Below are 288358 nucleotides of genomic sequence, written 5' to 3'. Positions count from 1 at the left end.
ATGCGTTTCACTGAAATGCTGAAGCCAAAGTGGACTGTATCCTTTGAGGGGGCTTTCTGAAGGGAAGCAAAAGTTTCATAACTTTACTCTTTCCATGCTTCATTTCCTCTTCACTCACTGCCTACGTACAGAGGGTTTTTTAAATTTCTTTTAGGCAAAACCACTAGGTCAGAGATGTTCCTTGGTGCTCATTGCTATGCAAAGAATACACTTCTCTGTACTTTTCAGTAAATGTGGGATCATGGGACATACTGCCCTACCTCAGGCCTGACATTCAGGTTAGAATGCTGCCAGGCCTACACTGCAAGTCCTCAGCATTTGGTTTTGCTGCTGTGAGGATACCAACAATGCCATCAGTGGTGTTTATATTCCCATTGCTAAATACCTATACTATTATTATATTTGGTCTTGTTTTTCTCAAGCTCCTCCCACCATACTCTAGAATTACTGAAAAAAAAATCTCTCAAGCTCCCTGCCTATTTTCCTGGACATGCGAAAGCTGAAAGCCACACTCCAGGTTTCTTTGCCCTTTCCTGGCAGTGCCTCCACATCATCAGGCTTAGCAGCAGCACTCACAGGAGAGGGGCAAGGCAGGGTGAGGCACCCAGGGGAGGCTGCCAGGGAATTGCTTCTGGGGTGAACAGAGAACAAGGGGGCTCTGGACTTGTGCTCAGAGGACTTGTGCTGTGCTTGGAGGTGCTTTCCAAAGAAAGTGGCTCAGCCATGCCACCCTCACCAAGGCTGGTGCTGTTTCCTGCAGGGGGAAAATTGTTTTCCACAGACACTCCACCCATATGGCAGAGGAACAGAGCTTATTGGCACAGGAAGGACAAGCTGCTGGGCAGCTCTCCTGGGGCAAGTCCTGTGAAAAGGCTGGAAACAGTTGTAGAGGTATGTGAGGCAAATAATGTTGTTGGAATACGGTTTTTTAATGATTTTTTTCATTTTTTTTAGAATTGGATTTAATAACTACAGTATTGGATAACACAAAGGACTTTAGAATTACTGGAATAATTGCTCTTTTGGCAACCTTGTTCCTGCTTTACCACAAGAAGTCCTCAAGAACTCTCCATCATTGTCACACCTGGAAGTTCCATTTCAGTTTTTCTACAAGTCTCTCTTTTAGCACAGAGTTTGAACTGTTGATGGCTTGTGACTTTGAAAAAAAGAGGAGAACCACCTTGGTGTTTGGGTTATCATTAGTCCCATTCAGTACCTTTATTTTTACGTGCGGAAGTTGTTTTTTCTTGTTTGCTGGAACTCTGTTTCACCACACTGCTGTTTGAGTTGGCAGTGCTATGCTTTTTATTAGAACAAACAGAGGTCCAGAAACTGATGAAATATAAATAGAAGGTTCACTGTAGTCTACTCTTTTCAGGGAATATAAACATCAGGGGGTGTTTAAAAAAAAAACCCCAAATAATTCTATGATATACCCTCCTGATTAGCAGCTAAAATCTAAATGGCACATTCTTAGAGGTAAAGCTAACCAGAAAGATTATGCTGGTCTTTGCTTAAAGGAACCTATTTATCTCTCTATTTTTATAATTTTCACAAGTTTCCACTACTTCAGACATGTGAAATTGATTATATATCTGGCTACAATGCTGTATGAAAGCTTCATCAATTGGAAAATTAAATCCTCAGAATTCCTGCAATCGGGTTTCCTTTTCCTTCCTATAAAGTAATAGAAAAGGATGTGTGGGATTTGTTTGGGTGGTGTTTTTTTTCCTTAAAAGAAGGAAAAATAGTTTCAAACAGGCTAAGTTCAAGGTTTTACAGGAATTTCAGTGAGAAAGGGCAAGACGAGTATAATCAATGCTCTCAGTCGTAACTTTGGCGGAATGTGTTGTCTGTTAGTGTTCTTGATGAGCCACACAACGCCTGTCTGTTAGCACAAAAATGGATATTTTCCTTCACTGGGCTACCCAAAGGCAGCTATTCTCACTTCTGAGTGCCAGCCACTGTAGATGGGCTAAATTTGTAGTACCCACTACCTGTAAAGCAAACCAAAATAGCCACATGAAACCTGACCCAGAGAGAAGCTCGGAACGCCAGGGCTGAGTGTTTGCTGCTCAGCCCTGAAATGTGCCCTCTCTTCTCCACCTCACACCCTGCTCTCCCCACTCCTGGAGGAGTAAATAGGGCCATTCATATAGAGACAGAGAAAGAATTCTGAGAGTTTTAAAAAAACACCCTGTATGTAAAGATGCCTCCTACAGTGCTAACCACGACACTAATGATGAAAAAGGTACGCCCTACATGTGCAAACTGCCATCCTTTTTACTGTACATAGGTTTTTGTGGAATGTAGGTTTGCTTTTAATGACAGTATTTCATCAAGAGTGAGTATTTTTGCTGGTTTTACTAGTTCCCATTCACATTTGAATTCCAATCCCATAGGTCAGGATTAGATAGGAAGCCTTGAAAAGAAAAACCCCTCAGAAAAATAAAAGAAAATAGAAAGACTGGAAGAGTATAAAAAGCATTTGTTAATTCTGAGCTCTTGGTACCCCAAGGAAACTTCTTAGAAGATGCACACTGGAGTTTTACCCTGACACAGATTTTTGGCCTAGGAAGAACTAGCAGGATGCAGCCCATCCACAGAGCAATTTTCATCAGTTCCAAGCAAAAAACATCAGACTAAAATCCTCTTATCCCTTTGCAGGAATGAAATGCATAAACAATCTCTGAATCAATTTAAGATGTGAAACAGTCTCACATTATTAGAAAAGCCCAAGGACCTTTTGACTGAACATTCTTTGTCAACAGCAGTAGAAATTGACTCATAATTAGTTAAGTATTGGAGACCCTTTGTTTTCAGAATAGCTACTATAAAATTTAATCATAATGAAACTACAAAGAAAGTTGCATTACTATCCAAAAAAAAAATAAATCTAGAATTCTTTCTATACTGTCAGTCAATTTTTTTAGCAGGAATATGGTAACAGTCTACCAAATGACAATCAAATTCTACATTTCTTGCTACTTCATAGAACAAGTGGTATATATTTGAAAAAATTACAAAAGTACATTACTAATACATTACTAATGGTATCTCCCATCATGACCAGGCCAGCACAGAGCAATAGAGATTTCTTAACTTCCATCATATTATTTGTTAAATACAATCCTACATCAATCAGTTTGTCTGTTGAAAACAAAAAAAAAATAAATTCTTTCTTATAGCTAAGGTCTTTCAAATCTGAACTGTAAAGAATTAAGAAAAGCTGGTTTTAACTGAATGAGGACTACAGGAATTTGGGTGGCCTGTTCATTCTCTTCTTCTCCTCTTCTTCATAGTTATATGGCAGCCTCCCATTGCAGGAGGGGAAGATAAAACCTTTTCTGGTATTGATTCTCTCAGCCTACCCAGGTTTCACAAAGCCCCTTCAGGAACCTTTCTCAAAGGTCCACTGAAATGGGAAATTAAATAAGCTTCCCTAGATTCAAATTTTCCCAGACTTGTAGGTAGAAATACAACAAATGCCCTAGGAAGTATTACATTATAAGGTGTTCTGTTCTAATGAATTCCCTTCAGTGAGAACTCTGTGGGCACTCTGAGTTGTAGAAGAATTTAGGCTCCTTTTCCTTTGTCAAGTTCACAGCTGGGCTTTATAGGATTCTGTGATAACACTGCAGCAAAGCAACATCAACTTCAGGTACATGGGAGACAGGAGAGTTGATTGAATGAGTGTTGAAATAGGCTCAGAGCACTCCCTTAAAATACATTTTAAAATTCCATGGGCTCCTTTCCCCCTTTGCTTGCTCCTCTACTTAATCCATTTTATCAAAGTCATAAACTTAAATTAAAAAAAAAAAAAGGCAAAAAACAACCAAACAAGCGAACAAAAACCCCACAGATATTGCTGTTCTTTCTCTGCTGAGTGCATTGCTGATGACTTACTGGCCTCTGTGCAAACTGGGGAGATCCAAAGGGAACTTCACTGACAGAGATGGTAAATTTGTAACTCAGCCTTGTAGATGCACCTATTTTTACTGCTAAAAAGTGAAATTGGTACACTGGTAACTTGTGGTAACTTAATGTTTAAGATAAAAAGCCCCAAGAGTTCAGAGAAGACTGTGGTAAAAACAAATGTCGAGAGGAAAGCCATTCCTCAGAAGCTGCTCTGTGGTAGAAGCCACAGCACGGGACCTTTTCCCTCTGTGCTCAGGTTCTGTGTGGATTCTCACGTTGGGATGGCATGGATGCCTCATCCAAGGCTTACTTTGATGCAGCCAGTCTAAAGATTCCAGTTCATTACAAGGGGCATTTTCGAAGGAGCCTCAATAACCCCTACAAGTCTCTAATGTCTGGTGAGATGTTTTCAGTCTGCTTCCTCAGCTCATGCCAGGCACATCACATGGACCTTTATCTGTGTCCCTGTAAGTTACTCCTCTTATCATTTCCATGCCCTGGCAATCTTTTTTATTTTAAAGACTGAAGAAAGAGCTTTCTCTCAATTTTTAAGTAATATTTTCAGATAAATTCTGAAACACATACCATATTGATAAGGTCTGTCCTTTTGTTCAAAGTGTATTTGGGGCCATGCTGTGGGTGTCACTATTTGTTCACCCGTGACCTCTCCAAGATTTCAAAAATAAATTTTTCATTATTTGAATGAAGAGGCAAAAATACAATGACACTAAGAAGTCTTCAACAACAGTTCATTTGTACAGCTTGCTAGCCTACTATAAATCATAAATGCTGGAGGACAATGTATACTGCCGGGTGTCTGAACAAGTTTCAGAATGAAAATAAGTTAATATAAGGTACTTGTACTCTGTCTTCAGCTATGTCAGTTTTGATATTCCTCCTCAGAGCACACATTTGTCAGTGCACATGCACACACATGCATAAACACACCATGTGAGTGGATACTGAATAAACCACCCTATAGAGAGGGAGTACAATATTTCACTGACTGTAGAATGAAGCCCAATTTTATTGGCAGACTCCAATGATGCTAGACAATAAAACATTTGTACGTTTTGCTGCAGACAGTCTGGCTGGCAGTTTCAGCAGCTCTAATTTATTGTGAATAAATAATTTCCTGGAATCTCTGAGGAGTCATTTTAATGCTCCGAAAAAAATTAAAATCTGGCATGCTGTTAAATTTGTTTTCCGTTGTTTTGAACCAAAAATACTTAAAATGAAAGAATTTAAAAACCCACCCTGATTTCAAAGATATTGCTTTGTAAATGTTAAATCTCCCAGTTTCACACTGGTTTTGTTTACTTCGTCTTTATATTTAAAGGCATGAAAAATACCAACTGTTTTCAGTTTCTTTTGGGTGTGTTATTTCTCAGTACCAAGCAGAGAAACTGTCCAGGTTAAAGGACTCCCATATTTCTAGAGTATATTTGGATGCTGTTTATGTTTCTACCCTACCATAAATTGATTGTTACTTATAGCATAATGGTGATCAGGCCATTTTCAAAGGCAGTGTGTTCTTGAACCATGAAACAGAAATTCAAAAACGACTTCAGAATCTGTTAGAAGCCAACTGTAAAAATATAGATGGAGTCAATTAGTTGATTCAGTTTTGCAGCCATCAGCAAAAAAAAGAAGCTTTAGTTTCCACAGTTGCTGAGTACATTTTTTCCATGAGGCACCTCACAGTTCCTGCCAGTGGACTAATATATAAGTTATTATTGCACTTTTATTAAATTCTCATTACCTTGATGTATCCAGGAGATATCAAATAAGAAACTGAACTCAGAAAAGGGGTAGATTTTATTCACCAATAGCACCACTTAAATACTTAACATCATTCCCAGACACTGTACCACTCAGAGGTTTGTTAATACTCAGCATTATCTGTACTGGTAATAGGAAATTATAAGGAAAACACTGTGTAAATTTCATTGTAGGTCTCATTCCCTGTAAGGTCAAAAGTATTTTCTACAGACTAGGTACACTGTGAGGAAACAACCCATAACACAAAGTAAATCTGAGAAGCAGAAAAGGCTATATATACATTTTTGTGTGACTGGGTAGCATCATCAAAAAGCTAAATGCATATTTGAACACTAGTTCAAAGAAAGAGAGGATCTTCTTTTCTGTGGCAAAGTCACAGAAATGACCCCTGTTCCCATGGAGTCACTATTTCCTTTTCCTTGCAGTCTTTGTAGGGAGCTGTTTCCTTCTCCAAGTGCAAACCCAGCATTACTTTCATCATGTTTAGCCAGGCTGAATGCCTGCAACATATTTGGATGAAAATGGACAATTAACAGTGACAGGTTTGCCTGTGCCCTAGCAGAGAGCAGCATACCTGCCATCAGCTACTGCCACGTCTGTTTATTTGGCTTGGCACTAAGAAGGCAAAAACTCTTTGCAGCACAAAAGGTGCTTCCCTCTGACTGCAGCAACCAATCTCAGCCCCACCAGCGGTTGTATTCCCAGTCACCTCAGCAACATCAGTACAAGCCACAAATTCTGATTCCCTTTGTCGACCTGTGCTCCAGTTCAATGCTCTCTCAATTCTGTCAGACAGGAATGATGATTGTTGTGTTAAACAATTTTACCAGAAATGGCCAAGTGTATAGATAGCAACTATTGGGTTTCAATGTGCAGAAAGGAAGATTTTGGTTAGATATTGGGGAAAAGCTCTCAAATCATAATAACACGGAGAAATATCAGAATTCCACCATAAGCAATCCATTATATAGGTATTCTACAGCAATGAAATGAACATATATTCAATATCTTTTGGATTCTTCCAGCCATATTGTAAACTTTCACATTGAGAGTAGAGGAACAGCAAATACTGAGAATAAAGAAAAGGCCAGTCATTAGTACAGGATGATATTCCCTACTTCTTCATGTAGGTGCTTAGAGAACTTCTAAAAATAAAAGGTATTTTTTTCTTACAGGAATTAATTTAGTCCACTCTTCGAGCCTTTTTTTTTTAATCTGGCAAGACAGATAGGCTTGCAAGTTGTAAAGGAAATGCTCCCTTGTGGCTTTATACAATACAACATCCTCTCAAGTGGCAAAAAAGCCCCAGGCAGACATGAGGTTAGCAAAAGAGTATCTCAGTTATATTACTGAGGAGGATGATGAACCTATAAGCTGTGGTTAGGAATCTTTAACAGACCTCTGAACTGAACCCACACTTCCTGATTTCCTAACCAGTGCCTTAACTGGAGATTTTGTGTCCTCTTTCCAAAATACATAGTAAACAAGCTCAAAGGGAAAAAAAGCTAGTTAATACATCTTTGCAAATATGAGATGTATGAGTTGGCCAGCAGGCCAGAGCAGCCACTTCATGTGGCCGTTGTAGCTGCTGAGGTGCACTGGTTGGATGTGCAGAATGGAGCTGTGTCTGGTTTGCTCAGCAGCACTGATACTGTCACTCAGGAACAGACACTGGGATCGTGGGCAGATCTGGCCCCAGCTGGATTTTATTGCAATGACGTACAGAGCTGACGGAGAAATTGCTGAAACTGGAAATTACAGCCCACAAGAATTAGAGGATTTTAAACCCTGGTGAGATGTAACATTTCTTAAGAACAATAGCTTATAGCATTTTTATTCTGTACTGCTTTGGATAATTAATTTAGTAAGTCAGTTTTTTGTCATTCATGCATAAAATAAATTCATTTACATGTTGTCTCCTTATTCATTAAGTCTTTAAATTCAGCAGATGAAACTCACTTTCTGCCAGGAAAAACACTGGGTTATAGATGACTGTCAATAAAAAGTAAAGCCAGCGCCTATGAAAAATCGTGCTGAAAGCAAATACCTGTTGAGCGCTGAATCTTTATTTCCACTCTTTGTAGAAATAAACACATTTATGGTTTGTTTATTGCTTGCAGAAAGAAAGCCTGTTCATCCTCCCCTGCTCCACCCCTGTCATTTGCTGGTCTAGCTACCGAGCAGAGCCTAATCACAAGATGTCTGTGTACATCGAACAGATGTTCACCAGCAACAGAAAATCAATGTCTGGCATGAAGCTATATTGTGTTTGTAGACTCTACTGAGCACACTTTACTTGTAAAGAAATGCTTTGTGTCACTGTATCTGTATCTCATAATAAAGAACAAGTGCCCACTTCAAGTTATGGATCACCTCTATTGTCATTCCACAGCAATGTGTTTTACAGATGTCTGCAAATGAATTTTAGGCTGAAATCCCTTTGCTTCTGAACCATAGGGAAGTATGATATGCTATCTGTCTGGTATTTAGTTATTAAATTTTGGTTGAAGAGCAGTTAGAGTCCCTCTGAATTCATTTGAACTCCTGTTTTAAACAAGACCTCTGGCTTTTGACGTCTGACCAGTGGGTCTGACAGGTTTTCAGCACGTTACCTTTAGCTGGCAGTGATGTAGTAAGAGCACTTTATTTCCTGTGAAGCCAACAGCTAACTCATACCTTCATGTGAAAACTTAGATGGGGCTTATCAGCTCCTCCACAGCACTTCATGGCACTCTGCCCCTCTTGGGATTACGGTCTCTGTCTGCTGTTATTGAGAGGGACAGCAATGAGACCACAGTAGCACTGGGAGCCATCCTTCCAGACTGTGTCTGACACAAGCACGGAGTGTTACATTATCTGCTTCACTGAAGCAGAAAGAGGAGACCGTCAGGGAGCTGGCTGTGCTCCCTGCTTTTCTGTTCTTCCCAGTTTTGGCCACACTAGTGCAACCTGTGTGCCGCTGCAGGCACTGCCAGCTGGCAAGGGCTCCCAGAAGACATTCTGTCCCTGAGGGTAGCTCTGGGTGAGCCTGGGAGCTGCTCTTTCCTCTCTGCAGTGGCAGGGCTGCAGTGCCCGTGCTGGCAGGGAGGGCTGCTGGGGCAGGCCAGGCTGATCCTCGCTGTGGGCACAGGGGACCTGCAGCCTCCCTCTGCTCACCGCTCCAATGGTATTAAAGCTGACGAGTTCCACTCTGTTCTTCTAGAGAAAATAAAAAGTTTAAATACAAGCATTTTTTTCAAAGTAGCTCTTTACCATTTCTGCTGCACACGGAAACACTGTGTTCTACCACATTCATTCCAATGAGCTACGCTCTCAACCACAGACATTGTCTCCGTTTTATCTTGAACCTTAGGATGAAGTACTTCATCAGCCACAAAAAAAACCCAGACCGCACCAAAACAAACCTGAGCTCAGCAGGCGAGGGGAAGAGCAACACATGAAAATAAAAGGCTGTGAAATTCTGTGTTAAAAAATACCATGTTGAATTAGTATTTTAAAACCCATAGGATATCTACTCAACTGTGGACTCTGCAAAATGCACTCATACTAGGGACGCTTAAGAAACAGGCTGCTGAAATATGTCTAACACAGCTGTGCACAAGTGCACATGGGTCCTTCAACTGAAATGACCTGATTGAAATTGTAAATTTACACATGGAATCTTAGTCAGAGGTTCTGTATGTGAGTGGATAAGGAGACATGGATGCTTGGGCTATGAATATGTTCTCCTTCCTACCACAAAATGACACTGAAAACACAATTCAGAGACAACTGAAAGCAGAGATGCCATATGTTGACTGTCTAAGTAATTGCCAGACTAGGACCTTATTGAGCACTGGTCTTCCCTTTTGCAAACACATTTTAAACTGAGATAATTATGCTCACTGCCCAGAAGCTGGGCTTCAAGCTCAGCCCTGCCAAGCTCTTATTCAGCATGGCTAAGTGGGAACACAGACAGCAGCAGGTCAGGGCTGCTGTACCCTGGATCAGCTTGAACCCTTTCAGAAATGAGAATCATATTCTGTCCTGGATCTCTTTCCCTTCAGTCCAAGCCCCCAAATGTCTTTTGCAGCGGTAGAGTAAGCTATGAGAATAATGGCTGGCATAAAGTAACAGCAGGCTGTCTTCAGCTTACCCTAGGGAATCCTCAATTTCCCTGTTAGGAATAAGTCAGGCTGAACATATTAATGGAAAGGATCCTACCTTGAGCCAGGGACTCGTTTACGTACAACTACTGTATTACAATTGTCAAGGCAGTGTGAGAGACCCTGGATCTCCGTACTTAAAGAGATACTATTATATATTTGTGCAAATAGTATAAAACAGTATGTTACACATTGATGAGATGAACAATACCTCTCCATTACCTTCTGTTACCCTCTCAGTTTTCTCAACAGAGATTTTAGAAGGCCTGTTAGAAATTACCATCTAAGCCCAGATCTTTTTTTCACTTATTCCAACTGCTGAAGGATAAACTGTTATTTACTTTGTATTGTGATGCTCTATTCTTACTTTGGCCCTCAAGTTATGCCAATTTCTGGATTTATTCCTCAAACTCTCTTGCTAGATAGTGACAAATCCTTCTTTCTCTTTTTCCTTTGGACTAATAATGAAAAAAAAAAAAAAAGGTTGTCAGATGGAGTCAGAACAAACACAGTTTTCTTCTTGTAGTGGCAAAAAGCAAAAGAAAGCCTTAAAGAAATGTATCCTCAAAATAAGCCTCCTTTTCTGGACAAAGCAAAATTTCAGGAAATAGACATAGCCTTTGAAATCCATTCAGAGCAGAGATAAAGCAAAGCTTTTAGTGAAGTAAGCAGGAGAGTCTAGAAACAAATGTTTCTATATTCAAGTGGAGTTTGAGGTTTTTCCTCAGTTAAGGGTAGATTGCAGCTAATAAAGGAGTTGGCCACTTCCAAGACTCACTCTAACTTTTGCTTCTAATTCCACATGCTCCAGAAAGGCCTTCTGCAGAGCAGCCAAGCACCACTGTGTTGTGGTCCCAGCTTTTTAACTCAGATGACTTCACAAAAGTGCTGCTGGGTGTCCTGGCCACATGTCCTGCAGCCTTTCTGGATTCTGTGTGAAGATGATTCCTTAGAACAAGTCTCAAGGATAAACCTAGACTCAGAAGATCAACTCTAGTCACTTCTGATTCACACAGAATTCCTGGATTGGGTTGAGACAGGCTTCACCAAGTAGCAGAATCTTCAACTTAGCCATCATGGCTATTACTGCAACCAGTGGAGGTTACAAAGCATCAAATGGATGAATGACACCTCATGCAGAGACAGGTTGGTAAGCAGGATCAGTGGCTGTGGAATATGCTAGTTCTTATTCTGGTGGTTTATAGCAATGAAAGGGATAGCATAAAGGACAGTGCCTATTTTCCTAATCAGTTCTGTGCTTAGTGCTACACAGAAGCAGCAATCACAATCTTAGGTATTAGGAGAGGAACTGAGAGTGAAACAGAAACATTATAATTACAGTATTTAATCAAGAGGGTCCACATGAATTGATTTGCATGCAGTTCTAGTTCCTCATTACATAATAAACAGGCACAGACAAAGCTATAGAGGACAGCAAAGATAGTGACACAGGACTGTCTCCATACAATAAATTAATTAGAACTACACTCCAAAAAGAGGAAAATGGGAAGGATTAAAATAAGTAGTAAAATTAAGTTAAATACTCACTAAATTAATAATTACATGGAAAAGGTGAGTAAGAAATTTGTATTCTCATCTTCTCCTAGGACATGATACAAGGAGCATCAAACAAAGTTTTAGAATCAGATCAGAATCAGACTTAACAAAGTCTGTTAACTAGTGAAATTCAGTGCCCCAAAGTGTTGTGGTTTAAAAGTACTTTAAAGCTCACTCTTCTCTGTTACAGATTGCAAAGAACAACAGGTGTTGCAAATGTAGCTCAGCAAACCCCCCATTATCCTTCTGTAGCTGCTCCCTGTGGCCCTTAATTTGATATTTTGGCTACTGTTTTCTGTTCTTCTCATCTGATGACTTGATTAATTTGTGCCACCACTAGACCTTGGATAATTTGCCTCTTCAAGTCTTCAGCTGCCATGCAAGTATTTCCCTTCTCCTTCTGTCCTTCTTTTTAAAGGGAGAAAGGACAGGAAGTTTGAGTTCACCAGTTGAGTGGTGAACAAGAATAGGCTGGAAAAAAACATACTAATTTCAAGTCTTCAGGCACATAGAATTTCAGAGAAGTGAGAACTAAACCTCAAAATGAAGAAAAATAAATTATGAGTGAGACCATCTAAAATTTTCTTAAAGTATTTCATTCAGAATCACTAATTTTAAAGCAGCAAACTGTAAATAGATAGTGTGAAAAAGCCCAGTGTAAAATTAAATAGCTGTCTTTTTTCCTTCTATTCCTTTTTTGCCTTGGCTGTCCATCTAACTTTGAGCGCTTCAAGATGTTGGTTTTACACTTGACACATTTTAGTAACACTATAGACATAAACAGAATTATTGGTTTTAGGGTAGAAGACACCCTTGAGCTCTGACAAACCAGCAGCTCTGTGACTGTCACAGTCTCATGGCTGGCCTATGCTAGAATAAGAAGATTTTTCTTTGGTTTACAAGATTAAAGTCTTCTGTAAGTTTAAGTGGAAAATTTGCTTTACCATTTTGCAGTTAAATGTAGGAAATCTCTGCTAGGCTGCATGTAAGCCCCCTGGCAGGAGTCTGTGCAGCCAAGGAATCACTTCACCTCATCCCAGCAGTCACCCACCGCCTGCATTTCCCAGCCTCGCTGATTAATGGTGTGCTGGCCCCACAAGGCATCCTTGTTCTTCTCCATACTTGTTACACTTCAGTGGCTGTGAGCTTCTTTCAAAAGCGTCAGAATTAAAGGCAGGTTATAAAAGCCCCATTTCATTTTGTTTCAGGAGTCCATCCTGGTGCTGTAGTTTCCAGAATGTCTGTTGAAGTTAAAAGACAAGATTATTTGGTCAGGATTCCTTTGCCCTTTCTGCCCTTCTCCATCAACATCCCTGCTTTCTTCTTTCAGCACTGTTGACTTATAAACCAAATATATCAGCAAGTACAAGACTATTCCAGACAACTCTTTTAGCTGTTCAGTGTGCTTCATTTCACCCCGTCCCTTTCACCTTGTTCAGTTTTATACTGTACTGGAAAAAACCCTCTGAGTACTGTCTCTTTTACTGCTCTCGCTTCCTTCTGCTGTTTTTAACAGTTGTGAGTGTATGTCTCTTCTACTGTCCTGCCATTCAAGATTGGAAAAGTGCTAAAGCCTTCTTTTCCCACTGATTTCCCCCCCCGGTCCCAGCTGTGGCTCAGATGAATTAGCCAGGTGAAGCCAAAGCTCAGAAATGCACACAACTTTCTGCCAGCACTAATCCCCCAGCACAATTTGTATAATGATAGGAAGAAGGATCCAGAAATAAAAAATCACTGCAAGTAGAGAGAACACTGAACATTTATGCAATATGAAACATTAAAACTATTTATTACATTGTAAGGCACCCTGTGGAAGCTTGTAATGTATTAAAGGATTAATAAATAAAACAATTAATAAAACTGAAGTGTAGGCGGTACTTCAGTATCAAGGGACTTCTCATAGTATCAGCTCTTAAATTACTGTCTTCTAATAATGCTTTTAAAAAAAAAATTGATACAATAATATTTTATAACTGTACACTAAAATTTATAACTTACTTTGCAAAAAATATTATTTGTTTAGCTTTTAAATCAAAGATGAGCAACACTCTGGGGAAATACCACACTGGTAACATTGGGGTTCTTCTAATAAACGATATAGGAGCCCATAAAAATAGTGGTTGAAAATATATCATTAAGAATGTTAACCCACTATGGTCTGCAGCTCTGGTGTTGCAGTTTTGATTAAGATAATTTACAGCTTCTGTAAAATATCATCTTCTCACTTTCAATTTGGGGATGCCAGAGTGCCACATGATGCTAAGAAATAGGTGAGTGCAAAAAGTGACATTTCTGGAAAAGCAGACTTGAATATAAACAATAAGTAAAGCAGAGTGTATATATAGTATATGGAGTTTGTGATGATCCAAAAGATGTTGCTGTTTCTCTAAAAAAAATTGCAATTAACTTCCTCTTATCATAATGCCATCCAAGAGAAAATACCTGAGACAATACGACAAGAAAACAAATTCTTCATTGACAGCCCTTTTCAGATATATGAATATGGCACATGGGACAGCAATTAGGGAACAGAGTCACTATTATCCTCTGCAATCATTTCCAAACAAATGAAGAAAGAAGGCTGCAAAGCCATATGGTACATATATTATAAAGTAACCTGTTCCATTCTTTAGACTTACTATTACTGCTTTTGACACAGCTACAGGAAATAAAAAGCTACTGGAATGCAGACCAGGAAAATGTATTCCCAGAAGGCTTTGTAGAACTAGAAGCTGGAATCATTGAGTGGAAACAGACTTAGCAAAGCAGTCTCCCATTCTTTGCTGCTTAGATGATCTGCTCAAATATAAAATACATTCTACAAATGTGGCCATATTTGGTAGCTGTGCTTTTAAGATACTTATGGAAAGAAAGTAAAAGAAAGGAAAGAGAAAAAGACTTTTTAAAGGGGCAAGTCTCTTCATGGAGAACTGTACTGTAGACTAGAAAAGAACTGTTTTCAAGAGAGGAAGCACAAAGTCAAACAATTCATATTTTGTATGCAAGATTTGATTATTTTCCTTCTCTATCCTTCTTAACAAACTGGTTAAAGGAATCATATTAATACATATAAAAATTGTATGATCCACAAATCCTGTAAAAATTGTTTTTATACTATTAAAGAGTATTCTGCGCACATGCTGAGACATTTAAATCAATACTCCATTAACATAAATATTTTTAAATATTATTCTTCTTCAAAATACCTAGCATCGGTGTAACATCCTTGCTCTGAAATGGTAATAATTAAACTGCAATGAAAGTATACATTATATAAATGAGAAAGCTTGTGAAAAAAAATGAAAATTTTACTTACCCGCCAGTGATTTAAATTTCATTGCCAAATATGTGTAAAGCCTTGGCCTCACTGAAAGCACTATGTCTATTGTTCATGGATTTAATCCTGTATGTTCTGAAGAAGTTAGCAGGAATCCTTGCATCTCATACTAAATAGACCCTAGAAACACTTAAGTCTTCATCAGAAAAAGAATGATGGCCTGTACGTGACATCAAATTATTTGGACATTTGTCTTTTAGCTATATTAATAATAATGACTGATGATATTGATAACATTGAAAATGCAATAAAGTTTGCTGAAAATTGCCATCTCGACAAAATTGAGGAGCTGCATATGGTTTTACACTGAAGTGTACATGCTTGTAAAAAGGGAAGTGATTTGCTGAGTTATTTAAACAGATCAGCAAATATCTCTTTGAATTAAGATATTTGTGCTCTATTGAGCATATGGCTTCTCTAGACTTGCAAAACCATTCCAAGAGAGGAGCTCCCTATGTGAGTGTGTTTCTGGGCTGAAGAGAGCAATATTCAGTGGTCAGACCCTGATACCCTCTGCTAAAGGATTTTAGCCAGCAAGACAGTGTTACTCAAGGCCCAAATTTCCCAGAATTTATCTACTTTTTGTGTCTGGGAATTGTGTCTCAGTACAAGCTATGGCCCTGCTGCTAATTATTAATCAGAAATAAAGGAACTTGAAGTTGTTCCAAGAAGGGAAAATAGAGGCTAAAATTTGCTGTATGTATTTTCTGTCTTGTCAAGTTGGCTCAACAAGCTAAATGAAACTGGTTTGTTGTAATTAGTGTACGCAAAGAATTAACTTCTCTCCTTGAAATCTAAGATTAAACAGTGAAATACTGACAGAAGCAACAGATCTCCAAGGTATAGTATCAGTCTTGTGGTCACATCCAGTTCTGAAGGGTCTTGCACCATCCGCCCAAACCCAACTGATGAAACACAAGGTGCCCATCGACTGGAAGGATGGACTCGGTGAGCAGGGGCAATGAGCAGTGACAGGGTGCAAATGAGCCTCCAAGATCATTTGAGCCTGGAACCAAGGGTACAAGCCCAGACTGCTTGTCCCCCAGGCAGCATCCCCAGCATCTCCTTGCTCGTCTGATTGGACATCTGCTTGATCCATGCTGATTTGTGAGGAAGGCAGGCCAGGCTCTCGGAAATGAGATCAAGATGATCACCTGCTGCATTTTAACTCTGCTGTTACTCTTTAAACTGTCAGCTCACAATTCACTGCCTATGCTTCTGCAACATCTCTGTGGTATCATAAATACACACAGCCACTCAGAACATTAAAGCATAGGTCCCAAATATCCTACAACTTACATCATGCTGGCCAGACAAAAAATGGGAAGTTCAATTGCTAGGGGGTGAAGAGAGACAACATTAGCTTTCCTTAAGATGGAAAAAATATCCATACATAACAGACACAACTACAAGCAAAGATATTATGTTTTCTTCCCTCTATATTTCATTGTTTCCAAGAGACAGGGGTGGTAAGCAACAAAGCTAAGATAGCTAAGGATAGGCAAAAGGAGAAGTAATTAGAGGAGCAGAAAAGCAAATGGAAGAAAAAGAGAGTATAGGCCAAAGCAGTTTCTATTTTGTGCAGCATCTTTAAAGATAAAAACAAGGAGAATAATGTGCTGAGTAGGTGAGAAGTCAATAAATGGGTTCAAGATGCTGCAAGGAAAAGCATTTAGAGTAGATTATGATGACGATTTTGGCAGCAACACCTTAGACTCGAAAAGTCCAGCCAGGGGAAGGCAAGAGTTGTCAAGGAGATGATGAGGATGAAGCAACAGCACAGGAAGCTAAAGAGAGCAATAAGACTTAGTCTGCAGAAACCCTTCACACCAGCCAGATTGGAATATACTTAACTGGGATGTATCCTTTGGCTTCTGTGATGAATGTGGATTTATGTCAAGGCAAAAGACATAATTCTTTAGTAATACTCAGATTTACACTTTTATAAAAGAAAAAAACCAATCCCCTGCTTTTTATTCCTCAGTACTTTGTGGAAGTGGAAACAAGGAACTGGAAAAGTATATACTCTTTCAGTTAGTGGATAACATTCCAGTAGGATTTATATAGGGTTCCTATTTATTCAAAGGTATGAAATGTCACTATATTTACAACAACAACTCAGTTTGCAAAAAAAAAAAAAAAGGTGAAGTTTCACTTGGTTGAAACTGAGGAATGCTAGCAACAATGCTACAGTTTTTTGCCACCACCCAAAATTAGTAGGTTAGAACAACTGTTGCTGTTGTCCACATTTCTTCCTTATTTTAGTTGCTGTGGTACCAGGGGTGCCAAATGAGCCTTTCTGGCTAAAAATTCAAAGCCTGCAAGAAGCAAAAAATGTAAAACCTTGCAATTTATAATGAATGTCTTGGGTCCAATCCTACAAACATACATGTAGGTAATTTTACTTGCATAGTAAATCCCCTTACTTCTCTGGAATTATTCCTATTACTAAAATACCTCATGTATGTTAGAGTTCAGAAACCTGGACCTGTTCTGCACTGTTTCTGCCATGTGCTGGCAGTGTTTTAGTAAGGGAGACACTTAAAAAAGATCCCAGACAGGAGCATGAAGAAGTCCAAAGGAGCAATTAAGCAAAGCAATGTAACAATGAGGATAGAAAGACTTGCTCTAGAACTAAAGCTGGCGACTTCTGCAGGAGCTACATAAATGCACTGAGAACCCTTTAAAATTTTGCTTGCTCCTTTCCCTCCTTTTTGCAAATGAATAGAGTCTTTCATTTCAATGGAACTTTTGTCCTGTGGGTCTGGAAAGCTGTCTGAGGAACTTGCACAGCTCCAGGTAGCAAATGTTTGTAGAATCCCAAATGTTAGACAGTCTCTAATACTAATCTGGATGGCCTCAGTGCAAATTAAAGTGGCTCCGTAGAGATCACCCACTACCAAGACTAAACCAAACTTAATGTTTAGCCATACCAAATGATTAAATACTTTTAAATATTAGCAAAAGGAATCAAAGAATTAACCTGTCTTTGCCTAGGCTAATCTACAGTATTGAGAGAGGTGGAAAAAAAGGCATGTGAGTTCTAAGTGTTTATGTCAAAAAAGAAAATGAATGTAAGGAAGTTCATCGTTAAAAATTCAATGTGGTCTTAACTAAAACAACAAACTCTGAAGACCAAGGTCTTGCACACTCTCAGATGCACACTCATATTGAAAGACCTAACTCCTTTGCCACTGGATGCACTTTATTTTCACAGCCTGAGTGTCAGTTGTCAGCAGGATTTGATGAAATCCTCTTTAGTGTCTGAAAAGACATGCCAGGGTCTAAGACAGTGACTAACACATGCCATGGAACACAGGACACCTTTAAATGAAGTTTATTTTTCTTATGGCTTCTTCCTCACAAGCTCTGCCTATCTTCCATCTAGCTGAGATTTCATCATACTTTCAGAGCCATGAACAATTCCCTCTCAGCTATCCATCATTGCCCCTATTCATTCTGTTCCTTTCTGGTCCCGTCTCTTTTGGCTGCTTCCGCACAGTGTTTGCCCCTTGAACACAGGCTATCCAGGGGGCTTTGTTATTCTTTTCTGTGATGCTCCCAGTTCTGAGGAGTTACCTGAAGACAGTTCATCCCTGACACACCCTTTAGCACAGCTGATAAATAGTGAAGTAGTAGAGAGACAACTAAGAAATATTTTCTTAAAGTGAAAAAAAACACTCCATAAAACATCATAGCAAGGCCAATACCTGCTTAATCAATGCATGTTGAATTCACATTTTTAGCTTTTTCTTATCTCAAGGTTTCCATTCTGCCTATGTAGTTCCTAATGCATTGCTGACCTTACCAAAGTGTTGCACATTTTGGAAATACTACAGTTCTTGAGTTATTCCTTTGCATAGGAATAGTTGCCTGGATACTAGCTTGCCCTCCCAGGAGGGCATTTAAGACCCACAGAGCACACAATTCTATATGTGCATGGAAAAACTAAAAATAAATAAAAATATGTTTTCTTACTAGTGCTTGATTACATGGCTACAGTATGTGACCATCTCTTTCCAGCAGAGAAAGGTACCAGTTTGCAGTGAGAGATGAGGCATTTTACTTGCAGCTGGATTTTAATGGAGCAGGTTTAAGTAGCTTCCAGCTGTCTTTGGAAGGACTTGTCAGAATTTTCCTCTGAAAGGAATCTAAAGATATTCAGGAAATAGCAATAACTTTAATAAATCATGAACTGAAACCACTGAAAGCTGGAACTATTCAGTAGCATAAGATTGAAGGAGGAGGGGAAGAGAGAGAGAAGCAAGCGTGACAGAATATGATTGGGTAAAAAAAAGTATTTTGAAATATAACGCCTCCTGTTGTGTAAGATGATTCAGAAAGGCAACAATTATTTCAGGAGTTGTGCTGGGGCACAAAGCCAATGACAAAATATCCATCCTTGGTGCAGGTGAGCAGGTCATGCCTTACCTGACATGCTCCCCAATGACTGGGTGTGTGCACATACTTTCACACAGCTGTACGTACTGGAGAAGATATAGGTATTTACAGAAAATGTACTGTAAAATATCTGTCAGAACTGTCTTTTTCTGAAAAAAAAAAAAAAAAAACCAAAACAAAGGGCTTGTGTCTTTTAGGGATACATTTTGCCTGAAGTTCTTTCTTTCAAATTTCTTCACTCACTGGCTCAAGAAAATTTCACCAAACAGGAAATATCTATAGTTCCTAGTGAGAGCCCAGAGCCAGCTCACAGGGTACACATGAAGTTGTGTCAGTGCTATCAACTTTCCTGGACTCTGTGCAGTCCCATTTCCCATCACTGAGGGAAAAGTGATTTGTTGCTGGGTTACTTCAGAATGTCTGAAAAATCATTGCTTTATATCAACAAATTGCTTTTAGGATTTTCTGCCTGGATGCTCAAAATATGAATTGAGTTCCTGAAATGTAGCTTTTAGAAAGACTCAATGAAAATGGACCTTTATAAAGGAAGCAAGGAAATTCTTCTTTGTTTATTATAGTGGCAGTCAGGAGGTCAGCTTCAGTTATCCCCACGTAACCCCTCTGAACTTGCTCAATGGGGATGCAGAGCTGCAAAGCCAGGGCAGAGCTTAGCTCAGTGTGTACATTTCAGGAAGAAACCTTCACTACAGATCTCAAAAGAATCCTTGTGCTCTTTGAGGGAAAGGTATAAAGGGGCGCTTGTTAACATTGGTCAACAGAGGCGGTTTTCTGGAAAAAGAGCAGGGATCTTGGTAAGAACCTGTGGCAAGGCAAAATTTCTCCAAGAGGAAAAAAAAAAAAAAAAAAGCAAAGGAGAATTATTTTAAAAACCACACAAACACTACCTACTCTGTACATCTTTGTAATTGTACGACACATTCCTATGGGATTGACTTTCTGCAGGAAAAATCAACAGCTCAGTAACTGCACCTATCATGTAGTGCTTTTAACTTTTCAACATATTTTTGATCTTTAACATAAAAATTATTCTTTTTTAAAGTCAAAAAGCAGTCAAAATGCTTTTCTTTTTTACAAAATCTAATGTCATGCTAGTATTATCTCATTATCTTGTTTAGTCCAAAACCTAGAAATTGCTTTAAATTGTTTCCTGGAAGAGAAGGAAATAAAAAGCAGCGAGCTTGCGTGTGTGAGGAAGAGAGAAAATGAGATCTTTTGTATGACTTTGAGAGAAAGATTTGTTTAAAGAACATTGAAGGGAGCTTATATCTGTAGGTGTCTGTAGGTCTGAAATAAAGCCAGGAGTGGGTGGCACCGGGCTGTATTTAGTATTTTGCCGCCATCCTCTCGCCCTGCCGGTCATCCTGCCTTGCTCCCTGGCCGGCGCGGGTGAGGTCAGGCGGGGGGGTGCAGCCCCGGCACACCGTGCACGTGCCGCAGCAGGGACAGGGACAAGGACAGGGACAGCCGTGGCACAGCTCTGCCCCTGGGCCGGGGCTGTGCAGGGCCATTGCCTCCTGCCACCCGGCAGCCGGAGTTCGTGGGTTCGGGGGTCTGTGGCGCAGGGGGTGGTGGCTGTGCCCACCTGGGGAGCCTCTGCCCCCGCTGTGTCCCGGTGAAACAGCGCGACACCCGCGTTGCTCCTCGGGCTCCGCATGCCTGCAGAGGGGGCCAGAGAATTTGGCAGCCTCTGGCTGCCGACTGCCACGGAACGTCTCATCTTGGACAACCTGGGAAGGGCTTTGAGCACAGGGAAGCTCGATGTCGCTCAATGTTGCAATATAGGATCGCCCTCATCACAGTTTTTACTTCAGTGATTCACCAGCCGTTTCCAGTGCTCACAGCTCTTTGAAAATGCTTATTATTCTTGTTTTCAGCAGTTTGTATTTTTCACTTCAGCTTTTGGGGAACATGTGCCAATAAAGTCTTAATGATCTTTGTATTTTTAAAGCATTTTGTCAGAAGCGGAATGCAATATGACTTTTCCAAAATGGTATGGAAATCATGATCCATCTGTAAATTCTCTGTGTACCACAGTCATTTATTACTTCATACTGAAATTTGAAACACGAGAACAAAGCAGAGGCAAAGCCAAATAAAAAAGCCACACCAGAAAGGAACATCTGCAAAATTCTATGCAGAAAAATGCACAAATGTTATGAATTAAACCTTTTCTGACTTTTCTTACAGCTGCTCAACCTCACACTCAGCAAGACAGGAAGGACTACCAAAATATTTCCTATTCACTATGAAGAAGCAGAGGCCCATCCCGTTTTTTTTTGAAACATTAAATAAAACTCTGCTGGCGTACTCCAGGAAACCTAATAGCTGATAAAGAATGAAAATGTGAATCATAAAATGCAATATTAAGTGGAAGTAATTTCAACTTTAGTCTTTAACACAGTCTTTGCTACAGTTGACTCTGTTAACAAGTGGTAAGATCCAATGGAGAAGATGCTGCATTTCACACCTGGAGGGCATGCAGAAACTTCTGCAAAAAACATTTTTTTATTGGAAAATGCCAGTTTGTGGAAAGAGAAAGTGCTCATGAGACCAGGAATGTCTCTGTGAGTTTTAATTTTGTTAAAGGGTTCAGTGTTATTCAAAAATAATATGCCTTTTCAAACAATTCTCTTGACAAATCAATTATTGGGGAGTAGGGGAGGATGACAAAGGAAAAAACAGCTTGAAACAGTAGTCAGTCATTCATCTGTAAACTCTTTCAGTCTGCTGGTTTATTGACCCTTTCTAAAGTTAAAGATGGTCTTAATATTTAGGAAAGGAAATCTCAAAAATCAGGAGCAATATTCCAGATAAACTGCTTCACAATCAGTAACTGACTGCTCACACTGAGATACAGTCTACACCACTGAAGTCAGTGTGAGAAGGGTTGGGACTCAAAATAAGGTAAAAAATTAGAGCCACAGAGCAGATACTACAAAGCAAAGCACATTTCAGGTGGATTCAGGCGCTAAAATTCTAGATTACATACTTGCCAATTTGAGAATTATGTAAGAAAATTGATACATTTCTCTTATCAAGCGCGTAACATTCCTCAGTACACTTTCCAATATCAGCATTACAGTTATCATAATTTGACAAATATTAATTTGAAATTCTTCTTGTCCTATATATTACTGACTTCTGTATTGTAGGGCTTTGCAGGCAAGTATTGTGTGGCCACACTCTGTATGCAGAAAAAGAAGGAGTTTGAAAAGGAATATGTCACACCACGGAGATACGCTGTCAAAACTCTTTCTCTGCAGTGGAGAATGAAGTATTGCTCAAGAAAAATCTACTGAAGGATCATTCCCACATCACAGCTAGCATGGCCTGTCCCATGTGAAATGCCCTGGGAAAGTACACTTTCAGTTTTCCTTTACTGTACCCTGCTTTAGGGACCCTTAAGCAAGAAAATATCTTGTTTCCAATATTTGGGTAGAAACCAGAAAGATATCTACAATCTCTGCATAATCTTTTAGCAAAGCTGTAAAAGAAAACAAGGAGAGGTGTACTAGCAGACAAACCTTTTCCTCTTGCTTATCTGTACTCTCACTTAGAGTTTGCACACAAAATTAGAATTCATTTATGAATAAAATACATCCATTTTCCCCAAAGCTAAATTATTCTGGAAGATATTGCTATTTCTAGAAGTGACAATCATCAGAAGAAAAGTCCTAACCATCAGATAAACATTATACAAGACAAACATTATGTGTTTGTTTTAAAAATTTTCTACCTTTATCGTTGCTATTAAACACAGTGAATGATGCATTTGTACATAGGTTTACACTTTTGACAAAAGTAGAGTTGTTTGCAAGCCAAAGGCTGAATATTACATTTACAAAGTCCAAGCTGTTATCAACACTGAAAGCATATGAGTAAGAATCTTTCTTGGAAAATTAATCTGAAGTAAGATTCATAAAAGCATTAATTAAGGGAAATCAAAGATTTTTAAATAGCAAAAGAGTGCACCAATTTTATTTTTCACATTAAAATCATGCATAGAATAAAGCTGCCTGAGAGGACACAAGCTGGGCTGTATCACTTTCCTTTTCATTGCAGAGATGGGAGAGAATGTTCATAAGTTACCAACACACTAAAAAAACACCCCCATTTCCTACCTAAGACTTACTCATTCCTCAAATCTGCACTCACTGAGGTACAGGAGCACAGTGGGCCTGTGCCAGTAAGTCCGTGGGGGGATGGAAATGCTGGCAGTGACAGTTATATTCCAGACTGTAAAGAACCAGATGTCAGAGCTGCTGGTGACACCTTAGTCGCCAGCTGTTAGCCACGTTCCAGCCTTTACACATAGATCGTCAGAGCTGCAGTTACATTATATTAAAATATTTCTAAAATCCTGGAGGAGAACCATTTTAAACACAAGGAAGTGTGCATAGACTGTATAAATTGAAATGTTCACATTAATTTTCACAAACAGGGGCTTCCTTTAGCTGGCTTAAAGGTTCATGTGCTTTGTGGTCAGGGTAAAGAGAATTGCTGTCTTTATTTGCAGTTCAACTTGGCACTGAAGTAGCAAATAAACTTTGTCTGTGGCTGCTTTCCAAAGCAAATAGAACTTTTATCTCTATTTGAAACTTTTATTAAAACAATGAATATCACATGTAGCATTTACAAATTCCTATGGTCCTGTCCTAAAGTGGGCCATGCAGGAAGGATAATTTGGGTAATTAGCTCAAATTAACCCTGGGTCAGGGGAAAATTCATGCATAGTGCAATGTGTTAATGTGGAAGTGTGATCAGATCTTGTGCTACTCTGTTCACCCTCTTAACTCTACCGTCTCCAGAAAAAAGAAACTTGACTCAACTGCAGTTCTCCTGGGAACCCAGCTCTGGCATGGTTCCTTTTCTTCCCTTCACAGTGAACCTCCTTTTAGAAGTCGTAATCTGCCCTGGAATCTGGTTTCGTATTTTGAGTCAGAAAAATACTAGCTCATTCTTCTCTTTATTCCACAGTATGTGATAGACAATTTTTCTAATGCTCTCAAGTATATTTAACACCCCAATAAAGATATTGGGATCAACTTTTTTAATATTTAACTCTAATATAAAACTTGGACTCTTCTCTATAAATGTTCTCTTCAAGAACGTTTGCTTGAAGTTGGATCCTTGATATTCGACACTGGTAATAGACTGTTCACTGTTTCCAGCCATTCATGGATGTGTTCCAGATAAGTCCCTGACACATAAAAGAATTTTATGTTATTTGAATACTCTTATGGTAGCTGGAAGCATTTTTCAACAAAGGACCTCACTCAGGGTGATATATTTGGTGAACAAGCTTTCCAAATAATTCTTCATGAGGCCGCACTGAACTACTGCACACTGGTAATGTACATGTTATAGATGTACTTGGTACAGATGTTCCACCAGCACAAGTATTTCAAGCAGAGAAACTGCTGGCCATTAATCCTACATTATTTAAAAGGAACCCTATTTATACATCTACTGCCAGTGCTATGAGAATGTAGTGAATCTGAAAGAAATGTTACCCTGACTTGAAAATTTTATAAAAACAAACCCCCAGTTTTGTGGACAAACAAAAGAAAGATTCTAGAGAATGTCAACTGTAAGTTTTTGAGTTCTGTTCCTTTAACAAGACAAAACCAGGCACTTCGAGAGCAGGCAGGCATTGATTTGCTTGGGGAGGTTGACTGACTGCCTGAGCAATATCAATTTTGTAGCACATTTGCTACAGAGAGCAGAGGAACAGCAGCAGGTTTATCCTGCAGGCCTGTCTCACTGCAACCAGACCAGCCTCTGTCCAACCACAGTACCCAGGAAATTAGGAAAGATTCATTAAGTCTATTGTCCATGCATGATATTTCCTTCATTCCTTGTCCAGGTCATTTGGAAGGACAGAGCCATTTCCAAAATCTCATACTTTTCTCCAGAATGCTGTATATTTTTATGTGTCAACATCACTTTTCTTGTGCAAAAACTAGTATTTTTATTCCAGTTATTGCCTGCAGGAGCAGATTCAGAATTAAGCTTTTACTGAGCACAGGGCTCCAATGCTGTTTATACAAAATATAGTTTTTCAGTATGGTGTGCTCCTAATTACATCTTTGCTACCATTTTTCTATTGCTGGAAGTTATTTAAGATGAACACTGCAGACAAGAGGTAGGCAGAAGCACATCCACAGTGGTCTGGGCATTGCTGGCTATGCAGCCATGGTAAAACTCAAGAACCTATCTAAAGCAAGTGAGATGATTGGATGTCAGCCTGAGGTAGTATCTGTGCTGCTATGACAGAACAGGCAACTCAAGACAGTGGCATTTATCTTTTAAACATGACCTAACTGCCATTTCTTCCATTAGTGCTGATTGTTCTAAGTGGCCCTTATGTATCAAGCTCTTATGTCAGTTGAATAACATCTGCTCCCTGCTCATGATGAAGTGTTTCAAACTAGAGAAAATTATTCTCTTATGGATCCTGTAGAACATTTACTTTACTCTTTCTGTCCTGTGTGCTAGGAGGAAGGGCAGTGTGCAGAGGCATGTGTTTTGCCTTATCTGCAGCTGGAATAAATTCTCCAGGCAAAGGTGAGAAGCAGAAAGGGACCCAGGGGTTACAGCAGCTACACTTAATATCCCCAGTGCCTCTCTGCACTGACACACCTGATTTCAGACCTCAGTTCAGGACTAGATTTATAAAGATGCCTCAGCCTCTGAGTCTCAAAACCTCGCTGAGTCTCTAAAACTAACTAAAAGGTTCAGAGAACAGAACAGAAATAATATAGCGGTAACACAAATTGCACCACAAAACTTTAACATAATCCAGTTTGTGCAGAGAAGGATCCTCCTTCTATGAACATGGAAACAATCACACCTCATTCATTCTGTGATGAATGCAATCAGAAAATGCCATTGAATGTCATCCATAGAAAGATAGAAACAACAAAAATCATTGGCTCCGTTCCCCTCTTTTGTGCAGCATGTACGAATTCTGTTGTATTTTTTCCTTTTTGTTATTGTATTGCCAATCCTGAATGAAAGAGCTTACCAATAAAAAAAGATTTGGATGGAAATATAATACCTGCAGTTTTGTAATTTGTCTTTTCTAAAACCCCAAAACACTATGCATAGCTTTTTAAAATTGAAATCTGCAGTTATGTCCCAGCCACAAAAACATCCCTATGCTATCATGTGGATTCCAGCAATTACAGTTTGTTTCTGTAATCTTAACTGTATAAAGTCTCCAAACAGTTATTTTGGACAAAACATATTCCTATGTTGTTATTAAACCTTTTAAGATCACTTTCTATGAATTCTATTACTTCAAACAAATAGGCTGGTATTTCAGAGGGAATTAAAAAGTAGGTAGTTTAAAAAAACTTGTTAGTACCTGATTGACTTTGTTTTGAAGAATGTTTGAGTAGGCAACAGTCCTAAATTAATGCAAATTTGTGAGCCAGGTCTGGTCAGGCTTTGGCCAAAGCCATTTATGTCCTAGCCCATATTGACGATTTTTTTCTATGCTGCTCTAGAGGTGAATTCTCAGTGCTATGAACTGTATCAAACCCCACTGTCTCTGGATTCAGCTTGCATGCACTGGGGGTTTATGTTTGTGCCAGCTAAGATTAGAGACCTCTGCGCCTTGTTTTATTAATCCTTGCAACTTACTATTATTCCTTACATAGTGCTGAATTCCTGCTGCAGTCTGGGTCATCAAAGGGATATTGATTAGTGCATCTGCTTATATAAACACCACACTATGTTCTAGTGGTAAAATATTTTGCAAAAATCTTCATTTAAAATTACCATTATTTGGTAGCACATTCTGTAAGTTTCCAAGTTGTGACTAATTATATATGATTTGTCTCGGCAATCATGGTTTTAAATTATATGAACTTGCTGGTAACTGAAAATAATAAATTAAAATGCAAACAGGAGGCAGTTTTTCAGAAATTTTGGTGGTTCTGACACAGCTAGTTTGGACTGAAACTTTTCTTAGCCTTGTTCTATAAGCAATAAGTTCCCATTAAGAATCATTTGACAAATGCAAGGATGGCAGATTGGATGGCACTGGTCAAACACTCAGTTGCTGGCCATGTTTGAGACACAGATATAAATGGATCGGTAGTCCTGAGGTGGTCCTGTGGTGGTGCAGCACAGCTGTGACCCAGCCCGTGTGCCAAGAGTGGTGTGAGGTCACTGTATGATAAAGTCAAGCACAACAGAGCCTCAAATGCATTTTGCTTTTAAGCACTGCTTCCGTCTCCTGCACTAATAGGGGCCAGGAGGAGCTATTTCAGCTGGTAACATGGTTAACACATACTTTCTCAACGTAGTAGCTGCTCTGTCTTTCCTGTCATGAGGATATATGGATCTCATTTTTTCACTCTACTCAAGACTGAGAACAGTAGGGATTTTCTGTTTTCAACTGAAAACTGTCAGTTTTTATGGAAGCAGAACAAGCTCCCTATGGAAAAAATGAGACTTATATTTGTGCCATAAAAAAAATTAATCTAAACTAATTTCAGAATAGAAACTTTTAGATAAATTTCTCTTAGCCTTTGACACTTGGTCCACATTTCTCTTACTTTCCAAGAGAGGTTTTATCAATAGTGCTCTTTGCTATATGCTGGTAAATGTCTGCATAACTTACAAGCCACAGGCATCCAGGACAGAGTGAAGGAACAAGCAGTACCTGATTGAGGCATAAAATAGCAAGTGTTTGTGAAAGGTATGGGGAAGGCTTTCATGCAGCACAGTTTATCCAACTGTGAAAACATTACTGGGGATATTAGAGTGGGTGCTTGGAGCTCTTTTGGCTGCTGACCAGGATAAATGGTCCAAGCAGAGGAGCTGACTCCAGATTAGTTACATATAAAGAAGACACAAAGAAAAAAGAGAAACATGACCCAAGAGAGAGCAGCATGTGGGTTGAGAGATTAATCAAGCATTTCCTGAGTTATTTTTCCCTGTGTCCTGCTCCTCAGTGAACTGTACTCTTTCCCTCCTTCTCAAGTAATACCACCTTGCAGTTCTATGCAGAGTTGCAAATGTTATCACATCTCTTTCTTCAGGACACTCTCTGGTTTGAGACACGATACAATTGCTGAGAAAAAAACAACAAACCTCAATACAGCAAAGGCATAGAGTTCAACTCTACCATCACAGCTTTTCATTTAAAATATTGTCTGAAAGTCACAGACAAAAAAACAAACGTGGCTTTTCTCCATCATGACATCTTCCTCAGTCACACTTCCATGACTTTTTCCACACTCTGAACATAATTCTTGTTCTTACATTTGATTCAACTATGTAAGTTTGCATCTCAGATGATCTTTCTGCACGCGTCAGTACTCCAGACTCATCACTGAATGCCCCCTGAGAGCTAGTCAGTCATCTCATTGCCATTCTCAGCTGTGTTCAAAGAACAAACTGAATGAGTTTAATTTCAGACAAAGTGAGAATGAGTTTGTTTAGTGATCTTGACAGGCTGGAAAGATCTCCATGTTCCAGGATACTCATTTGTATACTAAATTTTCATCCTGATTGGATCTGGCTGAACACTTTTATCCAAAGCAAATATTTTGCCATAATCTAGTTAGGAACAGGTAAAAGCACTGCAATAAAATTATATCCTAGACCAGGTAAAAAAGCTGACATATATACATAGAGTTTGATACTCTTGTCTGCTCTTGATTTTATAAGCAAATTGCTCAGGTACCATTTAAAATATAAAAATGTGAAACATGAGGTAGCTTTGCATTATTTTCATTGCCATATAGTAGAATGATTTGCAACAGAATGTATTTCTGTTGCTGGACATCATTCTACTTCCACCCCATCCAGCATTTCTAAAATAAAAGGTATAGAATCTGTGACTGCTGAAGTAATATTGCACAGAAACCACTGGAATATAAATCTACCACAAGGACAGTGGAAGGTTTGCAGTAATCAGGACATGCTCTGCTCAGCACTTTTGCTATCACAGAAACGTACAACTGCAAGAGATCTTCCTTGCAGAACTCACCCCTTAGTGCATGAAACGGGGCATTATCAGCTACACGCAGAATGCGGTTTTGTTTTCTGATCTTATCTCCAACTGTGAAGGATTGCAAAGCCTTAAAGGTATCCTGGTGAAGTGATTTTTTCCCATTAAGGTGCTCTTCATTGGGTTTTCTACTTGTTTTTTTCTGACACGTAAGCTAAATATTCCAGTTGTAAATTAAAGAGTGGTGTTATGATTTTAAAGTCAGAGAATCAGCTCTCTAATGAGCTTACACACATTGGAGAGTCTCACACTGTAACATGACATTTGATGACCTTTTCCACAAATCTTTAATAATTTTGACTTTGCCAAAACATGATCAAATTTTCAACTCTGCCAACTATAATAAGATTTTTCTCAGCAGCTTCTAATTTTCTCCTGTGGAAAGTCTGATCTATTGTTTTTGTGCACAGATAAATGCAATGTATTATTGCTAATAGTGGCACGTACATTAATGATACACTGGTATCCCCACAGTATGATATATGACATCTCCTTGCTATCCCCCCTTTTCAATATTTCTACAAAGTAATTGGCAAAGTGTTTGATGAGCTGCACTTACACATCTGTGTCATCACATCCATTTCCATGTTACACTGCAGCCTATGCACAACCTCCTGCTCTGCAAAATGTACCCATTCCATTCAAACCTACTTCCTCATGCTATTTAATTCTTAAAACAGTATGATTGCAACACACTTGGATTATATAAAGCCTTTTATATCATTCATTCTTGCCTATTTGAATATTATTTGAGTTTGTAGAAACCAGCAAAGAACTGTGTCATTTTATTAGCAGCAACAGTGATTAGTGCTGCCCACTTTGTTTATAAATGTAGTTCTGCTTCACAGTTCATTGTGCTTACAACACATTTTTATAGATGGTTGCTTTGCCGTATGCATGCTGTGCTTCACACAACCATTTTAATGTGTTGTTTTTACTACAAATAAATCTGTTCTCTGCTGGGCATTTATCACTTGTTTTTATGATAAGCTCATACATCTTAAGTAGATGTTCTTTTAAGTCTTTTATTGCAAAACATTATTTTAAGCTATCATTTAAAATTCACATTCCTGTGTTACAGTAACAATGACAGAACACAAATGGAATTGGAATTCCCTTTCAGAAGGACAAGTGCAAAGGAAAACATGTCAGGACTGTCAGTATTAAACTCCATTTTAAGTCCTTTATTAGACCATTCTCTAACTCTTCAAATTCAAATATTTATTATGCTCTCCAGTTCTACACCATCAAGATTAATGCTTTCCTCTGTGGACTGTTTTTAGTAGATTATTATAACTTTCTCACATCATAATTTTGTGTGGCTTTCCCAAGTGATAGACAAAGATCAACCACCCATTCTCATTCTTGGCCAGGCTTCCCTTAGAATACTTTGATTACCCCATTCTTTCCAAACACTACATTTTTCATTTTCCAAATATTATTATAATAAAGATATGACTTTGTAGAAGACTGCTGTGAGATAAATTTTCAACTAACTTAATTTCATAATAGGTGCCAACACTACACAAAGTTATACTTCCAGCACAGATAAAGACATATGTCTTGGTCTTAATGACAACTACAACCAAGGTTTAATCATAACTATGGTAAATTCCACTTTTATGAGTTTTTGTTTGTTTGAAGAATTTTGGGGGTTTTATGGCTTTATTTGGGGTGGGGGGGTCCCTGCAAAAAATCTTAAAATCTACTTTTGTTATTTGGAAAGCTCATTTGAGAGCCCCAAAGAACCTTGAATTCCTTCAAGATTAGAGTTTTAAGTTTTCAAGCATAGAGTTTTATTTCTAGTTAGTAAAACATTTCAGGCATTAAATTATTGGTTGCTAAATATTAAACTTAAAAAAAAGAAGTTGTCCTTTCCAATTAACTATGGTTACTCGGTGAAAATTGTACATTTGAGAGGTGTAGTTCTATATTTATTTGAAGTTGAATCCACTAAACCACAAACAAATGGTTTTCTAGTCTCCTGCTTCTAGAAAATCAAATAGAAGCTTACAATTACTTGAACTGCACACCATCTGCTGCTGCACATATCTGCACACCATCTTCAGCAGGACTCAGAGGAGCTGGAGGAGTAGGTATGTCTGGGAAGTAGATCAGCATTCTTGGGGTTTAACATACTGCAGAATACCTCTCAGTGGTATAATGAGTAATTGAAAAGCATGATGTGCTCCTACTTGAGTTCTTACTGTCAAAACTTCAGCATATAATAACAAGAAGAAATCTTTTCATCAATTTGTTTGATTTGGAGTAGGTGTTCAGAAAAAAAAATCTTAGCTCTTCACAGATTTTGAATATTTGTATGGTTGTAACAGTTTGTTTTTCTTTATCTGATTAAATGTCTATGGAAAGCTGTTCAAACAGGTTCATCAGTAACATATGTCAACCACATAAAATTAGACCAAGCACTGGCATCTGTTAGCAGCTATTTTCTTAGCTTGGAAAGTTCAGAAAAGGAAGAGCAGCACGGAAACCACTTCTGTGAGAGAGTACTGAACATTAAACTGAGCAAGTCAGAGGAACCACAGAACAGTCTGAGTTGGAAGTGACCCAAAAGGATCAGGAACCCCAATCTTAAGTGACTGGCCCATGTGGGGACCAAACCCACCACCTAGGCATTATTAGTGCCATGGCCCAAGCAGCTGAGCTCACCTCAGGGTAAGCTTTGCCAAGGGCACAAAAAGGCAGTGAGACATCCCATCATCCCTTCAAACGCAGGGGGATGTTTGTTTTCTATTAGATCCTCCATAAAAGCTTTCTTTGTACCTATTGTATAGTCAGCTTGCAGTATGAAAACTGGAAAGAGCCACTTTTCTCTCTGTAAGGAATATTTTTATCACAAAATTATCTTTCACCCACAAGTAAAATGCTTCAGCACCTTTTTGCAGACTTTTTACCTAAAGTATGAGTTTGGTGACAATGCTAAAAAGACTGTAGGCCAGCATATCTTTTAAAATAAATGTAAAATCCTGACATTATCAAAGTGAATAAACACACAGTAAAGGTTTGCACTCAGAGTGCACCATACCTTGGTTATTCAGTACTATTTTTGTTGTATTCTTAAAACTGAATGAGGGGTTTTTTCCTCTTGCAAAAGTGACCTGAAATAATTTCGTTTTATTAAATTCATTTTAAAATTAATAAATTAATATTGAACCATTACATCTGCAGTAGTATTGGAGTTCCAGATCTAACAAATATTATGTTAACTATGGGAATTATAGGCCAGCTGGGAGACCTGTTTAGGATGATAAAGAATCAAAGCAATGTCCTTAGAGAGCAGTGCAGTTATGTAGTTTTTTGGAATGTTTTGAAATACCAGTTTAATTCAGATAAGAAATAATAAATTCATATTTGGTTCAAGCATATTTTAAAGAGTTGAATTAATTTTGACTTTCAACATCTGAAAAAAACAACTCAAAAAAATTTAAATTCATTAAAAAGTTTAGTTTGTAAAATCTACATTACCTATTGAGAATATATTGTTGTTATATGAAATTTCCAACCATTTCTAGTTTAAACATTGTATAAAATTCTGCCTCTGCCAATTAGACATGCGTCAGTCCCTCAGCACAAAGCAATTTTACCATGTGATGTTCTAATGCAAAAAGCACAACACATGAAAAAAGCATTGGGTTTGCAGAATGAATATTTAGTTATTCTTTAGGTTGTCATTTGTGGCTTTATGAAAGAACAAATGTTAAAAAAAAGAGAGAAAGGCGTTCTCTTGCTAATAGAGAGGGATGCAGAAGATTACAATACAACATACAACATAATCATATATTTACTGCACAAAACACACCACAGAAATATATACATTCATTTTGAGAGTTACTGCAGATGTTCACCTACTTTTAGTTAAGGCCAACAGCTCTCCCCAAGCCCATAAAGCACTGCCTAAGGGAGGAAAACATCAACAACAAACGAAACAAAACCAAACAACAAAATCAAAACATAGACATGACTTATCTTATCTATGGATCTCAGTTCCCTAGACGTTCAACTTGAGGCTTTTGTGTTATAATGTTATAAGATAACCTAAAAGAGCTAAAAATATTCAGAATATGCAGGTAGCTGCTCTGTAACGTATTTCAACTAATGCATTAAAAGGGTTTTGAAAACTGCCAAGCTGCAAATAAAAGCCATTGCTAACCTATGTTCCTTTCAAATGTCACCTGCAAAGCAAAAAAAAAAAAAAAAAAAAAAAAAAAAAAAGAAGAAAAGTTGTTCTTCTCTTTTATTAAATTATTTGCCTGTGAAATTCCAATCAGGTTTCTCTTCAGCCTGACAGGATCCAAATATATATTGCCAGGTGAGAGATGCGGGTGTTGGAGCTCACTGCCATGAGTAGTTGGGTAATTTCCATTAAACAGAGGCTAAAATTCAGTAAACCATGTGGAGAGGGAAAAGTAGAGGAAGGAGGAGGCCATGGACCAGTTCTGGGTTTAGCATGACTGCAAACTAGAAGAATTTTTGCTCACCCTCTCCATAGGCACACTCCAATCCACACTCTGGCCTCATTCTTCAGTCCCCAGTCAGTGCCTCAACAGGAGGATTTCCCACGGCCATGTGCAGCACCTGAGGGAAAGCCCATCCCTCCCTGTCCTCGCCACTCTTTCCTGAGTGCTCAGGTGGGCTGGAGCAGGTCACTCTGATGCCAAAGGCTCATTTGCTCATACCAAAGACTGGCTATATAAAGGACAAAACAGGCACCCCCATCACTTAGGCGACAATCCACCCCAAATATGGGATGAATTGAATTATTTATTTATTTATTTGTTTGTGGGGACTAAAAATAAAGGGCGAGGGCTCTACTCCTTACTTCCAACTACTCCTCTTGCATTCCTGCTTCCAAGAATATTGGTTAAGGCCTCAGCTTCTCAGACTATTGTGTCTATATGGGAATACAATAACAAAATTTAGTGTTCTTTTTTACTTGTTCGCCTGGATAACTTTATGTCATTATTATAAAGCCAGTGTGCATTCATAAGGATTGCATTACCACAAGTTTTTCCCATGGCTGTATTTATTTACTCATTTTCCCATAAGAGAAGAAATAATTAACTTTAGAATGGATTGGACTCAGTTCATGTACCAATCATTATATATATTTGCATATTTATAAAAAGATGTAAAAAAAACCCCAAAAACCTGACATGGCAGTTGCCACTATAAATAAAAAATGAATATTCTCAAGCATGAAAATACAACATTTACTTGAAGGAAAAAGAGTTCTTATCATTCAATTTTTCTTTTATACAATCAAATTAAACATCTTTGAGGGAGAAAAAATAGAAAAATGCTCTAGTTGCAACTGGTGTTTTGGACCAGGTGGTCTCAATATCCTGTGATTTGTCAGTTCCAGTTTTCCTTTTCTAGCCACCAAAAAATCCTTCAATGTCTGTTTCTCTGCTGTTCAGCTGGTTATTGGATGCATAAAATGGTGTCTTCATTATTAGAAATTCATTGAGAGCTACCAATCACATCACCTGAAAATCCCCTACTTTACAATTCGAGAAGATAAAAATATTTTTAATAGTAATAAATTGTTTCAGAAAAAAAAATCAATTTGGAGATGGTGTTCTGGGTTTACTGGTGGTATCCTCTTATTATTACAGATATATGTTTACATTCACACTTGCTAGATTTAGCTAACTTGCCACAATGAATTATTTTAAAAGTCAGGGAACAAGCAGTTTCCATTGCAGAAGTGAATAATGATTGAATAATCTTTCTGGATGTGGCCAGTAGTAAATGTCTCCAGATTTTGGCTCACACATCTTTGCCTTAATGTCTAAGGTGACAAGCAAATTCAGCTTGAAAGTTATAGGAAATACTAGTGCTGGCATATACTCAGTAGACTCAGCATATCCATCAAGGTCATGTGTTTGTCCTCAAAACTGAATTTTGAATTTTTGTCCCTTAGGTCTCCTACTGTCCTTTTCTAAAAATAAAAGGATGAGAAAGATGACTATTTCTCTGCCTATGAATCTTTTTCCTTTGCTTTAGAAACCTACTTCTTGTTCGCCCACTCTACATAAGATTATAATAAAGTATTTTTCTCTGGTGGTAATGACCATGTCATATTCTTCACAAGTAGTGTAAGGAATGTTGAGTGTCTCATGGGAGTGTAAGAAATCCTGCCAGTATGTATCTGCAGTTAGAGACAGACCACAGGCAAAGATACCAGAAAAAACCCCAACATTTGTCACACATTTTTGCTCTACCTTTTAAGCACATTTTATGATGGCAACATTTCCTCTTCAAAATGGACTGGGGGGAATTTAGAAGTAAAAAGTGTGTTTCAGGCAGGGACTTACAAATTCAGATCATATTCAAGGAGGTCTAATTTGAGAGGTCTAAAATTAGAAAAGACAAATCAGGTTTTGGGGGTTTTTTTTGGGTTTTGTTTTGTTTTGTGGGTTTTTTTTAATCACTGTTACACCTTTGACTCCAGACCTGAAAGTTGCTGGTAGATGTTAGTTAGTCTTTGGAGGGGGCTTAGATGGAGCCTGTCTTGCTTTAGCTCCTTGGAAGATCGTAATCTGTAGATAAGTGGATGTATCAGTGCTGCCTGACCACAACAATCTCTTCATATTTCTTAATTGGCATATGCTCTAATTTAATGTACATAAATTTCACAGAAAAGAACTATTGAAGGATTGATGATAATGGAAGTTCTAGCATAAGGGGGAAATTACTTTCTTATTGCTAAATAGTTTATACCATGAGTACAGCTTTGCTTAGGGAGGTAAACACACTTGCAAACTGTTAAGTCCAACCCCAAAATGAATGTGTCTGTGTCTCTCTCATGACACTTCTAGTGACTGGAAAAAATATTCCCAGATAAACACAGCAGTGAATCTATGGATTCACAGTTCCTGCTAAAGCAATCACTGTAACATGTAAACCACTGCTTTCAGACATGGGAAACATCCTGAGGCAGGTAAATTAAAAATGATTTTTACAGATTGGAAACAGTTGTCACCACATACCTACATAGATTTAGTTTATTTCCCCCCAAGTCAACATGCAATGTCACACAGTAAGTCCTGTGAAGAGACAATAGCATTACAGAATTCATGCCAAGAGTTCCACCTCTGATACTCTCTGTGCATTAACTATTGAAAGAGCTGACTGCTATTTATTTTGGTTGCCCTATTAAAAATCCCTCAAATTTACTAAAATTAGTCTCTAAAACACATAAAGATACAATTACAATCCTTGTGAGGTCATTTACATAGTTAGTATAAGTGAATTTAACAAAGAAAAATATGATTGACCCATTATAATTAACAACATCATTTTCATCAAGAAGTGATAAACACTTTGTTGTAGCTCAAATCTGGTATGTTTTGTAGAGGCAGAATGATCTTCTGTAGAACCTGAGAACCACCTTACTACCCTATATAACCTTCAGACTATACACTAATCAAAGTGTAAGTGTCAAGAAATGTTTCTCAAAACAGTTGGAATTTTAGCAAAATTTAAATTAAATTTACTCTGGATACAATACAATTATGGGCTGGCAATATTGTAATGTTCTGCTAAGGAGCTGCAAGACGCCTGCTTCCAGTGAGATATAGATTGGACAAAAACCAATGGGAAATCCAAATTTCACATCCTACTCTCTCTCCTGAAATGAAATCCTTCCCCCTCTAGAAGTCAAGGAGAGTTTCACTCTTGACTTTAGCAGCAAGGATTTAATCTGTAAATAAAAGAAGACTTCTTTATTGACATACTTTAATTTTGTATCCTGTTGGCTGATACCTTTTTAAAAAGTGAGATTTTTAAAAAATGAGACTGTTCAGTCACAGTCCTTAGTTTTGCAAACCTCAGGGGGTCCAATTAGTAGTAAAGAGAAATTTAAACAGCTGTATTTTGCCACTTTTACACAGAAAACCATTTTGAACCAAACACATAAGAAAGCACATTTAATTATGAAAATGAATTTGCCAGCATGAAGGAAGTTCAAGTAGCAGGGTTAAAAGGTAAATTTTCTAATGCTGCACTGTTCAGTTTTCATGGGCTTCTATTGTTTATCATGGACTCTTACCTGAACTATTCACATTAGCTAATCAACCTGTATAATAATTTATCATGATTTCCTCTTTCTAACTAGGGAAAAAACAATGCTATTTATACTTGTTCTACTCATTTACTTTTTAGATTACTCAAACTGAAATCCAACATTATTTCATCATTTATTGACAGACATCAAACATTGAAAAAGCATTTAATAATTCCCTCTGCCAGAGTCCTTAATTACAGAAGGAACCAAGTTCAGTGCTCTTATTTAGTTACATTCTAAAATGCTTCTTGGACTCTCTACAATCATTTTATTCTCATAGACTGGATGATGTCTCCAGCATGACTAGTCCAGACTCTTGGTGCACGCACTCCTGACTTTATAACAAATACTTGTCATCTGCCAAACTCAACTTGCTAGGGCTTCGTCTACACTGTAATTGGAATGGAAAAAGCTAGGATATCCAAGCAGAGAGTTTACTACAAAAAAAAAACCAAACTAACAAAAACAAAACAAACTTCAGGAAGTAGACAACAAAGGCACTTAAAAGACACCACAGACTTTTAATGGGAAATCTCAAGTGAGATGGATTTCAGAACACAAGAAACACTTAAAAAGGAATCGAACATCTTGTCATCACTTGTCAAGTGGCTCTTTTAACACGTCTGTAACTGACAGATTGCTCTCCCTCCTTCCAGGAACAATAAGACAGTACAACCAATGTTAATATTTACATTACACAGGCAAAACAATCTCATGAACCACCATGATGGACAAGAGAGGAAAACCAGAGACACTGATTAACATGTGGAGTAAATTTTTGGATATGATCACTAGCACAGTCCACTCTTTGTAGTAGTGCTTTTTACTTGTAAACAGGTCCATTTTATAAAGTCAAATAGTCAATGTATTCAATTCACTTTTCTTCAGAACGATCCCTCCAGAGTTTTTACCCCATAATTCACATCTTCCTATCTACTTCTACTGGTTTCTTTGCTATAAAAGCTCCTTCAACTGTTGTGCCAAAGTGCAGTCCAACAAATGTTGTGGTGATTCCTGACATGTGTGAAAATTTACATAAAATGTTTCATGTTGATTAATTATTTTTCTAAATGGGAAAGCCAGGAACTAGCATTGGATGTTTTCTGCCAAGAGAGAATCTGACTCCCTGGAGTAAGTTTTCAAGACAAAAAACCACAGCCAGCTCAAAGTCAGGCATTAGATGAAAACAGATAAGCTGTCCTGCAGAAATATTAAAAAACTCTTCTATCACGTCCCTTTTGTCAGAAGACAAGAGCTGGAAATCAGCAAGGCTAAGAACAGTGGCCAAGTGTGTAATTTTCAGTATAGACTGTTGAACTATTACTCTTGCACGTCTCTCTGCAGTCTGATGTGTACAAAGCACAGCTGCCAAGTGTGCAGTGCTGGGACAAAGCAGAAATAATGAAGTGTTACAGCCCAATAGGGAATGTAGGTCAAGGATTTAAACAGGCAAAAAGTGTGAAGGGCTGATGCAGAGCAGTCCAGCTGCCAGAAAAAGGAATAGGCAAGAGGGAAAGGTACCTGCAGTAATCATGTCAGCAGAGGCTACCCAGGCCTCCAGTCAGGACAGTAGCCAGTCATTTATTAGTATTTTCAAATCTGATTTCAGTTTAAACTTCAGAAAAACCAAGCTAACAAATTCTGCCCACTGGATTGAACAGTGAATATGAAAAATACTAAAGCTATCTAGAAAAGGAAAGGACAATGTGGGGCTGTGGATATCCCACAGAAAACTTTTAACGATGGCAGTTAAATAAAAATTTTAAAAAGCAAATAAGAATGCCCCACCAGCAATAAAATGCATCAATGTATGTTATATAAAACTGCAAGAATTGCAGCCTAAAAAAGTGATGACCTAAAATTATTCAACCACCTCTCAAGATAATAATAATGCAGATCCAGTATGAGACAGTTAAAAAATGAAAAAATGTTTACAATAACATCTCTAAAGATAGCAAGACAAAGGGCATGAAAATATTTTTCTTTGGATCATTTAATCTGTGGAATTATTTCCTTTCTTCCTGTTAGAAATATAATACTGAACTGAATGAAGCTCTGATGAAGAACTGAAAGAAAAGCAAGCAGGAAGGAAAGTAAGATCCCATAGGTAAATGAGTGTAATATTGAGGGGAAAATATGAGATTTATATCTACACTATTACTCTCCAGTCCACTAAAGGAAATGCAGCCTTTTTTTCTATCTCTGTTATCCTCCGCACAGCCCCAAGATTTTAACTGGGTTCCTGATAAGCACAAAAAAAAGCTGGATCCATTTGAAGACTGAAGTTATTGAAACTCAGTGTTAAAAACTTTATTTTGCCCATGAGTGGCAGCTGGTAAGAGCACTAAAACACATCACACAAAAATTTAGGTACAGTGAGCAAGACTGCAAAACAAAGCAAATGTGCTACTGCAGAATTCTCTTGCCTCATTTCATGAGTGTAATCACCCAAAGGCAGAGACTAAAGTCAGGTTTAGGGCACCAGAGTGGCACTTGCTAAACACATCATAACATTTCGAGGCTTGGGCTTTCGACAGCTCAGCTACCCTCGATCATCGTGCTCTGCTGAGAATTCCAGGAGAAAAAAACCCAGCATTTGCTGCAGAAGCAACAAGAGGGCAGCCTGCCAGATTAACTTTTAGAAAAGCTGGGGAAAATAAAACAAGGCAACAACAACAACAAAAAAAGCCAAATACAATTTAAAAGCTAGGATCTTGTAAAGATATAACTAAAGTACTTTGGATTTTTGAGCCTAGTAGTGGGCTAGAAAAATACTCTCTTGTTACACTAAAGCTAAGGATGGATTTGGTTCAATTGGCTGCTGTAAAGGCATATCAAGAAACCATTTTTTAGTATGCATTATTTTCATATGTTGGCATCTGCATTAATCTCTCAACATGAACAGGGTGGGGCCATAGACACATGTAAGAAATTGATTGCCCTAATTAAAAGGGTAACTTATGATTAAAACTGTGATATAAAAAGAAACAGACAATTGAAAATCATAAATACCAGCTGCTTAGAGCCATCCAAGAGGCAGGTATTGTTACAAGAGTAATTCAGACATTTTGCTGCCATATTGGAAGATCAGAGGTGTGAGTCCTCTGTGTTCATCTCTCAGATCTTCCAAATAGCTCAGCATACAGAAATTGTCTGCTTTTAACATTGTTTCCAGATGTACTTTTGGCAGCTTTCATCTTCTGTTTGGACTGATATGAATGATCTGAACCTTGGGAGTGCAATTATACTCTGGGACAAAAATTTTATTCTCTCCAAATAAAGAACAAAAAGCTGCAAGGCCACGGTATGTGGTGACTTAACATCTAAATAGCTCTTTACCCCAGAAGAGAGGACAAAGGAAGTTTTGATTACTCCACCCATTTCTGAGTTTTTGATGCCTTGTTAAGGCTGACCTAGAACAGAGACTAGACAGAGTTAATGAAAAAAGTAGGTATTTATTAAAAGGCCTCAATGGATTCACTTTGGGCAGTACAAGATCCCAGGAAGGGCTACACCCCAGATGAACCCAAAATGGTCACAAAATGGACCATCAGTCATGAGGTCTCGCACTCTAAGTTCTGGTCCATCAGCAGAGCTAATTATAGCTTTAGGTTATGAAGTCCCACCCTTCTTGGTTTTGTCTCTTCAGTTCACATTGTTTATGCTCTTGGGCCTGAAATTTGGATCAGTTGTCCTTGGTCCCAAGCTAGAAAAAGAATTGTTTTGTCTAGCTACTCTGTGAAGAGAGCTTACCATCCCTTAATAAGAAGCTCAGAACTACACACTAATGCAGTACAGAATTTGAACATCATAAAAGCTAAAACCTAAGGCATCATTTGTATGAACACATTCCAACATATTCAAGAAGTTAATTAGATGACTTCAGATTCAGTCTTACAGCACCAAGTGCCCCTTAAATTGCACATTAGCAATTGTGTTATTATCATACTTGTTTTTTGGAAAAAAGGACTAACTGGAAAAAAACGCAATTGAGCTAAATAATTAAGTTAAAGCTACAGAATCTGCATTTCAGCAGTGGTGACTAGTCCCTCTGGTAGGGCAGGCAGGACATCCTCAAGTATTAGTATATGGAGTGTAACCCTAGAAAGATGCCAGCATGTGTGACACTGCTGGGTGGTGTATTGTAGAATCAATATGCAGCAGATCTGCCCAGAGTCTACTTTCAGCCCACACTAAAAACTCTTTGGCCCAACAGTGGCAGAGGCTGGAAACAGACTGCCAGAGCCAAGATGAGTAAATATGGCCAGTTCCCAAGAGCTGTCATCCCCAGAGCCCCATGGCTGCCTTCTGGCCTGCCTGCTGCTTCCGTAAAAGCCAGACCTGCAGCCAATACTTGACAGGAGGGGACTGCTGGCTTCCCAGGAATAAGCATCACTTAGTGTATCACAGATCCCAGGAATTATCCTGCTGAGCCACAAAGACTCCACAAGCTGTAATTTAAGCAATGCTGCTTTTGACTATTCAAATTTCAAGTAGCGAGACTTCATCTTCCAGTGACCCAATAAGTTGAGAATTCTACTGTTAGTTTGGTGGGAGAGCCTCTTTTTGGAGCAAATAGACAAGTGACCGGCCAGTTATAGTACGAGCAACTCTCTGGGGATGTCCCATCACACACCAGGAGCACATCTTCCATCTAATAAAAAGTATATTTCATCACTATACCAGAAACCATGGCAATAAAGAGAACAGCACAATTCCAGCTGCTAACCAGTTTGATGTCAGGCAGCCCAGCCCAACAGAGCAGAGAAGTCTGGACAACACAACAATGCTCCAGTTAGCAGCGTCCCAGGCCTTACCAGGGTATTTTCATCACTGAGTTTATTTCTACCATTCGTTTTCAGTTACTATTTTACAACTATCTGTATGCCCTTTACCATATTGATTATTTGGGTAATGCATGCCAAACAAAACTCATTCAAGCTACACTATCTATGGATGAATTGTGTTTAAGACACTTGGTTCTTTAGAGGAATAAAATGCTGAGAAAAGGCTTCATCCTGCTGGTGGATACTGAGCTATTTTTCAGAGTGAGTGCTCACTGGGAGAAAACAGTCCCTGTTAGCACTGAAACCAGCAATGCTGCACTGAGCTCCGAAGCAGTTTTTCTCTCTTCTCTGTAAGAATTATTTTCATAAGACAAAATTACTTCCTACTTTTGATGCTGGAGTCTGTGAGTCTGTTCTTCATGGAAGAACCATACACATGCAGCTCACAGAAAATCATAACTCTTAAGATCGCTTTCTGCAATTTCCAGCTTCCCTTACATATGACTAAATATGAATTCAGTGCTACATAAACACCTAAAAGGAACTCTCCTCATCATTCACAAGTGGGATATTAAAACCACTAGACATTTGAAGTTAAGGCACAATACACTAGTTTTTTTAGACTTAACTTGAACGTCTTTTACTGTAAATAGATCAAGTTTGCTTAATAAAACAATTATCCTACATATCACTGATTTTCATTTATTTAAACAAAAATGTTGTTCCTTCTAGTGAAAGGCCAAATGAGTTCAAATGTAATTCATGTCTCCTTCTAACAATTAATGGGTTTTTTTTTACCTAAGGGCAAACATTAACATTTGAACACCATAAATTTAGTCTTTAATTCACTAAGAAAGTGCACAGAAACTGTTTTGCTAAGCAGTTGAAAAAATCAGTTTAGATAATATAACTGCTGGAAGTGAGCATCATTATTCAACTTTCTATTACAAATACAGGCAGCGTTGCATTACTCAGGTAGCATATGAGAGCAGCTTTCCCATTTAATATTTGATTTCTTCTCCAAAATGATTTTTTCCTTCTGGATAAGGTAAAGCTGAAAAAACATGAGTTCCTCCTACCAGTGGGAATCTTTGTCCCATCAAGCAAGAGGTCAGAAGTTTACTGCTGTGAAGTCAAGGCTGGCTCTTTCAGAAATGCTCCTTAATCATTCTTTTTTTGGTTTGTTTGTTGTTTGGCTTATTGGTTGTTTTGGTTTTGCAGCAGTGGGTGGAGAGCAGAAATTCTTGTTGGGACGGGTAAAAATATTTTCCAAAGTCAAACAAACAGTTGTGTCACCACCTTGAATTGTACATACTAGGAACTACATTTATCTCATTTTCTTGATATGCTCTAAGACAACCTTTCATATCCACCACATCCCTGTCTCAAGAGAAGTTCAGCAGATGTTGGACAGAGTTGGAAGATTTGCATAGCACTGCCATTCTGACTGAACAGAGACTGGTCATAAATGAGGTCACACACCAGCCAGGAACCACAGCGTTTTACCTGGTTGTCTGAATCACTATTGCTGAAAATAAAAGCATAAAAGAGAAGCAGAGGCCAGTGTTTTAAATTGATAGTCTACTGCCCATACAGCTGGGGTGCTTATTTTGGTTTGTCTTTAGGAATGAAATAGGCTGATATGTTTTCAGTAGGTGGAGAATCAAACATACTGGACCAAAAAGTCAAAGTGAGCTGGATAAGTAAACAAAATATATCAAAGGAACTCAACTCTTTGGCAGTGGTCACAGTGGATTCCAGTGGAGCTTGTGTCTGGAAAATTGGACTCCAGGGCCCAAAGGGATTAATTTTTCAAATTTATTTTACTTTCCTGTTGCAGATTTGGAACTTTGTACTCTTAGGTCTTCCACTCGTTTACTTTCTCCCTCTAAGAACTGGATAACAGGTCAGGGAAAAAAATTTGAAAATATGTACTAATTACACAGTAGATTGAAAGATTTCCTTTCAACTTGGTACTATAAATAGGAAAACAAATGGAGCTATTGACATTAGTCACTATCAGAAAGTAGCTGATTATTCCACATATACTGTTTTTCTACAACTGTATTTTAAACTCATAAAGCTGCTTCAATATATAATGACGTAACAATTTTGTGACACTGCTATTATGAAATGCTATTTCACAGCATTGTAAGACTACTTACAAACACCCCTAAAAAGAGAATGAGAGCACTTACATACCGCGAAGCCATTTAATAACAAGGACCTGATAATAATGTCCTTCTGGAACACAGTGCATTGTTTTGGGAAACCAGTAATCTTTAATTCAAACTATAAATTACAATGACTCTTGGCATTCCATCAAAGTGAAGTCTTTGCAAGCATAGCTATTTTAGTTTTTTTCCTCTGGCATCATTAAATTAAACAAACTCAGGATTCTCTGCCCAAAAGCTAATCGGAAGAAACGTGACAACTTTCAGATTAACAATTTTTAGAGAAATGCTCAAGGGTTCAAGTATGCTTTTTAATCTTTTATTTGAATGCCTAGGCTTCTGTAAGCCTAAGCAAGTCTCACTTTTAAAGTGGGGTTTTATTGCTAAAAACCCTCTCTAGTAATTTTATAGAATCATAAAACAGTTTGGATTGGAAGAAATCTTAAAGATCATCATCCAATCCCCCTGCCCAAACCTTCCACCAGACTAGGTTTTTAGTGAGCAAAACCAGATAAAGCAGCTAGAATATCAAAAGAAATGTTTCTCTTGGTTGACTTCATTCAGCTCATCTAAAGCAAAGGGGAAAAAATCTTCATTTATTTCATTGTATACTGAATGTAGCTCTAAATGAGTGCAAGTTAGCAGATGAAAGTCTGGTTACCTCAGAGCAAAACCAGCCAAACTCAAATCATACAGCTGACATTTTTTAAACTAAAGTATTATTTTTTAATCCAAGTTTAGTGAAATTGTTCATCTATTTGCAGACAGATCCTTTCTCATCAAGAGGTATTTTAAGGTAACACACATCATTACATTATGCCAATTCTCTGTCGCAGACATAATTCGTTCTGATTTGACTGAAATTTTAATCAGCTGCCAGGAGAGCAAGTCCTTCACTGGTGGCATTCAAAATCAGCTCTAATACCCGAGCTGCCTTGGGAATTAGAGCTGACATTATTGTTACAGCTCTGAATGCTCATACAATGCATTTTTATCTTGCACAGCTGAAAAAAACCCCAGTTTTCTATGCCTGGAAAATTAACAGAGAGTAATCTTATAAAACAGCTACTAACTGTATTTAGACATAAATGAGTGAAGTGCTACACATAGATAAGCAGCAACTTGAACTTCGCTGAGAGGCATTCAGAACAATAATTACATTAAAAATCATGTATTTAACCTAAACCAAACAGTTTTAGAAAGTTTTGTTTGAAGACAACATATCCTGTTTGGGGTACAGCGAGGGATGCCTGACACAACACAAAGTTAAAGTCTTCCATCCTACAGAGCATGGGTAAAGACTTGTCCAGAAGGTTGTATTACACTCTGGGCATCCCACTTCAAGTAAAATGCATGGGGAGAATCAGGAATGGAGAAAAAGTGCTAGCTTTCCAGGTGTGCAGAACATTTGAAAGAACTTGATTTCTTCTCTAAAGAGCCGACTAAGGAAAGGTACAGTGAAGCACTCTAAAACATGCAGAACAAACAAGGGAGTAAGTTGCTCTTCATATTAAAAAATAAGACCAGAAAGCTAATTTTCAATCTGCAGCAGGGGCAACTTTCCAGCTCTACAGGCAATGACATGGACAAAAAAGATTGTGTGGTATGTTCAGAACTCAGTTTCTCTTCCTTGGGACAAACTTCAGTGATCTAGGTTCCCCAAGCCTTACTTGTCATAAACCTCCTAAAATGAGACTGTACTCAATGGGTGCAAGCCCTAGATAATGCAAACACAGGCACATACATAGGTATGGAAAGTATTCTCCTGAACAAGAATCAACAACCAAAGCGCCTAAATAGCCACTTCTTCAGAAAAATGTAACTCACTACTCGCATCTAAGTAGGGTTTCATCAATTTAAGACAATCAAATGAACTCACAGTGCCTCAACACACTACAATGGTACTATAGTAGTTGCTGATTTACCCCCGCTTCAAATATAACTCAGCAACAACAGTTAATTACTCCACTTTTAAGTCTGTATTCCCTTAAGTCTAGGATAATAGCATAATTTAGTTTGCAAAGGAGCTCCAGAGATCATTTTGTTAAACCCACTGCTCAAAAGAGGACTAATTAGATCAGGTTGCTCAAAGCTTTGTACAGTTGAGCCTTGAATATAGCCTGAGAGAGATCCCAACACCACTCTGGACAGAATATGCCAGTATTGAACTATTATAGGGTTTTTTATGAACTTCATTTGCTTTTCTTGTTTTGAGAGCTGTAACAAAAGAATATGTCTATACTCTTAAACTTGTCTTCAGGGGAGTTAACACTGAATATCAAGAGATTTATCAAAACCACTGCTAATTAAGTAGTTTTACCAGGCCCATCACCACATTTGTACAAAAAACCCCTCCAAATTCTTGCTGAATTATTCATAAACAGGTGATTCAGTGGGTAAGTATGACCAGGTTTGTTCTGCAGTAAGAATCATGTTAAGCTTTCCTGGGTTTTGCAAGTCTAATTTTTCAAAAAACCAAAATTGCATTAAATACTTTTATTAGTCATTGTTACCAAAGCAATCTAGAAGAAATGAGATTCTCTGACATAATAAATATATTTTTCTCATTATTTGTCGAGCTTACTTGGGTACTGATTGTTATATCATAGAACTACCCCCAAACTGGATTTTGGAACCCTTAAACATGACCAGAAAGATGCACTTGAACTTCCAGTCAGGGTCAAGCATGAAATTAGCAGTCCAGGAATTTTTAAATCTAAGCTTTTATACTGCACAAGCAGAGAATTTCTGAAACAAAATTCAGCTTTGTTTCCAAATCTCACATCTGAAACTTTTGCTCTGTTGTTGAAGATGCTGATGGTAAGTTTCCTGTGCATGCATCTGCGGCCTATCCCCAGAAGTTATAGGACTGAGTTGGCCTGACACTTACCCAATTTATTTGCCTGATTAACATATTTCAAACCTGCTGCCTGTGTATCTGCACAGCCTGAATATTCTATAACCAGTGTGCACCTATATTCCTGACTATAGAGATATTTTCTGCTTTGTCTCTCAATTCTCATCTTTCTACAATTTCAAAAATTAGAATCCGTAAAGGTGAAATTAGGCCCTTCATGGAATATACAACAACTTCATTGTCTGCCATTTTTAAGGATAAATATAGTCATTAATAAAGGGGAGAAAAAAAGAAAAATAATCAAACCCCCCACCAAATTCAGAGTTAAGCCCTGATAACATTTTGACACTGACTTTATTTGGTAGCCAGCCCACTGTAAAGCCATTCTAAAAGGAAATGTAGGGATTTGCCTGGGTTCTCACAGGTATGAATCATAAGGACATGGGACATATGTGAAGGAACTAAATCTTCATTCCTTTCTGAAATTCTTAAATCTCTAATCATGTTCTGAAGAGAAAAATTAAGAACAATTAGGTCATATGCTTAGTCTCTAAAATGTCTAGCTTAGTGCCGCCGCAGCATTTCTTAGAAATACACGATACAGCCATGCAGCAAGCTCTTGAAATTGGTTTTTAAGTACTAGATTTTGTTCATACATTTTTCTTTCAGTGATTTATTTAAAGCAGTTGAAAGATACAGCAGTGGTTTTGCAGTAATGAAAATTCCATTTCTTGTAGCACTTGTGTCTTGGCTCCACAGCTGCTGATTTGCTCCAAAATATATTACATAATAAAATGAAATTTCCAGACAGAAGTCAGTACTTTGCTGCTAGATGTGTATCAGGGAAAAACCTCTTCTACACGTTGGCTGCTAATTATATGCTATTGGTTCTTGACAGAAATACTTTCTGGATTACATTTTTTTTTCTTATAAAGATATTTAGAGATGACTCTATAGCATACTTCCATTTTATTTTCCACACAAATCTATCCATCTTTTCCTGGGACAAAGTCAGGCTTTATAATGAGCAAGTAAATTTGGACTCAAATAGGTATTTTATGGTTATAAATCAATATTTTTTGCATTATGAATTAATCATGATCACCACTAAATACTTCGCAAAATTCCCTAGAGGCAAAGTATTCAAAGGGCCTAAGGAATGTAGGTGCCTTAATCAGGTTTGAAAATATGACTTAAGTTAGTTTGTTAGCTGGATAGTTTTGAATTTTTTTTTCTGTTTTCTATATTTAAGGTACATCCCATTGATAACTGCATTAACATCTTGTACTTCAAGTAAAACCACTTTGGGTAAGTAGTCAAATTCCCTCATATTTTGTAGTCTTTGTCTAGAAGACATCCCAATTCTTTGTGATTTCATGTAAAAACCATGGGTGCTCACATCCAAAAGATGTGAGTACATGCAAGACATTTCACTCAAAGGTACCACCAGTAGAACAGAGATTCTATGAAATACAAAGTAATCACAGGTACTCCAAACTCTGGTTTCCTATTAGCCCCTTCTTAGTGACCTTATCCCAACTTCCCATGTCAGGTTTTGAGTCCTGCTCATACTGTAACTTCCAGGAACATATCTACAAAGCTCTCATTTTGGCTTCACTTAATACTCATGAATTGTGTTACTCAGAATGAGCCACGCAGATGTGTACACAAGCATATAATTTGCTGATTTACCTTCCTATTTCCTTTTTTTCCCCTTTGAGCAAGCCTGTTAGTCCCCCTTTTGTCTTCTCAGAATTGCACATGTAAGCAACACTAAAATCAACAATACCCTCACCATCTTCTTTCCTGTGTCCCAATGGTTCAGTTCAGTTCTTGGGTAGAAGTCCCTTTTCCAACACATCCGCTTTATTTAAGATGTAATTAGAAGCATGAGGCAGCTTTTCCCAGTTAATTCTGAAGCATCTGGCATTGACCACTACTTGCCTTCTGTATGTCAGTGTATATGTTCACAAAATTAAAACCAGACTAAGATAATCCTTGACCAAGCAAAATGCCAAATTTGCATTCCAGAATTCATAAGAAATCTACATCTACTTCACAGCATAGGCATCTTCATCCCCTCATGAACCTCTGTCTCTGTAACTATGAAAAAAGAAATGAAACCAAAGGCAGCAAGTAATAAAACCAGTGGATGGTTGACAGAGCAGCCTGCTAGTTACATTCCTTTGCCTCTGCTCCATCCTTCTGTCACATTAACTTATGCAAGCAGTGACAAGAAGTAGAAGAAAAAGCATATAACCAGCATCCATCACATGTGACACAAATATTTTAGTTATAGTAGGCACTGAAGGAGGGAGTTTACAAACTTGGGGTATATTTTTAAGTTTAATCCATTTTGCTGTGGAGTATACTCTAAATAAAACAGTTTGCTCCACTAAATAGCTTATCATGCACACCTGAACTTAATTTATACCACCACATCTTCACCATTAATTCTGCCATCATTTAATGAGTTCCAATTAAGAACTGTCCAAAAATACAAAGAGGGGAGGTGACACTAGTGCAGAGTCTAGGCTTAAGCACAGACATGGCTGCCCAGCACTGTCCCTCTCATGGCCAGCAGGGCAGTGGGAAGCTGGCTCAGCTGCTCCCACTGCTCCTGAGGGGCTCAGGCAGTCCCACTGTCCCTCTCATGCCCAGCAGGGCTGTGGGAAGCTGGCTCAGCTGCTCCCACTGCTCCTGAGGGGCTCAGGCAGGGCAGACCAGGGGATTCCCTCTGCCCGGCTCCACTGCTGCCACCCTTGCCAGCCAGCGGTGCTGCCTCTCCATCCTTCCCAGCACACTCCTGAGTCTGCCAGACAGCTTGAGGTTGGTCTCCAGTTTTGTTAATTAACCAAATCATAATTATGTAAAAGGCAGGGAAACCCCCAGGCTGCTGATTTTGGTTTACATCCAGTTAGGGGTGGGAATCTTGCTGAAGGATATTCACACCTGTTGTTCTCCCAGAGCTGGTGCTGTTCATCCAAATCACACCACAAAGAAACAAGTTTTCATTGTCCACCTCACCCATTCCCTTCTCCATTGATACCTGCAAGTTCTATTTAGTTCTCAGGAGGTTTTTATGGGCAGGAATTAAAAATTTTCCTAGGAAAGTTGCAAGGTCCCATTTGCACCAGGCGGCTGAGGGGAGGCCGCCATGAGGGGAGGCCGCCACAAACCCCACAGCCAGACAAGCGGAGCCCTCAGGGAAGCTGCTGGTGACTCTCTGAAAAAGTATTTAGGGGAAAATGCCACAAAGGCCATGAGCAGTGAGGATAAAAGTGGAGGAAGCAACACTGAGACCCCCAAGGTGAGAGAGGGAGGGGAGGAGGAGGCAATCCAGACACACCAGTGTGGTTGAATATTGATCCTTGGCACTTTTGGCACTTTATACCAAAGGCATTGCCAATATATTACAAAGAAATCATAAGAGGGTCGTTGCATAAGAGGGTCATGGCCACCCGTGACACCATGAGAAACCTCACTAAGGCACTGCCTTTTGTCAGGCTGCTCTAGAGCTCTGCTTCCACCTCTCTCAAAGCACAAAAAAATTCCTGCACACCAGGCCCTGTCCCCTGCACACATTCCTCTTATAACCTGAGCCTCAGTCTCTCCCTCATGTACCATCCACGCTTACTCATCTCCTCTGTGGGTGGTGGTGTCAGCATTTTGAGATGCCTGGAGAAATAAATTACAAGTTCAATTTTGCCATTTCAAAGACAGCTTGCCTTGCAGATGTTGCTGTGCTCGTGCATCTGTGTGTGTGCTCACACAAGTGCAAGGCCTGCAGTTAGGGGTGATGGACAGAAACACAAGAAAAGGAACCCAGAGCAAACTTCCAGAAAGGCTCATACAAACATTTTCTAGTATAATGTTCTCAATTAAAAGAAAAAGTAAATGAATCAAAACAAAACCACACAGAAATTAATTCCCTTCTCAGCAGGCTTTACTATCTCAAAAATAGAGATTAAGTTGAATTCAACTACTGAGTTAAAAAAGTAAATCTCTAATTTAAGTAATTGTTGAAGAGCAGATTAACTAATGATATTTCCATAACCTGTACTGTGCATGCTGTGCAACTTCTCATTGCATATAAACAATTTTTTTCTTTTTAACTTAATGTTTTCCTTTTTATGAGATAAATTGCTAAGATTGTCTTGATAAGCAAGTTCCGTGATGTAAAGTTATGAGGTAAATAACTATCAAGTCCAATTATGGCAAATATCTTAGCTATAGCACAGGTAAGCTAAAAACCATGTTTATCTGTTTGGCATTCTGTTTATCCCGGTGGGAGATCCAGTATCTGCCATCTCTGCTTGCCTGTCAAATCCTCTCAGCTGCTCCTTGTATGTGCTTGCCAGAGATCTCTTGTGTGCTGTGCCCTGCTGAGGCTCCCTCCTCCTCTGCTCCAGGCTGGCTTCCAACTTGTGCCTCACTATGCCAACTGGAGATGTGCCTAAGCAGCTCTGTTTTGTTACTGGTCAATGTCCATTAATAATACCACTTCACATCATCTCACTAATCCAAAAGCCATCATTACTTAAATAAAGCACAAGCAAGACCTAATAGCAGGCCACCCTTATGCTGCTGGACAAGTCAAAGCAGAGTCAAGGAAAAAAATATCAACCTAAGGAAAAACCTGCAGCAATAACTATGAATAGAATTTACCAATGTTTGGATATAAGAAACACAAAACAAACTTAGCAGGATAAGATATATTCCCTCCTAATGAAGTTTCTACTGGCCAAATTTTAGTTTTATTCATGATGTGTCTTTGGCAATTCTAGTGTTTTCCCAGATAGCCATTCTGGATTTGCCCCACTGGAGCCAAGAACAGCATCTGGCCTCTGAACTCCATTCTCTCACTTAAAAGCAGCTGATATGAAGTATTTATTTATTTTATTTTAGGCTTTTATTTATTTTATTTTAGGCTTTCTAACCTTCTATTAAATCTTTTGGGTTTGGGGCAAATTTATTCCTTGGATATCACTTAAGTTACTACCACTCCTTTCCTTGGTAATTAAGATTTATCTCTAGCAACAGAAATAAAGTGTGCTAAAACAAATCTGAACAACACTGATGATATTTTTTAAATGTACAATTTTTATAGGCTCAAGAGTACTAATGTTGCCCTTTCTAATGTTCACCAGACAACCCTATTGGCTCTAGCACACAACCCAGCCTTTTACCTTACACAGAAATCTATAGAAGCTGATAGACTGAAGAAGCTTCTCAGAAAAAAAAAAAAAAATTAAAAATCCCCCCATCTGGGACCACTTTGCTATTTTCTGTTTTCCAGCTTTTCACTAGAATCAGAAAGACTCTGTTGCAAGAAAGAGCTTTCCTTCTCTGGTTGAAATTCAGAAACATATAAGTCAGCAGCACTGTGGTTCTAATCTCAGCTTTCAGCTTCAGGAGCAAACTGTGGTCACTTGTTCTCTGTAACTACCAGAGAATTCAGGAAAACTGTTAAGATCAAATTATGCCTTTTCAAGGGCAGGCAACTCACATGGTAATGTGCTGAGCCACCACCAAGGAATGCTCTGGATTCTATTAATACAGGGGCAATTTTGTAGCATTTTCTCTAAATATGTAGCTGTACAAAAAAGGCCTTATTTTCATGCCGCTTGCACAGAGGAAAATGTGGTTAGAAACTTACTGGTTAAGTATAGTAACTTGGCTTGAATATGAGGAAATTATTCTAGAGTTTGTAATTTAGGAATTAGCAGTTAGATCATAAAATAGGCTGCTGGTAAACACTAAGTATTGAGGATTAGAATAATACATATTTCTTTTGTTATTGACACCAAGAGATCAGTTCACTAACTGTAGTATGCATGCTTGTAATGATTAGGCTTGGATGTAGTTTGAGGTATGTGTTCATGAGCATTCCTTTACATCTTAATTTTTTTCTGAAAAATTTCTACATTCATTTACATCAATGAATGATAAATTTGGGGGAAAAAAAAGCCTGGAATATCATTTTAATACAGCAACACCTAACAAGCTCTTGAACACAGGCTTTTAAAGCATGTATCAGTTTATTATAAATGTTTTGACAGAAAGTCTCCAAACTGCTTTCTCAATAGCTTGCTATCATACAAAAATTCTGTTATATATACTGACATGCTTTAGATAACCTGGAAGGAGTATTAAATTTCTTAAGTGCATATTACAGCAGTACAGCTTTTCTGTGGCTAATCGAAACTAGAAAGCAGTCATAGCAAATCTGCAGTCAGTATGAGGTGTTTCAAACTGTTCATCTAGAAAAGCAGTTTCTTTTTGCAGTCCAAATTCTACAGTGCTCACGAGAACTGTGACTTGTCAGAGCTCCACTGTGTTAAATACCAACCCTCCCCTGCTCCACAGAGGGCTCCAGTGCGATTTCACTGTGTGAAGAGGGCAGAATACTTTGGCCTTGGTACAGAGACCTGTGTTTCTCAGGCTGTGTGTATTATTTAGAATCTGTAACATCTTAGAATTACTCTGGATAATTTTCTGAAAACTATAGTTCAATATTCAGATGCTGACAAAAAGGCAAAAATTAAAAGAAAATCATTCTACACTGACTGGAACTCCAGCACACACATCAAAACTGCTACTGGTGATCACCTTTCACAGAAGGATGCTTCATTACCACACCATACAACCAGTTGAAGCAGAAGTATGGAACGTTTTCTGAACAAGGATAAATTTAAAAGTTCTAGAAACTTCAGCTTCGATATGAGTTGCACTAGATGTGAAAATTAAACATTATAATAGAGAAAATGGTCAGAAATTATTTCAGTGTTCCTTATCATTCAAGAAATCTGGCAGTCACGTAAAGAAGTAATCATTCAGTAGATTTAAAGTTAAGAATAGGAAATATTTTTTCACATATTGAATCTTGAAACGATAGCATTTATAACTTCAATATTTTAAATGCAAATATATAGCTTCAAAATGAATCAAGCAAATTAGTATAAAATAGGTTTGTCAGCAGCTTTCAAACATGACAGTAGAGATGTTCTGAAGAGGAAACATCTTCAATAGCAAATTTCTTTAGACTGGGTCAGTGCACTGAGAGATGTTTTTACACACCTGTGAGCATCTACTCTTGGCCACTCACTGGGACAGAATAAAGGGTTAGATGGATCATGGATCTGACACTTTACACTGTGTTTCCATTTATAAAACAGCATATGAATACAAAAAAGGCATCCTACTGCTTTCCAAAAATACCAGAAAAAGAATTTGCATGATACAGTTTGCCCAATGATCATACAGTATTTAAATTTTAAGTCTTTAACTTAAGTTGTTCTGCCTCTGGCTACTGTACACTTCCTCAATAGACAGGAAATCATCTCTAGTTCCTGAAAGGAACACAAGAAAGGTCCTCAGAGCAGATACAGTTTCAGAATGGAAAAAAATGAGAATTACCAAATCAAACAATCAGTTTCCTGTCTTTCAGGAGCCTCGTGCCTCACTGTATAATACAATATAAACACAAGCTCTGTTTTCCCTTAGCATTTTCATTTCAGTTCATAATAAAATAAATCTCCTTATTCATATAAAAGAAATCAAATTAAAATGCAGCTGACACATTACTTTGGAAATTGGTTTTATGCCAATGATAAAAACAGATCTGAACATGTGCTAGTCTATTTTCATTTGATTCCATTATTTGTAAGAACTGGTTCAAACAAGTGATGAGCCATTCATGCTACAAGAATCCAACATATAAAACTGACATTACAGAAGCTGTCAGAAATTTGTTTTTTCTGCTGTGTCAGTCTATGGCCTGTTATCTCCCAAACTCTGCACTCTGCTCCAGGAGTCAACTAAAGCCATCAGAAGAGCTGCAGGGAACCTCTAAAAAAATCCCAGGACTTGGGACTTGCTAAGAGGAGTTCTACCAATTCCGGCTGATGGAGAAAAGTAGAAGAGTTGGCAATACAAGATCCCTGCCACTGCCTGGGCCAGGAATGAGGAACAAAGTATTTTTCAGCTGATTTTCTATTGGAGGATGATGTGGTCATGCAACATCTCTGTGTGTCCATCAGAGAGGTTGACTCAATTGCTCCTGTCCCTGGGATCAATGACTGAAGGTTTTATAGGCAGCTCCAGAATGCAAAGCTATAATAGGACAGACTGAAATTGCTTCAGGCAGAGGAAAGAGGTGGTTCTTAGCATCTGGCTAAAGGGAAGATATTTTCTATATTCTGAAACTTGAAAATAAAATCCTGAAAAAAACCCGAAGTACTTGAACTTTCAAGTCACATCAATCCACCCTGAGAAGTTTCTGTCACAGAGGAGCTAAAACTCCTTCTCTCTCTCTCCTGTCCAAGAACAGGAATTTCTCCTCCCTCATTCTTCATTCTCTCCTAACCTTGCTGGAGAGATTATCCCTTCCCCACAGGAACAATTTCAGTTTAACAACTTGCTCTTTGATTATGAAGCGCTTGTGTCTGTACTGGTGACTTGTGCTCATCACTACCAGAGCAATGTGAAGTATCTGCTTTCTCCAAAAGACAGAGCACTGAAGATGGCACAAGCCACCTCATGCTTTAAAATTTAGAGACCTTTAGGGGATTTGTGGACCTAACAGGTTTGCCTTCCTTAGCAGATACAGTTCAGTATCATAAATAGGTTATAACTAGGAGCAATCTATGCATCAGATCCTTTCATTCAGACTTACCCTTGCTAGTAAACATCCCTCTTAGTTTTTACAGCTCACCTAATATTCACACTTTAAATGCATAAGAAATTTTATTCTTCTTTCAGTCTCTTTCACTAAGTTTTTCACAGTTGTATTGCATGAGATTTACACTGCAAAAATGCTGAAGCAGTCTTTTCTTTAAAATAAATGCCTTTTTTTAAAAATCAAACAACTTCAACATATTCAGACTGTCACTAAAATAGCTAAGCACCCCTAGGACTATAATGCTTGCCCAGACAAATGCACATTCCTGTCTGTAGAGACCTAGCCGGAATGTCTAGCATCAGAATTTCACATTTGTGCAGTCAATTCTATTTCACGTACTAAGCCACAAACCCATTCTAGTTGAAAACAGCAGAAAGTCTGTTTTACATTAGGTGACGCAAATACAGTAGTAACAGAAACCACAGAGAGCCCAGACATATATATACATCCACAGACATATAGGCAAGGCAACCAAGTAGGAAAGGCAGGTATCACTTAAAATGCTCTCCAAACTCACAGGTTTAACAAACACTACTAATGAACAAAAAAATATATTTACTGAACAAAAAGGCAATTTAGTGTTTTACATTTCCCTCTTACTGAAGCTCTACCAAATATGAAAGCAAGAGAAACAGGTAATCCTAGAGTGTCTTAAATGAAGGTTCTTTATTACAGCAAGGGCTCGCTTCCTTTGAATGCACAGCTGCAAGAGACAGGACAATATGAACAAATAAGGAAGGAAAGCCTTGCAAAGAAGGCATTTAGACCTACAAGAGCTATCATCATTGAACAGAAAAAAAGCAGGAGGGACAGAATAGATTTTTACTCTCAGCCCCTTTTTTTATTTAACTGTCTTTGCACAAGGCTTCTGTCCTGTCTCAAACTTCAGATGGGGTAGCTTGGGAATGACATGGATGAAGGGGTTTCCCTTCTCTAAAATACCAACCATTCTGTGTTCTCATACTCAGACTTAAAATATATCTAATAAATGTCTTTATACTGCACCTGTAAATAATCACTGCAAATAGAACTGATCTTTATATTTTTTCTTGACAAAATAAAATGAACATCCTTATAATATCAAGAACTTTGCTAAAAATCCTAAACCTTTTTTAAAAAGATACTTCCTACTGAAAGTAGTTAATGGGATTTAAGCCTCAAGCAAGGATTTTAGCTCTAGTTCAATATTGCATTCAGACATGTGGGTCTTCTGGATGATTGAGGTTTTTTTCTTCTTTAATTAATTTCTGCATTTTAATATAGCTGGTGTATAAGCCAAATGGCATTGGAGTTTTATCATCCATACATTTGTGAATAATAGTGCAAATTGAGAGTAAATCTTAATAAATACAAAATGTTTCTGGGACTTGTTGCATAGCTTCCTTCATGCCCGAAAGATCCAAAAGAATAAAACATGTGGGCCCAAGCTTCAAGCTTCGGTATGCTTTCTCAGTCAACAAAAATCTCTGCTGAGGGCAGGAAAGGTATTCCAGATTTGCATTAGAGCATGAAGTTTGCACCAAGACAAAAAAAAAACAAAAACAAAAAAAAAAAAAAAAACCAGAAGAAAAAAGCCAAACAGTGTTTATTATCAAACAATAAGACAGAAATATTTAATGTAAAGTCTTTTACCCAAAGATCCTAAGCATTTCTTTCAAAAGATGTATTCAAAATGAAATGGATGCAAAAAAGTAACAGAGAAAATAAGTTTTTCTACAAGAAATTACTACAAGTACTGCCTGATTCAGCTACCAAAGCTGATGCTAATGGAGAATAGGATAATTTGCCATCAATATACCAAGAAAAGTAACAAGTACTTTCTATGCAAATATATGATAAACTAGTCATGGATAAATGTAGCCGGCAAATTACAAGGCTCTTTTTAATATCAAAGGATGAACTTCTGGAACAATCCTTCAGTTACAGAAACAACAGAACTCATTTGAGATGAGGCCTGATAAATTGAAAATAGACTTAATTTTCTTGCTATTTTACACATTTCCTAACCTCTCAAGTGTAGAAATGCTTTCCTAATGCTTTAATGTTTTTCTTGCATGATCTATGTTTTTTAGCATCCATTTTGTGTTTCATGACAGCATAGAAAATGCAGGAAACCGTATATAATGATATGACTCTGTCACTGTAATTTTGGTCTTGTGCAGCTCAATGATCACATGGCTTTGATATGCCACAGTAAGTTTTAAAATGCTGCATTTAATGGTAAATGTGGTAAGCCACAATTGTAGAGCTTGGTAATGCTTACTTTGGCTTTGCAAAATGGGATATCAAAGAGGTATAAGATCAACTTGCCATATTTGGCACCATCAAGTTTAAGTTAAACTTGTATCCTAGGTGAATGGACAGTCAAATAAAACCATGCCTCTGGAAATAGCAGGGTACTGTACATAAACTAGAAAAATTATTGGTTGTAAAGCAGTCTGGACTGAATATAACAAACTCAGCTGGCTTGAGCTCAGGGAGCTGTTTCTTTTGCTTCATAACAGAGCTTTTGTTTCAGAAGTTGGAGACCCTGTGTTTAGCCCAGCAACAAACTCTGAAATGAATCAACCATGTGTAGGTTTGATAGTGTGTTTACCAAGGCTTCCATGCATGTATTATTCTGTCCTTGTACCTTAGTATGATGTGGCTGCCTCTGTACTATCCTACACCAAAAGAAAAAAACCTAAGCCTTCCTCTGAATTTTTTTTTAAAATAAATTGTGCCAGAAAAATACATTTCTAGTCATCCAGAAGACACATCTACTATCACACTAGCTCCCACAAAATGGTCAGTCCCCCCCATTCTCAAACAACTCATCATGCATTTTCCTTCTTTCTTGATGGTACATGGGTCATACTCCATGACCCATTCTTAATTCCTTTTGTCAGTTGCCAGTTTAGTCCCATTGCCATTTTAATCTTCTTGAATGGACTAAACTACATTATACAATCCAAGTTTCCCATTTCAGGTCATTATTATTTTAAGGTAATTTCCAACTTAAATATACATCCATCCCAGGCATAAATATAACTACTTGAATGTGGAAGTACAAGTCAGTGTGAGGAAAGTTTGTATAAAGTCTTTTATACATTCAAATTTCAGACAGTGTGTTCCACAAAAATAACTTCAGTGAAATCATTACCTTGGAGATGAAATAGCACTGTGCTTGAAACATACTGCCTTGCAGTCTGAAATTTGTGGTCTATAATAATTACTTAAGAATATTACTCAGGAACAAAAAAACAATGGAAAGCAGGAATTTGTATCTACCCTATTCAAAATGCTTTTATAGTACCATGACTTCATGTTCTTGACACCATCAGGAAGGGCTGGGAAGTTTTACCCAGAGATCCTGACAGCTTAACTGGGGTTAGAGGGATGCCTATCTGGCAGCAAGGGAAAGAAAGTTTACTTGTGCTGACAGACACAGCTGTGACTTGCATTTTATGCACTGCCAAGGGAATTTCGTGCTTCACTTTTTAGAGAATCACACTGTGAGAGTCAGTCTCAAAATCTTCCACAGGTGAATAGAAAGACTAAGCAAGAAGTTAAAGGAATGCAGTTTATATACAGCACGAGTGGCTGGAATATTTTTCAGACCTGAAAAGGAAATCCAGTTAACATTTAAAAAGGGGAGTAAGTAATTTGCCCAGTTTGTTAGGGAGGTTTTCCAACAATCCACAACCTTGATTTTTTCCATTTCTAAATTAAGTTATTTGGCCTTCTAGTAAAATACAAGTTTAGAACCCTCCCTATTGCTTTGAATGAAAACCTGGTGAGCTCTACCACCCAATCTGATTTGCTCTCACCACTACTGAACAAGGCAAGAATCTACTAATTTTTTTACCCTATTATCACAAACACCCATAGGGATAAACTCATACTCTTCCAGTTTAGCAAATATCCACAATATCAGCCTCTGGCTATACATTTGTTATGGTTTCTTCATATGCATATTTCAAATTATAATGTTCTCCACCTCTTCCTTTCCTACAAAGACGACAGTAAAATGTCAAAGTGCCAAAATACTGGGAAAGCCCTCTGGATGAGTTGTTTTGTTCTGATGTGCATTCATTGATACTAACTGAAGGGTTAGTATCTGGACAAAAGGGAAACTAATACTAGGAAATCCAAATGATGCTCTAAACCAAAAAACCCTTTGGATTGGAAACAGCATCTTTACCTAAGTATTGCTTAGGTAGATGTTCTTTGCTTTTGCATTCCTCTGTGACAAACTATTTTTCAAGTGAGAAACAGAAAAAGCAACACAACCAAAAATAAACAAAAAGACCCCAGGAGCAACTTCCATTACCTCACCAAATATTTTCTTTGTTCATAATTTTGGGGAAAACTATGATAACCTTAATGTGCCATTGATAGGTTTGTTTTGTTTCCTCCTTGTGAAAAAGTAGATTTAAGATTCTTAAAAATTATGAACAGAATACAGTTTTAATTTGATTAAATAAAAGCAGTAATTTTTAAAGAAATTAAGATGAACACATTTTTAAAGTGAGAGGCCTAAAAAGTTAGAAGAAGCAAAGCACTTAATATCTATTTTTGAGGAATATTTTTCAAAAACAAAGTAATTCCTGCATTTTGTGCTGCTGTCTTCTGCATAGAAAGAAGCCACTGTTGTACAAGCCAGACCATTTTGCCTTTGGGGAGGGGAAGTCAGGAACAGGGAAACTCCCTGTTGAAGGGACAGCAGCAACATTCCCATGCCTGCAGCCCATTCCTGTGGCTCCCACAGCTGGAAATTAAACAGAAAAAGTGGGTAATGCAAACTTGTGGTCAGGTTTCAAAGTTAGTAGATTAGACCAGCTTGACATGTTTGAAATCAAACTGTGCATTCTTTCATTCAATTTTTTATTGTTTGATCAATGTAGGTGTTTGAAATTTTATGAATATCCACTGTGACAGTGTGCTATTGCTCTGTCCATCACCACAACTCTTAAAACATCATTTGTGTTCCTCTTTCTCAATGCAGTTTGAGATGAAATCTCACAATACAACTAAGAGTGTAAGGGTAAGTAATATAAAATAAAATAGCAGTTTTATTTTTAGGATCATTTAATGAGTATTTTTTTTTCCCCTCAAAAAACAGTAAGTCCAGTGAGTTTCAGAAACATATCATAAAGTTATAGTAACACAAGTTACATTTCTAAACAACGGGATGACAACCCACTATCTCTTTGCCATTCCTTTTTATAATAAAGAAATAGATCCAGAGTTTTCTTGGGAATTTGAGACATATTCAAAGCAGATAACAGAAATTCCTGACAGGCTAAGGTAAGCCATTGGGGATACAGGCCTTGGAGACAAAGCACTTCTGATAAATGAGCCCTGACAGAGACCAACAAAGTGACAGACCCACAGGCAACTCTGAAGGCAGCAGCTCTCCTGCCTGTGAAGTTTGCCACGAAACATAACATGCTCAGGTATTTTCACCTGCCTGTTCATTACTCTCACTCCTGTCAAAATGCATCTCTCTTGCTACACTGTGGATGTTTTGTCATCCACATAACACTCACTTTGGGCTCCAAAGGCAAACAGGCCAAATTCAGAGCTCTAGCAATCTGACACCAGCCCACTGAAATCAATAGCTACACTTGCTTTTATATACATGAAGAATTTTGTCTTAGTACCGTAGAATGTGGGAAATTCTGACCTATTCAATTAGGTGCAATTTAGCACAGGTTTGTAGGCATTTAAGGGATTATTTCAAACAACAAAACTGCAGGACTGTAGCTTATCTCAGATACTATCTGGAATTGTTCATCTGAGTTTTAGCATCAACACTTCAATCTCTTACCCTTGCGGTGAGCAGTACAGGCATCACTGAATGGTGGACACTGAATGCCCATTTTCATTTAGTTAGGCCCATTTGCAGTGCTCTGCTCTTTGGGAAAGGAGACTCTCATTCACTGCTTCCTAATGGTCTTTCCAGGTATTTTCAGTACCATAATCATCTTGGGTCCAACAGAAGAGCATATACAGGGAACTAATCATAATTTTTGATTTTTTCATCCACTCCGACATTTCTACAACTCAAAATGATGGTAATGTCATTCTGGTTTATATCTGTCTTAGCACCATACAAATGCCCAGGAAATATATATTGATCCTACTTTTCATATAAAACCCCCCCACCGTTACATACACTGAATTTAGAAATGCCTAGCTACCTTGTAGTAGTTGGAACTACTCCTGGGGAGAAAAAAAGACAAAAAAAGACACAGATAAATCTAAACCCCAATGGGGTGCACACATTTTTAGATGCTTAAAATTTAGGCACCTGCCAAAATACTAGAAGGATCATAATCATAGCTGGCTTGCAGATGTGAGAATAAATAAAGAACAGAAATAGTATTTGTGGTTAAGATAGGTCGGATGTTTTTATCTAGCGGAAACTAAATAACAAGATTGCTATAGATCATCTGGAATGAATTTTGAGCCTTTTCCATACCTAAAAATAAAACCAGATGTATAAAATCCTACTGGCATAACAAAAGCCAGCTTTGAAAAGGCTGTTGTCTGCAAATGTGATGATCCTGAAGGTCTGTCTTTAGGAGGACTAAGGGATTCTGAGCAATCTAGGGATGATAGCAGGCTATCACATATATAGTAGCCAATACTTGGAGTCATTTTTTTTCTCTCAATTTCTCAGTCTTGTTCTCATGTCTGATTATAATTTGGTAGAGAATTAGAAGACTAAACCATATGGTAAGTTTTGGAAAATTACTGCAGTCATCACCTGAAATCAAACTGGATACAATAAGTTAATCCTTAGTATAAAATATACATTGCCTCCTATACACCACAACCTGAAATTTACACTGTAGAGGCTATAAATATATCTAAGACTTATTTTCTCCAAACACTGAAAATCTGCACCAGCACTGCACCTGTCACAGCCAGGTGATCTCTGGTTTTAAGGTCTCACAGCATGACAAACAAATAGGCATATTCCAACCTTAAGTATTTTGCCCTCTGTATTTCAGAAATTCTGTAACTGATTTTATAGTCTTTTCACAGTACTACCTTCTGGAATGTTCAGATTTCCTGCTGAATGAAATTTTGGTTTAGCAATCTTATTTCAATCTTATTTTATTACATGTATAAATTCATCAAAATGTTTTTCATTATACATCTATAACTTTCATTATGTAAATAAGTGAAATATTTACATTCTCATAATCCATGTAAAAATTACCAGAACAAATTTAATACTGAAATAAATTAATTTGGAAATCATCAGCATCACTGAAGATTGTTATGTAGTACAACATGTACTTATTGCTATGATAGTTTGATAATCAATAAATACCCTTTAATTTTGAGGGTCTGATCACATGAGTTTCCAAATAATGGAATAGTGGAAACAGCAAAGTAATGGAACTTGGATTTCTTTAAGAATCCAGATGTGAACTTCCATATTCCTATATTTTTTACTGCCTATTTTATACAATTTCATTAAGATACAAGTAAATAAGCTATATTTTAATCCAGAGTTTTTATATTTTGTACCTTTTCATCTTCCTCAACCATCACTATAGTAGTAAACCTTGTTACATTTTGCTTCAGTCCAGACTGGCTACAAATGAATCTAATTATTTCATAGTTTGGGCAATGTGCCTGGCAGACAGCAGGGCTTGGACACCCACTGCTGCTTTGAAGATACATGTTGAAAACAAACCTTGATGCTTTTCTGATAAAGTTATTCATTTTAATTGTATTGATTAGAAAATAATCACTTCCTGGAAAAAGATCAGAATACGGGCAGCTGAGATTATTACGGACTGCAATAGAATTACTAAAACATTGTGAGTATCTGTTAAATATGTTTTTAAGTGTTAAGGGGAAATGAACACCATTAAAAGTGAATGAAGTAGAAATCAACATATTGATCACTTAGTCTAACACATTATAGAAAAAAGGTGTATCACAGTTTCAAAATAACATCAGATAGGAAAAGGTGTATGCAAAGATTTCTGCTCATCCTGCATTTGCTGATTCATTTTTGATTCTCACAGAGCTGCTATATTCTTCACTGTTTGTCCTAATAGCAGATGAAAATATTCACATTTTTTACATTAAACAATGACCAACAATAGTATTTTCTTGACTTGCCTTCTCAAATCCATACAAATTCCCCAACAACATGTAAACACACCACCTCAGAGAGGCATTTTGTGCTCTGCAGAAATCTATGCCCATGGACAAGAAGCTTAAGGCAATTTGGGAGTTTTAGTGCTTCTTTTCACTAACCCCTGCCATATGAACTACTCAATGCCTTCTGGGAACTGCTCCTAACACACCCAGCCCACTGGGCTCCTGAGACTGGTCCCTACGACTTTGTAGGGACTGTGCACTGCCTCACATTTCAAAAGGGAATGGTCAGCCCTAAACAGGATTTTCAAATCTTAGAAAATTAAAAGGCACTGACTCAAATTAAAAGCTTTTCTGTGCCTAAATTTTAAAGCTGCTATATGTAACTCGACTACTTTCCTCAAAGGCGTTTTTTTATTTTCTGGGATAAAACTGGAATTTGGTCTAGAGAAAATAAATTACATGACATGCTAATTAATGCATGGGATTCAGTTTTCATCAGCTTGGACTACTAAAATGACCATTATTTTATGAACCAAGGTGGATAATGAGAAATGCTTGAAGTCTGAGGCCACTCATATTCCAAGGTACTCGTCAATTGGCAACCTCTGACATCTTTGAGAGGATGTGTCATTTTGGAGGAATGGGTTAAATAAAATGGGACTTCTGTATTCATTCAATTATAAACTACTAATGTCTTTTTTCTTTTATTATTAGTTAAATGTACTATGTTTTGGCCCTCATCATCTCAAAACTGGACAAGTATGAAATGGAGCCTCCCAAGGCACAAGGCCTCCCTGAAATGTTATCTTTTCTCTCTATGTTCTTCTAGAACAGGATAAACTTTTCTTCTACTTCAAAGTGCTTTAACAAGTCATCAGTTACGAGGTTTTTCTGCATATGAAGAGGAAGTACAGGATTTTCATGGCTGGACATAAATTCATTGGCTGTTAGAAATTCGCCTTCTTAACTCCCCACATCTTAACTTCTTCTATTTGAAAGGAACTGTGAGGGTGGTAGCATTAATGTTGCCAAAAACTAATAAACAAGTTACAAGTGTGTGACACATGCAGACCATTAGTCTGTGCCTGCACTGCCTCCTTGTGTATTAGATAGGCCACCAGTGCTCCCCCAACACAAAAAAATGCTGCAAAACAATGCAGAGGAGGGACTCTAAGAGGCTTTTTATACTTAAACATCCATGTTCATAATTTGTCCCAAGTCATAATTAAAATTGGATTGTGATATGTAGATACTGGCCCACTGCTTCAAGAGCACCACTGATTAAAGCAGAACCAAACAGGGATACTTTGATAATATGATAAACAGTTGCCAATGTGAGTAACTGAGCCTGCCTACACTGTCCCATTTTAGCTCTCCCAGCCCATCTATTTGTTTCAATTGATCTCCTGCAAAAGGAAGTTTCTGATAAAAAGAAAAAAAAATGACAACACTTCAGAACCAAAAAGATACCAGCAAATATTTGAAAGTGTTGCATTGCTAAACTGCAAAAGACTCGAGTTTTAGTCAGCCATTGGAAAAATTCAGAAATGGTAATCAAAATGCAGATTTCTGGCAGCTCTGGTGTGTAATAGCAATATGTAAAAACTAAACAAACTGAGAAATGGAATCAAGTATAAGTCTCATTTTCAGTTGTCTTAAATGAGGAAAACTACAGTATCCCTTATGCATTATATTTTAGAAGCTGTAATACATATTACACTAATCACTCCTTTTGTATTTTCTCTAGAATAGAAGTATAATTATGATTACAACAGGCTACGATTTCAAAAAGAAATTCATACCAATGAAAAGAATGGCGGGCTGCTGTATCAGATACACAGTGCAGTCCTATAAAATACCAGTAGGTGAGCCTTGAAAGCTTGGGGAGTTTGGCTGAAATAAGCCTCCAGAAACTTGAACTGAATTACAAAGCTGAGCTGGTAATGCTGCAGGATACTTGATACTTCCCGCAGCTTGCTGAACTGGATGGGGATGTGCTGTTTATATATTGTAAATCACTATTTCAGCAACATTTTTCTGGGGAGGGAGGTGTAGAAAGACCAGATTATTCTACAAAACAGTCATGATTAAGATTCAGCAAAGTCAATGACACCAAGAAGCACAGTCATTGCTGCTTTTCTCTAATGAGCTTCATAGGCAGACATTATTTACTTTCTGTTTTAACCTGAGGCCAAACACATAGCCCCTTCCCAGAAAAGTTCTGGTCAGAATATATCCCATTCACAAATGTGAATATGCAATAGGTCCTTAAAGAGATCACCTGTATCAACATTAAAACATTAAAACATTGCTTACTTTTGTGTATATTAAGATTACATAAAGTAAGAAAGGAGGAGCTTCATAGAGAATTACAAATTTGTCAGACTACAGTGATCAATGAAAAGAAAAAAGTTAACGAAAAAAATTGTGCTCCTTAATTGTGTCAAGATTTTATGTAAATGCAGTTAGTTTTCCTCTCATATAAAAATATAGAAGCACACTGATCAAAAGGAGGGTTAAGGAGTAGAATACGTGAAGGAAGGGGACTGTGTGACATGGAGGTACGCATTGAAGTAGGGGTAGGAAGGTCAAGTTCAAAACACATGCCCTCATCCTGTCTGCATCCACAGGTCAGAAACAAGCAATAAACTAATTTTTTTTCCAAACACCTAAATTATGACTATGTAAATAAAACCACCAACAACAACCACAAAACCAAACCTTGAAAATAGCGCAATAAGTTCGGCTAATACCTGTTTCTTCTCACCCTTTGATGCACAGAGAATGCCCACGTGGAACGTTCTTCATCCATTTCTTCCTAAATCACAACCATAACCATACCAATAACCACAGCAAACATGAAAATCAACTGACAATTCAGGCTCTCCCAGAAAATTCTCAAGCCCAACCTTTAAACCTACCTATGTAACCAGCACTTATAACAAAAGATTCTTGTAATACTGGCAAGCCCTGCAATGTCTGGGAAAACCAGACTCCTCAAATTTATTGCCTGCAGCACTGAACATAATTCCAATCCTAAACATTATTTTCACTGCAGCAAGTGGGATCACTACAAACTTTGGTAAATCGTAACCTCAGGTGCAGCCTGTTTGGCAACACTTACAGCATCCCTGAAATAGGAGAACAGAAAATGAAAACATGAGAGCTGTTCAGGGAGCTGTGCAGAATCAAACAATTATTTCCAACAATTATTCCATATATTTAAGTTTTCATTTTCCAAATGATACTTCCTAACCCCACCCCAACTCCTAATTTTATATGCATAAACATGGGTATCAAAAAGAATTTAAACTCATGACAATTCCATGGAACATCCTATTCCTTCAGGCGTTGAAGAATTTTGCTTCAAACACAGGCCTTGAAAATATTCTTTTTCCACCCTAACCTTCAAGCCAATCTTATCCCTAACCTTCACAATGCCCACTGCTGAAAACAAGGCATTTGCCACTGATAGCAGTAAGCTGCTTTGTATTCCTCAGCAATAACTCAGTCTCCTGAAGTCATCTCTTACAGGATAACCTTAATGAGGACTGGCACAGAGATAGCAAACTGAAAATAAGATGCTAGACCTCAATGATACCAGAACATTTTCTGTCTCTAGATCAAATATATTAGGGTGTCTATGAATTATAGTCCTCACCTTAACCTCTCCTAGTGCTGACAGCAGTCTTCCTAACACTTCAGATCTGCAAAAATTGATTGTAAACTGGAGTCTTGAAACATTCCTAATCTTAATCTGAAAGACAGTAAATCATTACTGAAGAACAAATGGCATCAGTTTCTAGCATCACTGGGGGTTTTTTTCCCTCTAAAAAATCTCCCTAAAAATCTCCCAGAGATTGGCCTCTAAAAATCTCCCAGAGACTAACAGCAAATTGGATTCTAGACAGTAAATCTTATGTCAACCCTGTTCAGAAGGCCAGACACCTCAGGGCCACAAAACATTCCCTGTACCATTTTACTTACCAGATTCAATCTAAAGATTCTCAAACATTAATCCTAAATTCCTAATCCTCCCAATTCTAGTTCTTGCTTTATTAATAACTACAGGATCAATTGCTCCCAACAACTTCTCTTCATGTGAGCCGAGTCTTATAAATTCTTATTTCTGGGAACACTGTACATGCTGCATAAACTATGTTCATTACACTTAGTCATCCTCTTAAAAAGCCCTACTCTTAATCTGTTTCAAATCCTAGCACCCTCCTACAGCAATTATTCTAGTAATAGTGTCAGGGTTTGAGAATTTTATCTGTCATAAATACTGAATAATGCAACTGTGTAAGACTGCTGAAGATGAGTAGCAGGGAAGAATTAATAGACTCTGACACTATTACTAGAATACTAACTAGAACACTAACTAGAACTTGAATTAACTAGCACATGAGGGGGCAAACCCCATAGTTAATGGCAGCAGTAGTCAATGATTTCTACCACTTAACTTTGGGGGAACCTGCAGAAAGGTATTATGGCTCTTAACTAAAACCTTTGGCCTAAACTCAATTGTCATATATAATTGTTCAGCAGTCATCTTCTAATTCCTATAGGACTAATAGAGCTCAAGACACAGATTTCTAACAAAACAATTACTATTTCCAGGGGTCAGCAGGAACAACCTGCATCTTAAAACTTGAAATTCCTCAACCCTACCCCAGTGACAAATCATCCTCTTCTTATTGTTAACAATATCCTGTGTTTCTGTCAACCAAGTGCTGGAAGAAGAATTCTACTAACTCATTTCTGAGGTATCATCCCTGATATGAAAAGCAGCACAGGTTATTGTCTTGCTTTGACCTTATCTTTGAAGAGCATTGGAGATAAAATTCTCCAAATTTGTTCTCATCTTCATGATGCTGAAGAACAGGATGCAGGTTTGATGGTTGACATTTTTTAACTATCAATATTAACCAAAAAATTTAAAAATGAGACAAACCCTGCATCAAGAGATGTGCAAGCACCTATCAACAACAGCCCCCTTCCAAATCAGCAGACTGTTTCAAACAGCAGTCATGTAATTTAACCCCTTCAGTCCTTAACTCTAACCTTAATACAGCCTTCACTCCTTACATAGGCCTGGAAGTTTTAACCTCTCATGTTAGTGTCTCATATAGCAAGTTCCATTAGTGCGCATTTGACTTAAAATTGTAAGGACCTTTTCACAAGGCACTGTACAAATTCAACCTTCAACATACACACAGCAACAAACAGACATCCAGTTTCTGGCCACATCACAGACCTGCTTTTGGATCTGGGGAGGTTGCACAGTGCAGCTTCACTCCAGTTTTGCTTATATCATTCTCCATAGGAAAAATCCAGTAATGTTAATACTTCTATAGTCTTGTGGTACCTGAGCTATTAAGTATTGAACTATGCTGTTTGGTATTTAATTTCTCTTACTCTCCTTTTTCCTCCCTAATTCTTGGGAAACAAAAAAGAAAAAAAAAAAACAAAAACAAACAAACAAAAAACAAAGGGCACATGCCACAGTTGAGACAGCCACAATACACCGAGCACCACCACCTGATATCAGAAGGCTTTTAGCCTTTGCCCATACAGACTAACACCTCACCACTTCAGAAGGCATCAAGCTTCTAGCCATACAGAGTAACACCTTATTACATCAGAAGACTGCAAGCAGCTGCCCCTCTTGTTCTTTAGCCCAATCTTTTATACCCCTCATGTTCATGCATTGCACCTGTGTGCCCTCTTTTCCCTTTGGTTGGTCAGTGCACCTGGGCACTCCATGGCTCATTGCTGTCAATGCCACTCACCTGCCCTGCACAGCTGCAGCCCATTGGGCTCATTGCTGTCAATGCCGCTCACCTGCCCTGCACAGCTGCAGCCCATTGGGCTCATTGCTGTCAATGCCGCTCACCTGCCCTGCACAGCTGCAGCCCATTGGGCTCATTGCTGTCAGTGCTGCTCACCTGCCCTGCACAGCTGCAGCCCATTGGGCTCATTGCTGTCAATGCCGCTCACCTGCCCTGCACAGCTGCAGCCCATTGGGGATAAGGCTTGGCCACCGCCCCACTCCCAGTTACCACAAACTGTGTGCCTACAGGCACAGTCATTTCATAGACCAAAGAGGTTTGCTGAGGATCAGAGAAAGCCTCGGCTTCATCCTTCAAAACTTTAGATAATGGAACTGGAGGAGTTCAGTGAAGCTGTAAGTTAATATCCATATTAGCAAAAGGTATATTACCCTTCTTGAAGATTGAATTATGGTAAGTAACACTGTGATTATTTTGTGTATGTGCATGTGTTTATATATTTCTCTTTCTTTAAAACTACAAAAAGGAGCTGATTAGTAATTCATCTAGCAGATACCATTCCACTGATCTCCATTGGTGAAACAATGTTTTTTACAAGGGTTCACTTCTCTGAAGCTCCTCTTCTTAATCATAACTCACTCTTCTTCCTAATCATAATCATATAACAGAAAACTCTCAGCAAACATAGATTTGCACCTGAAATGAGACAATGATAAAATACCCACCTACCTAAACCAAAAGAATTAAAGCAACAGGGAAGGCAGTCGATGATGACTTTTAAGGCAGACACTTATTTTGCAGTATTCACTTATGTGCTGTGAATAGAATTGTAGAGGACATCAACATCTGTGGGAAACTAGAAAAAAAAGAGTCAAGTCGATATCCCTGAGATACAGGGAAACCAACAATAAAAGCATGCTCTTCTTTACAGTGCATTGTTTATTCTCAGTGAAATGACCCCTTTATATAGAGAGAGAAATCCGTCACTTTTGGTGATGTCAAGGAATACGTTAGAAAAACACAGTGTGATTGCAAGAGAACCAAAGAATACCATATTTACAGTTACATTTCATTATGGTGCCTATAGCCTGAAGAATGTGAAAAAACTGCTGCTGTTTCTTGTGACCTACAGTGGTCCAAGGAAACATATTCTCTTCTCTGTAGTTCCTAACCCCTCCCCCTCTCTGCCCCAAACTACAACAATGACCCATCTGTGCAAATACAAGACAGCAATTCCTAATATTTAAACATGGATTAATCTGCCAACGTAGAAGTATCAGGGACAGAACATAATGAATGTCACAGTGCTTAGTCTCTCTTTTCACTAAAACTGTCTTGAACAGTAATGAGGAACAAAAAAGCTAACAGAAAGAACAAACCACTGTGGATCACAGATGATTTAATACATAACATCATTCACTTCTCTTCTGTTTCCATCTGAAAATATTTTCACATTTTAGCCTTTTCTCAGATTCAAGAATGAAAATATTTCTCTTGAAATTACATCTAAGGGCTGAAAATTTCTAACAAAAATCTTTAATTTTATGGCATTCATAAAGCTTATCTATGCTCTGAATTGTTGCCTATTCTTCAATATATTTTCATGGCTGCAATTACTTCACTCTGCGCTTCGCTAGAACACCATCATTACAATTTAGAAGATTATGAACAATAAGTAGGAAAATAAGCTAAACGTAAATCCATTAAATGTAAATCAATCATCCCTAATTAAATAATTTGACGGGCTGCAAAATGTGGATCTTCACCTAAATGACTTGTAACTGCTGAATCTGATGGCAATTTATTACATGCCTGTGTTGCTTGACATGCTGGCATGCAAAAATAACTGAGCTAGCTCTAAATTAAAGTGGTGCTGGTACCAGAATTCATATAGAATTATACAGATTTTTATATTAATATGCTACCTCACCAGAACTAATACTTAGCATTTTGTTCTCTTTGTTCTGCTTTGGATTGATGTAGGACCACAAAAATCAGTGGCTATCTTTCCACTGACAGTTTCGGAGATGAAATACATCCCCTTAACTTAAATATCTGTAAAGGCACTGTGTGAAATTATTATTCTTTACACTGTGAGAATACTTGTTCTTTTTCACCACTATCTGAAATGCTTCCACATCTTCTCCTGGGCAGTGACAGACTTTTTCCTTTTTACTAGGGAAAAGTTTAGCTGTATTCATTCAGGCAAACAGAAAGGCTTAAAACAAAATAAGAGAAGCAATGTTTGATAAGACACTGCAAGCAGCAAGAATGCTGGTGACAAAATGTATAAGTATGAAGAGGAAACTTCAAATTTTATAGCATATGAGATTTTCCAACAACCAAGTATTGAGTAAGAATAATAAATTGTTGTTGGGACTACCTTCTGATATTGTAAGGAAGGAGGCTGAAACAGCAAGTTTAATCTGGTCTGTTCTACGAAGCATCTAGTAAATGACTGATAACTACACAGACCAGCAGAGAAACAATAATAGTACTGACTTTCGGGAACCTGTATGCAGTTAAGATGTAAGAGAGACAATTGTAAGACAGGATGAAATATTCCACAAGCAGCTGGAGGTAGAACATGATCAGTGGTGAGATGGTTCAGTGGTGCACATGGTGCTGTTGGGTTAAATGGTTGATGATTTTAGAGGTCTTTTCCAACTTTAATGGTTCCATATGCAAGTTTTGGTACAGAAAGGTCAGTACATATGAAGCATTTTGGTGCTCCACAGCTGTACTGTGGGTGATTACCTGATGTGCCAGAATAACCTTGAGTGTCTCTTCACTGAATGGCACCCAAAGCACAGCACTTAAGAAAGCTCAGATATAACTGTGCTATGCAGCTCAGTCCCCACAGATGCAAATCTAATGACAATGATCTCAACTGTTTCAGGAAACCAAGAACAGAAAGAGCTAGGTATATTAATGGCATGCAGCAAAATGTAAGATATTTTATGAAAGGACAATAAATTTCTGAAGTATAATTTGACACAGAAACATGCATTTTATTCAAAACCATGTGTTTAGTAATTGCTGTAAGGCATTAAAGATCTCAGTGAAGGTAGATTATTTTTTTTCTTTTTTTAAATTGTATGCATTTCCACCAAAACGTGACCATGGTTTTCTCTCGTTTTCCAGAGAAGCCGGGGCAGAACCTGATCCCAACCGAGGGTTTCGGCTGGACCTGTTGCACAAGTAAGCTCTGCCAGAAGTTTCAGCCTACGGGCCGGTCCCTGTTACCGATTGCTGCACGGGTGGGACAGGATGGGAGTGCGAGCGGGAGGCTTCCCGCCAGGAGCGGACACCTGGCTCCCCGGGCTGCAGGATGTGCTGAGGCGGGGAATGGCAATGTTCGGTGGCGGGCTTTTCCCTCACCACCCCGCTCCCCCCTTTCTTAGAGCCGCCTTAGAGCGAAGCCCCCGGAGGTCCCCCCAAGAGTTGAGATCAAGCTGCGTCGGGGAGGGGTGTGAGGGGGAACGGGCCGCCGGGTCTGGACCTGCCGCCACACCAACGCCAGCCGGCAGTTTCGGAGAGTCCGAAGGGCCATCCCGCAGACGCTTCACCTCAGCGCCCCGGCTCCTCTTCCGCACATTCCTCTCCTCAATTTTGTCCTGCCTCGCTCCCTCTCCTGCCGGCGTCCCCCTCCCCCGCTTGTCCCCAGTGTCGCCCCCCTGCCCGTCCCCCACGGGTCCCCGCTCCGCTCCCCGCCCTCGCTCCGTGGGGCGCCGCGGCCGTCTGTGCGCATGCTCGGGGCCAGGGGGCCCGCGCGGAGCGGAGCGGGCGGGGAGCGGCGGTGACCCGGTGACGGAACACCCCAGCCCTGTCCCGGCTCGCTCCCGCCGCGCCTTCTGCGTCCTCCGAGCGCCTTCGGGAGGGCCGCTCTCCGCCGCCGCGGGGGCCGGCGGTGCCCGCGGAGCGGCCGGTGTGCCGCCGCCTAGGCGGAGGGCGGTGCTGTGGGCGGCCGGGGGAGCCCCGCGATTGGCCTCCGCCCGGCGGCTGGCGTGTCAGTCGGGCTCCAGGGGTGGCCCTGGGAGCCGCTCGCCCAGCCCTCTGACGGGATGAAGCCTTTAGGGGGATGCGGAGCTCTTTGCATTTTGATTAAAGCCCCTCATCTCCCTTCAGTCTGAAGGCAGGGCACCGGGGAGGACGGGTCGGAGGGGCCTGTGCAAGGCCGGGCAGAGCGGGAGTGGGGCGAGAGAGAAAACCTTCTCTCCGTTTATCACGTATGGCTCTATAGGAGAAGTCATCTCTGGGAATATAGTGGAAAGGACGGAGCAGGTATAAACTGAAGGTGCCCGCGTTTAATTCACACTTGTGGGTGCCCAACATGGAGATGCAGAGATGGTTCACAAGGTGGAAAACGAGAAGGTGGCCCTGGGACTCGGCTGTAACCGTGCTCATCACCTTCGCTTTCCTTCTTCGGGCTGCAGAGGTCAGAGGAGGTAAGAAAGCAGAGGGGAGCCGGGAGTCCAGCCGCCTCTCTCCCCTCCTCGGGGAAAGGACCCAGGGCACGGCTGAGGCCGCGTTTCGGAGGAAACCTGTCAGAGCGACTCCCGGTGCCGGGGAGGCGAGAGCGCTCTCGCAGCCGGCTCCGGGCGCGGAGACCCGCGGGGAGCCCCCGGCAGCGCGGGCTGGGACGTCTCTCCCAGGTGCCGCAGAGGGACGGCTCTCGGTCAGCCTTAAACTTTGGATGTGTTTTTAATGAGGTAGAGATGTGCTAGCGGGGTGGGAAAAAGAAAGAAATACTTGTTGCACAGGAAGACTTATCCTCTTTCAGCACTGGACTCTTGTTTTGTGGAGTGTGCGTCCAACTTTGTTTTGTTGAGCTGCTGAAGTTCACCAGATTGTGACTGAAATTGACCGACAAGTATCTGCCTTCTCCTCGGAGGGGCAAGGAAAGGGAAGTTGGGGATGGAGGCTCTCTGCTCTCTTTCTTCGTTTCCCCCGCTTTTATTTTTTTCTTTTGCAACGGGTTTGAGTGGTCAAAAAGTTTTCTAGGGCACAAGCGGAGGAGAAAATACACTTGCAGGGGCCCTTTGCCAGCCGTTGCGGAGGGCAGCTCCCGGGGCAGCGGCGCCCCGCAGGTGGTGCGAGCGGTGCCGAGCCCGGAGATGCCTGGGGGGCTCGGGGGGGCTCAGCCCGAGGATCTCAGGGCTCCCTGCGGGCGGTGTCAGCGCTGGGGCACCGTCCCCAGCCCCCTCCCCACTCTACAGCCTGCCCGGGGTATCGAGTGGTCCCTTAGGTGTCCGTGGACCTGGTGGGCAGGGTGCGGCCCGCGGGGGACTTGCAGGGGGAGCACAAACCAGGCGCAGCAGCCTCAGCAGAAAGGAATCGCCGCCCCCTCCCCCGCACCGCCCCTCGCCTTCTGCGCTCTTCTCCCGTCCGCACCGCTCTCCCTGGGCTCCCCGCACTGCCGCCAGCCCAGCTGGGTTTTCTGGGCTGTGCTCGCAGCTCGCCGAGCTGCAGTGCGGACTCTCCGGTGGCGGGAGAGTTCTCTCCTACCGGGGGTGAAAACGCTGCCTCTTCCTCCTTTCCTTCCTCCCTCCCACCGGAGCCCGCAGGAGCATCTGGAGGCCAGTCTGGCTTGGACTGAAGTTTTTATTTTTCTGTGGGTCTGACATCAATGAAGGGGCTTAACTCTCCGAAATGAAAGGTTTAATTTTTTACGCATTTATTATTTTAACGAGGTATTTCTCGATCTGAATCCAGAATCAACAGGCGTCCTAGAGGGAGCAGGGAAAGGTGATCAGTTTCCATTCAAGCCTTTATACCTGGGCACAACTTTGACGGTGTCAGATCAATCAGGGCTCCTGCCCCCTGCTGGCCCCGTTTCTGACAGGGACTGGAGGGGTCAGATTTCATCCCTCTTGCAATTCCACGGACTCGCTGGAGTTACACCAGGGTGAATTAACCTCGCAGAGCTTCAAGGATTCGGCTACTCGTTACCATGTGGAAACTAAATTTCTTCAAGAAGAATACCGTCCTCAAAGGCATGATCGATTTCTTATGCCACTTTTCACAGCAGAACTGACTAAATTAAGTAGGGTTTATGTTTCTGTAGACTATGTTTACATAATGGGTTGGATGGAAATGACAAATTAAAAAAAAATCTAAACCCAAACAGCACAGGAAAAATCAACAGAACTTACACTGAAATCAACAGAACTGATACTTACTGGACTGCATTCAGCAACATGAGCCAGACTAATTTGGTTGTGGTAACTTCATTCAAAACTAAAAGGCTATATTGATAGTCTTCTAGTCTTCTGGATAAAGGACATTTCAGAAATATAGAACTACAGGCTTCTTATTCTTTGTAGAAGCATTCAGAAAAGAACTTAGTTCTTGACCTTTTTGAGATACAGTGTGCTATTTGCTTAGGAACTACAGGGAGCTGTGTGTTCAGGGCTTGATCAGTTATTGAAGTCAGTCAGAGTTCTTCTATTGACTACAGAAGGACTAGAATTTGACCTGATTTCTCTAACAGTGTTCAAGAGACTTATTTCTGAATCATCTCTTATGCATTCTAATCTTGTTTAAAGTAGTTAAAAGTTAACATAGGACATAATGATTCCTATTTGAAAATTGGAGTGGGAAAATACCAAGGAATGAAATAAAATAGCATAAATGGCAGGTAAACAATATGACTAAATGAAAATGCTGGATAAAATATGAATGTTGGGCAAAATATGAGTTGCTCTTTTAAACTCTTTTAAATCTTCTGTTCTTCAATGTTCTTTTCATAAACCATCTCTATGAAAAGAAAATTACATGGTGCATTCATATAAAGTGTTAATCATGTAGCAGTGACTTTTTAAAGACAACAGAAACCATTCCTTGTAGACAAACCTCAACAGATTCCTAAAATTCTTGACTTTTTTTGAAGTTTATTTAACAAAAAAAAAAAAAACCCAGAAACATAGAGAAGTGTGAGGTGTCTTTCATACTTGTAAGAAATGGTGTGCAAAGAAGTGTTTGGGCTCTTGAGTTATTTCTTCTTTACACATAAAAAGTTACAGAAGTGAAAATCAACTGCATGGGAAAAGCAGTGACTCATACTTGGTCAGCTCAGTGCCCACCAGCTCTTAAGTAGCTCTTTTCAGAAAATGTTTTTGCTTTATGACTTGGCTAAAGTAAACAAAATTCAGTATTTTTAAAGACATCCTTTGATTTCCTTTCTCCTTCCTCACCTTTAATACTAAAGCTGTTGGTAATGTGTTTGGAATGAATAAACTCATTTAGTCAAAGTGGCATGGCTTCAACACTATAAATTTTTGTAAGGGTTTGACATCAATGAACTATTGTGATGCTGATTTAAATTTCATGGGCAAGAAATGAAAAATCAGCCTTTTCATTATTTATAACATTTTCCAAGCAAATGGAAATCTAGCTCTTAATCTGTGTGGAAAAAAAAATTTAAGAAGACTTACTGAAAATGAGGCTATGAACCTATATATAGAAAACTTTGGACCTTCTGTGTAAGCAATGAGCAGATTTGTTTCTAAAATAAATAGATACTTCTTGCTGTCATCTTAGGAAATATAAAGGTTCCTTGTGCTTCCCACACACAGGCTTGGAAAGTAGTGGGAGTTCTAGGTGCAGATGGAATGCAGAACTGGCCCAATTAGTCATGGCAAAAGGAGGGTTTTCTTAGTGGATGCACACTTAACACTGCTATTTATTTGTGTTTGCTTAGCAAGGAAGATATGGATCTGTTTGTTGAATGAAAACTCTTGAATGTATCCAGCTAGTCTAAACCTATACAAAATGGTGCTTTAAAGTAGAAAAGTATGAATTTCTGCTTAGAATTATTTGTGACGTAAAGTACTTTTGATTTAACTGATCAATTAACTTTTAAGATTAAAAAAATATTGTATTGTGTGATAATTTGTGTGCATTTCTCAGATTGCTGTTCCCAAAGTTAGCAAAAGTGAATAAATCAAAGGGTGATTTCACTAGGTGCAGCTAGTGGTCCTAGCTGAAGTTTTTCTGAGTCCCAAGGATCAGCAGGTGAAATGGTCCAATCTTCCCAGAACAGTGCAAGAAACACCTGCATGTATATGTCTGTTTTGCTATGTAATTTTGATTTCTTAATTGTTTCTAAGGTAAAATAATTATTTCAACTTCAGCTGCAGACATCAGGCACAGAAAAAAATGACTGGTATGTGTTGTTAATTCTCTAGAATGTGTATCTTTGCATTGAATTTAGAAGGAGACCTCCCATAGATCCAAGAAAGGACTATTCAGGCTGCAGGAAACTATGTTTCTTTCCTACCTCTGCAGGAAAGAAGTTTTTCAACTTCAGTTTTGTGTATATCTTAACACATTTAACTGTATATAGGTGCACAAATACTCTGTGGGTTTGACTTGAAATAATCTCTTCCCTAGTACCTATAATTGAAATGACAACAGGAAAAAAAATCTTTGCTATAAAAACTTTCTGGGTGCTATCTTTTTTTTTTTTTTGTGATTACTAAAAAAACCCCATTAAAAACAACCCACCCCCCAAAGCTCCCAATTGTTAGTAAAATTGGTGCCTGCAGCAGATATAAAATATAGGAAAAAAGTTGTAATACTTATTTTTACAACTGTCATGCCCAAAGTTACTTGATTTCCCCCAAAGAGAACCTTTAATTCTGAAAGAGTTGCAGCATACTAAAGGAGCCATGACATAACTGCTGAGGTTATACCTAAAACACACTGGAGCAATTATGTCTTTCCCAGATTTGTTTTGTACAGTGGTGAACAGTAGGGTTTCCATCTGCCAGCAAGATTAAGAAGTTGCTTTTCTTTTCTCTGTAGAGCGTTCTGCTTCTTTTCAGAAGAAATCCTCCTAGCATTGGTTAATTTATCATTGTTCTGAGTATTTGTTGATAATAGGGGAGAATAAATTAAGCAGAGCTTGGAAGAAATCTTTAATGTTCTAAGAATGTGAAGTCTCATGCAGTGATAGAGATTTGCCCTCTGGATGGACACAATAGAGAACAGTGGCTTAAAAGGAATTAGGTTAACACACAGGCCTGTTGCAAGGGCTTATAACTGTTCTACTCAGTATTAAATACCAAGTTTACAGACTGTAAATGTAAGGATTAATTGTTGACCCGGTTATTACAATAGTAGTAGAATCTGGCAGAACTTAAATTCTTTTTAGCACATTAGCACACATAAGGGACTGTAAAAACCTTTGTGAATTTCTGGTCTGGGACTTCACTGCAAGTCCAAGTGTTAATGTACACAGTGTGTGAAATAGAAGGTATTTGGCAGAGCTCATATTATAGAACCAGAGTGTTTGCTGCAAACCAAACTGAAATATGTATTATAAAAGATGAATAAAAAAAAAACCAGCTTAGATCTGATCCTGCTGTAAATAATGTCACTGGCAGCTAAGCTTTCTCTATGATAGAAATTAACTTAGTAGTAAATCAAATTATGGTCATGTTTTTAAAGTAGAACTAAGTGCTACTTACTCTGTCCCTTACCTGTGTACCTTACCTTACTCAAATTATCACAGTAATCTGATAGATTATCAAACATTCACAGTTCACAAATAGTTCAAGACTTCACAATCTTGGTGTCCGCTTAAGAGGAATTCCTGCTAGTATTGGTAGGATACAGAATTGAATCTGATTTCCTTGCATTGCTCTCACAAGAGAGATGATACCTTTGACATCAGGGAAAATATGGTGAAAGAATTTAGTTGTGCAAGTTGTTTCTCTATCAAATTAGATGGGATTATGTTAAATGGCATAATTTCTAAATCTTGTCCTTGGCTGTATTCTATGTTTAAAGCTGAAAAATGTTCAAATATTCCATATTTGAAAACTCCCATTTATTGGAAGATATTTTTGAACACTTCTTTGAATTATTTCTCAATAAATAAATTGATGACAAAACTTTTAAGTGGACTCAGTTTCTTTCATGTTTAATTGCTGAGGGAACGCCTTGTCTCTTCCTGTAGCACGGACCATTTTTAGACTGTGTCTCTTTTTTGTATGGTAATAGAAACAGGATACTTGAGAATGTAATTCTTGTTTTGCTGATTTTCACAGCTGAAACTACTGTGTCTGCAGTCTGTATGAAAAGAACTTTTTGAATATTCAGTAGAGACCTCAATATAGTTGGCCACTTGGAATGTAGTCCTAATAGATTTGTGGTGCAAGATAAGAAAAAGTCCATAGAAATATGGAAGAGATGTTAAAGTATTGTAAAAGAATGGGTCAACACAAGTCTGCACAGATGATGAACAAACTCAGTCTTCTGAGGGTAGCAAGTGAAACCTTCTGCGAAATCACCATCAGGTTGTTAGTCCTTGATGGCAGTCAGTGCTGCTAAACAAGTCATAAAAGCACAATCTATCCAGTCTCAAGAGGGTTCTGAACAACACAACAGTCATATTTCGTAGTGACTTAGATTATGATAAAAAGCCTCAAAATCTAGATTCCACTTTGGAATTATGCAATGTAATGAAAACTTAATTATTCTTTTTTTCTGAATATGTCCAGCAAATAAATCAGCCTACAAGCTAATTTTGCTAAAGATCTGAATGTGAAGTTGCACCTAGACTAGTTTTCCACTGGTTTCAGGATATAAGTGGTGGGGATTGCTTTTTGGGTTTTGGTTTGTACTTGTATGCGTGTTTTAGGTTGGTCTTTGAGGTGTAGTTCATAGTTGGTGAGTATCAAAATTGCCTCCTGTACATGCCTAGACTGTCTGCATAGCCTTTGAAATACTATAATGTATTTAATAGACTTTTCAGCATAGGAAGTCCATGAAAAATTCCAAATAACTGATGTGGAAACAGAAGTAGCCATTTCTGAGCATTTTCACAGAAGCCTTTGTTGGTGAAATAGTCAGTCCTAGGCTATTTAAAGCACTCCTGTATGCATCTGGATAATCTCTAGTTCTTGTAAGCATTAAATATGAAAGCACTGCAATAACACCTATTTCTAAAAATGTGACCATTCAAGATTCCAATTACATAACTCTTCGAGGAAATTCATGTAGGAAAATTCTTAACAGGGAAAACAACCTTGAAGTATGTCCCTAGAAGTATATATATTCAGCATGTATTCAGTTAATGTCATAGATTTACATTCAGATTCCTAGGAAAAAAAACAGCTTAATTTTCAGGAGCACTATGTAATTAGGCAACTCAATTGATTCCCTTTTTTTACCTTGAAGATGCTCTGTAAGTCACTTTTGCAGCCCAACAAACAGAGAGTTGGTTTTATCCAGCTCTGTAAAGTCCATCTTTGAAAGGTGTTGGAACCTTCCCAAAGGACACTGCAGAACCAATGCTTTGGTGCTGGTTCCCAGAGCAGTTCTGTTACAGGGCTGGGCTCTCAGCAGAGTCGGGAGGCAGGCTGGTCTCAGACTGCCGAGCCCAAAAGCCTGTGAGAAGGGCAGCTCTGCTGGCCAGCCAGAGCTGGCCTGTAGGAAATGGTGAGGACAGAAGAGTGCCTGATCCTTTTCTGGTGCTTAGACACCTATGGCTGAACTGCAGGGAATCCTTGCTTGGGATACAGAGACTAGACCCTGCAGTGGGAAGGCAATAGAGTCCTTTGTAGCAGTTGCAAAGCTCAGTGAAGCTGTTGGGCTTAACATGCTTTTCAATTCCTGCCTTTGGATGTTCTGTATGAATACCTAACAGTTGAAAAACACATTAAAACAATAAGTGTAGATAATCATATTTCGTGTATTTCTGCTTTTAAAGGATATCCAGCATAACTGCCCACGATAAGTAAAAGTGTCCAAGAGTAAAAATAAGAACAGAAATATTCTCAGCACATTAGAAATGGCATAATTTTCTAGTAATTTATGGGTCTTGTTTTGTATCCTAAAAGTCAACAAACTATCAGTTTATCAAATCCAGATTCTAATGCTGCTGTTAAAAAAGAGGTGAAGACCTCTGACATTCATTAGGTCTTGGACCATGTAATGAGTGTCAGTTAGAAACTTCCATCATAGAAGTGAATATGGAATGGAATACTTGGAATGTCTTTAGAATGAGCTCGTAGAGTAATAAAGATGCAAATTTTTAAGAAAAGTAAATAAACTAAACAACAATAGGTTATTATGTCTTTAATAGGTGGCATGGTTTCAAAAACCTCTGGTGCAGTCAGTACTTTCTACTTAGGTCCTTAAATATATACCTAGAAATCTGACTGGAGTTGGCCTCTTTTGAAACTCTTGCCCCCAAATATAAGGAGTCCCTTCATTAGTACTCACCAAATACATACATTTTAGCCTACCAGGCCATCACAGCTTGTAGACTTTAAATGATCTGTTACAGTGACATAAAACTGGACTAAACTTTGAGAAAACACTCCATTTATAACTGAAGATTAACGTTTCAAGGCTCTTTAAGTTTTAGTTCTTGCAGTACTTCCATTGGAAAAGATTACTGGCAGAATGAAGCCTATTTCCATGGAAAAATATGAAGTAAAATAATAGTAACTTAGAAACATTAGGCTTCCTAAATTTCTCATATAATTCTTTGTACTGGGGCAATTTAAGCTCTTTTCTACTCCAGAGTTCTATCTCCCTTATTAGGAGTTATTGATTGTAACTCTTAAAGGCTCTGGAGTGAACACTGGTAAATTTTCACTTTCACATCAATAAAAAAAAATCATTACTGAAGAATTATGGGAACTCAAGAAGTTATCTGTTTATTATATCAGAAAAACAAATAATACTGTTTAAAAGTACTTTTTACTGTATCAAAAAGAAGGAAAGGCAAAGTTACCATCAGTATTAACAGTATAGCAAACACAGAGTTGCACCCTCAGTTTGCCAAGGTATATCTGTATAGTAAAGAATACTACCTCTTTTTTTCCCCCTTTGGGTTTTGCTATTGTTTACATTCAAAGTATGTCCCCCAGCAGGCAATCCGGAAGCATCTAGTAAATTATGTAAGTAAACACAGCCTTTAAATAGGGAAGGATCACTGTGCCTGTGCTTTCTCATAAAATTAAGAGACTAACAACCAGGAGTTAACAGACCAAAATCTAAATATAATAGGATTTCAACTTCTTTGCTTTATTAGGTAATTAGACAGAAATAAACATATTTTAGTCTAAATGAGTCATCCCCTGGACGTTTCTGATGGGAATGAATTTTGTAGCCAGACATTGCCACCACAGTCACTTTCCTGTCAGTCCTGGAGAGTTCCACTTTGAGGCGTGATGGTGAAGTCCTTCCCTCTGAGAATGCAGATGATGGTTTCCTATCTTCAATATGATTTTACCCTATCTTAAATAACTTAACTGCCTGATCCTTAGGCACCAGCCCCTTCATCTGCAGTTCAAAAGTGCTTTGCTGTGTAGTTTATAGCAAGAGAACAGATATCAAGCTTGATACACCCTATCTGCAAAGGCTCAGGGCTCCATTCCTACTGCAGCTTGTAAGTGGATTGCAGCATGTTCCATGTTAAATAGAAGAAAACTTAAGGTGTTGGACTTTAAAATAGGCCCATTCTGACTTCCATGGTCATCTTTTAAGGAATAATAAACTCATTCAAAAGTTCTCTATCCAGTGAATAATGAATTTTCAATCTGAATGTGTTCAAAGTCTGCTGAGGAGCACTGCATAAAACTGGGATAGGAGCGCTCTAAATGTTTGACGTCTCCAGATCTGAGTAAGACATGAAATACCATGTGAGATCCACACTAGTGTGGAATTGCAGCCACTCATGGAATTGGCACATAAACTGCTTCTCTATACAGCTGTACCTAGGTTAGAAACCTGGCTGATAGCCAGCTAGCCTAGGTAGGTCAAAAAGATTTCTGAAAAAGCTCATGAATTAATCTTTTTCTTGTGAAAAAAATTTCCAGTAATAAAGTGTTCATGGTCCTTTATTTGAATGAAAATAATATGATACAGAATTTGTCAATTTATTTGTGACTACAGCAGGCCTAAATTACTAGTAAGATACAGTGATTGGAAGATATGTACACTAAAAAACAGAAAATCAGGTTTTTCATATTCTTAAGTGTCAATTTATTGACACATACACATTAGCTACTTAGGGTGATACAGGATAGAACATTCTACTTAGGTGAAACAGTACAGCTCAATGTGTGTTAATGGCCTAGAATTTACAAACCTCACACTGACAGTAATGTCACTCACTAAATTGATCTGAGTAAAACTTTGTAAAAAGCATTTTGTAGATCAAAACATTTTCAATATTGAAAAGTCACTAAAATAAAGATAATTAATCTTTAAAAGTTATTGTAGCTAGAACAATAATATGTATATATTTTACTCTTTTATTAAAAATAATCGCACCTGGTATAATTCCAAATATGATATTGCTGCCATTAGATGCACTGTTGATTCATCTTTTTTGGGTTCTGTGCAGTTTGCCTTTGCAGGGTCAGACAGGCTTTGTCACAATGCAGAAATTTCATGGCTCCCACTGAAGCAGAAATAAGGAATGTTGTTGCTTTTTACTAAGGTACTAAGTTCACCATCTAAGATCTCACAGACAGGAAACATATTTATAAACTAAGGAGATATTATTTAGTACCATTAATTTAATTACTGTCTACATTTCAATAAATCCAAAAGCAATGAACCAGACATGACCATTCCAATGCAAATTTTCTTGCATATGTAACAATTTGTCCCTTCCTTGTTATGTCTGTCTTTTACCCAAGGTTCTGTGATCATCTGCAAGAAGTGCTCCCATAGGGAGATATGGAATTGCTAAGCCTTTTTACTGAAAACTGGGGGTCATCCTTAAGAGGAGGAGCCTTGATGTCCCAGAGTGAATAAGTCATGAGTACATGCTGTGTGTCCAAAGGACTTCAGTTTCTGCCCTCCTTTACAGTTTCTCAGCCCCTCCTTTCTCTGCTCCCCTAAGTTGTATTGTTATGGTACTTTGGAACCTCCTCCACAGACAGTTTTCACCAAGAGAAAGGCAGAGCCATGGTGTGTAATAGATTCCAGCTCAAATGTCAGGAAGTCTTAGTGAAGGAATCAAGTCCTCTGAACTTGAATAATGATGTTATTTATATTTGTGACCTTAGCGCATGTTAGAAATTAATCTGCTGGTTTCACCAGATGCTGCTTAACTCCAGATGATACCACACTGAGCAATGGTAGTAATTGTTATGTGTAATGCAATATAAAGGGAGCAGAATTTGATCCATATGTGTTGTATCAGTATTAGTAATACTGATATATCACAGATTGTGTTTCAGTTTAGATATTGTGGACTGAATGAAAGCTATGATATTTTCAACTGTGATTATATGATAATAATGCAGTCTAGATTTCTACAGACTTCCCAAATCTCTAATGGCATTCTATTTTTACAATATAGGGTTATGAATTAATAGAATAGAAAGCATTGCTATAGCCTTTAAAACAAATATATCATTGTCTGTAGATGAAGTCTAGGCTTGGAAATGCTAACCAAAACTGGAAGGAAATTTTTACTTGCATTTTCTTCCTCTCCAAGTAAACAGAAAACACTTGAAGCTCCCCTAGTGTATTTGATGTTTGATAGTCTCTCCTGACCTGTCAATGTAGAAGTGTGATCTAATATCCAGTTTACAACTACTTAGCGTCAGTGAATCCTTTTAATTTCCAGCAGAGATATTCTGACTTTTTTTGTAAGTTTTCTAATGTAAGCTAATCTAAAGGGAAAGGAAGAGTAAATATGGCTTTGGGGTTACATTTAATATGAAATGCTGGATCAAATGCTCTGATCCATACCACTGTAAATATGGAAAGCTCACTGAGTGAATGGATCTACTTCAGTCATACCACAGTAATGAAGACCAGAATTTAACTTTACAGTTTTAAAGTTACAAGTCATTTTGGATCTTGAGATGTGACACCACTAATTTTTCTTTGTGTGTTTTACCTTCTTTATATTTGAAAATACCGGAACGTATGATGGAGATAAATGATTTATCATTTGGTATCTTGAAAGATACTGGAATGCTCAAGTTCCCATCTCACACAATCTGATCTTTAAAAAGGGATTTTTGAAGAATTCACCTTTGCCATTCCAGAAATCCTGGTATTTTTAAGCATTTCTGCTTTGGCCACTGCTGCACAGTCTTTCAGTGGCAGTGAGAGCTGCACATGTGTCTCTGAACTCTCCTGCACCAAGGCCATAACGCTGTTGAGCTTTGCACTATAGTCATTAGTGAGAAAAGTAATCCTCTGCAAAAGTAGCAGAGTAGAAATTTGCATTTTGATTGCAGACTCCTGGCTTGCCCTGATGAACACAGGCTTCTTTTCACAGGGTGATCTTGTGGCAGCATCTGGCTTGTTTACACCTCTTGCAAGAGGTAGCCTTCAAACAGCAGTGCAACATGGCCATAAACATCTATGTAAGGAACCTGCTTTCTGGGTCTGGATCTTGTATTTTGTCAAATTTGCCCTGGCAAACATGGCAAACAGAGTTGAGTTTTCAAAGCTGATGTCCAAGTTTCATAAGGAGAATTAACTCCATCCCAAGAACGGTGAACAGAGCTGTTTGCATGATTCTTATTTATTTCCTTGCCATCTGGAATATTGACACCAAATTGGAAGAATACAGAAGCATAAGATTATATATCATTAATCTGCACTTTTCTTTACTTTTTGAGAAAACTATTGTGGAAAGGTAAAATTATATAGACAAGCTGTTTTATGCACCATAAATAAGGTCTCATGAAATATTCTTGGCCTGTTAATATATGGGTTATTTTAATGTTGCCCCATATAAATACAAGCAGAGATCTTAGTTTGTGGACCACACAACATTTCTAGTAATTATTTTAAACTGACTAGTCCTGCTATTTTATGTTTTGTGAATCATAGTTTGTGGAAATAAATAAATAGTCAACTGTGGACTATTAACAGAATGTTTGTTCTTATTATTTGGAATTTGTGGTTTGAAGATTGTCCTATTATTATTCTGTTTCTTGTCTGGAAGTTTTTTAGCAGCAGAACTAGCAGGGAGTAATGAATAATCTTTTTTATGGGTGAATAGTCTCCCAGGCAGCCAGGCAAAGAAAAACCATTATTCTAAAAAATAATGAAGAATCTGGTACAAATTATAGAAAAGAGCAAAGGATGAAGGAATGTACTAGTGGTTGACTTACAAAGTGAATTGAAATTTGTACTAATATTTCTGGTTACTGGTTCTACATTATTTGTTCAAATTAATATAGGTACATCAAAGATAGCTGTTGGTTGGTAGAAAATAATGTGTGGCTGTTCCTTCAGAATGTTCCTTCACTATATGTAGCAATTCCTTCAGAACTGTTTGGAACACCTATAGAAAATACATTATATCCATTAAACTTATTTTTTCAGTACTCAACAGAGAAGTTAGACTAATACCACAGTGTTTTCACACTATTGAAACTTTTCTTTTGAGACTGTTTAAACATAATTTCTTGAATTTTCCATGTATGTGAATTTTAGGTAAATTTAGTTATGTACGATGACATTCATTCCCAATGTGTTGGCTTGCAACAAACATTGGATATTTGATTTGTGTTTAATAACACAATGATGATCCAATGAGGAAAGAAAATGAAAAATTGCACGATGTGAAGAAAAATTTTTAAAGTTCACAAGCGTTTTCTTGTGAATATATTTTAAGAAAGAAGAAGTTATGTGCATTCTAGGCTGACTAAGAAAACAAAGATTGGTTTAACCACAGAGTTGAGTTTTTCATATTTGGCACTGTCAGGAAATGAATAGGATGATCTGGTTAAACTTAACTTTGTTCACATCTGTGGAAATACTTATTTAAATAGTTGAATATTCACAGGCAGTGAATTTTGAACCTTAAGATGATATTTGTTGACACGTAAAATGAATAACGGACAATAAATCAGCTATAGTTAATGCCGCTGTGCTGTTCAAAGATGTGAAGTCAGATTTACCAAGCTCATTTCTCAGCTTTAACATTGAAAGTCATTTAAAACTTTGTCTTCCCAAATTAAGTGGTTATGAGTTTGCCAAGATAAAAACTCTGGAATAGTCCAAGTGACAAAAAAGTCTAATGAAATTCTGTTTCCACTAAAAAAAAAAGCATTAAAAAAGCCATGATTTGCAGGGAGTATGAGAATGAGCACCTTACTTGGTCCTTTTGCCATGGAGAACTGTTATATATTAAGGCTTTTTGTTGGCTTTACATTTGTATGCAGGCTTTTTTGTTTGTTTTAATTTGCATCAATATCAGTGCAATAACAGCTCTGGATTTCAATTTTAGATTGTTAGACACTGAGTGCAGATGCAATCTTATTGTACTTGGTCTCTAAAGTATAAATTTGCATTTTAACTTGGAAATAATGAAAGACTGCAATTCTGCCCATTTAGTGCTTGCAGGCACAGCAGGTACATTTTTCTTTCTCCAACTCGTATGTGAAATTAGTTTTGCTGCTTCCTTATTCATTTGTGTCTGAGAAAGCAGTTATGTGTAATCACAATATATTTTAATGTTAGCAACAGATGATTTTGTGGTAGCAGATTATTAGCAGCTGAATGCTTCTGAAAGTTTTGTGCAAACTTTGAAGGTCAGTTCCACTTCTCAGAAGTCACTCATTAAAAGCATGTATTGGAAGTTTCAACCAGCAAGATCCTCAGCATTTGGAATTGGTGATTTTCAGTGTGTAGTCAAGTAGTTTGAAAATCTGATAATAAAAAGCACATTGAATGGGATGAACTCTTACATATTTAAAAATGAATAATCCTATAAAAATAATATTATGGTGTAGCAGTTATGGGCAATAAGTCAAAGTAGGATGCAGCTACTGCTCTGATTAGACATATACTTTTGCAAAGAAATTAAAAGCTTTTTTTGGAGGCTGGGTGCCATAGAGATGCAAGATAAATAATTCTTCTTGTTGTTTTTCTTTTTTTTTTTTTTTTACTTTGTCAGCTGAACCCGTTGATGTGCTAAAAGCATTAGAATTTCACAATTCTCCAGAAGGAGTAACAAGAACAGCAGGATTTTGCACAAACAGAAGGAATTCAAAAGGATCGGATGTTGCTTACAGGGTTTCAAAAACTGCACAGCTGAGTGCCCCAACAAAGCAGCTGTACCCAGGTAAGATTGGAAGAAAGCTGTTACTTTTGTACATTACCTTGCTGCATATGTTTTTATGTTCTGTAAAGCATAGCATGTAGTCCAACATCAGTAGCACAAAACACTTCTCTTATCCCCAGAGTTGGGCCTGCATATGAATGGCAGGATGGGCTCTATCCACCAAATAATTCAGGTTTTATTGGCTTCAGTTATAAAGCTCTTCATCAAATTCTGTCCCTGCTGGAATTGACTTGTAAGTCATATTACCTGTTCTTTCATAAAGCTATCTGATGGAAACCTTATTTGGTGGCTTTGGCAAGTCTCCATCTGTTTCAGTAGCACATTTAAGAGCAGTTGTGCTTCCTGGAGTCATGCTGCAGTGGGAGAAATGAGTTTTGGTTGGCCATTGCAAAATCATTCCCAGAAGTAACATCTGGTAAGAACTACCTCAGAATATCTGGGTATTTGGGGGACTAAACAAGGCTAGTTGTGGATAGCTGTGATTCCATCTTCTCTCAAATTTCTCTATAATGAAATAGTCAAATTTTGGAAAGATTCTTTGGATGTTACAGAGAGACTTTTATTCCATTATTTTGCTATCACTCATCACTTGACTCAAACTGTTGAGGAAAATGATAGTAAGAATATTAAAACTCAAAATCTTTGAAGATTTAAATTTTCTGTTTTGACACATCATGTAGAGTTAGAACAAGTCATACAGAATACATACAGATAAGAAGTGGCAAAAAAATACTACCCTTTTTTTTGTCCTTTAGAGTAGTAATCGTATGGATATCACCCAGATCCAGAAAAGGGTCATGCATGCTTTATTTTGTAGTAGTAATGTGTACCCAGAGCAACATGAGAAACAGCTATACACAGTTCAAGAGTAACTTACAAGCTCCCTTAACTCATCACTTATTGTTGATGGAAGAAGATCAAAGCAAAATTCACTAAAGATATAATATTTATATTATTTTTCATACACTTCCTCGAGTTTTAATACATCCTCTCAACTAAGTTGAATGGAAAATTTCCTGCTATCATTTACAGTAGTAAAAAAACAAAACAATTTTTGGAGGTGATTATGGTAATTTATTCCTTTTCAATCTTGTGGTACAGGCATCCTCTCTCCTCACCACAAGAAATCTTCATTTTTTGGATTATTATTAAAGAAATTTGAGTGATTGTGTCTCTTTTTCTTAGTGCTGTGTAGCAGTGGATAGACTATAGAAGATATTGAAGACAAGATCGAGCTGTGAGATATCAATTCTGCTAAACAGTACACATTTTAATGTGTCCTATCCTTGCTTTCATCTAACTCCTGTAACTCATCAGGAACTACTATATCCAGTAATTCCTCCATCTTTTAAAAAATTTATTTAATTTTATTTACCAACTTCCCAGATTATAATGGACCTTGATTTCACTGACTAGAAGGCATTATGTGATTGTAATATGAAAACTGCTTAGATATTCGTGGTACTGTTGTTGTACATGCTCTTAGTTATCTTTTACAAAAGCATAAAGTAATGATAACCCAGATATACAAAAAGATTTTTCTAGATATTTTCCCTCCAATTCTTACTGTTATCCATAGTTATTGTTCAAATAGAACCATTCCAATTAAAAAGAAATTTAAAATAATTTGAGAAGGCTTTGAAGACTATTCCAGATATATGTCCAAGAACTATATGCATATAGTTTTATATATTAAATGCAATATGTATAGTTTTCATGTTAAAATGTAATTTCTTTTTTGACTTCTTCAAACAAAGCTGTGTTTGGAGGAAATTTTATTCTGATTACTCAAAGTAGATTCAAGATAAAACACTGGGAATATTATGTCATAGCAGTGATTACAGAAACTACTGAGCTGAGACGCATGACTCGCTTTCAGTCACCTTTCCTAAACAGTTCACTTTTTTGCCCCAGGATGTTACATGGTTGAAGAGCACATACCCAGACAAACTGAATTATTATCACCTGTCTTAAGCACTTTCAACATATCTTTCACATTAACAGTGCAGATAGGGCAGGTACTCAGTGCTTTTCTAACAGTTTCTTTGGCCTGTGTTGACAGTCATCTTTCTTTTCCATTATTTTGTCATCTATTTGCTATGACATTAGAAGGTGTAATGTACAGTTTAATTTAATGTGCTTCACCCTGTCATGGAAAACTTTTACCAGTGACTCGTCAGAGTAAATGAAATGTTTCCTCTCTGTTGAACTTTGATCCCTTCAAAATAAGATGTCAAAAAAATGTCTAAACATGGTCTATGTTATGTTTACTACCATGTTTTAACAAGCTTCCATTAAAAAGTTAGAAAGGGGTAGAAAGCACATAAAGTATCATTGCAGCAGACAAAATAAAAATGTGAGACCAGGGGTTCTGGTTTACAAGGGTAGTATGTCATTTAAAGAGCAAGGGAAATTCAACACATTTTGTTTACACATTGTAATTCAAGAAGTAAAAATTTGTCTTCAAGGAAGAATCTAGAATCTTTGGAGCTTTACCACAATTCCTGTCTTGGAAACAATCTTCTATTTTCTCCGTTGGAAGAAGAATTTCCAAAATCAGAGTTTGATGAATTCTTACATGCTTTAATTCATTCCAAAACCACAAGATATTATTATTAAAGCTTGTTCTACTATTATATTAAAATGTTTAAGGACATTTCATTCACTCTCCTGCACACAGAGCTGCAGTTATATTCATTGCCAATGTTATAATTAGATTCTTATCTATTTCTTGTATGCCAAATTACAGCCAAAGCCACATGGATCCAGAGCATATTCTGAGTTTTAGAATCTCAGTCTTACACTTTGTTTGTTATTAAGCCTAATAGAGTTTTGCATCAAGTGAAATGCAGATTTACCACAAGATTCAACAGGAGCAGCACTTCAGCACTTCCTTTATAAACTATATTGACTTTTAATTGTTAATTTTTAGTTGTAAAGGTGGAAACAGTGTTTGATACATCATCTTCAAAAAGAAAGCCTCAGGGAATGAGTGAAAGTAACATTCTTTGATTTTGCTTTAATCTCCCATTGAAGAAAACTAGTTTTGTATTTTTTTTTTATGCTATGCACAATATAATTCCAGGAAGACTCAAATATATATTGTGAGAGAGAAGCTAAAATTGTTATCAAGGGCAACTGAAGTACCAGAGCGTCTTCTCTGCTATGGTACAGATGCTTGTTATGTTGAGGGAAATTGTAGTGCACACTTTTAAATTACAAGGTTGCTAAGCAGAAGATGGATTTTAAAAGCAGTGAATGTGAAACTACCATGGTTCTTTCATGTTCTGTGTTATTACATGAATTCACGATAGATTTAGAGCACCTCTCCTACAAAGAAAGGCTGAGAGAGCTGGGCTTGTTCAGCCTGGAGGAGATAAGGCTCTGAGTATACCACATTACAGGGAGGGTGTTGGTTTTCAGTAACCTTTAAATACTCTTCAGTCTTTCAGTACTTAAAGGGGCTTATGGAAAACAGGGGTAGTGGCTATTTACATAGGCAGGTAGTGTTAGGACAAGGGGAAATGGCTTTAAAGCATAAGAGGAGAGAGTAGTATTGGATGTTATGAAGAAATTCTTTACTCAGAGAGTGGTCCAGCACTGGAACAGTTTGCCCACAGAAGTTGTGGATGCCCCAACCCTGAAAGTGTTCAAGGCCAGCTTGGATGGGGCCCTGAGCAACGTGGTCTAGTGTGTGGCATCCTCCCCATGGCAGGAGATGGCACAAAATGAGTTTAAGGTCCCTTTCAATCCAAACCATTATATGATTGTATAATTTTCAAATTATGTTTTTAGGAACCATTAAGGTTTACTTTTCAGGAATTAAAGTGAGAACAGAAAAAGAAAAAGACACAGAAAATGTTCCTAATATAATTTTTATGTACTCATTTTTGAGAATTAGAAAACCCTGCAGTTTGGTATACTGGATCCTATGTGCTTATAGAAAAAAAATGGAAAAATGGATTAATATTTTCTGAATTTATAGCTGTATATATCACTTTGTTTGCAGGTGGAAGTTTTCCAGAAGATTTTTCTATTTTAATGACAGTAAAACCTAAGAAGGGTATTCAGTCTTTCCTTTTGTCAATCTACAATGAACAAGGAATTCAGCAAGTAGGTGTTGAAGTTGGAAGATCCCCTGTCTTCCTGTTTGAAGATCAAAATGGAAAACCTGCCCCAGAAGACTATCCTCTTTTCAGAACAGTCAACATCGCTGATGGCAAGTAAGTGTAAAATTTTAAAATAAACAATGCATTGCAGACCACTGTATACGTGATTATCTATTTACAAACAGTTTCCTTAAATATTTAAGTATGTCAGTAACATTGTTTCTAGCTAGTTGGACTGGTGTAGTACAAAATTAGAGAAGCTTTGCAGCAGAATACAGTTCTAGCTCCAAATGGTGCATACAGCTATAAATGAAACAAACCATCTTATCTGCCATTTTTATAAATCAAGGGTGGGGAGGAAATAGTCACAGAAGTCAATCCAACCCAAACTAAACCTATGAATATTCTTCCTGTGCAATATAAAAAGAAGCTGTTTTCAAAAAGTCTCAAGGAATAAAGAAAATAAAAGAAATATGTGGTCCACTTAAAGGTGGTAGGCAGTATGAAGACAAGTTGACAAGACAGCACAGAATTTCTTCTATCCAGAGGCAAACCAGCAGATAAAAAAAATAGTTTGCGATTCCTATGTATAAAGAATTCAGGAAAGAATAAGGATTTATACTGCACCCTCAGTAAAGGAATTAATCTCAAATACCTGTTGCATTAGTAATGCAGTTTTTAGTTTTTTGTAGCTTTGTAGACAAGCAATCATTCTCTGCAAATGTCATTCCAGTGCTTGTAAAAGGACATTCATTCTTTCAAAGGCTTTTTATTTGCTGTGCTGCAGTCCAAGAGGAGCAACCACAGCCTTCAGAGATACACAGAAATAAATTTACTAAAGCAAAAGAAAACAACTCCGTGAGGAAGGGCAAAAATTGAACTATAATGAAATATGTTTATAAAGCAATAAAGAAGAAGAAAAAAAAAAGAAAAAATTAATTGTCTGCTTGGCCTGGTATTACCAGACAATGAAATTATATGATGAAAGCTAGACTTGATTCATTTCCCTAGCAGAAGGAGTGATTTAAAAAAAAAACCATTTTTAATGGACTTTTGCTAAATAACAAAGCTTTGACATAGAATTTAATCCAAAATATTGACAAACTAGCTAAAATGAAGAAATAAAAATGAACTTGGTTTGGTACAATTTCCTACACTGAGACTGTATAACTTCTAAATCAACTGGAGTCAATCCTAGGCACAGTGAGCTATGATTTTATGCTTTCAGCTTCTACACACTTTCAAAAGATAAGCCAACAATTTTCTTCTGACTCAGCTATTTTATGAAGGATCTAGGACAACAATCTTCATCTCAAACTGAGATATATTTAAAAAGTGTGAACAGTGTAATGTGCCTGAGGATGCATGGCCAGTTTGCTTTTATAATGATAGTGTTTAACAGCATTCCAGAGAAAACATGGAATTATAGTTCTGGCTCAGTGATACTGTTTAGCAGTCAGATTCCATTAGCTTCAAGGTGTTCCTTTTGATACACAGACACTCTTTGTAACAATGATCTAAGCTTTCTCTCTGATTTAGGCAACCCTAATACCACAAATGCCAACTAAAATAATTTCATTCCAGCCTTCCTCTTACCCATCATTAGTATGACATATTTTACATTTTTTGCCCTGTATATCAAAGATTCTTTAACCTTTTGCTTCATGGTGGATTACCAGAGTGGTCTGCTTTTGTTCTAAAACATTTGTCATAGCAGAGAGGCTCACAAAATTAATGTAGTCTGTCATGATTATTCATAAAGTCTCATAAAGAACATAGTAGAGTTGGGTAAAACATACAAAACATACAAAACATACAAAACTTTACTCTCAAATGTCTCTAAAGTCACTTATCAGTACTCTGAATCACTTCATTCACTTTTTGGTGAATATTATGTAGGCAAGGCTATTGTTGCAGGAATTGTGCCAAGTATTTGTAAATATATTTATCTGGAAAAGTATCTATGTTGGAACTGTTTGTATGTATTTCTCTATAGCTATGGAATACCTTCAAATATGTAAAAGGACATGGTAAAATTTTGATGATTGATCACACAGAAAAAATAGTGAATTGTAAATAATAAATAATAACATGCTGGGTTAATTATATTTGCACAAGTAATTTGCAAAATCAAACACATTCATAAAAAAGAATCTGCTGTCAGATTGTCAGACTGTCCAATCTATTAAAATGTAAACTGTGCACTGACATCTAATTTGAGTTTGGTAATGTTCTCTGGTTAAAGCTGCAGATAATGTCAGCTCGAACTTCACCTTACAGAGGGTGTTCACAATGAGCTGTGGCTTTTGTGGCCTTTGTGCCGAGGGCCAGAATGTGTACAGCAACTAGTCAAAACACTTTGTACACTTGTGTATGTATAGAAGAAAGAAATAAAAGGAGAGATTTTAAAATTTATCTGTGAATTTATTGGTGCATCATCTCCTATAAACTGATTTGATAAGAACACCATGACCTAATTTTAAAAACATAAATTACAGTCAACTTATATTGGGTTTTTTTAATAGGTGGCATCGAGTAGCTATCAGTGTGGAGAAAAAGAGTGTCACGATGATTGTTGACTGTAACAAAAAAACTACAAAACCACTTGACAGAAGTGACAAAACAGTTGTGGACACCAATGGCATCACTGTCTTTGGAACCAGGATTCTGGATGAAGAAGTTTTTGAGGTACGAATCAATAATGAACAAATGGAATTGAGTTTTTTGTATTGAGCAAGGTGCTTAATGCAAACCAGAAGAATTTTTTTAGGTCAAGTGCTGGTACAATGTGGAAACTTTGATTTATAGAACCTGTTAGGAGAGGCTGAAATAAAAGAGAAGTCAAACAGGGAGAAGTATTGTTGGAAGATTTGGTGCATTTTTCGGTCCTTCTTGTTGTATCTGGAAAGGAGTTGCTTTTTTTGTCTTTCTGCCTAATATTGAGATACCTGAGATATTTGGGAGAATTAATCAGGGAAAGCTGTGTAGTATGATACTGAATCATTTTCTTTCTGTGTCTCTTAAACATTTGCAGATATATGTGTGTGCTAACAGTATTTGAGAGCAGGGGGGAAGGGCCTGGAAAGTTTTCTGTGTAATATGAATCTGTTATAGTGTTTATCCCACCTATTACTCTTTCCAGTAAATGGAACATACTTTGGCAATAAGGACATATATGTTTCCATCATTTACTGGCCAAGAAGTACATATAGGAAGGGTAAAATGCCTTTAAGGAAGTAAGTAAATGCCAATCATGAGGCCTTTCTGGGTAGAATCCTTATGTCAATAATTATTTCTACAGACTAATTATGAAACTTCTTAAATCTGCACTATTGTGTTTCTTTTATAACATTGTTACACAATGGTTAAAATTGAAAAATTTTAATTAAAAATGAAAAACAAGAAATTATAGGTTGGTAGTTATTTCATCTACAGAACGTCTGTGCTCTATAAATGTCCACAGTTTTAATCCTAGCTTTAAGTAGAACATATGCTTGAGAAGCTGCATATGTATCAAGAAGGGAAAGGGGAATTTGGGTGCAACATTGTTGCATTGCTATCTTTGTTTTCCATGGACATGATGAATTGTGGGCCTTTTAAATACAGAAATTTCTGGTGTGATTTGGTGGATCAAGCAGTATGATATGTCTGGTATTTGCAGCCTAATTCACCTGTAGTCCCCAATACAGTTTGCACATCTCACGAACATTATTTTCTGTTTGAAGATGAATTCCACAGTTGCCTCTGTCTGGGATCTGACAAGGATTTTTTGGCCTCCTCGTGGGATAATTTCTTTAAATTTTCGTTTGCATTTCTTTCTTACGTGAGAAACCAGTTCCCAATATTTGTGTTTGACAATAAACTGTCAAAAACATGTGCAATGTGAATATGCATAAGTAAAAAAGAATTCAGAGAAAAATTAAATTAGATAAACAATTTTTTTATTGTTTTCCGTGTGATTTTAGATTATAATAGAAGCTAAAGCAGCAAATGCGCTGATATACACTGATGATTGGTTTATTTAACTCAGTGTAATCACTAAATAAAAATATCAGTCTGAAGTTTCAGAGCTGCTGAAATAATCATACATATCTGTTTGGAAATAATTTTTTATGATATGTGTGTAAAGGGAGATATTTATTTTATCATTTACCCTAAAAGATGAGAAGGAATGTGGTAGAATGCATTTTTTTTTTTTGGTGCAACTGTTGAAAGAGTCAGTAAAGTCAGATGAAGATATAACTTAGCAAATTGAAATTAGCACTTATATCAGAATTATCAGATTAATTGATGAAAATCAAAAGAACCCTGCATTTTTCTTGAAGTCAAATCTGTGTGAAGTCAAAATGGACACAAGGATATAACTTTACAGAATTTGCTGGAATGAGTAAAAATTACTTTTCTCCAAGGGTGTTGTCACTTGTGGAAGGAGGGAAAAGGAAAGTAGTGTTAGCTGGTTCTCTGCCAGATTTTTTTCTGACATCTGGTAGACTGACATGGCAAGTCAGTGTTTCAATTCCAGCTGAGACCCACTAAGAAGGAGGCTTTGGACTCACAAAAGAAATTGTGCAGCCGTCTGTAAGGTCAGTTCAGAGGCTGAATCTTAAGATTCAGTACTGAGAACAGCAACATTTCTACCTTTTTTAGCCTCACTGTACATTTCTGAATTTCTTCAGTGGTTAGGTTTTCTTATTCAACTGAGTCCACCTCTCTTTCCTTTTTTTATTCAGAGAAATCACTTACAGTCTTACAAAGCTGTTCTTGAAATTGGTGGGGGTTTAGATTAAGTCTCAACTCATACTTAAATTAGAAGCTTGCAATCCTTGCTTTTGGGGTAGGTTTCTGCTTTCTTTGTTACTGTACAGCCATCATGGAATAATTTATACCTATGGTCAATAACCTGAATCTGTAGGTAAAAATGTGCATGTTGAAATTAGAATGTACCCCAGCGTTTAAAAAAATACTGGGTCATATACATTTTTAATGTATAATAGAATAATAGAATACCCTGAGTTGGAAGGCACCCACAAGGATCATCGAGTCCAACTCCTGGCCCTGCACAGGACACCCCAGGAATCACACCCTGTGCCTGAGGTCATTGTCCAAATGCTTCTTGAGCTCTGTCAGGCTGTGACCACTTCCCTGAGGAGCCTGTTACAGTGCCCAACCACCCTCTAGGTGAAGAACCTTTTCCTGGTATCCAACCTAAACCTCCCCTGGCACAGCTCCAGGCCTTTCCCTCGACTCCTGTCACTGTCACCATAGAGCAGAGATCAGTGCCTGGCCTTCCTCTTCCTCTCTCAAGGAAGTTGCAGACTGCAATGAGGTCTCACCTCTGTCTTGTCTTCTCTAGGGTGAACAAGCCAAGTGACCTCTGTCCTAAGTCTGGCCAAACAAAACATAATCTAGTTCATGTTGAGCTTGTCTACTGTTTTTCTGCTCTCTAAACAGCATTCTTTTTGTTTTATTAACAAGAATTTATCCATCCCTCAGCTACTGGTGCTACAATTTCTAAAGTTTAGTGCTGTTTCCTCAAATTTATCCCTGCTTGAAAGTGTCATGATTATGTGTTAAATGTTCTGTTTTTCTCATTCATGGCAGCTCAGAGTGACTTTTGGGGATTTCACGGGTCTCCTTGTTAGTATTTCTGTATTATGAACAATGCTGTATCTTGAGACCACAATAGTCACTGAAGATACATATAACACAATGTGTCTTATTTTGTGGGCAGGAAATTCCAGAAGTTATCTAGTCATGACATTAGATTTAACTGTTTAAGACATAAAACTGTTTACTACAGATTTCTCATATGACACTTGCAGCCATTGCTGGCTTAAATGTAGGAAGCCCCTAAAAACAACTACCTTTTGCTTGAAGGATTAATATTGTATCCATGCATAACAGAGGTCATCTTATCTGGGGTAATAGTGATATTTTTCTCATAATACGCCAATGCTTTGGTCATAGGAACAGTGGAGCACTCTTCAGTCTCCTCAAACTTAATGGAAATTTAAAATGTGGAAATAATAACCTGTATATACATATAATGAGCTCTTATTCTTTAGTGACCTACTAATTGAGGATGATATTGTTTCTTTTTGGTCTTGTACCAATGTGTGCAGCAGAACACAATTGCACCAAGCCCCATTGCATCTCTAACTCACTCCCATTGAAAGCAGCTGTATACACATGAGTCCAAAGCGGGTATTAGTTACATTATTCTGACCTCCTCATGACTTGATTGTATCTTTTGAAAAAGGAATACTCTTTCAGTCATATTGCTCTAACATATTTGCATAGATCATTCATTTAGAAGCTTCAGAAAAAATATTGTTCCTGTGACTAATGTTTCACACTTCCTTTAAAACAATGTTACATCCCAGTCGCTCAAATATTCTTCTTCTTTTCTAATTGTGTTGTTTTAAGTTTGTAGTACATGATTTAACTAAATTAAATTCTTGACCATTTCCATTTCATTTTCTTTTATTTTTGTTCTTAATATTAACCTCTGTTTTCTAGGCAGTTGTCCTCTGTTCTGATTCTGGCAGTTGTCCTCTCTTCTGATTCTGGTAACATAAGAATATGTTATAGCACACTGGCAAATTTTAAGTGCATACATTTTAATGGGCGTGACATGACCTCATGACAAAACTTTTCTTTGATGATCAATAATTTCTGAATAAGTAAGCACACTGGGTGTCCAGAGATAGGAAGATCACTGAAAGAAGGAAAGGGCCAATTAGTGTCCTGAGAACATGATGAATCGCTGCCAAATTCACTGGTTTTGTATAGCCAAAACACAAAATATTCTTTGGTAAGTTTACCTACTGGTGCTAAAGCTAAGAGGCATTTTTTCTTAGTGGTGCTGTCAGAAACATTCTGGTTTAGCTGTAAAAGCAAGAAAAAAATTATCTAAAGTGTTTTCTAAATCTAGCGGGCAGTTGTGTGTTTTATGTGAGAGAATTCCAATTAGGAGTTGCCTGCTGCTCATTCCTGAATATAAGTGCTAATCTGAGATTTTATGACTTTGTGCTTTGTTAATATGGAAATCAATATGATGTTAAAAACGAGATAGTGAATTCAGCAAGCACTAAGCATCAGGTGCATACAAATGATGAGAAGCAAATTATAAACTGCGAATGCATCTTAAAATAATAAAATTATGCTGTCTAGAAACTGTATTATTATTAACTGCCAAATTATGAGACCTTCATTTACACTGCTAAGCCCTTGCTCACTGAAGTGAATCTTTTGATATCAGTGGAACTAATTTGTAAATGCTTGTTTTTGAAAGACTGTCACAACATTCCTCAAACTTTTATATGTGTCTTTTGAAATTAATGTCTTCTGTGTTTTCAAATACATACTGCAAGAACAGCTGGTTTGTAAGTGCTTACTGCAAAGAAGAGAATTCCCAAAATGCAAATGAAAAAGAAGAAAAATAAAGAAAAATAAAAAAGGAAGAAAAAATGAGTGAAATGCTGGTACATGGCACCGTGTAAAGGAATTTTGAATTGTATCCATTGAAATATGTTTGTAGCTTACATGTTTTATAAATAATAGGGATCTTTTTATTCTTTGCCAGCTTTAAGGATTTGTCACTCCTCATTTAGTACCGTTGGTGTGAACAATCCAAGTTTTTATAAGTATTTTATAATAACTTAATAAGTAACAGAGTCTTTATGCAGATATTTCTCTATGGACACCTTTTTTCCTTCAAAACTCCACACTTCAGACCAATACCATAATTTTTTAGGCAATTTCCTGTAAATGAGTCTAACAAGACAAAACCTGATGTATAAGACTCTCATTTAAAGCCCATGAAAGCTTTAACAGCACAGAGTTTATGGATTAAATCCTTGCAGTAATACTTGTTAATAAAGGGTTTAGATTTTGATACTAGGCATTAATCTGTTCTCATGAAAAAAAGCAATGAAACACTTGTGTACAGGATGGGATTCCTATTGAAAGGAGTAGGAATAGCTGAGTGAGCAGCTGGAGCAGCTGGAGGTAGGCTGAGTGCCCCGGCAGCAATGTGGGTTAGCCTGCAGTTGAGGACCTGTCCCTCACACATCTGTGAGCATGGGAAGCCCCAGAGTGCAAGTGCAGACAGGAGCAGAATGAGCAGAACTTTACCGACTGCTCAGATTCGCTGTGCAGCTAAAGTAGAACAAAGCAGCCAGGCCAAGGTGCCCCCCAGCACGGAGTGTGGAAGAGGGGTCCTCAGTATCCTCTGCCTCGCACTGCGCTGTGGAGCTGCACCACCAGCTCGTGGACCCACTATAGTAATGCAGTAATTGCTGCTGACCCACTGCCTGTCTGTCAGACTAAAAAGAAATGTTTAATGTTCGGGGAAAAATACTTAGAATCAGTGTTTTACATATCAACACCAACGTAAGTGGACAGCTTGAGCACTGAGAAGTAAAAAGAAAATCAACACCAAAAAAAAGTAAAGCAAAGCAGACAATTTTTTCATTTCAGAGGCACCTAATAAAAAATCAGGGTTTCTTACAAAAGCTTTCTATTTGGCTTGTTTGGGTTTAATTTATTCTTTTTTCTCTCAAAGAATGGTGATCTGGTGTTTATTAATTTTTTATTAATTTATATTAATTTTTTTTAAACTTATGTTCAATGAACAAAGATATATCCAATTTCCCTTTCTTATATTTGGAAGAGGGAGGGTGAGAGAAGAAGAAGGCAAAGTTCTGGTAATTCATTGGAATTCAAGTTCATTTTCAAGGAGTCTTCCCAAAAAACAAAGGAATGGTCATTTAACAAAACTCTGTAATTACATTTAAAATTAACAACTTGGGATCAAAGAATGCTGCATGCTGCAAAAGCTTCAAAAGATTTAACAGATAGGATTTATTATCACCTCATTTATTATTGTGTCTAATACATTTCAGTTTTAAACAACAGATGTAAATAAGATTTCAAATATACATGAAAATGTAAGAGATGTGTAGGTCTTTTATCTAGAAAATAGGATGTCCTTGGGCACACGTGCATGCCTGTGTCTATGTACACTTGCTGTTGCATAGGCATTGTAGTAAAATCTAATCTCTCAGCCAAGAATTGCAGTTGACTTTGTGAGCAGCTATGTTTGGAAGGTCAAAAATTATAACTGGCATATCAACCTATTTCTTAACCAAGCTGAATTTATCCTTCTATAAGCATGGTGTTCAAAGAATCAAGAATACATTGATTTCTGTGGAAACTTTGACCTGTGCAGTATTCTGCTTTTACAATTTATTGCTTTTACAGCACTTCAGTCTGGCAGGTTCTAAATATCTTTCTCCAGCTATATTGTACAATGGGCCTGGGTTATGGAATATTATATTAAAAGCTCCTGGAATTCCTCAATCCCTCAAATCTTTGCAGGAAGATTAAATGAATTCTGCAGCAGGTTTTTTGAAATTCTATAGTAATAACATCCATGCTGTCTAGACTTTTGTTCTTTGGAGTCTATAGCTGTACTGTCACATAACTAATTAGAGAAAGTTGGCACAAATAGCCAGGTTGGGGTATTTGTGCTGATTGCTGCTGCTCTACTGAAAAACTCACTTTGTAATTTCAGGCTTTAGTCATAGCATTAAAATGAAAGATACTGATTTTGTTCTTCTGAGTTGATTTAGTGCCTAGCACTGCTTTTGTTTTGCAGTCTTTTTATCACAATTTATGTAAACATCTTTAAAATCTAATTATCCTTATAACTACATAAGACGTAGTAATGTTATCCAGTGTGAGTCAGGAAGGCGTATTTTGCTAATTTTAATTGTCACACTCTAGTTGTAGAAAGTATTTTTGAACCTCTAATATATAAATTAGTCATTTAAGTGATTGCTGGGGATTTTTTGTTTGTTTGTTTTTGGGTTTTTTACCTGCAGAGCTTCTGAAGTAATGCTTACCTGCTATTCCCTGGACAAAATAACTTTCACGTGGCAGGGTTATTATTTTATTAAAATTCTTGTAAAAGAGGTATTCCTAAATCTGCCCCTGAACTGTTTGAGTTTCTTGTGGAACTAGAAAGCAACTAGACCATTACAATTTTGCAGACTGGAAGACAATAGTAATTTCTGCACTGATTTCTTTGTACAATTCCCCTACAGCCTTCTATGAATTCATACTTTTGCCATTGTAATGATGTGGCTGTTCATAGCAGAGGTGTCTTTTTTCAATGATAGGAACTTTTAGGTAATAAATAGACTATAAATGGACTACTTTAAGGCTGTAATTTTCTAATGCACCATATATAGAACATTAGTAAGATTACCTAGTTAGAAGGAAAGAATATTTCAAGACAGATATCTAAAATATTTTATGAAGTCAATTAAGGTAATAAGCAGCTATTAGTATTTATTGATATAACAATAATGAGTCAGGCCCTTGATGATTTATATAATTGAGAAAATCTGACACCATACCTAACTGGAAATTTTCTTTTTTCCTATTTCTGCTGTGGAATCTAAGGAAGACTCCAAAAATTTGGAATCACAGGTAGCAATTATTACCATGAGGCTAACTAAAGTGATAACTACATGAAGATGTAGCCAAAATTGGAAAGAGAACTTATTTGTTTACTGCTTTTCTGCAAACTTGGTCTCCATTTCTTTTTTTGGTATTCAACACTGCATTTTTCTAGTGTTGCACTGTTTTCATATCAAAGCTATTTTCCCAGTGCAGATACCTCACCTGGTGCATTACTGCTTTGAGTTTTTCAGCAAGTCCTGGAAGTGTACATACACATCAATTTTCTTATTCCAGGATGTCACTGTGGAATGTCTGTGAGATTCACAGAGGAATTTTTAATGAATGAATTCAGCACACACTTTCCATTCTTAGCTGGGCTGTTCCTTATAGTAGAGCAGTTGATGTGAGTGAATGTGTGTGCACTTGTTCCAGCAGGAGTGAGTTCTACTGATTTGAGCATATTCTCCTTCTAGCTCTCTAGCCTGGTTCTCCACATTTGCTCTGGCATGCAACAAAGTGAATAGAACTCCTTTTAGTACTGTTGGAGGATTCTGCAAAGAATAACATATCTGGTGGAGTACCTCGTAGAAGGAATCCTTCCGTACCATGTTTTCAATCTAGGCATAATTGTTGGACGAGATATTTTATCTTGGCTCAGGCAGCTTTTACTATATAACCGTGAGGCTGATTCAGAAGTCTCTGATTTAGTTATGAGCATATCCCTGAAATAGAGAGAAATGAAGATATTCAGAGACTTTAACTATTTTTATTCCATATTACAATGAATTATTGAACTGTGCATTGCCTTTGTGAGTTATATGTTGGCTTTGACAACAACTTATTTCCTTTTTCTATAATGAATTTAGCATCCAAACTAAATATTAAGATTGTAAATTTACTTCCAAGTAAAAGTGATCGTATGGTTAATGTTTTATAGAATACCTTTCTGGATGTTCTATACTACTTCTGGGCAACTGAGATGTAGCTGTCATCTTTCTTATCCCTAATTAGCAAGTTACATTAAATATCTGACAAACCACTGTTTAAAATACATTGTTTTAAGTGCTATCCAGGAAAAAAAAAATTGTTACAAGGCAGAAGGTTATGATTCTAAAAAGGTGAACTGGCTTTTAGAACCTTTGGGGCAAGTTAAGCCTGCAGTTTGTTACAAGGGGAAAAGCGGCTGTGTATGTCTCTGCCTGATACCTCACCACACGTTCTCTGTGTCTGCCTTCTGCTGCCATCCCACTTACCTCCGACACCAAAGCATGGTGGACAACTGGCTCAGCAGAGACCTGGAAGGCTTTACTTCTATAACATGCTACATAGCAGCTTCCAACTTTGAAATTGCCTGAGCAGTCTTTGCCAACAGATGTGGTCATGAAATTTTCATAGAGAACGAAGAACTTGTCTATAGACCATAAGCCTTTGTACTTCCTTTTTTTCCTCTGGGCACTTTTCAGAGTACTTAAGGATGCTCAAGTGTATTTGTACATTTTAATCTATTTTTCTTTCTCCATTTTTGCTCTCTCTCTTGCTTTCATCACTCTACCCCATGAGACTTCCTTTGTTCCTGAAATTTTCATAGAAGAAAAATGATATGACATATGCATATGTGTTTAGATACCTTAGTATTTTTTTACAGGTCAGTTATTGGAATTCTTAATAACCCATAATGCAAAGTTCTCAGGACTTGTGCAGGTAGATCTTTACGTGCCTTATTTATTACTCCAGTCATGAAATATGACCAGATTATTTGTAGTTTAATTGCAAGGAACTTTATAAAATTCTAGTTTGGTCTCACGAAGTCAAGCAGTTAAAATCAAAGAATGTGTTTGGAAAGTCTGAAGCAATTCTGTGGAAAAATTTCAAAAAGAAAGAGTATAGATTTGTCCAACAAATACCTTAGAATGGTAACTAAATCACAATAATGAAATCTGCAGTGATGCCTGTGGAAATTCATGAGCTGGTATGATTGACCTGATCTGAAAGGAAAACTCTTGAACTATTCTTACAGTACAGCCAGTGCCTCACGGAACAAAATATTCAGAGAAACAATTTAATTAGCAAAGACAGAAAATAAAAAATAGACAAGGAAAATGAATAATTTATAGGAATCATTTTTATAGCACATCTTGAAAGAAAAAGAGGATAATTAACGTTTGGGATTCCAAAAGTAAAATCAATTGGTTCTTCAGTAAATTTCCCACACATTTATAGTCAGTAGCAATGTATGTATTCTGTACAAATGTATGTATAATCCTTCTGTGTAGGATTTCTGAGGGCCTTCATCTATGTGGAGCCATGACAGGCAGACAGGCGGGGCTGGGAAATACAATCAATGGATCAGGAACAGCTTTAACCAATTTAGGCATATTTAAGCCAAGTGGTAACAGCATACCAAGTGCTTCTTGCAAACACACAATCCAACAGAACTCAGTGCCAAAATTCCATGGCATTCAAGACCAGCAAAAGCTCCAGAGTACTGGCTGTATTTCTGGACCTGTGCTCTCTTAGGCTCTCTGACTAAACAGTAGTTTCAGGAGCTGTTTGGGCACGGCTCCCGCTGGCTGGCACTCTGCGGACACGGAGATCTGTCCAGGCACCTCAGACAGCCAGGAATGCTCAGGGCCAAAGAGCAAGACCATGACTTGAACTCAGCAGGGTGAGGACAGAGGTTCTGCACATCCACCTCTAGGCTGCTCAAAAGAGTCACTTACCTCTTTTGTCTTACAGTTGCTTATTCTCTCTCATTTTTTCCTCTGCCTCACTTGGTTTTAATGTGGTTGGTGAAAGAGAAAGGGCAGAGCACTTTGGAAACACTTTGCTGGAGATGGGGGATGCATAGCTCAGGCTGACAGTGACTGTACAAAACCTCTCAAAGCACTCCAGCTCTTGAGGGAGTCATGGAAGAAATCAAAGGGGGGAATTTTTCCGTATGTGTAGTAGGTTTTGTAAGATGTCCAAATCATGAAGCCTTAGTGAATTAAGGAAAATAAAGGACACAATCCAGAACTGCTGACAGAGAAACAAACTGCTGCATTTGTAGTATTTCTGGAAGCTTAGAAAAAAATATTCTAAATCTAAATTAATCTGAGACACACATGAGTCTATAAAAGTGAAGTGGGCTTAGAGTACTGCAAAAAGCAGGCTTGTAACATATAGCCATTATGTGCTATGAAACTATTTCCTACTTTATGACTGAAAAATTAGTAAAAAAAATTGTAGAACTAGTAAAATTGCAGATTATTGCTGGATTTTTTTTTTTTCAGTTTGAGGAAATTTTGCTTATGTCTCTGTTTTTTTCATTTTGAAAGGAAGGAATGTTGCAATTATTAGTTACTATTTAAAAATGTTCTCCAGTTTTCTTAATTTGTTAAAGGTTACTGTTATGATAGATGTAAAGTGATTCTGGAAATACTGAGAGAATTATTAATTTTCCCACCTGTAGATTTCCATCAGTTATGATATCTTGTCTTTAAAGACAAAACAGGCACAGGTATACTAATAAATAATAAAGATATTAATTTGCCACTCTTTTGGGTAAAACAAAAACAAAAAGAAATCCTGCTAGAAGTATATAAATCTTAAAAATCACCCCCTTGTGGGAAATAGTGAGAGATGAATTTAATGAGTTTTGACCAAGAACATGTGCCAATTTCCATCAAACTTATTTTTATGTGAGCATAAGAAGCTCCTGGATGAGAAAATTTATAGTGGAAATGTTGGCAGAAATTAACCTAATGCTGCTTAAATAGTACCACTGTGTTAAGAAATACACTGGATGCCAGACAGCTTTCTGTGGAAAATGATAAACACACAAGATCTCTGTAGGAGATCTTAGCAGAGCTATTTTTATTATCCAGAATAGTGGGTCTCTTTCTGTGATGTTGTTTTTTATGCATGATATATGGAAGTAGAGGCAAAACCAACATTTTTTAGCAGTTACATTTTTTCCAACATAATCTATAGTGTGTATTTACACAGTGCTCACTTAATTTTATTTTATTCAAATAACTGTCTCTGGTATAGACTATTTTATTTCATTTTATTTTATTTTGTCTCCTTTGAGACTGCATATGTGATGCAAACTCATGATTATATTGTTGATCACTTGCATGCTGAGCTGCATGCTGGTAATAGGAAGTGCCCTGAATTAAATCTTAGGAATTTAGACTGATTCCCAGTGTAGAAGTAAACAAACAGCATGAAAATCACAGATCAGAACTTACACCTTCTCCTTTTAAAAGGAGACATGATTTACTCTCTCCTTTTAAAACCAGACATGATTTTAAGCCAGAATTTTGCACCTAGTCCATTTGGTATTAATTTGCATTGTTTTGCCATGTGAACAATTGTTGTTTTCCATAATAGCAGCAGAAATTAAGTGTATATATTATTTATAACCACAGATGGAAATATCTAAGTATTATGTGCCTGGCTTTGTTTCTGAGCAAACTCTGTACTTCTGATGAACTGTGGACTACCTTTGGTTTTATTATTTAATCTGCATATGCTTTCCTGCAGGGTGAGATCCAGCAGCTGTTGATTATAGCTGATCCCAGAGCTGCATTTGACTATTGTGAGCATTACAGCCCAGACTGTGACTCCCCAGTGCCCAATGCTGCTCAGGCTCAAGATCCTCGAGTTGATGAGGTGAGTAATCAGTCATGTATTACTGGATTTATGGCACATTAGTGGTTATGCTGGAGAAAAGTTACCCAAGGAACACTTCCAGCTAAATGGCATGCATTGTTCTAGAAGTGGAGAACTCAGGTTGCAGGAGTGCATTCACTTTTGCTGTCTACTCATTTATGTCAAGCATTCGAAGGAACCTATCACCCTGGTGGTATTTGAACAACCAGCATTCTCAATGAAGTTAAACTGTAATTCTTTTTGAAAATTATAGCAGTATGAGTTTGTCTACTCATGCATATTTATTCTTCCTGTGTAGGTTTATAATTTTACTGATGCTGGATTTCAACAAATGCCACATTTGAAAGACATGGGAGCTTTGAGTATCCCACAGTTGTAAACGTCTCCTGTTAAAAGTGCCCTGTGTTTTAATGAGCTTCATGCACAAATGCATGTGCACACAAAAATATTTCAGCCAGTTCCACTCATAGGAGGTAAACCAACAAGGACAAAACAGAGTAGGAATTTTTCCCAGAAACATGAAAGACATTTAGAGAAACCATTAGTCACTGTAGACAGTTCTCACAGCCACAAACTGAGTAATTCACCCAGGTCAAGATAGGTCCTCATATTAGACCTCTGAGCACTTGTATGTATTGCTGTACACATTCTAAATACTTGCATTGAACAGTGTAAAGAGAAAAACTTTTCCAAAATGTAACAAGTCATAACTGAGCTTGGCTCTGGACAGCTTGTATGCATGCCATGTGTACTGGAGTGGTTATTGCTACTGATTGCTCAAGAGATCAGCATTAAAAACTTGCTGAATTGTTTTTAGATGTCTGCTTTGAGCCTGTTTTGGGACTGAACTTTTCCTAAACACATGGTTATTTTATTTGTTGTTACTATTTATTCTGACTTAAAATTATGTCAGCAGGGGACTCCCTCCCACATCCATTCCATCTGAGGTGTAGTTCAAGATGTGTCAAGTCACCTACACTCAGGCTGAGGAGTTGACACTGCATTACAGTGTGTGGGGTCTGGGCTTTCAGGAGGACCCCAGAGGACCTGCTGTCCATGTGCCTGCATACCTGGATCTCCATATTCCAAACCAGAACAGATTGAAAGCATATCGCTGGTAATTTATTCAAAGACAAAAAAAGATAGCAAGAGCTAAGTTTTTTTCGTAATTAAGTTTCAAAGAAAATTTAAATTTTGCTTGGGAATTTTCCTGGGCTTTGCTTCTATTTGGTTGCTCTCTGCTTTAGTAGTTTTTGAGGTGTTTTTCAAAGGCCTATTTTTCCCTCTTGGTAACACAGAGTTTGTAGGAGTACCTACAGAGAAAAGTGTAAAGTCAAGGATCCTGATTTGTAGTGTAATATTTTAAAATTATTTTGATAACAAGTTGAAGAGCACTTAATGATTAATAAAATGGAGAACTGCTGTTTCTATTTATTTCAATTTTTGCTGAGTGGTGATTGGATTATTTTGCTTAGTTTTCTGACCTAAGACACGATTTCTTTGTTGAGCTCCATGAGTTTGTGTCACTTTGCGTAAATATTCCCAGTGAAGTCAATAGATCTCTTCAGTGTGTAATAGTAATCTAAAATAATCACATCAGCAATGCTACCAATGTGATAAATATGAAATAGAATAAATGGCAGACTGAATTTATAGAATGATAGAATAGTCTGCTAAATAGTAAAAAAACAGCTTGTTGAGGCAGCCTACTTTATTATCTTTTGAGAAGCAGCCTGTCAAATCACACAGATAATTTATTTTAAGGAAATAAATGAAACAAGCTTTATTTAGGTACTGAAAGAATTTATAGAAGATGGCAGTGCTTATTTTTGTAAACTGTAATTGCAAGATGAAATAAGATGTTAAAAGACTCATTTGCAGCTAGTCTATAACGAAAATAATTGTTTTAAAATGCTTGATTATATCTTTTGAGGAGATTATAATTTTGATTAGTGATATTGATAGAATTTATAGACTTAGACCTCTGCAAAGCTTCTGACTTTCAACATATGATATTTTCATTTTTTAAAGAAAGGTATTGTAGAGTACATGATAAAGAGATTTGAATCTGGGTGCCTTATTTCAGAAATTACTATAAACAACAAGCTGTTACTGAGTTAAATTTTTAGTAGAGTTTCCTAGTAATTGTGCTAGAAATACAGAAATGTGTTTAAAATGGATGGCATTAAAATTTGTCAGAGTCATGATACTGCAGAGCAGTAAACAGTAATGGCAACACAACTGAAGGCAATGTTACACACATACAAGCCAAAGAAATAACTGCAGGGCAAACATGATGAACTCAGTAGTACACTGCAATAGCAGTCTGCATGCATGTGGTAACAGAAGAACCTTTCATCTGCAGCAGATTGTCCCCATCTGGGATACTAATTATGCTGAAAGACAACATGGAAAGATTATTGTTCAGCTTGATTGGTTTCATGGTTTGATCTTCAATGTTTTCATACAAACTCTTGTGGTAGGAAGAAGGAAGAGAGAAAACTGGGCAATAGGCTAGGCAGGATTGTGTCTTCAGAGTCTGGATCAAACCAGCAGAAGCTGAAAATATTTGTTGGGCACTAGCTTCAAAATATGCTGATTGTTAAAGAAGGGTAAAAGTTTTTCCCAAAATAGTACAACGCATGTCTTAGTTTGTGAAAAAAGAAGAATTCAGAGGCAATATTACCTCTGCATGCTGTCACTTGAAACATAGACTGCATCATCACATATGTGGCTCACTTACCTTATGCAAAGATCCAGGACAAAAAGAAAACACAGACAAATGGGGTGGGGGGAGAAGAAAGATAGATAATTTCAGTTAGGAAAATATCTACTAAAATCCATAGGAAAGAAACAACAAATTACCAAAATGATGCATCTCTAGATATCTTCAAGCCAAGGATAGAGACCTTTCTGAAAGTTTGGGGAAATGTTATTCATACTTTAGTTGACTCAGTTACAGAGTGACTGTAGGAAGTTTTGAAGTCTGCAAGTATGCAAGAGTTAGCCAAGGTGGTCTAATAGTCCCTTTTGGCATTATATCTCTGAGCCTTTGAATTATTGCAGTCCAGAACAAGAAACTGATACTAGGCTTAAAGATAAATTATGTGATTTCAGAGCCTATTAATGTGTGTTTCCAGCACTGATTACAAAACCCAAAGGAAGTGGTTGACTTTTCATCAGTAAAATAGAAAATTATGTTTGTGAAGTTGCGTTTAGGAAGATGAATAGGATTTCTCTTGAAATTGCACACTTTTGTAGTCTCCTGGCAAGCTCACAGCCTAGGAAGGCATTTAGTCTAAAAAGCTGGATATTTTTAGACCACTAAAGAAGCATCCAGAGAGAAGGATTTAGGTAAAAAGATATTGGTTTAAGGGCGTAAGTACTTTGTTTAGCTGAATGTAATCCTTATTGCTCTAGGCAATGCTTCTTTCTCCAAAGGAGCAAATAATAAAATATCCAGCATTTTAGGTTTAGGGGCATTTCTTTCAATAGCAGTGCTGATTTAAATGAGTCGTTTTCCAAATTTGTTTCCACCATATGCCCTCTTCCCAGTTCAGCTGGTGGAATTGTCTGTGTGTTTGTTGTGGGAAGGGTCTAAAGCTTAATCTAGACTAAAAATATCTACCAACTATAAAATTGGAAAAATTATGGAATATATTGTGGTGAATTTCCATTAAATGAGCCTGAGAGTGCATGTCACATCACTGCAACATCAGAAATGAAATATTTGCTTTTTAAAATGTTTGAGTTTTTCTCAAGGCCTTCAAGGCCTTCTCAAGGCCTTCTCAAGGCCTATGACCTTCACTGTGCTCTCATATGTAAATTTACTGGACACTGATTTTTAATCAAATTGTCTTTATCATTATACCTTAAGTGCTGCATTGAGATTTCCTTTTTCTTGTTGCATTTTCTTTTTCTTTTGCATCATATTCAAACTGCAATTTGGGTGGTCTAACAGAGAGGATTTCAATGCCTACTTTTTACTTACAGGATCTCTTCATGCCTAAATCAAAGACCAAGTTTACCCTAAACAAAGTTCAAGAAGAATCAAACATCTCCCAGTTGGAGTCACAAAAATAGCAGGCTGTGAATAAAGATATAGAACTAGTCAGCCTAGAAAAGGAGGACGTATCTTAAATTCGACCCTTGTCTGCAGGCTTACCCAGCTGTGCTGTCCTGTTCCCCCACGACATTCTTCTCCCTCAGCAAGGTCAACTCCCTCATCTTCACTTTTCCCTTCCTATAACGAGTGACCTGAGCATTTCAAGATATAAGCTTTGGACCTGATTGGGTCTTTATATTTCCATTTTAATTCAGTCAGTCTCTTTCTGGACCCAAGTGACTGTGTTATGTGTCTAAACAAGATTTATTTAACTGGGCAACCTCTAACTACCTTTTGTGTTCAGGCTCTGCAGAATGTGTTGCACTTGGCTGTTGGCCAGAACTGTGGGCTCTGTGTGAGCAGTTCAGACTGAGCTGTTGCTTCTATTCCCCTGGGATTTGTTCATCAGACCTAAGTGTCATTCAGACTGAAAACAGGAGAGCAGTAGATTAATAGTAATATCCATACACTTTACTCTGTTATTTATTGTCATTTATTTCCATCTTCAACACATGTTTTAATTAAAGAGCCCATCAGTGCGCCTTGTTCTTGCTAGTGAGTAGCCAGGTATAAATCTCTGTATCTTGTCAAGGTCAGAGTGATGACCTCAGCAGTTGGCACTACACAAAAAGGTGTTGTCTAGAAGTTCAGGAATCTTTGGCTTTTTTCACATTGAATGTATGACTTGGTTTTAAGGATCCCCTATGGGTTTGAAATTATATTTAAAAACTATCAACACTGCTTTTCTTAAAGATACACACCTATGCATTTCTTATAAATACCTTGTGAACAATCTGGCCTCTATCCTGTTTTCAAACCCCTTTTCACTATAAATGGAAATGTATTAAATTCCTTTCCAGCCCAATCACATATGCTTTGCCAGCTCAGAGAAAAAATTAGACCAGTGACAGACCTAGTCAGTCTTCATCATCCTTGATGTTGGGCAGTATATTTTCTGGAGTATCTTCAGGTCTTTTCAAAGGAATCAGCTATCAGGTTTTCAAATCTTCTTTTGAAAGATTTTTCTGTAACCTAGTGAATTACATAGTCTGACTTCCACTGAAGAAATGCCTCCTCAAAGGATCTCAGCTTCATTTATTTTGGATCTATCCCAAACTAATGGATTATTTGAAGACATGAAATGTTTTCTTTTAATGAAATGAATTTGGTAAATTAAAAGTGCAAATGGATCCCAAATATCTTGACTTGGAGGCTTCAAGCATCCTTTCAGAACAAGTTAATTTAGTGTTCTTTGGGGTATTTGACTGGTCAGAAAGACTAGTTTTCTGAAAAAATGAAGAAAAGTGATTATTTTTATGCTTTATCTTATGTTTATTGTTATCTTTAGAACTGCAGTTAGCTAATTTAGCAGATATTAAAAACTCTGATCTTCCAAGCTATCTTTTCCTTTACATAGATGTATACACTTTTTATATAAGGGAGTAACATAATAAAGAACCTTAAGAGCATTATTCTCCTTTTGAAAGAGAATATCTTTGGAAACTGAAGATAAGGTTCTTATCTCCTTTTAACTCCTTGCTTGTATCACTTGTATGAACAATACAAAGACTCTTTGGGAGAAGAGGCCATCCTTTAAATCTTTTAACTTTCCTTCTGCCCTAAGATTGACATCTTCTACCATTTATTTATTTATATTATTGCAGCTGATTTTTAAAACTCTCATTTTGCTTGGCATCCTTTACTTTATGGCATTTTGTAAGGTATTAGTGAGCCTAGAATATTTCAAAGTCATCTTTGCCTCTTTAGCTTACACATGATTTACCATAATTTTTAGGAAATGGAAAATTGAGATTATGACTGTTCTTTGGTTGAGGATTTAGATTATTAGTTATTTTTATTTGGAAATATAAAGCAAAAATTGCTAAAATCTACAGTTGCAATGGGAGGTTAGGTTTTCAGAGTATGGATAGCAGAAATACTGGTTTCAAAAGTAAGGTTTCCTTCAGAATATTTAAGTTATTTCCCAGTTCAAATAGGCTTTTCATGCTGCTGATCCTCTGCTTCTAAAATTCATCTGATGAAGATGATGAAGAAAACAGTTCATCTCTTTAATTGGAATTGCATGATGATCTGGTACTGTAATATAATCACTCTAGTAAAGAAAGCATGAGGTCATAATGGAAACATTTTGTCCCATCAAAAAGCAGCAGGTTTCTTTCTTCCTTTCATTTGTGAGAAAATAGTCATATGCAATATTCATTACAAGAATGGCTTAGTTTAGTAACTTAGTTTAGTAACTATTGGTGGTCTTAATAGAGAAGAAAGAAAAGCAAGAGGAAGAAAATTGCATCACGTCTGAAGTATGTGTTACCTGATGTCTCTTAGCTGAAGTCCCTTGCCGAGCTTAACCTATTATTAATTTTGAAATTCTAGATCCTTTCTCCTATATATTCAAGAGTCTACTCATTATCTTTCCTTGATTAGTAGTGCAACTATGATAGATTTCTGTGAACTGCCCAACTGCTGTGAACTAACAGCAGGGCCTGGGTTTTGTGTATCCAAAATGTAAAGGAACTTTCCTCAAGGTTTGTTGAGGTAAACTGAGTGGATCATACCCCTGTCTCTGGTGATCTGATAAAGGTGACCTTTCAGTTGTGTAGCTCCCAAAAAAGAAGGGGTATGTGCCACATATCCAGTCTTAACTGGATAATGTTAATGGCAGGGTAAGTTTGAGTTGCCAGCTTCACAGCAGGTGACTAAAGCCATTAAATCTGTCACTTATGTCTGTATAGTTAGTCTTCATTTACCTGGCTAGTCCTTCACTAGTCCTGTTGTGTCCTATTAAAAACAGGGCCTTCATCATGTTGAGCTGGTAGAATCATTCTGTGAGTAAATCATATTTCTAAAGTGCATCTTTACATCAGCTAGGGGTGTAGAGATGCATTCCTCCATCTGGACAGATTGTGCCTCAGGAAATACACCTGGAAGATTTTGCATCTATATTTAACTCTTTGCAGCAGGACTCCTAGAGTTCAATACAAAACATATTCTCTGTTTATCAGCTGGTGTGAAATATGAGGGTTGCTGGTTTTTCAGAAAGAAGTCTTGGGAAAGGAAAGGTTGCTAAGAATAAATTTTATCTTGTAGAACGTTTAGGCTACTATATATTTCCACTTGTGCTCCTTGTATTGGTGGGACTACAAAGTACTTCAATTTCAAAACTACCTGAATATGGTCTTGGGATAGTGGCCACATGTCCTAGCTTGTAAGTTCAAGAATTTTTCTAATACCCCTCTGATACTGTGCTCTTAATGTGGAATGTCTTCACCTGCTTGGCAGTGATCTGACTCCAGCATGGAAATTGTCATTCCCCACTTCTCATCCATCCTTATTATTTCTTTCTGTGTGCCTGCATATCAGTGCAACCAAAATGTACTCTTGTATTTGTTATCTCATTTTGCATATAAGGAAAGTTTTACTTTCTTTAACAGAAATTAGTGAAGCACTAATATCCAAAAGTATTTTCTGTATGATTATGCATGATGCAATAGATCTGTCCACATACTTGTTCTTTTTTGTATGTTTTCTAGTTCTCATTCATAAATTTCTGACTTTTTGAACTAAAACTATAAATATCAGCTTATTCATTACTTTCTTTTTTAATACTAATACACTTGACACAGACATTTTTTACTTCCTTTTTTCCCCCAATCTACATTTCTGTTTAGTTTATGGCCTCTGAAAAACTACTTGTAACCCCCTGTTGCAATTTTATTTTATGTGCTTGGCACCATTCAGCACAGCCATTTAGCTTACCTTGAGAAAAGCCATACTACTGAGATTTGCAAAACAGTTATGATACTGAGCAACACAGAGTTATATTTTAATTGTCAGCTGGTCAAAGTGACTGCTGGAATGAATACTTCTAGTTTCAGAATAGGTTTACAATGCTTACTGAAGAGGAATCTCTGTGTCTATAAGTTATTGAAACAAACTCCTAACAGCATATTAAACTTAAATCTGGCTAATGACTGATTAGTAGTTCTCTCAAAAATGTTGCTCCACTTGCCTCTTAAGATATTAGACTCTGAGGAGTCTCAGGATTGGAGCAATAGAAACCCATATAAAAGCATTTTTAAGTGATTAAGGGCCTTTCATCTTTTGCCTTATACTTGCTGAGGAAATCAACTTCTGTGCATTAAAATCATAAGTAAAAAATGGTATCAAAAAACACTGCCAGAGGGAACAGTTAAACCAGTGTTTCGGTCACATGGTAGAATATAGTTTGGAATATGGAGATCTATTTTAATTTGTAATTTCTTCTAACATATTTGTAATTTCTTCTAACATGTCAATTTCTTTTTGGTAATGATGACTTCTATGAATCCTCAGACTGATTTGGAAGTGTAATGTACTAATTCTCTTTCTCATCAACATAATGAAACAAGCAGGTATTGTCTTCATTTTACAGACAATGATGCTGACTTGTAACAGGAGAGAGGGATTTCAGAAGGGACAAGTTCACATGAGGCACATTTGACTATTTCTTCTTAAAGGGAAAGCAAACATTTGTCCCTCTGGCCACAGTTCTGACTTCTTCTGGCTTCCTGGGCACATAAAGAGTAATCAGGAGTCTGCTTTAGTTTGTCAGACCTACCAGTTCTCATAGCTTCAAGCATGGTAGGAGTGGGAAGATAGTTTAAAGCTGCCCTTTCTTCTCAGTTCTGATGAGTTGTACTTGGTGCAGATAATATGGAGACCAGGATCTTCTTGGCACAGCCAAGAGTACAGCTCAGGAGTTCCTGGCTCCCTAGATCATGCTCACAACACTACACAAGCCAATTCTAAAGCTACTTTCTCTTGAAAAGTTTGTGTGCCAAATCTTCGTTTGATAAAAATAATAGAAACAGAGCTATGGAGCAATTTACAGAAGCTGAACCTGAAATGAAATTACAGCAGTGAGGCTTTGCTCAGGAAATTTGTACCATGGAGCTGTCCTGGATTTTTAACTCGACATCAAACAAGAGGAAGATAACAATGTTTTCTTGTGAGCTGTGGCCTCTCCTGTATCTGAAACTATTTACTCATGTCAGATATTGGCATCTCTGCTCTTCTGGTCACCTGAAAAAAATACAAGTAAAAGAGGTATTATTTGAAATTTAAAGATTAAATAAGTATTTGGTTTCACAAAGATCTTTTGGTGCTCCCAGCAGTCAAAATTATACTTGATTCTTCTTTGCAGTCCAGTTAATGTGAGGTTTTTTTTTTCCTGGCAATACTATTTACTTTTTACTACTTCTGTACTGTGCTTTGAAAGAAATGAGAAGTTGTGAGGTTTTTTTCCCTAAATTAATAATTATATTGAATTGTTAATAGTGCCTTAAGTTTGTTAAACTTTATTCCTAAGTAAACGTGAAGATACTTTCCAGTATTGCTAATCTAGTTTGCTACCTCTAACATGGGAATGCCTGATATTTTTCCATTTGCAATGTAGTACACACCAGAAGATTTTGTCGAATATGACTATGAGTATGGGGATGCAGATTATAAAGAAACTGATTCTGTAACAGAGGGACTCCCACTGTTCGAAGAGACAGTAGCACAAACAGAGGTAACAGAATCTGATCTGTTTGTTGTGTGGCGTCCAGCTGTCCCCTACCACATGGTTTGTCAATTTGTGTCTTTGTATATGAGCTTAATGCTTTCCTCTCACTCATTTCTTTACTTCGTAGCTGTAACCTTTGCTTTCAGTTAGAGATGGAAGGTCTCACGGCTGACAGCATTCATCTTGCATTTGGTTACCCTTCTTTCATTCACACTTTCTCAATTTCCTTTTCATTTTATTTATGTTTTCCCATTCCATCTTTCATAACGTTTGCAGAAAAAGAAAGCCATGGTCAAAAAGAAGAAGAGGACAGTGGCCGCTAGCTCAAAGGACAAACCTCAAAAGGCCACAACAAAAAAATCTGAAAAATATGCATCCAAGAAGAAGAAAAGTTATCAAGCAGCAGCAAAAGGCAAACTAGGGGTAAAGGTAGCCAAGAAATAATCAAGATCTTTCCCAGACTAAGACTGGAAGATCTTTGATGATAAGAAAAAAATTTACCTAACCCCACTAGATGAATACATCTGGCTAATACCATAACCTGAATAACAGCAATACCTCTTGAATTTTCATACAAGATTTTTTTTAATAATGCATTTGTTTTTTCATACTAGGCCAACGTTATTGATGGATTTCAAGATTATAGCATACCTGAAAATGACTATGGGCCCCAGACAGAAGCTCCTTCCAGAGCTACTGAAGCAAATGAGGTAATAAGGACCCTCAAGAAAATACTTGTACCACCAGGTGTTATTCATTAAAAGAGTACAAATGCATTTTAAAAGGATGGGTTTCTATGTAAATGATACAAACTCTACCAGCACTTAATGTGATTTTATACTTTCTCAGCCAATATCAGAAACTACTATTTTCTTGGGCAGAACTCCCATTAATTCTGCAGAGATCTGCCGAATCTTCAGCCTGCAGAGTTCATGATTCTGGAAACAATTCAGTGATATATGATGTGGGAATGTGGTGTTGCTGCTTTCAGCGTGGATGTGAATGGAGCTATGTCTAGCCCAAACTAGGTTAGATATTAGACATAGTCCTCCTGATCTAATAGGAAGGAGTTTTTAATTTTTCCTGTAATTTTTAAGGTGCAGCATAAAAGAGCCTAACACAAGACAAAGAATGGCTTCCACCATAGGAAATTGAGTCAAAAGCCATCATTTCCTTTTCATATTCTTCAGCCAACAAAACAAAAGTACTTGATTTTCACTTGTTCTATTTGAAATAAACATTATGATTTGAACTGTCAAAAAAGATAGAATTATTATTTTGACTTATGTTAGAAAGCATATTTCTAGAAAGCCACAGTAACAGGTCTAAACATTATTTTGTTAAAATTACTGCACCTAAGCCCGTGTTGATTAATATGTTTGCATATTAATTAACACTAGTGTTAGAAAAATGATAGCAGATTTTAAGAAACATTGTTCTCATTTTTCTTTTCCTTTTCCTTTCAAAATTAAGATTGTTGCTTAAAAGATGTACAAAACTCCCCCTCACCTCTTTCCCCTGCATATTTGAAAAGAGAAAGAGTCCCCATTTGTTCTATGCTTTTCCTCTTATGTATCTTGGAAGGTGAAGGTGAATTAAGGTATGTTTTACTCATTTTGCTGTTAAGCATTCTTGTGTTCAGTCTCATGTTTGCTTCTCACAGATTGATCAACAAATGTATCTAAATTATTTCCTGGGCAATTCTAAGCTGATTGTACAATTGTAGAGCTGTAATGAGGTAGATTCAAACTGCTAAATGCTCTCCTTGGTGAGAGCACTTCTTCATAAAGATAAAATTTGGCTTAGAAGAATTGGTTCTGATCTGTGTTTATTCCAGCTATAAGGTAGAAGTCATACTCCTGTAACTAATGGAATTAGGCAAGTGTTAAATCAGAATCTGGCCTTCTACTTTAATTGCAATAAATTTCAATGTTATTATTAGATCAAGAATTTTTAATTACACTGGATGTTGATTAGCTTCTGAATATTTTCAAGATCATACTACTTCATATTGTCTGATTATTTTATATAAGCAATATCTGAACTTCAGTTTCTTTCAGAATTGTCCTGTATGCAAAATTATTGAAAGACCTTATTGTAACAGAATAAAAAAATCCTCCTTTACTTCACAAATGGTTTTGTACATCTCAAATATAGCATTCTTTTAAACTGCTTTAGTGCTTTTAAGTTGTTTGCTTGGTTTGACAGCTTACATACTTTAAGATGAAAGCTTAGATTTCAGAAATCTTAAAATTAATCTGAATTGTACAGGTAGAACTTAGACAAAAAATATGTAAATTACCATGACACACAACAAGTCATGTCTTTTACTGATAAATAAACTTTGAAATCATTAACAAGAGAAAAGACGTTTAGCTCAGCATTGGTATTTGTAGACAGAAAATAATGTAAAAGGTTGGGCTTAACTAAAGTGATGCTTGCACCTCCTCCACATTGCTATTATAAAAAGATCTGAACTTATTCACTGCTCATTGCATATGTTCATTCATAAATGCTTGTAAGAGTGAAACCAAGCAGCGAAATTCAGCTATATTTGGCACTAAAGTAACATTACGCAAGCAGTACACATAATACTGGATATATTGAATTCAGTGGTTTTGGAAATAAAAAACCAAAGCGTATGAAAACATTACTTCTTTGTACTACTTATACAAAGATCTTTTAATTACTCTGAAAGGCTGAGCTTCCATTCCTTCAGACTCTAATTAAAAGACAATATGCTGTAGTTCTACTGTTCTTTCTTCTTTTGACAAGTCATCATGGTGGATCAGCGTATGCTTACATTGCTTTACTAACAATAACCCACATATTCCTCCTATTCCCAAATCTTTGCTACTTATATGAATAGCAAAATCCTGTTGAAGAAGTATTTGCTGAAGAATACATAACTGGAGAGGATTATGATAAAAAAACTGAGGCAACTGAATATGGAAGCAGAGGAGTAGACCTCAGTGAATCTGATCTGCTGGTAGATGGAGATTTAGGAGAATATGATTTTTATGAATATAAAGAATATGAAGAGAAACCAACTGATTCCACTAATGAGGAGTTTGGTCCAGGTGTTCCTGCAGAGACCGATATCACAGAAACAAGCGTAAGTTGACTGGAGGCATAATGCAGATTAATCTAATTTAGCAATTCTTTTATAATTACACAGTCTCAGAACTGCACAGACCCTGATCCAGAGCTCCTTGTACATATTAGATATATTCTCATTTCCAATAGCCTTTGGATCAAGGCCAACCTCTTAGTAATCTTGAACTTTTTATTTTTATTGTGTAAGATTTTTGTCTTATTTGCTGAAGGGAGTAAGGGAGGGTGGAAGATGGGAGGAAAAGGAAAGAGGAGATGGAATTTAAAAAATAAATTATTAAATGAACAGTTTTAAAAACCTTTCTAAACTAGAGCTAAAGCTGGAAAGAACATAAGTTCTAATGCAGGTAAAAGTGCTGTAATTGATATTTTTATATGATTATCATAAGAAATTGAAATGCATATACTTGTCTAGAATCCTATGGCTTTTGCAGCTTTCCAAGAAGAAAATTCATGAGTGGGAAGGTTAAGGCCTGAACTCTTTCATGAAAATAAGCTTAGTCAGTGGTGACAGGTTTATGGTCTTGCAGAATTGATTTAAAAGCTCAGTGTATATAAAGATAGATAGGATGACATGGTGGATCCTGTGAATCATGCTTTTCATTCTCAGTTTATTAGCTCTCTTTCCCTCTGACTTAATCACAGACTAAACAGCAAGGCTTTAACTTTCCTTTAGTTGTGCCAAGATCATTGTTTATCAGTTTACCAGCTGGAGATGCTGCAAAGAAAACTAATATGGCTAAGAAGGAAAAAAAAATCCCATTTGGACTTTTTAATTACGAAGACCCTCAATATAGTAGAACAAGAGAATTTTGTTTTCACTATTTGCTCAGTCTTACCTTTATTTTCCCCTCACACAGTCAAAACTTCAGTTTACAAAGGATGCAAGAAATAACAGCAAATGCTGTGAGGTTGCTTTTCTCTGCCAACCTTGAAACCCATCCATCTGTATTTCATTTACAGCTCCTTTCTATACCCTGTTGGGGTCATTGTATTTTTTAATGATCCTTATCTATGCAATGTGATACAAGTGTACTCTTTTCCTTCTAGCCCAGATGGGGACACTGTGGCAGAATGACACAGAAAAGGTCAGATTATCTGTGAAGCAAAGAGCCCATGAGGCACCATTTGTGCCTGCATTAAGCAAATGACTGTGTAGACTCTATCCCCTGGTGTAAATTTCAATTTAAAATGCCTTGATAAAAAGCTGAAGGAGTCAGGAATCTTGAATTAGAACACAGGCTCTGGTCTGTGCAAGCTTTGTTACAGTTGTCATCTGCTGAACTAGACATATGTCATTTTCCTTTGGTATATTGATATATTTAGAATAACTGAAGTTCTAACTATGATTAAAAAAGGCAAGATGGAAAGTACTCAGTAAATGGGAACTTTCAAAAAGGGGAAATATTTCCAAAGATGGAGACCCTGATGTCAACTTTTTACAAGTAATTTATGTTAATTTAATAAAACATAATTGCCTTTACATCTTGTTACTTGATTTTTATGAACTACCGATGGGTTTATGAACATCATTACCAGTGAGATCTGTGCCTTTATAAGTCAGTGCAAAATGCACAGTCTGTGAATCTCTGTTTTTCCGTTTCAAAATATTTCATATTGAAATACTGTAACATTATGCTTACTATTTTTACTAATCCCCAGCTATTTTTTAGAGTATTGATGAATCACTCTACTAAAATTTAGAAAAAGCACATTTTAAATTTTAAGCTGGTCAGAACTTAATTTCTAGTGGATATGTTAGCAATCAAGAGAGATACTTCTGAAGAAAAATACATTATCTCATGGTTTAAAAAAAAAATCAGTTCCTTTTTCTTTGTTTGAAACTTGAATCTGTTTCTTCCATGAGTATGTGTTGTTGACATATTGTTTTCGGTACTTCTGGTACCTTAATCCTGAACCCAAACTTTCCACAGAGCTGGTCCTCAAAGAATTTGGCAGTTGATGCTAATTCAGGTAGTGTCGAGGCATCATCAGTTATCCGTGAAATATTCTTTAGTGTCCACAGTGCCAAAGTTCTAATGTAAAGCATGGGATAAACACATCTCCTTCAAAAACGACAAATTGACAATATCCAATAATGGTGAAAGCACACACACGGCTTTCACATTTTCCATTTCTCATGCATTAAGTATTTTTGATTTATGTGGTTTGTACCTGGGATGTATTTTTTATAGTACAGACCAATTCCAGCTTTAGCTTTCAGTTACAGGTTGCTGCAATTCTTTATTGTACCAGGTCCTTAGACCTTCTACTTACTTTTGTTTTTGGGGTTGTTTTTACTGGCCAGGTGACAGGACATGGGGCTTATGGAGAAAAAGGCCAAAAGGGAGAACCAGCTGTGATTGAACCTGTAAGTACAGATGTCAGGGAGTTTTTCAGTAGCACTGTATAAAAATATTCACTGTTATTGCATCGTTATGAAATGTTGTTGTTCATGATAGGATGACAGCATCCATTGTCCATGATCTCTGAAACAGTCCCTGTAATGTGGGTGATATGAAGTGATTACTGACAGTGGCCTGTTCCAGCTACTGCTGGAAGGACTAGCCACATGTTCCTTAAAAAAAAAGAGAATCTTGTACAGAGGAAAGTAGATCATTGATCTGATCTTCAGGCCATCTGGTAACTACATCTTGGACAGATTTTCCCAGAAAACTTTCAACTTAGACACAGGTAACACCGTCACTACAGGTTTCAGCAAGGCAAGGAAACCTTCCTTCCTTTTAATGCCATGCAACGGTTCAGATTCTCATGCTAGGAACTGTAGAGAGAAGATTTCTGGAAAAGTTTATCAAAACACTAAGAAACGTTAACTTTAGTAGTTCAGCTAGAAAGATTTTTTTATGTTTTTCTACAAAATAATTAATGTAATATTGTGTTCCCTCCACTCCTAGGGTATGCTCATTGAAGGACCACCGGGACCAAGAGGACCTGCTGTAAGTAGATTAATCACAATTTCCTTTATTGCACTTGATTTATCCAGTGTGCTTTTCTATTCACAAGTTAACACAATATTTGTCTTATTATAGTTCCCAAATGTGTATTAGATTTAGGACTTTCAGAAGGGAATAGAATAGTGTCATCTCTAGCATTTTCAGTGACAGCAAGCTACAAGCTGTTGGCATGTGAAAAATCTAAGTTTTGAATGTTGACTATAAATCTTTGTAAGAAAAAAATAATATGCTGCCTTATAAATTATTTTATCCAAATACATGTTCATCATAACTTTTGAGAGAAAAAAATAGTTCAAAAGTCTTCAAGCATTCAGCATAATTATGTCATTCATTTTCTATAGGGTCTTACAGGTCCCCCAGGTTTACAAGGTCCTGTTGGTCCTCCAGGTGACCCTGGTGAAAGGGTAAGTCAAAAAACAGATTATCCCATGCATTCATTGGATATCTTGCACTACTTGCTACACAAGGGTGAGTTAGATTCTGGTCGGAAATAGATCCACACAGGTTAGAAACTTCAGAGGAACTGAGGCTGATTCATTCAGCTAAGCAAATCAAGTGAGAATCTGGACAAACATTTTCTTAGTGGTAGAAATACATGCTGTAAATACAAGAAGATGTTTAAGTTCTGGTTCGTTAGTATTTTTCTGGTTTGATGTGTTTAGAAATATACTAAAGTAATAGATACAAACATTTCATATGAATTTGAATGACTTTTTAAAAAATCTCTATGTCTTCAGCTATAATGTGAACAAATATGGAGAAAAACAAGCTTTTCAGAATCAAAACACATGGGAATATTGAAAGTGATGGATAATATTTAGATGATCTTGGAAGAATTTATTTGCCATATTAAATAATATGTGACTTGAGAAACCTATCCAGTCATGAAACTAGTTAAAATTTAAGCTATTATTTTAATCTTCATTTTCTTGTAAGCCTTTTCTTACTGCCACCACCAACACGATTTTAAAACAGCCTAAACATATTTATTTGAGGAAAATATGGTACTAAAAGACTTGCCTCTGTTTTATGAGAGATAGCTTACTTGTGAATCCAGCATGTTCATGCTGTATTCATATATGAAAGATGTTAAGAAGATGCCATCACTTCACTGTATGAGATATTAAAATCCCAACAATGCTTTATCTTGCTAGTAAGTCAGCATCCGCACTTCTTTCATATTTCTGTCCTGTAGATTAATGGAATATTCTAGAATTTGAACTTGTAAAATGGGAATTTTAACACCTAGTAAAGGAATAACAACCGCCAGTACTTAGTTTTTTAACTGGCTGCTCACTGAATTCATCATGAGGAAATTCTTGACTAAGCACGTCATGTGCCTGTCACAGACCAGACACGACACAAATATATAATTGCAGCAATTAGGCTGGGAGGAGAATGGATTGAGAGCAGCCCTGCAGAGAAGGACTTGGGGGTGTTGGTGGACAAGAAGCTTGACATGACCCAGTAACATACACTTGCAGCCAACCGTATCCTGGCTGCATGAAAGCAGCGTGAGCAGCAAGTCAAGTGAGGTGGTTCTGCTCCTCTGCCACTCTTGTGTGCCTCTTCTATGAAGACAGGCTGAGCTGTGGGGGAAGGCTGCAAGAGAGACGCAGAGAGACTTTTACAAGGGCCCATAGTGATAAGACAAAGGGGAAGGCTTTAAATGGAAAGAGAGCAGGTTTTGATTAAATATTGGGAAGAAATTTCTTGTGCTGACAGTGCTGAGGCCCTGTAACAGGTTGCCCAGATGACCGCACCATCCCTGGAAGTGTTCAAGGCAGGGTTGGATGGGGCTTTGAGCTACCTGGTCTAGTGAAAGGTGTCCCAAGGGAGGTTGAAACTAGATCTTTAAGGTCTTTTTCAGGCCATTCTGTGAGTATAAATTTATGTAAGTGACTCAAAAGGTTTCTCTTACATTACTATATTTTTTTTCTCACATTTTTTCTCTCATGTCTTTTTTCTTTTAGGGTCCACCTGGTCGCCCTGGTCTTCCTGGTGCTGATGGTTTAGCAGGTCCCCCAGGTACCATGTTAATGTTGCCGGTAAGTTGTGGTTAAAGGGTAAGTAGCCTACAAAAACTGGAAGTGTCTTTCAAGAAATGTATAGGTATTTTATTTTTTCATCTAATTTTGTCTGTGGAATGAGAGAATGATACAGAATTTCTTTTATGGCGTAAGCATTTAAAATCAATATATATGGTGCCTTTTTTTCCTCACAAAAAACATATGCTTTAGCTCCTGCATGGCTGACAGTTTGGAACCTACACGAGTGAATTACAGACACTGAAAACCACCTTATATTTTTAGCAGTAACTATATTTTGCTACTATAGTTCCAAAACAACGAGTCTGCTGTTGTACAGAGGGCCTGTACTCCCAACAGGCGTGTGTTCTTTCAAGTCTCATTGACATGTAGATTTTTAAGTATTCCATGCTTCAAATCAGACTTCAGTGTCCTCTTTGAAGAGTCAGTGCATCCTTTGAATAGAAATATATGCACATAGCCAACTCTACTCCCACTGGAGTCAAAGCAAAACACCATCTGTTTTAGCAGGTGGAGGAACAAGCCCAAAGCTGTTAAAGTATCTTGCAGCGCTGGGGTACGAAAATCACTGTGGGCTTGGAATTAATTATTCCTAAATGCGTCTATGGGTGAAAAAGATCTGTGTCAACTCTGGGTGTGGGCAAACTGGACAAACTGTTGTGGGCAATGCAAGATTCATGGCCCTGATATGCAGTGTATGCCATAGCTTTGGAAAGCTGAACTTCTTGCTGCAGCCTAGCAATTCTGCAACATTGCAAAGATTCCACCAGCAGTTTCATTAGCAATAACAGTGCAGGAGCAAAGGAATGAGCACTTAAATTTTTATTCTGAAATTTATTTTGAAATTTTCAGAAATTACACAAAACTGTTTTGTTTTAGATACCATACATTTTTCACATTTGCATCTGTCTTAAATTAAATTACATTTTTAATGTGAGTAGCTACTAATGTATAGAGAATTAATTAATTTTGGTACATATTTTTAATTGACATTTTGCAGGCAAGTAGAAGTCTATTTTGGCCTCTTTTTTAATAAACAAGAAAACAAAAAAATGGAAACCAAAATCCTATTAAATCAGGAAATATATGCTCATAAGGGATTAAATTTAGACTTCAGTTATTATCACCAATGACTACATACTCATGTTGGATGCAGTGCCCTCCATGCAGCCATCTTCTGAAATTAGTAGAATGAACTGAAGACTGTGACCTTGTGACTTTGAAACAGTTTTCGCTGTTGCAGCAAGTAACAAGTATGATTTAGATTTGATGAAGTCTAAATCCTTTTCTTGTTTTGGTACTTGCAGTTCCGCTTTGGTGGAGATGGTGAGAAGGGCCCAACAATCTCAGCTCAGGAAGCTCAAGCACAAGCTATTCTTCAGCAAGCTAGGGTGAGCACAAGGAGCCAAAACCTAATTTGTTTTATATACTGCAGGATGTGAAGTCAAAGATGGGGGGTATTTCCTAAAACATTCTAAAACTCTGTTAGTATAGAATATGTATGCTGGCTGGCAGCTTTTTCTTGACACCTGGTGTTCTGTTTGTTTGTCTTCTCAGATTGCTATGAGAGGTCCACCTGGTCCTATGGGACTCACTGGAAGACCAGGTCCTGTGGTAAGTAGACAAAACAGGGTCATAGGTTTAAGAACATGGTGATGTAGCCCATGGATCTCATTCTGGCCCTGCCTACCCCTCTCTATTTGTACTTGTTTTGTACTTATTTGAAATTAATATTATATAATTAAAGCTGTAGTTTGTATTCTTATTCAAGGTCTGCAATGCAACCTAAATACTAAATGAGTTTTTATTGTAGGTTTTGTGGTGTTCAGACAGAGCACACTGCTGGGCTTCCAAAACTAGTGAATAGTTTTACGTAAATATCCCTCTACATTCAATCATCTCTGTAATGCTATTAGTACAATTTGTTGCAGTAAATATGAAACTCTGCAGAAAGAGAGACTAAAGCAAGAGTTGCAGAATCACCTTTACTCAATATTTAATCTAAATCTGAAAAGTTTTGTAAGAGGCATTCCTATAAACAATTAAGAGCCACAGGTTTCTAAAAGAATTGCACTGTTTTATTTCAGTCCTGAATTTGATTCAACTGCTAACACCAAATGATCTGGAAATGGCCCTGATTTTAAAATATTTTAGTATTTGTACGGAGTGTGTACACTTGTATTTTTAAGCAGATCTGTACAAGGATAATTCTTTTCTACAGTAATTCATCTAAAATAAATAGTAGCTAACAAGCAGAGAATCTGGCTCACAGACTCCTGATTCATCACAATTAGGTATGCAATACTTAAAAAGAGTCAAATATATTTGGTCTTTATAAAAAGCTCATACACTATTTCCAGTAATGTATTTAGTTCAAGAGACGTGCAGGATGACATTCAGTCTGTACAGACAAAACTCTGGAACTGCTGTAAGCAAGGAGGACTTTGCAAAGACTGGTATGATACTGTCAGTGGGTTGGATACCTTTAGCAGAGGTATAACCTGCCTTCATACTCATGCTTTTGTGTTTTAAAAGCCTTCATGAGTTCCTGTATACAAAGTTCATCAAATTAATAATATTAATCGTTGTTTTGCTTCTAAGCCACCAGGAGGCTCTAGAAATCCAACTCTTTGATCTAGAAACATTTTTTTCCTACGGCTTCCAAAGCAAGTTTCTCAGTCTGTAAATTGGTTTTCTACCCAGTTTCTTTTAAGAATGAAAAAGCTGGAGCTCTTAGTCTTTATATGCATTTTATTTTTTTTAATTAATCAGTAGCCAATAAGATACATTAGTAACATATTAGTTACTAAAAATCTTAAACATAGCAATGCCAAGGCTCCAGTCTAGCATTAGCTGAGTCTGGTGTTCACATGCTCAGTTAACATAGCATAAAAGTCAATGTCTGCCTACAGAGAGTAAATGTAATCAATTATATTAAAAGCAGAGCTTAAATCAGAGAAACCCCAAGAGAGAATCACCATGTACCAAAACCAATCTTCTCTTCACTGCCAATACCAGTTTGGGATCTGATTTCCAGTTTGCTTTGGACTTTAATTAGTACCTGCAAGATCAGTGGGGATCTTTCCACTCTCAGATGTGAGACTCAGCACTAAGCCAAGCCATTAGATTACTTCTTTCTTCTAAAGTTAACATGGAAGAATTACCAGTTTTCAAAGGTCTGCAACATTTATTTCATATTAAATGCATACTTTGGGTCACAACCTGTTTCAATGATCAAAAATGCAACTATTCTTTTGTGCATACTAACAAACTCCTGTATCTTCTTTCCTTGAGACTGTATTCTGTGTGTGCATGCCAGGATTTTTGGGTTTATTTTGTATGTTTTTGTGAGACGTCTAACTTACTTTAACTAGTTCTGCCCCTGATTTCATGTACAGTTTGAATGATTATCTGGTCTTGGCCTGTTTATGATTAAAATTTACTCTTAAAATCTATATCTTCATTTCATAATAATAAAGAGATGTAGTTATATAGATTCTCCAGCTCTTCAGGGCTAGGGGCACAAAGAATTTGATTAAAACATCACTGAAGTTCATTACAAGATTAGACAGGGTATTTTTCATTGACTACAGTGATCTTTGGATCAAATTCTGAGACTGTTTTTTTTCTGTACAACACAGAGATAAAGGTAAAAAGAGGTGGCTTTCAGCTCTGTCTTATTCCCTACAATGGATGCACTTCTGATTGCACTACTTATGTTCTTACTCTGCTCATACTTAGCTCTCAAATACTAATATAGAACAAAGGGTTACATTTTGCATTCAAATCCATGGGAGTTTTCTTTGGTAAGAGAAATACTTCTGCCCAGTATTTAGACAATGATAAATCAAGGCAGAAAATCTGTAGATACAAATGGTGAATTCACATCTCCTGATGAATAGTGGATTATTTGTTATTTCTCCCTGTAATTCATGTATGGAAATAGAAAGTAGCTTATTAATTTAAAGAGGCTTTTGTATACTTAAACAATATATATTGGTTTTTTTTCATCAAGGGTGGACCGGGAGCAGCAGGTGCTAAAGGTGAAAGTGGTGAACCAGGACCCCAGGTACAAAAATATTCCCTGTTATGTTTGAGCATGTTTTATCTTTAAGAAAATTATTCATATCAATTAGAAGAAATCAATCAATGATATGCTTCCTGCATGCAATTGAAGAAAAGTATCCTTTGTGGTACTATCTTATAATTTCAATAGCTTGATCAAGATTTAAATTGTAGTTAAAATCAATAGCTTGATTGTTCATTCTGAAATATGAAAGTAACAATCTTTGTATAACAAAGAGCAATTATCACATGTAGAGTGTCATCAGTTGAAATCTGTTTTAATTTGGTCACTTCAGGCTCTTTTCTCTGTTCAATAATGATATGTTAGTCTGCAACTGGATGACCTTGGTCTCTGAACTTATCAGATCGCATAAGGTGAGGGAGGTTGAATTTGGTTGGTAATTAAACAGGATATTTTCACTATAGATGTGATATAGCAAGAATAAATCTTTACGAATCACTGCATGTTTTGCTTCTCAGCCTACTAATATATAAACTTCTCCACAGTGATGTCAAAGAGCACTGAAGTACATGGAATTCTTTCAGTTTAAACCTAAAATCAATAAGGAGATTGTGAAAGAAATAATGAAATAAGTATCCCAAACAACAATTTTGCCAGATCTCGAGTAGTATCATGGATTTGATGCATTACTAAGAGCCTGTCTTAAAACTGCATATGGAAACTTGGAGAAGAAACATAAAATAACAAAAAAAGAAAATAAAAAAGCATTCTGAACAGTTGTACAGCCTTTCAGTTTGCTTACTTATATTTTTAATGTTTTTTTGTTTTCCTACACCATATTTGTGGATCGCTTGTCCTTACCATTGCTTTTTTTCACCTGATAATGCATTTGGATGGGGGGTGAGAAAATTTCCACAGTTACACCCATACAGTCGTCAGTGAAAGTTACATGTGTTTGGAAAGTGAAATGCTTTTTCAGTCTGAGGTAATTTGGCCCCTCTCTAGTTAAATCCATGTTGTGTAAAGCTAAGACAGCATGTGAGCTCTTTATTAGCACAACTCATGGTTGTGTATATATCTGAATTAAGCACTCTCTAGTTTTCACTAAATAATTATAATGTAATTATAATTAAAATAAAATAATTTTGTCAAGAGAGGAATGAGGTTTTTTCAAACTACAGGACTGAGATCTTCAAAGCCATGAAAAGACTAAGAAACTTACATGGTAACTTATGTCATGTGTAGTGCCATCTCATGAAAATTGGTGTTAAAATTCATAGTGCTAAGACTAGTTTGGATGCCCATATACTTTTAAAACTAATGGGAATCTGGGAACCAGAATCCATCTCCTAGGGGAAAAAATGCAGCTTTGTGTAGAAAAAATCTTGCCTTGTTCTTGAAGTGAGGTTTTTTTACTAGCTTTTTGCTGACATTAATGGAATGCTAAATATTACCTTCTTTAAACCCAGGGTCCTCGTGGTGTCCAAGGTGCCCCTGGTCCAAGTGGAAAAGCTGGCAAAAGGGTAGGTAGCGCATAGATCAGCTCTCCTCTGGGTAAATAGTTTTTGTTTAAATGTATTTAAATATTAATTTATTCCATTGCCTTTTCAAATGTTTGCCCCTTTGGGTTTTTCAGGGACGTCCTGGAGCTGATGGTGCCAGAGGAATGCCAGGAGAACCTGGTGCAAAGGTAAATAATAATGACACCTGAGGCTTTAGTTCAGTCTTGGAACGGGCTAGACATAATTATATAGGTACCACAGTTTCATCCAGGCCAACCCAAAATTCTCCTCTCAAGTGAAAATACTGAGGTTTCAGATAGCTGGGTCAGATGCAAGAGCTGAAAATGAATCATCCATTTAAAATATGGTAATTAATGGTAATTCCTAGTAGTCTGACTTTGAAGAAACTTGATTCTTGGGGCATGATTTCTCTCTCTCTGAGTTAGTTTCTAGTTACAGAGTATCAGTAATAGTAAAGTCAGTTTTGCAATTGCAAAGTGCAGCTAAAATCAAGCGTATCCTTTCAATGTGAAAATTCTTTTTATAAATAGCATAACTACAGTACAGTGTAAAAGCTGTGGCATCTTCTCTTGCTACAATTTGTAGGAGCAAATTTTGTGAGTTTGAGCTATATACTCTGCCCCGTGTGTTTAATTCAGTAACAAAAGTGTACATACAACCCAAGGGTAGAAACTAACTTTTAGGGGGAAGGCACTATTTACTCAGACAATTTAACAATCATTTACTAAAGCTGAGATTTCTTTCCAAGGGTGACAGAGGATTTGATGGTCTTCCTGGCCTCCCTGGTGACAAAGGTAACCGGGTAAGAACAAAAATATGTACATTTATAAAACACCAAACTAATAGAATCCCAGAAATAGTTCATTATTCATTAAGAACAGGACTGAGGGAAAAGTTAAAACAGAATGTCAGCTTTTCACTCTACAAATAATAGCTGTAGTATCAGGCAATGTATTCCTCATGAAACTTTTGAGTAGTATCAATCAATAGACAAAAAATGTATAAATTTCTAGTTTAAATATATTTGCAGAATTTAGATCACATCTTCAGCTAGGTTTTGCTCTATTTTTTTCTTAGTTCAGGAATTTGCCTGTTGGACTTCAAGTCATTGCTGTAAAGAGTAATAGGTAAAGGAAATTAGCATGAAGTTTCTGTATCAGGAGCATGCCAAATTTTAAGTTGCTTAGAAGCTTGCTCAAAAAAATGGATATGAATATTTCAATTGCAAACTGAATTATTTAGTGAGGTTTATTCCAACAATTGTAGCTTAGCAATGGTCACAGTCAGATAAATTAGGAAGATTTTTTTGTAGTATTTAAAACAACTAAAGTACTTGCTGCTTTTGGAACAAGTCTATGAAACAAATCTATGGAATGAGACTTCATCTTTACCTACAAAGGGGAGATATAATCACAGCCAGGGATTTCTGCTTCAGATTATACTCCTAATGTAGGTGCTAGCACTCTGCTGAGTGTCCCTCCTTTACTGTTGTCCTGGTAAGCTCAATGCACCATGAAAGAGAGAGTGAATGGGAATGTCAGCAAAGTGTTTCCAAATGTGCTAAAGCTCAGTGACCAAGGAATTATTACCTCACCCTCACCCTTCAGTGGGTAAGCACAGTTGTACTTCCTAGAAAAGCTCAGCAGTGTTGGCTACCAGACCCTAATGTAGTTCTTTTTAATAGCATCTAACTCTTTTGAGTTCTGTTTGCAATTGATAAAGAACATCTGCTGTCATGAAGAAATTTTACTCCTCTTTCATCATCCCTGTTTAGGTAAAGAGTCCCACAATGGAAGCCCAGCATGCTCAGCAGGCCAACAGCAGAGGGGGCTCGGCATTAAGCACTTGCCATTTGCACTTGGAGGGCTGAACAGATATTTGACCTGTGACTGTGTGTCCTTGGCTTGCAATAATAAACGCAGCAAGACAAGTAAAATACTTCTGTTGAAGTTATATTTCAGCTGTAAGAGAATCAACATTCAAAAACTTAACTTTAGAGTGAAGTTTCAGGACTGATTTTAGAATTAGTTATTTTGGACATATGAGTTGCAACCTGAATGTCTCACTTAGGTTATGTCTCTGTCAAGCACAAGTTTTCAGACAGCAGTTACTGAATGAGATTCTTGGATTTCCAGTGTAGAGCACATTACATCACATGAAGTCATATTTCTTTTAACCTCATTATCTGTGACTTTGAACTTTTCTTATTTAGATTTACTAGATACACAGCTCTTCTTCAGTATAAAAGCAAGACACTTTGTAATTTTAAAATAGGCCCAAGGAAAAAGAAATTTAGGCTTTAAGAGAACGCTTGAAGGAAAGAAAAAGAGCTGAAAAACTGAATGCTGATAATGATAGGAAGTTTTGGTTTTACTGAATGACAATACCAGGACACTGAATGCACACTCCTAATCTATATCTAAGTACCACATGACTGCGAGAAGAGAAAGGTAGCCCTTAAGGGGATGAACTATTTCAGTATTTGAAAGCCTAAGTCAGTCTTCACCTGGATATTAATTGGAAGCCAGAGGAAAGATGACGCCTGTCATATGTCATCTTACAGAAGTGTCATCTAACATGTAGAAAAACACATTCTCTACCTGCAGATAGCACAGAGTAGTTGCAGAACCTAGCAAAATACATGAGTTGGTGTATGAATTCATCTTGAAGGTGTTAGAGAGCTGTTCATCAAATTTCACTTTCTCTTCCATGCTGGGGGAGGACAGAAAGGCAGTAGAATAAAGTCCTAATATCCCTAGTATTGGGGGATGTGCTCTGGGTATATGAGGGTTACCTAAAATTCCCTAGGAGAGTTTGGAAGTGTAAAGAACAGAGCCACTGAACAGTGATTCCATATATCCCTACCAGAATCCCCAGCAGTGGTCAGGCTCCTTGGAGACACTGATAAAATTAAGGCAAACAGCATGAATACTTGGGTGTTGTCCAATGCCAGAAGGAAGTCACAGTCTCAAAGCCTGCTGCCCAGAAGGAGGTCAGTCAGTGGTGTTGAGCTCTGTAGCACACTAGTTCTCTTTAGGAACTGGGAAAGAAAAATAAATCCTAAAAGTATGGTCCAGAATCTACTGAGGTTCTGCATATATAGACTTAAAAAGCCCCAGCCTCTGAGGGGAAGTGTGGAAGTCTGGCTGCCTTCCAAAGCCTCAGACAAACCAGTCCCAAGGCTCTCAGTAGCTGGTGCCAGGGCGTGTGGTTCTGAAAGGTGGTTAGTAAATCTCTGTATATTCCTGGGCCCTGCAGCTGGTTTCTTAACTTCTGCCCCACGTATACATCTTATTTTACTGCTCTAATACATTGTGTAGGGGAGAGGGAAGGTGGTGATGAGACAAAGGAAAATGTGGATAACACTACCTTTTGTAGAAGTAGCTTGTGTATGTTCTGGGGCCAAAAATCACAGAACCAGAGAATCACAGAATATTCTGAATTGGAAGGGGCCCACAAGCATCACCAAGTCCAACTCTTGTTACAGAGTGAAATTGTACAAGTGCAAGTTATTCATTGCCTCAAAAATGCTCATCTGTTCTTATACTAAGGTATTAAAAGATTTTACTGAGTACTGTAACTTACAGATTTGTATCACCATGTCAAGACATGTTTTAACACATCAAAATTCAACGAACATATTTGTTTTCATTTCCCTTCCCATCCATTATTGTTTGCAGCAGCAGAAAGTTTCCAGCAGTTATTTTAATGACTTTCCTTATCCTACAGGGAGACCGTGGCCCACAGGGACCTCCTGGCTTACCCGGTGAAGATGGATCAAGAGTAAGTTGCTGTTCACACAGGAAAATCTAGAGTGAATCCTCATATAATGGAAATAAAGTCATGATAAATGTTGGAGTTTTTTCCTAAAACTTTTTTTAACTTGTTTCCTTTTGCACAATAACAGGGAGAAGATGGGGAAGTTGGACCAAGAGGTCTCCCAGGTGAAGCTGTAAGCAATTCTTTCTTATTCTTCTGCTTCTGTTACAAACAAAAGTCACATTCAGATATTTTTCCAATCTATTGAACTATTCTGAATTGCAGGTATAAAAATTATTTCATGTGTTTGCATATAGAGAATAGTGTTTCTGGCTGAAAAGCAAACAAATGGAATGTTTTGTTTAGGGTTGAAACGCCACTTACATGATTAGAATTAAGTCAAGGATGTATCCAGCTAAGTATATTCAACTTCCAGAATCACAAATGCTAATTATTATCCAATCGTGTAAAATCAGTAACTGCCGTCCTTGATACATCAGAATACAGCCAAGCCCCTATTGCTTCTAAAGTATTACCTAAATTTCTACTTATTAGAAAGGAAGGCCTGGGTTCTCCTCTTATTTCACACTGCTGTGCTTCATTGTGTATTTTACACTTGTTTCACATACAGAATTTCCACTCCTGTCAGTTGGAATTCTGCAGGTGCTGTCACTGCAGAAGAGAGTTCTGCATTGCAGGGAAGAAATCAAGCCTCAAAAGGGAAATTTTGCCCTAAATGTCTGATCTACAGCTGCCTACTCACAAAGTACAAGCACCTTGCTACAGTCAGTGGCAATGATTTGTGTCTATGTCATACACAAGCAGACTGGAGACTCAGTTCTGCCTACTTTAGCAGCAGAACATGAATGATGGCACAATAATCAAAATTAGTACACATTGACTTTGTATAGAATGAAAAGATTATGTTATAGACCAAAATCTTGTTCACCCTTTTGGTGAGAATAGCCATTGGTCTTTTGTGAAAGTTTTTAGGGATAAGAGCAAAAAATCTATTTTTTGTTTCCAGAATACCATGTATTTATTGTAATAAAATTACTAGCAATTTTAATTACTTATTGGATCCTTAGCTAAAAACATCATTTTGTACTTAGAATAGTAGTATAGAGTATGACTCACCACCATGTTTTCAAAATAAAGGAATAGAAATATGTATGTTACTGTTCAGGTCAGACCTTCAGGCCAAGACACAGCTAAAATTTTAGTGGAAGATGCTGTACCAATGTTCTGCACCAGGAAATATAAATATCAATCTCCCACCTTTCTCTGAATTGACCATACAGAGGTTAAATCAAAGATTGTCCTTCCACTGACATACTGTTCAGAAATACAGTACCCTTGAGGAAAATCTGTTATTAGTGAATTTTTCCTATTCTTCTTTTCTTTCTATCTGAACACCCATGCTGCCTTCCCTTCATCCTTCCTATTCCTTACTCCATTCCTCAGCCAGTCCTGCTCACAGGTATTTCTGTTCAGAAAAAATCATGCAGGTGTCAATAAGAGTTTCTTGTCTTTCAGGGTCCACGGGGATTACTGGGCCCAAGAGGAACACCTGGGCCCCCTGGACAACCTGTACGTATGAGCTGTCAAGTATTTCCAGTTTCCAGAAGGAGAAAAGGAAGTCCATTGAAAATTGCTCTTGTTATATTGTTTGTTGTAGGGCATTGCAGGTATTGATGGACCTTCAGGCCCAAAGGGAAACATGGTGAGTAAGTCAAAACTGGGAATTAGAAAGATTCTAAGAATGCTTTCCACATTCTCTCATCCCTACAACTATGCCCTTCCATTTAATTAAACTTTTATGTCAACTATTTGGATTCATTATGATTTTATATGGAAAATGCAAGGCTGCTGTTACTTAGTTTTCAGCCAAAAGCCCTGACCATGCTTTCTCTCAGACTCCTTTAGCACCACGGACTCCAGTGCTCAGGCTCAGGTCCTATGTGTGGGCTGTTATTCTCTGTTAAAGAAAAGGTCATGATATTCATTAGCATGAAAAAATTTCATACTGGAGAGAAAGTTGCTAGTAGACTTTAAAGAGGGAGGAACAAAGATGAGTTTGTACTCCCTTTAGTCCTGACAATGAAGATCTGTAGTGCAGAAATGCAAACCTAATGACCTACTATTTTTTTACATGGTAGGGTCCTCAAGGGGAACCAGGACCTCCTGGTCAGCAAGGAATTCCAGGCCCTCAAGTAAGTGTAAAAGAACTCTCAAGAAATACGATGTAATGTGCAGCAAATGTTTACTAAATGGAAATTACTAAAAGGTTAGCTTTTCATGTGCAAAACCGATAAAGCTTCAAGGATTTTATAAATAATGCTGCAAATGTGCCGAGGGCAGTGGAAGCAGAGTTTTCAAGTAAGTTTTCAGAGGGATTTTTCATTCAGGAGAAAAATGACTCATTCAGTGCTCCTGGAATGCAGCAGGAATGGCCACACCTGGAGGAGGGTTCTGAATAGGATCTTGTTACAGACCTACTGCCAGAATAGTGGCTTGTGCAAAAGACTCGCACAAAACTCCTGACCTAACTTGTAAGGGGGGAAAAAAAGCCACTTATATTTGCCCGTGTGTTGAAACAGATTAATGAGGGACCTTTAGTAGGGTGAATGTATGTACATTGTTCTCCCTGGTTTCTCACACTGGTTTCTTTCTAACAGGGGCTTCCTGGTCCTCAAGGTCCTATTGGGCCTCCTGGTGAAAAAGTAAGTTACAGCATTATTTTGTTACTTCACAGTCAGTTCTGTGCCACAACCTTGTTTATCAGCTTTGCTATCTTTTATGGAATTGTAAGCTAAATTGAAATATTAGATCTTCCTGAAATCATCAATAAATGAATAACCAATGAATACCCAATTTATACCCTTTTTCACAAGTCTAACTTTCTCCCTTTATTTTGGACTAATTTTGTGTTATTACCTTCTGAATCCCATGTACAATATTAAACAATTTGTACTTGTATGTTACTTAATTTCACAGCAACCTGCAAAAATTATTTTTCTTAATCTCTTTTTTATGACAAAGTTTTACCTATTCTGGTTTTTTTTTTCAAGGATTTTATTATGACATAAGTCTGCAGTGTAATTGGAATACTGTAGTGTCCCTAGGTGGCTTTTTCATCATCTGTTTGCACATGTTCTTGTGGCTTGAAACCTGTCTTCTATTCATTTAAAACATGTCACTACTGAATTTTATGCTAATTTTGTTATTCTCCCCTTTTTGCTGAATTCCTTCTCAATTCATTCTTTGATTTTTCTCTTCTTCACTCTTTACTCTATTCTTTTGGAGAAATTAAAACTTTTTACCTGTCAGTGTACTTAAGTATTATTCCAGCAAAATGGACAATCCCATGATATCTGCATTTCCTAGGCTTTCACAAAGGCATACCAGGCTTTTCAGCTATGAGCACTGGAGTTCTGTACCCTGCACTCTTTGCCTCTTGAACTTGTTGATAACTTTCATTGGTGAATCCTTTTATTCCTAAAATTCTAAATAGTACTTAATTTTGTACACTGAAGGACGCTTCCCTACCTTGTGTTACATGTGTGCATGTTCATAGGGTAATTCCTGAAGCCTGTTCTCAGGCAAACATCTCAATGAAAATCATAGATCATTTTTGAGGCTAAAGATTGTAAGAACTGGCCTTACTTACATATGGTAATAAAGTGTCATTCTGGCTTTAGTTTTGGTTTTGTCATATCGCTGATATCCATATCAAGGGACTTAGGTATGACTGCATTTCATGACCTTAGCTCTTAGGGTCACGTGTTTGCTATTGTTTTTAAGATGTGTGTCTGTTACCGCATTTAGGGACCGCAAGGCAAGCCTGGCCTTCCTGGCCTTCCTGGTTCTGATGGGCCTCCTGTAAGTAAAGAAATATTTAATCCTTTGAATGTTTAACTACTTTCACTAAGTGACAAATACTTCTGGATACCTGTGTTACAGAAACAAAGTGGAGGGGAAAAGCAAGGGTAGTCCATTAAAATCCATCTAAAATCCCTATATCATTTGAGCGGTTAAAACTAAGATAATTGCATTTTTGAAGCAGCTGCTAAAAACATCTGTGGGCTTTTAAAATGTGGTCCCAGATGTTGAAATGCCTCTGCAACATCTTCAGGGATGCGTAAATAACCTACTGACACACAAAGGGCCAAATACTGTTCCACTGTACTCTACCATGCCAGTCCAGCAGCGCAAATCACCCTGTGAAAATGTTCACCACTTGTTCTCTGAGGAAACATGGAACAGACTACATCTTTCTCAGCTTCCTGGCTTAAGGTGCATATTATGTGTTTAAGGTGCTTCTTGCATTGTCTGGACTGGGACATACCTAAGCCAAACTTTGTGATTGCCAAGAAATTCAGCTTCACTGTGAGGCTGCAGTCACTCACGTGAACTGAGTGTAGCCACTTGAGCAGCATAGCTTAGGCATTCAGCTTAAATGGAATCATTTGCCATAAAGACATGCTCATACACTTGTGTTCTTGCAGCAAAAACATACTTTTTTTATACTATGAAGAGTCTTTAGACAATGCTCTTTCTTGACTATCCTCCCCCATGCAATTGTCCCTTACAATTTTTCTTTTAGGTGAAAGCTGCATTTCTTAAACCTGACTTTTTGCAAGGTTTAACAAGGTCACTGCAAATATATTGCAAATACAGAACTGTTCCCAGGACTCTCACAGTCTAGCCTTTTACCTGCCAAAATACCAATTTAGTAGAGAATGTTAAGTGTGCAATGATTGTCTAGCTGAATGTCTGAATCATTGTCTAAAATTTGAATGTTTCCCCTTATCCTTTCCTGTACTCTGGAACCAATGTTAATTTCCAAACACAAGCATGATTTGTCATCTGCATCTTGTTAAACCTTCAAAGCAGGGGGAAAATGTTGTAAGAGATAATCAGGCGTCAGCACAGGTCCATGCTTGACACAGACCTCTGCTGTGGTGGGTTGATCCCAGTCAGCAGCCAAATACCCACCTACTCACTTACCCACTCCTCCCACAGCAGGGGAGGGGATAGATTCGAATGAGCAAAAGCAAGAAAGCTCCCGGGCTGAGGTAACAACAGCTTAATAGGTGGAACAAAGCTATGCACACGAGGAAAGTAAAATAAGGGATTGATTCACTACTGCCAATCTGCAGGCAGATAGCCAGCCACTTGCTGGGAAGTTGGTTATGAATGTCCTCCTTCCTGCTCCTTTCCCTGAACTTTTATTACTGCGTATGACATCATCTGCTATGGAATGTTTCCCTGGTCAATTTGGAACAGTGTCCCAGCTGTGTCCCCTCACACCTCTGTGCCCTCCTGCAGCCGAGTCGCAATTATCTGTTAATCTTCAGTTTCATTAAATTGCCTTTAAATTTTACAATTTAAGTGCAAATTTTGTAAGAAAGGAAAACAGTGGATTGGCTAATGTTTTGAGTGCTGTATTAACATCAGTGATATAAAGCAAAGTCTAAAATGTAAATTTATTTTGTTTAAAAAGCAAGTCACAGTTTAGAACAATGACATACAATGTTGAAATTAAATCAGCCTTCTATTGAATCTTTTGATAAACTCTACAGTTCAAAAAATACTTTTAGGAATGCCTTCTCGCTACAAAATACATCATCCATTTTTCAAAATCAAAGGAGAGAGTCTCTTACATTAAAAGCCTCTTACTGCTGAAATATTAATTAAACAGAAGGACTGGTCAGCATATTCCTGCAAATATTCACATGAATGTAACTATTGTCCAGTTTTTCCTTTTTTATGTAAATTATATTGGTATTAAAACCAAAACTTTTTCTCAAAATTTTTGTCTGTTCTAATACAAAAGAAATGTGATTAATGACCTGAAATTCAAATGTTTAAATACCTGTGTTTATATAATAAAATGTCACTCCTTAAAAATTATTGTTTTTCAAATCAGATACATTTCTCTTAAAACAGGGTCACCCTGGCAAAGAGGGTCAGTCTGGAGATAAAGGCGCATTGGTGAGTTTTAAAACTTTTCCATTTATTTACATAGATTTCAAGAAAACCTTTTATGGTTTTTCATCTTTATGACACATTTGTCACATTTGTTGCTTACAAGAACTATTTAAGAGGACAACAGGCAACCCATGACACATTCAAAACATATTTTAACTGATAAACAATAAAAATATATTTAAAATATTTGAGATTGTAAATATTATAAAGATTATTCTTTTAAAGTAAATCTCATCTTGGAGTTTGCAGAGTGGCAATGAAAAGTTGCATATATTTCATACAAACAACTTGCAGATATTTTGAGTTTTCAATTCTGTTGTATGGAGTACTCACAAACATTCTTCAGAACTTGCTTTTTTTGAAGGTATAAAAACTACAGGCAGAGACCATGCATTTTTTAGGCCATCTTCAACTCAGTGTCAGTGTAAAGTATTTTTTTCAATCTTAAGAAGCCCTGAAAGGGTCTTGGAGCTTCAAAAAGTGTTCTGCTTACTCCGTATTGTCCCTTATTTATCCAGAATAGTGCCCTTTATAGCACCTGAATTCAGTTTCAGTTTTCAGGGACAATACTAAAAGGTTTTATCGTGGATGATAGGATGAGTGAATTAAAAGGACATTTCAGAAAGTACAGCCCCATTGACATCAACATATTATTTATGTCAGAAGTGTTGTTATTGTAAAAGACATGTAAATTTTATCCTGATATCTTAAGAAGATAAAGCTTACAGCATTTATGTTTTGCAAGTCCAGGCATGTTGCCATCTGCCAGTTCTTATGTCTTTTGAATTTACTGATCCATTTCAGCCAAATTTGATAGAAATTCCAGTTTCTCAGAGATGTTAACAGTCTAAAAGTTTTGTGAAAAGACACACTGGAGAGAGGAAAAAGACCCTATCAATGTCCCCATTAGTAAAAGATTTTGTTGTCTGTCCATCTGGGACATGGGAGAATCAGCAGAGCAGCTCAGAGGTATCATGTTTCCAGGCTTCCTGGCTTCCACCCTTCACAGAACTCAGTTTCTCTAGGCCCTGCCATCAGATTGCATAGATCCAAGTTGAACAATATTAAAATATTCAGTGACTAATATTCAGTGACTAAAAGTATCCAGGCACCAGCCAGTACTGGTAGCACCATGAGCCTTTTAGCTTCCAGGCTTGGAATGTCATTGTTGTTCTTTTTTTTTAAGACCATGATTTTTTGTTATTCTCATTAATTTGGTCTCTATTTTTGACTTGTGTCATCATCATAATTAGACTACAAATTTTCTCCAATAAAACACCGCTGGTTTCTAAATGGCAGAATTTTTTTCTGATTGTTCCTTTTTACAATTACCATTGTTTCAGATAATTTATATTATGGGTCGGTGCTTCCTAAATATACAAGTTAAATCCAAGTTCAAAATTAGTTCACAATTCTAATAATAGTTTATAGTGACATTGAATGGTGCTTTTTAATGCCTTAACTTTTCTTAGTGGCAGGCAGCCCAGTGTTATTTTGCTGTCTCATACATTATACTGAAAGAATAAGGAATAGATCCTGAAGAGAACTGCTTGCTAACCAAAAACTGTACAAACAAATGTTCTTTGCTTCAATGTATTTTAGGGGCCTCCAGGTCCTCAGGGTCCTATTGGATATCCAGGTCCTCGTGGTGTAAAGGTAAGATATAATTATTGGATTCCTCCTCTCACACCTTTTGAATATATGCATGTGGGTAATTCTTTATATTCTTCCTTTAGGGTGCTGATGGTGTACGTGGACTCAAGGGATCCAAAGGTGAAAAGGTAAATCTGACTGCAGTTAATTCTTTTCCCTTTTTACACTGCAGCCTCTTCTGTCTCCTTCACTGCAGTGTGCTTTATCTCACAGCAGTGAGTTTATTTTTGCCTTTCCCTAAAGGCATACTGAGCCCAGTGCCTAAATCAGTGACCTTCATGGTTATTTACACTGGTACAAAGTGAATATAAAACCTTCAGTTATTAGACTGGTTTTCAATCCTCTTTGCACCAGTTTAGGTAACTTCTCTCTAAAGTGGCCTTGAGTGGAGAATTAGACATCCCCTCCCTTATTAGTAGATACTGTAGTGGATATTGAGAGGCTTGTGCATCAAAGAGATTTGTGGTGACAATACTGTTTTTATTTGTTTTGATAGAGCCATAAAATAGATCTGTATTTTTTATGTACATTGGGCAATGGCTTTCTAGACTCAAGGTATTTTGTACCAGATCTTTGGTTTTGCCAAAGTGATGGACAGCCCCAGTCAGATCTATGCATATGAATGTGAAGAAAGCTCTTATTTCCCCTGATACCATCAATTCCGTGTGTAAGCTCTTCCTAGAGCAAACACCAACCACTGCGGTCTGGGCTGACTCCTGATGGTCTGTGGTGGCTGAAACTGCAGCCAGTGTTGGTTTAAAGTCACACTTCCTTCAGCACTCAAAGAGACACACAACAGACTTGATCAGTCATACCTCCTCCTGAACACACAGGCAAATCCACTCTTGTGGCTCTGCTGGCTAATATATATCTATATATCTATATATAGATAGATACATGGTCTACAGATATTTACAGATATTTCTAAACCAGAAGATTCTGTCTTGCCAAAAAGCCTGGATTCAGAACTTAGCTCAGATGCCAAGAGCTGCTGTACATTTTCAAGCCTTCCTAAACCACAGTTTGTCTAGGCTGTATGCTTATTTTAGAGTTGCTCATTAAAATCTAAGCTGAAATAGAGTGTGTTTAACATCCATGGAGACTGGACAGTTCAAAACCTCAGATTTTTCTTGTGCTTTATTGGAAGATTAATATCCTGCTTGGACAAAATACAGGACTTATTTATATATAAATTTCATAGATGTGTGTATATATATCTGTGTATGTCAATGAATACTGATTAGCACAATGTCTATAATACTTCTAATGTTCTTAAAACTGATCTCACAGTTGCAGTAAGAAAGTGAATTCTACTGAATATCTCCAAAGGTCACACAAAGCTATTTCATCCTTTGTTCTCTTAGTGTTTTAGGGGTGTGTTCACAGGCCTTTTTTTACTGATATTATTCAGCTGCCATTGCATGGGGGAGAGCAGTTCTAGAGAACAAAATAAATAACCTTATCTTTCAGGGAAGCCCCCATAGATCTGGAATGGTCCAGGGATATCAGAGGAGGCCTGTCTCTGTACTGACCAGTAAATGTGACTAGAACTCTTTACGTATTTTATTTTTTGTTACCAGAAAAAATTTTGTTATTCAGCTCTCTCCTCCTACAAGGAATAAAATCAGCTTCTTGTAAATCTCAGTAGCAGGAACCTCAATATGAAAGCTGAAGAAGAGTTTCAGCTCATTTGGCCACCATTTTGTTCAGTAGCTGGCACATGGTCAGTCCTTGCCAAGGGCTCTCATGTAATTATTACTGGCTGTATTACTGGCCAGAACCGAGCAACTTTTACAGCTGAAGCTTTTTTGATGTATTCTTCATACTGCCTTTTTCTTTTCTTTCTAAATATTAAGAAAAGCCACCTTTAAATTTAAATTTAAATTTAAATTTGTGCAATATGAGATGACCACATAAAATTTTGTTTCATCATATAGAAAGCATGGGAAAAGTGCTTTTAGACTGGTTTTTAGTATGTTTTTTCAATGAATTATAGTGTCACCTCTTTTGGGGTTTTTTTTTTGCATTAACACATTTTATTGAAAAACTGTATTTGCTTGTTAGATTTATTTTGGGTTTTTTACTTGTATTACTGTGCATGGAGACAAATTTACATGTATTTCTACCTTTTTTAGGGTGAAGATGGTTTTCCAGGATTTAAAGGTGACATGGGTCTTAAAGGTGACCGGGTAAGCATTTATTCATAGCCCATATATTCTTAAAAGTTTAAATTCTATTGTTTTGAAAGGATCACTGAAGTGAACAAATATACTTAAGCCAAACATAAAATAAAGGCTAGTATTTTAAAGTATTTCTATTCCCTGTGCATGCACAAATTCAATCCAGAAATATGGTTCTTGTGAATCAAAAATGGCACAATCATGAAGAGGAAGAGAATGTCAGTCTTAAATATCCTTTTCACTGAGCTTCTTCCTATGGAATTGTCTTTCCCAGATTCCAAAATCTCCATTATTTGCCTGAGGAAAAGTTATCTATCTAGGATAAAGAGATTTCCATTCCAGCCTAGCATTTTGCACATCTCTGCCAAAATGCTTTTTATTTAGCCCAATGAGCAATTCCTTCCTTTCTTAGGAAGTGTTGTGGAGGTTGTATAAAAGCTTTTCATAAGCGGCTCCTGGCCTGTATCTGCAGTCTGTATACATAAATAACTGTGAAGAAGGTAGCCACATAAGCACTTAGATAAAGACAATTTTCTTCTATGGACTGCCAGGGTGCCTTCTCAAAAATTTAGGAAAGAAAAAATAACAATACAGTTTCCAAATGCAGCTGTCTTCAAGCAAGACAACTAGGCTCTAACACTCTGAAAGTGATATTCACTGCCTAATTTTTATATATTTGCATTTATATAATGAACATAAGTAGTGATATTTTCCTAGTAGGGAACTAGGCAGGGCTTACAGCAACCTGATCTATTTGGAGATGTCCCTGTGCACTGCAGGAAGCCTGGATGACATTTAAAGGTTCCTTCCAACCCAAACTATTGTATGGTTCTATTCCCTGTTTAGATTTACTGAAAATTTATTTTCAAGTAATTGTAGGTAATCTTTCCAATATATGCATGAATATTGTTCCATATTTATAAGGTGATGTATTTTAGGGAGAAATTGGTCAGCCAGGTCCACGAGGAGAAGATGGCCCAGAAGGTCCAAAGGGTCGAGCAGGTCCATCTGGGGACCCAGGTGCTGCTGGTCCAGCTGGGGAAAAGGTCAGTAGCCAGAAATCAACATAAACATGCCATTGCCTCACAGCATAGCTGGAATCCATAACCTCCATCACTGAAAAACAAGCCTTCAGATCTGCCATGTCTTTTTGTGACACCACTGCAGCAGACCACTGGGGTTCCCCTTTGATCAAGGATTGAGAATCCTTGTCTTGTAAGTATGCAGAGAGGCATTGTAGTACTCCACCAGAACATAAGGCAACTCCACTCTCATCCTGAATTATATACAGTGCCTGCCAGCTGTGGAAAACACAATGCAAATAAAATTGCTGGGCACAAAGGAGAATAAAGGTTCTGCCGAAGAGTGAATTCATATTGAGTCATATTACAACAAATTGTGACTTTTTTTGTGATTTTTTTTAATGGAAAACATTTCCTGAATACAAATCCAAAATAGGATTGGCAAAAGGGAAAGGGGGTGATAAGAGGGAGGACTGATAAAAGGATGGTGAAAAAAGAGAAATCAAGCACATGGTACAAATCGCTGTAGAATCCTGGCTTCAACAATAACCATTTGAGTTTGGTGTCAAGGATGGAAAGGAGGCTGAGAAATGTGTGTGTGGGTACTGTCAGAAAGGAAAGGTGAATTCAGGAGTGGTAATATAAATAACTGGAGAAGTATGATAATATAAAATAACATAAAATTATTATTCAAAAAGGTATATGCTACATATATATAAGTGTAAACACATATCACTTAAATGAGCAGATGCTGATGAAAGTATTTCCCTTTAAATTTTTTTTGTGAACTATAGCTTCAATTCTAGTTCTCTCTTGAAAAAAATAGGACGGAGGGTGCATAAACCAAATCAAAACAAAACAAATCTTTTTTTAAATAGTTGGTAGATTTTAAATTCAAATTTGAGTTATTTTTAGTTCTTATTCAAATTGCTTGCTATGAATATAGGTTTTCAACCATTTCTTCTTCACTGTGACATATTTGGAACTCTCACAGTATACAAGTCAGGAATCTGAAGACCTAAATATCAGAAGATATTTGAAAAAAATGTTGGTGTTGATAACACTATTAGCTGGCCTTCAAATTTTAGACCCAAGGTTTTCCCTTTTCTAGAAATATTTACAACTTTTCTTGCCCACTGGAAGGCACACATCTTCTGGGGATATTTTATAGACACTTGGCCAGAATGGAATGAGTCAGAGAGGAATTCTTTGCTGCTGGTCCTGTGATATTTATTTTAGTGCAAAAACTGGAATAGTCATTGTGAACTTGTAGGTCTAACAACATTTGGAAAGTCTGTAAGAGCAGATATAAATATCCTGTTCCCTCATCATTCATATGATGTATTTAATGCAAAGGTACTATTATTGTAAGGAAAGTAATGAAATTACTGCAGTAGTTCTTATTCTCTGTGTTCTGATTCCATGATAAGAAAATTCTATTTCCCAAGTAGGTATAAAGCTGGATTTTCTTGGTTAATGAAATCTCAAGTAGGGTTCCAAAAAAATAGGAACATAGCAGAAATGAGCTCATAATAAAAAAAAAAATTCTGTATTCACAGTTGCAACCTAGGCAACTGGGCTTGCTGACTCAAAAAATCAGGGACAAAACTTGCACTGAATCTGGCAAGAGTTTGATGTGCTGTCATGTTGTAAAACATTTATATCATTGCAATGCATGCAGCTTGTTTCAGGGTGGCAAATAGCAGGCAGCATAATAAGTAGTTTCTTAAATGTACAAATTGTTCTCAATAATGTCTCACCAGACACATGTGCTTGCATGAATATGATAATACTCAACATATTTATTTATATGCTGTATTTTTTACCAATAGACATTTTTGGGGAAATTTCCTTCCCCATCCAAGAATCTCCTTCCTATTTATCTATGGTTACTGCAGAGTAACCATATATGATACCTTACAGTCGTCTTTTCCATTGAGATCTTCTCCAGAATTTGATATTCCAGAACATAGAGAAATTCATCCCCAGAGTTCCCATCTTTCAAAGCTTGAAACTGCTTTCCCTTGCCTTTTGAAGGTGGCAAACCATCACTCATCCTCTAGAGGTCTAAAGAGACCAACTCAATGGAGTAGGGTACTGAATTTCATTTCAGGGAATGGTTGATGTCAGTGCTGATCAGTCTTTTCTCGACACAACAAGTTGGTAATGGCTGTTGACAAATCCATTGTCAGCAAATAATCAGTGGAGTATAATTTGTCATAGTCTCAATTTAGAACTATTCAAGAAAAGCATTGATTCTTTGCATGCTTATTCATGAAAGTCAGCCATGACATAGTATAAATTGAAAAGAATTTCTTCTCATTTAAACCTGTTAATACCCTGATTTTTTAGAGAATAATTATTATTTAATGATCTCAACCACATAGAACTGCACAGCACTTCATGGAAGAAAAAACCTTCAAGGTATTGTTTTCTCTGGATTCATTCATTTGAGTAGGATTTTAATTTAAGTTTGGGGCACTAAGCCCACTGGTGATTAATTATAAAAATGAGAAATTGATTTAATTTAATATTATATTCCATGGAGTACCATCACTCTATGTTGTGATAATAAAAAATTATTTTGTATAGAAACCTGCTGAACCACAAAGGAGGATACAGTAAATTTAAACACTGACTTCTCATTGCAGGGCAAGCTTGGAGTACCTGGACTGCCAGGATATCCAGGAAGACAAGGTCCAAAGGTGAGCTGTAAATGAGCTGTATATTGAGTGTTTTGACACTGGTCACAATGGCACTTATTTCATTTCTGTGTTTGGGGAAGCAGGGTGTGGATATCAAAAAAAAGGGCCATTTTTCTCATTTTCTTTTTTGACAATGATATTCTGAAGTAACATCTTCTACAGTGTGACCCCCTAGGTCAGGCTCTTTATGGAGCACCACCTCTTAACTCTTCTTAATATAATGCCCTTTAGCATCCTCTCCTGAGCTGCATTGTGCCAGGATCAGAGCAGCATGCACTAAACAATTGCAAAAGCAAGGAATGGCATTCTTGAAAGAGAATAGACACTATATTGACTAAATGGATGCTGATAGTGATATAAATTTTCAGTGTGGTGCAGGCATTCCATTTGTGTGATTATGGCTTCTTCCATGGAATAAACCATATTTCTTTGAAACATATAATTCACAAATATTCCTCATGTTTTCCTTTAGTTTCTTTTAAGACAAACATGACAAAACACACTCCTTAGTTAAATTAAGGTCTTAAAATTTTCTTTCAGCTACTTTACATATTTGGAGTAGAAAACCACACAGGGGCTTCTGGTTTAAAACATTTTTATGAAACAAATTTCTGTCAAGTTCATCCGAACCCATATTTAGGAAATGGGCATGTTGAATTAATTGCAGAATCTCTTTTCTGAGAATTAGAAAGAAAAAAGATGGAATAAAATCATAGTTCCACAGACATTTCACTGTGTAGAGGAGTCCATTAGGGAGGCATTGTAGCTCCAGCCCTTCTCAAAGAATTCCCATCTAGGTAAATATCACAAGTAAAGAATCCCTTACCACTCCTATACATCTGAACAATCAACCTGCAGAAAAAAATCCTCAGTTCTATTCTACTTTTGATTTATTTTTATTTCCAAATTTGAAATTATGCAGGTTTTTGAATGAAATACAACTTCCTGACTAGGAAAGTGTTTTTCTCACTAGCCCTATACTTCAACCCTTTTTAGTCAAGTGAATGGACTGTCTGAAGAATGCTTATTCACTGAACACTGCATTAGTGAAAAATATTAAATCTATGCAAAATATTCATGAAAACTATTCACCTTGAAAGACACAGGTGTTTTGGCTTCAGTTTCTTAACTCAAAATGGCTGAGATTTTAGTCTCATTGTTCTCCTTTAGAATTGTCTTTTGAAAAATCTAAGATAAGAGTTTTACATTATTCAGTTCTAAAAACAAAAATTATGTAATGTTTCAAATAAAAGTTGATTGATTCTTTTTTCAACAAGGACTTGATCAAGAACTTCCTTTCATTTAAATTTTTATCACATTAAAATTGAAACTCGTTGTCAAGCTGCATTCACTGTTGCTCTTCCAATTTTTGGCCTAAATTTCCAAGAAAGACTAATGACAGCTACAATAGATAATTCACTAGAGACTTCTTGGGAAACTGAGTCACTGCTGAGTTTAAATTAACATGAGGGAGTGAGAAAAAAGCAGCAGAAAAAATGTTAGCTATGTAAAGCAAATAGGAAATGCTAATATTGTCAAGACAGTTGATATCATTCTTTTGGTTGATACTTCCTTGCTTTTCATTAAGTTTTTTTCTAAGAATTGTTTTTAGAGTACTGCCTTTATCTAATAATTTTCAGTACACTTTTATTTTTCTCTAATCCAGTCCCTCTTGATTAGCACAGTAGCAAAAACTGCTGTACATGTATGATATTTACAACTAAGTCATGACTACTAGTGCCCCATCATTTGGTGTGGCTTTTTTCCAGCCTTTTAATTTTAAAGAGCATGCTTGGGCTTCACAGAATAAAATTTTTAGTTTTATTATTATATAAAGTTATAACTAGTGAAGACTTAAGAAGTAGGAAAGGAAATTAAAGGAAAAGGAATATGAAAGGGAAGGAAGAAAAATATTACTTTTCTGCCACCAGTCAATATCAGTAAGGGTTTCATTAAAGTCTGTGTTAGTGAAGTTGCCCTGCCCCTAAGTCTTTTATGGATAATTGGAATGGTTATGTAAAACAAGACTCATTAGAGGAAAAACAGAAGTAAGAACAAGAGGAAAAAAAAAGTTCATTTCAAAGAGCACCAAGAAATTATATTTTAGGTTTTTGTTACATGCATTTTATTTGCCACTTAAGATGCTAACAGCAAGCTGCTGTTAGCAGACAGACATAGATACATTGTGACAGCAGGGATTCTGGTTAGTAAATTTTAGTGGCCAACCAAACCAAACACTCTCTACATTTTCATCCCAAGTCAGTTAAAAGTATATTTTATCATGATTATTGCCTCTTTGATCCCAAGTTCCTTATGAAAAATTAAAACCTTGGCAGGTAAAATGTCTGCTGGACCTCTCTGCCAGAATGAAAGAAAAAAATAGTACTGTTCCCATTGGACTGGGCAGTTAGCAGAAGGAAAGGGGAGGAAAAAAGGAGGAGGAATAGAGCTGGGAGCAGTTTCAAGTCAGATAATCTCATAAATTCTGCCTATGTGTGAGTTGCATGGATCAGTTAAATAAAAGTGTCCATTGTTTGGTTTACAGTGAGTAAAGAACTTGAAGTAATTAATTTACAGCTCAGTAAAGTGAGTAGAGTGTGTGGCAAATCCTTACCATTTTTTGGAACTATTTTTTTAAAGAATTATCTTACTGTGAGACAACAAGGCCTTGTTTGTTTGTCTTCATTATGATACAGTTATTTCTGGTGGGCTGTTACTAATTAATGCTTTCCTCCTTTAAAAAAAAGGTGCAGATTTAATGAATATTTTATTGTCTAATAAGTGACAAATAATGTCCATTCTATACATTGATTTTTCTTTTTTAATGCTTTCTGGACATGAGGCATTATGGTAAGTTTATTTACAGCCATTGCAGTTACAAGTCTGACATGTATAATGCGCATGACTTTGGAGTTGTGCTTTATGTTGGCTCTACCACTGTTTTGCTCTTGATATCCTCTGACATTTGCACTGGTTTCTTACATAGGGCTCAACTGGTTTCCCAGGATTTCCAGGTGCCAATGGAGAGAAAGGTGCAAGGGTATGATAATTCATTCTTGCATAACACTTTATTAGCTTTTAAAATTCAGCACTAGGAGAAAAGACTGAAACCTAAGGATACAAGTTACTGTCTAAAGAATGATGAAAACAGGCTTTGCACATTCAAGATGGACCTCTATCTTTATGTAAAACAGGACACACTGATGTACTATTTGCAATTCTTTAAGGTATTAATCTAAATATACAAGAACTTGCGCACTTTTTTTTCTGCACATACTGCCATAGTTATATAATATGAAAAAGAGAATGAAAATCACCTTTGCTGAAGGGCTTAGGGGTGTTTTTTTGGACAGTATAGCTGAGTGAGTTGGCAAGAACTATTTTCCTGTATCCTATGAATTATCCTGCTACCATGCAATTTACCCTCAAGGAAATTCAACTTGTATTTCATAAATATTCTGACTTACCACAAGGGAGTTTTTTTTTAGGCTTAGCTTCAAAAAGGCAAAATATACCAGGCAAGATGAAGAATGTGTACTATTACATATATTTTAAAAAATGTAAAATTACATCTTCTGCTACTTTGTTTGTTTGAAGCAGGTGAGGGGAAATGTGTTATGCATGTTCCTCAAACTATAACAATTAAAAATAGATCAGAAAGAAGGTCACTGTGCTGTTGTCTCTAAAATTCAATTGAATATAGTAGGGTATGTTAGAAAGATGGTGAAATTAAGATATGAGCCAGAATTCATAGCTGTTAGCAACATCAATTCAAACAGGTAATATATATTATTATTCTTAAAGCAGAAATTCATTATTTTAAGATTAAATATATGAAATCCAATAGCATTTGCATTACTTATGTATGGTTTAAATTGCTCTTGTATCATTTTAGCTAAGATAAAGATGCATTGTTATGCACAGGCACAAGCAACAAAGCAATGCTCATTTCATGTGAAAAAATGAGACAGCTGCTAATAAAGGCAGCAGATTGAAAAGAAAAAAGCAAAATGATAGAATCAAACAGAAGGCTTAAAATTATGAAAATCTTACTATATTGATCTGTTTTCAGGCCTTCACAAAGCTTTAAGTTCAGCTAGGGTATTAAACATGTAATTAATACCACCAAACTGCTGGTACACTGAAATATGATGCTGATCATCAATGAGCCCATAACTGCAGGTTTTGTAATGAGAATCAGATATTATTGTTAATCTTGCCTAAAGGGTTATCATGGTGTTTTATGCTACCATGTATACATGTATTAGGAAAGACAGTCCCTGTCCTTGAGAAGATCACAGGCTTAGTAGCATTTCAAAAGTAGCACATAAATTTTATTCTGATAAGTGAAATAAAACCAACGGGGAAAAAAAAAAAAGAAAAGAAAAGAAAAGAGAACCCCTGCCAAGAAAACAGGTGAATGCATTTAATTAATTTCTGATAAAGGGAAGCTCTGTGCCAGGACATCTCTGATTTTTTGGTTGCTGGTTTGTTTACCTCAGAGATTCAAAAGTACCAGCCATCAGGTTCCTTTCTCTACCTGAAAAATACTTTCTTGAATTTTAAGATTCTCTGCATTACAATGCACAGCAATTCGAGTGCAGAGCCTAAAGAAAAAATCATGTTCAGCATGATTAGGAGATATATTAAAACAAAAAGTAAGGACTGGTATTCTGGCAAGTTCTGAATCTCTGTCAAGTGTGCATAATTTTGGTAGGCATTACAGTGCCCATTTCTGTTATAAATGAAGAGAGGCTTGCCCTGTCTTTTCTCTATTAACCTGTGGAGCTGTCCACGGGAATCCAGGAACTTTGTTTTAAGGGTGTTCACAATGCCAAGTCCTTTAGACTACTGCAGAGGGACTCTGCTTGTTGTGTGCCGCCTTCAGTACTGTTTTATTGTGATTTAAAATGTTCTAATGCCTCTGACAGGATCTGACTCACAGGCAAATTTAGTGCATTTAGCCACAAGTACCAGTGAACTTAGAAAGATAACCAGTTTTATCAAGGACCATGATTCTGTAAATTGAAATGCAAAGTAGATAGCTAAAGGTAAAATAACATTTAAACATAAGGGAGTTGCTATCTGCCTCCACTTCAGTACAATAAAACTTTATCTCACAAATAGAGTGCCTGCTAAGATGATTCCTGTGAACTTTTCTTTCCAGGGGTTGCATGGCAAACCAGGCCCCAGAGGACAGCGAGGACCAACAGTAAGTTCTTTTGATTTGCAATTTAGAAGCTTCTGTGTGTAAATTGCATCCACTATACTGTGACAAATTGCTTTTATTAGATTATAATATCCAGCATTTGTCATCAAGTGCATCTGTGTTAAATTGACAGGGTCCAAGAGGCTCAAGAGGTCCCAGAGGTCCCACTGGTAAACCAGGTCCAAAGGTAATTGTCCAGCACACTGTATAGATTGGCTACAGGCTGTTTCTTCTAAATAAATGTAAATCCTTGAATGTACTCTCTTTCCCTTCCAGGGCACTTCAGGCAATGATGGTCCTCCTGGCCCACCAGGCGAAAGGGTTTGTGAAAGCCATCTTTGTTTTTCCCACTGTATAGGAGTGTGGTTTGTTTTATTCTCAGTTCTTCTCATATTCTTATGCTACTTTGACCAGGGCAACCAGAACTAACAAAACCTCAGTTCCAATGATGCTTTTCACAGTTATGAATGGGGTGGCTGAAGTTTGCTGAAAGTTTCTTCCAACAGTATCTCAGTTTTGTACACATAGGACACAGAGAGTACATACACACTTTGTGTTACATCCATGTGCTTTGTATACATTCCTATGAATTACAGGTGTACTCACAGCTTAGGCTCTTCAGAATTCCTCACTTACTGCAGTTTACTACCTGTTCATTGGTTAAGCAAACACTCCAGAAGATCCTTTTTTGAAGCAGCTGAGTTATTTTTGTTCTGATCAGCTAAGATTTCCCTTCAACCTATTTTTCTGCATGCTTCAGAAATCCTATTGTTCTCTCTAAAACAAAATTTTCTGCTTGCTATTATCTGACCAATCAATACACAAATCCACTACACAGGTCATTGTACAGCACTATAAAGAAAAAAGAGTATTAATAAATTGTTTTTGTAATGGCAGCACTTAAAAACCAAGTCAGTTTAAATGGATGAGCTTTCTGCCAAAGCATTTTTGCAAAGCTTAAACTTTTCTTTTGTTGACATATTTCATTAAACTGCTGACCTTTTTCATCCAGGAAGCCTAAAGCTCTTCTCCCAGTATCCACAGCAAGGTCCCAGTGTTCTGTAGGAGTGTTATTCTTCAGGAGGGAGCACCTTGTGCATTTTCCCCACCTCCATAATGTCACCTTTTTTGGCATTAGGTAGGATGTGAGATGGAAAGAGGCATAGACCAAGAAAGAAAATGTAGGTTGCTTTACACTGAGGAGGATCAGAGGCAGCCTACTAGAAGGGGAATAGCAGATCCTTGTGGAAGCTTTCTGACAGCTCCAGGAGTTTGCAAGGGAGAGAAATTATGGGGATACTAAAACAATGAGCAGATCAATCCAAGATGAAGGCATCCCTGGAGAGAAATTGATAAAAGCAAAGAGATGAAGAATCATAGAGCAACATGTTTCTCATCACTTGTGTAATATAAGTGTGAGGTATCTATTTGCTTCCCAAGAGGGGTGTCAGCCAAAAAATAAAACTGTCATCTCTACTCCTCTGAGACTATGACAGCTACCAAACATGAAAATAATAAATAATCTATCCTGTGTAGCTACTGTTAAAATGAAACTTAATAACAAGAATGAAAATGTAATTTTGATAGCATGCTGTTAGTATTCTAGTGCTTTTTCTCACATAATCTGTCAGTCTCCTGACTTGAAACCTGCAAGCTATATTGTGAATGAAAAGAAAAATATAAAGTTTTTTCCTTAGAAAGCCTCAAAGCTTGAGAACAGGGGAAATTGTTGAGAAAGAAGGTGCCTTTAAATGTAAAACTTCAATTTGTGTTCCTAAAACCCAGTTTCTGAGACTGACCAATTTCATTCAGCTATTTTGTAGCTGAGTCAATTTTATTAGCTTTCCTCTATAAAGCTCCACCTTTTTTTTTTTTTTAAGCTTTATGTTATATCCAGAAACAAATGTGGAAAGTTAATTTGCTCACAGACATGGCATATTGAAAAATGACCCAAACCCCCCTATGGAGCATATTTTTGTGTTATGAAGGTTTCAGAAACAGACTTATACATCTTTTCAGGAAAAAAAAAGAAAAAAGGATGGGCAGCAAGATCACAAAGATTTCTCCCCATACCTAGCACTTCTTAATTGATTCAGATTTAGCATTTCAGTATAATAGAAGTTTGCCCTGGAATAAGATTCATTTAAGATCAAATTCTCCCAGGCTGGGCACAAGGGATCCTCTCCCCAACTACATTTGTGTAGTGCTTTGCCCACTTCAGGAGGCAGCTGTGCCCTGCAAGCCTGGGCTCTAAGGAATGAGGCTTATGGAAGTCCCAGGAGCAAAAGGGTGGGATAATTTGAGAGATGTGGCTTCCTGCTTCAAGTCTTCTGCATCAAACCAACATTTTTAACATATTTGGACGACTGATGTCATAGCAAACCCACACATCATACACCAAATAGAATAGGATAAAGTCTTCCACATATGGCATGGGTGCATAACTCAGCTGTGGAACCATGTAAAAGGAATAAGACTCTTAAGATTTTACTTAGTACACTAAAAACTTAAGAGCAAAAAGGGTTTTCATAAGCTGACATAGTACCTTTCACAATGTCAACAGTAAATTTAAAAGCTGGCCTCTGGGGTTTTTTTGATAACAACTTCAGAAAGAGTCATGTAAGCTAGTACTTAGTGTAAATATCTGTGATATAGGTATTTCCATGTGAACATACATGCATGTACACATGCCTACAATGCACTAAGTCAGTTGCTCATCTTTAGCTAAATTTGTAAAACCATGCTGCATGAAAACTTTCTCTCTCCATATATCTGTATATATACAAAACTATAAAAATAAAATGTTCCTGTTTCATGGGATTTTTCAACTATTTTTCATAATAGCAAACATGCTGTATTTAACCGCAGCTAACTCTGAAAAGTTTATTCTTTTTGGAATTTTGTACTGTTGTACTGGTTTGAAATATTATCAGGGTTTAGGAATTGCCAAAGATGAATATTTGACTGAAAGTTAAAAAGATGACCAAACTATTAAATAAATTACCTTGTTTATGCAACATGGAAGAACAGTGCTTCTAACTCACAGTTGGTTCCTACTTTATTATGCACAGTTTTAGGGGTAAGATGCAAACATAGTTGAGTTAAGTAGTTTTCCTCATTTTTTTACTGGATTCCTACACAAGCACTATTGCTTTCAGGAAATCCCTCCAGTGTCTGCGCATGTGCATTGTGACTACCGATATTTATGACAGTGTGGCTGAGGCTTTATGCTTAAATCCAGACATTACCTGCAGGATTCCTATATTTTATAATTGAAACAAACTTTTCAATCCAGCTTGAGTAAAACTTCACTTGTTTGGTTGCCTTAAATCCAGGGACCACAAGGGCCTCAGGGACCTGTTGGATTCCCCGGACCAAAGGGACCTCCAGTAAGTATCTCACATCTCTTTTATTAAGTTCGTGCAACAACAGGAAGTGAATACAGGTCTTTGTAGAGTGTCTCAAAAGTAAATCATTGATAATTTATGTAAGGGGTGGTTTATGTATAGATTAAAAATGTTCTTGTTGAGCCTTAAGGGTTTGGGCTCACATATTTAACATAGTCATTGGTGCAGCTCTTAAAATATTGAGAGTAATCCACCCAGCTGCAAATCTGGTACATCCTGCCAGAGAGCACATGACACACCGAGTTCAGGCAAAATGCTACTTTGCTGCTGTATATTTTCCTTGAATTTTTGATTCACTGAGGAAAAATGAAGAGGAAGGAGTCATTAATTAGTAGCAGGAACATACAGAAGTAATAGCACATTTGAGCTGTTCCCTGAACCAGTCTTGGTGCTTTTCTGCTGTGCCTCTGGTCATGTGCAGTACAAAAGCAGCAAAGCACCTGTGATTTTTTTTCTCCCATGCATTTGTTACTTTTATTTCCAATTCCAAAACCTGAAATTTCATACTCCTGTAATGCTTAGATTTGTGTTGAGTCATTAACCAAAGAAAAATGGAGGTATAGGGACTTTCCATGATTTCTGAATTTACAGAAATGTATTTTGAACATGTTTGCATTTGGCAACAGTCATTTTCCGAGCAAGTGTTAAGACACTATAGGAAGGACACAAGTTTAAAATATTATTAAAATTCTAGTTAGCTAATATAGGAGCAGTTTAAAGTTACCAAAGACTAGTCTAGAAATAAACAAAGGGCAGAAATTCTGACAGCTAATTGCATGCTTTTTTTTGAGGATGGCTAAGAAATAGCTTGATTTATGTATTTTATAATTTCAGGGTCCACCTGGAAAAGATGGCTTGCCTGGGCACCCAGGACAGCGGGGTGAGACTGTAAGTAAATGTACTCTGCTGTGTTAGTGTTGTTCTAAAGGTCATGGTTATGTGATCAAAACCAAAGAAATAGAGACAACAGGGAAAAGAGGCTGGCACCAAGAGGTTACATAACTGTACTTTTCTTGTAGATGGGGCATGAGAAAGCTTTCTTTTGCTCCCATGATACAAGTGTGAGGTTATTCTTTGCTATGTCCAGTTAGTTACATCAGAATGAGATTAAATATTCAATAGAAGTAAGAGAGATTAATACCCAAATCTCTATTTGAATTAAGATTTTTGAGACAATTACTATACAGTAGTTTTCTCCCTGAATGCCATGTACCAAAAATAGTAGCATAAAAAAAGGTCTAAGTGATGATAAACAGCTAGAAAAATGAAAAGCCAAAACCTTTAGAAAGTAGGATCAGGAGTGATTGAACCTATTAAAATAAAATTTTGAAACTATGTAACTCATCTAATAATCACAATTAATAAATTCTGGCATGAAAATGAAAAAATACTATGTCATGTTTTTAATTGAATTAACTTTAAAAAACACACTACTTCCGTGTGTCAGAATGTTACTCATATTCCATTATAAAATAAAAATTCTCACTTGGATTTTTCAGAGCTAGAGAAAGCCATAAATTAATTTATTGAGAAATTTTCTCAGCATGTAGAATGCGTTTTAGGCTCCAGCTTCACTGGAAATCTGTTAGTGACTGCTGAGTCACTTCCACTGCTGGAAGGAGGAGCACAGAGCTTGGAGTAACACATCCCTCTGAAAATATTTTTTTTCTGCTAGTATTGTAGCATTGTCACAATGTAATGCTTTGCAATGATAGTGACTTTTTTGTGTATGAAATATTATTGACATCTTCTTTGTTCTTTTCCTTTGCAATTATGCAAAGACTGTTGTGTACCATAAGGATCAATTATTTACATTGTTTACAACGCAGGAAGCTCAAACTCGTTCTTTAGTCTGCTGTTAAAAAGTTGGAATTTTCCCTTTACCTTTAGTGCTTTGAACATGAGCCATTAATGTGCCAGTACAGCAAAGAAAGCAGAGAGCATTCTGTGCTGCAGCAGGGGGATCTTTTCCTTCTGCCCAGCCCTGCTGAGGCCAGGAGCAGTGTCCAGCTCTGGGCTCCTCAGGACTAGAGAGAGCTCCTGGACAGTGGCCAGGAAAGGGCCACTGGGATGATTAAGGGACTGGAGCATCTCTTTGTGAGTAAAGGCTGATGGAGCCGGGCCTGCTCAGCCTAGAGAAAGCTCAGGTCTTACCCAAGTACAGAAATACCTGAAGGGAGCTGTAAAGAAGATGGAGCCAGGCTCTTTTCCATGGTGCCCAGTGACTAGAGGCAATAGACATAAACTGAAACACAGGAGGTTCCATCTGAACATCAGGAAATGCTTTCTCCCTGTGAGGGTGACCAAGCACTGTCCCAGAGTCCCCAGAGAGGCTGCAGTCTCCATCTGAGGTATTCAAAATCCATCTGGACATATTCCTGAGCAACCAGCTTTCAGTGGGCCTGCTTCAGCAGAGCAGTTGGACAAAATATGACTCCAGAGGTCCCTTCCAACCTCAACCATTCTGATTATGGGATACAACTTCTAACAAAATATTCAAAATACAGTGAAACTATGGATGATGCCACTGCGTGAAATTTGAACCAGGTCTCTCAGATTTACTCAGTGCTATGGTTCTCTAATTTTGTATTGCTTTGGGTTTAGTAGGGTTATACCAATAAAAATCTTGAGTAACTTAGGAGCAAGTGCAGCTTTTCATTGGAATTGTTTTCTGCCCTGTGTGTTTGTAAACTTGGGCCAAAACTAGGTTTAAAATATTTTTCCCCATGGGTTCTCATATATGTGTTTTTTGTAGAAAACCAGATGGTTTTAAATCAATCAGTAGGCTTGTTGGCTTTCTTTTCCTGAAGAACATACCCACTTCAGATTTTAAAAAAGTGTATAAATACACAACTTTCATTGCACTCACTGGTAGATAAGGGTATTAAGAATTCTGTTTCTTATTTAGACACATATCTTATTATAAAGTTCATTGCTGCATATGGGCATTTCAGCAATTAGGGAATTAGGATAAGAGACATAGTCAAGCTTAAGAAATTAGAGAGCCAGATTCCCAGGGTGCACTCTGCAGTTTGTTTATGGAATAATAAGCACATGTTGACAGCAACTGAGGTAACTATTGGTGGAGAAGAGGCTGCAACTTTTTTTCCCAGTAAGACATATACACTTTGAAGAACTGATGTTGTTTGTTGAAATTGTAGACATAGGAACAGTAATATCATGATAAATAATTTGGAATATAAATGTAGGAATAAGTTTTATACTAAAAACCAACATTATGCCAGTTTGTACTTAGAAGTTATTATAAATTTCAATGATGTCAATCTCAGTTTGGCAGGAGGCATCAACAGTGAAAATTGCTAGATTGTCTGCTATTACAGAAGAATTTAGTGTTTCATGCTTGTGAAAAGACAAAATAGAAATATACTACCTGTAGCATCTATTGGAATTAATTGAAGGCCTTCTTCTTACTACAATAAATAATGTCATTAAATTGTTTTTCACAGAAAATAACAAAAAAAATAGAGGCTACTTAGGCACTTCAAAACACACACGCACGAGACATTAGTCTAATTTTTTTGTTGCTAAATATTTTAGATGAAGCCATGGAAGGTTCAGGTCTTCTTGAGCAATTGCTGCTGAAATTTCCTTTGCTTTTTGCATCTTTTTAAAATCTGGATCTGTAGGAATAGATAAGCTTGTAACAGAAGAGAGAAAGCAGGGTAGTGAATCCATCATTAGCATCAAGAAACAAAGTACCAATGCATTCTGCACAATCGGGACTAGCAGATCTTCTCAAGGTGCTTTCAGTAAGTGGGCGATGTTCAGCTTTCTTTGTCTTTCCTGACAACAGGCTTACAGAGGAAGCTTTGATTGTGTAAAGGAAGGGACATGGGAATGATTCCATCCGGAGCACTTCTGGTTTTCTGTCATTAGAACAAAGGGGTTCTTTTTTTTTCTTTTTTTTTTCTTTTTTTTTAAATCCAGATAATTTCAGCAGTCTGAGGGGGTGCCTGAGTTATGGGCCAACTTGAACCCTGGTAACATCTGTCTGGCAGCTGGAACAGAATCAGATTGAGGCAGAAAAGCTCAAACAGGAACTCATGGGATAGGGCAACTATCAGTCAGACTGCCCAGAGGGAAGCTGAGTAGGGCCCAATATTTGAAAAAACTGGGGCCAGATGACCCCTTTGTTTATACACAGGTGAGCAGAGCAGGAGACAGACACAGGCTGTTTGGCAGGCAATATTGTGTAGGACCCTAAAGTCACTCAGCAGGAATGCACTGTCTAACACACTTCTAATATCTGAAAGAAATAATTTAGCATAATTCAAAAATGCAGTAAACAGTGCCATTAAAAAGGGACATTCTCATTCAGATTATTGACTAATTTTGGCCTGAAATTATGGGCCGCTGATTAGAAAATGAAAATTATGTAAAATTTCCATGTTCTAAAAAATTGTCTCAAAAATATTTATCTTCTGTTCTGTTTTTGACATCACATTGATTTCTCATTGGCACTCACATTGCCTTTTCTACCATTTCTATATAACCTTCACCTTCCCTGGATCTTTATTTCTTTTCAATTTCTTTTTGTCTCACCTCCACTTTAATGCCCTTCCAACTCAATAGTCCATCTGTGTCTTTCTTTAAAAAGCATTTTTATGTCAGGCTTTATGATTCACAATATACATATGTAAAAATGTATTTTCAGCTGTCTTTTAGCTGCATCATTTATGCATTCAAACTCATCTAATCAAGTTCTCCTAGAGAGATCTGTAAAACTGACGACAATTTTTACTGCTGTACCACCTCAGAGAGATGGGAACTGAGAGATGGAAGAGAGATTAATCAGCATTTCATATCTAGGCATACACAGACAAAAGAGAGTTCTCTTTTTTATTTTCGGAAGAGAAGGAATGTGTGACATGGAATTTCTCATTCACCTCTTCAGCACAGATATGAATTTTGCTCTTTTATAACTTGTAAAGGCTAATGTAATATTCTGTAATTTTTTCACAGGGTTTTCAAGGAAAAACTGGTCCTCCTGGTCCTGGTGGTGTTGTTGGCCCTCAGGTACATAATTTCATTTCATAGCTGACTTCATCAGACCAATGTTTAATAGTTATAATATGAATAAGGCAGTTGCTTTTGCTGTGTTAAAAGGACCATATCAATGTTTATATTAACTTTTGTAACCAAAGTTGCATAATGATATTAGAAAGCTATACTTAGTAATCATCAGTGATTCCACCAAAAAAAAATATTTGGGTTACCTGTCCATTTTATTTTGATTTGGGTTTTTTGTTGGTTTGTTGTTGTTTCAGGGTTTTTTAATGTGATTATGAAATTGGTGGTTTACAGAAGTCAAAGAGACACATTTCTCTACCATTTTAGAAAGAACAATGCTATGTGTGAATTTCTTGCCGGAGAAAAATTTTCAGTAACTTTTAGATTGTGAAGAGATAAATTATCAAAATTTCATTTGATTTAACCTTATTATCTTACAACTTAATCAAGCATTTAGAGCCTATTTAGCTAATTCCCTCAGTGGAACTTTTCTGCTAGGGAATCTGAAGAGTGATCTTTCAACTCTCCTGCCTTACAATTCCTGTTATTCAGAAAAGCAACAGTACAGAACTGTTTCAAGACAAGAATAGTACATGGATTTCTCTCCTGTGTCCTTTTTATAACCTTCTCCCATACACGCTGTGTTTTAAAGCTTCAGTGCTTAAGGAACAAGGTCAGGATTTCACTCTTTGGAAGCTGAACAGACGTGTCTGCAGGCAAAATGCAATGCAAGATTTATTTTATAGGACAAAGATATTTTGTAAGTCAGCCTTGCCTGGAGGGAAGGTGAGGAATGTACGCTAACCAATGGCAACACTGTTTGGTAACATAACAGCTGGATATTGAGAAGCTGCTCCTCTCCACTTCCTCCCACACCCTCAAGACATTAAATAACTTCAGGTGACTGAAGTTGTACTTTTGTGCCTAGGGTCCTACTGGTGAGACTGGACCAATTGGAGAAAGAGGCCATCCAGGTCCTCCTGGTCCCCCAGGTGAACAAGGCCTCCCAGGTGCTGCAGGAAAAGAAGGTGCTAAGGTATGATGTGGCTTTGGGGAACAAAGAGGAAGGGACAGATAGACTGCTGACAGTGTGACATTTCAAATCATCATGAAGACATGCAGAATAAAATCAGAACATACAGTGTAAAATCATGATTGGCAGGTTTCACCCAGAAGGACTTGGAAGACTGGAAGATTCCAATTTTAGAGCTGAGTCTGCTTCCACTGAAATAATGAGAATTCTCTTGAGCAAAAAATAATATTTTTGTAATAAAAGCGAAAGAAAAAATATTTGCATATAATATGCATTCAATATAGTAATCATATTCAATATGTCATATTCAATACTTAGTAATGACATATTCACACCAAGGTAGAAAATTGTACATTGGCATTTAAAGTCAGATGGGTAGTAGTGAATACAAGGTAGAATTTCACTGAATAAATTTAACTCCTTGCTTAATTTTTGGCTGTCATTGGGGAACAAGAAAAATATTACTTATCTAGTTACTATGTAATTCCATTCAATTTTTGATTATAATTGCGTATCAAAATTTTTTGTTGAATGTATCTTTAAACACATTTTTACGGCTTGTTGTGTTTTTCATTATTTGTATTCCATAACTGGTACTGTATTCTGTCAAAGTTCATTATAAATTTAACTACAGACTATTGTATTGATAAAAGAATTAGTGGGTGAATAGCAGGGGGGCACAATCTTTTTTGTCATTACTATAACTAGGATCTGGTAGTTAATTTTCATCACTCACTGTACACCTAATTTTTAAACATGTTTTTTAATCAAAATGTAATATATTTCCCAGGGTGATCCAGGCCCTCAAGGCATTCCTGGGAAAGATGGACCAGCAGGTCTTCGTGGTTTCCCTGGAGAGAGAGGCCTTCCAGGTGCTCAGGTATGATATAAGCATCAGAGCAATTGCCATGATATTTCTAAATAAAGAAACAATGTACTAACTCCTTTATTTATTGAGTCTTCTACTGTGCTTAAAATAAATGCAATAAGAGAACAGATAAAAACATAATTGGCTAGATAAGAAGTAAGGAATTTTTTTAGGTTTGTTTCTTTGGATCTATACATGTTTCCTATTATATGTGTTGCAAAATTACTCTTGAACTTTCCAGTTTAATAGACAAGCTTTTTTTTTCCCTTTCCATTTATTAGGGTCCAGCTGGTCTGAAAGGAGGGGAAGGCCCACAAGGTCCACCCGGCCCAATGGTAAGTAAATGTAATAATTCTATGGAAATATAAACAATATTACCTAATAACATTTTTCTTCTTTAGATGCTGGGATGTTTTCATTAACACAGTCTGTAAAACAGCAGACAGATCAGACTTCTACTAAGTATGCATACTAATAAACATGCATGGATTATGGAGGTAGAGAATATCTGAAGCCTTCTGCCACTAGATTTAGTTATGACATTTACTTGCTGCTCGATACTTGTCACTTATGTCAAATTGGTTTTGAGATGAGAGAGGTTTTCCACAGTGGAAAAATCCACGGATAGTGACTGGTGGACTCATGCAGTTGTGGTGGGCTTGCCTTGGCTGGATGCCAGGTGCCCACCAAACTGCACTATCCCTGCCCTCCTCAGCTGGACAGGAGAACACAAGATACACTGAAAGGCTTGTGAGTCAAGATAAGGACAGGAAGATCAGCCACCAGTTACATCATGGGCAAAACAGACTGGGAAAATGAGTTTAATTTATTTTCTATCAAATCAGAGTAGGATAGATAAGGATAAAGTCTGAAAACACTTTCTCCCCACCCTCCCTTCCTCCCAGGCTGAACTTCACTCCTGATTTTTGTTTTATCTTGCCTCTAAGCAGTGCAGGAGGATGGAGAATGGTCCTCAGTTCATCACACATTGCCACTCCTTCCTCCACTTGGGGAGGACTCCTCACACTCTTGCCCTGCTCCAGTGTGGGGTCCCTTGGCTGTGAGACAGTGCTCCGTGAACTTGTCCAGTGTGAGTCCTTCCCAGGGCTGCAGTTCTTCATGAACTGCTCCAGCCTGGCTTCCCCCCAGAGTGCAGTCCTTCAGGAGCTGGCTGCTCCAGTGTTGGTCCCCCGAGGGGTCACAAGTCCTGCCAGCAAACCTAGCTCCAGTGTGGGCTCCTCCCTCCACAGGGCCACAGCTCCCGTCCAGATCCTGCGCCACTGCAGGCGGTCCACAGGGCACAATCTGTTTTGGGATCCACCTGCTCCAGTGTGGGGTCCTCCATGGGCTGGGGTGGATCTCTGTTCCCCTTCTGCTGGGCATTTTTTCCCCACTTCTTCAATACTTTATCCAAGAGGTTCTACCCCTGCCACCTATGGGCTCAGCCATGGACAGCCCATCAGTCCATCTTGGAGCTAGCTGGTGTGAGCTCCACTGGACATGGGGGAAAGTGGCATCTTCTCCCAGAAGTCAGCCCTGTAGTCCTCTGCTAGCAAACCCTTGCCATGCAAACCCAGTACTCCTGTGTTCCCCTTGTACAACTGTGTAAAATCATGTCCTGCAGGAATTTTCCTTCTTGGCATTTTCAGCTCAATAGCAGAGTATGCTTCAAGTTACCTATTCTCTGTTGTCATGCTTTATGCAAAGAAGTTCTACAAGGATGCACTGGCATTCAAAACATGCTGGAGCTATTCCCAAATGTGAATTGTGTAGATTTTGACCGTCATCTTGCCAACTTAATTCTTTCATGCAGTGCAATTGAGGTTAAAAAAGAAAAGAATCAATCATCACAGCTATTCATGTTAGAAAAAAAAAAGTAATGAAGGACCTGAATTTCTATGTGCTTCAACAAAGCTCTCTTATGTCCTTGCAATTCATATTCAGATTAGAATGCATTAAACAAGGATAAAAATCCACACATAGTACAGTACAAGTAATACATGGGACTTGAATTCTTAAAATGAATTGTTGAATTCTTAATGCCAAAAACCTGAATTTACAGTTCTTAACACTGTGCAGTATATATATTCCCAAAAGGCACCAAAACAAAGAATGGAATGGAATGGAATGGAATGGAATGGAATGGAATGGAATCTAGCAGGGAGAGTCAAAAAGTATATCATCTTAGCCATCTGAAGAACCTGAAATGTTAAAAGAAAGGATGAATCAAAGTCAAGAAAGCATAGACCAGAATAGTCTCTTCAATCTAAAGGTCCTGCCTTGATTTTTTGTTGAAGGAGCCCCTAAGGCTGGACTGACCTCTCAAGCAGATGGTTCAGGTGCAGTGACCCGGAGCCCTTCTGAGCACACACAGAGCAGCCAGCACAGGCAAAGCTGATGTGTGACACAGCCCCCTCTGCCAGCCAGCATTGTCCACACAGGAGCTGTGCCACTCCTGTCACGGTCCTCAGAAAGACACATTACACAAGATGTGAGGCAACAGCACCCACCTTATTTAGTGATAGCTGTCCGTATTCTGAAATACATATGTTTGAATTGAAATTCAGATGATCCGTGTTTTTCTAATTCTTATAGGGTGTGTATAAGTTAGTGTTTTAGTTGAAAAAATCAGAGCTTTTTTGAGGAGGATGTCTTAATTATCCCCATTTACCATCCTTTGGTTCAAATCACGAAGGTCTCTCAGAGCTCATGAATAGTATTCCTTTAATGGGAAACTAAATTGGAAGAGAAAATCCAGGAACACTATTAATGCTCCCCAGCTAATGGGTGTTCAGTGCCAGCCTGAAATAATCATTAATTATAGTCCAGAAACACACAGAGTATGGGTATTGAGAGCACACTACCAAGGACTTCAGTTCATAAACCTGTTCCTGTTGGGGTCACCCTTCCTGCTGAGGTAAACAGTCATAGAAAGAAACCCTTAGGAGGCTGAGGATTTTTTCATATTGTTTTTCCAGTCTTTTATAAATAGATGTTGTGGTAGCAGGAGTTAAAAGAGAGTTTGAAGGGCAAAATTTTCAATTTTTTAAAATATATTTTGAGCTCATTGTAGTGCAAGTGGGCCACTTCAGGTACAAAGAGGACCAAATTGCCCTTTAAGTATTCCAAGAGTCCTCAGTAGGATTTTTATCTGTTTCATCTTTAATTACTAACTTGTTATCTCAAAACAGTGTTCAAAAAAAAAAAAAAAGGTGAAGAAAAAAAGGGTGTGGAGGTACCCTTAATACTGGGCTTCAGTGCACCGTCAAGCACCAGAATTAAACCACAACTGCTTGCTTTTTTTCACAGAAGCTCACAGCAGACCATGAGCATCAAATACTCTGAAAATATTTTCCCTTCTATTTTTAGCCAACAGCGGGTACACACAGAAGTGTAATTGTAGTGGAGTCTTCATTTGCCATCTATAATAGGAAGAGAATCCATGCCACTGGCTGACTTTCCTGTGATTTCCTGCCAATACCAATTGTTTCTAACTAGCATATATAGTCAATTATAAGCTTTGTTTGGCTGCTGCATGCATCTGCAAGCATACCAAACAAATGACTGTTCCAAATACTGTGCATATGCCAATTACTCTGTTTAGAGGGATTTGGACAAAAGAAAGAGATGCATGAATGCACGTCAGAGCAAGAGGGGGTTCTGCAGGATTGAGGGGGATATCTTCATGGTTTGGGTTTTTTTTGGGGATGGAGTTGTGGTTGGTTTTTTGTTATGCGGCGGTGGGGGGGGGGAGTGAGTTTTTTTAACAGTTCTCTTTTAATTTACTCTCTTTGTTGCTTCTGTTTGTTTTCTTCCCTTCTCCTACTACCGTGTGGAATGCTGGATGCTGATGAGAGAAAGCTCTTTGGAATGTCAAGCAGTCATTTTTCATTTGCTCATTTAGGAATAGGATGCTCAAATTAGACTCAAAATAAGCCAGCTGTAGGCTACCCAATTATCAGTACTGAACCATCTAGAGCTATCTTCATCTACCTCACAACATTTTACAGTCATGGGGACCTTCACTTGTTGAGCATTTTGTTAACCATCTGTAAAAAGTATTGCTACTACTATGCAATGTACACAATAGCTGTCATTCCATATCTCCTCACAGGAAGTGAGAGAAAACCAGGGTTGCTAATGAGTTTACAGTCTGTATAGCAGCTACGCAAGATAAAACACAAACTTCCAGTCTGTAGAAAAGTTAAAAAAAAAAACCAAAAAAAAACCAAATTAATAAAAAGATTCCATGATGTGAGTACTGCAAGATCAAAGGTTAAAAAGTGGTTTCATAACATAAGGAGCTTATTTTGTAGTGGGACAGAGTGACCAGAAAAAAATGAAACACAGAAAGAGAGAACAGACTTAAGAAGATGCTTAAAATGCTATTCTGAGTTGGGACTATAATTTAATATGTTCTGCTGTGCTCAGAGGCCTTTCTCACAGAGAAAGGAGCAGTTCCTCGGAAAAAGAAGGTGTAGTCCATCCTCATAACTCAGTGAAATGCAAAGATAAATGTGAAAAGTTTGCTGATTAAAAAGAGCTACTGGAAATTATGGCCTCTGATAGTGTCTGCTGTCTGACACAGGAAAGATCAGTGAGTTATTTGCGTTTTTTCCTCTCTATTCTTACATCCTCCTGATGAGATGACCTAAAATTGTTTAGCTTATGAGAGCTGACAAGATCAGAGACCATGGCAGTATGGCTGTAGGGTAATGACTTTTTCTTGTTGAATTCACTGAAGCCTTAGGAACTAAAATAACAGAAATAGAACAGAAACTTAGGCAGCCACCCAGACTTAAAAAAATCCCCAACACCTGGAAGGATAAAGTCATCTATGATTTCCCTACAAATACTTTAAACACTCATGCAAATTTAGATCTTACTGAAATAACTTGCTAAAATACTTTGAGAAACCATTCAGCACTCTTTCTCTTTCCACATTTATGTGGAGGGAAAAGGACTTTATTATTAAATTAGTACCATTTATGCTAATGAGGTCAGTCCAGGACAAGTATGTCATGAGTAAAAGCAAAAAAAATAGGGTTTTCATAGGTGAAAGCATCTTAAAATTCCAGTATCTACAAGACAGCAAATCTGATCTTGTTTAAAGATTAACAAAAAAGCTATTTAGAATCTCAGGGTCTTACTTTTATTATTTTTATTATTATTTTCTATTATTTTTCTGTTCTGTGATGTATCATGCTGCTTCTAGTATATCAGTTGAAGAAGTGAAATTACTAATCATAACTTTGAAGTGTTGCAAACTATTTTGAAGGTGTAAAGCTGAAAATTTGGGAAATATTTTTGTACAGCAAACAAACATTTAACAGTACTCAATGCAAAAACTGTAAATTATTTTAAGGACAGAAAACAAAGATGTAGTTTTAGTGGTTTTCAATGCACAGTGTCTGTTGTTTCACCCTTGATTTTTAATATTGCATTTTTAACTTTTTCTGTGTTTATCTAAAGATGCCTGTACACAAAAACCTCTTCTGCAGAACACACTAAATTAGTCACTATATTTGAATGGATTTTTACAGAGGTGCATTGAAATGCAGAAATGTGATCAGCACAGCAATGAACAGCACAAAACTTTACTAAAAATTTTGGTTTTGTTGTGGCTTAGTCCTGTGTTTTGATATGGTGAATATGCTTTCATCAAAGCAATATGTTAATATATTTTGAAAACGTAGAGGGAAGTAAGTTCTTGAAAAGAGGCTGGTTTTAAGGACACTCTCAGTATGATGAACAAATACAGGAAGTGGTATTTTAAAAAAATAAAATTAGTGTTGTATGAACTGTATTGGGTATGAACTTCAAATTGGTCCTTCCAGCCTTTTTTCTTTGCTTGCACACATTATGGATGTGTAACCTTCAACCAGCTGAACTTGCACTGCTGAACAGCTTCTCTGGTGACTTGCCTGATGAAAACCACCAGCATTCCCAGGGCTCTCAGAATTCCTTTATCCCCTGTCTTTTCCAGGGCTCGCCGGGAGAGCGCGGAGCCGCGGGCACTGCTGGCCCCATCGGGCTGCCGGGCCGGCCCGGCCCCCAGGGGCCCCCAGGCCCCGCCGGAGAGAAGGGTGCTCCCGTGAGTAACCACAGCCCCATGAAACCATCCCTGCACACGCTTCTCATTCCAGAATGCTGCTTGCTCCCACTCGTACAATATGTATTCTCTGAATACCCAACTTACTCATTTTGCATTTACAAATATATACACAGTAAAACATTTCTCATTGTGCTCTCTGAGACCAGGAAGGGTTCAACCTGTTACTATCACAGCAGGGAGTGGATATAAATCAGTCTTTCATTAAAACTTTGTACCCAGCCACTCTGCATTACAGTACCAGTGTGTTTGACATCAAATTCCATTATTACTTCATATAATTCTCTTACATATTCTCTTCCCTTGACAGTTTTCTTTCTGTTGTGGTGTTTTCTGTTTTGTTGGGTTTTTTTACTGGAGGGGGGTAGGTGTTTTAATTTTGTATTGGTATTGGGACTCCCTGTAGTGAAGTTTTCATTACTCTCCTGTGATAATGTGGATTGCTTCATTTTCTTCAAAACCAGGGTGAAAAAGGTCCCCAAGGTCCAGCTGGACGTGATGGAATACAGGGTCCTGTAGGACTTCCTGGTCCTGCTGGTCCTAGTGGTTCTCCTGGAGAAGATGGTGACAAGGTGAATCAGTCAAATTGGTTATTAGTGCATCTGGGAGAAGATCTGTCAGTAGAGCTCTCTGTAGCTTTCCTCACAATTAACTGGGTGACAAAGCAACAAATCTTATCCCTGCCTCCCCCAAATTCCCTCTGCCTACTGCAAAAAATACCTAAAAAACCTCTTCTATAACCAAATGTCTGAGGGACAGATGCCATGGAACACTGGGATTTGTGTTAAAGAGCTAGTAGAGTAACATTTATCCTGGCAAAGAAACAAGGATGAAAGTGTGGCAAAATAAGGCAAATTATGCCAAAATTGATTTTTGCTTATTTCAGAAACTTGGTTTGCTGAATGAGTAAGATGAAATATCTTCAGTAATATACAGGGATTCAAAACCACCAGAGGCTGTGCTGGTAGATTGAGGGTGTCAAAATAATTACGCTCACAGCAGAGATATTCTGTTGACCTCTGGAAGAATTTAAAATATGACACCTTTCAGGATCATCTGGTGTGGTTGCTTGATCCAGCACTTTTTTGTTAGTTAGCACAGGGTAAAAGTAAAGATTTCAACATTCATTTTTGCGACTCATGAGTGTTATTTATGCCACAGACAGCATTTTCTGTGACTTAATTTAATTGTCTTTTATTATTGTATAAAGAAAACATTCTATTCTAATGTGGTTTCTTGGTGATTTGAATAATTTTGAAGTTTTTAAATACTGTACATTCCAGTGAGAAGCAGCATTTCAGTCATAAACAGTTACAGGAGTCTGTAAATCAGGGTACTTTCATTATAAGTTCATAATGAAGGTGACATGAGCAACACAATTTCCTTTATTTAGAGCTCAGTAGCATTATACTTCAAAGCCAGGTCTCGTTGCCCTTTTCAATTCAGCAATCGATATCTGGATTAATATGACATATTATTGATCACTGCAGAATTGCTCCCTTTAGGCTTTCACTTGAAGCAGCAGCATAAAACATAGAATAATCATATCAAAGGGAACATTTAGAGATACCATGATATTGACTGCAGCTAAGTGTGAAGGAGACCATTTTAAACAAGTTTAACTTTTCACTTTCAATTACAGGGTGAAATTGGTGAACCAGGTCAGAAAGGTAGTAAAGGTGACAAAGGAGACAACGTGAGTAGCAAAATCCTTTGTGCATTACATCTATTCTTTATAAAGAAAAGGTATTCATGCATGAAGTATGCAGGTAGCTTTGCTACATAAATGAGCAGAAAAAAAGACACACTCCTAAAATGTTCCTTCAAAATAATGTTCCTTTAATGCAGTACTAGACATTTGTACTTACAGATCCAGGCATGCATTTATTATTGCTCATATTCCTAGAGCTTACGGAATCACTACAAAATATAAACTACGTTCTTAAGCACCCTTCCTGTATCATTGAAATTCCTCCATTCTGCATTTGAACTGCAGAGACCAAGAATTCCCATACATTCTCTTACTGTGTTGAACTTCACTGACTGCATTGTGTGAACACACCCAGCTTTGGCTTCCTAGCCATGCAGATAAAAACTGTGGAGACTCAGCAGAGGAATCTACTAATGTAATTTTGAAATTTGTAAAGGATATCTAATTCCTGGAGAGCACAAGTAACTGATGGCAAATGAAATGGCTTATACAAGTTTTCATCTATTATCATTAGGCCTATTAGTGAACCTAGGACTAATCAAGTTTCTACTGTTTTGATTTGACATTTTTATATCTTCAAAAATTAATTCTAAAGCTCAAGCACTTCCTTTTTTTTTTTTATTTAGGCCAGACATACAAAATTGAGCTTTTTTCACTGTGAAATCTGAAGCTAGAAAGAATAAAACTAGCATTTATTTATTTCCATTGGATTTGGTTTCTTTTCTAAAAATTCAAAATCATATGTTTTCACTTCTTTTCAATTTCCAGATAAACTGGTACTTTACTTGAATACTTTTCCTTAAGAAAAAATTGAGAAGTAATGGCAGAAAGATCCCTTTTATTGTTATACTTCAACACTATTCAGTTAGCAAAGCTCTGAACTCAGCACAGGGGTATCCATGGCCAAGTACATTTATCTTGAAAACAGTGTGATTTCTGAGATTAACAAGTTACAGAACAGTATGTTTCTCTAAAAAATTACACCAAATTTATGGCTTACATATTATCAGATGATGTTTATGGGAGGATATGTACATACTCAAGCAAATCACAGGTCAGAGAATTACAGAATCACAGAAGGGCTTGGGCTGGAAATGAACTTTAGGATCAGCTAGTTCCAACCTCAGATCCAGTTCCACTTTAGGCTTTGCATGTGGTCACAGGCATATCCTGTTTTCCCCTTTGCCATGCCTCTTCATTAGAAATGCTTTGCATCAGAGAAATTCAGGGAAAAAACAAAAGCTGCACTCTTCTGTTTCAGATAATTTTAGCATAGCTAGTTATGCTGAGCATTAGACTGTGACCACAGTTCCCACAGTGAGTACGGATGCATTTGGGCCTGCTCCAGCAGACCTGCTTTACAAATACAATGTCTGCAGCATTATCATTTGAGAATGTATCCTGGACTCCCAGTCTCAAAGTTAAATGCATTTGAGAATATTACACATTTTTCTTGAAATACAGGACTCGGTGTTAAAGCCTTAGTTGAAGTGAATGTACCTCTGGTTGAAGTCACATGTCTTGAATCTATTTGCCCTCAAGTGTAGTCATTCAACCATGACAATTTCAGAATGTGTTCATTTTAAATCTGCTTTCCTTTCAACATGCTGACAGATGCCTGTTGGGGCAGGGAGAAAGGGCTTGTTGGTCACCTCTGAAAGGTTCTGACAGGGAAGCACCCAGTTCTGAAATCACAGGACATAAAGAACAGATATTTACAATCTCAAAACACCCACAAAAGGCCTTGGTGGGCATTTAGAGCCTGATCACAGCAAGGATCCTGATCAAAGAACTGATTCATCTTTACTGTTTAAGAAGAGCTGGAAAAATCTTCAATTCCCCATTGAAACTAACAAAGATTTCTTTTTGTGGGTTTGAAAATAATGCGCCTAACTATGTTGGCCTATTCTAGTTAAGATAGCACAATTTTCTGTTGATGTGCTGTCCTCTCTTGAACTTCTAAACCTCCACAGTTATCACAGCTGCTTTTATTAACTGAGGATTCTTTCATTATACTGATCAGTCTTTCCCCATTTGCTCTCCAGAGCAATGGCAAAAAAAGAATCTGGCCATATGTCCAAATAATCCCTCATTAATCAATTGCAGAGTACGTTCCAACAGTGCTTTATATCAAAATGGGTTTTTAAATGAGTTAAAAATGTGTAGGCCTCATTCCAGAGCCTATAAAATGAAGGAGCACATTGAAGCATCTCGAAGAGTGTAGAAAAATCCATGCATGCCAAATCCCTTTCTCATGGTAACACTTCCCAGTCAGCTGGAGCATTCCTCAGAGTCCTTTCATTTAGATAGGCCTCCACAGAGGCTAGAAAGCTTTGTTTCATGTATTGCCATCAGGTATGGGACAAAAATAAAACTGTAAAAGAGAAGAAATACAGAGCTTGATGCTTCATACTCCCTAGAAAATAAAATGGTCCAAAATATATATAAAACCCAGAGAAATAGACTGCAAGACTTAAGAAGTCCCTTTATTTAATTCTCCTTATAAAGGGCACAATAATCTAATTTTATCCCTAGCAAAGTCTGTAAATCCCAGCATTATTCTCCTTTAAAAGAGAATTTGAAGCCTAGAAGTTGCAGGCAACTTGGCATCTGAAACAGACTAGAATTAGCCAAGGCCAGGTGTTGAGTTTTGTGCCTTCTTAGTGTAACTCTCCATCAGTCTACTTCCTCCAGCGCTGCAAAAACAAGATTCAAGCTACTAGATCATTTACACCTCATCATAAAGTAGGATCTTGCACTCCTGTACTCTGATAGCTTCATTATATCACATCTGCATGACTGACTACTAATTATGTGCAATATAACTTAGTTATTATTCTGCAGGGGGAAAAGAAAAAAGACGTTCCTCTCAGAGACTGCGGTTTTTGGTCATCCTGTTGAAAAGAGAGTTAATATTAAAAGGAGTGTGATTCCCAGTGCTCAGCAAGAGCTTGCACTTTTTCATGTCTCCTGGAGGTCAAAATAAGCTTTGTGCCATTGCAAAAATAATCAGTGGTTTCATAAAAACTACTCCAAATAATAAGAATTTAAGATAGATTTTTAGATGATGCTTTAAAGTTTGAGAGATATTTTGCATAAATTTCATTGAAAGTTTTGCTATTTTTAATTGTGAAAAAAATTCATTTTGATTCATGTTTGCATGAAAATTTATTCAGAAACATTAAAAATGAGCTTCTAACAAATGCCAACATTGTCTATTATACATGTGAAAATCTGAGTTTTTGAGAGATAAATAGTTTGTACTGAATGGAAAGGACTTGTGATTGGTGCTACATCCTCTATAGAGAAACATGGAAATGCTGAATAGATTGTGGTCGTGCAAGTCGGGTTTTCTGTCATGTCTGTATTTGCTTTTAATCTCACTGCAGATGTCACAATCACTAACTTGTCCTTTTGGATGTGTGTGTGTTGCAGGGTCCTCCGGGTCCACCAGGTCTGCAGGGTCCCGTTGGAGCCCCGGGGATAGCTGTAAGTAGCTGGTTCAGAGCCAACCCCAACCTTGCATAACTCAGCTGATACTGACTTCTTTGAACTGTTTGCTCCTTACTCAGGAATATATTTCAAAACACCACTAACAGTTCTGTCCCTGCCCACTTACATGCAGTTCTTTATTGTCAACAAGCCTGTGTGGGTGTTACTGTATGGCAGATTTACAGCAGGGCAATAATTTGACAAAATTATTAAAAATTAAATCCTGTAAATAGTGAGTGGGGGCCATCCTTTCAGTGAACTTGTTTGGCAGTGGGTTTGGCAGCTCAGTACAGATGCAGTTAAAAGAGAGTGTCTCTTTTTAAAATCCATCTGATACCAAGTGAATTAATTCTTATTTTTATTTCAAAGGCTCTGAAGTCTTTTACCCTGAGTATTGGTAGAACCCTGTGCTACTCATATTTATATAGGTATTCAACAGCTAGAATGTTTATGCAGATGTGATAGAGATGGGGAATTCAGGGAAAATTTCTGTGAGAAATGCAGCACTAATTGACCTGTATTAAATCAGAGCACGTGCAGGTATTCTGCTTGTGCAACAGATTTCATCCAGCCAAGATGATGAACATGCATTTGTAAAGACACTTGGTTTGATTCTGAGCCCTTTTGTAGCTGTTTCCCAGTCATTTCCATGGAGCTTTTCCTGTTGTTGTTATCAGAGCTGTGATAGTTTTGCTCTTCATTGTTTCCAAACAGGGAGGTGATGGAGAGCCAGGGCCAAGAGGTCAGCAAGGGATGTTTGGGCAAAAAGGTGATGAAGGTCCTCGAGGCTTCCCTGGGCCCCCAGGCCCTATTGGCTTACAGGTAAATTCCTTTATTTTACCTTACATCTGTAAAACAAGATGTTACAGAATAAGTGTAAGAACACTGATTTCTGTGTCAGAAACTGAATTACTACTGTCTTCTATTAAATAAATGATAGCATCAGTTAATTAGAACTGAAAGATCCCTTATTGATGGGGTCCATGCATAAACAACAGATTTAATGCAGCAGGACTATATATATATATATATATATGTATATATATATGTATATGTCTGAGCATAAATTATCCAGACTCCCACCTCAGCTCTGGATAATCCTGACAGTGTTTTTAAAATCACTCAGTCTAGCATTTCTGTGTGCATTCTTTTTGGTTTTTTCCCCAAAATTTATTGTGTTACCTAGTTTAATCACCCTAGGACTACCTATACATTTACTGTAATATGAAAAGCTCCCTTCTCTTTCTATCCATTTGAATGCAAATAGGTCTTTTTCTTCTTGTTCCACCATCCTGCCCCCTCCCAAGTTCATACTGACTAATTATTCCAGGGACCCTACTTATTCTTCCCTGTGTTTTTTAGGGTCTGCCTGGCCCACCAGGTGAAAAAGGTGAAAATGGAGATGTGGGCCCAATGGTAAGAGTTCTTCCTCACTGGTCACTCTAAAGGACATAAATATTCTCCATATATTATTGTCTTTTCTCTATAGCTCACCATTTGATAAGATACTCCTGAATTTGGTGACAGAGTATGAAACATTTTGTGTAACATAAACTCTCTCTGGGATTTTCTTTGCTTTCCCACATCTATCCCCTCATCATTAATACTGAGATTTATGTAACATGAGAAAATACTGAAAAATAGATAGCAAAGCAGATGCTTTGTGTGCCTGAGACAGGACAGTGACAATCAGGTTCAGGAAAGAAAGAGGAAAAGTAGATACCACTGCATCAGAGAGTCTGGAGCTGCTTTCCTGAAGTTCAGGCCATTGTTATTAACATACCGTGTCAGATATGCAGGCCAGAAGATGGCAAACACTGCTTGGCTCTGTTTATTTTCCTTGGGTGATGCCTTTTCCAGCTGTTTCTCCTGCTGACAGAATGTCTTATGGGCTGTTCCTGACTGCTATGCAAGCTCTCCATACATTTGCCTCCAGCACCTTGGTGCAGCTCTGCCAGGGCTGTCACAGACACAGAGCAGGTCCAGGTCTCTGTCAGTGGGATGGGCATGCAGGGAACCTGCAGGGAAAGAACCAATCCTCAGGGGCTCCTGAGCATCAGGTCATGTCCAGCTCAGGTACTGTGTGACACAGTCTGGGCCTCCTGTTGCCTTTTGAACTCATCCAGGGAGCAGCAATCTGGCCCTGCTGTTCCTGCTGCATGGTGAAGATTAAAAGCTCTCTGTAGACTGAGTATATTATTTCTCACTGGTCAGAAATTCTTCATGATTGTAACTCTATGATATCTGTTCTACGATTCTGTCATATCACATTGTCTCTTTGATACAGGGTCCACCTGGCCCACCGGGTCCAAGAGGTCCCCAGGGTCCTAATGGAGCTGATGTAAGAATCAATCTATTTTTTTGTCATGCTATTTGAGTAACAAGCACCCTATTTTGGATAATGATATTTTGGATAACAAAAATCTTTTATCACTGTAGGGTCCTCAAGGTCCCCCAGGCTCAATCGGCTCTGTTGGAGGTGTGGGTGAAAAGGTGAGTGTGGATGGAAACCCCCAAGGAAGAGAAAACATTGCAATAAGAATGCTATATGACATTCATTCATTAAAACTCTTTTCATTGCTATTTTCTGTTCTCTATTCAGAAAATTATCTGCCAGGATATGGAGTGAGTTTGTCTGGAATTGGTTACTTTCATTTTTTACCCAAGGAATATGCCAGATTGTATCTTCCTTGTTCTTAAAGGAAAGATGAAGTATGCAGGGATATAAGGGCTTTTTTTTTCCTGTGATTTATTTGAAGCAACAGAGTAAACTATTATACAGTGCTGAGTAAGCAAAAAGTTCAAAAGAGAATCTTAAAATGCTTGTTTATGTTTATTTTATCAAGCTACATGACCTCAACCACATCACCTACATAAGCCTAAAAGCCTTTTGCTGTAATGTTACAGATTTAACATTAATTTTTTCCTGAACTTTGGAATGGGAAAGAAGATTCTGAATGGAGCATAAGATGGAGGAAACAAAACAGAAATATATTCCAGGCCAATATATAAATTGCGTATTGAGAAACTATATAGATTGCTCTTGAGTATTTAATGGTTTGTCACAGAGTATCACATATGTTCAAACACCAAAGTCAGTGAATCCTAGAAAAGACATCTCTAAGAATGTCAGTATTGGTAGTTTTTCAGAAAGCTTTCCATATTTTTAACTTTTCAGAACATGAAGTGAGATTTCCCTTTTTCTAACTAAACCAAACTTTTTAAAGAATCTTCAGGTGTTTCAGGTTTCGTTTTTGTTTGTTTTTTTTTTTCCTACATGCCCATCAACTAAATCACTTACAAGTGCTCTGGGATGTGGTGAAGAGCATACTAGAATAATATAACATAATATTTGGTTTGATGGAGAAATATCCTCCTTTGTCTCCCTTACTGTCCTTTGAGACCAGAGGGTACTGAGCCCAAAGAGATGTCATTGTGTCAAGCTGGCAGTGCTTCACTGCAGTGCTTCTTTCTCCGGATGTGGCTCTGAGCATCAGCTCACCTCTTGAGAGCAGCAGCATTCTGGTGTTTTCAATCTTTTTTCTCCAAAATTGCACAAGACACACAAAACACAATGCCCTCCTGCTTGACTGCATTATTAACAAGGATATTCCTTCTAATGTCCCAAGTTCATGACATTGTTCATCCAGTCTACTTTAAAAAATACCTTGGCCTCATGCAGGACTGCTGGATTTGTTTGGTTTTTTCTCTGGAAGAGTACCAAAAATGTGACACAATCTAGGAGTTGAGAGAAATAAAACGTTACTGGGAAAAGAGAGTCTGTATGTCAGTGGAATACAGAAAATAATGGGCACTGTGGGAAGAAAAAATTTTCCTGTGACCACTACTGAGAAAAATGTTAATTGTGAGAACATCCAGGGTAGCACCCAATTATATTCAGTGCTTTAGAAAAAAACCCAACCTTGTATAATATTCTGGCCCATTGAACTTGATAGGAATTTTTGCCATTGGTTTCAGTCACCTCTTCAATTTTCAGCATTTCATGATCAAATTATATTGTAGACCTTTTCTAAACACATTGCCTTATGTTGAACTCCTTCCTCCTTTGTTTCCCCCTGCAACTCATCTGTGTGATTTAGAATCACTGTTTGTGATGATCAGGCCATGAAATTTAATTCAAGAACATGAAATTCAGACTGTTTATCACTTGGTTGTCATTTTTTATTTCCTCTAGCTTATATCCCATATTCTCTGCATTCTCAAAGAGAAGCTTCCAAGTGTACCATTTTGGAAATTTATATAGTTGTAATTGCTCTCCTCCCTCCTCCTCCTCAAGTTTTAGTGCATGCCAGGTTATTTTCTTAGGGTATCTTCCTTCTTAATTTCAGTTCCATTTAATGAGATTTCAAGCTGAGATATCATCAAGAGTTATTTTTTCAGGGGGAATTGCTGCAATGGGAGGACAGGTCATGCTTTTAAACAAAACATGCATTTTTTCTTTTCCTTTTCTTCCCACACATTTTCCCCCCAATGTTTTTCTTATTATGTCAGCATGCTTTGGCCTCTGCACCCCTTTCAGGAAAGACACACCATACTACAGATAATTCAATACAGTGAGTAAAGAATGTGGAAAAACATTTTGGCACCATCCCTGTCACTGTTGAGGAGAAAAGTAGGTTTGCTCACTTGCCTATTTTAATGGTTTGACCAGGAGATATTTTTTCATTAATACACGGGTTTCAAAGCCCCCCTATCTTCTGGCAGAGATAAACATTTTTTGTCACACCAAGTGCCATGCATTTTTAACTAGCTTGTTGTTTCCCCTGCTCTGCACACAAGGGCCTGAATGTTCCAAGGCACCAGTGCTGCAAATGCTCCTGTAGGCCTGCATCATTATTGCCATAAGCCCCTGAGGGACTGGCAGTCTGACACTCAGCAGAACCGTTCAAATCCAGCAGTCCCTTTCTTCTGCTTTTAATTAAGAGAAATGGATAACCAAAATGTACCTTCACAGACTTACCTCTAATTTGATATCAAAGGTCTAACATGCAGATATTCTAAACAGGCAGGAAGTAGCTCATGACTTCTCTAACCTGTGCCTTAGAATGTACATAAGAATTCACAACAGAGGGGAAACAGATCAAGTAATGCTAACCCCACACTTCCACGAAACCTAATGAAATAAATTTGCTTTTCTAATTTAGATTAATTTGTGATAATTGCATTGAGCACTGTGCTGTTCTTCTACCCCCTCTCCCTTCCACAGCAGTTATAAACCATCAGAGTTAGAGAGCAAGCAAACCCAGTGTCTGCAGAACCTAAGCATTCGTTCTGTAGCCTCTCAGAGTTCAGACCTGGTTTACTGCATGAAAAAGTCTGGTGTTAGAAAACCACGATACTCATCTGGGTTTAAATGTCTTCCTATTATGTCGTTCTAAAAAATCTTTCCAAAGTAGTACACTAATAAGGAGTCCAACACAGTAAACAAGTGAGATCAATAGTTCTCATGCTTACTCATTGATTTATACTGCAGATGGAAGCGAGAGGACAAAATCAATTAAGTATCCTGGCTCTGAGTTTCGGAACATGTTTGATAAGTGTTCACAGACAATTTTATGTGTATATATCATTTTTCCACACACATGTGTAGACACTGCTGAGGTACCTAATCAAGGTGTGTCTGTAACAGTTTAGGCTATCTCAAAATCCATCCTAACAAATTACTTTTAATAACGTCACATGGCCTCCTGACTGTGATTTTTTTTCTCATCCTTCTCCATCTCTCCAACATGGTAAACAAGAGCCCTCCAAGAAAACACAGCCTTTAGAATTTCTCTCAATTAAATTTAGTTCTCCACAGAGCCATTATATATAACCCATATGCAGACCTATGCAAAAGCAATTCTCTTCTAGAGTTACAGTTTCTCTTTTCCTTTGTTTTGTGAGAATGGCAAAAAGGAGCAAAACTTACTTTTCACAACCCAGTCAGTTACAAAGTTGCCTCTCATTGTTATAAAATGAAAGACCATGTCCCAGAATTTAACCACCAAAAGGTGGCAGTCTTCCATCCACTATCTCTGTGCTTTGGATATCAGTTCTCTAAAACTGATCATAAGGAAAACAACATTTTTTGAGCCTTAAAAGTTTTCAATAATTTTTTTTTAATATTTTAACTTTTAAACTACTTTTCCTGGCTTGGTAGAAACCATTGTGCTTGCTTAATCCAAGAAGGTTTTCAGAATTAAGCATGGCTGCAAAATGGCATGACCCTTTATACTTTAAGATGTCTGTCTTTCCTTTTTGAAATTCTATCAGAGGAAGGCTTTGCCTAAGAAAGACCACAGTAACTTTTAAAAGATCTGAGCTGCTAAAAAGAGAGGATAAAAATCCCTAGAGAGGAAAAAAATATATTATTAGACCATAAAATCTGTTTCCCAACAGAACATGAAATATTTCCTACTGAGAAGGTTCTGCATTAATGCCATTGTTACTAAAAACGAAAATAAAGATGAGGGCCAACAATAGCTATAGATACACAGGGTTTAGTAGCTATAAATATTCACTCTGTAAATATATACCAGCTGCAATCTTCTCTATCAAAACACTGCTTAACTCCCTTAACAGTTACCTAAACCAAATGCAGCATTTCGTAGTACCTAATACTTGGAATACGGAAATCACTGCCAGATGAAACAAGGACCGCATACATGGAAGGGGCAGATTTTTTAGTAAAGCAATGATATAGAAATATTAATGTGAGATGAAACTTTAACTGGTCTCATCTTTCACAAATGCCCTTTAAGGGAACATTCTGACATTTTCTAGCCCTTCCAATTTCTTAGTTTTCCACACTGCTGCTTTTGCTGGGGAGCTGCTGTGCACAGAGTCAACGTCGCCGTGCGTGCAGGAGCAGGCACCCCCAGTGCTGCCAGGTGTAGGTCAGAGGGAGCCCAGTGTTGTGTGATAGAATGAAGACGTGTTTGTCAACAGGAAGGGTAAAAATTGTATCATCAATCAAATGTGGATTGTCATAAATTACAGTATCATTAGGCAGAAAGGCAGAAGAAGAACTCTCTCTGAGAAGCTGCCCAGGGGATTACACTGCAAAAGTGCTTGTCAGCAAAGACTGGGCACAATCGGTGCTCTCATGACACTGCTTCATTTTGTCCTGCCATGGGCTCACCTTTGGAAAGGTTCTGTATAGTGGACTCAGTGGATACAGCATGGCTACTAATGTGAAAAACATATTTGTGCTGATTCCAGACTTCATTCTCTGTTGTTACAAAAATCTCATTTGATTGATAGCAGGCATGGACAAAACCCCAATGCTAATGATGCTGCAGACTCAGTAGATGCTGTGCAGAGAATAAGGAAATGAAGATTATGAATTTTGCGAGAAAACATTCTTAACACTTATTGACCTGAAGCATCCACGACGGGTTGTGTTTTGTTTTAAAATGAATGCAACATCACAGAAGTAAATTAATATTAAACACTAAAAGGGATCAATAATTTTTGAAGTTCCTACACATTTTAGTATATCTAATAGAACATACCAGAGTTTCTAAAGGTACATTCATCCTTTAGTAGTGCCCCTTTTAAAGAGCATTTTAATATTGCTCCTAAAATATTGGTTATCTGTTAATTATCCTAGTCTGGAATTCAGTTGAGAGGTACTAAAATATTTTCCTTTAATCTAATGAAATATTTGTACTGGGCCAAATTCTGGTCCCAGTGAGGTTATCTTGGTGCTATGAGCTTCTCTGAAAAAAAGGTTCAGTATCTACACCATAAGTTTTGTTTTAAAATTGTATTTTATGATTTATATTTTTATACTGACCACGTGGAAATGACAGACATGTATCAATTAACTGAATTGTTGTAAAATGAAGAGGGGTGAGCAGGTCACACAGGTTAGAAAGGATACACAAATTTATTCCAATTCGGTGAATTCAGTAAAGGATTGGGTAAAATACATTTTCAGCACTGAACTACTCTTGCTCATAGATGTAATTTTTGGAAAAAAAGAATATATTTTGGGGGAAAAATTCCCCCCATTAGCAGTTAGATTGAAAAATCCTTTGGGATTGGAGTATGTATTTCTTATCCAAGCACTCCATAACAATTACAAAGCTATCCTGTTATCCTTCTATGATTTATGTTTCTGTGATGCTAATAACTAAATATTCCACTAACAGAAGAGTTTTCTATTAAAGTTTATTCATCAGACCACTCAGCTAGAAAATAATTAGTCATAACTAAACTTTAAAATGAAGACTTGAAAAGACAGTCCTTGAGATAATACTGTGTATTAGCTCAGAAGGAGACTGAATTATCTTAAATGTTCACTTAACAGTGCATAATCTTTGACTTGCACGGATTTTCTTTTCATACGGCATCATCCTGAAAGCCATCTGCTTTCCAGAATAAATTCCATCACTGGTAAATACATAGCACACACCTCTGTAGCCTGTGGAGAAAGTTTTTCTAACTGATGCTATTATTCCATCCGTAGGTTTTTCTTTATATAGCTTTTTCTTCCAACAGTAGCTATAGTAATAATCACAAGCAGGAAATTTGCAGCATATGGGATAATAAAGGGGAACATCTCCCAAAGCCCAAAGGGAAGTTGAGTCTCCCTGGCTCAAGAAAATATTAGTTTGGTGTATTACATCAAATTTCAGACTCCAGTTCTGCAAAACCACAGACATAACTCAACCCCTCTAGGCAGACCAAATAAAAACCTGTTCTTATAAGCTGTTTACATAAATAAGCATGGGAGGAATATGCAATTACAAAAGTAAATTCATCAAAATATTCTCCCTAATAACTCATAAATTTATTCTTATGCATCTACAGGGTGAGCCCGGAGAAGCTGGTAACCCTGGACCTCCTGGAGAATCTGGAACAGCTGTGAGTATTTTGTTGTTGTCTTACCATTAACATTTGTTATGGTGAACTGTGGTATCTGGCAGGGCTTTGGTAAGCATTTCCTCAGATCACTTGTGCATTTGTGAGTGTTTTCTTTGAATTTTCAGCTGAGAACTTATACCTTTAAAATGACATTTGTTTCCATATAATTGTAGCCACATCTTGTACTAACAGAGAATGGAGACTTCCCAAAACAATACCTATTTTTCCTTCCATAAGTACAGAATTTGGCACTTGACCTAAGAGATCCTTATTTCCCACTCACATGCCAGTATTTATCAAGGAAATTGAAAAATTTCCATCGTCCGAAAAATCAGTTTGCCATTGTGATCTTTTTGGCCATTCCATTTCCAGAATGCATTTTTGTGTTCATGTGTTTTCCACAGGGTCCAAAAGGTGAAAGGGGAGAAAAAGGTGAAGCTGGTCCACCTGGAGCAGCCGGACCACCAGGTGCTAAAGGACCTCCAGGTGATGATGGGCCTAAGGGTAACCCAGTAAGTGAGCTTCATAATTCTAACCCAAACCACTGTGAAGCATTGCTGACTGTGTGAATACAGAACCATAGCATTTCCTACAAGTGCACTACATTCATTATATGCTTCATAAAAGATTTCTGATGAGTGCTACCTGCTTGGCAATGGATGACACATTCCTTGCTTTTTTTCCTGATCTATCTAGGGCCCAGTTGGTTTTCCTGGAGATCCTGGTCCCCCTGGGGAACCTGGTCCAGCTGTAAGTATACCTTAAAAACAGCTTTAGGTCCTAGTCTTAGTTTGTACTTAATTCTAGTTGACTCTCTCTTTGTTGTCTGGGGATGAGTTCTTGCCTGTAAGATCTGTTGCTTTTCTGTCCATGCATTTCTCAAGGCTTACAAATGTTAAGAAGTCTTTTAAAAGTTTTGAAAAATAATGACCTTGGGAAAATGCTCTCTAGAAAAATAGTGATCTTATATTCATATATGAAAGTTAGGGGCTTGAATTAGCTGAATTTTTAATTTTATTTTCCTTTAATTCTGTAGGGTCAGGACGGTGTTGGTGGAGAGAAGGGTGAAGACGGTGATCCTGGTCAACCTGTACGATTTTTTTCTCATTTTATTTCACCTGCATGATCTCTCTGATGATAAGAAAGTTTCTTTTGCCAAATCAGTGGCTTCTATGCAGTCACATTCTAAAAAATATTTTCAGAGTGAACACTTTTTCTATTATTCTGAAAAATAACTACTTATTTCCTTGAAGAGGTACAACTGTCCATATTACTGTAACACCATTAAGCAAGAGCTACATTTCTTTTAGAAGCAGTGATGTGTTAAAGGCTTTCTGCTGGAGCTGCTGAGGAGCACTAAAAATAGAGCAGCTCTGAGCGTAAGAAAGAAATGCTGCAGCCAAATAATCTTCATTAGCTGAACTAACGAAATTAAGCCAAGATCTGAAGCAGTACCTGAGCAATACCCATATTAAGCATCAAAGCCCTATTTCTGTAGATTCTGTCCATTGAAAGGGGCTAACACATGGCAGATGTCCATGGTATTTAATAAAGATGAGAACTTCATCCTTTATTACCGCTGTGATTTTAATTTTCTGTTGCAGGGTCCACCAGGTCCTTCAGGTGAAGCTGGCCCACCTGGTCCTCCTGGGAAAAGAGTAAGGAATATCTCATCTTCTCTTGTACACTTCTCTTTCTGAAACACTGTGTCCTAGAGAATTTCAGCTACTTGTTTCATGCTGGGACACTCACAGCTGATATTTGTAATTTCTTTTAAGTAATGTAATGAGAGAAATGAAAAAATAGAAACAGCAGAGAAAGCTCTTTATCATGAGTTATAAGGATATAAGAACAAAAAAATACATAGGGAAGAATACACTGCTTACCCATAAAGGTGCTTTTTCTCTTCATTCAAGAATTCAGTGTCTACTGAATCAGTCTGCTAAGAGGAGTGAGTTGGTATGACAGTAACAGCAGACATCATCTTTAGGCACATGTCTGCCATCAGGGAGCAGGAAAAATGTGTCTGTTTCGGTGTCTTTAGTCTTGGAAATAAAATAATTTCAATGCAGATACTGTGCAAAACTATATCATCCTCTCTGCATACAAAATTAACAGGCAGACATTTCTGTAACTTATTAAGCTATTCCATTATTTCTAAAGCTTTTGAAGGTTCACAAATTTTTTTGAAGGTTCACAAATAGGCTTTACAAATATACCTAATCAAACCCAGTAAATAATGTTGCAGTCACAGAACTGTAGTAGATGCATCAACCCTTAGGTCTGCTTCAGAGAGCAATTAGATGCAGTTTTTACACTTTAAAAAACAGGAGAAGTGGCATTATTAAATGTAAGCTGAGAATTATTTAACAAAATATGTTAAATTGCTTGGTGTAATGGGCTTGAGTGGAATGACATGCCTAATTAGTTTTATTTATTTTACACAGTAATATATTTGCTCCACCAACAAGCAAAGTATTTATAATATTCTAAATTATTATGGCCACATTAGCAACCTTATTCTAGAACTGAAATATGGCCCAACTGAATATTAACAATTAGTATATTTTCTTGACATCAAATTAAAACTTCCTGCTTTATTATAGAGAAAGGCAATAGCTAACTCCTCAGAGATGGGCTATAGTCTATCTGATTGTACTAGACCAAAAAAACAATTTTCAAACACAAATTCCATGTTACCTGTGGTTTGACACATTTCCAATTTAGGGAAAATGCATGGCTAAATATTGCAATGTAGTCCCTTTCTGAGTTTTGAAGAAAACATTTTTAGAACCAGATTCTACATTACTTGAGCACCAGAATATTTCAAACTTGTAGAGAATCTGTATTATATTGATGTTATACTAGAAAGTAACAATGAAAGACTGAAAGGTTCATACTTAGCTGGAAAAACTGCTTTTCATTAGTTTTCATCACTTGCATGGTAGAATCAATTTCAAGAAAAAGCCCTAGCAAGAGTCTTTCTATTTGGATTGAGAAGGACACACAGTTTCAGTAGTAATATTGCTGACCATGATGTGCAGCTCTGGCTATACTACTAGAAAGCAAAATTCCACCCCATTTTTTGTCTTTTGGTCTCTGAAATAATGAGCTGGCAGAGCTCAGAATTCATACTTTTAATTAAAAGCTCTTGAAATCCTTCACAGTAGGCTCCTTATTTATTTTGTTAGGCATTTTCATTCCCCTCTTCCATTCCATTTTGTAACTGAGCTGACCTCAGTTTTACTGCCCAGTCTTTGAAAATCATGTTTATTACCAGGTGTCAGAGTTTTGAGCAATCTCTGTCTTGTTACAGAGTTAAAATTTTCCCCAGCTCTCCCTGGGAAGCAAATTCTAGTGAAAGATATGGATATATTGAATCTAAGAAATTTATAAACCAAAACCATAATCTACAAAGGGTGACCTTTGTGACATAATAATTGACAAAGTCTTTAAAGTGATTTTTTTAAAAGTTTCATTAAATAGTAATTATTATTTTACATATTTTGACTTCTTAAATGATCTGTGCATGCACCAGATCAGAAAAATACATGCTCAGAAGGCTTCATACATCAGTGTAATTTAGCTGCAAGTAATAGTATTAATTGTGGCTGCTTATCTAGAACTAGAGATAAGACTGAACCCCTCTACAGTTATGTTGTTATTATTATTTTTCTGAACCTTAATCCCTTGCTCTTACTTTTGGGACTTCTTTTTGGTTTGCCATGCAGTACTGGGTAATACTTCTAGTTTGAATTCACTAATTTCCATCTGACATGTTAAAAGCAGCATGAGGAAAAGACACCATCAGAGAGTATTTGTCCTTCAGATCACTATGCAGTGAATACAGACCAGCACAGACAGCACTCCTTGCCTGTGTTCCTCCCAGTCCTTCAGTGTGCCAGGCACTTGAGCTTTGGGATCTGCTGCTGGGCTGCTTTCCTGGGCAGTGACAATCAGATGTCCACATCACATACACATAAAACTCCATATACCAACCAAGTATTAGAATTTAAAGCTCAAGACTAAGATCTATTTTTGTTCTCAATTGGAAGCTATACCATCTTTTTCTATTAAAAGAAGAGATGTCAATACTGAAGCAAAGCCAGCAATTTTGCAAACCAGAAGTTTATTTGGTTTGCTGTCTTTAAATAAAATGTTGAATAACTTAGGAAAAAATAAAGCGTTTCTGTGAAGGAGATTTTTTTTTTCCATTTGGGCTACAGCATGATGCTGCCTCAGCAGGGTGTACTCACCACTTGAAAATTAATTTCTCTCTTGATTTCAAATGCACAGAATACTTATCAATATGCCAGGTTCCTATCACAACAAGCTAATGAGGTAAATGTGGTAATGGTTTTTCTGTGTTGGAAATCATGTTTTAAGCCAGATGACAGCTATAAACAGCAACTGAAATTATTTTAATGAAATATGGAAAAACAGAGAAAAATATTCAATAGGTTCACATAACAAAAATTGCGAATGAGGTTGTTTCTGCATGATTTTTGTCTTCTTGGTTCATAGAATGTATCAGGCAGTATGACCAAAATTACAGTGCAATGTTCATAAAAATCAGCATGGCAGCTAGGGTGATGAGGGGGAGAATCGTGCATGAATGTAAAGTGCTGTTCCTGAGGTCCTTTCTGTCAGTTACAATTTCCCAGCCGCTCCAGCAGCGGCAGCGTGGGGAGGTGGGAGAATTGCAAGGAGCTTTGTGTCTGCAGCAGCGGCAGCGCAGCAGCAGCTCCTGCAGCAGCTCCTGCCTGGGGCAGCCTTGGCCCTGCTGCTGATGAACAGCCCCTGCTCAGCACGCGTCAGGCGGTGCACTTGTATTTTAGCCATCACTGTGGGCTTAGCCCTGCTAATTGATCCATGCTGCAGCTTCATTTCTAGACTATTCAGAAACCATATTTTTTAAGTACAAACTACCACATTCAGCCCTTTTCAGTTTCTTAGATAGGGTGGATTCGAATCTATATGGGAACTTGAAGCAAGTGAAGAGGCATGTAAATTAATTCATGTAAGAAAAAAAGTCACGTTTCTAAAATGCTTTTGAATTTATTTATGTACCTCTTGACCTTATAATCACTGCAAACTGTGATCCACCCAACAAATTACAACCTACACAAAGGGTTACATACATCAGACATTAGTAATTATTATTGGAACATCAGGGATTTAAAATATTCTTCCTGTTTTAAGGAGTCAGCATTTGGCCCAGGGCATTTAAGCTTCTCTGTATTTTGAAGAAATAAAACTAAGTCCTTTACCCTCTTACAGCTCTTAAAATACCAAAGAAAAAAGCTGTTGATACCTGCAACAAATGGTCAAAGTCCTCTTGTGGTTAATTCAGTTCATTTGGCATTATCTTTGATGTAAAGTCTGAACTATCTCTGCTGGCCAAAAGGTGCACGCAGTGCTGCAGATGTTCAGTGTCACCCTGGAGAAAGCTTCATTTCAGAAGCAAATGAATGATCTTAATATACTCCTATGTAAATAGCTATAAAATGAATATACATTTCCAGGAATTAAAACCAGTGGAGCTGCTCAAGGTAGCAGTGTATAGTGAAATATATCAGGCAATAAAAAGTTTGGGCTAAATTCAGCTCTAGTATAAAAAATGGCTTTAGGTCAAACACTGATCTAGAGCCCTGAGCCCACAAAGCAAACAGGCAGATGCTTAACTGGAAGTACAGTTCTTACCTGTAAAATTAAATTTGTGTTCTGGTGCTTTACCTTTAAGGAGCCTGAATTGTTTTTCTATATGTTGTTAAGAAGAAAAAAAGCAGTCAATTAATTTAAGTGATTGAATTTTTCTAGTTGCTGATCTTCAGAATATTTTTTTTACATAAAAATCTGCTTGTTGCATTAATGAACAAATGAGTCTTCTATAGATTGCCAAAATCACAGCATTTGAGCATAGTCACTTTCTTTCATGTTCCTTTAAGCTGCTCCTTGGTTGGCAAGAAATAGCTACTTGTAATAAAGACATTTCCCAGGCTAAAAATTAACCTTGTAGGAGAACAGTTGGTCCATTATCTTGAGTGCATCTTTTCTAAACTAAATATATAAGAGAACCATTTTCAGAAGAGTGCATTAAATTCTAGACACTGCTCCTGTTCATAACCGAAGCTATGAATATTAATTACCTGACCTAAAAATCAGCCCTTGATGTTTTGGAGGACAAAAATGTCTTTTTATTTTTCACTTTCATATTTAGTGGATAACATGTCAATTTTTGGCTGTCCAAATGTAATCGGGTCCCTTACTGAGCCCATCCCTGCCTTAGAGAATAAAGAAGTATTTGCCACACTGTGCACTGTAGAAAGAGAGGCCTTTTTGGAATCAGTGGATAAACTACAGTGACTAGATAGAGTTCAATGCAAAGCAAGTTTAAAATTAATTGTTATTGTACATATAAATTAGTACTGCCTTTTTTCTTTTATATACTTCTTTTTTTTTTGTATTCCCAAACAAACTGAACCTCATCATCTTTTAGATATTCTAAAAAACCAGAAAATTTTATAGTGGAATAAGAGCTGTTTGGTATTTTTTATCCTGTGAATAAAATATCAAAAAAAATTAATGTTATTTTATAAGCATTTGCTACTTATTAATATGGTGGGAATTGCACTTTCAGAATTTTTTTCACTGGTTATATTTGAAAAAACTTGAGATTCTGAGCTCAGTGTCCATATTTTACAGGGACCTCCTGGAGCAACAGGTGCTGAAGGCAGACAAGGTGAAAAAGGTGCAAAGGTAATACATTGAAGGTTTTTTTTGAAGCATAGAAATATAAACTATTTATAAATTAAAAGTAAATTGTTTATGGTGCACTGAGTGGGGAACGTTTCAAAGCGTAATAAGTAATCTGTAAAATCCAAATTCAGACCCAGAATTAGTAGCAATATGTAATGGAGTGGACCCAGCAGTGCAGGCCCAACACAGCTCACCTGTAACAAGCAAGGGGAGCCTGCTCTGCTGGCACCACACCTCTCTGTGAAGCCAGAGACATTTCACTCAGGAAACATCCTGTGCAGAACTCTGGCTTTTAAAAAGCACTTTGCCTCTTGTACATCACTCCGGTGGCAAACTCAGCCCCCCTCTCTGACCTGGTCTGTTCTTTCCAGGGTGAACCTGGTGCAGAAGGGGCTCCTGGAAAAACAGGGCCAGTTGGGCCACAGGGACCTGCAGGGAAACCTGGCCCAGAGGGTCTCCGGGGCATTCCTGGCCCTGTGGTGAGTCATGGAGCACATCATATCTTAAATGCTGCATCTCCTCTATACACTCTGGTAAAGCCAGTTTTTTGGTTTTTTCTAGGGAGAACAAGGTATGCCTGGAGCACCAGGTCAGGATGGCCCTCCTGGACCTCTGGTAAGCATCCTTTTCCCACATGTCACTCATAGAAGCCTCCAAAAACATCACTGAAAGATTCCTCTTCTAACATTTGAGAGCTTAAACATTCTGTTAAAATCTGGAGCAGAGTATATTAATGAATTATATGCTTTCAAATGCACAGACTTCCTGTCAGCTCAACAAGAACTTTTCAATGCATTGCTGCAACTTAATTTTGGATTTTAAGAAAGTAAAGTTGATATGTAAAAGTTTCTGAGGTTAGATTTCCCTCCTTCCCCTCCCATCCTCCACAAAAGATTTCTATCAGGAGAGTATGAAGCCTGATTTGCAGTAGAGCATAACACACTGCAGGTGAAAAGTCTGCATTCCGAAAGCTTAAAAATTTCACATTTCATCCATGAATTATGTATTTGCCTACACTTTTGCATCTAGTGATATCCTGAAGTGGAGATGGAAAGCATAAGCACTGAATAATATTTTGTACATGAAATGTTATGGCATTTTTTAATATGTGCCAGGTGGAAAAGGTCTCTTATCACTCCTATCCATAGCAGAAGTTGTGCACTGTCCAGGAGAGCAGTGGTGAGGAGACACAGACTTAGTGTAGCAGCTCTACATCTCATGACACCATGTGCAGTGTGAGATTAACAGCCTCTGAAAAATGAATGTCTTTTGCACAGGCACTCCATGGCCTGCATTTTTTACCTCATTCTGTACAAATGACACAAAACCAGCATTGCCATTCTTATAAAATCTAAAGATTTCTCAAATCAAGAATTTAGTTGACCCTCTGCTCCATAGATTTCTATTCATAAAACCTTTTATAGATTTATAGTTATAAAGTAATTTAAATACCACTGTAGCATCATTATGATTTTTTAAACATACATTTCATCTTGAGCTCTATGTCATCAATCACAACCATCAATCACTGAATGTGTACTTGGATTTGAACTGTCTTCAATAACATTTCAAGAAAACATGATTTGAGCAGGATGTTAAAACCTATTTTAACACTATTTCTCTTGATTTATAAAGGGCCCACCTGGCTTGCCTGGACTGAAAGGAGACCCAGGTTCCAAAGGAGAGAAGGTATGCTTTGCTAATTGGTTGTGTCTTTGTAACTTCAGCCCAGTCTAAAACCTGTATAAAATCAGCAGAGAGAAGCAACAGGGATTGTAGCAGCCAGGCATTGTGCCATGCTACCAAACAGCTTCCCACAGTCCTAAGAGGAATCATGAAGTTTTAAGCCATATCCCATACCCTCAAAACACCTAGAAAGAAAAAGATTACTGCCTGTGAGGTAATCTATTGACCATGTGGTCCCTGCAATGAAAATCCCAAAGATACTGATGTAAAGAGAACTGTCACATTTACAAGAACAAAGCAAGTAGAAATTACGAGTATTGGCAAATTTTATTTTAAAAGAAAAAAAATATAACAGCTATAATACTTTCTTTTGAAATAGTGGATTGAGACATCCTGGGATAGCACTTTCCTATGGAGTCCAAATAATATATTGATTGAGTATCAGAGAAAAACCTGTAGAGAAAGAGGCATGAACATGACTGTGCCTTGTGAACTGCAAGCTCTGTTTATCTGCTTGGATCAGCTGTTCATGCAGCCATATCACATGTGGAACTCTGTGAGATGCTGACAGCAGCTACATGTGAAAACTGGTATGAAATTTGTACCCAGGGTACTGTGATTTCTGGGCTGGTCTCAGTAAGGATGATCTTGCACTTAGATCTTTCACTGAATAAGCAGTCACAACTTGCAAATAACCTGAACATTTGAAAGACTATCTAACAACAATAAATACGCTTTTAGAATAATTTGTTTTCAGGCTGACAAGCAACAGTGGTAACACATGAAAGGTCTCGTTTATGTGTTTGCAAAGCACATTTCCTTTAATGTATGCTAACTATGTTTTCTTAAATCTTGCTCAGGGACATCCTGGTTTGATTGGCCTGATTGGACCTCCAGGAGAACAGGGTGAAAAGGGTGATCGGGGTCTTCCCGGCCCACAGGGATCTCCTGGAGCCAAGGGTGATGCAGTAAGTACAACATATTTGTGTTGCATTCAAGTTCCATGTAAGCAAGGAGTGTATAGTCCAGGCTTCCCTCTGAGAGTTGTTCTAAACATTTAACACCCAGAGTCTCCTGTGAGAAGTTAAAACTTTCTTAGGTGTTGTACAAACACAGCAATATTAAACATCTTAAAATGAGGCTATAGAGTGTTTTTGGAAAATGAAGGAAACGCATACACTCCAACACGCACACAAAACAAGTTAGCAACAAGATAAAAGTAGCAGCAGCAATCTCATCATGTTTTCTGATTGCATTACCCAAAGCAGCTCCCTCTCTTCTAGTTACTAAGCCATGTTTTTAGGGCACTATGTAAAATGTGAGGTTTCCAAGCCAATCTGAAGAGGAACACAGCTCTGACAATCTACTGCAGTGTAAGAACAACTACAAGCAACTCACATTGTCAGATGTAATATTTTAAACTTGCCAACTACTTTGGCCTCTAGCAAATGGCCTAACTCAAAACTCACCACAGCTGGACACTTCATGGAACTACCTTTTTTATAGGTACAATTTTTAACACAGTCCAGTATGTAGAATATTTTAGTTCTTTGCTTATTCTCTTATTTCTTTTTAGGGAATTTCTGGTCCTGCTGGTCCCCTTGGACCCCCTGGTCCTCCTGGATTACCTGTAAGTAATTTCATCCAGCCCTCCCGTTCTAACCACCCCCAAGCTGTGTGCAATACACTCTAACCAGAGGTATGTGTTCTTGTCCATAGGGTCCCCAGGGTCCCAAAGGTTCCAAAGGATCCAGTGTGAGTAACTCTCCTCTACACTTGCTCCTCTTTTCCTTAGCTTTTCTGTGTGTTATTTTTAAGTGTTGTGTAGCATGGTCAACACTGCACTTCTTTCATTGCCCTGTAGGGTCCTGCTGGTCAGAAGGGTGACAGTGGCTTACCTGGTCCACCTGGTCCTCCAGTAAGTAAGAATTCTTATCTTGCATTATCCTGACATGATGAACCTGTTTTGAAAAGGGTAGAAAATAACATCTGGAACTAAAATATGAATCATGGTTTGAAAATTCATTTTCAGGAAACATAAATCCACCAGACACAGAAATATGTATCTGCACTGAAAAAGCCAGAAGATACTTAAAACAAATAAATAAAATAAACAAAAGGAACACCCCAAAAAAGCCCTATAAGACCCCCCAAACAAAGAAGCCCCTCATTCAATAATGATTTAATGCATTATATTGAAGCACAGAAAACATAACTCTACTGGTTTCCCCTGCTGACACTCTTCTGTTTCCATATCTATTTTTTTATATCATAACAAACTAAAATGAAGAGTTCAAGCCTGAGCAAAGTGCTTCAATTTCTTGAAATTAAATATTGTTTCTAGACACCAAGTGGAATTTCCAACTTTTTCATAGGAAACATCTAGAGTTTTCAATTTTAATAGACTATGTCTGTGCTTGAGGAAATTAACAGGGACACAGAGGCAACTGTGAGTCAGTTCTGTGTATCACTTGTGTGAGGGCAACACACTCATCCCCGAAAAGCAATGTAGCGAGAAGAGTTTAGAGCACAACAATGGTTTGGCCTTTTACAATCTTTTTTTTTTTTTGTTCTTCAACTAAATCAAAGCACATAGGTATGAATCTAAAAGAAGAAAAGATGAAATAAAGAAATAAATACCTTGAAGAAAGCCTATTCAAAGCACCTCCAAGCCACATTCTGTGGTCCTTCTCTGCTGAAAAACTAACAGAAGATATAATTAGCTATGTTGCTTTCCACTTAGGGCCCTCCAGGTGAGGTAATCCAGCCACTGCCAATCCAGTCACCCAAGAAGACAAGAAGATCTCCTGACTATATGTTATCTGATGCTGGTGATAATATTCTGGATTATTCCGATGGCATGGAGGAGATCTTTGGCTCCCTGAACTCCCTGAAGCAAGACATTGAGCACATGAAGTTTCCCATGGGCACTCAGAATAACCCAGCCCGGACCTGCAAAGATCTGCAGCTGTGCCACCCCGACTTCCCAGACGGTGAGTTCCCCCTGCACAGCACGGGCACACAGGGCTGAGCCCGGGCTCTGCCAGGGCACTTTGGCACCATTCATCCATTACTGGTACATGGCTCATACAGGTGCTCAACAAATACAGTCTTACGAATCCATTTTTACAAGCATAAAAGTTTAAAAGTGGGAGACGTGTTCTCTTGGTAAGAGTCAAAGCTCTTTAAATACATAACCTGATCTGGTTTCTGAGTTAAAACCTGTTAAAGTGATGAATAAAAATCAGTTGTTGTTTTGAAAGGTGTGCCTTGCATTTCCAGGACAATCAAAACAGGAGTGTGATAAAAGAGTGTAGTATAACAATATGAAACAGCATTGGTATTATATGAGATTTATGTTCAATAATGATTCTCAAAAACTTTACTGGTCTTTTAGCCCTGGAAGCAGTAATTTTCTCTACTGCATCAGCACTGGTTTTTTTATAGATCAGCCCGCAAAGAGGCATGGAAGTTTCTTTGATACTGTTTAATGCTACCACATAGTAGTGTAATAAAATGCATAGTAATATGAAGACACCCAGTGTTCCTAAGAACTATCTTGATTTTATTATTCTTTGGTTTTTTCTTTTTTTTTCTTCTAAATAATTTTACCCCTCTGAAAATGTTTAAATGAAAGCCAGCCTTCACTAAATTTTCATCCTTTCATAATTTTTTCAATTGCAATGCATATTTTTCCCAGTTCAAAGCAATATTTTTTTGCTTTTAAATGGGAGGAAAAATAGATTTTGACAGTTTAATAATATTTTATTGCTTTCACTCTAGATAGATAAGAACAGATGGTTGCCTTGAGGAGTAGTTAAGCAGTGTATGTGCTATATGAAAAGTACATATTTTACAATTCAGTACCCTCCATAATAAGGAATGTTTTTTACAGAACACATTCACCTTCTGCATTTACCAGTATTTGCTTCTTCTTTAGAGCTCTCTTCATATAAAAGTAACCTTATTTTGGTTAAAATAAAAGCAAATGTGTTCATTAAAATTCAAAATTCTTCAGGAATAAGACTTACAGAAAGGAAGGACTGTTTTCAATATACAGCCTAAATCAACAGAATTTTTAAACCCACAAATACTTTTTCTATGCCCTATATTCAGAAGACAGAACTGGTGAAAGGATTTATCATTTCTCTTTGAAACCTCCACTATTTGCTTGAAACTGGATTAGAACTATAGTTGTCAGAAAGTCCCTTGCTGCCCTGTTTGTGAAACATCTGAAGATAAGAACCCTCATCACAGAAGTCATCATTCTACTTAGAACAGCAGATTTTAAAAAGCACTGACCTTGAATGGACCTTGGATGGGCTGCAGCTCTTTTCATGGCCAGCCTTCACTGACATTGCAGCTTCATAACCCAGGAGCAAAAGGTCTTTGCTTGAGGTGGATCCCTCTCAGTAGAAGCTTTAGGTGCTTGTGCCAGCCAGAGCCCCAGCAAGCCCCATGCAGACACCTTTGCATGCAGATGAGGATGCAAATCGTTCCAGTTTGGGTTTTTTTGGGTTTTTTTAGCTCCCTGACCTAAACCATTCAGATAAAATAAATTTCCTACAAACTTTGGAGGACCATTAGGTAGCAATAAAGCCTGGTTCTTCTGAATACCATTTCTACTGTATAAGGCAAATATTTTCTCATTTGTCTCAGGGGAATATTGGATTGATCCTAACCAGGGCTGTTCTGGAGACTCCTTCAAAGTATACTGCAATTTCACAGCAGGTGGGGAAACTTGCATCTACCCAGATAAGAAATCTGAAGGAGTAAGTACCAATCTGTGTTTTCAGTTGGCTGTTGACAGTTACTATTATGCTGTTACAATGTTGAACTAAGCAGCATAATTACATTGCCACATTTTCATGTATCTGTCTTTCTAATTACATTTACATATATCTGAACAGAGCAGTAAAATGGTACATAGAGTTAACAAATACCATTTTCAGCTTCAGATAGGGAATCTGTGCACCTGCTTGCTAACATTTCAGTACATTTCAGAATGCAACACAGCTGAGCAGCCACTTACAGCACATGATATAGTATTTTTCACCTAAAAGCTAAATCTTCCTGTGTTTCTCTTGTGGGTTCATTTATATCTATTCATTTATTCCTATGCAAAGTAGATGTAAAAGACTGTATTAACAGGGTCTTTACTCAATGTTATAGATTACATCAGCTGAGGCATATGGTGTAGAGTAGAGGAAGGCTTTCTGAAATCTTGCCTGAATGACAGGGACCTATTAGCATCAACACTGGTGAAAACTCCTTTAGATACTTCACAGCAACAATTTATACCAGCAGCTTACCTGGCTCTTAACAGATTACAACCATCTCCTTCAAACAGAACTAACGATCTCTCAGATTCCATTTGAAGTCATTAATTTGAAGGCATTCTCTACAAGAAAAACATTCCATTTCAGACCTTTAAAGTGGCTGAGGATTCAGAAGAACCATTCTGTATTTTCTGGTGTGGTATTTGTCCCAAGTAATGTAAAACCTTCATATCTGTCAACATATGTTTCAAATACTTCTGTCTTTGCTGTTTGACCTCACAGGTTAGACTTTCATCGTGGCCAAAGGAGAACCCAGGATCTTGGTTTAGTGAATTTAAGCGAGGCAAACTTGTAAGTTGTCACTGCAATGTAACTGTATTCACAAATCTGGTCCATGTTTTCAGCAATCAGCAGATCACAAGGAATTTTATAAATATTTACATAATGAAAAGACCCCAGCCCTTTTTTCCCTAAATATCACAGCAGCTATGTGGTCTCTTGCCCCTGGACAGCAGAAGCCTGGTCTGTACTGTCCCACAGTGATCCCAATGGTCACCTGCACAGCTGGTGGTAAGGATCTGGCTCCTGTCAGACACACCTCAGCACCAAACCTTAGGAAAGCAGCTGGAGCACAGATCCCCCACCCCAGTCTAGGTTACTGGAAATATACTGGATATGCAGAGGTGAGGCTGCAGGCTGACTAACTTCATGATTAACTAAAAACAAATTACCAAACAGATTCTGCTGCTTTACACTATAAGGTAGGAGTATGTATTACTCTTTCCCAGTAGAACAAAGCTGAGATATGTAATTCCTCATCCTAAATATACTGCTACATCATGAAAATCTACTTACTGAGTCATAGCTGTATCAACCTTTAAAACTTCATAAAATGTAATGTGTTGGTTGATATTTTTATTAAGGGCAGTTATATGATTCTCTTTTGTCAACAATAATTTTGGTTTGCATTGTACCAAAGTAAACAGATAAATATTCATCTAACTTTTTATATTTTCCAGCTTTCCTATTTGGATGTTGAAGGCAATTCCATTAATATGGTCCAAATGACATTCCTTAAACTACTGAGTGCCTCTGCCAGGCAAAATTTCACTTACAACTGTCACCAGTCTGTAGCCTGGCATGATGCACCCTCTGACAGCTATGACAAAGCACTAAGGTTCTTAGGATCCAATGATGAAGAAATGTCTTATGACAACAATCCTTACATCAAAGCTCTCCATGATGGCTGTGCAGTAAGTAGAGCTTCAAAGAGTCTTTATAAAACCAACCTGTCATTTAAAGTGGAAATCAAACAAATCTATTTTTTCACAGCTTTCTTCTGAGACAAGCTTTGTAAACACTTCACTTGTCATATACTGATTTTTAGCAATTTTTAACCATAGTACACTAGTGCCATATTCAATTTTCACCTATGTACCAAAAAAGATAAAACCACAAGCCAAGCAGCAGAAATTGAACAAACTTGGAATGGATGCGGGCTGTCACCACTGTGCTGAAAGCAGACTATCTGCTACTGTGTATGAGCACAGTATAAGGAAAGAGCAGAATCAAGAAAGATAATGAGAGGGGGCATACTCTAAGCAGAATATATTGATATTAAAAATCAAGGTATACACAAATAGAATAGTTATTGAATACTGCAAAAACATGTTTCACATAAGTCCTATGTATGTACCCAAACATAGTGAATTAGTTTAATAGTTTGATATGTAAGTTTGTATTTCCTTTTCTTGTTTTGTGTATTCAAATCCAGGTGAAGTTTGTGGATTTTACTTTTCAGAAACCTCCTTTAGCTAAAAATCCCCAGAGGTATCCAAGCATACATCAGCTTTCTGAGCCCTCCTCTTTCAGGGTCTCTGTGGGCATAGCAACTGTTACCACTTCTCAGAAACAGAACAGTCTCTATTGAACCCTTTGAAACAAAGGCATCAAAAGAACAAGTGACAGTCGAAGCCTCATTAATTATTTTGGGGTTTGATATAGGAGCATTCTGAAGGCAGTTTCTGAGCAGAGATACAGAATTGGAGACCTGAAAGTGCCAGGATATACACCTGAGGCAGAGATGCAGCTCAGGAGTGCAAAGCACCTCCCCTCAGCAGTGAGACTCTAATGCACAACTGCTTCATGTCAGCCTTTCTGTGTGCCTTGTATTTCCATTTCACTTTTGTTATCCACAGAGGGTAAATGTAGAGCTCCAGAGAGAGCTGAAAGTTGCAACTGTCACTAAACTGAGAACACTCAGGTGTGTCAGCCTGGATGCTCCTCTGAACTCCAAGACCCTGGTACAGCTGAAAGGGGTCTCAGCAGATATGAGACTATCTAAAGGAAGAGCAGTGCTGATAAGTGATGTGATGACTGGGCTGAGTGATACACAGAGGAGCTAGAGAGCCTTCTTCAGGCAGCAAGGGTGTGCCTTCAGAGCTGGCTTCCAAGTGCAGCAGTTGGCTGCACTTAGTCCTGTCAGAATACTACTTTCTTCTTAGCTGCTCTAAGTTTGTGAGCCAATTACAGTATTTCTTCTTAGAAGTGGATCCTCTCTTTTTCAGAACTAATTTGTGATTTTTTTCCACAGGAAATATGTGCACTGCTGTGACAATTATTTTTTATTAAATAGTATAGACATGAACTATAGAATTCTCTAAAAACCATGGACTATCTAAGATTATTTGTCTTATGTAGGCGTATTTTAGTAAGTAAAAACCCTTTGGTTCATCCTCCAACTAAAATCAAAGCATTCCATGTCACATTTTCAGAATTAAATCATAGGAAAATACAAGGTTTAGGATTTGCAATATCTGGTGCATGTCAGGGCAATAACTTTAAAATTCTACGCTTCAGGGATAAAATATTAATATCTACAGCATGTTAAATGCTCAGAGGTATAACAGTTTGGGTTTTCTTCTCTTTTTTTAACAGTCAAGAAAGGGCTATGCAAAGACGGTGCTGGAAATCAACACGCCCAAAATAGACCAAGTGCCCATAGTCGATGTGATGATCAATGACTTTGGTGACCAGAACCAGAAGTTTGGATTTGAGGTCGGTCCTGTCTGCTTCCTTGGTTAAGCTTAAGACAAAATCAGATCAACACAAATGTTGCACTTGGTGCTACCAACCCACTTCATGCCACATGCAAGTTTTGAATAAGGATGGCATAGAAAATGTCTTGCTGTGTATGTATGTCTTATCTAGAAAGTAATCGTTGCCCTTGTAGGGCCAGAATCACATGACTTAAACTTATTTTGCAAAGATGCTGTGGCACAGACAGACAACATAGGGCTCACTTCAGGAACACCCCCTTTGGATTCCTCTGGTGCTGTAAAAAAACCAACGACAATGGTGCTCCTTCCATTACAACAAAGAGGTGTTTAGAAAGTGTTTAATATAAACTGTAATTATTCTATGTACAGTACTATACTGTGATTTCTCTGTCCACTTCCGAAACTTGCATGTGTCTCTGAATTGCATCTGGCTCTTATTTTACAATTACAAACTACACTGTCAATACTGTGTATGTATTCTGAAAAAAATAAAACTGCAATTGCCATTGAAGCCAATTCCATTTCTAATTAATAATAAAATCCCTTTGTATATATTGTTGTTGAAGAGCTTTGTTATTTGAAGTCGCCAGTAAAATTAAGGTGGCAAAACTGGAAGAGCTTGAGCAGCACACTCAAACAACTCCTTTCTGCTGATATCACTCTGTGACAATGAATATAGATGATCAAATGAAAGCACTTTCAAAGGTGCTGTGTTCCATGGTGCTATACCTCAGACTTTTTATTTTCTATTCTAATTCCATAATTTCATAAGATAACTGTATATACCTAAAAGAAACAAGTTTATATTTTTGGGTGGGGAAAATATGTAAGAAAAAAACAAACTTCTGTGTTAGAGAACTGTTTAAAATCTGTGAAATAAATTAGTCATATAGCTTTCCTTTTTTTTTTTTTCATCTCATCTGAATTTGTTTCCATTGTGCTTATTTGGGCTACATAAATATAAAAACTGGATTTGAAACAGTTATTTATGGATTTTTGCAGTGTTTACTTAGATGTTTATGTAAGCAATGATGGATGTTTGCTGCCTGAACTGGATACTAAAGGTTTCACAGAATAGTCTATACAATATTTGCCTGTCCCATTAATAGGAATTATTTTTCTTCCTGTTACTCCACCTGAAGGCCAGGGATGCAATATGTCTAGGTCATGTGATTCTACACAGTTGCTAAGCAACACGCGAGGGACTGCTCCCTAAAGAGCTGTCTTTGACCCAAACTCTTACAATTCACTGTTCAAAGCTCACCAAAAAAACGTAATGGTTTGGCCTTCCCTCTGAACATTTTATTCAGGTAGTTGGAAGTAGAAATTACATTTTTAGCTTTACAACACAAATCCTTTTGTAATTATTTTTCATAATATATGTAAGACTTGAAAAGAAATGTTTGTTTCTATTTCTTATAAATTGTTAAATTAAATAGTACTAGTTTCTGCTGGCTCGTTTCCAACTGGTATTTTCTTATGCACGTTTATACATGTAAAAGTGAGATTCCAAAAGTCAACTTCTTGCTGTTCATATTTTCTTTTATTTTTGAACCAAAGTTTGTAACTGTCACCTCAAAGAGGAAAATACAAATTTTATTAATAAAATCAAGTCTTGTTTATCTGGATTGGTCATTCTCTTGCTTCAATGTCCAAAATGCACCCACTGTCATTACTGGAACTTTATTCTGCTTCCAGACCATCCAGGCTTGAAAAAAAGGGATGTTACTACATGTCCTGGCAAGCACTGGACAACAGCACTGGGAAGAGAAGTGTTAACAGAGAAGTTGCTGACCTGGCCATTAGCAGTAGGCAGCAGGGATGAGTTCACACATGGTTGGTATGGATTTATAGCTCAGCAGTGCAGATAATATCATCAAACACAAGACAGAGCCTGATACTCCTTCCCCAGCCACTCACAACCTACAGTGACTGTCCATTCCTCAGCCTTGTGCTTATCCTTGTAGGACTCCACTGGGAAGGCAAATGACCCTATTTATTAATAGGAAATGGAAGACAAGAATGAGACCAAGACTTGGAAAGTAGTGGAACACAAGATGTCCAACACCTTGTTTCAGACTGTGGAACCAGAACCAGCGATGGGTTCAATGACATGACATATGCCCCCTTCTCCAAAGAACCTTCTCTCTTTTTCATCTGCTACCTGTTCTTCATGAACTCCAGCTATGTCTAAGCAAGATGTGAGGGCAGCTGCAATAAGTTTGGCAGAGAAGCAGCCACTTCTGCTCAAGTTCCTGCTCAAGGGGGCTGGGCTAAGTTACGAGCTGACCTGTTCGAGCCTATCTAAAAGAAACCTCCTTGTCTGAGTGCTTTAGGGTAAAAAATGAAGATGGTTGTGGTTTGGCAGAGTCAGGATTAGTCTGCAGCAGAATGTTGTTTCTAAGAATGCAATGATGTATTCAAGCAGCCAAATGAAACCAGACCTTCTCCAGAATTAGTCCAAGCATCTTGCCAAGGTTTGTGTCAGCAACATCACAAAGGAGGAAATGAACTTGAGTTTTCTACTCTTTTCAGCAAGGACCCATCTGGTTTATTCTTTAACATTTCTTTAGGCCTTAACCACTTACTATTTATCCCTGTCATGAAAGCATCTCACCATTGCTTGTTATCTAACTTTATCCATTCTCTTTTTCAATCTGCTGTCTTGTTCCCTCCAAGTTTGAGATTAAAGGGGGGAAATGCCATTACATATTCTTGCCTTCAAGCAAAATTATGCTCTTGTTTTTCCCTTGAAAGAAGTCTCCTAATAGCAGTGCTTAAAACCCAAACAAACAACAAAAAGGGCACTTAGGAACAGAAAGAAGTTTCACATCAAAACTCACCTATTGGTCTTCCTATGAAAAAAACTTCAGATTCTATAGTAAAATTCTAATAAAACCTCTGATTCATGATACAGTATTATAAAATACATAGAAACAAATCAAACTTCCATAACCATGCAAGCCAAATTCCTCACTCAACCAAACCCAAAATAAAACAATGATCTTATTCTTCATACCCTAAACAAAAGATCTGTGCAATCACTAAAAGACTTAAAATGTTATAGGACATCTGGATTTTACATCTAGAAACAGAGCTTGGATGTTCTGTGATCTTGAGGGTTCACCCTACCTAAAGCAGACTGGGCAACTTGTTTTGAAAGTTTATTTCAAGACCCTCTAAACAGAAAGCCATCCTGGAGATGGTTTCTTCACTGCAAACACAGATTGTGGTTGTGCTGCATGGAAATGGAGTAACTCAGCACATAGCAAACCAAGCCCAGAAAACAGCCAGACTGAGGCAAGGTTCTGTCCAAAATTATACGGACATACAAGAGAGATTTAAATGACAAGCTATGACTAAGAGTGGCAGAAACTCTTCTGTGTGCACGAAGGAAGTTTCTTTGCCTCTCTCTCTCTCTCACCCAGGATAGGGCAGTATCAACTCACCATGACTGGCACATCTCTTGGAAAACTTCATAAAATGCAATGAAGATATTTTTTCCCAGTCCAAGTGAGAGCCATTATGGCTAACATCAACAGTCACCTTGTGACACAAAAAGCTGCAAAGCTTCAAAAAATAAGGACAGTGAGCTCCTTAAGATTCTTCCCCTTGGGAACAGCTTTGTTAATTTTAAAATTAATCTTCACATGCTAATGGCTGGAAGGAGAAGTCTTAATAGTCACTGGTTTTCTACTGCAAACACACTCATTTTTCTCTGAAAGAACATCTTCTATTGTAGATGCACCCAAAAAAAAAAGAAAATTACAAAGACAGGATATTAAATGTCATGTCTATTATGTTTACCTGGAAACATGTCTTATTTGTGTTCCTTTTGAAAGCACATAAATTATCAGGGGCTCATTGTTAGTTCAGTGAAAAGCAATGCCAAGATTATTACCAAGGAGTAGATTGCTCTAAAGCTATTTATACTTTTTGTTTTCAATAAAAACATGAAAGATTAATACAGTGAGGCAGGCTGCAAGCTTACAGATACTCCAATGCTCTGCTCTAGCCAAAATAGGCCTTGTTTCTTTCTCAGCTCTATGAATGAAGGCTCTGTTCTAATGAGAAATGATGCAGCCAAAGCCCACAATGGACATGTTTTGTCTAGGTTGTCCAGGGAGCTTTGGCAGACCTTGACTTTGTTTCCAATATCTCAAGGGGGGAAGAAGTGATCTCCATCAAAATACACCTAATTTCACTAACATAGACAAGAATTGTTTAAAACTCAGCAGTGGAACTGGGATCTAAATGCCTCCTCTGCTCCCTATTATGATCTAAGAAATTGGGTTTTTAACATCAAAAAGGCAACATAGCTAAATCTTGCTGAAGCATGAAAGAACTCCAGCTTGCAATGTGATTAAAATGTGGATGAAAATTAAAAATTCAGTTCTTCCAATAAGATGCTGGACAGAAACCAAATTAATTCTCTTCTAGCCCCAGAAGTTCTCTAAACTGGATCTTCTGTTGTGTTTTCAATGGTTAATTAAAAGAACCTTTCTGAGTTCACAGGACTGGGACAAGGCTGCCCCCAAGGTCATCTTAATAATAATGAATGAGCACAGCAGCCTCACACTCAGCTCCCCTCTCACCTGAAATATTTCACAGCCAGAGATCTTAGCCCCTGTGGGCTGCAGGAGTGCAAGGCCAGTGAGTCACAGTCTCAGAGGCCCAGCCTGAAAGCTCTGAAGTTCCCCAGCACAAGTAAAAAGTAAACATAGCTACAGCAGAGACATAAAGCTGAGTTTTTAAATTAAAAATGTTAACTAAATGAGGAGACTCGGGATGTGACTAACAAAATAAAAACATTACACTATAATTGTTGTTTCTGAAATGGAAATACTGATTTCTTCTTTGTCAGTTTACTCAGAATGTTACTCAGAAAGGCCACACAAGTCAGCCAGGGTATATCATGGAGCTGCTCGACTTCTAGAGCAGGTCATGCTCATTACAGCAGGAAAGTACATTAATTGGAATGAGAGGTGGAAAGACTTAGAATGAAGTTGTTTTTATAGACATAAAAGCTTTTTTCTGTCAAATATTAACTGAAAAAAAAAAAAAAAGGTAAGGTTTTATATCCTATCCTTACAGTCTCTTGAGCCTACGCCTTTTTGTCACAATGTCATTTCAATGGCAGCTCAGGTGAGAAAGTAGCTGTGCTTTGTGGTCCTGGTTCCCAAATCAGCTCACAAAATAACGTGGCACAATGTCAGGGCTCAGGTTCTGGAAAATGCGTAAAAAGATAATCTTCCTAACATTCACTATTCAGTAACTTTCTGATTTGGATGTATGGGGATCACTTATCCCTTCGTCATTCCTCAGAAGGATTTTAGAAATATCCACTTTGCTCTAAGCCTGCAGAGTTTTTCAATGCACAGATATTAAGATCAAAGTTGTTTACTGTCAGAAAGAGCCAAAAATGGAATTTTAATTTGTGAAAACTTTCCACAGCACTCCAAATTCTGAAAAGAACAATGAACACTTCACCTTCCAACTTCTCCCCCTTTTTAAATTGTGATGTTTCCATTTGAAATAATGAGATGTTTTTGTCCAAACTCATTGAAAATATTTCATTGATAGGAGGAAGTCCATTGGTACACTCACCAAGATTGTTTTCCCATGTGCTGGCAGACAAGAGCTGAGTACAATATTAACAGTGGAATAAAGGCACTTCCAGAAGAGAAAGGCATAATAAAATAGTTCTCAATGTATAACAGAAAGGAGGAAAATGTAGTAGGGGAGAAAAGAGGAAATAAGAAAGCAGGGGGGAAATATGTGGGAAAAGAATGATAGGAGAACTTGCTTCCCTCAACACAGGGCAGGAGGGTGAGAAATCCTTATGGGCAGTCTGGGAGCATCCCATGTGATTGCTGGTACTGCAGGGCTCAGGTTTGTTCCTCACAGTCAATGCAAAGGCAGGGTGCACTGGCCCCATAGTTAGAAGGCAGCAGCAAAACGTTTATAAAAAACACACCTGAAGAGCAGCAGTGATTGCAAGGCTGTGTGGGAAACACCTGCAGCCCTGCCTGCAGCCACATCCCTGTGCCTTGCTCTCCCTCCCCTCCCTTCCCACACTCACCTCTCTCTCAGACACTCCCTCCTCTGCAGGATCTCTGTTCTTGTGGAGCAGCCACATTTTGCTGGGGCACTGGAAAGTGCAGGAGATCTGAAAAGGGAGATGAGATGTTTAACTTTTAAGGTGAAAAGAGAATGGATGATGGGGGAGGGTGAGCAGGCTCAGAAATCAATATACACCCACACTAACATACTGCCAGACTCATAACATATAAAGTCTATCTGGACCATACAGATTAGGAACAGGCAATTTCTGTGTCCTTTTCCTACCCCAGAGAAGCATAGGGACCAGGCAGCACTGAGGGCTGTCTCTGAAAGGAAAGTCAGATACAAACAATGGGGAGATCAGCTCACACTGCTGACTCTTTGAAATCTCTCTCTGCACTTTAAAATTGACCTATTTCATTTTCTGAACACATTGACCTCAAACCAAAGCCACAATAATCTGAGGAACCACATTTGAACTAGGATCACGTCTTCCCATGAAAATATTCCCAAAAAAAGCAATAAAGAAATTTAAAATGGACAGTCGGATGAACTGAGGATACCTGAAAATGTTCCTGATTAAATGATTCTTGACTATTTCAATGCATTATGCAGTTTTGCATGTGTGCATTCATTTCTCATGTTTTGCATAATCTTTCTGATGACTGTATGCACAAGTGTACCATGTAGAAACAGCAGTGAGCCAATGTGATTACTCATTAAACTTAATGAGAAGGTTAGAATTATCTACTGTAAAACTAAGATGAAAGCAAAATCACAAATTTAAAAGCTAACTAAGGGCTGAAACATATGCAAGTACAGTTAGTTAATACCCTCTTAACATGCAGAACAATAAATACATCATATAGATATACAGCAAATTTGGATGCACGTTACCCAAGTGTAAGTCAGCTGTGATGGTGTATGAAATGATACATTTAGCTCTAATCAGACACATAACTCAGAGAAAGCAAAACCACAAAGTACTTAAGGGCTGTCTTGCAACACTGGAATACTTTTGATAGCCAGATAACATTCTGCCTTTTTCTGTTTAAACACAATGAAGGAAGACAGAGTTTGATGTGTGCCTCCAGATCTCTGTAAATAAACATAGGGCGACTCCTACACACAGAGGTCAGGGCTGTAACAAAACAGAAAAAAATAGAAAAGGATGAAGCCCAGGGCCTGCAAACAATGCATGTGTGACAAAGGAGAGTTACAGAGGAAGATGACCAAGTACAGCAGAGGGATCATAAAACCGTAGGGTATCCTGAGTTCAGAAGGATTCACAAGGATCATCGAAGTCCAGCTCTGCACAGGCCCATCACCAAGAGTCACACCATGTGCCTGACAGCATTGTCCCAGCACTTCTTGAACTCTGCCAGGCTTGGTGCTGTGACCCTGGGGAGCCTGTTCCAGTGTCCAAATACCCTCTGGGGGAAAAACCTTTGCCTAGTATTCAATTTGAGCTTCTTCTCAGCTTCACATGAGTTAACCTGAGTCCCACTAGTGGTCACCAGAGAGAGAGATCAGTGCCTGCCCCTCAATTTCTGCCTGTGAGGAAGTTGTGGACTGCCCTGAGTCTCACCTGTGTCTCCTCCACACTTACCAAGCCAAGTGACCTCAGCTGCTCCTGATATGGCTTCCCCTCAAGGCCCTTCACTGTCTTGGTAGCGCTCCAATAGGTTTAAATCTTTCTTCTATTGTAGCACCCAAAGCTGCACTCAAGGTGATACTTACAGTTTAGTACTCCAGGAAATACTCAAAAGCCCTTCTTTAAGAGGAGGCTTTAAGGACCCTTTTAGATGTTTGTTCTGACCAAAACTCCCTGCAGAGGCCTGGGTTTGGCACTCCGGGCAGCAGCCCCCAGGTGACCACGCAGGGCCTGAGGCGGTTCCAGCCTGCTCTGGTTCCAAAGCCCACAAGGTGACTTTGAGCCCATGTGTGTGTCAAAAGACACACATCTCCACTTACCCCTAGCTGAAACCCAATGTTATCTTTTTGCAGGAATTTTCCTCCCCTCAATTCTCATTTCTCCTAAAAGCATCATATTAAAAATGTACCACTCCCAGCACCCACAGAGTTTTATACATGTGAGAGAGGTGAATTCACATTCAGTTTTTACCTCTTCAAAGGCATAATTAAGGGAAAAAAAACCAAACACCAACAAAATCTCAAACCCCACCAAATACAAACACTGCCCTCTCCTCTGAACCTGTGCATGTGCTCTGACTGCCTGCCCATGGTGCTCGCAGGGCAATGGCACTCTGACCTTCCTCCCTGTCATGCCACGCAAAACACTTCCCATGAGTTAGCACCACTCCGGGGTCATCCTCTCCAGAGCCTGATGTCCGCAACCTGAGGTGAGAGACCTTTTCAGAGTGAAGGAACAAAAAGGGTTTGTTTTCTTTACCCAAGTGTTTCTGTAGTAGAATGGGCTGCAAAACCTGAGTAGCTGTGAGAATTCGAACAGCAGGCATGCAAAGGCAATATTTAAACAACCTTATAAATGAGCTAGGGATGTGTGTCATTGGTTTTGAAGCACTATTTAAAGAGTTTTTATGCTGAAAACACTTCTGTTGAGACATGAGTCATATTAAGCAGCTTTGTGGCAGATACGGTAGCTCCTCTTTTATGCAATCTCTTTCTCTGAAAGCTTTGATTGAGAACTAAGCCACATTAAGGGTTTAGTGGTTGAGCCTGGAAGCTTCCTTCAGTAAACTCCTTCCTGAATTAATTGCTGCTGGAGCTCATCGCCCATAATAACATTTCCAGAATCTTTCCCCTGTTATCTTCCTCTGTCAGGTTAAATTCATCGTTTTGATGTGACACACATTAAACACTCTAAAAGAGGAACAAAAGTTTCACTACTCAATAGAGAGAAGCAGCACTGAGTGTTGTTAGTGTCCACAGTTCTGCTTTTGTGCTTTGTGAAATATGAAGGACATTTTAGCAGAATTTTATAGATAAACAGTTGAAAATAAAGGATTCCCTCGTCCACAGTCCATCACCTTTAAGGACCATGGCAAGGATTCTACTACAATCACAGCTTTAGGATGTTTCTATGCAACACGTACAACAAAGTGAGAGACCTCACCAGTCTTACACATAGACAAGTATCAAAGTATTAGTTGTGGTTTAGGCTGGGCTCTCTTCCCTTGGTTCTCCTCAGCTGTGAATTGTCTTGGGCTGAAGGTGTCCTATAGAAACAAATGGAATGATAAATCTTACTCAAAACACTCAGCTGCCAGGCAGGCAGGTGGGGATTGCAAGTTAAAACACTCCTGAGCAGGCAGAACTCCAGGCCTGGTAAATTCTTAAATTAGCAAACCATGCAGTTTCCCTTGCTAGGCACTGCTCTGAAGGGGATTGCAGAAAAAGGTCTTACCCTTAATGAGCTAGGATCCAGTTATGCAGGAAATGCAAAGACACATTTTAAATACCTAGGGATGAAAGGAGAGAAAGGTTAAGACAGCCTTGATCTGTGTCACATCTGAAAAGAAATGCAAATTCTCTTTCTGGCAGATGCTTTTAGAACACTTGGAAAAAACCATACCCACAAAAAATATTTTTTCTCTAATGCTTTCATGAAAATACTAATGAATTGAAAAAAAATTGCTTGAGCTGTAAATATAGATGATGTATCTTACAGGTGTCCAAAAGTTTTAAGCAAATCAATAGAAACTTTTTCTGTAGGCTCATTCCTGTACATAGATGCAATACATTTAGTTTTTCAACTACTTAAAAGCTTTAATATGATGTTTGGATAAAAATATCCCTTCAGTCAATTAGACATTATAAATACATGTCAGCATAAAACATACAAAATACACTTTAATAGAGGTTACTCACATATATATAAGTTTATATGAAGATAAAAATACATTCACTCTTCACTGCAGCGAACTCAACCACTTATAAATACCCTTAGTCTAATTTCACAGAACTTCCATGTTTTGTGATGGTATCAACCCAGGACTGCAGAGAGCTGAAGGCTGATACCAGGTTAAGTGAAAGGGAATCAGAGCCATTCTGCTTTTCTGACAGCCATTATGGTAATGTGATCAGTACCTTGACAGATGCTAAGAAGAATAATTTTGCTGATTGACTTTTCTTCAAACCTAAGGCTGTGGGCAATCAAAGAAAATATGAACATCTGGCTGAGCTTTTGATTGCCATGCTCACTGATATAGTGCACCCAAATAAGCAACAATTAGTACAGCTTGTGTCAAAAGACCCATCAGTTAATTCAAATTAAGTCAAGAAAATTGAATCCAATTGGCATTCATGCATATTTGTATGCAAAGTTTAAATAAGATTCTTCTGCATTACATTATCCTTTATTTACAAGGGAAGAGCATGCAAAGTTTTGTGGTTTAAGCAAATATCTTCAAAAGCCTTTTGACTTCTTAAAGCCAAACTTCTGGGAAAACTCTGTGTACTTTCAAAGGACATATTCAGTCTAATAAACATAAAATGTGGTGGCCTTCTCAAGTTCATATTTCTCACTTCTTAAAAAATGTCACAAATTTGGACAAGTTATTCATGGGCATTTTGTCAGTAGCAATTACAGTAATGCAGAACTGATACGTGGGTAAATTTACTAGCTAAGATGGGTGCCAAGATAACTACCAGACTGTAGTAAGGAAGAAAAATCTGAAAGTTGAAGACTAATTTCCTCACATTTTTGCTTGGTTCTGAGTGTAAAACCCCGGGAATATGCACTTCCTTTTTTTAAAAAAATAGCTTTCCTGTTGGGATTCTATTTATGGTAACAGTAAATTAGGTTGCATGAGAACCTGAGATTAAAACTAACCAAAGGCAAAAGACAAGTTGTGTGCCAAATTTTTTAAAAAGAGAAATTTAGGAAAGAAAGGTCAGATTGATTTTTTTTTTATTTAATTCTAGCTCATTGCAGTAAATAAACTTCAGTGATTTTGTGGCAGATACTGCTTCCAAGTTAGGCTGTTAACATTTTATTTGTAACTTGGGTGTGAAATCTGGCTTTTTCTTTCTTATAAAATAGTGACAGACTCTCTGGCTGAGGTGCTATCTGTGCTCAGCTAACTAGAAGTGAAATTTACTGTAATCTCACCTAAATCTCAGTTATCTTAATCTGACCTGACTCTAAAATCCTGTTACAAAATTCCAGGACTTCTGCAACTCATTTAGATGTGTTAATCTAAAGCCAAGGCAAACCAGCGTATCTCAGACTACACAGGGGACAGGGTCACACTGGCAGCCCCAGCTGCAGCTTTGCTCATGGACTGGGGTCACATTGCACCTGTAGCCACTGCTCCTGAGTGCCCAGTCTTGTCAGAGCCAGGGAGCTTCAGAGCAGAGCTGGGAATAACTAAAATACTGATAGAGCAGAAGAGGGACCATGCCACAGGAGAAGGCTGGGTGGGTCAGTCCATCAGCTGGGAATCGCATACTACTTTATCAGCTACCACTGATGCAATGAGTGTGGCCAAGCATCTGTTACAGTCTTATTTTTCTTAGGGTTCCCTTTGTTTTGATGACAAGAAATAGGTTTTCCTAATCACTGACTCTAACACTCTTGAGAACAATCAGATCAATTAATTGGAAAACTGTTACTATGCTGCCTTCATAGATCAAGAGTTAGCTTGTGATCCATAACTTAAACAGTCTTTTAGCAGCTGTTTTCTTGAAGTCCTTTCCTTTAAAATACTAAGATCTCCTATGCATCCATCTTCTGATTCAGCGGTTAAGAGTTCTTCTACTAGTGTTACCTTTAGAAATATAGTTGATGGAAAATCCCCTAGGTAGTCTAATGATATGGTCCAGTTACTCTCAAGTGCACAGGCCCCTTATAAATGCTACTCAAAAATCAATATCAATCCTTCAGTGCCTTCAAAAGATGTGGAATAAGGGCCACAATAATGGTGATTGCCTCCAGCAAATAACTGCTCAGTGATTATACAGCAGCGGCCTGGAAGTCCAAATCCCCCTCAATAACTTTCAAAATGGATGCATGCTGGGAAATGTAAAATCATCCCTAGCAGGCAGGTCACCAGCTGCACTTTCTAGTCAAGTACCTACTTATTTACTATGTTGTTCTCTCATTATTGACATAAAATTTTGGAGAAGTCTGCTAAAAAAAAAGGTAAGCTGCAAAGCAGAAGGTCAGCATTTCAGACATGTTCAGTACAGCAAAGAGTATTGTGCATCACAGGAGAATCAGCTGGCAGCCCCTCCCTTTCCCTGTTTTATTTAGGAATCTGAAAACAGACTAAGGAGAATGCAATTTCAAAGACTATGGTGGTAGTAGAGAAAAATCACTCCAAGTGTAAACAACAAAGCAGCATTCATAGTCATTGCCTCTGATATTTATTCTCTGAGTAAAGCAGCTGCTTTCTTGGAGACGGGAAAAGGGGAATACTTAGCAAAGTTTGAAGTAGTGTTACTTCACCACTCCGACTCTGAATCTAATGCCATGGCACTTACCTGGAGTTCAAGTTTCCATGGTTTCACATGAGAAGGTCTTAGTGGACAGTATCAAAAGCTCAGCACAGGCCAGGTGTAGCAGCCATTGCTTTGACTCTGCACAGAGTCAGCTGCACCACTGGAATAAGAGACTGGCTACAAGTCACCCAAAGCCCAAGCTGCCTTTGGGCATTGCCTTCCCATCTCATTATCTTCTGCACACTGATACCGAATCAAAATTAGCCAACCAACCAAAATGGTTTGCCAAGACATCAGGGTTTCCTTAAAGTCTGCTCTTTAGTTGAATCCATGCTTGACCCATGTGTATAATTCACTCTCAAAAATAAAAGACATGACAAAGTTCTCTCTCCAGAGAATTCTTGGCAAATGAGTGCTCCATCTTTCCTAAGATAGGACGTCCTTGCCATACAGAATAGACAACCTTGCTACACTTACACTTCACCCTAACAAAACTTTTAATTAAAAATACTGGAAAAAATTGTCCATTTACATACATAGATCTATTAAAAGCAATGTTACTTGCTACAAGACACAATGAAGTAATTATATAATAATAAAAAAAACCCCATTGGAATTTGAAAGACAGTGATGTTTTTGTGTGTTAAAAACAGATGTACAAAATAAATATTGAAGAAGGAGAACTCCCAACTTTTTATTTTTTAATCCTGAATGGGATTTAAAGTATTTTTATTTCAACCATCTCTCAAATATTAAAGTTTATTTTCTACCAGTATTCCTACCAATTTAAATATCTTAGCAAGTTCTGGAAACCAACATTTTTGCAGACATGCTGTACCATCATGTTGAGTTCTAGAGCTCCATTAACCATAATAAAATCTTTATTGTGTGTTTTCCCAGCATGTGTAATTTACTGTTTGTATGAATGCCTATCACAACTGGAAATACATTGTGCCATCCAGCAGCTGACAGTTCAAGCAATGCATAAATATTAGAATAGAGAAAAGCTTAGTATGATTTCAAAGCCAGTTTCATTGAAAATTCTGAGAACTGGCCACTCTTTTTGTGCCATCTGTTTTCATAGGACATTCTGGTAGGTGAGGGGGTTTTTATTTCAAAAACTCTGAAAACAAATGTTAGGGCTAAATATATTCTCTGCAATAAGCATTTGGTAGTGCAATAAATTAGACTAAGTACATACCCAGGACTAAAATTTAGGTTTTACAGGCATGAGTGCTACCAGAGGTATCAGACTCAGGGAACCCATCATGATTTAGACCTTAGTGATATGACAATAATAAGAGATACCTTAAGCAAGCTGTTGGCTGAATCAATCAAGTTAATCTCAACTGTGTGTTAGTGAAGTCATTTTACCCACATAAGTTAATTTCAGTCCATTAAGTCAGCCCTTTTATTTCACAGTGTGCATAATCATTACATTTCCCTACCTTCATTTGTCTTCATTCAAAGGAGCACTCAGCCACCTTGGTGCTTCTTGCCATTAACAAGATTGTGGTTTACCTTAATACAGTGTCAAATGAAGTCACAAAGAGTCATGTGGATGATAGAAAGAGAAACTGCATCAGTGTGCTCAAGATAACTATGTAGATGAGAAATATAAATGAGGGATGAAATGCAATTTAAGCAAACATTCAGATGGAAAACAAATGTGCCACTGCAGGTACACAATTCCTGAAGCAGCTGTATGGGAGTCCTCCTTCACTTGTAATTCTTATAATGGGATTGAAAATGAGACGAAATCAGAATTGTAAAGCAATGAGGAAATAGCAATATTTTTACTAAAGCTGTATTTCAGTGAAATTATTCTCTTTTACTGACAAGACAAGCATTATAAAACATAGATAATTAACTGCATGAGCATCCTAAAAGCCTGTGTATTAAAGCTCAAAAGTTCATTTGGCAGAGACTAATAGGCCTAAAAGCTTTCTAGTTCATTTTAACACCTTCTGTTTTTCTCATTAGTGCTGGCACTGATGTTCAGTTATTATTCTAGGATCTGATCATATTTACAAACCCTTGCTACTTTTCCTCCTTAGAGACCTCATCTGAATCACTTTTGAATATCTAGCAGATGTTCAAGATACTGAGTTCTTAGAAAGATGCAAGACTCTTTAAATACCATGTGAAGCACAGCTACAATCTCTAACTACTGTGCTTAAAAAGTAAAACTTTCCTTGAAGACACCATCTCATATAAGTACCTGCTGCTGGTTTTATCCTCTGAATCAGCTTGTGCTGATCATGGAGGATTCAGGACTCCAGACCTGACTAATTCCACACAGCTGTACAAAGTCCCTATGATAATTTTGTCTCCAGCACTTATGCTCAACATTTCCAGCACTACTTTGAACTTAACGGCCTTTTACTATGAGTCCTTGGCCTCCAACATTTGGTAGAAAAAGAAATGTGACTCCTGAGGCCAAAGTGTATGGATGGGAGAGGATGGTTTTGCCTTTTACAGTACTAATCTTAGTAAGTTTTAAAATGCACACTCAAGGGAATATCTTAATTTGACTCACTTCACTAAAGAATCAACTTTTATCAGCATCTCAGGTTTGCTCCCCAGCTCTTGTATGAAATGAACTCATCGGGGCTGTGCACAGGTAATAAGTTTAGTGGTTTTTAGAAGCAAAGTGGTTTGTCACTGTGCAGCAGCATATGACCCACTGAGGTCAGATCAGATGCAGATGTGTATCAGAAACCCTTGACATTTTCATTTTCTCTGAAATCAAAAGTAAATATGTCTGCAGGTAAGAAATGTCATTAAGGATGGTATGTATTTATGTACTACTTTGTGTACACTTTAATCTCCTTCCACATTAGCCATAGGGGAGTTAATCAGATGCTCAAGGTGAACTTCAGAGAACATGCAAAAGCAGCAGGTAGGTCAGAAGAAATCATTCACCTCTCACTGGCATAGCAGTCACATTATGTGTGGATACAGAGCTGAGAGGAATAAGAGTGATGTTATCCAAACTCAGAATGCCTCAATCCATTAGCAGAGTCAAAAAATCAAACCAAATCCGCTAAACTGCTAATTGTTGAACGGATATGTTTTTTAGTGTGTATATTTATAAGTACCTGCCTTGTCAAATTCCCTGACCAATGTGTGTTACCAATAGCTAACCCCAGCACAGCCACTGCAGCTGCACCTCCTAAGAATCTTGGCTTATTCTGATCTCTGAGGAGAGAGGAAAAGCATGACATCCCACAACCCTTGAAATCTCACCAGGTCAGGAACAAGTTCATGCAGGACAGCTTGCTCTTATTCTGCCAGAGTTTACACTTAAGGCAAAAAGGCCTGACTCTGATGACTAATGGTACAAGGACATTGATGTATAAAACTGTATCAATTAAAAGGAAACAGCTACTTTCATATCAATATAAGAATATAGTCAGAAATCTGAAAAGCCTTTTTTGTTCTTCCTAAATTAGATTACAAATATATCATTATAGTCATCATTTTTATGGATATGTGGAAAAGAACACATATGACTGACCTTCAAATCAACCCTCAGCTTGACAGCCTAGACCGATGTACTATCCAGACCTCTATTTCTCATTCTGTTTCAACTGTCAAAAAGAATTTGTTTGTTATAAATAGGAACTCTCCAACAACAACAGAAAATAAGATACAGGCAGCCGCCTTGCAATGAACCTGTTCTCAAAATTCTCTTTACTTTTTAAAGAACCTCAAGCTTCCAGGCTGCTCGCATGAAGAGCACCTTTATCTCTTGGACGGGAGTATTTGCAAAGAAGTGAGATCAACTATTTACAATGTTTCCTGGAGGACACAGAGGTGGCATAAGTTACAGGTAAATGGCTTGTTGTTCTCTGTGTGGGAAGGCCATAGGAGATCTCAGGTCCTAGTAGGTCTCAGATCACAGGGAGTCTCAGTTTCAACAAAAATGTAAACCAGAGACAGAAACTTCTGGACACAGACTATAACTTAACTGCAAAAGAAGCACACAAGCGGCTTGCCACGAATTTTTGAAGTCCATTTTAGTTCTATTACTGTGTTAAAAAAAAAGTTTTAAAAAAAAAAAGTCTTGACTGGAAGAGTCTCCTAATTTTTCTTTATGGATATAGAATGATTGAAAAATTGTAAAAAAACCCTACCATACTCTTAAATTAAAGCTTCAGATGCCCAGAATTCTAGAAAATGATTTTTTTTTAAGCTAGGGTACTTTTGAAAGTCATAAATGTCACTGAGATTCCCTTGCTGAGAAGACAGGTAAGGACTGGGTTTCTGAAGTCAGTGTTAGGCCCTGACAGACTTGCATTCATTGCAGGTACAGTTTTTGTTGAAGTACAGAAGCAAGCCTTGGGAACACTACGTGCTGGGGAGGTGTCCTTAGGCCAGCAGTAATTAGCTCCCCTAAGAATCCTGTAGCCATGAGGTGCCGTTAGCTTAGGAAATGCACTGCACTTTGAAGATGTAAAAGGATTTCAAAGAGCTCATTGGTACCAGATTATCCACTACACTGGGATTTCGGCATTACTGTTTTCAACTCTTATTATAAGGTTATAAATAGATATCCAGACAAATTTGTAAGTTATTTTTGACAATCAGTTATTGCACTTACTAGTCAAAACCCCAAAATGTAAGTTTTCTCTAGGAATGTCCCTTTTGTTTAAGGAAACAAAAGTTTGTTTTCATTTATTAAGGAACCTGAAAATCTGTTCATTTTTCTTTTTTTCCACTTGTTTACTCCTTAAATAAAAGTTTGTGATCTGTACAAAAGAACAGAATTCTTAGAAGTAACTCATTTTTTCTTCCCAGATGATACTGCAAGATTAAATGAAAAAAACCCAACAAACCACAGAAGGATTTTGTCAGGCTTTAATAATAGGACAACAGAACAGAAATGTAAGCTGCAAATGGCTTTCTTTTGCTCCAAAAGCTCAAGATTAATATGAAAGCAATAATCAAAAAATCAAGTTGAAGGGGAGTCACAAAGAAATCAGAAAAAAACTTTTTCTCAAGCAAGGTAATGCTGCTCAGGGACAGGTTGTTCAGCAAGAATACCTCAGAGGTATTCGAGACACAGCAAAACAAGGCCAGGAATGGCTGGACCAAGCTCTAGTAATGTCACCAACTCAGCTGGAAGCCTGGGGCTGGTAACTCCCAGAGGACCTTTCCAAGCAAATGTTCTCCTGCAGTTCCTGAAACTACCCAAGAATCACCTAAGAAAAGAGATTATAGGATTTTAATTAAAAGGTTAAATATGGTAAACCTCATAAATATAGAAATAAAGCCAAATATTGAAATCCTAAGGCAAAAAGAGCAAAGCTTCAAATAAGGAAACATATGCATTCCTCAAAGCCACACTCTAATTTAGGGCTTTTCACTGAGTTCTACATACTACATGGAAGCTAACGACCCACACCTTTTCTTCCTTTCAAGTCATCCTAACAGGAATCGGATACATTTACTCTATCACAGCAAGTCTGCAGACAGATTAAGTATTTACTGAAGTTACCCATATAATCTGTCATCCGCATTTCAAAAATAAACATGTAATTTTACAATAGAAATCTGTTAAAGATAAGTACTATCACTTCGACACACCTTTCTTCATATAAGATCTTCCTTCCAAAAATTTCACCTTCAAAACTTCAAACTGTAATAAAAATTTTTCTTTTACTTTCCCTGCTCAGCACTGCTTAGACTCAGGCATTCAACTCAACAATTAACGCTAGCAGGGTTTGTAACTGGATAGGCTGCCTGTTCTGCAGGTAAAAATTTATATAAATATAAATAAATATATTAAATTCCTCTCTAATACTTGGATCAGTGTATTCCCAACAGGCAAGAAACTGATACTTTATTCTATCATCCTGAGAGCACATCTTATTTTCGACAAGCTAAAGAGAGAATCCAGCATGAAACTCAGCTTCCCTTCCTCATAAAAGTATATGCCCGACCACCTTATGAGATTATTCTACTGCTTTAACGAAGAAATAGATTATGATTCCACTACAGTTTCAGATACAGCAATTTCAAGAGACTCAGCTTTAGTCGGGGAAGAATTGGCTCATGCTACAAATGCTCATAATTTTAAAATCTGGAAATTCAGGGTTCATCTTCTGTACCGGCCAATATCAAAGGCATCATATCTGTAGCAATAATATTTTTCTTGTGCAGGGATTTTCCTATATTTTTGGACTGAAACCTCAGGGAGAATTATGTTTGAATCATGGTGATTTCACTATAAAACCAAAAAAAAAAAAAAAAAAAGAGACCTAAATTAACCAGACTCAGAATTCAGTGCCTATATCAATTCTCTACATGAAACAAGTGACCATCTGCTCCACTTGCCCATAAGCAATATTAATATCTTCTCTCTTTGCTGCCTTATTTATCGCCCTTACCCCCCCTCCCTGCTTTAGCTTTAAATCCTTCTCTTCATACAACACTACCCACCTATTTTTAACTCATGTCTTCCAAATTTCCACTTGGCTGCTCACCTCATCAACATATGTTAGATCTGCTCACTGGTGCTACAGACCTCCTATCTGGGACCATTTATGAACCATCTTGTAGCTGGCACAGTCATTTACATGTCTTAAAGGCATTTACAAAATGTCACCACCTCAGAATATATCCTCAGAAGAAGCTGTGGCCAGATCCACTGAAAGCTCTTGATCTTAAATTTGTTCATTCTGTAGTGGGTCATAATTTCAAAAGTTAAAACAAAGCTTGATGTTAACTCTGATATTATCATTCTAATCATCCCATTGTGATCTTGAGACTTCCATTTGATCTGGAAATTTCTCTTATATTGAAAAACAGGGATTTGTGAGATTAAGAAACTATTTAGTATTTGTATTTTTCCCCTTCCAAAAGAAGAGGAAAGATATATTTCTACTCTCAATTTCTTCCAATCTTAATTTATTTGGAATACTAGAGTCCCTCTTTTTGATGTCTGGTGAGAAAACTGTAATGAGTATTCTCCTTTTAAAAACAAAATGTTAGGAAGTTTCTGACCTTAGAGGATCTTATTGCTGAAGTTTGAGTCTCTAGTTGATTATCTTACAGCTATTCAATACCAGTTCTGGGTTTCATATAAATGTGTAAAGTCCTTCTTGTACATAAGCCAAGAAACAATGCCGAGCTGCTTATCTGAGCTTTCCTAATTGTTCTTATACCATCAGCAAAGGAACTCTTGTAGACAGGTTTTTCATAATACCTTGTTGGCATTTTTCAGCAATTGCCTCTTGAAGCTAAGCAAACCCAGAAGAAGAACAGAGCTATGGTGACTACAAGTGCAACGCTAATTAATAGACATACTAAATATGAATGTTTTAATAAGAATTTTTTCAAGAAGAATTTTTTTCAATTTCCTGGAAAATTTGATACTCTGAGTTAGAATATATTGAGCTGAAATGCTGGGCAGCAAATTACAGCAAAGGCCTTGTATGTGCCCCGAGGCATTATTTCTCTGTTGTTGATGTTTACCTCAGCTGCCCTTCAGGTAGACTGCAGAATTTGGATGAATTTATAAATTTACTAGTAATTTCTGAACTCTAAAATATTGCAATACAAAGTACTAGTCATCTGGAAGATATTTACTGATTAGGCAGCCCAAGTTAATTATTAAAGACATAGCAGTTTTACCATTGCTGTCTCATGTTTGTAAGCAAAACAAAGGAAACAGACGCACTTTGCCATGTTCTGATACTCTGAAAAATGCCAAACCATGTTTATGTAAGAAATCTAGAAACTCATCGGAGCTCCTCTGCAGAAAAAATAGTAAAGTGAAAAGATAAAGGAAAACAACAGGTTCCACTACTATATTGTCTCAATATATCTGGTACTGTTGCCCTTGAGTATCTAGAAGTGCTAATATGCAATGTTTAAACTAATCCTGACTCAGAGGTGAGGTCTGCAGGTAGATACAGAGATTTTATTAATCCTCCCTTAGTACTGATTTTCCTCTGATAATATTAATTCTTTTTCTCCATCGTGTGGTGTCCTTAGGGTCAGGCTATACCTAACCCAAATATCACCTAAAAAGGATGCTGTAATAGAGATAATTGATTTGATTAGTCTTTATCTAGTTAATTACTTCAACCTGCACTCACTTTCCTTCATTTTTGCAATTTCCTGAGCCAAGAGAATGAACTGCTATTGACAAAGGGAAAGGAGAGAAAGAGAGGGAGGGGTAGAGAGAGAGGAGATGGAATCTTCATTTGTCTGCATTTCTCTATATCTCAACTTCTACTTTGCATTCAGATAGATTCAGTGCTAAAAAATCCTCATTAATAAATAAAAGCAATCTTCTAACTCTGTATTGCTTTTGGTCCTGAGGAACATCAAAAGACTGCGCAAATTTAAAGTAAAATGCAATCAATTACCAAGCTCTGGAGACTATTTCACCAAAGCAATTGATTTAACTTCACCACTGCCGCCACCTCTCATTGGAAACATATCAACTATTTAACAGCACACTCATAAAACAAGGTAACAAATTACCTCAACATTTCCTAGGGAATAACCTTTCAGTCTTTCACTGGAAGAAGACAGGTCAAAAATCACCTTCTTTTCACTTCAGTTCATACAATCTCTACTATATCTACAAGAAATGTATTACAAAAGAAGGGAATCCAACTGAAGATTTCATACAGTAAAATGTATGGCCTAGGTTTCAGGAAATAGATAATGGGATCTTTAATGACTGGACACAACAAGGATTGGGACTTGACACATCAAACTGCATTTCTATTTAACAGCATGACAGGAGATAGACTTCAGCGAGAAACACGACTCAATACACAAATGCAGGGCTTCCTTCAGTGCAGATATTCTATCCATGTGGGATCCCAGAGGGAGCACACGCAGGACTTTGAGGACCAACATTTATCTCAACAAAATAGAGAGTTCTGAGCTTGACAAGGGGCACTACCTAAAAAGGGAAAGGAGACACTGCCCAAGATATCATATCCAAAGAAACTTGTTTATTTCTTTGTCTTGCTATACGCTTTTTATTCTGTCAAATGGGAAAGTGATTCCTTTGCTTCCCTTCTATTGGGCTAGGACCACATCCTACTTTCACTGTGTATCTAAAGAGACAGCACTCTCTGCTGATGTTGATGAGCTTCACACACTTCCTGTACCAGTGATAAGCAAATTAGATTTCCCTTTTTCCAGAAGTGCTAAAAAAATATAGAATTGACATTATCACTCAGCAAAATACTGTGATGTTTCTCACTGTTGTTGGTTATGAAAAGCTTCATAACATAATACAGAAATTAAATAACTTCATTTTCACCACCAATTCCTTCTTCCTAACATTATTCAGTACGTGGATCATCTGTCTTGTATTCATTCCCACGATCAGATATTGAAACTTAGCTTTAAAACTTAACTTTTCTCAGAAACCATAATGCCAGGGACTAGAATCTTTGTCATGTCACAGGGTTCTGTCAGGGAAATCCAGCAAGGTGAAATCATTCAAGCAGTCACAGTTACACAGAGGAGGATCAAAAAGTCATAATATACCAAGCTGGACAATAGAGGAGTCCCAAGTGCTGAGTAGCAGCTGCCATTCTGATGGAAGTGCTCATTAAGAGCTGCCAGTGTTCAGGCAGTAAGCTGGAAATGCCTGCCTCCAGGAACATAACAGGCCAGAAATTGCCAAGTCTCAAGAACACAAAGCACAGATCACCAGCAGCACTTTAAAGCTCCTATAATTCCCGAAGATCTGTTTGGAATGCTATTCCTCTTGAAATCTGTCAGCCCATGGGTCTGCCTGACCTCCCTTGCTGCTTGTCTGGAGTCAGCTCTACCAGCATGCAGGTGTGAAACAGCATTTCCCCTGCTTGTAACCAGTCAGAATGAAAACAGGGTTATAAATATTGAAATAGATTTCCCAGATGCCAGTGTCTCAGGACAGGTGGGAACACAACAGTGCACAACTCTGTCTAAAAGCACACAAGGACTGTTCAGGTAACAGCACTTCTCTGAAAAAGAATTTTCTCTGGCTTTGGCAACAATAACTCCCTGAGATTTTATTCTCCCCTCTAAATCAGAATTGCTCTCAAATCAGTACTGCTCTAAAGAGGATAATTTAAAATGTAATTCAACCTTTATTTGATATGTATTAACATGTATAAAGAATTGACTTCACTAAGGCAATTTTCTAAGGTTTTTTGTGTTTGGGTTTCATTTTTTTCTTTTTTTTTTTTTTAGCCAAACCTGTAACACAGTACTGTTTATCATCATCAAAGATTTTTTCATCCTAATTCTTGAAAAATAAAAAATCTTTATTGATATGTACTCCAGATACCTAATAATTTAAGGAAGAAGTTTTAGCATTCATGAATGATATTTTTTATTTTGCTGATGGTACCACATTTTCACATAGCAGCTGAATACCTTGTAAGTATACAGGACATACCCAAGCAATCAAAAAAGGAAATTAGGGTGGTACGTAAGGTGGCATTACTTTAAGTAGAAATAAAAAGTATGACAAACTAGTGAGAGACTCACTGAAAGACATTTGGCAGCACTGGTTAGGTCTGAAAATAATCCCGCTGCCATTTTATTTTAGACAGTCACGCGAGTCTGACTGACTGATCTAAGAAGCTGAAAATCTTGATAAAGGACAGAGAAATCAATTTTTCAAACCCAGCCAATCTTCAACTTGGATGCTTAGGGAACACAGCAGAATACTGACTGGTGTAAAAGGAACTAGAAAAGTTAAATTACTCAAGATATTACTGGATTGGTATATTTTTTCTGTCACACAGTTTGCAGACATGAATATTATGTTCACTGTACTATTTTTCCTTTTTTTTCCAGTTAACATGTAAAATGGCCTCAGTACTTCCACTTTTGGATTATATTTTTCTCATTTGCAGACATTGTATTTACAAAATAATTGCTTCCATTTTTTTCTGCTAAAAATCTTCCCCTCCCAGTACCATTTCTATTTATGTATATTCAAGTGTCTAAGTTCTGCCAAAAGTCAACAGACTCTTCAAAGAAAGTCCAACACTTATTATATGGAAAATACCTCTGAATGTACAATCCAAAAGGCTTAAATCACTTCTGGGACTGAGACAACACTGTTGCCTCAAGTCTTTTCTATGGCTGTTTCCTAATGATGGAAGCTGTGTTGCCCATGTCTGTAACTCCTTTACGCAGCTTTGAAAATGTCTCCTTTCCAATGCTCAGCTCCAAAGAATTCTCCAACTTCTCATATAATTTCTTTGAAATCTATGACTTCCAATTAAACTTCTACTAAACAAGTTTAAAAATATATTGCTGCTTTAAAATTACTGAATTCCTGATTTTGTTTCATGCTCCCTCCAGGAATGTTTTGAAGAGTGTACTTTACATATAACATTTTGCAATGGCTTGGGCATGTTGGGTTTTAGAAGTGATCAGATTTCAATTACCAATAATGACCTTGCAGGACCTTAATAATTACCACAATTTTCACAGGGTGCTTATTAAACTTTTAGTGGTTTTTCCTCTTATTTAAAAAACTTTATTCCTTTTGCACAGAAAAAAAAATCTAGATGATTTCAAGAGGACTATTTATGCCTAAAGCTACTTACTGATGATAAAAGAGTAGTACTGTTTGCTCATATTTTATTTTTCCATATTTGCAGCTATTTAATATTCTGCCCTACCTTGCTATGTACTAAATGCATTGCAGCTTTTAGATGCTTGATGTTATAATTTTTAACAGTTCTTATATCTCTATCTAGTGACATCAGATGTAATTTTGACCCTTAATTTTATTGAAATAAGTGTTTTGGTTTTTTTCCTTACATCATAATCATCTGTAACATCTCACAGTAAACAGCAGGTGGTTCTAATCAATCTCTTTCCACCCATTACTCATTCCCATGAATGTTGCCTTTTGAGAGTTCTATGGGATAGGAACTATACATTGTACAAAACTGTCACGTAATTTTCATTTCTGATGATCCATTATCACAAGATACCAGATGTGCACTGCTTCTTAATTACTATACCTAGGGCTTATGTCATAAAACTAACTGAGATAATCTTTGATCTGGCTATTTTCTTCCAACACTGGGATGACACAATACCACATTACCTCAAGATATGCTCACACAATATTTAGTAATTGCTCATAGGAAAAGCAATTTGATTGTTTGAGCAGCAAAAGGAAGTCTGCAAAAGCTGCTTTTCATACATTTCTCAACGTCCTGTAGTCCATAGGGCTACACAAGTGCTATGTGTTGAAGAACTACCTTCTTCAATCAGAGAAAACTATTTTTTTCAGGGAGGAAAATATATACATACAAGAAAATAGACTGTTTAGTAATGAATGATATCTTATTTTAAATATTGATTCTTCTCCCCTAGATCCTCACAACTCTTAGCAGAAATTACAACATTTTAGAACCGGCATTCCAGAGACAGAATAACTGGTCTACTGTCTAAAAATTTTTTTCTTAAGAAAAATTAGAATTAAGATTTTTTTTCAAAAATTTTAAATTTAATTTTTCTTCCAGTAAGTGGCTCTGAAAATAATGGATATTTTAGCCAGCATGTTGTTTACAGCCTGATTTGCTAAGGCCATGCTGCCTCACACCACAGAAAGTCTCTTTTCAGAAGGTATTGTCTGTCTTGACCACTTGGGAAAGAGATGTTCAACAAGTCCCTGCTGGATTGTACAGCTCAGAGGTCATTAGGACCAAAGTGTCTCACAATGATCACTTTCTCTTCCAAAAGTTGCAGAATTTTCAGACTAGCACTCCACAGCAGTGTTAATGTCATAGATTCAAAATAGAAAATTAGTTTGAAGCAGATTTAAGAGTTAAAAGCATATTCAGCAGTGCTATTTTTACATTGCCAAGTAAGCATAAAACTCTTCTTTAACTTCTGAGGAAAATTAGAGAGAAGAGCTTATCGTCAATGGGAGAGGGAATGTCTGTCTCAAGAGACTGAGCTGCTTGATCTAAAGCCATCCAGAAAACACTGTGTGCCAACCAGTTCAGTTCCACTGAGTGCTAAAAGCATGAACAGGCAGGTTTATATTGCAAACTGAGCCTGAACCTGGCACTTTGGAAGCCTGGCTTCCTTTCCTTGCCAAGTTCTCTAAACATAGTTAGCTATGCACTGCTTCACTAGTCCTTAGGTTTTGTCTTACTTTTCATAATTGTTTTGAATGGCACTAATACAGGAGTGCTCACAGTGGAAGCTTCTAAGAAAACTTTTGAAATATTTAATTGGTAAAAATTATACATATTTCATTGTTTCATTTAATGTTTGACCTACTCCAAATAAAACACACCTTTGTTTTCTACAGAAATATTATGTAAATGATAAAGACAGTTGGCTTTAACATAGGACCATACCTTAGGCTTTGCTTTTGTAATTATATTTTTGATGCAACTTTTCCAACAAGGTTTTTAAATTATAGTTCTGAAGTTCCCAATCAGAAGTCAGAAATGTCTTTATTTGCAAGAATTCAGGCAAATAGTGAAAGATTTTCCAAAAGTAAAAGTTTTAGAATATCTGGTATGGAAAACAATTTTAAAATATTTTTTCTTAGAAAAAAAAAGAATCACCTATTTAAATAGATTATGATTATCATCTATTCAACACTCTTAAAGCAAACTTTTCAGGCAATGTAAATTGACATGGCTTCACCAAAACCAGTACACTTTGCAAGTCTACAAGCTGGAGTTTTAACCCTTCATTATTCAAGTGACTTTTTAATACAATTTTACAGCCCTGGTATTGTTTTGAACCATTATTTTCCATGTATACAGAGAGTCTCAGAATTCAATCACTTTCAGCCATTCTAATAGCTCTAATTTAATGAAAGTTCTTCAAAATTGGATCCCAAATTACTCAAAAGTGCAAAAATATCATCTGCATTTTAGAATCTACATACAAAGTTCCACCCTGATTTATATATTTCTTAACTCTACTGCAGATAGCTGAGAGCTAAGTCTGCCACAGTGTGAACTAATATGGATGATCTCACCAGATCATTCACTTACACATACTTCAGCAGTTTAAACAAGCACTGTCATGGTTTCTAGTCTTCCAACAAGAACCCTTCTGCTGTCATCATCTTCACACTTCACAGTTTTAAGTACTTCTATCTTATGGGAAGGATTATTCAGATTGAGTTCTTCTCTGCAGCAATAACAGATCAGTATCACTCAATAACACAGGCAGTTCTACCCTGTGTATCTGAAGCCATCAATACTGTTTTCCTGGGATGAGGTTTTTGCTCTTCATTTCCAGCTAAGTGAAATAACTGGTTTGGCATAAAGTCTCTAAGAAGTGCCTCACAAACCCTCCAAAAAGGGACATGCCTGAGACAAGCCAGAAAATGGAGCAGGTTTTTCAAAAGCAGACTGTTGCAGAGAGAGCTGCAGAGAACTTGCAGTGCTGCTGGCCTGTAGGCAGAGACATTGCACTAATTTAGATAGCTCCTTGGGGCTTTCCAATCATGCCATGGGCCATTCCATGGGTGTGAGTTATGAGCTGCAACTCTTTGAAGAACAGCACTGAATTTCACCTCAATGCATAGGCTCTGCAGCCTAATGTATACCATGTTGACAAAGTCACTTCTTTCCCATCAGACCTCTGTTGTTCAAATCAGTGAATTCAGAACTTATTGAGGTTGGCATCTGGGTCCCTAATTTTCTGAATTTGGTAGGCATATCTAATATAATTCAGATCAAGCTTTTATTCAGATTTCTATGCTTTTAATTCCTATGTTTTCTTGTATTTTTTATGTTTCAACCACACAGTAAAGAAAAACATTACTGGTGGATTCATTGCTTTGCAAAATTGACACTTAATGCCAGCATATGAATATGCAGGACTAGATGGTTAACAAACCTCAGCAGGGAGGAAAAAAGATGATGAGGAAGAAGTCTACCTGACACATTGTGCCAGCCTCATTCTGCATATTTTAGCTTTTCACTCTAGCTTCTATTTTTTATTACCTCATATTTATTTTTCTTCTTCTTTGTACACTGATCAAACACTCACAGTTTGTCTTTCATACAGAACGATATTGCAGACACATTTTCCACTATTGCCACTGGAATAAGCAATGGTGATTTCTCTTACTGGAGCATGTTACAGTTAATACCAGAAAACACCAAGTAATGAATCCAAGGAACAAACAAGTTACCATCAGATTAGATCTGTTTTCTTCTCATCCAAAATGCCCCTTCAGAAAACATTTGAGGTGTGTAAAAGATTTCTTCAGGTGATCTTCAAGTCATTAAAAAAATGAACCAATTATCTCTTCTAGCAATAAACTTTTGTTAAGGATAAAATAGGTTCTAATTTGACACAAATGTTCCATCAAAGAGAGATGCTGTGAGGCATTCTGGACAATAGGATCCCCAGACCCTTGCTAATTACAAAGTTGGCACCAAGATTTCCCCAAATGAAAAAACAAAGGAGCTGCATCCTTGTCTAGCTTGGCCTGCAGAGTGAGAAGTCATAAGAGAATGTTGAGAAGCTCAGAGGTACTTTGCAGCTTGGCTAATCCTTCAGGGGAATCAGAGAAAGACAAGCTGCACTGAGTACCACATTCCCAATCACCTCCCAAAAGACCTTCCAGGATAAGTGTGGAAGTGAATGTTTTTGCAGAGGCACCCGCAATATTGTGCAGAAATTTTCACATTCTGTAGCTTACTCCAATTCCCTAACAATTTTGTTCCTGCAACTGTCCAATCCTGCAACACTGCTGCAAAAAAAAAACAAAAAACAAAAAAAAAACAAAAACAAAAACCAACCCCACGTTTGTATTCCTGATTTTAAACAGCCTTAGAACTTCGTGTATCCAGGAAGGCAAAAATCAAGACTTGGACTGTGCAAAGACAAGATCTTCTGCATCTTTCATCATTGCCAATCAGTGACATCCAGCAAAAAGAGGAAGTCTCAAATCCATTGTTGTGTTTCAAAGAGCTTTGTTTCCTCTCCCAGTTTTTCGAGTTTCACAGGGCTTTGAAAAAGCAAAGCCATGCTTTGAGTTCCCATGCTGTCCACAGAAATTGAAAAGCCTGAGACATACCACCAGATGCTTAATATTCCAGGACAATTGGTTTGTGGGATGTATTACAGACCAGTTGCACTATTTTTCAGTATCTTGTCTCATCTTTTTGCTTCACTTCACATGGTACTTCACTAGGCATTACATCAGCTTTTTTCTCCTTTTCTTCTTTTGCAGTTTGGAAAACTGAGATAAAGCTACTTCAGATCATGCTCAGCTACCAGGATTGACTTTATTAAGGTTTATGTAGACAACTTGCAACTACTGTTATTATTATAAAGTTATTTCTTCTACTTTACTTTCTACTGAAGTATTGTAATTACTGTACTGTAAAATCAGCTATACCAGAGTAAGACTACACCAATTTTTACAAAATTAATAATTGGTGGACTTGGTGTAATATTATCTGGCTTCTGGGGAATATAGCTGTTATATTTTTGCTATCAAGACCATAGTCTGATAAATGTTCCTTCCCTATCCCTCCGAAAACATAAGTTTATGTTTTGATTATTGTGACTGGTTCTCACCAGCACAATAGGAAGTTTCCCCTCCAAAATAATAATTTATTGAAACTAAAAGTTAACTAATACTTGCAAAAGCCCTTGATTTCTAAATTCAAAATAGTAAAAATACTATTCAGTTCAGTATGCAAAATAGATTCAAGCACACATATTCCTGGAAGACTCTTTTATTTCTCCCATTTCTCCAATTTCTGTATATAACAACCAGAACCTGTAATAGGACTAGAGCAAAACCACTTTGAGTGTACTTTAATACCTCTCAAATAAATTTTGTCAGACACAACTTGTTAGTCAGTGTCCTCTCCTTGCAAATCAATAACAGAGTTGGCAGTATTCAAATCACAAAAGAGGGAAAATTGGCTTTCTTGGCAAAAATATGCTTCTGAGTCAGCCCTCAGCATCTCTTTTCAAGACAATGCTCCTTTGCTTCAAGTACTGTATTCTGCCACCTCCAGAGCACTGGCACTCTACTCAGTCCATCTCCTGCCATAGCAGGTATTCAACTCCCACAACTTCATTAGAAAAAGATTTCCTTTTATTCATGTTATAAAATGACTAATTTCCTTCTTCTGGATTTAGATATACTTTTTGTCACAGATGCTCATTTTCAGACTACACACTAAGCTTAATGATTTTGATTTCTTCATGTTCATATTAGAGTCTGTTTCTGAGTTTCTAGAACAGAGTGGCTGTGTGAATCTTAATGACTCCAGCTAAACCTTATTTGGCTCTGAAAAGCAGGCAAGGTGAGCTGGACCCTTCATCCATCACTAATTATCTCTAGAGAGCTGTTAAATAGCTAGATGGTAATATATCATTCATACATAAAGTAATCTTTGCATTTCTCATTAGAAAGCATTCTCTATTCCTTTACCCTTCAAAGACATTCGTCACTGATTTTGAAGTTTGTCATACTTCTGTATATAATCACTCCCTTTGGCAACTATTCCATTGTTATTTCATTGGTTTGAACCTACTGACTCGTGCAGCCACCTTTTCTGACCCAGGTTAAGCAGTCTAATGTTTTCTTACATCTGCCAAGACTTAAGCAGGTAATTGGATAGATACCCTCTGTTTCTTCCCCTTGTTTTGAATTCCATTCTTAGATGTGGTCTTATATTTCTCATCCATTCTCTCCACCTCAAGGGAGGCTGTGGTTAAGCTGTAGAGAGAATTGGCAGAGAATTTCAGGAGGTGGCCTGGTACTGGTCAGGGACACCACAATGTACACAAGCCACCCCCCGCCCCCCCCCCCCCCAGGAAATTTCTGTGCACCATTGCAAGACACAAGCCAGTTCTAACTTGAAATTCTATTGGTTGGGTTAAAAACATTACCTTCCTTTCCCTTGCAAGGTCATAGTATTTTAAGTAGCTGTGATTTAGATCTAAAAGCTGTAATAATTTCTTCTTGCTGAGAGTCCAAAGACACACAGGCAGTTAATTTGGGTGACAAATTCAGATGGTGCAGATTTCAGGTTCTATACATCTTGTGTGCAGTCTCCCTCGTTCTGGTTCAATAGTAGTTCACATGAAATTTCAGGCTTGTAACAATTTATGTTTCACTGTATTCCTCCTATGGACCCTGCAAGCCCTGCCAACCCCAAGAAGTTCTGTTAATGAGACAGACAATTCATCTGCCATCCCATCCTCCTCAGTCTTTTAGCTTCTTAACTGCTGATAAAAATGAAAATTATTCCTACGCATTCTCCTTGACAGAGTGTAGGGGTTTTGAGAGATATGAGAACATACAGGCTTTTTTAGGAAACAGTAAGCCTTTCCATCTAACATTTTGCAGGATTTTCTCTCTCACCTCTCAAAAGGCCAAGATTGCCAAAGAGCCTACTATTTTTTTTTCACTGAATCTTTGTGTCCTCAAAGAAAAACAACTCTACAGTTATAGTTTTAATTGCTAATCTTCTTCACAACTTGTTACACAGAAGAAATCAAGGACTTAATCTTCTACATACTTTGAAAGGAACCACTAAATTCCTATCAGTGCCAATGGCAGAAGATCAAGGCACCCAACAATCATTATAAATTCAGCTGCCTAGTGGAATCCACACTGAGACACAAGATAGGTGCTAAGCTTTCAAGGTTCTTTTCTGAGAAAGGAAAAGCACTCCTAAACTAAAACATATCTTATCTTGCAGTTACATATTAAACACTGGGGAAAGTGCAGGGAATATCATAGCTTACAGTTAGATGCCTATATCCAGGTCTCTGCAGTCAAAAAAAAAAAAAAAAACCAAAAAAACCAAAAAAAACCAAAAAAAAAAAAAAAAAAAAAAAAAAAAAAAACCAAACAAAAAACAAGAATGCCACCAAAGTGTGATCAACAGATCAGCAGCCTGACCATCAGGTGCACCATCGTGTTCAATTGTAAGAATACTTAATTCAAAACAGGCTTCTCAGCTTAGCCAGAAGGAATTTCATTTCCTAGAAAGAAAATCCAAACATCCTGGATTTAAAACTGGGTTAAGCGGTAGGTTTTCCACCCAGTCACACCAAAACACCATTTTTTCTGCATGCAAAGCACTTAACAACTTGTATGTTCCAGGCCTTGATGGTTCAGTGGAAAAAAGTTTTGATACACTAAATTAGTTGCCTATTGCCTAACCTTGACTTCCAACCAGCCCAAAGTTCCCATTTTTTTGAGCTGCATGTCATCTCAAATGGGATGGAGCCATTTCTTTCCACCTTAGTCTTCCTAACCAGACACAAGTTATTCAGAAGTACAGTAGATCTCTCTCATAACAAACCTACAAAATGGCATACGTAATTACTCATTCTGACATATCTTTAATCAGTGGGTATCCATTCTTCCATTAACTAGCAGCATTGCTAAAAATTATGTACTGAATATGCACAATTAACAAGCTGAAAAAAACTCCCTTTTGCATTGTTTTTGAAGCACATCAGCTGGTTACAAAACAGTGGTTTTTTCCCATTCAACCTTAACCTGAGTTAGAACTTGTTAGTTGTCATGGCAATAGAAGCATTCAGGTGGTAGGAAAGAGAAATTAGCAGATTCCAGCTGAAACTGCTCTGGTAGGGCGTGTTCTCAGGAAGATTCATATACCAGGCAAAGATTGATGGTATTTACACTGTGATGTAGTTGAATGTTTTGAAAAATCAGTCAGTATGATAAATGTGAGTTTCTTATTATCTGCTATAATTTTATCCAGCTGTCTTTTGCCAGAATACACCACTGACTAACTAAACATATTTGTTTAAGTTATTCTGGTAAAATAAATAGGAAGGAAATTAAGTTTGAGGGCTTTTTTTTTAAAAAAAAAACGTCATTACAAAAAAAAAATACCAACAGAAAAACTGTCTTGTATAGCTAATTTTGCAGGAGGCTCTCAGGCATTACTCTGTATGTATGAGAGAGTTAAACTTAATTTTTTTCAAGAAAAGCAGAGCAATACTGTTACTTCAGAAAGTCTTTGGAGCTTTTAATAAAGCCAGCTTGAAGCTATAAAAGTTGGGATAACCTGCATCTGGACTTTATTTTCAGAGCACTTAATTTTGTGATAAAATCCATGATAAAAATCCATTGATAAAAATCCACGTGTGGATCATATGCCAGTAGCCATTTTCTAGTTTGAGACATACATATTAACTTTCACTGTAGAAATTTCACTGTTTAAGTTTTCACTTTCACTGATATAAAACAATGAGAAGTAAGTTGATTTAGGTTTGGGGGGAAAGGGTGTTGTTATTGCTTTGGGTGGGTTTTATGTGTGTGAGAACAGGAAAACAAGAAAAACTGAGCTCTTCTCAATGAAGTCTTCAGAAAAAGTCCTCATGACAAGCTCAACTACACTAGGCAGTTCTTGACAGATACTTGTCTACTGTATTCTTCACCATCCCCACTGATGGGGACTCCACAGCCCTCCTATGAAATGCCCTGCAGTGTTAACAATCCTTATAGCTGTGAAACTAATCTTAACATTTAAAAATCTAAAATTTTCATACTGTAGTTGCCATCCTTTTCTCTTACACACAATGAATATGGAGATCGATGTGGTCCCTTCCTCTTTAACATTTGAAGACAGTTACTACGTCTGTTCTCAGTGAGGTTCCATTAAAAAAACCCCAAAAACTAAATTTATCTCAGGTCATGCGTTAATGTCCCCCGCTAAGTCACTTTGGATAATTCCACTGCTCTTTCCTGGCTCAGCTGTGAAGGGAAGTACATAAAACCAGTTAAGTTGAAAGCAAGGGCTCTTACAAGAGGGACAAGACAAGAGCCATCTCATGGCATTCGTGATTCAGCTGACAGGAAATAATTCTGTTTTCAGTACAGCAGCTATATATTAGCTTGTCTAAACTAAACAACCTGAGGCTGACAACTCTTTCTCAAAGATCTTGTCTTGTAACCTTCTCCTTCCTACTTCCCTTCTCCAAAGTCAACTTCTCATGCTTAAATTGCAGTCTGGTACACACATCTGGAAATAATATTGAAACTTCAGTTAAGCTTATGTTAAAAATAGTACAAACTATTCTATACCCTTTACCCCTTGCTATTTTCCTTCCTCTTCTCAACAGCAGAATGACAGATTCAATGAAAGCGCTGCTAAGCCAGGCATACCCCAACTTCTACTCTGCAGCTGACTACCAGTCCTGTAAAAAGCACAATACTTTGCACATGACTTCACAGAACTGCCCTCCATTTTTTAGGTTTGGGGGTTTTGGTGAGGTTTTTTTCTATTTCCTTCTTGTCCACACTCTTTTAAATTCTAATCTTGTCTTGTAATTTTCTTGCAGTCCTTCTGAGTTTGGAGTCAAGCAGTGAATGCTCTATAAAGGGCTCAGCAATTACACTTCCCATGCAGTTCTCAATTCTGCATATCTGGCACAACACGGTTTGCAGACTCATCTTGCTACCATTAGATATGTCTCTAATTATATTATGGAACAGGTAGAATCAAAAGCCATATAATTTAATAATCATGAAAATAACACTGCCTTCTAATTCCAAAGGGAGTAGCATGGTCACCCTTGAAAACAGGCTGCTCGTATGGAAAATACAGCATGCATTTTTTGCTTTGAAAGAGGGCATTTAATTCTCTGACCTTCATGAGCAAGCCAAGGAACAGCATTCTGTGATTTTTTTTCTCTTTGTTTTATAGTAGTTGCTCTTATTTCCAATGTCACTGAAATACTTGGAAAACAAAATTATCCAAGGCAGTTGGAGTAGATTATCATTGTATGTCCCTTGCAACTGAAATAGTCTATTCTATTCTGTCTATTCTACTCTGCATCTGCACAATCAATCACATGTTACTGCTCCTTCAGCGAATGTTACCTTATACTTTATCTTTCTGTATTTTTATGCCATTTTTAAGGGTGACCTGGCATTAGTTTAGAGCTGGTTAGTGTTGCATTTTTAAAATTGTAAATTTTATATTTTTGACCTAAAAATTCTGTATCAGACTTCTGGAATAGTATGTGCAGGTAAGGGGTACCACACATGAATTGTATCAAAACATTAAAAAAAATTGTATTGTCTCCTGGGACATGGAAAAAGGAGGAAAAGCCACACGGAAGATTCCCAAAGCAACTGAAGGAAATTCATCACTACTAGGTCATCCTTCTCATTCCCATTTTAGAGAAAAAAAAATCATGATTATTGGTGAATATTTCTGTATATTTCAAACACTAGTTTTGAAGCACTGGAGAAAAATAATGTAAGTTGACTCCTCAATTCCCTGCCTGTGATGGCTTGAGGGCAAAACCAAGGTTCTGTGTAAAAGAAAGAAAGGCACTGAAATTGACATTAAAGCACAGATACAGGAATTTCCTCACAGATGTTAATACAATAATAATAAAATATTAATACAATATTTTCACTCAAATTGTCTCTGCCTTTCCCTCTGAGGGTAGAATTCAGACACTTTAAAATTCTACTACCATAGGAAACTCAGGAAAACTGCCCCACTTCATTTGCTTGTTATATTATTTCAGTTCAGAGTGCAAACAGGCTGAAACTCTGGGAGCATCTTCAAAGCTGAACCATTTTAAAGAAATGCATTGCTTTACAATCAGGGAAATCAAATTAACATCTGTATTCCTTCCATTGCTTTTGAGTCATAGTTCTCACAAACATTTTTTTAAACTGAAACAAAGCAACTAAGACAGATATGTTGGTATGTTTCCAAAGGCAGTAATATGAACTAAACATACAATCACATATGAAATGCCTAAGTATCAGTTAACCATTAGTTAACTTTGCATGGTCCAATCCATTTATAGGAAAAACATAACCAACCTTCTATTCTTTGTTATATGGATTTTCACTTCCTTTCTTAATAGTTCTTCCCGAGTCTCCTGCTTATCACTACTCTTTGAATATTTTTAGCTACTTTGCTCAACCCCGAGCAGAATTAACATAGCTCCTAGGTACACCTGCAGATAGGGCTATGGAGAACACTTACAACTCTATTTGTATTTAAATGTTTGCTTTCATTGTTCTTGTGATTACACTGAAAACACATTGGTTTTTAACTACAATATTATGGGCTTGGAATGCAGAGGAGTACAGAACCTGGTCTCAAAATTGCAGTTCTTCCCTACATTCATTTATGTTTCCTTAATGTAAGTTAATTTTTTTTATTTCCCTTTTTTACAATGGTAGGTTCTCAGTACAGGCAAGCTCATTTCTCTCCCACTGCAGAAAGACATTAAGGACTAGTTATATTTCAGTTTGTTCAAAAGGTATTAATGAACATTCACTCTAAGCATTTTTAGCCAGCTTATGTTTACTCCAGTGTCTTTTTCCTAAGGGCTCATTAGATTTTGAAGAATAATGTCTAATTGCTGAATATAATGTATTTTTTTACAACACTGAGAAATATATGGGTTATTGTATTCATGTTAAGCAAGTAATTCATTAATATGTCACTTGAAGTATCTACCGTCGTCATTTACTATTTCAGGGGTCTAATCTACATGCACTTCCTTGCCAATGGCTGAACTGTTAATTGCAACATCAGCAAGGCTACAAGATTTATAGTTGGCCTACTCTAGAACAGCCTCATTTAAGGATGAATCTACAACAGTGACTGAAGAATTAATTAGAATAATTGTGCAACTTATCCAACGTTCTTCAAGACAGTTAGGGCAAAATAATCAGAAGACATTTTTTATTTTTCAAAACTACTGCAGCTAGAACACAATCAATAACAACACATCCCTTCTGAGATGACAGTCGTGCATTCAGCAAACACATTTCATGTGCAACATCAGCAAAGCCTGTCAAGTACTGAAAGCCATGTTTGTGTCAGAATGTGTATTTCACAACTGGAATTCCTTTCAGAGCAGGTTGAGCAGCCATAGGCATTAAGTACACACACACATACATACCCACACCAGTTCTTCCTGCAGTACTGTCATGATGCTGCCACATAGTGCTGTCCCTAAGATCACTTCTGTTCAAAGGATATAGGATATGAATTAATATTTTTACCAGATTTCAGCCTCTGATGATCTGTTTGCAAACTTCTCTTTGACTTTTTTTCAGTTTTCCTTTTCTGTCAGAACCTCATGCAAATAGGAAACTTACACTAATTAAACAAAATTATGTGCATTATTAGTATTTTAAAGTTTTTTAAAAGTTTCCTTCAGCATGGGTTTGATCAGATGGTTGTATGGTTGTATAATATGCTTCTCCTGAACCTCCTCTTATAGAGTTGTTGTAGCTTTAGTGGCCTAAGGGTAAATAAAAGCCAAAGCCTGCAGGGAAAAGAGAACACTTGACTGTAGCAACTCACCGAGCTGGAAATGTCACAGGAGTTTTCAGACCTGCCACTGGAACACATGAAGGACCTCTCATCTGCTGAAGGTTTAGTATTCAAAACAAACCCTTCAGATGCTTCACCTATGAAATGGCATTGTGATTCCTTACAAACCTTGCCTAAAAATTATTTTTCAGAGAAGACAGAACTGCCTTTTTCATTTCACTTAGCAGCTGGAAGGTCTATGTGGTGATGAGCCATATCAGAGAGCAGAGTGGAAGGTACAGTAAGGATTGGATAACAACAGATAAATTGGAGAGCTCTCCTTTCAGTTACCTTATCAGAGTGTCCACTAGTGTGTTTTTCTCTTTCTCTTCATGACATGCTTACCAGTATAACACATATATTATAATAATTTAGCTTTACAAGGAGATGGTGAATGGTCACTAAATGACCTTGACACTTTTGTACTTAAGTTTCAAAAGACCCTTCCATTATTTCCTAAAATGTAGAATGATTCTTTAAAATGTCAAGTAAATGTGGACAAAATACTCAACCCAGAAGGTGAGACTTTGCTCTCCACTACACGACTTTGCAATAAAGAGACAAAGGTTTCCTGAGAAGACAAGAACACTTGCCTGAGGCGGCAAGAAGTCAGCTAACCCTTGTGAGAATGAGGGGTGTCTTGAATCAAACTAAGATGATAAATTCTACCACAGACATTACTCATCAGAGTTCTGTCATTATAAGGAAAATGGTGATTTTCTTAGATTCCATTCTTCTTCTGCTTCTCAAATTTCTTCGTAACATCCAATTATTTTGTACACCCTGAGATCTTAAGCACTTCGCCTCCAGCTTGTGAACCAAATATTGTTTTTTACAGGCTTGCCCACTTTACTTGTGGCAAGTAACATGAAAAAGTATACAATGCTAGGGAATCACAAAAGGTTTTTCTTGTGTTTTGAGTGTTTGTTTAGGGTTTCCCCTCCCCCTCCAAAAAATTCTATAATCTACTTTCTTGTCACTGCAGAAGCCACAACTCTTGTTATCATTCCAATGTTCGCACAAAAGGAAGCCTCCTTGTTCTCCTTCACTGCCTGGTGACTTCTATCACATCTGTGCAAAGTGCAGGTTTTGTCTTCTCAGTCCTGAAATTACTCCACTATTCTACAGCATCACCCTGCTTCTTGCAGACATATCTGTCTAGGGTTTCCATTCAACAAGGGGGCCCTAAGAAACAAAAATCTTAGGAGATTACTGTTTGCATTAACCCTGTACATGCTGACATGAGAACTCAAAAATGAAGAGATAAATATAATTTGGTTTTGCACTTTTGACATGCCACATACAAATTTTATGGACTTTTCAGTCTCAAACATTGATATTAACTGTATTTCAGTTCAATGTATCTTTCCCTTTAAACACAATTTCTGGAAAGTATTCTATTGCTAGTGTAATGAGTCATTTCTTCTGATTTGACATAATGAAATAAATATCAAAACAAATATATAGTCTTGCAGAAGCCCTTCTTTTAAAACAAAATATCAAAAGTGGAAATGTAACGTAAATGTAATGGCAAAGAGAAATGCCCAGCAAATTGTAACTTTCATAAGCTTTGTTAAATGTCCAAGCCAAATTACTTATTTTATGGAGAGCAGAGAAATGGGCCTTGTGCAAATTCCTGATATCATTCGGGTCTCTCTTTTTCAGGAGCAAAGTTATAATTGTGTCATCATGACTCAGTGGAAATCTGTTTTCTCTAATATTGCCTTCAGTCCCTTGAAGTACAACCTTGTGAAAACCTCTAAGGACAATGTTTCAGTAATGCAAAAGTTCATCATTTCCTGAAAACGTTCTTTTTATAACCCCATGGAGCTGGGGTCTAAGAGATGCTGCTCTATCTTAAATACACAGCACTAATCTGTTAATCCATATATAGATATACAGCTCAACACTTTAATTCACGGTTCACTAAGTGAAAAAGGAAATTATTAGATTTAATATGATTTACTTTAACCCTTCCAGATATTCATGTACATTAAGACTGAAATTTACTTTTGTGAGAGCCCACATATTTTACAATTATTATCTTAAGTATGAAAACTATGAGAAAACATACCTCATACCAGTTGATGCTACCTTAAAAGTCTTGGTCATTTAATATAACTAACCCAATAGCGCATTTTAATTTTGGCATTCTGGAATTGTGTTGAAAATGTTCTTTTGTAAAAAAAAAAAAAAAAAAAACAAAAAAAAAAAAACCACAAGCCAAAACCCCAAGGCATTTTGTTAATTTGCTATATGGCTTTTAGTACTGAGTAAAGCTTCTTTTCTAGGCCAAAGCATTTTACTATTGCAATAAAATATTTAACACTTGATACCAACTTTCCTCTCCCCAGGAAAAATTTCTAATATTTTCAAAATCTCTTTACTTTCTTAGCTAAAAAAAAGAGAGCCAATAATATATTTCTGACTAATAGTATGATTCCAAACCTACCAAAGATCAGACTCTTTTATGTAACCATAGAATATAAACAAGGTGAAAAGTAGATCCTCTCCTTAGAGGATGGTAAATTAAGTGCATCTACTTAACACATTTGTAAAATGACAGCTTTTTGATAATAAATACAAAATAAGAGGAACACTCACATTTTGTTAAAGGATCTACTTTCAGAAAAGACACACAAAGACATGTATTCCCTCCCAAGTAAGCATCTAAAGCACAGGGATAATCTAGCTCTAACAGGCTGTGTCACATTTTACTATTTCTTCACATTGTAAGGTTGATTAGGATTTCAGCAATAAGTATCTCTTCTTGCCTAATGGAACATAAAATTGTATTACTTACGCATATCTTTCACTAAATATTTATAGTGCACTAGTTGGTTTGTAATTCATTTTCAACAAAGTTCCTTTAAAATCAAGTACTTTTCTTTTTCTGGAAGTGGCTCCTGTAGTTCCCAGTCTGCAGGTCAGAAAGGTCTGGTGCCAGCTGGCTTTGCACTGGGTTCATGGAAGCTAGGCACTTGCCTTTGTATGAGAAATGAAGGCTAATGCTCCAACCTTCTGACTCAGGATCAGGAGAGGCACTGATCAGGAGGCAATTTCAGGGCACACAGGTATTTTGAAAAAAAGGATAGCTTTGGTTGGGTTTTTTTTTTTGGTATGATGCCAGCATAAACTCTGCCTTATTGTGGTGTGACTGAGTCATATTCCTGGAGACAAGCAGTGTTACCCATTCAGTTTATTCAATATCTGTTAAAAGCCAAGATAACCACACACACACACACACACGAGTTCCTTCAGCAAACAAAAGGTCCCTAAGAAAGCACTGTTTCTGCTCTCTAGGTTTAAGATGCAGCACAGAAAAATAGAAGTCAAAATCCCCAGAAACATCAACATTTTGATTACTTTTCCAGCAAGATCCAAGGAGAATCTTCTGCCATAAATTATCACACATTGGATTTTTCATCTGCAGGCTGAAGTTATTACCAGGTAGTGCAATTTTTTTTTAATGCCAATGTTATTCTCAAGATCTTCTTTTTTAATGTTAGCCCTTTATAACAAAGCACCCACATGCCTAGAAATGCCTAACTTCATCCATTCTTGCATCACATTTGTCATTATAATAGATATCCTTGTGGCTAATTATTCCCCTAAACTTTCTAATTTTATACCTTCCCCTTATCTCTTTTTTCCCTCAATATCTTTTTAAGTAGAGGTGTGTTTGCATCCTCATTTCCTGAGAGCTATGAGCATGTCTGTGGACAGCTGCCACAGCTGAGGGGTTGAGGTGGACTTGCATGAGCATTTGTCTGTTACTTATAGGTAATAATTTGGAAACATGGCTTGCAATCTAATTGTTCCATTTTCCTTTAAAGCTAATGGAATATTATATACCTCTTTTATGTATAACCTCTTCATTATAATCCTGCTCTTCCAAGTCAGGCAGTTACATCAAACACATGACACTGTTATGGATTGAGCAGCTATTCCAGCTTCCCTTACGTCCCTGCTTTTTGCTGCCGTTGACTTTCTATATAGGCCTTTCCAGAGTACTCTCTCTTACCAGCAGAAGATAAATCATCCTTTCATGCACGATCAGGTATCAGAGACTGCAGTCATTCCAAGATGGATTTGCTCTACCTTTATAGCCTGTTCTTAAGCTACAATTGCACTTAAGGTCACACTCTGATTTAGCTCTTTCACACAGATTACTGAAATAATAAATAACAGATATTTTTACTCATAATATTAATAAGTATCCTAGAGATAAAAATCAAAATTACATTAAGCTCTGTTTTTATTGCTCAACAAGGGCTGTTACAACCTCAGACAAAATAATGCGCCCAAAAATGTTTTGAGCATAATGAACCTATGTTAAGGATTCAGCAGAGGCATGCCAAGGCCAGGGCAAGCAGGGCATCTACTGTGAGTGTCTATGTAGGGAACACAGGTCACAAAAAACACCCTTACCTCCGGCTTTTACAGATGGTTCCTGCTGCCACCCAAGACCAAAGGATTCAGGCTCATGCAGACATAGGAGAAAGGAGGTAGCATGGGCATTAAGGACCCCATACCATCTGAATGGAAACCTAAGGAGTGAGACCTGCTCACAGGGAAGGAAGCAGGAAATTTGATACCTGGTATCAAATTATCACACAGTGGCTCTGGTTTTTTAACACAGCTTGTACAAACTGCTATCATCCAACAACTGTCATCTTTGAATTTTTTCTTTAGAGTAATAAATCTATTTTGATAATAATATTATCATATAATAATGTACACAAAATATATTCTATTATATATTATATATACTATAATAATAATTATGCTATTTTTATAATATTGATAATCAAATTTAATAATTTCTTTGCAGCATATAGTATTTCAAATCTAGAGCATAACTAAGGTGTGAGATTGCTTGCACCTTGTGAAATGCAGCTGTGCTAAAACGGTAAGACAAAAATTCTACTGAAAGACAGTGAAACCAGTAGTTACCAAAAAAAGGGAAAGAAAAAGAAGAAAGCAAATGGCAGCTATTTCAGACAGCAACATGGGTGATATTCTAGGTTGCAGCATCTTGTTGGCAGATAATTACTCTGACAATAGCAGTGCAGAATTTATCCTACAATCAGAACTTCAGCCATCTACTTTAGATAATAATACGTGATCATTTACAAATACAAAGCCACTAGAACAAATGATCTTGTTTAAATGTCACCTTCCAACTCAGCTGCTCCTCCCCCTACCTTGTACTTCTAGTCCCATTTCTTTACTTGAATAGAAAACAATATATTTTTAAATTGTATTAGGCTTAAGAGCCCTGGAGAAAGTGAGCCAAGTTTTCTTTTCCCTCAACAAGTATTGGCAGGCTTATGAACTGTGTGTCAGGTACCAAGAATAAATAAGAACAGCTCCAATTAAGTTCATAAGGTCTGATAATTCATACCCACTGAGGACCTGAATTGGATTACAAATTGCAGAGTCATTTCTGTCCTTAATTATAGTTATGCCACCTCACTGCAAAATGAATTTCTACAGGTAGAGCTTAAGGTTTGAGCTTACAGAATATTTATGAAAGGTCATGATGGAGAGGATTTCACTTGGCTTTCACTTCCATCTGAACATTCACTTAGCATATGAATGCTTATTTTCTAATTTGTACTCTGGTAGTAGAATTTTTAGGAATATTCCACTGAAAAAATAAGCTTCAATACTGGAAACCAAACCCTTCATGTGTTTGAGATGTAGCAGTGGCTTGCAATTGTTTTCAAATATATCTCTAAGCAAGAACCTCAAAACAGCCTTAAGAAACTCCAAATACTATATACTTCTGTAGGCTAAAATTCCCGTAAGAAGTTCCCTAATATCAAAACTGCTGGAGTCTGAAATGATGTTTTCTTGCTGGAATTGTACAGAACAATTGGAATCTTCAGGGAAAGCAAACACAGCTGCAGCATCTTGAATAAGTGCAGTGATTAAGTGTACTACCACAATTATGGTAATCCATGTTCAATTTGAACTCAGACTGAAACAAGTGAATTGGAAGGATGCTGACATTACCAGAAATAATGAGTGTATTACAGGTGGAGAGGACAGAGAGCTTGCTCAAAGGGAGCCTAGCAAAGGAAGATCAAAGGAGCCCTGGGTTTCTGCTGGAAGGTTCAACATGTAGGAAAAAGACAGCTACAGGAGCTAAAACAATGTGACAATAACAACTAATGTTTATATACCTAGGAGAAATTTAACCTGGAAAACTGAAATGTGCTTTAACTCCAGAAAATAATCTAATTTAAATGTATAATGACTTGACACCTCTATGATACAGAACAAAAAAAAATTAGGAGGAAAATACATTCTTGTGGTAATTCCAGTATATCTTTTCACACCAAATCATTCATGTATATCACTGAAAAAATAATCTAAGAGGAGGGGCAAAGTCATTCCTTTTCTTATTACAGCCACATATGGGAAGGACAGATATAAGCAACAAGAACAGATGGGGGAAAAAAGGTATGAAAACATCACAATTTGCATCATATTTGGTATGAAAGTCTGGCTTCCTCTCTCATCAGCTGGAATCTCTCTCTTTATTCACTATTCATTCCTTTTATGAACCTAATTATGATGAGTTTAATCAGACAAAAAAAAGCATAGTTTATCTCAGCCTTAAGTCACAAAAATCAGGAGGATGCTCTGAGCTGTGCTATTCAATGCTGAGCAATTGCTTTGTCCTTTTATTCTCCAAAATACCCAACCATAAGACAGAGATGCAAACATTTATGGGGCCAAGAGATAAAAAGCATTTCCTAAGAGTAAATGATTTTTACTGCTTATGTTCATGGAGCTTTTCTCTTGTATTTGGATCTTCCATAGTACTTTGGAGCCCATCAGACTTAGCCTTTGCTGTTAGAATACATTAATGAGTAACATTATATATGGGAAGATTACAGCTTAATAACTCATTCTGAAATACTGAAAATGCATCTTGACTGAGGAGAAATGGGTGGCAGCCCAGTTACTACAGAGTGAAGGACACTATAAAGACTGCGAGCAGCAGGACACTTCCCCAAGCAGTAAACACTTTTAGCTCAGACACCTAGAGCTGCAGTGCCTTTATCGGAGCAAACTTCCAAGGGATGACTCAAATGCTCCCATGGTATCCATGACCCAGGAGGGAAGCTCCGCCTTCCATGTGTTGCTAGACAAAGTTTTTCTGGCATGTAAGAGAATTCTTTTGAAGAGCCAGTTAGTTAAGACCTCCATTCTTTATTCACGTCTGCCTTTCTGCTATACTCTTACATAGAATCTTTTCTGTACACACTTTTGCTTATGCTTCTCTTATTAATTTCTAGTATCACTGTGCTGCTTGAAAGCAGACCTCACATTTTAATTAATTTAAAACTTTCTTCTCATAATTAACTTGCACACAACATTAAATAACATAAAACACTTGGAAAATACGTGTATCTTGATTCAAATTCCTGAAATGCTCTGATGCAGCTAAGTCAATTTTTAATTTGCTTTAGTAAAATAAAATTTTAAAAGCTGGAATAATTGAAATCAACTGGGTTAAATGTTCCTAAATTTTGGTGTGTACTTTAAAGAAAAGTTGTTTTACAATCAGATATATCACTAAAGTAGAACATACAGAACATCACTAAAGTAGAACATACACACAAAGCAAACTAACCGTGGTATTTTATCTGCATTATTAAAGCTTTGAACTGCTTGTGCATATGAAAGAAGTCAAACTTGTCAGCCAATTCCAGGGGTTTGTGGGAGTTTTGACAGAAGAAAAACATTTGGTAGGGTATGTTAATTTCAGCAATGCTTCATTTCAAAAAAGGAATTGGGGAAGAAGAATGGAAAAATCCTTGTGCTAAAACTCTAAGTCACCCAAGTTAACTTCTTCAAAATGCAAAAAAAGTTACTTTCGGTATAAATATATCAAACAGGAAAAAAATAATACCCTGAAAATAAATACATTTGTAAATATGAATAGCATATTGAATGTATTTTTTTTACGTTAAAAACAAAGTGGAATTCTTTTAGTGTACCAAGCTGAAGGACTTTGAGCATTTGTAGGGTTTATTTCATTCTGTAAAATACATTGTTTTATTCAGTTTTGGAAAGCTGCATAAAACATTATTTTCCTCCCCAAAATAAAATTCTATTCCTGTTCAGGTCTAGTAATTAGCAATAATTATTTCCATATTAATTGGTGCATGCTGCCTTTAAAATGCGCTGCTCAAATGTTCATTTTTTATTTGTATCTGATCAGCTAAAACATCCATATGGTTTGCTTTGGAAAGATACACTGATCTTGTTTTCAAAAATAATATGGGCCACCAGATATTCACTCAGTCAATTTTCAGAAAGCTCTATGAATCAGAAACTGGCATTTCTTAAATTACTGGGTGCCTGACTTAGCACAATCTGTCATTGATTAAAAAACTAGCAAGTGGTGAAATCCCCTTGGTGCTCTTTGGAACAGGTGCAGATGGCTCCCATCTCCCTGAGTAAGTTTTATTTTGTTTTCCTCCTCTCAAAAGGGAAACTTGGTAACTCTGTGACAAAAAGCATACTACACAGAATAACAAGTTCAGGCACTTTATGACAAACTGACACATTGTTTTTAAGAAGAATAATATTATCTTGGGAACTGAAGTGTTTATAGGATTATAAAATGCCTGGGATGAGAGCAAAATATATACCTAGATAATAAGTAGTGCTGAAATGTTTGAGTCCCTCACAGTTTTCTCCTGCAGTTTTCTCCAGCTATGGTATATCATACTTTCAATAACAGATGAAAACCAGAGCTCCACAGGACAATCACTGAGCCACCCAGCAATTTGCTACCAACAGACATGGAAAAACCTCACAATCTTCAGTTCTATTCTAGCTTCAGGAAAATAAACTGCTATGGTAGGTATAGCTCCAGTTCTATTTCACCATTAAAAACAGGTTTTTCTAGCATTGCTTTTCTGTTGCTGCTCTTTGTGCTTCCATCTAGTTTGAATCTTCCCTACCCATTCAGTTAACCCCCTTCTCATCTATTACTTACACCTGGGCTTTCCTCTCTAACCTCTTTTCTCCAATTTCCCCATCCAATTCTCGGTGGCTCCAGCAGGTTCTGCTCATCCTCATTCTGTGTAGTGAGGGAAGATCTTTTGCATGACTCAAGCGAAGGCAGAAGAGAGCTACCACCTCTGTGTCATCAAAACTGCAGGCAGCAGTCTATAACAAATGATAGTCCCACTTAGGGCGGCTTGGACAGGAGACTGCCCAGCAAGAGAATGAAGTCCTGATTTCCAACTAGATTGTAAGGGAACTGGATTTTAAAGAGAGGAAAAAAATGAAATATTTCCTTTTCATGGAAGGTGTATGTTTGTGAATTATTCTGGCCTGAAAAGAGCAGTAATCCATGGAGTTGTATCTGGTTTTCAGATCACAACATGGATTTCCTACAGTAGAACTGACTGTAAGAAAAAGCAACTGTTAAACTGCATTATCTCAGATATGCAAGTGTATTAGCAGCAGCGAAACTAATATTACAGCTGGACCAAAGTTTAAGGATTTCCTAACTTCAATTGTGGTTAACTTCAGTTTGGCATGATTCTAACCAACACTGAATTCAGTAATCAAAACTCAGGGTTAGTCATGCATAAGGGTACTCTAGTAATTTAGTAATTTAGAAGATAAAGCTCATTTGTTTAGCTAGCAATAACTTCTCATGTATAATCATCTCTACTGTGACTGGTAATCTGGGACTATAGAAAATCTGAGGCATTATTATACAATAAAGCCTGTCAGAATCATCCATACGAGGACATTACTATGGAATTCATTAACACATATTTTGATGAAATTGAGATAATATCATAAAATGAGAATTTTAAATGGCTTTGACAGAATAATACAAAATGTAAAACTTCTTTTTAAAAAAAAGTAACAGGAAAAAATGAGATTGGCATTTTAAGCAGCCATTTCAAAAGAACTTCAAATTTCCTAAGAGATAACCATAAAACTAACTTTTGTGCACGAAAGAGTCCCACTTACCAACTCAGGCCCTGTCATTTGCCCATAATGCTGACCACAGATGTTTACAGATATTTTTTCCAAATCCCATCACTTTTCTGTGGTGTTACCTAAATTTCTCATCAGAAAGAACAGCTGAGGCTGTGCTTTTCATTCTTCCGTGGCAGGACTATCCCTGAAGACACACACAATTAACAACAAACTCACCTTACAGGATTTTTCACTGACCTGCAAGTAATTACTTCAGTGTACATCTAGAACTTGACTGTAATACTTCTCCTTTGTCCTCCAGACAAGTCATCAGCTGCTGGGAGTTTGAGAGGTGGGTGTTGTTAGCAGAATTGTTTTGCCTTTCAAACCGCTACAGCCCATCTTCAAGGAGAACTTCGAAAAGCTGATCACAGCCGCAGCTGAAGCGATGCAGAAATGCCCCCGAGCGATCTGCAGGGCTCCTCTGTCAGCAACCCGAGTGCCAGTCCTCTGCACAGAGACTGCCAGCAAAGCTTGAGTCAACTCACGCGAGTTCAGCGGGAAAAGCTCTCTGCACACAATGTTTATTGAGGGAATAAAAGGGCTGCAACTCCACATTTCAAAAGCAGATATATTCCATTAGGAGTTTTGTTCTGCTATAATTTTTGAGTGTACACAGCACAAATGCAGTTCTTCCTTTCCACCTGGATAAAAACAAACCAAACTAACCAGAATGCAAGTACGTGCTGTTGAAATATTTTGTGGTTTAAGCCATGTATTTAACATGATTCACTGGCATATTTAAGGAATAAGGTATTTGTGAACTACTAGGAAGGAGCATGCTAGTTTGTGCCAAATACACTGCAGAACATTACTGGATACAGTATTAATACCTAAATGAAAGCTACCTTAATAAGAACAAACAGAGAATAAAGATTGCTCCTTAAGATAATAAATGTTATAGAAGACTATATGGTTTTGGAAAAGAGGAAAAAAAAGATCAATCTTTACGAATAGACAGACTAACAGGAAAAAAGCAATTTAAGGTGGCAGTAATGGGTTTCCTCTAGGCAGACACAGAAGATTGGTGTATATACAGAATTAGGGGAAAATAATACTGACTATATAATAACAATTCAGAAAAAGATATCTAGAAATAAATACCTAAATATAAATACCTAAAAATAGGCAATTGAAATAAAAAACAGAAACCCCACAGTGCTTGTATTTCTAATTGAAACCTGTCTTGTGTTTAACACTGCATTTGAATTGCTATAATTATACATATGAATATGTATATAATGAAAATGGGGTAATCAGAGGCAAGTACTTTTCCAAAATTTTATAAATAGCAAATTTATAATATATCAACAGATGTGCTGAGAGGTAGTTGGTTGGTTTTTTTTTTTTTTTGATGAAGTGATGCTGAAAATTAAAAAAAAAGAATTGATGTATGATTTGCAGTCTTTATTTGGCATTGGTTGATTATAACAGCTGCTTTTAAAGATTTACTGGATTTAGAAATATTAATGTCCACAGTTTAATCCAAGCTCTCCAGAACTGCCCTTTATTTCTAATATAGAACATACTGCATGAAAGTGTTGTAGAAATTTTGTTAGTTTTAATTTTAATTATCTAAACCCACTGCATTTCTGCAGCTGGAACAGTCCTTAAGTTCACAGAGACTTGGGTTTCCCAAAACTCCCTGGCATGGTGCAATCCTTCCATGTTGGAAGGAAAGCTTTGCAGACTGTGGCCTGCCAACACTTTGGGAATGTAGATGAGTACTGTAGTACTAATTGGAGTTCTGGGGCCAAGAGCTGACTCAAGGAGCCTTTGAGTCCATCACATCAGATACATGTTTATCTCACAACACTCAGTTTCCTACTAAAGTCACTGTGGTACTTGTTTGGATGGGACACCAATTTTTCTTTGCTCTCTTGCAAAAGTAACCTATGAACTAGACCCAGAAAGAAGCAGTGTGAATTCTTTGATGCTATTCACCATGGCATAAACCAAAATGGAATGCATTTTTGGATTCACTGTATTTTAAAAAAAATCAGTTTTGCTTCAAATTTAGGATATTTTATTCTACTCACAAAATCATTCTATATTTTCCCAATTTATAATCTTATCCTATAGGTACAAACATTTAAATCAATAATTGGCTTTTATGATAAAAATGTGTAACGGTACTTTCATAGCAACATTGTAATAGCTTTGGAATTAACAATTAACTCAAGGCCAGAGAACGGCAATTATGCAGCTGGATTTATTCAGAAGGAGCAAAATCTCCCTTACAATTGCTTTAGCAGAACAATTAGTAGAAAAGAGAGAACAGTAGAAAGAAGAAGGTAGCCTCAACAAGAATATTGTTTTTAAAGTGCCTTACAAAGAAATTGGTACATTTATCTTACCAAAGGCTTGAGAAAGGATTTGACTATGATGTGCAATTATCATCATCAGAGGAAAATGCAGGATATTTAATGAAGCAGAGCTTCATATGAGTCATTTCAATAGATACTTGTAACCTTTCTAAATCTGAAGGGTTAATTACAGACTACATCTTATAATGACTCCAGGCCCCTTCTTCACCTAACCTGTCTAGTAGAGGGAACTCATCCATCTTCTCCCAAGGAAAGCTAAAATTAAGGTCGTGTCCACTAATACAAATATTATGTTCTTTTTTTCTATGAAAAGATCAGGTCACAACATCTGAGACCCAATATTAGAATCAATAAAGTTTTATAAAAATAAACTATTTCATTACTTTTTATAATTTAGCTTTTCTTTTTCCTAACTGTCTGAAGTAGCAGAGAAAACACAGTAATTGGCAACTTCAGCAAAAATAAAGCACCACTATAGTAAATTTTAAGTTAATCTTGATAGAAATCAGTGGCAATTTGTCCACTGGACTATTCATGCATTAGCACATACATTTGTGTGTCTACATCAGTGCAATGCAGTTTTGCATCCTGGCCAAATTCTTCTCTGGTGTGAGTAACACAGTGCAGAGCAGAGATGCTCCTTCACTTGCACAGCCCATTTGCACTGCCTTTCTTGGTCTGCTCATGGAATAACAGCCCCTGGTAGAACTCCTGCCCTAAACACATCTGAATGCCTAATGAATTCAGCAGAAACAACTCCAAATTACATTAAACTGATTTTTCTCACATAAATGTGATGCTTAAGCACTCCATAAAGGAAAAAAACTGTGAATTCAAACTAAGAGAATTAATTCTGATTTGGAAAGACACCATATGTAAATGTTGATTACTCTTTGATTATGTTGATTTGGGAGGGGCATTCATAACCTAGGCAGTACATTTTTTACTTAATGTGTCCCACTTCTAAAGGACTGCAGTAAGACAAGTGCAATCACAACAGCAGATTTAGTTTACTCAGTCAGGAGCTATAAGCACAACTGCTTCTGATTTCCAAACTTGCCACAGTGAATCAGATTAAAGGCCCCATGCTGTGAACAGCAAGGCAAGGACTCCGCTAAAGCATCAAGGCCCCTCAGTCAAAAGGCTGACATTCACCAAGGTTACTGAAACACAACAGAGAATTTTAATTGAGGACAGTATTTTACAGCAAGCCAAGTTAAATACCAGTATAAGTTCAATGATTCCAATAAGTATGAAATTGTATCACACTACAATTCACAGAACATCCAAAAGTCTTGCAGAACAATGATATGGCATTTTGAAAAATCCAGGAATTTATTTCATGATGCCATAAATTTCTGTAAGTACTTGCATTGCTTAGAAGCATGATCCTCCTTGACTGCAAGAGATGAGTTTGGTTCTAAATCACTTAGGTTCTTCTAAAAATCTCACTTTCTAGCAGAAGTTTCTCAAAAATGTTTCTAATGTTTTGGATAATTATTTCACATAAAGAGCTTCTTTCATTTTTTTCAAAAAAGCATGTTTGATTTGATAGTCATGAAGAAATTAAGAATCTGGTTATTAAACATTTTGCAATTTCTAAACTCCCAAAACTGATTTCCACTAGCATGTTTTACATCCTGTTTAACCCTAACAGAAGGTTAATTAATTCCTTTAACAGGTCATTTGTACAGCCCCAAGTAACTCATAAGCAGGCACTAATGGAAATTTCTAAATGTTTTGATACAATCCCACTTCACTAAACTCTTACACTGTTGAAAACTAGACTTGTGCAAGAAGTGACTTGAATTCTGTTGATTTTGCACAAAAAAAGTTTAAGAGAATTAAGTTCCATCTCTCTTCTCTGCAAAAATATACTTAGGCAGGGAATATGCCAATGGATCCCATTCCTTCATTAGAAATACCCCTTGATTTGGGTCTTCATTTTACCTAACGTGTAGCTGAACAGCCTTGTTATTAATCATGTCTTAAGGTAAACACTTCTAAGCTGTTGCTACTCAGTAATGCTCATAATAAATAGCCCCTATGGGAATCACCAGCTCATTTCATTAAAACTCCTGCCTTCTGTTAATTGCTCTTAGGAAAACATGAACAGATTAACTGTGTTTAAAGAGACAGTGGTGTAAACTTGAATGCTTGTGTGTTTGATTGCTGGGCCTAATCATTTCCCTGATAATCGTCTGCTGTTGCACTCAGTGTATGATAGCTGGCAGCACCAGCCTGTTTAATCCATAGCAGCTGATGTTACACAGGTTACGAAATGAAAATTTGGTTTGAGAACCATAGTGTTCATCATGCCAGACAAGACATAGTATCATTCCAGGTCATGAGCAAATAATTTTTAAGTTTTAATGAATCTTTTGTGTGAAAGAAATGATGCTCATTACCTGGGATGATTAATGTGTATTAAATGAGCAAATTAAAAACTCCAGAATATTTTTACTATGACAGTGGCAAAAATAGGATATGTGATACCTTCAAGGTGAAATCAAGGGATTTCCACGATTCAAAGAGACATTTGGCTTTGTATAAATTGTAATAACGGTCCCTTAAAATAGTGTAATAAAGAAAAGAGCATTTAATTTAAATGTCCTCAATCAGAATGTTTGTAAATATGCTCTATGTAGTAAAAGCAGCCTCCAGTACAATTTTCCCAGGAATGTATAAGCAAAAAGAAAATTACCTTTTTTAAAGAAGATATATAATGCTTGCAACAAATATGTGTTAAAAAATAAAGGTATTATCTTCCTCACAAAAACCTACAGCATTATGAGACATTCCAGATAGTTATCTGGGCTTCCTCACAGATGCCTAAAGTCCCTTGGAAAATCTGTGGTTGAAACCCAAAAATGAAAAGGAATCAAGTAAAGAGTAATATGGGGGATGTATTTATAGGACATTAAAGAAATCGTTACTCTCTCTACTAGGACAAGTGAGCTTGAATTTTTACTTTGTGTTTTCTGCATTGCCTTCTGATTTTGGGAGAACGAACACTTCAGATTCAGCTAGGCATCTAAAAATCAGCAGTATGATTGTCATTAATCATCATTAGCTACTTGACCTCAAAAAAGCCCCAAAAAACTTAATGGGTAACAAAGGAGAGGGAAACTAAAAATGCTGATGGGTAAGTAAACCCTAAAGCATTGATAATGATTAATTTAATTACACAATAATGTGTATATTTCAGATAAGAAGGCGATACAGCTGCTTTTCCCTGCTCCTTTGTCTGTGTTCATTTCAATATTCCAGAATGTATAGTAAATAATATAATTTTGGCTAAGAGTTGTGTTGTAAATAATTAAATGATTTCCAGGCCCTGGATTTTCAACACACATAATCCTGCAATTAAATCTGACCATAATCAGAGGAACATTTTAATAATAGATACTTAAGTTAAAATGTTTTCTCTACTCCTCCTGAAATTTTCCAATCACCCTATTTGTAATTTTCAATCCTCTGCTCTATTATTTTTGCAGAGCAAAGTAGAATTTCAGTCCCATTCCGAGCACTCCTGGTTATTCTTAGCACATGAATAAAATAACCAATACAGTGGAGGCCCAGCAGTTGCAAATGATGGCTAATCAGAATTAGTCCCTCAAGAAGAGAATGTCATTATACATATCAACATATCAACATATCAACAACTCTACATATCAACATACTCTACATATCAACAACTTTACCACACTTTTGTTAATGTGCTTAATCATGAGGATCTCTTTCTACTCTGTAGAGTGCATGCTTTCCCAATCTGACATTTATCAGAACATCAGAACATGAAATACCACAAAGACCAAAGGACTTAGAAACAGTTTAACAGATGCTTAAATAATTCTCTGAATTTCCTTGTGTAATCTTGATTTAAATAACAGGATCATGTTAAATGCAGCCCTGTATGCATAAGGATTTCTTGCAGAGATGTACCTGGTAATTTGAAAACTCCAGAGTCTTTGTGACACTCAGCTTTCAACTTGCTGAATTAAGGAAACCTCAGGCTTTTTGCATTAGAAGGTGAAAAAAAGCAAACAGACATACAAAAGCAAAACATGTAATTCTTGGTTATATGGTTTGTTTACAGAACAAAAGCTTTTCTGTCCTCTAACATATAGAGAAAACAGAAGTAACTTGGCAGTGGCAGTCAGAAGAGCCCTGTAGGGCTCTGGGAATAGGAAAATGAAAGAAAAACAATTTGGGGTAATTTCCCTTTTATAAAAAAGGTATTTTGAGTATTTTGTTTACTTGCTTATTTACACTTTCCCTATTTCTCTTGAAACTGCAACATTTGAGATGCTAGCAGTACAGATTTAATAATTCATCTGAGGCATAAATTTGACATTTTAGGTCTCCACCAGAGAGTGCAGCTTCTACACAAAATTAAAATATTTATCTCAAACCACTGAAAACCTTCTACTGCTTAATAAGAACTCAGCTATTCAAGAGCCTCTCCCACATTCACAGGGTGCATAAGCCAGCTACTTTGAGCCATCTGTAAAGATTAAATCACATTTCTAATGGAGAGATACTGCAGAAGTGTTGCAAAGTCTTGGTGGACTTGGTAGCATCAGGTTAATGGTTGGAATCCATGATCTTAAGGGACTTTTCCAAACTAAATGATTCCATGATCCTTTGAAAGCCATAAAAAGTGATGCTACTACTCCAGCCCATCCATAAGTAGCTCAGACTGTAAAGTCCAAAAATCTCTAATCCTTCCTCTTGGAAAACCTTTCCTCAAATACCAGGCTCCCCAATCCTGCACCACCATCATACTGTCTGTGAGGAAAACCAGGGAGTCTTCTGTAATAGAACAGAAATTAATAAAGGCATGGAAAATAGAAACCTACTGTGCAATCTAAGAGATCCTACAAAGACTGAAGAAAACACTTACTGCCACTGCAGAAATTCAACGCCATCACCTGACCACAAAGTCGGTGGGGTTTGCATAAGTCTTTTGCCTTTCCAATGGAAAAATAAGTTAATTAATTCCTGAGGATGAGCTGCATCAAAAAAATTATGAAGTTGACTCATCAAGGGTTAAAGGAATGAAGGAAAAATGGTTTTTACGCGCTGCACAGATTGAAACAATGCAACCTGACAAGGAAATGCAATTCTTTGGCTTTTTGACTGAATGAGCAGGTTTAGTGTATGTTTCACAGCTGCAAGAAAATTAGATAATCTGCAGAAGAAACAAGCTTGGATCAGCCAGGAAGGACATCAAGGACAATATTCATATTGCATTTTCATGATAAACAGTCTGGAAATGTCAATGCTTTTTGTGTCAAAGAAAAATTACAAGAAATAGAACATGCACATAGAATTTCCAGGTCAGTGAAAAACCAAAAACTGGAAAAACACCGAAGTACATTTTAAAATTCATCAGTTTGGGGTAATACATAGCCCAAGGAGATTTCTAGGATGATTCTGTAACCACCTAATTTGGAAGGTAATCTTATTGTTTGGATTACCAGAAGGAGCAAAATGGAATAATAAGTCTCTCACAGACTTTGTTATTTGGAAGCTGGGTTATCAGAGGACAACTCCAGAAAATGAGACTGCAATTCAAGGCATATGAGTACAGTCAGAAAGTCTTGGGACAGGATTTGGTAGTAGAGGTGGTGCAGTATTGGAGAGCCCTGCACTGGGGAGCAGTGAGAGGTATTCACAGAGAAGGGTTCAGCTGCTCTGGAAAATCACCATGTCTGGAGGCTCACCATGGCTGTTAACTTGTTCAAAAAAAAAAAAAAAAAAAAACGGCTGGCATTTTAGGAAAGGTCACACAAGAGCTGCCAGAACACAACCACAGCCTTAGTACACAGGAAACAGAAATTGTTTAGAATTTTACAATGCCTAGGTTTTGCACTGTCTTGCATTTTTCATGGTTACAGTCAAAATTAGAGGCAAAGCTTAAAAATTTTCAGTCCTTTGGCACTGCATTTCAAAACTCATTGCAATAAATGCTGAACCTGTCAAGAGTGAATAATGAAAAAAATCAATAGATTCTCTGGATCTAGGGTAATTTAAAGATCAGTTTGACCAGAATGGCAACCAAATCTCCTTTTTTTTTTTTTTTAATTCAGAAGAAAGGCTTAACCTGCCTTACTACCTGGTAGAAATATTTCCTCAACATCAACCTTGCTAAAACCTCTCTGGAATGTAAAATGCAATAAAAAGGGACATATTTACTGAAACAGATACTACCTACCTTGAGCTTATAGGTTAAGGGAGAGATTAGAACCTACACAGCATATGTAACAGTGACTTATGGGAGGATATTTTTCTGCCATCAATTGTTCACACCATCAATGTAACAGTTACATCACTTCTCATTGAAATGCATTTTTTTTCAAGTCTTTGAAAAGTTCTTGAAAGGGATTTTTTAACGTAGCATCGTAGAACATAAGGAAAATAAATTAATTTTCTTAAGATACCAAGAATATTGGAATAATATGTTATTAATATTACTGGATCTTTCATAAAACTTAAGAAAAAAGTAAAACTGTGGTACTATACATTTGGACACTTGAGGTAAGTTCCAAAATACGACAGTTGAAGAGTAATCTATTTTCTCCTACTATTCACTCTAATATTAGTAGCATTCTGTGTGAGCTCAGCTAGACCAGAGCCATCAGTAAGGGTTAAAACTTGTTACAGGTTCCTGAACAGATTACAAGCAGCAACAAACTCAAATTACATTTCAATTTTCAACTATTTGTTATAATAAATAACATTAAAAAATCTCACATCAACTTCTTACCAGGTTCAAGAAGTAGATTAAAAGAAAGATTTGATCAGACACACAAACATAAATGATTGTGTTATAATCCCATATACCCTGAGCCTAGAAAACAAGGTTACCTTTTTTTACATTAATTATAGAACTGCAACCCAAACTATTGTAAATCAGAATGTTTGGTCTTTGTTAGAGTATGAATGACAAAAAAATTCCCTCAACAAACAAGGACAAGCAGAGCAGAATTAATCCGGCTTGAGTTTTATAATTTAAAAAGAAAACATACTATAACTCATATGCTCATAATTTCTGGCCTCCTGGTTTTGTCAAAGAACATCAGGCATGGAGAAACTAATTTTAACTCAAGTTTCCAAAGACAGGCTGTGCAAGGCACCTACAGATGCTGCCCCATTTTCCAGGCAGTCTTAGTTTGGTCACGTGAGAAATCCAAATCCATGAATGGCTTAGAGTCACAAGCTTTCCAGAATAGAAACCATCATTTAGTTTCCACAGAAAAGTGCTCTGAGGGGGAACATGGCTTTGTATTTCTAAAGTAATCCACTTGCATTGAAATTTATTGAATGAAAAATATTCAAAGAGAAGTTACCTGACTAGCAAATTACTAGGAAAAGTATGCTAAATGCCCTGCAATTAAAAAAATAAAGCAATCAATTTTTATTTGACATACTAATTAGTTCAATGCATAAACCCAGACACAATGCTTTAACACTGTTTATTTAATGTATTGATTTTTAACTGTTACTTTAACTTTCAGTGTCTGCAAAAAGCCCCAAACCCAAAATCTTCTCAACTAAAAGGACAGTGAAATCTCTTTTTAAGCAGAACTTTTCACTGGTTTTAATATGTTCCAGAATGGATGAAACAAAGTAAGCTCAGGATGTTTAAGAATCCTACATATAGCCTATGCCCTGCTTTTACTGAAAAGTGAGACTGATTTTTTTTAAGTCACATTAACTAAAAGTAGTTTACCTTCTGCTATTGTAGAATTCAGCTGAACTGCACTAACAAAGAAGCACACACTTACTCAAGGACACCCTGCACTGAGAGAAAAAGCCACAACATCCAGAGCACAGTAAAAGCAATTTCCTATAGTTCACATGGGCATATCTTTGATCAGACTCAGATGACCAAGATCCAACTCTGATGTACTGACATTCATGGCAACTTCTCACTGCCTGCTCCTTGTAACTTATCGGAGTATAGGACATGCTTAATGACTTCAGTTAAAAAATCAATCACTTTGTCTGATGCATGTCACACATTTGTTATCATAAAGCCTTGATAAGTGTCATAGGAAGAAATATGCCTCCCAAAAACCTAGTGAAGCCTAGGAGAAGCTGAAAGCAGAAATCAATAAAACACTGACACAGACTTCAGTGGGACACGTTAAAGTCTGGTAGGTCTCTCGGTCAAAAAATTACTGTATCCACTAGTTTTACCTTGAAGTTTGGGATTAAAAATGTTTTGGTGATACCATGCAGTCTGAAAGAAAAAACAACAATCTTGCATAAGCTACAGCAGGCTAGGAACTTGTCAGAGTATCAGTTGAAACAGCAGGTTCCAAGTCATTAAATCTCAGTTTATATTATGCTCCAGAGATTTCTAAAGTAGCAGAACGTGTGCATTACTGTGTAGGCAAAATAGGAAAGACAGATGTTGAACTAACCTCTTCTCACCACAATCTCGTTCAGTATACTAACAATTGCACTAGAGATGTCTCTAAAGGTGTGCAGTGAACTCCACAAGAATAAAAATGAAAGGTGAATTCATGAAGATAGGATCACCTGATTCACATTGCAAAAAGACTATAACGTCCTTGTGGGAAAACATTTTGGGGGTCAAGTAATAATGACCAAAATCAATCTCTATCATAACCAAAAATTATTTCTGACCAATTCTAGAGAAGAAAAGAGACAACACTGATATTCTAATCCAACATAATTTAAATTATCTGGGAAAGCTTAAGTAAGGGAGTTTTAATACTGAGAAACCTCAAACATAAAAATGTGCAACTCTGCTGCAATTACTGTAAGCATAATTAATGTAGTTTGAAACATCTAGTGTCTGCAGGAATTTGAAAAGCCAAAACAGAAAAGCAGTTTAATTTTTAATGGTTAGCATTATGTTATGCTTTTAGGGTTGACTGGGCATGCATTTAGTGCTGACATTATAAAATAATTAAATTGGAACTTAAGAACAACAAGGACTTTCCAAATGAAATGGCAGGAAGAAAATGATGGATAAACAGGTCACACTAACAAACACTGGAGGAATTTACACAGCTATGGTCTTGCTCTACCAGGGGCTCCACGCTGAGAATGTCAGATGCTGAAAACTCAGCAACAGCTCAGCAAGAACCAAAGAGACTGCTCAGATGTAGAGCTCACTTCTACAGCAAAGCTACTCAATGACATAAAATAAAAAGACATGGCATCAAATCCCCCAGACACAGTAGTAAAGTTTGTTTGGATACAAACACCCACATCTCTTCAATTCACTTTCCCTCTTCCCTTCAAATTTTTTTTAAAATATCTATCCACTCAGTCTATCATCTTTACTGTTGCTTATCAATTTTTAAAGCTGGTAAGAATTTGATTGCAATAAGAATTAACTGTATTTTTCTCTAAACCTAAGGAAAAAATATTTTCAGGGATTCTCTATTTTTCCATCTCTCTCTTCTTTTATATGGAATAATATTTGTTTTAATTTTGCACTAACAACCTTGGCTGTGGCATTAACCAATCTGAGGAAACAGTTGGTTTTGTCAATATTGATCAGAACAACCAAGGACAATTAAGCTTTTAGGCTTACCACTTAAAGCAATTATTACTTTGTAAAGAGTCTAATGATCTATTAGTCCTCTTTGTGAACCCTGCTATCTTGTCTTCATCTGTGCTAACACTCCACACAGCCTAGCAATGCTACATAAATGTTGGAAATGTTTCACTGGTGGTTAAACAAGCAAAAGTCCTAAATGATTGAGGTAATTGAACCTGTGTGTAATTTTCATGTTATGAAGGCAGTAAGGCTAGTTGCATGCTCGAAGCTGTATGGTCTCCTATTCACACCATACAGGAGATTTCACTTCTGTAAGAAATATGAAGAAAAGAAATTGGCTTTCACAAAGCCTCTAACAAGATCCAAACCAAGGAAGGCATCCTTAAACAAGCAGTATTTATTGGGAGTGCATGCTCAGGGGCACTGTATCATTCTAACATTGTCACTGATGCTTCCCTCATCTTTCAGAGCTGGGTATTTGGAAGACTCCCCTCATCAGGGCTATGCCATCTGGCACATACCACCTGGCATACCTGAGCTGCAATGGCTGAGGATCACTACCTTAATTAAATACATTTTATCTGCCTCACAGGGATGCCAACAGTAATGGACAGTAGTGGCAAGGTAGATACCTGCACACACATTGAACACACGCTCCCTCATGGGATCTGCAAGGCATTTGGAGAGCTTATAAATACAGGGGGTGTGGTAGAAAGTAGTATATCCACAGCACCCATTCCTTTCAATTATCCTGATCTTAGCCTTTCTTTTTCTACCATTTTTCCTGCATCTCACGGTTGTTCTACGGCAATTTACAAATCCCACCAGGACTTCGTATATGTTGCATATTCAAGCACATTGGAACACTTCTGTAATGACCCTGCACAGTATTCACTGCAGAAGATTGCAACCCTTTGGCAAAATTTCAGCCAAAGCTGAAAAAGAAATACAGAGCTCTACAGTGTTAGAGCTTTCAAACAAAGAGTAACTGGAAAGTATTAACTATTTGAAACGGGCTGGGTATTAAATGGAAAGGTAGATTATACGTTAAAATTTTTTTTTTCTGAGTTGTTTATAGAGTCCTTAAAAGATTTCTTACCAGGATTAAGTACATTGACTCAAATAGATAATGTATTACCTATTTTAGTATATTTAAGACAAAATACATTTACAAGAGCTAAGAAAAAGGTTAAAAGCCACTAGAAATTGATCATAGCATAAAAGCGAGGGAGAGCTAAGAAGATGTGCCTGTCTCTGCTCTGTGTCACAGCAGTGATGGGTGAGGCAGAGCCGTGGGTGCTTGCCCCGATCTCTGCAAAGCCAGAGCTCTCTGGAGCAGCAGGAAGTGCTTGTGCTGCACGCCTGCTGTTTCAAATGCAGAGGTGCTGAAGGAGGATCCTGCACACTGAACTGCTGTACACTGCCAAGATGGTAAGAATTAAGTGGTTCCATGTAAGTTATCCCTGTTGGGAGGGCTGGGAGGGTGCTATAAAAGAATGTTAAAAAACCAGGAAGGGCAACTGAGATCTTGTATTGTGCCAACCGATAAGAAAGAGAAAACACGAAGGATTTACTTCCCTTTCATTTATTTTTTTAGCTGCACTTGAGAATGAACATTAAAAAAGACAAGCCAGGAAGAGAAGGAAATGAACCTAAGGTTAACAAGAGCAATTTATTTCAAGAATGGAGTAGTGGTGATAGACATGAAATAAAATATATTGCTTTACTTTATCCTGTTCCAGAAGACCAATGCAAAGGAAGGAGATTTCTGAAGAGGGAACATCCTACATTGTCACAGCCTTCAGCTTAAACCATGGCAATGGCTCAAGATTGCAATTGCAAATAAATTACAGTCATTAAGGCTCAGATTTTGAAAATGAAGCAAGAAATGCTCATATAATTTCTTGCAAATACTCTGAACAAACAAAAAAAACCCAGCAATCTGTAGAGGTGAATATATAGAAAAGTAAAAGTGATGGATATTGCACTCAAGTTGTTTAAAAGATTGTTCTTAAGCTCTTCTAAAACAAAGCCATCGTGATGTAGCAGCAAATTAAGAAAACCCTTTAAGTGCTGTGGCTTGCAGGAAAATTACTGAAGAAATGGAATCCCTTTCCCACTTGAAAGAGAAATTCCTGCAGTTCTGCAGCTCATTTGGTGTTTTAATTACACTTTGGCACAGTCATTCACAGTCAGTGCCCAGTATGTGCTCATTTACAGAGGGTAGCATGATTAGCTCTTCTGAGTGTGAAAATTTGTAATAATGCCAGTATTTAGATGTTTTGATCAGAATCAAAATTTAAGTTAACACCACTGCAAGATTTGCTGAATATCTCAACTTTTCTTGCAATCATAGTCAGCCAGAAAACTACTATTTAACTACTCTCTTGTAGAGAGAGAGCCTGTTTCTCTACTGAAGAAAAACAGTAGTGTAGCATCCACTGGTTTAATTTTCACTAAAAATAAAAAAAAGAACATACTTGAAAAACTCCACTTTTGTAAATGGACTGGAAAAACAACTTTTAAAACTAAACTTTCAATTTTAGAGGACAAAATATTCCAGGTCCAGATATGCTTAATGGCAACTGTGAAGTATGGATCAATAAAATATAGTAACTGTCCATCAAAAATATGAAGATAAACCTAAGAGCTGTGCAGTGAAGCATGGAAAGACCTATCTTTTCTTCTTGAATGTCAGAGAGAAAAATAAGTACTTCAGAACAGTAGAAACAAATGGTTGAGGTTATGTAAGAGACTGACAAAACCAAAATTGAATTGTCTTGTTTATACTACTAGGAAGAGCTATGAAGATCCATTTAGAATTAGCTACATATTAGCATATCCCATATTAGGAGTTGGGGAATGTACAAAGATTAATACAGATAAGAAAAAAAAATGAGTAGGCTTCAAAACATGCCCCCACTGATTTTTTATAAAATACAGGAACACTTCAAGCAGATCAACTTCAAATGGATCATGGGAAGGATTAGCTAGAAAAAGCTGGCCTTCGATCCTGTATGTTTCTTAAGAGTTGATTACGGGAAGAAACAACAAACACCAACACCCCACCACACAGATCCCTCCCCCCAGCGCAAACCTTGTCTAATAATCTGTTTATTCTCGAGCAACCACCTACCACTTCTCTGCTGAGGTGCACTAGGGTAGAGATGAATGGCATAAGCCATGTATTAATACCCTTTTTGCTCATAAAACAGAATAAAAGCCTGGCTTTTATTCTCAAAGCTTACAAGTGGGAGGGAAGAAAGAGCTGGGTTTTCCACTAAACTGAGTTGTTACTGAATGTCCCACATTCCCAAAAATTAAAAAATTAATATAGAGTCCCATTCAACCAACTTTCTAGTCCTGAACAGATTTAACATACAGCTAAGGCTAAAACCATAACTTCAATTCAGAGAGTTTTCTCTTTTTTTAGCAGTAAGGGGAATTAAATGCTATAAAGTACAGCCAGCCTCAATTCTACAGAACAGAGCTGATGGACTGCCCCAGCTTTTCTGGTGTCTGCTGGCCAGCTGTAATCAAAATGGGGTGAATGCCACAGGAGAGCTGGGCCCTCCTCCTCTGAAATATCTGAAGCTCTCTTTCCTACTAGTTTTTTTCCCCTTGACTTTAATCTGTGATGATAAAAATACAACAGAGCTCTGCAGCATTAATTGCATTTCAGCACAGCTTTTAAACCCTTCAGAGATTGGTACATTTTTAGCTGTTGAGGTAGCAGTAACAATACCTGCTGAAACACTAAAGGCCATATTTTATTAGGCAGGCATGAAAGAACAGCAGGGGACTCAAAGAAGAGAATAAAAAAAAGCTCAAAAATACAACAAAATTGTTGCACCTTTTTGTAAATGATGTTCACCTAATAAGGACTCTTGCTCTTCTACTGAGTATTTAAACAAGGGCATGTGAAGAGCCAGTTAATGTGAGCCATGAATCGTAAATCGTACAACAAATATCGCTGACCCACACATCTACTGCCTTGGGAGGGGTTACAGAGCAAAAGAGAAATTCCACAGGAATTCATCGCTTGAGGGATTCCAAAGCTAGAAATGTAACCAGTTTATAAAGATACACCAGAAAAACAGCATGTAATCTAATTCTTTAAATACACAATACCTCTTTGTTTTTCTACTCGGTCCTTTCTGGAAATACACATGGTGACATTCTTGTTCTGATATTTTTGCTACTCTTTATATGACATCAAACAGATCAGTTAAACGGTACCTTCTGCAAGAGAACCAGCAAGAGAACTAAAAAAAAAAAAAAAAAAAGAAAAAAGAAAAACCCATACTCCACTTAAATGTATTTACTTCCCTGGGAATTGTTTCTAGTGGAAAAGTATTCTAAAAGTTCACTATACATAACCTTCAACTCTTCTCCCTCAGCCCCAAATGGTCTCCCTGCCAAATGCTTGATATCTCCTAAAAAATTCTGCCTTTAGAAAAAAAGATTATTTTAACTGAAAAGCAAACAAGGATGAATATTTTTAAAATACAATAACAAAGTTTCCATGGTAGTTGTGTTAGCAACAGCATTGAAATGTCACCTGTGTGTTTTGATTTTTATATTGTTTACCTCTTTTCTATGTTTACTTGCCATGAATAATCATGCCATTTTAATGAATATTCATGAAGTATGTGGGACTGCAGTTGTACCATAGCCAACAGGCATTTGCCATTCACTGTTAGAAGGCAGTACCAGTGAAAACCACACATGCATTCAGCCTGCAATTTTGTTTTTAACAATGGGTAAATGAGGAAGGGATGTACACTTAGGTAAGAATATAAGACAGATGCACTAATGATTGAATTCTGCTTGCATGACTTTATACACTTTGGTAGCCATTCAGCCTGTGGACAGGAACAGCAGTCCAATGAAGTTTAAATTAAAATTAGAAATTACTTGCCCAAGTTTTTAGAATTACTTTATCTCAGGATTCCATTTCTTCCCCCTAAGTAGTGGTTAAATGCAGTGGAAAAAAATGTGTTTACAATCTTTTAGTGAGCATTCATATTATAAATTGGTGCAAGCAGTTTTGCATCACCACTAGATGAGAGACAACCCACTTGAACAAACTACACAATTAACTATGTGGAACTTCAATAAATTGCCTGCAGGCAAGCAGGGAGATCTAGAGTAATATTTGCACATGTTGCAAATTTCCAAATAGCTGAGATGTTCCAATTTTCACAGGAACAAGTTTTTCACAGTTTCTGTTTTTAATAGGTTAGTGGATGACTACTTGCACCACAGATAGTATTTTCAAGTCTTGGGTTGCAGTGCTATGGTGGAATATGAAATATTCAAAGGAATGCAAATAACTAAAATTAGCCAGGTATACTTCATTTCTTCTAATATATATTTATTTTAATGTAAAATGGGAAGAAAGAGAAAAATCTAATTCAAGATCTTTTTTGGGTCATATTTTATCCCATATTTTATACCTTTACCAAATGTCATCCCCTCATCTCCTTTTTAAAAGAAAAAAATTAATAAAAAAAACATTTACGCTTGTTGTACTGGACACGCAGCAACAAAAATCATTGACCTAAACAATGCAGGAATAAGAACTAACTTTACCTAGATAAAAATCAAGTGTATATTCTAAATTGCTCACTTTACTCTGCCCTAAACAAAAACTTTTGTAAGTTGATTTCTTTTCTTCTCAGTCCTAGTCAGGTTTGGGCTGTTTGATCACCATAATTTAGGAGAGACTGAAAGAGACATCCTAATGAGGAATTCCGCAATGGCTGCTTGCCAAGAAATCAATCAAGTGATCTCTTTCAAAGTCTATCATGAACCTCATTAAACTGTGAGAACTGAAGCTGTGACTTTCTCAATTCATTCCCTCAAGGCCACACTGAAGTCTCTCAGTGAGGAGCACTGAGCGCATCCCCAGACATGTAGTCTGATCACTGGTCAGGGCACAGATACTGTGCATCTCATGGTCACAGAGATGAAAATGGCTAAAGGGGTGCTCTAAAGACTTCCTTGCTGTAGTTTGCTATGTAAAAATGGAGGGAACTTAAGCCAATGTCAGCTTCACCTTCCAGGCTGCCAGTCACTGCCATGGGGATTCATCCTAATGACTAGCAAACAACTGTTGGGAGGTGCCCTGAATCAGTACACCAAAAGGCAAACAGACTGGCAGGAGTCTGCGTTTAAAGCACAGGTGCTCTGGAAGATAAGAAAGCCCAAAGGAATTGATAAGACGTAGCACACTGCAGCTGTGTTCTGTTCACCAGGCTTCTGCAAGCAGGCTTATAGAAAGCTTGCTACTCACTCTCTCAGAGTTTGTGCCATTCCCTGATCCCCACTGGTTCTGTCCCACATGATCACATAGACATGACTTCACTTTAAAGTGTCACACGTGGTGCCACATTTCTAATAGGAATAACAGAATTTATTTTCTAATAACAGCATTAAACTTACAAACTAGAGACGGAATTGTCAAAAAAAATGGTATATACCAACACAATTCCAAAGACCAACTTTCCTGAACTATATAAAACCAAATGTCTGCTGTAATTATTGCAGCTCCCCAAACTAAGAGTTTTTTTCAATACATATGTTATAAAATATTTGTCCACTCATCAGCTCAATCTTGTGAAAAAGTGCCCTAGCCTCCAGAATCTTAATAAATTCCAAGCTATGGAGATTTCATTAAAGACTTTTTAGCATGAAAAAGGTTTCTTTTTTTGTAATTATTACATTCATTCAATATGACATCCACTCATAGGCTGCAGTCCAGCATAAGACTTAAGCTCTGCTCAAAACATACTTAATCCCACAGGCCTCTCCTTCACATAAATCAGTTTGTTCTCCACATCTCGCAGCTATAAATAATAACTAAACAATGTTATCAAGAGCTGGAATTAGACATCAATTCACATCACTCAATGGAAGCATCTAAACAGCAGGCTGAGAAATATTGCCATATTACCAACCTATGACATACACAATATATCATGAACCACACTGAAAATTCAAAGGTTTCAAGTATATACACCCTGCTGCACTCAATGTTTCAGAGGAGCACTCTTAAAAAGCAGTAAAATAGTTTGGTTTTTGATAGGAATATTTCCTACTTTGGACAACTATTGTTTTTTATAAGACTGGAATGTACAAGCATTTCTTTTAGATGTGCTTAGAAAGATCTCATTTTACCATAAAGAAACACTATAAAAGCTAATCATCAGTGTTAATCCCACACAGTGAAATTACACAAATTAAAGTATAATCTGACAGATTCATTTTGCTGTTTAATTGGTCTTACTTAACCTGGGCATCAGTTCTGACCAGTCCAGTTGTGATATATTTCACAAGTGAAGGATGTAGGCATAAGTTAGTCCCCAAACTCTTCCCCATACTGATAGAAGAGGGAGGCCCTTAGGAGAAGGCGAGAATTTAATTTCCTCAGCAAACATTCTCGAGGAGATCCTCAAGAGAAAAGCTACAATTTAAGGCTTAGTCTTAAGCATTAAAAATGAGCGGGGAGGTGTGTGTTATTGACTCTTTCTTACCAGTTATTCAGTACTAATCAGCATACTTTGTTTTCTTGCTCAAAATCAATGTGGTAGGACAACCCTGCATTATTTTTAATTAGCTTAACAGTATGATTTTAAAAGTCTCTATTTCTCTTTGAAATAAAGATGCAATAAGTCAGAAGTAACAACAGAAAAATGCTCAATACATAACTGCAGGTGCAGGAATTATTTGGATTCAGATATCTTTACCATAGCTGAGGTAGAGGTAGAGATATCTTTACCATAGGCTGAGGTTTACCACCCAATGAAGCTAAAAACAGAACTCCCATAGACTTCACAGTATTATCAATAAAACTATAGTGCAAATTACTCTACAATACTATCCAGAATAGTGTGGATCCCACTGACCTTACTGATATTGCTATAATATTTTCTTTAATTATTATTTTATTTGGAGTAATCTTCCAAATTTGAGCCACAGGACACACTGCATTAGAAGAGGATACATGAAAAAAACAGGGCAAGGTTCAAGAAAAACAATCAAAGAAAAATACTTGCATGAAGATCCAGAGCCCAGTTCTCTAATTATCCTTAAACCTCTACTGGAGTTTCATTTAATACTGAAGTTACTCATACCAGAAAGAAACATCAGCTGCTCACTGTACAGGTCTCCAAAGACTTGAATACCTGAATGTAACTCTGTTTCAGTAGCATTGCTCAGCAGCTTTTCATGTACATGCCTAGCTTGAATTAATTTTCATAAGCTGTTCCTAGTTTGAACTCATTTTCATAATGCTGTTCCAAGAGATCTGAAAGGATTAGACATGCTTAGAAACATTTCTAAAATGTTTATTTCCTGGGTTTGCTTTCTCTAATTTTTCACTGTACCACTATGAGGTATGTACCATTATCTGAGGAAAGATTTGAACATATTTAAACAATCCCTTACCCTCTCTCTTGCTTCTTATTCTCTATCCCATCATTATGGTTAAGGCAGCCTCAAGAACCACATGCCAGGAAGATGAACATCTTTGGTCAAAACTGAAAAATTGACCTGAACTTTTCATATCACAGTTAAAGTATCACAGTTATCACATCAAGATTGGAAAATTTGGTTCCCTTGAGAACAAAATTCAGGTTTTCTATCAATCCCAAGAGGGTGAAAAGTGAGTTGTAACCCTTACCAACAAAGACAGGAACATTTAGAAAGTGACCTGCAGATGCACACTGGGGGCTGCTCCCAGTGTGAAGGACGTGACTTCAGTCTGACCTTGATGTAAAGACTTATGTTCTCAGGAAATCAGAACATAGGTTCAAGAGAAGAGGAGATGGAGAGCATGAACAGGCAGGGATCGAGTGTTCTGGACTGCATTAGCTCTTGGAGTGCCATAGAGAGTTCAGGGCCTCAGAAGCCATGAAGCACTGTGAAGTTTCCCAGTCTGGGCAGTGCCTCCAAACAGCTCTCAGACAGAAGGCTACTGGTGGATCTGCTACCTCCCTGCAAGGCATGAGCTCACCTTGGTCTGCTCAAAGAGCTGATGTGCCTCTCACTGCATATAAAAGTGAATTTTTACAACACCCCACCTCCCAGTGACTGTCTATTTTTTAAATAATTCTCAATGGAAACGAGAAAGGCTGAGAAAAAGAGACCACAGAGTGACACAAAGGGGATGTGATTATACTGGAGAGCCAAGCAGTGATCTCTCCTGCTGAACCACCGCCACTGCCAAGCTTTTGGTAAATGCTAAAGCAGAGTAGATCTGGAACACAGGGCAGAGCTTCCACTGATGGAAGCTGGAAGTTCAGCAATAACCACAACGGAAAATACAACCTTTGCTGAAAAAAAACATATAGTAATCATTGAAACAGTGGTGTATAAGAGTAGTTAGTAAATTACAGGAAAATTGATCTAAATCTGTGATAGGTTTTCCAATGAAAAAGCCCTGTCCAATGAATACATTACATTTCTACTCCCACTGTACTTGTGTTTTTTCAAAACAGTTAGTTTTTCTTTGTCCCAAATGCTTACATATACAGAGGATATTTTGTATGTTTTCAGACCACTTCCCAGCCAACATAAGCTTTATTTCCTAAAATAAGCACAGCCAGAGAAACAGGTGGTTTAGGAAACAAATCAGAGACAATGCAATTACAGCAAGACTTGACTTGCCTTCAGAATGTAGCCTTGATGTCTGCAAATCAGATTCTAATTTAAATCCCAGTGGGAAACTTAAGAATTACAATGTTTCTCACCACCACGGTGTTCTGTGTGTTATTTCATTTGGATTTCGACACACAGTATTAGAGTATAACTGGGTGAAAGAGTATAAATATATTACCACTTGCCTAGCTTTATTTGACTTTTTGCAGATTCATGAACATCTCTAACTTTACACACATAAATGCACTTAAATCAAAGGGACTATTAAGGTGATAAAGGTAAGCAGATGCTAATATGTTTTACAAAATTTGAGCCCTAAAAAGCAAACATTTTCAAATAGAAATCAGAGATGACTGGGTTTACTCCTTCCTATCTCCTCTGGTTTCTTTAAATTTTCTTTATTTTCACAATCTCCTTTTTGTAGCAGCACCTAGCTCTACAGCCTTTTGCCTTATTTTCTTCTCACAAACCTACTGATTAAAAAAAGGGTTAACTTAATGTTACATGTAGGGAATCACAACCAAAAGTGTTAAATTCTGTAACTGCCAAAACAGCTGCTACACATGGTGCATATGTCTGAGCAGATATATCTTCATTTGACAAAGAATACACAGCCCTGTGCAAGACAGCTATTCATCACCTTGATGAATGACTGCCAAAGCAAGTGAAATAGCTGGTGGCCTCTCAGTGCCCAACACCCACAACCTGCCTCATCAGCAGTCTGTAGTCAGTGCTACCACCAGCAATCAAGCTGGGCAAGCTGGACATATCATCCTTCCCCTGTACAAGTCCTCAGGCCCCAGTGACCCCTCATCATCAATACCAAGACATTTTTAGGTAAAATTTTCTCCAACTTGATGACTCTGCTACCTGAACCTTAACAAAAACCCAGCCCTAATCACAGTTCAGTGATACCTTCCCGCCTCAACCTAAAAGGCTGTTTTCAATTGGCACATGCCAGATCAGGTCTTAGATCAGTGTTAATAGACGCTTTCTGAATTCACACCTCATTCTAGCTCATCTGTATTTGCAGTTCATGTGTTATGGTTTATATATATATATATATGTATATATAATGTTTATATATTTAATCTACTCCAGACACTCTATTGTTAAAAATCAGCCTTTATTAGCACTTTTGGAACTGCAGAAATAGTCTGAATCTCTCCTTCCATTTACTGTGTCTCACTCAGCCACCACCTTAAGTGCTGGGGCTATCGGTCAGCATCAGTCCTTTGCTGAGCCTGGCTGCACCTTTGGAATCTATGGCTCACTCTGAATTACATCCAGATCCCATGCATTGCCCTGCACCAGCACTTCCTTCCTTCACTTCATCTGTCAGTACCATGAATTAAAAGATGCATCTCAGCATTTTAATCTCTGCTGATGCAGCTTCAACCTCTCAACTAGAATTAGAACATTTTGACCCACCCCCTAAAAGCAGTGTAGGAAATTCATAAACTAATCTAAATAATTTTCTAACTTAAGCAAACTGTTTTATTATGGAAGATGGGAAAAATTAAACTCTCTTTTACTTTCATTTGAGAGACCGCATGCTACAGAACACTGACATACTGCTCTGCCACTTCCAAAAAGAGCACCATTTCAACCTACTCTGTTCTGCTGCTTTTCTTGAAATCAAATAAAATTATTTCAGTGAGAGAGGGAGCATATGCTGTCACAGTACATCTGAAAATAGTGTGTACATTGGGCAGCACCGAAAAGAGTGAGAGCTGAAATGCAGTAGAGATGTTTCACTGCAACAAACTCCTTTGAATGTATTCGCCAAGGAAAAAGTCTGAAAGCCTTTCCTTGACTTCCTGGAAGATTCTTACAATTGCATCAGCAGGCATACTGCTCCTGAAGTTTGCAGTCACAGGCTGGCCTTGCTTTTGGAACTATTCAATTCCTTATTATAGTTCTCAGTGCAAGTGCCCATGATTATTAGTGGGAGTCAGCCCTGGAAACACAGAGGATGAATTTTCTTCCCAGTAATGGCTCTTGCCAGGAGCCTTAGGGTACAGATGAGTACACTGATATGTATTGTCACCACTTTCTCAGTTTGAGGGTGATCTCTCCTGTTCCCACACCAAACTCTAACTCTCTATGTATTTGAAGAAGAGGGACAGGCTGAGCCTCTAGTAACAAACACACAACTAAAAATTATGTGAGGGTTTTATGGTTCAAGTCTAATACAAAAACATCCTAGATTTAGACTTAATTTACAGAATATGTGAGAATCTTAAAAATATACATGGCCACATGGACATTGGTGAAGTTTTTTCTGCTGTGTCATCTTAGAATCTGCCACTTCAGGTGACTATAAAACCCATTATTTTTTAAAATGATGACTTTACACTTTCATCCGGTATATAATTTAATTATCATATCTGGTATGAAAATATCTAGGCAGCTGCAACATAAGCAAAGCATAATATGAAACCTGAATTAAAGTAAAACTCTCTTGTTGAGTAATACATATCTTTTCTTTTTAATATGATTGAGAAAAAAATGGGGTTGACATGATGGCATTTTAAAATCAAACATCAACACTGCATTATAAATTATTCTATCTCTCTTTGTACTTTATATTCATGTAGTCTTAAGCACTTGTGATTTCTCATCTCTAGGCATCCTAACTATACTTGAGAACCAGAATAAATGCAAACTCTGAAGCCTTCTTAACCCAAAGATGAAGGAAATTCCATTAAATTCCTCATGACATTCTCTATGGTCATTTCAGCACATTTATGATAAGAATATGGAACTGTCTGTTTTCAATGACTCTTCAACCTGCTATCTACTGGCTTGCCTATCTCTTTAATAGTGCTTTGGATTTCAGAGGATAATACCGATAGTTTCTGAAATGAAACTATCTCAGTTTTAAAAAAATATCCTCAGATATTAATTTTAAATATGAAGTAGAACTGTGTTTAGCTTAACATTGATTTATGTGATCAGATTTAATGTGCTAATTTATCACAATAAAGTGATTTTATAAGCAGTGAATCCTCTTTTCAGAACACCTTGTTTCTATTTCTTCATGAAAATATTCCCTCTTTCATTTATCTGGATGTGAACACAATGTCATGATAAATTACACACTTCAAGCCCCCACATACCATCACAGCCTCACCTTCTGATACAAAAAGCTCTCTTACAATTAAATTTACAGAAATACATGTTATCATATTAACAAATAAGGCAGCAACTTGGTTTCATGGGATTATGCTGAGCAGTATAACAAATCAGAGGATCCCAAGTATTTTGAGTATGCATTTTATACTCAAGATAATTCAATAATTTTCAGAAGAGGAAGTCTCTTTATTATTTAGGGTAAATGTCTTAAAGCACTTACTTGGTTTTGGGTCACAAAACCCTAATAAAAATCAGTCTGGTTTAACATTATTTAATTCCCAAGGTAATTATGAACTAAGGGATACAGAGAAGCATCCTAAATACCTATCTGTCCCTGTTTGCTACCTGTAAATATTTTCTCTCCATGAGGAACAGAAAAGGAGGAAAAAGAGTAGTAGGTCAGTTATATCTAAAAAAATATCACCCTACCTCAGCATAATTAAACTAGCTAAAATAAAAGGATACAGCATGAAAAGGCAGCAATATGTGATATTAAAAAAGAAAAGTAAATTAACCCCTGCAATGAATTCCATGAGATATAGATGTGCACAAAGAATCAGGATATCTGACACAATATTAATATCATGTCACATCACACACAACATGATCCAAGAAGCCAGCACAGGTATTAGTCCTTTGAACTTAATCCTAACACAATTTTTTTTAGGGCAAAATAAATATAACTCTTGAAGATACAAAAATATAAAAGCTGAAAGTTATGCAACTAAGACTCAAAGTGTACACTGCAGAATTATAGTTTAAAATTTAAAATAAGTCAGTCAACCTGATTAGACCATGCTCCACCATGTGCATAAACCCAGAGCATCTAACATATATTTTTGATTTTAAAATGCTGTCTCTAGCCATTTGACACTGATATTTCATAAGGCTTCTTGGCTGCCAGCATCACATCCATCTGTTATGCTGGCAGTGTGCTCAATCACAAGGTGTGCTGGATCTCTTCATTTTAGGCACCATTGCCAGAGAAATAGAAAACCCTTTGAACTGAGTGCAAATGCATTCAGAAAGTACCAGCTAAAGGCTTTTTGGATTGGGCAACAAACTTTGGGCAGAAAATAAAGAACAGAGGAAGGAAAATAACAGATCTAAAGAATTAAATAGCTCTAACAGCAGTCTTACCTTTGCTTGAAGAAGTGAGTAAACATCAGAAAGAGTCATAACCAACCAACAAGTGTCATTTAAGTGATCCTTCCCATGAGACACATATTGGAAGTCATAGCACTATCTTCTATTTCTTCCACAGAGCTTGAAGACCACTTTCTGATTTCTCTTTCACATACGTGCATATATAGCTATACATACATATAAATACCCATGCATTTACTAAACATGTACATACATCTAGCAAATATAAATATTATACTCATGCAAAGACATGCATGTTATATGTACATATGTATATTTATATACACATAAATAATTTTTACTGACAAGCTCTCTGTGGTTCATTACAACTACTAAGGAGCAAAATCTGCTTTGCTGTAAAGTCTTTTTGTTTTCACCTGGGGGAGGAGGTAGTCACTCAATTCTTCTGCATAGCAAACACATTTTCTTGCACAGTTACAAGGGAGAAAAGCCACACAAGAGAGTGCAGCTAATCCATTAAGAGAAGTTCTGTATGTTATAGAAAACCACTACAGCTCCAACCTTGCTTCTTTTTGAAGGAGAATTAGGAAAATGGCTTCACTTTGGCAAAGTTTTTCCAGCCATCATTTTCTTGCTACTGACTAGTACATTGGTCCAGAAGGATTTAAGCATGGCAATGTCACTGGAATTTGTGGGGATTTTTTTTCTCTGCAACTATCAAGAGATCCTTACAATAACTTCTCAGCTATATAATATGGTATCTGCATGCCAAATAATTTTCAGATTATTTCCATTTATTCCAGTTGTGTCACTCCTCAAAGCCTCAGTAAAACAGTCTAAGAGACAATTTTGAAAAAAAAGTTCTTAAATTTTAGTTTCCTTTTTATTTACTCCTCTGCACAGCCAGCCCCAAAAGAGTAAATTCACAGGAACAAAGCTCAGTATATTCACAATCACTTACAGATAACTTGGGCTTTGCTTCCAGAAAAGTGGTGACTGTGCATATCAGGAGAGCAAAGGAGCAGTGTTGGAACCCCTGCACTCAGCTCAGGAAGTGCTTTGCATTACCAGCTGTCACCAAGGGCTCAGCCCTGTGGGAAGAATCCTGTTCTGCTTGCTGCAATTCCCTCTCAGCTGTTTGGCCAGGGGCTGCACCAAGGAGCATCCTCATGCCAGCAACATTACAGTCTCCAGTGAGAACTGATCCAATTTGGCAAAAAATGAGTTTTATCTTTTAGCTGACTGTGACCAGAAGAGATGAAAACAGTGAGGTCTCTACACAGTCAATGCCTTAAGTGCCACTCCACAGTATTTAATTGCAACTGCAGTGCCAATGGGATGTTCAGATACAAACTCATCAAGGATTAGGAGATGTTTTAGCAATGAAAAGCACTTCATGGTATCAGCTACAGGAATTATTGGAGGAAACTACAATATATAGTATTAGATGTCAAAAAAAATGACAGTAAAATGTGAGAATATTGATCAAACCAGAAAAAAAAAGGTCTGCAGTAGAACAGACTACTTCCGCTAAAGTAGTCAAACAGTACTAAATATTTAATTTTTAGTACTAATTTACGTAAGAGCAATTCCTTGAGGTTTCAACCAATTACTGATACTTTGTCATTTCTACTTATTTGAGAGTATGTGCCACACAATTTTCACTCAAGAAGCCCAAAGTATGAAAGCTTCAGTTTACTCACCACAGAACAGTTAGTTCTTCATCTATAATTCTGCGGGTTTGTTGATAGCTGTCTTTGTGAACTTCAAATTATATGGATCTCTTCTTAAGCTGGAGGAAGACAAAACAATTCACCTCTTGCAAATATATTCCTGATTTTTGAACACAAAAATATGTATACAGCCTGCAATGCTCTAAGAAACAACATAGCATATCAAAATTAAATTCAGAACACAACTCCATCACTTTGACTATTGAAGCAATGTTTTCCAGCAACAAGATTGGCATCAATGTACAATATTTGTAAAACAATGTGAAATGATGTCAGAACCAAATCAAATTTCACATCAAATGATGTGAAATGTGTGGCTGTACAGTAAGACTGCAACTCAGAAAAAATTAACTGTTTTTCTGCAGTGTGACAGTGAGCAATGAAGATTGATAGTAACTGAGTGATAACAAATTTCCTCAGACTTTAGACCTTCCACCTGTCACACGCAGGGACACTGAGTTATTTTTTCTTTTTGTGTTTTATCTTCTTAAATATTGCTTTTCTTCCCTAATTATAAAAGATCAGTTTTACACAAACATTTTTTTATAAATTTCAAGTTCAACTTCAATTCACTTGAAGATTTTTGTAATACTGCAAAATGGTAAATATTATACAAATTCATAAAATAATATAATTTCTAAACTGATTTTTTTATTTTAAGCTGCTTTCCCCTGTGGGAGATGAGCCTATATCTGAATCACAGACTGGCAGGCATTTATATAGAATTTGATGTGGAAAAACTGATTGAGTTGTCCCAGTTTCAATTTTAAGGATGATAATTCTTCTGGCTTCAGATCGTAAAACAGTAAACATTACAGTACAGGTCAAAAGTATCATAACCTGCGCTAGAATATTTTCAAGGCTTTCATCATAGAAATAGGAAAGAAAGTAGCCTTGTAAGTCAGTCAGGGCATTACATCCACAATTAATTATTTGCCTTCTGTGTTACTACATGAACAGTTTATTGAGAAGTAAAAATCTCTCTTCTTCCCAATTTCCATTTCTTCATTCCAGTAGACCTTTCAAAAGTTACCTGTAGCATTATCAAGCACATGAAGTAATATCCATCTCTAGTGATATTTGTGGAGCTGATATAGCTCTGGTTCTGAGAGAACACCATCATTTCATATTGAAAAAAATCAACCAGGGAATTATTTCTCCCAGAGCTTTTCATACTATTCCTGCTATACCCCAGGCAAATTATATTCTTTGCAGAAGTAATTCATAGAATAACTTTCCCAGAAAGCAATCAATAAATGCTCCCCTCATGGCCTTCCATCTCTCTCTGCTTTCCTGAGAAATAAAGCCACTAGGTGCGCTGGCACCTTTGATAGATGATTTAAGTGATTTTTTCTGAACATATTCCCTCTCTCTTAAGCATATAAGCTGCAAAACTGTTATTCTGTAGACCCTATATATCACTGAAGTAGGTTCAACCTTTCAGTAATCCTGGAAATATAGCAACTGACTTCAATCCTGAATGAAAGCAAACCAGCCCAGCTGGAAACCTAAAAATGTATCACAAAGTCACACTGAATGTTCAGAAAGAAAAATAATTTTCACCAAAGTTCAAGAGTATTGTCTCTAATGAATAATAAGAACTGCATTATTGCTACACAACAAATACAGATGCAACAAATCCCCTTCAAGCTTTAAGAGCCTACATACATTTTTCTTACTTAGTTTACTAATTGTAGTATGTATTTTTAAAATATTCTACATCCACATTAAATTATAAACCTATCAATTATTTTCAAATAAGGCATAGATAATGTACAATAATTTCCTTAGCAGTATGTCAAATTATATAACTGATCTATTTCTAATTCTAAGTAGTGATAAAGGCTTGCAATGGCAACTAGTATTTTATCACTGGTTATGGATAATGTACATTTTTGTTCTAAAGCAAGAATATATTTAAACTTTTCCTACTCCTTAGCATAACATTGCAACTATCTTAAATTAACTTAGAATTAAAACAAGAGCTAATTCAACTACAAGAAAAGCTAGTCTGGTTATATAAGCCTTGGGATGAAACTGCACCTCAAACGAAACACTTGAAATGAAAATCAGCCCCCTATACTTTCCTTTTTACTGGGCCCAGAAGCAATACAGTTGGACCTCATCCACTCAATCACTTCTGATTTCCAGAGCTTTTTTCCCAGAGGGATGTTTAAATGAGATACCTAAATGTATTTTATGCCAAAAAGTCCAAGTATTAACAGAACTGACTTTGGGTCTTATACCTAAGAATAATTACAGAAATCATTTCATCTGTCATGTGAAGAACCCAGAATAAAATGAGCTGTCACAAAGCATTGTGTCATGTCGTCATACACTTGCACACACACATTTTATACACAAAATATTGCAGCTGTTCATTTTCCCTCCTACAGGGACACTGTCTAAGGCGGCAGCTTTCCTTGGGGAATATGCTATCATTAGATTTCCCATTTGGGCCTTTTCCACGGAGAAAGATTTTTCCTGTACCAGATTAAACCATGCTAATTTCAAACTGGAGGCAGTCACATCAAATTGATTTTTAAAAGCTGAAGAGAGGAAAGAGATGTTTGGTAGATGGTGTGAAAGGAAGCAGCAATGTAATATACACTCTCAAAATCATCCTTGCATATTCTGAAGTTCAGAAGCCCTTGAGATTTGCATCGCTCTATTTATCTCATTGAACATTTCAGCTGTAGTAATTCCCACTCTCATATCTACTGTCAGAGCATCACTGGCAGCACTGGATTTCTGTGCTGTAAGCAGGACTACGCCTCCTTGTTGAACTTATGCAGTAATTTCTTCCAACAGAACCAAGTCTGTTCCAGAAAAAAGCATAAATATTACAAATAATTATACAATATCTCTGACAATAGGAAAAAACATTTTAAGTGTTCCCCTCCACTCATGGGAAAATTAAAAGGTCATCAGATGTCAGAAGTTTATACTCAAGCAAAATAGTAATTGCATATTTCTTATACATTTTAATTTTCCAAAATGTTGCAAAATTATGAATATAAACCTCATCACTGCCTTACAGAATCAATTAAAAGAAAGCACACATTTGTAACAGGTGATTAATAGACATTAGGACTCCTGGAAGCTTGGGAAAAAACACTTATTCTTACTGTGCAACAGCAACTAAAAGAGACACACCACTGATTACTAGACTGTAGAAGTGAACTAACAAGACACTGAAAGGCTTAAAAACTGATTTTTTGCAAAAGTTGGAGGCAACTGTGTTTTAGTCTAGTTGCAGTTTACTCCATATGGTCAAAACTGGTACAGTTGACAAAACACATTTGTTCCTCAGAATTCCTTAACATTAGTTTTTTCTCTTCCATATTCCTTTGAATATTTTTCATTATTCCTCAGAAAATGCAATTTAATTACAGCAGAAGCATTTAGAATTCCTAGTTCAGATATTATGTGCTGCTTTCATATGCTAAGTTGAATGCTAATAATAGACCAGACCAACCAAGTTTGTTTCAAACTTTCTGAGAAATTACTTTCTGGCAGTCTTGAGGAGAGCTACTAAATGTCAATTCAGTATTGCTTTTGATTTCCTTAGACCAGATTTAGCAGCTGAACTGAATGAAGCGAAGCACAGGGGAAGACATCCTCAACATAAGCTTCCCAGGCTTTTATGTTTAGATCAAAAGGTATTGATTTACAATTCTGAGGATGAAAACAGCGGTGAAGAAACCCAGGCAGCTTTAAGTAAAGTGCTGACATCAGTGACAGATCTGATTTTAGCTAAGAGTGCCATCAAATAAAAACAAGGCCAATGGCCTTGTCAGAAACATGCTTTCCTTTCCCCACCCTACTTGTAACACTGGTAACTATGTGAATGCAAAAGAGGGTAAAATGAAGCTATGCAGAGAAAAAAAAAACCAAACAAAATTCCCAAACCATTTATATGTCCCAGCTCAATCCCAGAATAAATGCAAGTCAGATACTGGAGGACCAAAGGAGAAACATTAATAGGAATGAGTGCAAGAAAAGTGGTTTTAAGTGTTAGCATTCATAAGGCTCATATTTCAACATAAGGGAGAGAAAAATCTTTTTGAAGTAATGTGGATCTCTTTTAACGGTGACCATTACCTTTAATATTCATATGGGTGGAAAGTCCTCCTTTTTGTTAGTCAGCTGATTTTCTGATTTTCCTTTTTAAACTGCATTAAGGCAAAAAAAATTCATAATCCTAAAGAAATTAATACTAAACAAGAAGAAAACATAGGATAGCACAAGTTTTACAAGAGAGATTCCATATGCTCAACCAGAATTCCAAAAGGAATGAAACAAGCTTAAGCTCTAAGATTCCTGGTGGAAAATACCAGGAAATTAAGGAAATTAAGCACATCTTTCATGAGGTTAATTCACTTTTCTCTCTGAGAAAAAGCAGAGGAAAGAGCAGTTCAGAAGCTACCAGCTCCAAGCAGTAACATGATTCATGACATACCGGCTCCCTTGCTATGTTTTATAGTGCTCTCAGCAGCATCAGTCCAGTTTTTCCTTAAAAAAAAAAAAAAAAAAAAAAGCACCAAAGAGTGCAGCATCTGTAAAGTTTGCCCTGGAAGATAGAAAACGAAGGTAGAAGAAGGTGCAAAGTGTCATGCTGAGCTGCTGAGCAGCACAGCGAGGGAGAAAGTGACTGACCAACTGCCCTGCAATACAGCTTTGTTTTCAGAAATGGCACTTAGACAATAAATTGAACTTAACTTAATTTGCTGCACTCCATGCAATCCCTAAACCTGGGTGTCAAATTCTGCTTTGTGGAAGCAAGAACTTCAGCAAAACAGTGTATTTCTTCACAAAAGTAATACCAAATGGATATGGGGAGCTCATAACTAAACTCTGGAGTTCTTGGATGACAGTATTTCAGCTGGATGTTCATACAGTAGTATAGTTTTTCCTATTCTTCCTAAATACAACAAGAAAAGCATTTCTTTTCATCAGTGTTTCTGAGAAAAAGCAAGTCTTTAATCAGGAAGTGAGTATGCTCATGTTCTTATACGAACAGCAAGGCAAATAAAAAGGTTAGTTTTCATCCATGGGAATATTGTTTTTAGAGGTTGGAGTAATAGTAAGAGTAATGACTAAGAGTAACAAATGCATTAGTCTTTGTTTCTAATCAATTCATATAAGCAGACTTTCACTCCTTGAACTTGGTGGTCACTTGTTTGTCAGCTGGCCTGTATGGAGAACCAATTCATTGATAATTATAAATTTAACCTGACCAAGCACAGCAGTTAACACAGACATCACCAGCTTTTTTACGTTTTTACAAAAGGTTAACTTTTTCTCAGTGGCATGGCTTCTTCAGCTTAAAAGAAAGAAGCAGCAGCCATGGAGATACTCTCTGGAGCAAACCTCTTATCAAGGATTTATTGATTGTTAGAAATAATGTATAATTTCTCAAGCTACAATGCCCCACTCCAGTTTAAACATCAGAGTACATGAAAGCATCTCAATAGCTATCTAAGGGTGAAATATACTATTGTCATAGACCAAAAAACTGCTCTACAGAGATAACACAGGCAGAGGCAGGATATCTGGATTCTCCCTAAAAATCCAGGGCAATAGAGCTGCTTGAGTCACTGAGCTCAACACCAGAGTCACTGTGGCACATCGCAGGGCCCATACAGTGCTCCCAGACAGCTCTGTTTGCACTACATTTTTTTCCTTCATATAAAACCAGTCTTCCTCATGAAGCCATAGCGTCTCTTGCTCCCCCACATCCAAGGAGCATAAAGACATATGACCAAACTTCTGTCTCAAGGCAAAATCACTCTGCACCTATCCTGGGATAGGAAATAAAGAAATATAAAGAGCAATCTTAAGGAAAAAAGCTATCACAGAAAACATACCATGAGATCCAAGCTTTTAAAATTACATGGTTTCCTATCCTGTTTGAAACATTTTGGGAAATTAAAAGGAAAGCATAATAGGTCATGGATAGGGCTCAGAAGCCTTCAAGGTAATCCTTCTCCTGTCATTGAATTTCCCTAAGCTTCTGTTTTGGCCTCAAAAAGAATGCATCAGCTTAAACCAGGACTGTTTACACATACACTAGCAAAGGAGGAAGACATGTAAAGTAAGAGCAATGCACAGATGAAAGGGACATCAGTAAACAAATCAATTTTCTCTCAAAATATTGCAGCATCAGCAACTATCCAACAATATTTAATGCACTGCTTTGTAAAAATGAATTACTACACTGTGCATTATTAAAATATTTTGTGCAATTACTTAGAGTTATCTGAACATCACTCTGCACAATTGTCTTCAGAACAAAGTAGAGCTCAGTCTGATTCATATGCAGACACAGGCAATAGAATCAACCCCTGTTGGCAGGAAATAGGGAGTGGACAGAACAAGGAAAAGTGGAATCAATAAAAAAGAGGAACTTTTCTGTTACAAACACAGTATCTTAGGTAAATTTTAAGGATTTTTTTTTCATGTATATGTTCTTTTTCCTAATACAGAAGAAAATGGCCCTGGAATATGAAAATAGTGTTAATCAAAGAGATTTTTTTTCTAAGTACTTTTGTATTAGAAGTGATATAAGAGCAAAACATATATAGAAAAGGATCTTTTCTTGTCTTTATCTACCGATGCTAATTTTTGTAAACACAGTTACACTGACCAATTTTTTTCATGGCACAGTTTTCCTCTAGAAAAATCAGAAATAAGAAACATGAGGTGTTTCAGTAAATTCCCACGATTGTTTACAGCAGGAAGTGAGAAATGGGATTGATCAATGTTTTTAATCAGACCATGTCATGGTGCATTGTTTCACTTGTTACAACAACTGTTAGGTAGCTATGCTATTAAATCAGGCTTTGTAGCAATTTTATCATGTCAACATTATAGATTACAGATTATTCTTTTTGACAACATCACAGACACATAAAATGACGCTCGTGATATGAAGCACAATCTACTTTACCTCAGAAAACAACTACTATCCAAAAAGTGACATCGGAAGAGAAACTTCCTTTGACTACTGATAAATGACTGAAGCTCAGAGAGGTGTACAGCTGCTAAAAGTTAAATACTTAATATACTGCAACTGTATTGCAAGAATAACCTAATTCTTAAATGCACTTATTTATTTCACCTACTTAGGTCAATAAATAGGAAGTTTAAGCTCAGCATGATTAACAAAAAATACACTGATAAAGTACGGTCACAATCTGCAATCTCACAAACAATAAATATACAGCTATTTTCTAATGTATAAAAAAGAAACACCAATAACTGGAAGATGCTGCAGAAAATTTTTTTCCAAAGACATATGTAATATTAATCATTCCACAGCAGGATAATAATAACACCCATAAAATATTTAAATACACTAGTATTTATTGTAGAATAACATCCATAAATAGGATTGGCATTAAAATAACAAAAGAAATTGTAAAACAAAATAGTTCATGCAAAGAATTTGAAATACTGTATTTGCCTAAAACTGCTACACTAAGCAAACCACATGAAATAATTTCTTGTTTAAGCTACAAATCTAATGCTTAAATTACCTAAAACCATTAGCCTGAATAATCGCAGGGGAATGTAATTACACATACAAAGTCCTTCATGTCAATTATACTGAATATGAAAACAGTAAGTAGTAAATAACTTTCCATAAACAAATATTTTCTACCATCAAAGAGATCAAGATTTGTTATTGTTACACATTGGGGCAAAGAAATAATTACAACATGAAAATTCATCTCATGAGGATTCAGCAGCACTCAGACTTTGAATGTTTAACTCACAATGGGTCTGCAGGCAACCCCAGTGATGGAATCAGAAATGGATCAGAATGTCTCCATAAATCACAAGCTGGTCTAGATTGCACTGAAGCAAATGTAAGTAGTTAAGAAAACAGCATGTACTTGAGAAGAGGAACCAGCTGTCATCTGGCTTCAGGGCTGCACAGGCACACAGCCACTTTCTGATCACACAGCCCTTGTCCTTAGTGATAAAGCCACTCCTGAATTTAACCACGTTACACCCCACAAGAGCTGTAAAGGAATTTTTGAGCCACCTTCATTGCACAGATAATGAAAGCAACTTTTTTCCAGAATAATCTCATATGTGCTGCAAAGTGAAACTAAAATAAAAACCAGATCATTCCCTTTTAAATAGCAAATCAATCTAGTTTTCTAAATAAATATTTTAGCACAAGCAATGCTTAACTCCCTTATAGATAGGAACACTGAGGTCCTCCACACAAACATGCATTTTCTAGGAGGCTCTGTAAAACTTTGAAACAAGGAGTTAAGACAACCTTTTAAAAATATTTAACATTATATAGTCTTCCTATTTTTACAGTTAAAAAGGCAAGGATCTTCATCTGCAGATGCTGCAATGCTTTTATTTGTATTAACATGCCCCCAGTCAAGCAGAAAAAACTTCTAACCAATAATAAAGAGGAGAATTGCTAATGTATGAATGATGTTAGTCAGAGTATGAATGTACTGCAAGACCTAGTTGCAAGGAAAGATAGGTGTAATCAACAGTCTCTCTCCATTTCTACTTTTCTTTTGGAAAATAACCTCCCCATTTGCTAACCCACTCTTCTATTTTACGACTATGACACTTTAATTCAGCAGCTTTGCTGTACCTAAAACAAAATTCAATAGAAGACAAAAAGCAGTTATAATCACAAGTCTGCAATACAGATTTCCCTTAATTATAGCTACAGAACGACAAGAGGTTGAAATACAAAAGAAAGATTATTAAATACATTTTAAAAAAAATTCATTCTCTCCTTATCCCAAAATTATTTTCAGCTTTTCTATTACCTTGCATGCAAGTCCGACTTGATGGAAAGTAATGATTCATGATAAAGCAATGAAACCCACTTTCAAACTTAGGAAAACTTTAGTCCTGGGTTCTGTTCCCAGAATTCTTCTAATCTTCTCTAGTTATATTCTCCCAGTAAAGCTGCACAGTTAGGCCACAACTTCACAAACTACTAAAGCATGTGTTAAATGCATTTTTCAATCAATGCTTTATACCATACTCAATCACCCTGACTTCAGAGTGACTCTCACCAGACTTTTACCACTTCTACTTACAATTAACTTTCTGAAAGCATGAGTGAGCCTTAAATTTTTCCTTATTCCTACACCATCTTCTCAGGTTCTCCACACATCAAAGGGATTCTGAATGGTAACTGAAGCTTTTGCTCACCATATACCCAGCATTAAATTCTGCTTTAAAGACAGCCAAAAATACTGCATGCTCAGTGACAATAAAACACCTTTGTTTTCTCCTGTAGCTGTTGTCCTATGTGAGCACATAAACTGCGAATGCTTTCCAAATTTCCAGAAGCATTTGAATACACTTAATTGGTGTTTCCCCAAAGTATTTTCTTATTTCAGGAAATATCTCAGATCTTTCAAAGAAAATTCACTGAAACCCTAGAACTGGACAAAAATTAATTCAATTCTATTCATATGTACATTACCTTTTAGTAGTTCAACAGCATATTCTATAGCTTATATTTAATTAAATTATCATCAATTACCTTACTTTCCTTTTTATCTGTATTTTAATGCAGGATCTTTTCCTCCCCATAACTACAATTCCCAGCCCTAGCCTTTAGTCAGGTAATGGTTCCTCTTTCACACTCTTTGGAAAATAAAAAAGGGACACAACCCACAAACCCTATTTCTAATGTCTGTGCATTATAACCTCTAAGCAAGAGTATCCTCAAGTTGACACATAAAATTTCTTTGAGCGTTTTCAAGAGCTTTGAATGATTTTTCTGTTACTGTAGCATTAAATCATGGCTTTGTAGAAAAAAATGTTATTAGCTCAAACAATTAATATCTCTGCATGATCATTTGCTTCTAGCAATGATTTTTATTTGATTCATTAAATATAAAATTGAATTTTGATACTATACAGAAAGATGTAATGACCAAGAAAAATTGTGGGGAAAAATCTATCTAAAAATTAAATAAAAGGTTTCAGTAGAGAAAGAAGTAACTGTGAAGAAAAGCAGTAAAAGAGAGGGATACTTAGCACTTCACTACTAAGAAAAAAATGTATCAGTAAAAAAACCCCAACACTGCAGTTTACAAACTGCACTCCAGAAACTCACTGCTGCGTAGAGCAGACAGAAACCCACAAACAGCACTCATCCTCTAAGAGAATACTCCTCCTCTACAAGGTATCAGTCACTTGCTTGGCCCAAGAGAAGATGCAGGTCTGAATTCTGCACTTATCTCAGAAAGACAGAATTCATATTATACTTTCCTATTAACTTGGCTTCTATACCTTATCACATATTAATCACTGCAAGAGTAAATTTATTACTACTGTATCTGCCATAAATAACTAAACAATGAGAAGCCCATCATATGTAATACAGGAAAATCCCTTTTGAATTTACTATGGACTACTTGTAGAGCACTTGTATTGTTAGAATTTATTTTAATGAGAAGATCTTTGAAATACTAATTTTAGAGCAATTTTTATTAATTAATATTGTACCTTAAAATGAAGTTCTAGGAAACTGAAGACAGAAGATGCAAAAGGTTCAAACCTTAATGAAAAACTCATCCTTACATAACTCTGTTGTCCTATATACAGCTCTATTTGAATGCATTTCATAACTAATTTGCAGGTCAGTCCATCTGTTTCCTGTCACTTGAAACACCCACAGCCTCACAGCATAACATGGCATGAACCATGGCCCTTTGTTATCTGGCAAACTAATTAGCTGTAATTATTCAATTTCCACTGTCTACCCTGCAAGTATTTAAAAATCAATCCTTGCAGTCCACAGTATTTTCCAAAGAACAGAGAAGAAGCACAGGAAGTATCATTTAAGTTTTGAATATACTTCTGATATTATTGTGATTCTTACTAAGACCTGCTCTTACATGTCTACACATGTATGGAATCTTATATATGTGTGTGCATATATATATATATCACTAAAGTAGCATGGTTTGTGGGAATTTTTCTTAAGGGCACATACAGGTTACTTGCATGTCTTAAGACACTACTATTTTTTAGGATAAGGTGGTGACTATGCATTCTGAAAGGCAGATAACTGACTCAGGTACTGATGTTTCTATCTCAGGTTTCCCTGAATATGCTTTCCATTGCTGGCACTGTCAGTGGAACCCTGCCCCCACAACATTCCCGCTTGACTATGTCCTGAGTCATTGCAAAGATGGTGTTCTGTCTTTGAATATCAGAAGCTGTGTCCCCATATAAAGCAGAAACCTGGCCATCATTCTCATGAGTACATCAAAGCTGTCCCCTTGCTCCATCATCACAGACCAGTAGGAAAGCCCTGAGAGGAACTCAGCAGTGGATACTGTTCCATTTGTCTAAGGTTCAGATGGCAGAAAGAGCCACAGGCAGTGTAGAGACCTCAGTGAATTTGTGCTGACCACTTCAGTGCAGATATTTGAAAATTGCAGTAGCCTAAGATTTCTGGTGTTTATGTCCATTAACTGTGTATATGAAAAAACTCTCTGTAAGGCTAAGCTAAGCCTCCCTTACTCTCTGAAGGCATCTGGAAGACATAAGTTTCTACAACCTATTGGTTGTAGAGTTGGTGGTAATTTTGTCCCCACCATGACACTGAGTTTAAGTTTTCACAATCTGTGAGCGTCTTTGGACTACAAGCTTCAAGCGCAAAAAAGTACAAGGGCTTGAATTGTCACACCATTCAATGTATCTTATTATGCATAAAAGCCATTTGTGTCCCATGCTTGGGAAAAAAAGGAAGCATAATAATTTTTTGGAGCAGATACCACTGATCAGGTAGATAGTAAAAGAAATTACTCATAAAATCTTACGTGCCTGGGAAAAAAACAAGAGGTTAAAGGAACTTAGTAATACTAAAATAAGTACAAGTTGTAATACAGTGTCTAGATAGAGACATATCTATCTAAAACCTGTATTTTTTCATTGTCATCTGGGATAATTAAAATACTCTCCCACCAAAACTGCATGCAGCTGACTGGCTTCAGTGATTTCAAGGACCTTTGGCAAGAGTCTGGGTTGCTCCTGTGAGCAATAAGAGGTCCCATCAAGGAGGCTGCACTGTATTTCTTGTGGAGTGATACATATGTATCAAAGGCTTGCATAAACATCCATAAATTAAACCTCAGTATTACACCATATCAGAAATTCAGTGTTTTCTCCTTTGTAAACTGAGGTATTGTGTAGGCCTATTCCCTTGATGTCATTGAGATTTCTGCTACTCAAAGAAAATCACAACCCTAATCCTTTCTCCTCAGATACAAAAATTAATGGCTTTGATCCAGCAATTAGTTCTCAAAGGACATATAAGAAAATTGGGTGTGCAAAATTGTGCCTAGGTTTCAGCAGTGCAAGTAAATTGAAATGCTGGATGCGCACAGAGACAGCAGCTGAGCTGCAGGGCAGACACAAGGCACGGTAAGGTCGTGCTGGTTTAGGTACAATTCAGTGAATACACATGAACTTTAGCATCCCCTGTCATCTTACTCCTCCTGCATCCCTGGAGTGTTGCTTTGTCCAAGTATTTGGGGAGCTGACCTTAACAGAAAGTGGGAGCTGAGGCTGTCACATGGATTAGCCATAGGGACAGAACTCCTTTTCTGACACATCTGAAAAAAAGCTCTTGCTGCTCCTGCACAACATTTCATAAAGAATGCAGGGCACAGCTCTCCTAGCAGATCACCAGTCTATCTTCCTGCTAACTCTGACCTCTTTATCAAATCCCCTCTTGCACTTCAGTAGACTTGCTCTCCCATACATCCCCTCCACTGCAACATCAGGTTCAAT

The 288358-nt window shown here is 37.3% G+C and overlaps 1 protein-coding gene and 1 long non-coding RNA gene across 9 annotated transcripts; one reads left to right on the top strand and one right to left on the bottom strand.

Moving 5' to 3' along the window:
- The first annotated feature begins 73532 nt into the window (after nucleotides 1-73532).
- Nucleotides 73533-202805, top strand: COL11A1 (collagen type XI alpha 1 chain). Of its 6 annotated transcripts, none has more exons than XM_038144469.1 (68): nucleotides 73534-74130; nucleotides 88584-88751; nucleotides 92761-92974; nucleotides 95386-95548; nucleotides 107858-107986; nucleotides 117547-117663; nucleotides 117934-118086; nucleotides 118272-118367; nucleotides 120527-120772; nucleotides 123080-123142; nucleotides 123687-123728; nucleotides 124088-124150; nucleotides 125720-125794; nucleotides 127102-127185; nucleotides 127352-127408; nucleotides 129810-129863; nucleotides 131291-131344; nucleotides 131458-131511; nucleotides 132093-132146; nucleotides 135074-135127; nucleotides 135252-135296; nucleotides 136640-136693; nucleotides 136782-136826; nucleotides 137263-137316; nucleotides 137782-137826; nucleotides 138932-138985; nucleotides 141056-141100; nucleotides 142700-142753; nucleotides 142834-142878; nucleotides 144886-144939; nucleotides 145869-145976; nucleotides 148604-148657; nucleotides 151644-151697; nucleotides 153825-153869; nucleotides 154000-154053; nucleotides 154143-154187; nucleotides 157202-157255; nucleotides 158108-158161; nucleotides 162257-162310; nucleotides 163233-163340; nucleotides 164128-164217; nucleotides 164487-164540; nucleotides 170192-170299; nucleotides 170782-170889; nucleotides 171960-172013; nucleotides 175464-175517; nucleotides 176235-176342; nucleotides 176883-176936; nucleotides 177808-177861; nucleotides 177960-178013; nucleotides 184341-184394; nucleotides 184799-184906; nucleotides 185091-185144; nucleotides 185431-185484; nucleotides 185999-186052; nucleotides 191100-191153; nucleotides 191525-191632; nucleotides 191715-191768; nucleotides 192789-192842; nucleotides 193700-193807; nucleotides 194416-194469; nucleotides 194559-194594; nucleotides 194704-194757; nucleotides 195583-195832; nucleotides 197499-197611; nucleotides 198401-198469; nucleotides 199138-199371; nucleotides 201056-202805. In XM_038144469.1, the coding sequence occupies exons 1-68, from the start codon at nucleotides 74016-74018 to the stop codon at nucleotides 201200-201202; spliced, it is 5577 nt and encodes a 1858-aa protein (XP_038000397.1). In that variant the 5' UTR covers nucleotides 73534-74015; the 3' UTR covers nucleotides 201203-202805. The 6 variants fall into 6 exon arrangements, with proteins under 6 accessions (XP_038000402.1, XP_038000401.1, XP_038000397.1 ...); XM_038144471.1 differs by having other exon boundaries at nucleotides 117934-118080; nucleotides 201056-201658; XM_038144474.1 differs by lacking the exon at nucleotides 120527-120772 and having other exon boundaries at nucleotides 73533-74130; nucleotides 117934-118080; nucleotides 201056-201658.
- LOC119703947 lies at nucleotides 176239-275600 on the bottom strand. Of its 3 annotated transcripts, none has more exons than XR_005257800.1 (6): nucleotides 275522-275600; nucleotides 210629-210683; nucleotides 207260-207346; nucleotides 195480-195542; nucleotides 194738-194800; nucleotides 176239-176368 (listed from the first exon to the last, which is right to left on the bottom strand). It is a non-coding gene; the product is annotated as an uncharacterized LOC119703947 (long non-coding RNA). The 3 variants fall into 3 exon arrangements; XR_005257798.1 differs by lacking the exon at nucleotides 275522-275600 and adding an exon at nucleotides 248235-248442; XR_005257799.1 differs by lacking the exons at nucleotides 176239-176368; nucleotides 275522-275600 and adding exons at nucleotides 176967-177538; nucleotides 248235-248442.
- Between the last annotated feature and the right edge of the window lie 12758 nt (nucleotides 275601-288358).

The sequence above is a fragment of the Motacilla alba genome, chromosome 8 (genome assembly GCF_015832195.1).
Source record: "Motacilla alba alba isolate MOTALB_02 chromosome 8, Motacilla_alba_V1.0_pri, whole genome shotgun sequence".
NCBI classification, from domain to species: Eukaryota; Metazoa; Chordata; class Aves; order Passeriformes; family Motacillidae; genus Motacilla; species Motacilla alba.
Note: the sequence above shows the minus strand (reverse complement) of the source record. Positions and strands in the feature narration are given on the sequence as shown.

What these genes read in the sequence shown, in the direction of transcription:
- COL11A1 (XM_038144469.1), top strand. Translation starts at nt 74,016, where the DNA reads ATGGAGATGCAGAGATGGTTCACAAGGTGGAAAACGAGAAGGTGGCCC. An exon ending in ATGGGCCTAAGGGTAACCCA is followed by an intron (nt 184,907 to 185,090) that starts GTAAGTGAGCTT and finishes TGATCTATCTAG; the next exon opens with GGCCCAGTTGGTTTTCCTGG. An exon ending in CTGGTCCTCCTGGGAAAAGA is followed by an intron (nt 186,053 to 191,099) that starts GTAAGGAATATC and finishes CATATTTTACAG; the next exon opens with GGACCTCCTGGAGCAACAGG.